We start from the raw sequence: 269,159 nt of genomic DNA, 5'->3' as shown, positions 1-269,159 counted from the left end.
TACTGGGAAGGAACAGGTTTTTAAGGAGGGGAATGATGGGACTTGGCTCGGTTTTTAATCTTTACAAGCCACACTTTCCCTTGGTGACTACGCCTAATCCTATAGGATTAAATAAGTACACGATATACTGGTAACTCCTGGGTATCTCTTCTCCTGACTGCCTCCATGAGCTCTAGATTAGTACATCAACTGCCTACTCAGAACCTGAATATAGAAGTGTTTTAAACTTAATACATCCAAACCCTACTTCTCCCACGTCTTTACCTTATCGATTAATGGCATTACCATTCACAAGTGGCTCAGGCCCCAAATCTAGGCTCACTCCTCTGACCTCTCTTTTTTACCTCATATCAAAACCATAAGTAAGTCGTGTCAACCATATTGCCAAAGCACTTCACAAATCCAATCGCTTCTCACCCGTTCCACTGCCACCTGTCAGGCCCAAACTACAGTGTGTCCGTGAAGTCATGGTGCACTTTTGACCGGTCACAGGAAAGCAACAAAAGACGATAGAAGTGTGAAATCTGCACCAAATAAAAGGAAAACCCTCCCAGTTTCTGTAGGATGATGTGGCAGCATGTGCGCATGCGCAGATGATGACGTAACACCGTGTATACAGCGGAGCAGCCCACGGCCATGCCAGTCAAGTTGTGGACGGTACAGAGGAAATTCAGTGTGTTCTGTGGCTCGCTAAATTCAAATCTGTGACCAAAGTGCAACGTGAATATCGGCGTGTTTAATACGAAGTACCACCACATAGGAATAACATTACTCAGTGGGATAAACAGTTGAAGGAAACCAGCAGTTTGGTGGAGAAACCCCGTTCTGGTAGGGCCATCAGTCAGTGATGAGTCTGTAGAGGCTATATGGGATAGCTACCTAAGGAGCCCTAAAAAATCTGTGCATGAGCCCACATCGAACTGCACTGAATAGGTATGAAACTGGAAGAGTTTTCCTTTTATTTGGTGCAGATTTCACATTTCTATCGTCTTTTGTTGCTTTCCTGTGACCGGTCAAAAGTGCACCATGACTTTATGGACACACTGTATTATCTCAAAAGCCTCCCGACTGGCCTCCTTATGTTTACTGTGCATCTGGAAACAATTCCCCCTACAAAATAAGCTTTTAAAAACAATTGATAGCATTCCCCTACTTGAAATCTCCTCCTTCCTCCCAAGACTGGCTCTTACCATTAGAATAGGATTCTAACTCCTCGCTGTGGCCACAAGATCTCTTTAAGACCAGCCACTGTTCCCCTTACTCAAAAGGTTTGGCCTTATCCTCTTTTCTGTGCCTTAATAGAAGCTACTTTCTGCCTCAGCCTTTATTTTAAGTTCTGAGAAGTTTCTGTATTTCTACATTCATTTCGTCTCAGGAAGTAGACACAGACAGGGTTGTCAAAGGTTTTATTGGAGCCTGACCTGCGGTGGCGCAGTGGATAAAGCATCAACCTGGAAACGCTGAGGTTGCCGGTTCAAAACCCTGGGCTTACCTGGTCAAGGCACATATGGGAGTTGATGCTTCCTGCTCCTCCCCCCCTTCTCTCTCTCTCTCTCTCTATCTCTCCTCTCTATAATGAATAAATAAAATTAAAAAAAAAGTTTTATTGGAGTGTGACACTTTTGAAAGGAGAAGGGAGGGAAGAGGCAGGGAGAGCTGTCAGACAGTGGTCCTTAGCTTACAAGTCTGCTGGTACCACGGACCTCTGGGGGAAAGATCCCCTGTTGGAGGAGTCCTGTGTTGGACAGGAGCGGCTGGGTCCTTTACCACGGCCTTGCTCAGCCTTTGACAAGAGGCCACCGGAGAAAAATGTACCCTCACTTTCCGCAGCTTAGTGAAACCATTGGCTACCATCCCTCTGGGCCTCGAGAACAGCATGAGCTCAGCTTGAGAGCCACGTGGCCCCGAGGAAGGCGACCGCTGGGGGCTGTCGGCTAACCGCACTTCTCGCAGCTGGGTGGCACGTCTTTTCTCGAAGGGAGGTTCTAAGTGGCGCATCTCCGTGCCTGGCCCAGCCCACCCCTTGTGTTTTCCACGTGGCTCCTCTTCTCCATGAACCCCTCCAGGGCTCTGGTGGACTTCTCTCCCTGAGGAGAAGTTTAGAAACTAGAGTTTGGTGGGACCATCTACAGCACCTCCTGCAGTTGGTGGTCTCCAGGCTACGGCTGGGACCTGGGACTCGCCAGCACCCTGCTTCACTCTCGGTCCCGTTCACCCTTGGCTGTCACCTCTGCTGCTCTTGGTGGCTGTTTGTTCCGATGGTGTGAACCAAGCTCATTCCTGGGGGTTCTGAAATCCTAGAAGCCAAGGCCTTCTCAGACCAGGTCACAGCTCTGGCCTATCTACAGTTACAATCAGGCAAGGGCTGCCACAGTGGCCCCTGAGTTCCACGTGTCACATAACAGCAGGCTTACCCCTCTTGCAGTTCAGGCTTGATCATCCCTGACATACTGGTGACTCTTCTTGCCTGCTGGTCTCTGAACACAAGAAGATCAAAGTGCCCAAGTGACAGCGAAAGGCTGAAGGTCAGTGGCACTTCTGCTATGTTGTCTAGGGAGGGTGTACACCTTTGAGAACAAGGGCCACTGGCTTGCAGAGCCCGGAGCTGTGGGGTGGAAAGTCACATCCCTTAATGGTTCATTGGAAGTGATGGTAAGTGGAGTCACTCCTGCTTCTCCTTGTTTCCGAGATCCACGTGTCCTTCCTCCTGTGGACACAACACCACATGGACTCCATGACTTAGTAAGTGTACTATGTCCAGGAGCTGGTGCTCCGTCTTGGCAGGCATTATCTCCAACCAGGCTCTACAGCAGGTCATCTCAGTGTTCTGTCAGCCTCCCAGCTGATACAGGGAGAGGACCAGTGGATCCCACGGCCTGAGAGGCCTCCTCCTGATCGGGTGTTACGATGTGTAGATGAGACGTTCAGTGAGGTAGTCCCCGCCAGCAAGGCAGAGATTTTGTAAGCCTCTAGATTATGGTGCTGGTCAAAGCCCTATGAGCAGGAAAGAAAACTGCATACCTAGAATAGGTGTTCACTCTTGTGCAAATATACTAATGGTTCTTCCGGGAAAGAATAGACCTAACAGAGACAATCTGTCATCAAATGACTAGTTGGTCTTACAGACTCACCAGGTGTCAGCTCTGGTATCTATTGCTGGCCGGGTGGACACTCAGAGTTAGCATTAGCAGTACTGGTCGGCCTTGGTAAGTAGGAGTCCACGTTGTTGGGGGTCCACGCGTAGCCTCCCTTTTCACCACTGCCACTATATCTGTGTGTACATTGTTCTGGCCCTGGGTGGGGACCACAAAGCTAACCCCAACAGGCTAAGTCATTTTGTCTACTTAGTTGTTTACTGTCTCTTCCGGTGGGTGCTTTCTGGTACGCATTAACGTGATACAATGCTTGTCAGGTCCTGTGTCCGCTGCTGTATGTCCATTCACACGCCTTTAAGCCCAGGCCTACTTGTCTCAATCACCCGTTCTTTTCCCCTCATAATTCCTGGCCACTTGACACTGCCGTAATTCTCTCTATATTTTACCTTCCCTCCCTTACAAGGTGAACGATCAGGTGCATCACCAAAAATTCTGCCCCTTTCTTGCAAAACGATTGAAGATTTTTTCTTCTTGAAGTTGTTTTTCAGTGTCACCCCTGAGTGAGGGTGTAATGAAGATGCTGTCTGTTTTCAGCTGTACACACATACTAAGCCAACTCAGCAATAAATCGAGTTCAAGCTTTTCCCTCTTCACCTGATCACACAGGTCCTCCGAACAATCACAGGGAGGAGTGTGTGGGGTGTGGGAGCAACCATGATGCCGTGGGGTGGGGGCTGCCTGCTCATGCAGCTTGCTTAGGTGCTCTGGATCTGCTCATGGTTGCTGCTGGGGGCATCGTTTCCATCTTAGGATGGACTGCTGCTGGTCCTACCACCTTTATGACTTAATGGTTCTGACAGGACCTGGCTGGGGTAGACAGTTCTAGATATATCAGCACTTGGTGTCTCATGTTTCCATTTCTACTGGGGCCCAGTAACACGCTTGAAGCTGTTGTTGAAAAAGCATGTAATCCTCTCCTGCAGTTAGTACAGCCTTACCTCAAGATCCCAGGGAACTGCGTTATAATTCTCCTGTTGGGTCTCGTCAAACATTCAACTGTATTTTGGTTTTGTGTGTGTGTGTTTTTTTACCACTGACACTTCCAATACCATAGGGTCTGCCAGCTGTCACGGTCCAACTCGCTAATTCCTTCAGATCTGTCACTTCTGGATCTGTTTCTAGTGATTGGGTTTCCCCTCTATGTATGGGTCATATTTTTATGTTTCTTTGCATATTTTTCTAGTAATAACTTTTCATTGGATGTTGGGAATTGTGAATGTTAGGTTGTTGATGGATTTTGTTGTATTCCTTTTTAATAGTATTGGGCTTTATTCTGGTGCACAGCCTCATTTCTGGGAATAAGTTTGGTGTTCCCAAGGCTTGCTTTTGAGCTTTGTCAGGGCAGGTCCCGGGAAGCCTTGGGTTTAGGGATAGTTCCACCTCACTACTGAGTCAGTTCCCTAGAGGATTCGACCTGATGCCCCATGCATTATGAGTTATTTTTACTCTTGCCAGTGGGAACAAACACTATTCCCAGCCTTATATGTCACCTATGAATCATTTGTTCTACCACTTCCTAGATCATCATTTCTTGGCTTGTCTAGTTTCTCCTTACACCTTCAGTGACCAGTGCTCAGCCACGGACTCCAGGGGACCCACTGAAGGTCTGCAGAGCGCTCCAACACTGGAGCTTTTTAATCCACTCATCCACTGACAGACACTTGGGCTGTTTCCAGATCTTCGCTATTGTGAACAATGCTGCCATAAATATGGGGGTGCATTTCTCCTTTTGAATCAGTGATATGGTGTTCTTGGAATATATTCCTAAAAGTGGGATGGCAGGGTCAAAAGGCAGTTCCATTTTTAATTTTCTGAGGAATCTCCATACTGTTTTCCACAGTGGCTGCTCCAGTCTGCATTCCCACCGGCAGTGCAGGAGGGATCCCTTTTCTCTACATCCTTGCCAGCACTTATTCTGTGTTGTTTTGTTGATGAGTGCCATTCTGACTGATGTGAGATGATATCTTATTGTGGTTTTAATTTGCATTTCCCTAATTATTAGTGATGTTGAGCATTTTTTCATATGCCTACTGGCCATCTGTATATCCTCTTTGGAGAAGTGTCTATTTCTTTTGCCCTTTTTTTTTTTTTTTTTTTTTACAGAGAGAGAGAGTCAGAGAGAGGGATAGATAGGGACAGACAGACAGGAACGAAGAGAGATGAGAAGCATCAATCATCAGTTTTTTGTTACGACACCTTAGTTGTTCATTGATTGCTTTCTCATATGTGCCTTGACCATGGGCCTTGAGCAGACCGAGTAACCCTTTGCTCAAGCCAGCGACCTTGGGTCCAAGCTGGTGAGCTTTTGCTCAAACCAGATGAGCCTGCGCTGAAGCTGGCGACCTCGGGGTCTCGAACCTGGGTCCTCTACATCCCAGTCTGATGCTCTATCCACTGCACCACTGCCTGGTCAGGCTCTTTTGCCCATTTTTTGATTGGACTGTTTAACTTTCTGGTGTTGAGTTTTACAAGTTCTTTATAAATTTTGATTAACCCCTTATCAGACATATTGTTGAATATGTTCTCCCATTGTGTCTTTAGCTGTGCAAAAGCTTTTTAGTTTGATATAGTCCCATTTGTTTATCCTGTCTTTTATTTCACTTGCCCGTGGAGATAAATCAGCAAATATATTGCTGCAAGAGATGTTGGAGATCTTACTGCCTATGTTTTCTTCTAAGATGCTTATGGTTTCATGACTTACATTTAAGCCTTTAATTCATTTTGAGTTTATTTCTGTGAATGGTGTGAGTGGTGGTCTAGTTTCACTTTTTTTGTTAAAGAGACTGTCTTTACTTCATTGTATGCTCTTACCTCCTTTGTCAAATATCAGTTGTCCATAAAGGTGTGGTTTTATTTCTGGGTTCTCTGTTCTGTTCCATCGTTCTATATGCCTGTTCTTATGCCAGTACCAAGCTGTTTTGAGTACAATGGCCTTGTAGTTTAACTTGATATCGGGAAGTGTAATACCTCCCACTTTACTCTTCCTTTTCAAGATTACTGAAGCTATTCGTGTTCTTTTTTGGTTCCATATAAATTTTTGGAATATGTGTTATATATCTTTGAAGTATGTCATTGGTATTTTAATTGGTATTGCATTGAATTTATAAATTGCATTGGGTAATATAGACATTTTAATGGTGTTTATTCTTCCTATCCATGAACACGGTATATGCTTACACTTGTTTGTATCTTCCTTAATTTCTTTGATCAATGTTTTATAATTTTCTGAGTACAAGTCTTTAATCTCCTTGGTTAAATTTACTCCTAGGTACTTTATTTTATTGGCTGCAGTAGTAAAGGGGATTGTTTCCTTAATTTGTCTTTCTGACAGTTCATTTCTGGTGTATAAAAATGCCTTTGATTTCTGAGTATTAATTTTATATCCTGCCACCTTGCTGAATTTATTTATCAGGCCCAGTAGTTTTTGACTGAGACTTTAGGGTTTTCTATATACAAATATCATATCATCTGCAAATAATGATAGTTTTACTGCTTTTCCAATTTGGATGCCTTTTATTTCTTTTTCTTGTCTGATTGCTGTAGCTAGGACTTCCAGAACTATGTTGAATAAGAGTGGTGAAAGGGGGCACCCCTACCTTGTTCCTGATCTTAAGAGGATTGCTTTTAATTTTTGCCTATTGAGTATGATGTTGGCTGTGGGTTTTTTCATAGATGGCCTTTATCATGTTGAGGTATGTTCCCTGTATTCCCACATTGCTGAGAGTTTTGATCATGAATGGGTGCTGGATTTTATCAAATGCTTTTTCTGCATTTATTGAAATTATCATGTGGTGTTTCTCCTTCATTTTGTTTATTTGATGAATCACATTGATTGATTTGCGAATATTGTACCAGTCTTGCCTCCCCAGAATAAATCCCACATGATCATGGTGTATGATTTTTTTTCATATATTGCTGGATCCAGTTTGCTAATATTTTGTTGAGGATTTTAGCATCTAAATCAGTGGTAATCAACCTGGTCCCCACTGCCCACTAGTGGACATTCCAGCTTTCATAGTGGGTGGTAGCGAAACAACCAAAGTATAAATAAAAAGATAGATTTAACTATGTAAGTTGTTTTATAAAGATTTATTCTACCAAACTTAGTGAAAATCCGACATAAAGTACTTGGTAAGTAATTATTAGTATATGCTTTAACTTGCTGTAACTCTGCTTTATAAATTTTATAAAGTAAAGTTGCTCCCTTACTTTATAAATCACCATTACTGTGGAACTGGTGGGTGGTTAGAAAATTTTACTACTAACAGAGATACAAAAGTGGGTGGTAGGTATAAAAAGGTTGACTACCCCTGATCTAAATTCATCAGGGATATTGACCTATAATTTTCTTTCTGTGTTGCCTTTGCCTGGTTTTGGAATCAGAAATATGCTTGCCTCATAAAAGGAGCTTAGAAGTCTTCCTTCTTCTTGAATTTTTTGAAACAGCTTGAGAAGGATAGGAGTTAGTTCTTTGAATATTTGGTAGGATTCACTTGTGAAGCCCTCTGGCCCAGGGCTTTTGTTTGTTGGGAGTTTTTTTGATAACTGTTTTGATCTCATTTGTTGTAATAGGTCTGTTTAGGTTTTCTGATTCTTCCAGATTGATTTTTGAAAGATTGTATGTTTCAAGGAATTTGTCTATTTCATCTAGGTTGTCTAATTTTTTGGCATACAGTTCGTCATAGTATTTTCTTACAATCCTTTGTATTTCTGTTGTGTCAGTTGTTATTTCTCCATTCTCATTTCTAATTTTATTTATTTGAGTCCTCTCTCTTTTTTTTATTGGTGAGTCTGGTTAAAGGTTCATCGATCTTGTTTTCTTTTTCAAAAAACCAGCTCCTGGTTTCATTGATCCTCTGTATGGTTTCTTTAACCTCTATGTCATTTATTTCCGCTCTGAACTTTATTATTTCCCTCCTTCTACTACCTATGGGCTTTACTTGCTGTTCTTTTTCTAATTCTTTTAGATGCAGGGTTATTTATTTGAGCTTTTTCTGGCTTCTTAAGGTATTCCTGTAGTGCTATGAACTTCCCTGTCAGGACTGCTTTTGCTGTGTCCCATAAATTTTGAGTTGTTGTATGCTCATTTTCTTGTTTCTAGAAATTTTTTTTATTTCTTCTTTGATCTCATTGTTAACCCATTTGTTATTTAATAACATGTTATTTAGTTTCCAAGTGTTTGAGTATTTTTCAGTTTTTCTATTGTGGTTGATTTCTAGTTTCATGCCATCGTGATCAGAGAAAATGCTCAATATGATTTCAATCTTCTTAAATTTGTTGAGACTGCTTTTGTGCCTTAACATGTGGTCTTTCCAAGAGACTATACCATGAGCATTTGAAAAGAATATATATTCTACTGCTTTAGGGTGAAATGTTCTGAAGAGATCTATTAAATCTAGTAGATTCCAGTTGAATATTGAAGTGGACTTAGGACAAAAGATGTGTGGCAAAGTTATACCTCTGAAAGGAAAAGGGAAAAGTAGGATTGGGCTTTTCCCAATACAGATCTGATACTGTCTCTGCCAGCCCACCAGGAAGCTCCAGAGCAGTGTTGATTAGAGTGGTCCTGAGCTGGGCAGGAATAGTTTGGCTCTTGTACCACCGCCTTGTTTCTACCTTGCTCAATCTTTGGCTGGAAAATGCCAGCACCTGTAAATAAATTAATAAATAAAACATTGCTGTCAGCGTTCATTGCCTTGCTCCGTCATAGGCTAGGAGTGGACCCTGAAAAATGTCACAGCCAGAGACCTCAGCTAACCACACCCATGGACAACTGGGCCTTTCTTGCAGGTAGATCTGAGTGGCACATCTCTGTAGGCTCACCTGTTACAACTTCCAAGTCCCAGGAAAGAAATGACCATCCTTTGGCCACAAAACAAATGAATACCAGAAACGATAAATGATGAGTCTCCTACATCGTGCTAATCTACAGAGGTCTCGCTCTGGTAACCACACCTCCACAACCACAGCTGAAAATCTACCCGAGTGCTTCTGAAAGTCCACTGATCCTTGAACTCGGTGCTTCCTAAACCCTGTACAAGGTCAGCAGTTTTCTTTGTCCAGGGAGACTGTATTCTGCGAGCACGGTTCCCTGTTGCTCGGCAAATGGTATGTGTAGCTTTTTGTCCTGGGTCTGAACTAGCCTCTTCTTTTGAGATTGTCACCTCTGCCTAGGATGCTCCTCCAGCCCCCCTAGGCCAGTAATGGGCAATCTTTTGAGCTTGGTGTGTCAAAATTCGCCAAATAACCGAGCATAACTCAGGGTGGTGTGTCACTTCGAGAAAAACGCCCTAACCGGAAGTCCCAGAACTAGACGCTCTGTGCCGTAGTTCTGTTGTTTTGGCCTACAGACCTCCGGCACAGAGTGTCTACACTACAGCAAATGTTTTATCCTCAGCTACTGCATCTGGCCATGCAGGAGCCGAGGATGAAACATCCTTCTCGGCATGTAGCCCCATACTTCTCTGGTATGCGGCCGCATGTCGTTGAAAATGGCTATGTGTGTCAGTGCTGACACGTGTGTCATAGGTTCGCCATCACGGCCCGAGGCTGTCATTTGACTGGCTCCTTCCAGCTTTGAAAATCTCTTCCTCAGTGAGACCTTGCCTGACCCTCCCATGTGACATGCTTCCCACTCTGCCAAGTGGTACTCTATCCCATTGCCACATTTCATTTGTACTTGAACTCCGTCGCTCTCTGGAATGGGAACGCCATGAGGACAGGGCCGTTGCCTGTCCTGCTCACTGTTGTACACTCCGTGGAAGGTGGATTATTTTTATTTTTTATTTATTTATTTATTTTTTTTTTTTCATTTTTCTGAAGCTGGAAACAGGGAGAGACAGTCAGACAGACTCCCGCATGCGCCCGACCGGGATCCACCCGGCACGCCCACCAGGGGCGGTGCTCTGCCCCCCCAGGGGGCGATGCTCTGCCCATCCTGGGCGTCGCCATATTGCGACCAGAGCCACTCTAGCGCCTGAGGCAGAGGCCACAGAGCCATCCCCAGCGCCCGGGTCATCTTTGCTCCAATGGAGCCTCGGCTGCAGGAGGGGAAGAGAGAGACAGAGAGGAAAGCGCGGCGGAGGGGTGGAGAAGCAAATGGGCGCTTCTCCTATGTGCCCTGGCTGGGAATCGAACCCCGTGGAAGGTGGATTAAATAGAAGGATGAAAGACGTTGGGTTTGATGATTTCAGTCACTGAGGAGGGAACATGCTCACCACCATATTCCAGCTCCTGGAACATAGTAAGAACTCTATAATGACTGACTTAAGAATGAATGAAATTAAATGACATGTCAGGGAAGTGTTTAGGGGGGGGAGGAGAACAAGGTTTTTAGGAGGTTAAGTGATGACTAGAAAGAAATGGATGAATGCACTGAGTTTAAATGAGATCTTTTCAGACTTTTAAAAAGATGATCTTGCCTGACCTGTGGTGGCGCAGTGGATAAAGCGTCGACCTGGAAATGCTGAGGTCGCCGGTTTGAAACCCTGGGCTTGCCTGGTCAAGGCACATATGGAAGTTGATGCTTCCAGCTCCTCCCCTCTCCTCTCTCTCTCTCTGTTTCTCCTTCTCCTCTCTAAAATGAATAAATAAAAAAAATAAAAAAATAAAAAAAGATGATCTTATGAAAATTGACACACATAAACACATGTGGATGGCTCTGTGGGGAAGCACAGAGGTGGGTGGTGGGCTGGCCACCTTAATTCTCTGTCATGGTCCCTGAGATGCCTCCTCTCAAACTCGAGCTCCAAGGAGGCTCCTGCACAACTCTTTCCAGGGAAATTGCATATTCACAGCAAAGGAGAGATGGGAATTACTGTCCTATATGTGGGTCTAGGGGGAATTGGGGTTTTATCTGGGGGGAGTTGTGGTCAGGCAGAGTCTGTAAAATGGTTGGAGTGCCCTGGCCGGTTTGCTCAGTGCATGGAGCATCGGCCTGGCATGTGGACATCCTGGGTTTGATTCCCAGTCAGGACACACAAGAGAAGCAACCATCTGTTTCTCTCCTCTTCCCTCTCCCCCTTTTCTCCCTCCTCTCCTTCTGCAGCCAGAGGCTCAGTTGGTTTAAGTGTTGGCCCCAACCACTGAGGATACCCAGCAGGTCAGCCTCAGGCACTGAAAATAGCTCGTTTATTTGAGCATCAGCCTAAGATAGGGGTTGCCGGGTGGATCCCGGTTTGGTGCATGCTGGAAATCTGTCTCACTATTTCCCCTCCTCTCATTTAAAAAACAATGGTTGGAGGCCCTGGCTGGTTGGCTCAGTGGTAGAGCGTCGGCCTGGCGTGCAGAGGTCCCGGGTTCAGTTCCTGGCCAGGGCACACAGGAGAAGCGCCCATCTGCTTCTCCACCCCTCCCCCCTCCTTCCTCTCTGTCTCTCTCTTCCCCTCCTGCAGCCGAGGCTCCATTGGAGCAAAGATGGCCCGGGCGCTGGGGATGGCTCCTTGGCCTCTGCCCCAGGCGCTAGAGTGGCTCTGGTCGCAACAGAGCGATGCCCCGGAGGGGCAGAGCACGGCCCCTGGTGGGCGTGCCGGGTGGATCCTGGCCAGGCGCATGCGGGAGTCTGTCTGACTGTCTCTCCCCATTTCCAGCTTCAGAAAAATACAAAAAAAAAAAAATAATAAAATAAAATAAAAAACAATGGTTGGAGCGTGTGGGGAGAGCCTGAAGAGAAGAGGAGAGGGGCTAATCGATGGAGCAAGAGTTAAACCAACAGCAAAGGTGGAAGGTTTAGGCAAAGAAAAAGCCTAGACATGAATTTCCTACAGATAAGGAAAATCTCAAAAGAAACGATGACATAGGAATATTTTGTAAGCAGTGCCAGTCACATAATTAAAATAGCTGATTCACTGCCGCGAAAACCGCTCTCTGGATTGACCCATTCAGAACTGAAGAATGTTTTTGTTTATGAATTATGGAAGAAGAGGCGAAATGGGATACCCTGAACTTGAACAGTAAAAATCAATTTTTTATTAAACATGTTTCAGATCCCAACTAAATCTTTGTAATCAGAAATATGCTTCTCTTATTAAAAATGGGATTTATTGCATAAAAGATGATTATTTTCTATAGAACTGTAGAGGAAGTGTTAGAAATATGTTCATACCAGTAGAGGCTAGCACTGTGGACATTCATCAGGAGGGCTAGGTGTTCTCCAATTAGTGATGGTAAATGGGCTAAAAAAATAAATTTAGTATCTTTTTGGCAAGCATGAAAATGCAAAGAATCAATAAACAGTCAATGCAAGCAGATACTTCTAGAAAATAACTGCCTGAGATTTCACAATTTATATCCATAATTCCAGAACCATAAATCTAGTTAGTTTTCTATCAAAAATTACAGTCTACAAGGTAGCTCTGGCCTGACCCGTGGTGGCGCAGTGGATAAAGCGTGGACCTGGAATGCTGAGGTCGCAGGTTCGAAACCCTGGGTTTGCCAAGTCAAGGCACATATGGGAGCTGATGCTTCCTGCTCCTTCCCCCCTTCTCTCTCTCTCTCTTTTTCTCTCCTCTCCAAAATGAATAAAATATAATCTTAAAGAAATTTTTTTTTTTAAAGAAAGGCAGCTCTGAGTTAGTATAATCGTGTTGATTATGCATGTATGGTGTGCAGGACACCTCCCCGCCTAGCCCACTCTGTTTTCCTTTCTAGTGATGTACTGGGTGACACTGGTTAACAAATACAGGTTTCAGGTGCACAGTTCCACCCTGGCCCACTCCTGATAGCTGTGTGCCTGGAGCGTAGTGGTTAACAGCACGGACTGAGGAGTCAGACGACCTGGACTCGAATCAGCCTCTGTCCTCAGTTCCATCTGTGGCCAGTGATCTAACATCTCTGTCTGTGCCTTAGTGTCCTCATCTGTGAAATGGGGACGGTTCAGTGTGGCACACAGAGTTGTTCTGAATGTGGTAATTCACGTAAAGCACCTGGGATAGTGCGGCTACAAGGCAATCCGTGAGTGGTAGCTATGGGCACAGTTAACTATCGGCATGTTAGTCTGCTGTATCCAGGTTCGGGAGTTTGATTTTAAGACATATTATATATAATGTTGGGGCTGTAGGGATCTTAACCATCCTCTTCACGCATCTGAAGCCCCATCCTCCCATCCACTAGATACTCAGATCTCCTATCTAAGTGATCACGGGGTCCCCACTTTAACCACACAGTGATGGGAACTAGCAGTGTCACTCATGGGCAGTTTTAATTGTGGGGAAGTTACTGAGCTCTAACGTGCCTTTCTCCCCTCCTCCACCTGTCACCCTCTAGGAGCGGAGGTCGTGGTGAAGCTAACGCCCTTCCCCGCCACAAGCTTCTAGGTATCTGAGTGTGACTGTCTTTCCCAGGACAAGCACTCTCCAACACAGCTCAAAATTTCAACCTCCCTGATTTTGTGGCAACCCACTTTTATTAGTTTAGTTGTTTTTACATGATCTTCAAAAAAACTACATGAAATAATTTAGAAATTTAAGTGAATTTTAAAATTATATGTTTGTATACATTTGTTCAGGAGAAAAACATCTTTACTGAATGGGATAGGAAATTTCTATTAATAGTTTTTTGTTGTTGTTGTTTTTATTTTTTTAGATTTTATTTATTGATTTTAGAGAGAAGAGAGGGAGAGGGAGGAAGGATTGGAGGGAGGGGGACAGGAAGCATCACCTTGCTTCCCCTGTGTGCCTGGACTGGGCAAGCCCGGGGTCTTGAACCTGCAACCTGTGTTCCGGGTCAACGTTCCATCCACTGCACCACCACAGGTCAGGCAGAAGCTCCTAGTTTTATAAAGTTGTTCTTTGTCACAAAAGATTATCAAAACTTTCGGGTACTGGGAGAGTGTTTCCTGTGCGGCGGGGGCAGTGGACAGATGGGGAGGACTCAGGGGACCGCAGCCGTGGCCGCAAAAGACAGTTTGATTTCTGCGTCCGACCCTAATCTCACCGCTCCAGGCCTGACAGCCTAGTAGCTCCACACGGGGTGAATCTTTAACAATTTTTATTGATAATACCTGGAGGGGATAATAACCAAACTGACACAAATCCAAGTAGTAAAAGGCAACATGATGGTGATACAGTGAGGAAGGGGAAGCAACATGACATGTCCCTGGAGCATGACAGAACTCAAGACCACCAGGGTTGTGAGCAATTTACATGTTTGTAGAAGATTGTCTCCTGTTATCTGCGGATCCCGATAAAGCTTTGAGCATTAAAAAGGCACATTGGAAATAAGCTCAATTCACATTAGTACTCTCAGGGAGAAGATACGAGACATACTATAAAGGTGTGTGGATGGCTATATAAAGTTTAGCCCCTGGCGATGCTCCTCTTTCCATTTCCTCATTCATTTTCTTTGGGGGGTTCATTTTTCTGAATCAACCACACCTCATTATTTCTATTAAGCAAATTGAAAGGACTGTTGTAGCCTGCAGTGTAGTAAACCTTTTCATCGAAAACTTTTCCTTCTTCCCTCAAAATGCTTGCTAACGTCAAAAGTTGTTCTTGATTCTTTTGGGCACTAGAGAATCCATCGAAAGACCTGCAAAGGAGAACATAAATAACCTGAATGATTTTCACACCAGTGCTAGTGTCAGTCTGAAAAGAAAAGCAGGAGCTGATACAGCAAAGCAGGATAAAGCACAATTTCAGGCTCCACCCACCCGCTCAGCCCCTGGACCAAGCGTTCCCTTGCTGCGGTTCCCAGTCTCACTGTGACCTCAGCGCACAGGAGACCAGGAGGAGGGATCCAGCCTGTCTGCTGGCAAGTCGATTTGGAATGTACACCATCTTGTCCTCTAACTCTGTGCTTCTCAAACTTTGATGCATGCACGAATCTTGCTGACATGCGGATTCAGGAGGTCTAGGATGGGGCCTGAGAGTCTGTGTATCCAACGAGCTCCCAATAATGCTGATGCTGCTGGTCAGTTTACCACACTTCTACCAACTTAGAAGCCTCCCTTCCAGTCTTTCCATTTCCTGTCCAACATTCCCCCTTCCTTCCTCTCCTTGGGCAAAGGGTAGTCACTGGTTTATGGGTGAATATAAGATAGTCTTGACCCTGTGAATTTACAGTCTAACGCTAGAGACAAACACTTTGCCAGCTCTCACTATATAGCCTGGGAAGAGATTTCACAGAGGTGGTCCCACAGTGCTTAGGAACGCTGAGGTTATGCTTGAGTCAGTGTCGGGGGTGTGATGTGAGCTGGTCTGGAATGAAGGAGGTTTTTTGCTGGATAGAGAAGGGGAAGGATAAGAAAAAGAACAGAAGTCTAAAAACACAAAGCATTTCCATAGTGTGGCCCAAACCCAAAGTGAGCTCAGAAAGGTGAGTCCGAGCCAGAAGGATGAATGTTACATATCATCATCCCAAAACCCTTGGGGATTATTCTCAAAACATCTCAGAAGGATGTTTTGAGCAGAAAAGTAACTTGGTCAGATCTGGCTGAGATATATGGGAGGTTTGGGGACGAGGAAGAAGAGACAGTCAAAAGATCTAAATTGAAAGAGGAAAAAAGAATAAAATTTTAAGCATAGATTTTATAGTCTACAAACAAAAATATCCTGAGATTTAGTCATGACAGGACACAAACTTAGCTGAGCTGCTGATATCTTAAACATGATGATTTTGATTCTGAAGGTTGAGAATAGGAAACACAGAGAACCAAATATAAATATATTCCTAATATGCCTTCCCTAGCAGAAGTTTTATTATCAGTGAGCCAATGAAAAGGGTCAGTCCTCCCTTTCTTCAGAAAAGATGTAAGCTCTCAAGGCTACAAACCAAACCATGTCTATTTCTGTCAGGCACCTAGAATCATTCCTGGAATGTAGTCATGTTTAAATCCTTGTTGAATAAGTATTAGGAATTTATGTGCACATGTATATAAAACAAGGGTCCCCAAACTTTTTACACAGGGGGCCAGTTCACTGTCCCTCAGACCGTTGGAGGGCCGGACTACAAAAAAAAACTATGAACAAATCCCTATGCACACTGCACATATCTTATTTTAAAGTAAAAAAACAAAACAGAAACAAATACAATATTTAAAATAAAGAACAAGTAAATTTAAATCAACAAACTGACCAGTATTTCAATGGGAACCAAGCTCCTCTCACTGACCACCAATGAAAGAGGTGCCCCTTCCGGCAGTGCGCCGGGGGCTGGATAAATGGCCTCAGGGGGACGCATGCAGCCCGCGGGCCGTAGTTTGGGGACCCCTGGTATAAAACATTGATGATAAATTGATAAACTGTTCTATAATTTTCAGCATAATGACATATAATATTCTGAACTATGTTAAGAAATAGTTTGTCTCCTAAATTTACTGCTTATTTCCTTAGCGATAGCCAACTCTTGGTATGTTCTACCTAAAGAGAATGTGTTTTCAGATCTATTTCTTCCTTGGGATCAAATCTTGAAGCCCCTAATTAGAAATCATCTTCTGTTCTCTGAATACACATTGTTCTACAATGATCTATCCATACTTTATTTATTACACAGACATATTGAGCCTTCCCACATGCAGCTGTCTTGCTTGGAGCTGAGGGACATGGACAGAGGAATGTGCTGCTGTATTCTTGAGGAAGTTACTGTCTATTAACGAGTGATTATAATTTAGAATACCAGAGGGACAGAGTGGCTAGCTGAATGGAGAAACTGAGAAAGTTATCACAGACGAGGTGCCATTCCAAGTCCTAGATGATGAAAGTGGACTGTCTAAATAAAGAAGAAAGAAGCAGTAATAGTAATATCATGTTCAGGCTCTAGTATTTTATGTACATTAACTCATTTAACCATGGCAACTCTATGACACAGGGAGGTACTATGATTATACACATTTTCCAAATGTAGAGAGTTTGGAAAGGCAGTCCAGCAATTTGCCTGATGTCAAAGGTAAAGAGAAGTAGAAGAACATGGCCTGCTCAGTGAAGAGTGGGAAAGTCAACGGACACACCAGTGGGGGAGGCAGAGTCGGGCCACAGGGTAGAATAGAAGGCGCTGTGTACCACGTGAACGAACAACACGAACTTCACCCTGAAGCAAGAAGAACGCAACCGAGATTTTGAAGTGGAGTAACAGGTTGGGGGTTCTGTTGCCGCTGTCGTAAGAAAAGCACAGGTTCCCGTGTGGCGCGAGAGAGGAAGAGACTGGCAGGCAGAGAGGAGTTCGGAGGGTACTGAAGTGGCATAGTCAGGATCCAGATCAACAGACGTGCGAATATCTACCGTGTTAGACATTGTGCCCAGCACTGGCGGAGACAAAGGTGACTTCGGTGTGGTCTCCTAAGAGGACGACCTGAGGGAGTAATGAGGATGGGGGGAAGGGGACAGAATCACAGTCATTTCTGAGGGGAATGAGTCAGATCTGGAGACAGTTGTCGGGAAACGTGTGCTGACGATGGCTACGGATGTCCTCGCTGGGGAGGCTGTCAGACCGATGGGACCGGCACTCTGAGATCACTGCCCAGGTACGTACATTGGGAATGAAGAAAGGTGGTTTTTAGAGCTGTCGAGATTGAGCCCTCCCCCTACCCCACGTGGAAATGTTCAACAAGTAGGAAAATCGGTCTGAAGACACTAAATTTGAGAAACATTAGATACAGGTATTTCGAGCATTGTGAACAGATCACTTAGAGCAAGTCTGCTATGACATGAGGGTCAATAACAGGCATTGACTGATCTGGGGGGTACGGAGTGGATGAGGAGGAGAGGAATGGCAGGAGAGTCACAGGCTGAGTGGTAGGAAGGACGTATCAGGGAACAGAATGGTCAACATGCAAAGGCTGCAAGGGTCACTGGGAAGGAGCTGTGATGTAACAGATGCAAGTGCACTGTGGAGGTCGCAGGACCAGTTCCGCAGAGATGCTGTGAGCTGTCCCAGACTGGCAGTTCCAGGGGTATGTGGGAGGTGAGGAAGCAGAGACAGAGACACAGTCCTTTAACAGGTTGATGGTGACAAGGAGAGAAAGGGAGTAATAAAGGGGCTCTAATATGAACAGTTATCGTGTGTGTGTGTGTGTGTGTGTGTGTGTGTGTGTGTGTGGTTCTTTTTTGAGACAGAGAGAGAGAGAGAGAGAGAGAGAGAGAGAAAATGGAAGAAGGGGAAGACGAGAAGCATCAACTTGTAGCTGTGGCACTTTAGTTGTTTGTTGCTTCTCATATGTGCCTTGACCGGGGGGCTCAATCCAAGCCTGTAACCCCTCGCTCAAGCCATTTACCTCGGGCTTAAGCCAGCGTCCTTAGGCTTCAAGTCAGCAACCTTTAGTTTCAGGCTAGTGACCTTGGGGTTTTGGACCTGGGACCTCAGCATCCCAGACTGACATTCTATCCACTGTGCTCCCACTGCTCAGGCATCATGTGTGTGTTTTTAAATTTTAACAGAGAACTTAATATAAAGAATAAGTAAACAGGTGTGAGAAGTCTGAAAAAGTAAAAAAAACCTGTAAACTCACAGAGCCAATAACCTCAGGAAGCAGCAGCTGGGGAAAAAAAGGGAAGAATCTGGGGTTATCGGAATCTAGAAGTTGTGTCCCGGGCAGTTAGCTCAGTCAGTTAAGAGCTGAAACAATGGGGTTGCCGGGTCATGTGCCTCAGTCAGGGCACATACAGGAGCAGCTTGATGTTCCTGTCTCCCTCTCTCGGGGAAAAAAAAAAAGAATTTAGAAGTTGGGAGTTAAGGTATTTTTGTTCAGACTTAACTAGATGGCAGGTAAGGGCAGTCTTATGCTTTTGAAGGGAATCATTTGCACTGTGTCTGATTTGTGGAAGGTAAATGACTCTGCATTAAATGACTTACATCTTCCAACAGACCCTTGGTAACACAGAAAACTAAGCCAGCTGGAAAACACACAAGAATTCATTAGCCCTGTTTTTCGGGAAGGGTGAAAAGCCTACTGAAATTGCAGAGGAACTAAACAGTGAGTGCAGGCCAGTGAAACTAGCAGTCAGCAGGGCTATAAATTACCTACCGCTTACCGTACAAACACAGTCATTTCGGCTCTGTCTTCAATGAAGACATCTGACTCTGCAGGCCTGGGCGGATCCGATTGCTGCTCCGAGGGGATATACAGGGAGATGGTAATGGTAGACTCGCTAAAAGGGCCCGAACCCGGCTCCACGTAGCTCATCACTGGAGCTGTCATCTTTATTTTCGTCTCTGTGCCATAAAAACACATACTTAAATACAAAGGAGACCGTGATGGCAAATGCAGGGTATTTATCAATACTTTTAAAATTATATATTTTCTGACCCAAGTTTCTTGATTTATTTTATGCTTATCGGCATAAATACAGGATGGGGCAAAAGTAGGTTTACGGTTCTAAGTAAACAAAACAGGGTTTATCCTTCTATTATTATTTATTAATTATTGTATTATTTCCCATACAAACTGTAAACTTACTTTTGCCCATCCTGGATTTACCTTCAAGATAATTTTCATCTTTAAAAAATAAGGCCCTTATTATGTAGCTGTTCATCTTTATAAAATAATAAATTATCCACTGTCCACATTAAGCACTTTCTGTACTACTCACATTTTTGGTTACTAAATTCTAAAGTTTTAGAGACAGCAAGGCACATTAGAGATTCCATATTCCAGTCCGTTCTTTATTTTTACAGGTCAGCAGCTGAAGTCCCACTGGCAAGGTGACCTACTAGAATATTCGCAGGGTCAGAACCAGAAGTTATATCTTGAAACTCTGGATCTTATGTTCTTTGTACCTACCTGCCTCCTGATGTCTCTCACCCTACCACCAGTCACCAAGTGTTTTCGAGGTATTAGCCATGAAAAGGACTTAACACTAGTGACAGAAGCCCAGCTCATGCACAGAAATGGCGTCAAGAAGAACAGAGGCCGGAAAGCACTACCTGGTACTACCCTCCTCTAGAGGCTGCTAAAGGTCCTGAGCAGAATCCTTGTTTTCAAACATTCAGTCTTTGAGGATCTGGTTATTTTTCCATTCTAAAGGATATTTCTTTAATAAGCTAAAACTTAAAAATAGGCCAGGGGACTCAACCATAGTATATATTATAATTACAGGGCAAACTGCCTTCACCTTTATCGTTTTTGCCTTGAATGTAGCTGTTCAGCCTGGTAAAGCCAGTCTGGATGGCGGAATCCCAGTCCATTGACTCAACGGAGGTGCTGACCCACTTGGCTGGTCCATACTGTCGGATCTCGTAACTTCCGGGCTAAAATGGAACAGATAACTGGAGGAAACCATTCTAGGAAGGCAGGACGTGAGGTGCAAAAGTACAGGTGCCTTGATTTCGGGTCCACCTGGGAACGTTGGGCCTAGGGGCAGCGCCACACTTGGGTCCAGCCCCAGGTTCTGGGACAGGGCGCCCGCCCCCGCGGCTCCCATCCTTGGATTTAGGGACTTCTTCGGCCCTGGTCCCACTTGCCGGGCGGCGTAGTGGGGGAGTGATGGGTGGGGTGGGTGGGGTGGGGAGTCAGCCCCATTCACATTAAGAACTAGTGTGCTACGTCCTCTCGGCCCAGAAGGTCCCGCCACCGGTTCCAGGACGAGGTCGCTTCTTTTCCTGTCCCCTCGCCCCCCGCCCCCCGCCCCCGGCAAAGAAAAGAAATTGAGACATGGCCAATACCTGGGGTTATGACTTAACCCACAGAATTTTTCCGTTTGTGCAGTAATGGAGGTAGAGCTCAGACCTTTTTAAAAATGTACTTTTCACTTAAATCTGTGGGACCCTCCAGCCTCACTACAGATCAGCCCGAAGACGCCCCCCACCCACCCCGGCCCGCACCCGTCGCGCCCACGGGAGGCTTCTACCTCGGCGCCCGCGTCCCCCTGGGCCTTCCAGCCCGGTGTCTCCACCTCTGGGGCCGCCGCGCCCTCCGCTGTCCCGGGCTCTGGCTCGAGCACCTCGGCCATGGGCAGCGCCGACGATCCGGGGAAGGAGCCTGCGTGTGCGCGCCCAGCCGGCCCGCCGCGGTCCCGAGTCCCCGAGTCCCCGAGTCCCCGAGTCCCCGAGTCCCCGAGTCCCCGCCCCGGCGCTGCGGGCGCCAGTCCCTCCCCCACAGTGCGGGGGACCTGAGTCCGCCAGGCACCGCCCCGGCAGGACGGGAGGAGGCGCTGTGGCCCCCGAGGGACCCCAATTCCGCCCCACCCCGGCCGCCCCCTGCTGGGTCCCCCTGCAAGGGTGAGGGCTGGAGGCACGATTGCGGGCCCTCTCGGGCTCAGCTTTCTTCGGCGGCCCCGCCCACCCTCCGCCCTCGTTTTCCAATGAGCAGGCAACAGAGGTGTCCACTGTGGAACTGGCGTGGAGGAGGCGGAGTGGCTGGTGGGGAAGGACCGAGCAGCTGGCTGGCGGGGTTTCTGGTGTAACTGGTTCGGGAACCTGGAGCCGGTTCGGCTGACGGGTCCACCCCTGGGAGGGGCTGAGCGGGGGCCTGCACCTCTCGGGTACACCCAGTGAAAGGCGGAGGAAGCCTCTTCTCCCGGGGGAGGTTGGGCTCTCACTTGCGAGCCTGAGCTTGGCTGTTCTTTCCAGAACCCCTGGGGGCCGAGAGCCCCAATCTAGGGTTGGATCCGGGGACCCAGCCAGGGGTGAGTGGCCCTACACCTAGAAGGTGGCCTAGTGCCCCTACCGGGAGGAAGTGGATGGACCACAGTCGTGCTTGGAGAGAATCTTGAACTGTCCTCCATTCTTGACCTCCCCTCCTCCAATGACCCCCTAAACCAGGGGTCCCCAAACTTTTTACACAGGGGGCCAGTTCACTGTCCCTCAGACTGTTGGAGGGCCGGACATTAAAAAAAAAAACTATGAACAAATCCCTATGTACACTGCATATATCTTATTTTAAAGTAAAAAAACCAAAACAGGAACAAATACAATATTTAAAATAAAGAACAAGTAAATTTAAATCAATAAACTGACCAGTATTTCAATGGGAACTATGCTCCTCTCACTGACCACCAATGAAAGAGGTGCCCCTTCCGAAAGTGCGGTGGGGGCCAGATAAATGGCCTCAGGGGGCCGCATGTGGCCGGCTGGTGTAGTTTGGGGACCCCTGCCCTAAACTCTGAGTCATCCCACCAGGTTTAACAGGCTGGGGGAAAGGGGTTGAGGGAAGGGAGAGAAAGAGGAGGGACATCTGTTAGATTCTAGTGCTTTTTAAATTTCTTGGCTAGATTTATTCTTTATTTTTTCTAAGAGACTTATTGAGATGTAATTCACATACCATATAGTCCACCCATTTAATGTGTATCATCCAGTGGTGTTTAGTGTGTTCACAGTTGTGCAACAATTGCCACAATCAATTTTACAACATTGTCATCAACCCCCACCAATAAAGGAAACACCAGAACTTACCTTTTAGCCATCACTCCCCAACTCCCCATTCCCCAGCCCTAGGCAACTAATCTGCCTATTCTAGACATCTCATAAAAATGAAATCACAACATTGTCTTAATCCGTCAGGACAGCTATACCAAAACATCACAGACTAGTAGCTTATGAACGACAAAAATTTATTTCTCCCAGGTCTGGAGGCTGGAAGTCGAAGATCAGGGCGCGGGCAAAGCCAAGTGAGAGCCCTCTTCCTGGTGGTAGAGCCCTCTTCCTGGTGGTAGAGCCCTCTTCCTGGTGGTAGACTGCTGGTGGTCTGGTGGTGTCCTTCAGTGGTAGAAGGGGCAAGGGGGCTTTCTCGGGTCTCTTTTATAGTAACACAAATCTCATTCATGAGGGAGTCTGAGCTTACCGCCTGATAACCTCGCATAGGCTCTACATCTTAATACCATCATAGTGGGCTTTAGGTTTTCAACGTGAGTTTTGGGAGTGACACAAATGTGCCAACCACAGCATACAGCATGTGGTCCTTTATTACCAGCTTCTTTCACCCAGCAAAATATTTCAAGTTTCATCCATATTGTAGCATATATCAGTATTCCTTTTTATGGCTGAAAAACATTCCATTGGATAAATATTTTACTTATCGATTCATCAGTTGATGGATGTTTGAGTCATTTCAAACTTTTGGCTATACTGAATAATGCTGCTCTGAACATTCCATGTACAGGTTTCTGTATGAGCATGTGTTTTCATTTCTCTTGGGCAAATACCTGGGAGTGGAATTGCTAGGTCAAATGGTAACTCAGTATTTAACTTTCTGAGGAACTGGCAGATTGTTTTTTTAAAAGTGGCTGTACCGTTTTACGTTTTTACAAGCAGCATGTATGTAAGGTATTTTTTTTAATTATTTATTCATTTTTTAGAGAGGAGAGGGAGAGACAGAGAGAGGGAGAGGAGAGACAGAGAGAGAGAAGGGGGGAGGAGCTGGAAGCATCAACTCCCATATGTGCCTTGACCAGGCAAGCCCAGGGTTTCGAACCAGCGACCTCAGCACTTCCAGGTCTACGCTTTATCCACTGCGCCACCACAGGTCAGGCTATGTAAGGTATTTTAACCCCACTGAGGACAAAAGAAGGGCATAGCCACCAAGTGTGGAATAGCAAAAGCTTTATTTAGTAGAGAACTTCCCGGACGAGGTTCTCTGGTCCGCGAGACGGGGGCTAGAGAAGTCGCATGGATCCTTCCGCTGGGGGGTAATTTATTGGGTCGTAGGGTGGTCAGGTTAATATGATGTGGTGACATTTCATTGGCTGATAGATAGTCGTTCTTTTCCAAAGTGTTCCTGGGAAATTTCTTTTGGTGGGCATGGGTGTGGGCGGTTCCAGCCAAAGTTCCCGGGCCTGGTTCCTCACGTGACCTTCCCCCATTGCCAACCGACTTCACATTCCGACCTTTTATGTTAGATAGGGGCGCCACTATTCATCTGGCTACTTCCTGCTGGTTAGGGGCTTCATGGGGAAGGGAGGTCGGAAGGTGGTGGCTCTGAGGGGAGTCGTGTATATGAGTATAGGAGCATCTGTTTGACCGTAACATGAGAAACTTTGCGGATAGTCTTGATGATTGAGGGTGACAGGGTATGTGGAGTCTCCAGGTAATGTTGAGAGAGGTGGCAACGTGCTGGACTATTTGGGCAGTGAAGGCCGGGCCGTTGTCTGACTGGATGGTAGTCGGCAGTCCAAATTGCGGGATTATACATTCAATGAGAATGGAGGCAACGGTATCTGCCATCTCTTGAGAGGTGGGAAAGGCCTCTATCCACCCTGAAAAGGTATCAACAAAAGTTAAGAGATAATGGAGTTTTTTTTGTGAGGGGGCAAGCTTGAGGCCAGAGACATGGTACCAAGGTGTTTGCCCTAGGAGTTTGGCTGCAGTAGGAGTAGTCAATTTGACCATATGGGGTCCCGTCCACCCCCATAACCGAGACCTGTGAGGGAAGTAGAGGTCCAGAGTGTGATGGCAAAACAGAGAAGGTAGCCCCCGTGTCCACAAGAAATGAGATAGACTTACCTGCTACCTGCAGTATTACCCGGAGCTCGGCGAGGGTGATGGGGGTCTTCGAGTTTGGGCCGCGTCAGTCGTCCATGAGGTCTAGGAGTTCAAGCAGTGGGCCCGTCTGGCTGGCTTGGCCTCTCATTTGGGTAGCTTGTAAGAGTCTGCTGCCCAAAAGGGGACAATCGCTCCACCAGTGACTGGGTTGTTTGCAGTTAGGGCAGGGCTCAGTGGGCAGCCGCAAGCAGGAGCACTGCCGGGCCCAGTGACCCTCCTTGCCACATTTAAAGCAAGCTCCTGGTGGAATTCCTCCTTGCGGCCCGGACTTGGATTGGGCACCTTCTATGCCTGGCCCCTGTTGTTCTGCCAGCCTCAGGGCTGCCACAAGAGCCTGGGTTTGGAGCGTTACCTTCTGCTACATGCGGGTCTGGTGAACAGCCTCAGCCTTTTCTTCCCAACCATTAAAAACCTTAAATGCCATGTTCATCAGGTCTCGAATAAGGGTTTGGGGGCTGATAATAAGAGGAGGGGGGCTCCTGGTGAGCCCGGCACCCAGATCTGGCCAGAAACACTGGAGCCAGAGGCAGGACAGGGCCAAGCTTTCCTGCAAGAAGACCCGGGTTGGGCTGTGGGGTCAAGAGCCCTGCAAACCTGCGTGAGAGTCAATGGCCGGCGGAGGAGGGCCTGATGGGGGAGGGGCTTAAGAACACAGTGGAGAAGGAGGGGCTCCTGGCAGGCAGGGGAGGAGGCTTTTTGAAGGGAAGAGACTCAGGTGGAAGAGGTCTGCAGAGGGACCAGAGAGGGGTCTGGAGAGAGGGGTGCCCCCGGGGGTCAGGCAAGAGGTGGAGAGAGTTGAGGGTCAACAAAAGGGGAAAGATCAGGAGTGGAGGGTTTAGTTGAGGTTTCTCTGGCCAAAAAGGGCCTGCGCTGTAGAACAGGCAGCAAAGAGATTAGTACGGGAGAGCAAATACTAGAAGCCCTGAATGTAAGGGATCTCCAATCATTTCCCAGTTCTTTGGCAGTAGTTAAATTGGTGAGGGTGTTGAAATCAAAAGTCCCTTCAGGAGGCCATCTGGTTCAAGTATCCAGTGGGTTCTGTGGCCTGGTCATAGTGGAGAAGAAGATCAGTTTCTTCTTCTTTAGGGAAGGAGAGATTCTGAATAAGGCTCCAGGAGTGTTTTTGAGTCAGGTTCAGATTCCTGTGCCCCCCATGGCCGCTCTCAGCCCTCAGAGTGGTCAGAGATGAGAATTGGCATCCCGCAACTCAAGCTCTGGTCACCGGACGGTTAGGTAGAGTGGGTGTGTCTGGGACATCTCCACAGGCACATACGCACTTGGAATGGATAAGTGGTCCCTGATGCAGCTGCAATTATGGACAGGGAGTCTCGGCAGAAAGAACTGAGGGGAGGCTGGAGGCAGGGGACTCACTGCACCATGTGCCAAAGTGGGTGGAAAGTCAGAGGCCCTGGTTCTTTCTCGGAAGGGAAGGGGAGAGGAACGGTCCTTGTGGACTTCCAACTCCTCCCGGGTTTTGGCACCAAATGTAAGATATTTTCCCCGCCCAGGAAGAAAGAAGGGCATAGCCACCAAGTGTGGAATAGCAAAAACTTTATTTAGTAGAGCGCTTCCCGGACGAGGTTCTCTGGTCCGCAAAACGGGGGCCAGAGAAGTCACACGGATTCTTCTGCTGGGAGTAATTTATAGGGTTGGTAGGTTGGTTGGGTTAATATGATGGGGCGAAATTTCATTGGCTGACAGACAGTCATTCTTTTCCAAAGTGTTCCTGGGAAATTTCTTTTGGGGGGGCATGGGTGTGGGCGGTTCCAGCCAAAGTTTCTGGGCCTGGTTCCTGACTTGACCTTCCCCCATTGCCAACCAACCTCACAATTTGAGCATTCTGTTATTCCACATCCTCACCAACCCTTGATATTATCTGGATTTTTGATTCAAGCCATCTTAGTGGGTGGGTCTACTACTGTTTTTTAGAAGGATATAATGCACATAACATAAAAGTCACCATTTAAAAGAGTACGATTCAGTGGTTTTCAGTATATTCCCTATGTTGGATGACCATCATCACTAACTCCGAGATGCTCCATCATTCCAAAAATAAAAATAAAAAATGGCCTATACATTTTAGCAGTCACTCCCAATCTCTAACACCTCCCAGTGCCCTCCCCCACCCCATATCACTAATCTACTTTCTATCTCTGTGGATTTGCCTGTTCTGGACATTTCATATAAAAGGGATGTTATATGTGATCTTTTGTGGCTGGTTTCTTTCACTTGTGTAATGTTTTCAAGAGTCATCCATATTGTAGCATGGATCAGAACACACTTCATTTCTGTTTATTGCTGAATAATATTTCTCTGTATGGTCCTAGTACTTTCTAAGCAATTGATGTCCTCTCTTTTTCTTCCCCTTCCCTGCCCAAACCAGTGGGCAGTGGTCTGTGGACATATGACACTTTCTAGTGTTTGTATCAAATCTTTTGTTACAGAGAGCTAACTTTGAACTATTTAGCAAAGGCTAATTAATGAATTTTTACTTTTTTTTAAATTGCCAGTTTATTTTAACTTAAGTAACAGATGTGATCCATTGCTTAGTTGACTACAAAATTGAAAAAATAATTTTACTTTAGAGTGTTTTTTAAAGGGGGGAAAAAAGGAATTTAGATTTTTGTTTAAGAAATTTATTATTTATTTATTTTTTGTATTTTTCTGAAGCTGGAAACGGGGAGAGACAGACAGACTCCCGCATGCGCCCGATGGGGATCCACCCGGCACGCCCACCAGGGGCGACGCTCTGCCCACAGGGGGCGATGCTCTGCCCCTCCGGGGCGTCGCTCTGCCGTGACCAGAGCCACTCTAGCGCTTGGGGCAGAGGCCAAGGAGCCATCCCCAGCGCCTGGGCATCTTTGCTCCAATGGAGCCTCGGCTGCAGGAGGAGAAGAGAGAGACAGAGAGGAAGGGGGGGTGTGGAGAAGCAAATGGGCGCTTCTCCTATGTGCCCTGGGCCGGGAATCGAACCCGGGTCCCCCGCACGCCAGGCCGATGCTCTACCGCTGAGCTAACCGGCCAGGGCCAAGAAATTTATTTTTATTTTCATCTGCAGAGTACCTTTTATAGTTATCAATGCCTTCTTGGGGGCTTTTTACTTATAGAAAAACTGAGGCTAAATTTGGAAACATTCATTTTATAAGGTGTGGCATATACAATTAATGAAGATAGCAGCAGGTGACTAAGCTGAATTAGTTATATTTACAAGATGATAATTAGTCATACAAAAGAATAGAAAGAGGGGTAAAATGATTTATTTCAAAATAATAGGATTTGAGTTAGAACAAATTTAATGAAATTCAGAAGGCTCAAGTTCTATATCCATATGTCAAAACAATCTATCTAGCTTTCTTGTTAATTAACAATGGTAAAATTGTTACCATATTAGCTCCTATTTAGTCAATGTTTACATGACACTGTGAAGAAGATATTTTATTTAAGCTTCTCAGTACAGGTGATGGTGCAGTGTGACGTTTTTATATCAGGTGCCTCCACCTTCGCCCCAGCAGGGGAGGAGAGCCCTGGAGAGTCTTATCGCAGCAGCTGTATTCTATAAAGTCACCACGAACATTGAATTAGTGAATACTGAGCCCTTGCTTCTAGAGGAAATACAGTTCGGTTCCTGCAGGCCTCAACCTCTTGATCTACCAATCGATACATCAGCTTGTGTTATGTGTGTTAGTGTATAAAGATACTTCATTTAATATATATTGTTGAATCATTAACACTGATCTCACAACCAACAGCACTATAACTCATGCCTTGATGAAGCTTATCTAACACACATAACTTTTCCAAAAGGTACATTACAGCCTTCCCATACTTAGGCATACTGGACAGTACTTCAGCACTATGCCTGGGGCCGTTTTAAGCAGCAAAATCACCAACAGAAAGCATAAAAATGCCGAAAACATGGCACTAAATAGACTTTGAAAAGGATACTGTTTTTACTGTAGGAGAGCTGAAGTGAGAATTCAGAGCGTTGCATTGTTTAACCTCAGCTGGGAATAACTACATCCAGTGGATCAAAGTGTTCAATGCTCTGCGCAAGCACGTGTCCACCAGCGATCGAGAAAGTGCTGTGAGGATTACTTTTGGAGTTATAAATACATACGAGCAAGTTGGGGAATTTGCAAATACAGAACCTATGAATAATGAGGACTGGCGGTCAATGCTTCCTACAGCAAGTTCATTGGTCACTTCCATCCATATTTCATTGACCAAAGCAAATCACAGGGCCTCGGGGTGGGGAGAGTGCAGCAATCACGCTGTACTCTCAGAGAACTCAAATAATTGAGGGAAGCACCGATCTGATATTTTTGGCAGATTTTATTTCCCAAGGATAGCTGCAACATATTGTATTATCTCTTATGCAATATGCTGTTCTTATTATGTGACTTTGACACACCTTCCACTGAGAAGTGAAGATCCATGCTCCCTTTCCTTGAAACTTGGCAGGTTTGTGACTACAGTAGAGGCCACACTGTGTGACTTCCTAGACTGGGTCACTAAAGATTTCCATCTAGTTCTCTTTGGCACACTTACTCTTAAAAACCCAACAGCCACGCTGAGGGTAAGCCCAAGCAGTTCCATGGAGAGCCATGTGTAGGTTCCTAGCGCAGGTCCTGGCTGACAGCTACATCAACCATCCACCATACAAATGTATGACCAAGGGTTCAGACTCCAGTCCCCCGCCATTGAGTCACCTTTGGACAGCCTCAGTTCTTCCAAGCTGACACCACAGAGGTCATGGAGCTGCCACAAGCTATCGCCACAGAAGCCACAGAAACTGTGAGCATAACAACATGGTTATGATTGGAATGCCAGTAACTTTGGGTGATTAGTTTTTCAGAAATAATAACTGGAAGTGTATCTTCTATGTATAGTGCTGTAGTAGGTGCCGGTGGGTGGTAACAATGAACAAAGTTTGGTCCTGGTTTTCACCTATTTTTTCTATCAAATCATTATTTACTCTGGGGTCATTTTTGTACCCACAATGTAATGAACTATTTCGTCCTTTTACTGTTACTGCTATGCCAAATATAACAGCTGTAAAGTTGGTGGCAACTTGGTATTCTAACAGGAAGTGTAATCTTTTCTTTGCCTGGCTTCACCTGGAGTGTGTGTGTGTGTGTGTGTGTGTGTGTGTATTATAATACTCATTCATTATTGACACACAAAACAACGCATGGAGCCCATTTTATACCAAGCATTTTGCCCAGTTCCTGACACATAATTGCTTGATAAATGTTGAATGAGTGCAAATCAGAATTTATCAGACACATAGATGTGATGGTGTTTTTAGAAGCACCTGTGAACCACCTTTGTCATGGGCCACAGAAAATGAAGAGACATTTATTGAATCTGGGGTTGAGGATTAGAAAGCTAATGTCTAAAGCTGGGAATGTCTTTTAAAATTAAAAAATCAATTCTAATCAATATTAGGCTTGATAGAACTTCTGAGATTGCAGTGAGTGTTTACAGAAAAAGGAAAGGCTACCCATAAGTTTTTAAAAGGTTCATGCTTTTGAAGTCTAAGGAGACAACACAAGACCCTATACAACTGGAAGCTCACATTCTCAAAAAGCTCTAAAAAGGAATTGCATCCCTGATGCAGCTGAGAAGAAGTGTTCTAATAGGTCACTTGATTAAGGACCATTTTCTGAAAACTTAAGGCAACTAAGATGTTCCCTTGCTCTTATGTATGGGGCTTTTGCTGTTTCCATAAATCATTACATTTTATTCTTGACTAGGACAAATTCAAGAATTGGTAGGAATTGGACTGGACTACCTAATGTCTTTCAGAATGGAGTGTGTCCTGCATAACGGTTCCCCCAGGCCATTCTAAACACCTGAATGTGTTTGAGTCTCGTGTTCATAGTAAATTCCAGGCATGGGAGAGGTCAGTGGCAGATTAAGACTTCATTCTAAAATGGAAGAGTGCCTGTGACAGCTCATCTAGGTCAGTGCTTCTCTTAAAAGACCCCCTGCCCTTTAAAAGTTTTTTTCTAGTTCATCATAAACCAACCTATGATTCTACTGCTCAACAGTATCTGCCAGTACATGTTTCTGAATGCACAAGCTCAACAATGATTTAATTGGTCTATACCATGCTCAATGGGATGAGTCCACTAATGATGGGCATGGATTTTGTAAAAATGCTAAATTTCTAAGCAGTCTCTACACACTCACTGTCAGTTTCTCTAATTATCTCATCTTGGACTGGTAACAAATAATTTATGAGCCAGCACCATTTCATGGACCATGCTTTGAAGAGCATTGATTGAAGTGACCTTCCCAGTCTCTTGTCCAATTGGAGCCTGATTCAGTTTCACACCCATTCTGTCTTGTAATACCCCTGGGGTTCACTCTGGATAATTAGCTTGTATTTACATTTAAGGAAGATTATTTGCATATTATATGATTGTTATTCTATAGTCATAAATTCATACAAATATAGATTTTACATTAATTTAAATTCATATTTAAATACATTATATTTATATAAATTTGTGGTTTAGTTTGGTTTTATTATTTATTTAATGTTTAGGGAAATGGGGATTATTCTAGGTTCAAAGCGAATATTCATGATGCATTGAATTTGCTTCTGGGGATGAGAACTCAATCGATGAGGCACAAACAGGTTGCTTTCCGGGAATCTGTTAATGTCGCTGTCACGGCTGGGGTTCTTTTATACCTTCACAGGGTGATCAAAGTGAAGCGTTCGTATGTGGCAGGTGCATTATCCATTTCACTTGTGAGCGTGTACGAGTTGAAATAGGTTTTAATACCAGTGAACTGGAACTGAGTTTCTGGGCCTCCCATACTTTCAGTCTGCCACAGTCACAAGTTCCGGAGCCTGCATTCTTCAGCACACAGAGGCGTCCCTACCCCAGGTCAGAACAAGGTAACAATAAACCCATGTCGGCTTTCCATCCCAACTCCGCTACTGTCTGGTTGTGTGACCGTGGGCACATGATTCAGCCTTACTGAATCCATTTCTTCATTTGTATAAATGGTTGGTATTTACCTCAAGTGATTTTGAGGATTCCAAGAGGTAACTAATATCAAGTTGTCTCTCAGCCCAATGTCTTCATGTCGTGTCCTGATGAATGGTAGTTATTAATGTGGTCTTTTGTGAATAAAGACTCAACCATTTCATTAAGAACTGAAATCTGTTCTTTGAACTTACCTGGTCCCCTGCCATTGAACACACATGTGCTGTTATTGCACATTTCATCAATAGCAGAAAGCTTATTAAGATCACGAGATAGGCCCTGGCCGGTTGGCTCAGCGGTAGAGCGTCGGCCTAGCGTGCGGAGGACCCGGGTTCGATTCCGGCCAGGGCACACAGGAGAAGCGCCCATTTGCTTCTCCACCCCTCCGCCGCGCTTTCCCTCTCTGTCTCTCTCTTCCCCTCCCGCAGCCAAGGCTCCGTTGGAGCAAAGATGGCCCGGGCGCTGGGGATGGCTCTGTGGCCTCTGCCCCAGGCGCTAGAGTGGCTCTGGTCGCAACATGGCGACGCCCAGGATGGGCAGAGCATCGCCCCCTGGTGGGCAGAGCGTCGCCCCTGGTGGGCGTGCCGGGTGGATCCCGGTCGGGCGCATGCGGGAGTCTGTCTGGCTGTCTCTCCCTGTTTCCAGCTTCAGAAAAATGAAAAAAAAAAAAAAATATCACGAGATAACTTATTGTTATGATGGCATTAGCAAACTGAGAGGAAGGGAGGGTGGGAAAGTGTAGCTAGAAGCACTGGGCACATGTAGGGAAGGAAGGAGAGAAATCAGTCCTTATTTCTCCTGAAAAAAAAAAATTAGATTTCTCTTTTCTTTGCCTAAAGTTGACGTTCACTGAACTCAGATAGCCTCCCTCCCAGGGCCACATGATGACCATGGCGGGTAAAAAAAAAATAGTAAAAATTCTATTTAATGATGGTGTTGGTGTACAGATAATTATAATCTTGGACTCCAAAGGTTAATTTTTTAAAATTCTGATTTTTAAAAGACATTAAGACATTTTCATGAGTTCCTAAAGTAGTGTTAGCTCTGGTCATGGTGCCTGCAGTAGCAGATGGCAGGTGGGCTCTAGCCCCGCCCCAAACAATTTAGGTGTTTTAGTTTCGTAAGAGGGTGGGAACACATGATGTGTGATAACGGATACCGAATACATTAAGCTAGCACTTACTGTGCCCTGAGGACAGACATGTGTTTCAACATTGGAGCCTTCCGTCAACCCTCTGAGGCAAGTCTTATTAATATGAAAAAAGTAAATAATTAATCATTGGAACCAAGGAGACCCAGGTCTTAAAGTCATTCAGATGGAGAAGATGAATACTAATATTAGTCCTGCAAATCATCCAACTATGTGTATTGTTCGAAAACTGCAGGAAGTTGGAGAAGAAGAAGCTACATTTTAACTCTGTATTGCAGGGCACTGTGCTGTGCTGACAACACCGTGGGGCTCAAGAGATTGTTGATGAGTACGATGCCTGATGCTAATATCAGAAGAGTGGAGAGTAAATACTGCATGTGGGTTTTCTGGAGTAATTTGAGAAAAAAAATCAGTTCTTGATACAAACTTCATATTGCTTTTTTAAAAAACTCTCTCTGTGTGTATGTATGTTTATGTGTATGTGTGTGTAGATATATAAATGCTTTTGCTGCATACCACAACTTTTATTTTATTTTTTTAAAATTTTTTTTATTTATTCATTTTAGAGAGGAGAGGGAGAGAGAGAGAGAGAGAGAGAGAGAGAGAGAGAGAGAGAGAAGGGGGGAGGAGCTGGAAGCATCAACTTCCATATGTGCCTTGACCAGGCAAGCCCAGGGTTTCGAACCGGCGACCTCAGCATTTCCAGGTCGACGCTTTATCCACTGCGCCACCACAGGTCAGGCCCATACCACAACTTTTGATAACTTGATTTTTCCTTTTAGCTTAGTTCAAAATATTTTAAAATTTCTCTGGAGATTTCTTCTCTGACACTTGAGTTATTCAGTAATGTGCTGCTCAAGCTCCACAATTTTGGGATTTCCTAGCTATTTTCGTTACTGATTTTTTGGTTAATTCCACTGTGGTCTGAGGGCATACATTGTATGATTTCTGTGCTTTTAAATATATTACAATGTGATTTGTGGCCAACAGTGTGCTCTATCTTGGCGGATGTTCCATATGAGCTTGAGAAGAGTGTATTTTCTGCTACTGTTGGATGAAGTGGTCTATAGAAGTCCATTATATCCAGTTGATTGATGGTGTCGTTGAAGTCAACTATGTTCTTAGTGATTTTCTGCCTGCTATATCTCTTTGTTTCTGAGAGAAGAGAATTGAAGTCTCCAACTAAAATCGTGCAGTCATTAATTTTCCTTGCAGTTCTATTGCTTTTTGCCTTGTATTTTGATACTCTGTTGTTATATATATATACACATTAAGGATTATTATGTCTTCTTGGAGAACTGACCCCTTTATCATTATGTGAGCTCCTTGTTATCCCTGATAACTTTCCTTGCTCTGAAGTCTGATGTTTCTGAAATTAAGATAGCTACTACTTTGATTAATATTAAAGTAGTATGTCTTTTTTATGTCTTTATTTTAATTTAAATGTATCTTTATATTTATAGTGGATGTTTTGTAGAAAAATGTAGTTGGGTTTTGTTTTCTAATCCACTCTGACAAAATCTGTCTTGTTTTTGTATTTAAACTATTGAAGTTTAAAGTGATTAATGATATAGTTGGATTAATATCTACCATACTTGTTACTATTTTCTATTCATGGCTCTTGTTCTTTGTTCCTATTTTTGTGTTTCACTCTCTTCCTGCCTTTGGTGGCTTTAAGCGATCACTTAATAGGATTCCATTTTCTCTCATTTCTTACATATCAATTATACTTCCTTTTTTTTTAAAATTTTTGAGTGGTTGCCCTAAAATGATAATATACATTTACGACTAAGCCAAGTGAATTTTCAAGTAACATTATACTGCTTCATGGCAGTGTGAGTATTTCATAATAACAAAATAACGTTTAATTCCTCTCTCCTGTTCCTTGTATCATTGCTATCACTCATTCCACTTATACATAGGCCATAATCATCAAATACATTTTTGCTATTATTTTGAACAGTGTTATATGATAGATCAATTAAGAATAAGAAAAATATAAATGTTTATTGTACTTTCACTTAATCTTTCTGTAATCCTTTTTTTTTTAAGAGTTTTGTTTTGTTTTAGATTTTTATTTATTCATTTTAGAGCAGGGGTCTCAAACTCAACTCAGCATATGGGCCACAGAGCAAGATCACAGTCGTTCAGCGGGCCGCACTAGGTCTACAAAAGGCAACTGTTACGCAACACTTTTCTCACTGCATTTGAAAACAAAAAAAAATCAGTACAACAAGCACAATCGTACATGCAGTTTACTCAGTGTCACAAAACAACCAGAAACTGTAGTTCGCATCACAACTGCTGTTAACTAAGCTAATATCTAGCTAGGATGCTAGAGAAATGAAAAATACAAGTAGGCCCCTAGGCTTACTTAATTTTATCCAAAATATTTTGATCTTCGTGGATTAGTCTGCGGGCAAGGGGAGGAGGAGCAGGAAGCATCAACTCCCATATGTGACTTAACCGGGCAACCCCAGGGTTTCGAACGAGCAACCTCAGCGTTCCAGGTCAACACTTGATCCATGGCACCATCACAGGTCAGGCTTCTTTTCTTTTCTTTTCTTTATCAGAGTTTCTGACCTATATTATTTTATTTCCCTTTGAAAACAACATTTCTTGCAAGGTAGGTAGGGCTATTGGTGATAAATCCCCTCAGTTTTTGTTTGTCTGAGAAAATCTTTATTTCTCCTTTACTTTTTTTTTATTTTTTTTTTATTTATAAAGATTTTATTTATTCATTATTGAGAGGGGAGAGAGAGAGAGAGAGAGAGAGAGAGAGAGAGAAGGGGGGAGGAGCAGAAAGCATCAACTCCCATATGTGCCTTGACCAGGCAAGCCCAGGGTTTTGAACCGGCAACCTCAGCGTTTCCAGGTTGACACTTTATCCACTGTGCCACCACAGGTCAGGCTATTTCTCCTTTACTTTTGAAGAACAATTTTTAAGGTGCAGAATTCAGGTTGGTGGCTTTTTCTTCTCAACACTTGAAGTATTTTACTCCACTTGCTTGCATGGTTTTGAGAAGTCAGGTGTAATTCTTACCTTTGTTCTTCTATAGATATGTTTCTCCTCACCCCCTCACTCCATGGCTTCTTTTAAGATTTTTTTCTTATCTTCGATTTTCTGAAGTTTGAATGTATATCCTTAGGGATAGGTTTTTATTATTCTTACTGCTTGATGTTCTCTGAATTTTCTGAATCTGTGGTTTGCCATTAATTTGGTGAAATTTGCCATAATTAAAAAAATATTTTTAAATTCATTTTAGAGAGGAGAGAGATAGAAAGAGAGAGAGATAGAGAGGGGGGGGGGAGGAGCAGGAAGCATCAATTCCCATATGTGCCTTGACCAGAGAAGCCCAGAGTTTCAAACAACGTTGCAGGTCAGTGTTTTATCCACTGCACCACCACAGGTCAGGTCTAAATTTGCCATCATTATAGCTTCAAATATTTCTTCTGTTTCTTTCCCTTTCTTTTCTCTTAGAATTGGAATGCCAATTTCCACTACAAGTATATAACACCTTTTTTTTGTGACAAGGAGAGACAGAGAGAGACACAGATAGAGACAGACAGACAGGAAAGGAGAGAGAGATGAGAAGCATCAATTCTTTGTTGCTTAGGTGTTCATTGATTGCTTTCTCATATGTGCCTTGAACAGGGGGCTAAGCAGACCGAGTGACCCCTTGCTCAAGCCAGCGACCTTGGGCTCAAGCTGGTGAGCCCTGCTCAAACCAGATGGTGAGCCCTGCTCAAACCAGATGAACCTGCGCTCAAGCTGGCGACCTCAGGGTTTCAAACCTGAGCCCTCCGCATTGCAGTCCGACACTATCTACTGCGCCACCGCCTGGTCAGGCTGTAACACCTTTTTATAATTGTCTTGCAGTTCTTGGATATTCTGTTCTGTTTTTCTTTTGTTTTTGCTTGTTTTTATCATCATATTTTCATTTTGGAAGTTACTATTAACAGATAGCTAAGCACAGAGATTCTTTCTCAGCTGTGTCGAGTTTATTAATAAAGCCGTCAAAGGCATTCTCCATTTCTTACAGTGTTTTTGCTCTCAAGCATTTCTCTTTGGTTCTTTCTTAGAATTTCCGTCTCTGCTGACATTGCATATTGCTGTGTATGTTGTCTACATTTTCCATTAGAGTCCTTTGTTTATTAACTGTAGTTATTTTACATTTCCAGCCTGACACTTCCAACAACATCCTGGCCATATCTGAGTCTGGTCTCCTGCTTGCTGTTTCTTCAAAACTGTGGTTTGTTGTTTGTTTGTTTGTTTTTTTTTTTGCCTTTTAATATGCCTCACAATTTTTTCTTGAATCATAGACTTGATGTACTGGGTAAAAGAAAGTGCAGTAAATAGGACTTCACTAACGCAGTGGTTGGGTGTGTGCTGGAGGAGTCTTCATAGTCCTGTGGTTGGGTGTCAAGCCAGGAAGCCTGGGCTGCTGGGATGTGAACTTCACGAGTGCCTCTCTGGTTTCCCTCTTTGTTTTCCACTCCCTCAGTGGGACCAGGTGGAGTTGGGTGTTTTCCTTCCTCAGGGTTAGGCTGGAGCCAGCTGGGGTCTGCTATTGCCCTTCCCCCAAATCATTCAGGCTCAGATAAAACCTGGGCAGGTTAGGTTCTGTTTAAATAGTTCCTTCTGAGGGCAGGCCTTGTTAGGAAGAACAGAATTTGCCTTCCTGTTGCTGGAAGCGGCAGGGGGTGTTTTTCAGGCCTTCACTGGGATGACCTGGTGGGCTCCTGAAGGCAGAACGTGTGGAACGTGGGGCCTCCTGGAACATTTCATCCCATTGAGGGTCCTCCCTGAGCCTCCGGCAGCCCATCAGTTACCGTTCACATTTCCCTGCCCTGGCTGGTTCCCGAGATTTCGGCTGGCGGAGTTCGGCTCCGGTGAGTCGCGGTTCTCTGTCTCTGCCTGCCTGTGTCTCCAATTTGGGGGGTAGCAGTTTGTGACCTCAGGTCTCTCCTGGAACTAAGGAGAGCTGTTGAATTTTCAGTGTGTTCAGCTTTTCCTTGTTGTTTGGACGGAGCGGCGATTTCCAGGCTTCTAACATGACAGACCAGAAGTTGGGTTCCTTAATGATACATTAACGTTTTCTGGTCCAGGGTAGAATTTAGTGGAAATGTCCACATTCTAGTCACTGTTTCTATTATACTCCCTCCCAGTTCTTAATCTTTTCTGGCTATAATTATTTCTTTCAAAATACTTCTTAGCTGTTAGCAATATAGTGCTTTTGTTTGTGGATTTTCTCAAATTCCACTCTGTCCTTGGGTTGCTAACAACAGTACTACCCGCGTTTGCCAGCTGTCAACATTTAAGCAGAGGTGTATTGTTTACAATGTTGTTCCGAATGTTCTGTTTGCAAATTCCGCTTGGTGAGCTCAGTTGACTGCAGATGCATGTAGGGCTGATGGCTTCAGGAAAGAGTGGACAGAAAATGTTGGGTTATAAAATGATGGCTCAAAGCTGGATTTATAAATCTAGTTTTCTCTAAACCTGTTACTGTATATCTGTCTACAGCCATTCACCTGTATTTTGTGGTCCATTCATATTACCTAGAATTTCAGCCTTGCCTTCATATTAGAATCACTGAATTTATTTCTATTGAATCGGTTTAAGTGGGTCCTGCTGTCAGTATTTCTAAAAGTTTCTAGAGCTATTCTACCATGCATTTAGGGTTTAAATCCATTGGTCTATACCAGTGGTCAGCAAACTCATTAGTCAACAGAGCCAAATATCAACAGTACAACGATTGAAATTTCTATTGAGAGCCACATTTTTAAAACTTAAACTCAAAGATATTTTAGCATAAAGTGCATGAATACTAAGGGTTTTGTTGGGAAGCAGAGTGTCATCTTTGGGGTTTGACAAATCTGGATTTTAATTCCAGTACACCTTCTCATACCTGAGTGGCCACGGACCATTCACTTGTGCCCTCTAAGCCTGGGTTTTCTTCTCTGAGATGAAAATGACTTTTTTTGAATGGTTGACATGAGAATTTAACAAATCCATACATGTATAGCAGTTGGTGAATAGTAGGTGTTTATATACCTATATCTTGGTGTCTCAAGTAGTCAAATTAACTAGAAAATTAAATACTAAAAATATCCAGAAGTCATCTAGAAATTTATGGATATGGCTGAAAGGTATAGTGAAGGGAAATTTTGGCATTTCTAAATTTATATTTTTAATAGATACATGTTAGAGAAAATATTTTAGTAACATTAATATGTTTATGCATGTGATTCTTATTTCTAAATTATGGATTCTTTGTTTTCTCACACATAATCTAGTTTATTATCAGAACTATTCACTTAAAATCTGTTGTGATGTAGGTACATTCCTTATCGAGGTAGCACCCACACGTGGTATTTTGTGGAAGAGCCACACTCAAGGGGCCAAAGAGCCGCATGTGGCTCACGAGCCACAGTTTGCCAACAGCTGGTCTATACCAAGAGTCAGCAAACTTTTTCTTTAACCCTTTGAGTAGTACGAACATTCACATACGTCCTCGTGTCTCCTGACTATCCAGAGTATGATCGATTTATTTTAAAAATGTATACGGCAACATTAAAAAAAGGCAAATGTATGTTGTTCTTGTTTCCATAAATAGGTTATCAAACAAACATGACTTTAAGTTAATAAAACTGAAACTAGAACTAATTTCATTTTTCAGAAAAGAAAAACAACACCTCACTCCCGGGGGTCAGCGAGCATGAAAAAAACCTCACTACTCTAAGGGTTAAAGAACCAGGTAGTAAATATTTTGGGTTCGGAAGTCATATAGTCTTCGTTGTGACTACTCAACCAGGCAAGACATAGGCAAGTCTGGGACAGGTATGGAACTTGATTTGTGGAGACCAAAACTATAATTCATTTAATTTTCATGTGTCATGAAATAGTCTTCTTCTGATGCCCTTTCAACTAGGGCCTCGCAAATGTGCAATCACAGGTTGTGAGTGGGATCTGGCCTGTGGGCCGTAGTCTGGCAGCCCCTGGTCCACAGTTTATCTGCTCACTGCTCTGGTTCAGTTCCCTAAGAGAAAACATTTCCTTCCTTGAGTCCCAGATAACATCTTAAGTGAGTCCTAACATTAACTACTTATTTCAAGTACGTCTTATCAGAACATTTTAAAACATGGTAATGCATTTCCTTAATAGCCTTAGAAATTGTAGGAGTTGATATGCTTTTTTTCCCCTATAAGCCTGGCTTACAAGTGACAAGCAGTAGGAAGGTATTTTCTCATTAACATATAGACAGTTGCAGGGTGACTTTAGCTGTTCTACAATGCCAAAGCTGGCAAATGCCCCAGTGTTTTCCATCTTTCTACTATGCTATATTTAATATTAGTCCTGGCTGCTGTCTTGCCTCGTGGTTACAAGATGGCTGCAGCATCCCCAGCCATCACTTGCAGACACATAACATCTAGCAAAGAGGCAAAGTACTTCCTTTTATGTATGTGATATACTTTTATTTATTTTTATTTTTTATTATTATTTTTTAAACTTTTTTTTTAAATTTTTATTTATTTATTTTTTACAGAGACAGAGAGTGAGTCAGAGAGAGGGATAGACAGGGACAGACAGACAGTCAGGAATGGAGAGAGATGAGAAGCATCAATCATTAGTTTTTTGTTGCGCATTGCAACACCTTAGTTGTTCATTGATTGCTTTCTCATATGTGCCATGACCGCGGGCCTTCAGCAGACCAAGTAACCCCTTGCTGGATTCAGCGACCTTGGCCTTGGGTTCAAGCTGGTGGGCTTTTCCTCAAACCAGATGAGCCCGCACTCAAGCTGGCGACCTCGGGGTCTCGAACTCGGGTCCTCTGCATCCCAGTCCGATGCTCTATCCACTGCGCCACCGCCTGGTCAGGCTAATATTAACGTGTTTTAGAACAAGCCTCTCCTCCTGTATAGGTCTCCCCTTACTCCCTAAAACCAGATCAGTCCCTGGTGAAGGCACCGAGATCACCATGATTAACTATCATGATGCATACCCTCTGCTGTTGGAGGGATCTGGTCTGCCTTACAGAGATGGCCTCCGGATCCCAGAAGCAAATCAAGGTTTCGTTAACAAGGGAAAGAAAGAAATGGCAGTTGGGAGAGAATCAACTGCTTCTCAAACAGAACTAGAGTCTTAGGATTAAAAAAAAATAAATGAACCCGAAGAAGGCTGTCTGCTGAGCCTCTCAGATCCATTTATTTATTTCCCTTAAAGACCATTAGGGAATTGTTCAGTATAATTTTCCTGAAAGAACTTTTATTCATTTTCACTAAAATAAGTTATATTTTTTGCTTCAGTCCTCAAAGCTACTACAATATTATTTCTATCAGATTGCATTTAAAAAGAAATGTATCCTATTTTAGATTATTTTATTTTTCTAAAACTGTACATTATACATCTAGCATAAAAATGTTCATATCGCCTGACCAGGTAGTGGTGAAGTGGATAAAGCGTCGGACTGGGATGCGGAGGACCCAGGTTTGAGACCCCGAGGTCGCCAGCTTGAACGCGGGCTCATGTGGTTTGAGCAAAGCTCACCAGCTTGGACCCAAGGTCACTGGCTCGAGCAAGGGGTTACTCGGTCTGCTGAAGGCCCACAGTCAAGGCACATATGAGAAAGCAATCAATGAACAACTAAGGTGTCGCAACGAAAAACTGATGATTGATGCTTCTCATCTCTTTCTGTTCCTGTCTGTCTGTTCCTGTCTATCCCTCTCTCTGACTCTCTGTCCTTGTATAAAAAAACAAAAACAAAATGTTCATATCAAAAATGGTTTAAAAAGCCACTATTTTTTGTTTATTTTAAACCAACAAAAGCTTGTCTAGTTTTGCATTCTGTACTGTGGAGAAAGTAAAAATATTTTCCTAAAACGTTATATCATGGAATAGGAGTTTAAGGAATATACATGTCACCCTCCTGTCACCTCCCCAGCTGCATGGGTGTTCTGATTGGACTCCCACATGGTATGTGACCCACCTCCACCTCCCCACGTGAGAAGAATCACAGAGGGAGAGCTGTATCCAGTGCAGACTCAGCCGTGTTCATCCTACTGAGAGTCCTGACCCCCAGTCGGAAGCATGGACCGAAATGCCGCATTGGCAGCTTTCTTGGAAGGACGTCTGTCACCATGGAAGGTGCTCCAGCCCAGGACAGAGAGGTCAGGCTTCTGGTCCCAGCTCTGGCTCATTTGAGGTATTGAACATCGGACAAGTCACTTAGCCTCTCTGAGCTCTAGTTTTGACACCTGTGAAGCAAGAGTTTGAACTATGTGATCTATAAGGTTAGATCTAATTGATGTTTTTATTGTGACCCGGGATTTTGACGTTTACTTTCCAATGTTAAACTGGTTTCTATGGTTACTCATGCTTGGTAAGGACCACACGGTCAGTCCTTACGAAGATAATGTGTTAGAGCAGCAACTCTTGGTCCTCACACAGCCGCATCGCCAAACTACCCTGATGACCCGGTGCGAGACAGTCCCACGTGACAAAGCCGAGTCCTTTTCCATTCTGGGAAGCAAGCGTGACACTAAGGAGATAATTTTGAAGAGCTTTATTATTTTTTAAAACTAAAATGTATGCAGATGTCTGTACTTTCGTTGTTAATATTGAAACATATTTCACCATTATTTACAACATAGTTGATCACTGTAGCTCTGAAGGTGTTTTTCCCCCTCCTTCTAGAACTCTCTAGCCATCTCGAAGCCCTCACACAGAAATAAAACCATGAGGTCCTCAAACACCTGTGTAGGAAGAAAAGTTTTATTTGGTGGCAAAAGTGGTTACCTTTGGCTTATCAGTATTTTTCTGTTGTCTTTCTCTTCAGAGCTAGTTCTTATGCTCATTAGTAATTCTAATTTGGTTTTCTTAGCTCACATAGAACTTTCCTTTTCACCTTCCTCAGGAGTGTTATACATTTTAGAAGGGTGAAGTTATCTTTAGAACAATTTGGGGGAATTTTTCCTTAAGGAACCTAAATGTGGGTTAACTAGGCTGACACTTGTCTAGCCTCTCCCCCAGCCGAAAGTGTCCCATCCATCCATCCATCCATCCATCCATCCATCCATCCATCCATCCATCCATCCAGAGTCTGCCCATGAATAGCAGCTTCTCCATCTCATGTCCTTTCCTCTCCATCTCTCATGTGGGCTCAATTAAGGGTTGAGCGCTGTGATTTAAATATGTAGTTTCCAAGAGCAGTTTATACTGGCTCGTCCAGCCCAGGTGAACCCTCTTCATACCGGAGGCCTGAGTCCAGGGCCTCGTGCCCTGGAGGATTCCTGGTGGCCTCTTCATAGGTGGGTGGTAAACAGGTGGAGAGCGAGGCCGCCTCCCTGGGCAGGGGTGAGTAGGGGAAGCCCTGCTCCCCGCTCCAGGGTAAGCCGGGCAGGAAGTCAGTCTCCTCCCCCGCGGGCGGGGGCTCTGCGAGGTCGATGCTGAAGACCTGGCCCTGGGGTCCCGGGGCCTTGCACAGGCGGTAGAGGAAGAGCAGCAGGAAGGCCAGGAAGAGCACGATGGTGGCCGGGAGAAGGATGCACAGGAAGGGCTCCACGTCTTCCTTGGTGGAACTTATCTTCTGGGTGCCCTGTGGTTAGGGAACGCAATCGAGTTAGATGGTGATAACAGAAGTCCCCTGCATGTCTTTCATCTTTTATTCTTATCATCACTCTCTCACTTTGAAAATCACTTAATCATTCATTTATGCCAGTGCTCTTGAGCCCACATGATATCAAGTGAATCAAGATATAAAGTCTGAATGTAAAATGGCCAAAATACACATTGATATCCGACATTAATAAATTTTAGATGGTAGGTCTACTGCTCATTCTTTAAATAAGAACTCTTACTATTTATGTATCTCATTTAGAATTTGACCAGTAATGTTTTATTCCCACAATCAAATCATAAGGAACACAATTTCTTTAATTGTGGAACAAAATCTGACATGTTCATATGTGTAAATAACATTTCAAATCCGATTTGATAGCTGATTCTTATTATGACTGAGATTTTAAAATTTCTTCAATCTGTTCTTGCAATATTTGTAGGATAAATATGAAAAAAATTTGACCTCTTTAAAGAAAAATAATTGCACATAAATTCTTAAGCAGCCTACAAAGTGTTGATATTGTGGTATTAGCTCAGAAGATAATGAGTCCTGATGGAGCAAATACCATGATAGGCATAAAATGATGTTTCAACAGCAAGGTAAAGCAATACAAAAAATGAACACTGTTCCAAATTGTATGGATGTTGCTTTAAATAAAGCTATTAAGAAATAATGAAATATTAAAAAGCTTATTTATTATATAAAGCATACAGCAACAAGTATAAATATATACACTACTGAGAGGAAAATTTAAAAATTACTTATGATTGTATTTTAAACAAAAAAAAATACTAAACTCTTTATCTACTTATTTAAAATAAAACAATAACACTGAGAGCTGGGGTTCTCTTGATTTCGGTGGAAAGGACAATTGTTTTTCTGGTCATGACTCCTTAAGAGACTGGCTTATGCAGCATCAACTGTATAATCATTTTTACTTCTTAAAGAATTTACAAGTATGTGTGTGTGTGTTGACGGAAAATTAGGTGGTTTATTAAATGTTTGTACTGCCGGATATTTTGTCTTTGGTAAGATATGAGTTAAGATATTTTAGCATAAAATGCATAAATAATTAGGGTTTTGTTGGGAAGCAGAGTGTCATCTTTGGGGTTTGACAACTCTGGCTTTTAATTCCAGTACACCTTCTCATACCTGAGTGGCCATGGACCCTCTTAGCCTGGGTTGTCTTCTCTGAGATGAAAATGACATTTTTTGAATGGTTGACATGAGAATTTAACAAATCCATATATGTATAGCAGTTGGTGAATAGTAGGTATTTCTATACCTATATCTTGGTGTCTCAAGTAGTCAAATTAGCTAGAAAATTAAATACTAAAAATATCCAGAAGTCATCTAGAAATTTATGGATATGGCTGAAAGGTATAGTGAAGGGAAATTTTGGCATTTCTAAATTTATATTTTTAATAGATACATGTCAGAGAAAATATTTTAGTAACATTAATATGTTTATGCATGTGATTCTTATTTCTAAATTAGGAATTCTTTGTTTTCTCACACATAATGTAGTTTATTATCAGAACTATTCACTTAAAATCTGTTGTGATGTACTCAACTTTGATTACAAAAGCGGTAAGACTAGATGGGCTCATAGATTGCTATAATTATTAAGAAATCAAGTGGGAGCCAAGAAGCAACTTATTTCCTCCCTCCAGATGAATCATTTAAAAATTTAAAGCTATTATCTCTTAGTACTTAAAGCAATCACTCCTCAATCTTGATAAACATGGACCGTTTTGCAGGACTTTTCTTCATTCTCCATCAGTTATATAAATGATAATAGTTTCTGAACAGTTGTGGGCATCAATATTTAAATACTCTATTACACCCTAAAAGTTCAATATGCATAAAATATAAAGGCACTTAATGTTCTGTTTGAAAGGTTTTATACAATAAATCCTATTCCCAATTATGACAATTTTTGTACTATTGATACTTGTTGCAAAAATTTGTAAGAAATACCACAGTTCCCTCCTGTAAACAGAACTTCCATGGGTTGAGTTATATTTGTTCAAATACCAAGTAGCACTGCTTATCTAATTCAGAAGATGATAATTTATTGAGATAAAGCATTCTCATTTTCTGTTAAGATATGCATAGAGCTATTGGACAAACTTATGGTACCCTTACTTTTCTTGTTTACTAATTCATGATATGTGGGTTCAAATTGTTCTGATTTTTTTAAATGCAGAATGGATGTCTTTACTTGTTTAGTCAAATGTTCTAATTTATTCACTTTCTTTGTAGTGTTGTTCAGAGAATGTTTTAAAGAAATATCCAATTAAAAGTATGCTGAAAAATGTTATCATTATATGTACACATGTAAGTGTTTGTCTATAAAAGATGGTTTTGCAGAACTTAAATGCCAATCTGATTAGTTGATTTTCCAGAAAACAAGAAAATAGGTTTTTTCCCTTTTTCTTACGGGATAGTGGTATTATTCATTTACCTGCTGATGATAAAATTAATTCTGAGTTCTTAAGTTTCCACCAATATTTTTCCTTAATGCTGTCTCAGATTGAGGCTTCTTTGGTGATTTCCCAGATAGAGCAAAGCAGCTACCGCATTTCTTAGTAGAGACAAAACCTTAACTCCCTGCTACCCTTTCGGAAGTAAGATGCTGGCTTCTGCCACATCTTAGAAACGGTGGTCACTATATAGCCGGAGAGTCAAAGGGAGTTTCTTATTTTTGTTTATGTAGACATGGCTTACTGAGCAAAGAACAGAGTTGTAAAACCAAGACATAATTTGTTGACCCCAAACTTCCAGTGTTCTTTGACATATTTGCTCTATTTGGTGTTCTTAGAATATATTTGTGGCAAGTTTCACTTGAATTTATCATTGTTAGAAGAATACAACTTTCAAGTTACTCCCTTAGACCATGCTAATCAGTAAAATCAAATATTTGTCATACCTATAATGCAAAATGTTGCCACTAAGTTTTAAGATCCTAAACATACAGGCATCTGTTGGTTTAAAAACTGACATACTTTGGGGAAGAAAAGGCAGAAGTCATGGGTACAGACCTGCAGCTGGGTTTCCTGAAGAGGTAGGCTCGGCTCGCTGGGTAGCCACTCGTATGTGCCCCTGTCGGCATGTCCAAACTTCCTCCAGCTGCTGCCGGACAGGCCTCGCATGTTCTCATGCAACCGGTGCGCTGCTCACCCTTCCACCTCGCCGCCCAGATTGCAGCAGCACTGCTTGTGCTTGGCTTGGATCCAGCCGGGAGGTGCTGGGCTGATGACTGTTGGTAAACTCACTCAACAGTGAGTGACAACAGGGAAAAGGAGCCAACCAGAGCGACCTCTCAGGACCGACTATATTTAAAGTCAGTGCCTCTGGGTCTGCTTCTGTGGCCTTCCTCATTGCAAAGGTTGGCATCCGATACCAGATACGGAATAGATTGCAGACAGTGGAGTTCTCTGCATCGGCATTATTACAGTGCAACGGATGGTCTCAGCCACGAAAGAACTGTTTATATTTAGATGTAAATAAACCCTCCTTTCCTTCCACATCCCCTCCAGAGGTATAGCTGAGCAAGAAGAACTACCTAGGCTGAATAATTCCTTTAATTATTTCTGGACTCTGTGGTCCAGAGAGAAGGGGTATTTGGTAGAGAAGCAGGACTCATTAATAACATTTTAGTGAATTATTTAGATGAAAGATGTTAATGATAAAGTTGTACAGAAGCCAGACAGACTGTTTGGCTGGAATGTTTGCTGGTTTCAATTTAAAAAGAAAAATCAAATTACTAATACCCAAGCAGTCTTCTTTCTGATTATCTTGTGAACTTTATAAAATTATTTGTATCAAGCTTAAAATAAGAAACTTTCAGTTAGAAGGTTTACTGAAGTTATTTGGGGATGTTTAATTCTGCATATTTGAGGAAACATTTAAGACACAGCGATTGGATTCTCTTTTCTTTAGGAGAGTAAACTTAAGCTCCAAATATCTGCCCACACTGCTACAACTCGATATTGCAACTACCCTCATCCTTATTTAAGCATCATTTCATCCAAATGGTTGTCATGATGCTGAAATAATATTTCTTCACTGGAACTTTTTTGCCCCCTTAATTAGGGTTCTTGAGCACTGTCCCCCGTGGTCTATGGATAGATTTGGGGGGTGCTGAACTCTGAACTTTGCTGATACATCCAATTTACCTGAAATAATTCATAATTTTCATCACCCTTTCAAAAACAGCTGCTCGCCCCCCCTACAACTTGGCATTTTGCCAAACTTAATATTTAGGATAAAAGTTTTCACGCTGTTTCCTAGTGCCTCCATCAGCACCCTGCTGTAGAATTCTTTTGTCATTTCCTCCTTTTATTTCTTATTGTGGAGTCAGCTGATGTGATGCTTTCAGTTAAAATGTTGCCTTGTACCTTTTGATGTGTTTCTATTTTAAGTCAATGCTCTATCCTCACACTGATACACTAGAAGCACCTGATGACCAGCACACTATTTTCTCTTTTACATGTCAGTGGCTTTGCCAATACTACATCCTCAACCTGGACCATCCTTCTCTACCTTTTTTAGTTATTTAAATATCTTCAAATTGGAAGTCTGGATCAAAAACGTTAAAATGCATCAGTAATGTTGACTCTCCTCCAGTACCGAAGAAGACAACAATTCTTGCTTTCATGGATATGTTTTTGGGGACCAAGAAAAACAAATTATACAAATAAAAAATATACCAGAAAGTGATTAATGCAACGGAGAAGGAGCAAAGCAAATGCTGAAGGGAGGGGAGGTCAGTTAGGATCTCATAGGGACAGTGATGGCAAGAAGCTGTCTCTGCAGGGGACTGAGCAGAGAAGATAGGAGGGAAGAGCATTGCAGACTAGGGGAACAGCCAGTGAAAGTCCCTGAGGCACTCACATCTCTGATAAGTTCTCAGAATGGCTGGTCAGGTCAGGGTGGCCGGAGCAGTGAGTCAGGACAAGAGTAGGAGGTAAGGTCAGAGGGGACACGTGGAGGTGGTAGAGCAGCGCGGAGTGTGAGGTTGGTAGAACATTGTCAAAAATGTGGCTTGTGCTCTAAGTGACATGGAGGAGGCACGTGGAGTTTTGATCAGAGGAGTGATGAGATCTGACTTCCACTTTGAAAGGATCCCTCAGGCCTCGGGGTGAAATAGAAATAGGAATGAAGGGGAAACGCAGGGAGACCTGCTAAGGAATTTTAATAATTCAGGGGAGGACTAGTGGACCCAGAGGAGTAGCATTAGAGGGAGTGTGTTCTGATATAATTTAGGGAGGATTCTAGATATAATTTAGGGACAAACCTAAGACTTTTTGAACTGAACGTGATGTAGGATAAAAAAAAGATCAAGAAGGGTTCTGTTTTAGGCTTGAGAAACTGGAAGGCTGACCGTTGTCATTTACAGAGAGGGGGAAAGACAGGAGGGGAAGGTTGTCCTGTTGTTTTAAAGATGGGGCATTGAGTTTCAGCCCTGGTAAGTTGCAGGAACTTTGGACGTTTGAATTTGGCATTTAAGAGTGGAGACTGCTGAGGTTGCCGGTTCAAAACCCTGGGCTTGCCCAGTCAAGGCACATATGGGAGTTGAAGCTTCCTGCTCCTCCCCTCCTTCTCTCTCTCTCTCTCTCTTTCTCTTTCCCCCCTCTAAAACAATGAATAAATAAATAAAAATAATTTTTAAAAAAGAGTGGAGACTAGACCACAGAGAATAGTTGGAATTCATGGGCAGGGAGATGGTCTTTAATATGAGACTTAATTTGCAACAACATGAATGGACCTATAGGGTATTCTAAGTGAAATTAGTCAGAGGAAGACAAATACCACATAATTTCTCTTATATGGAAATTAGAAGTGGAATCTAGAGAACAAAATAAATGAAGAAACAAACTCATAGATGCAGAGAACAAACTGAGGGTTACCAAATGGGAGGGGAGGGGGAGGGGGGTTGTATGGAAAAGGTGAAGGGATTGCGAAGTACAGATTGGCACTTACAAAACAGTCACAGGGATATGAAGTACAGCATGGGGAATATCGTCAGTAATATCGCAGTAACTCTGTATGAGACTAGGTGGGCACTAGATTTATCGGGGAGATCACTTTATAAATTATAAATGGCTAACCACTATGCAGTATACCTGAAGCTAATATAAAATAATAGTGAATATCAACTGTAATGGAAAAATAGAAAGAAAAAAAACCCTCTAAGACCTAATGAGATCATCAAGAGAATGTGTGTGAATAGAGAGGAGAGATAGAGTGAGTGGCCTGTGAGGTAGATGAGAAACCAAGAGTGTGTGGTATCCAGGAATTGAAGGAAGGAAATGTTTCCAAAAGGAGGGAATGATTTTGATCTCACAGGCTACTGTTTGAGTAAGTGTGATGACAAGTGAGATTTACTACTGGATTTAATAATGTGGGGCAGGGGTGTCGTTGATTATTTGGACAAGAGCAGTTTTGATGAAGTGGTTGGGAAAAGGCTTTATTGAGATGGTTGTAAGAGAGAAAGGGAGAGGAGTTAGAGATAGTGAACATAAACAACTCTTGAGTTAATTTTGCCTGAAAGGGGAGTGAAGAAGAGATGCAATTGCTGGACAGAGAAAAGGAGTCCAGAGACTTATCTACTGAAACAGCACGCTAACACGTTATGGGGGGAAAAGCACACAGAATGTCAACCTCAGCAGTTCCTCTTCTAGGAATTCCTCCTGAGGAAACAATCTGATGAGTATGCGGAGATTGTTGAAAGATGTTTTAGCACATTTTAAACATCTGTCATAACAAAGAACTAGAAATTTTGAAAATTCCACAAAATGATAATTGTTTAATAAGTTAAGATATACACAGATAAAGACATTATCATCTGAAAATAAATGCCAGAAAGATGTAAATATACCACCTATTAAGAGGAACTTGTCAGAAAACAGCATGTTTATTATAAATAGTATAGATTTACATGTCTCTGAATATAGAAACAAATTTGACGTTAGCAATATAGTATTTTTCCTGAGTAATGGCATTATGAATTGTTTTTTATGAGACTACAGTTCTTTTTACTGACCAACATTTTATAATTCTATGAATATGTGTCATATAAACAAGACGTAATAATTTCCAAGATTTTCCCATTTTTGAAGGCCCACATGAGGGCCATGTTGTTGTTATAATCCTACAGTTCCTTGTCCTTCACTAAAATTAGGAACAAATCACAATTTTCTCTGACATCTTATAGCATGGTAGGTACTTAATATTATAGCAATTATATGAGTCAGCTTTGTATTCAAAAATAAGTTGAGGGATGGTAAGTTGACTTAGAAAAGGACTTATAAAGAGCTGCATGAAATAATGATTTCTGCCCTGGCCAGTTGGCTCAGGGGTAGAGCGTTGGTCCAGCGTGTGGAAGTCCTGGGTTCAATTCCCAGCCAGGGCACACAGGAGATGCGCCCATCTGCTTCTCCACTCTTCCACTCTCTTTTTTCTCTGTCTCTCTCTTCCCCTCCTGCAGCCAAGGCTTCACTGAAGCAAAGTTGGCCCGGGTACTGAGGATGGCTCCATGGCCTCCACCTGAGGTGCTAGAATGGCTCTGGTTGCAATGGAGCAATGCCCCAGATGGGCAGAGCATTGCCTCCTAATGGGCATGCCGGGTGGATCCCGATTGGGTGCATGCAGAAGTCTCTCTCTCTGCCTCCCTGCTTCTCACTTCAGAAAAATAAAATTAAATTAAATTAAAAAAGATTTCTGGCGTGACTTTCAACATATTAGGGTGTAGAGCCAGCCAGTAGCCTGAATGTGCTATAACTACTTGCAAAATGCTATATTATTTCAACTCTAGAAATTTATACCTGTGTAGATTTTAATAATCAGAGTTTTTTTCTAAAGGTCTCCATAATATATCCTCATCATTTCAATACTTTCCCCCCACACTTCCATTATTTCCATGGGCTTTTTACCTAAGAGTCTCCTGTTAGGATTTTTATAGCTTGATTTTAATTATAAATACTAATTACAATTAGTCTAAAAGTTTGATGAGTTACCTCTAAAAGTTCTCTAAGTATTTCAGAACCAAGAAAAGAGGTTTTCCAAGTTCTTCTTAATTCTTCTCTCGTTCTTTTTTAAAAATATATAAATTTGCCTTTACCCATTTAATCTGTTTTTTTTCTTACTTTCCTTGAACTCAACATTGTTAATATGCTACTGTAATTTCAAGAACTACCAAGACTATTAGGTTCTCCAGTTATACTGGTATGTGGATCTACCTGTTGGACCTATGGGAGTTTCATTTTTGCTGTGTTCAACATGTCACCGAGTCAATAATGGAGAAAAATCCCTGAAGATGAATGGTCCGGGCAGTTCCAAATCAACTAAAGATGCTGATAAAATATAGTTCTTTTTCACATTTAATTTCTAAATGAGTAGATACATTTAAATTTTAGCAAACTGGTCAGTGTACCTTCTCAAGATGCTATTATAAGAATCAAATAAGCTTATATTTGATTAGGGCGACTGAAAAACTAATCAGTGGCCGGCAGGCAGCACTGTGAGAAATCACTCTGCCTGGACCAGGGTGCCATGGCGACCTGGGGGTTCATGTAGGGGTCAGCAGGTCTGGCACGGGATTGGTGCAACTCTGGCCCTGATAATCTGGAAGCAAAGGACAAACAGTTTGATTAAATTCACTAGCAATATGAACTAAAAGAGGGAGATACCCCATAAAGATTTTTTTAAACTAACCAAAAATGACAATAAAAAAAAAGTTACTGATATGGAGTTTGCTTTGGAAAAATGTGAACACTGTGGAACTGGAGATTTGAACAGAAAAAAAAAAAAGAAGGAAAGAAAACATTTCCATCATTTCAGAAATTTCCTTTCTTTTTAGTCAACTACTTTTTTTTAAATTTCTAGTTAAAATGGGGGAGGATTTTTTAAAATCTTAATTCTTCAGAAAAATCAGGGAGCAGAATATGAAATTTATAACTTTATGATGTTCTCTGGTTATGAACTCATATTTTCAAACATTTGGCCTTTAGTTTACCTGGAATCAAGAAAAATCTAGATGTATTTAAAATAGAATAATGATCACAAATGTTTGGAAATCAAAATGATATTCTTGAATTTAAAACAGGATCTAGTAGCCTGACCAGGTGGTGGCGCAGTGGATAGAGCATCAACCTGGGATGCAGAGGATCCAGGTTTGAAATCCCGAGGTCGCCAGCTTGAGCATGGGTTTACCAGCTTGAGCATGGGTTTACCAGCTTGAGCATGGGATCATAGGCATGACCCCGTGGTCACTGGCTTAAGCCCAAAAGTTGCTGGTGTGAGCACAGGGTCACTGGCTCAGCTGGAGCCCCCCTAGTCAAGGCACATATGAGAAAGCAATCAATGGACAACTACAGTGCAGCAACTATGAGTTGATGCTTCTAGTCTCTCTCCCTTCCTGCCTCTCTCTCTCTCTCTTATATGCGCAAAAAAGAAAAAAGAAAAAAAAAGATCTAGTAAGTAAATATATTTGTTAAAAATCCACATGTAGTTTGTTTATGTATATTTTTTATTCATGTGTGACAGGAAGTGGATCACGTGAGATGAAAACATCATTCTTTAATACCTAAATTGCTATATTTGCATATTAGGAAGTTAAGGCTTATATTAAACATTCTCAGGAAAAATTCCCCGAGTTTTCCAAGATTATACAATTCCAGGAGGCAAGTCTGAATGTAACTATTCCTCACTGTGAAACAAAAGAAGTTTAAATGACAAAGACCATTTTTCTTGTAATAGGTGTGGCAGCCTTATACTTAGTGCAAAAATCCAGAGGCGACAACTGTCACAGGACTATAGACAGGAAGCCTCACAGGAAGAAGTAGTTGCCTTAGAACTCCTTCCTGTAGCATCTTTATTTTTTGCAGTGCCTTCCCTGATTTGACCCTTGATCCCGATACAGGCAACTCCACTTCCTCTGGTCTGCTTCCTTTGTTTGTTTGTTTGGGTTTTTTTTTTGGTGGAGATGCCGGGGAACGAACCTGGGGCCTCATACATGCAATCTGGTCTGCTTCTAAACAAGCTTTCATTCACGTTACATTTTGTGTTGGTATCATATGTGAGTCTTTCTTTAGCCCACTAATAGACAAAGAATTGTCTTTTTTTTTTTTTTGCAGGAGAGAGAGGGGGACAGACAGACAGGAAGGAAGAAAGATGAGAAGCATCAACTCGTAGTTGTGGTACCTTAGTTGTTCATTGATTGCTTTCTCATATGTGCCTTGACTGGGGGGCTCAAGCTGAGCCAGTGACCTCTTGCTCAAGTCAGTGATTTTGGGCATCAAGCCAGCAACATGGGGTCATGTCAGTGATCCCATGCTCAGGCCAGTGACCTCATACTCAAGCTGGTGAGCCTGCGCTCAAGCTGGCAACCTTGGGGTTTATTTGGGTCCTCAGTGTCCCAGGCCGACACTCTATCTACTGTGTCACTGCCTGGTCACAAAGAATTGTCTTTTAAATGACATTCTCTATCACAGGCGTGGCCAACAGTTTTTGCCCCTGGGCCAGATTAGAAAGAAAACTTTTTTCACAGACTGGACAAAATATTAAAATTTAAAAATGTTAAATACAAAAACGATTCATTTAAATAAACAAAATTTTATTATGTAATTTGTTTATGAATAAATGTGAGTAAAAAAATTTTATATACAATATTATTTTAATAAAAATATAATTACATACCGTATAAATATCCAAACTGTATCACAATCAATCGAAACAATATTTAATTAATAGAATGAGCTTGAAGGGGTTATATCACAAATAAAACAACTATTTCGTTTTACAAACAGCCTGGACACGTTTTCAGTTATCAACTGCAGCTATTGTCTGTGCTACAATGCTGCTTGATTCAGCACACTTGACCACAAAAATAACGAATTGTTTGACCTTGGGTGCGCACTGGCAAACTTGCCCAGAAGAATGTGGATTTCACATCGCCGCTAAACGTCAAACAGTTCATATCGAGTACAGACGAGTACAAAAGTTGTAAATCTTTATAAGGAATTTTTTTAAAAAATAAAGAAGCATCACGAATCCATTCGATCAATTATTGGAAGTTAACCCTAGATTAGTCACACGCGGAATTCTTTTCCACGTATCACTATCTTCTTAAATATCTCGATTTCCAATAATCAAAGACACTTTCGCTTCTGAGTAGCTGAGATTTTAAAGTAGCGAAGAATATTAATTATTTAATCGCAGGCCACATAAACTCATTACGCAGGCCAGATCCGGCCCGTGGGCTGTATGTTGGCCATGCCTGCTCTAACATCTAGCCTGACATCTAGCAGGTACTCAAAATCTTTGGGCAGGATGAATGAAGTCCTGGGGTCTCTGTGTGATCTATGACTGTGATCTAAATGCTGTCAGGAAGACAACCTCCCCAGAGGCTCGTACTGGGTCATGTGTACCTGGCGTGCTGGTGACCCTGTGAGTTGTCCTGTCAGCTGCTGGATCTACACCAGTCTCAGGGCCTGTTCCCTGCTCTGTGGAGCGCTCTGCTCGTTCAAACTCAGCAGGTGCTGGAATTTGAGCAGTTGCTTGTATACCGTACTGCCATTAACTTGAGCTCATCAGAATCACCCCCACCCTTCAAGAAAAAATTTCCCAATAGAATACCTTTTAGCAATGTCGCTTACATCTCAAATGCTTTTGGTAATTTTTTAATCTGAATGAGAAAATTAGAAAGTAGTATGAAATGGAACACATAATGAAACCGGCATGTGTTAGGTATATAGCAGTTCACGAGTAAGCAGTAACTAATTTTGGACATCGAAAAGAACAAATAGAACATCCACTAACTCTGATTTCAATATGTGTTTTGAAAGTCTTCCTTTATATAAAGGTCTTCTCTCTCTGATTACAAATATTATGATATGCAATGCTTGATGGATTGATTTTCTCCTTTGAAACCAAAAGGATGAATTCCAAATACATCTTGACTATTTTCATGTCAAGTCTGATAATTGAGACAAAAATATCTTTCTTCAACAAATAAATTTTGTAGTTATGCAATTAAAGTCACAATTTACAGGTTCCCAATATTCTTTCCCGTCTAGACATCAGTCAGTACTTACATGAGTTTGACCAAACAAGAACAAAAACTAAACACCTCTTACTCCCAAACATGTATGTTTGCTAACAGGATAAACTCTTTGATGGGTCTGTGGTTACAGATAGAATTATGGAAATTTCATTTCAGGGGAAATTAGTTTGGGGGGAACCTTTTGGATTGTTGAAGAATTTTATTTATTTATACTGTCTTCCATTCACTTTTTGTGGCTCATTAACCCATTGTAATATTCCTACTTATTATCTCATTTCAGTGACTTCTACATATGCAAGAATAATCAGAGCCTTTTGGCAATATGTACACACACATGTCTAAAATGTCCTATAAATTCTAAATAGTATTTTATAGATAGAATTAAGCAAAAACTAAAAGAGAAAATTCCCATCATTAAGGCATATATCCCCTCTTTTTCTTTTCTTTTCTTTTTTTTTTTTTTTTTTACAGAGAGAGAGAGTCAGAGAGAGGGATAGATAGGGACAGACAGACAGGAATGGAGAGAGATGAGAAGCATCAATCATTAGTTTTTCGTGGCGACACTTTAGTTGTTCATGGATTGCTTTCTCATATGAGCCTTGACCGTGGGGCTACAGCAGACCAAGTAACCCCTTGCTCGAGCCAGTGACCTTGGGTCCAAGCTGGTGAGCTTTGCTCAAACCAGATGAGCCCACGCTCAAGCTGGCGACCTCGGGGTCTCAAACCTGGACCTCTGCATCCCAGTCCAATGCTCTATCCACTGTGCCACCGCCTGGTCAGGCTCCCCTCTTCTTTTTTATTGTATCCTATTACAATTGGTTTTATTCTGTTCTTTATAGTCAAAATAAAAGAACAACAATGCACTGAGAGATTCCCTTCTTAATCAAAATATAAACTTGGGAAAAGAGTCAAAGTAATGATGTTTCACTAGAATCTCTGTGATATCAGCTATGGACATAAATGACACCTAACGTGTTGCCTCTGCGCGGCCAGCCCATTATTGCCCTACGGTGCCAATCGGGAAGAGCTTCCCCGGAGACTATACATGGTCCACATTGCCTTTCTGTCATTCTGTTTATTTTAAAACTTATCTTCTCTTGCTATGTTATTCATTTATCAGCTTCATTGTGGTACAGTGGACAAAAGTAAGATATTTAAAGTACATATTGTGATGATTTTATATATGTATATATTGTTTATTTTTATTTTATTTTGTGAGATAGAGAGGGACAGACAGACAGGAAGGGAGAGAGAGATGAGGAGCATCAACTCAGATGAGGAGTTGTGGCACCTTAGTTGTTCATTGATTGCTTTCTCATATGTGCCTTGATGGGGGGAGGGGGGCTCCAACCAAGCAAGTGACCCCTTTCTCAAGCCAGCAACCATGGGGTCATGTCTATGATCCCACACTCAAGCCAGCGACCCTGAGTTCAAGGCTTGTGAGTCTGTGCTAAAGCCAGTGAGCTTGAAGTTTCAAACCTGGGTCCTCAGCATCCCAGGCCAGTGCTCTATCCACTGCTCCACTGCTTAGTCAGACAGTTTATTTTTTATTAAATTTATTGCGGTAACATTGATTAATACCTTGTGAAAAGAATTCTTCTCATCTAGTTAGTTAATACATCTGTTACCTCACTCATTTATCTTTTAGTGTGTGAGAAAATTTAAGTCCTATTCTCTTAGCATATTTCAATTATATGATAGTGTTAATTATAGTCACCCTATAATATAATAGAGCACTTTTTCATGTTAGTCATTTGTATGTCTTCTTTGGAAAGTGTCTGTCTTCCTCCACCCACATCCATTGTGTTGACTCTGGGCTACATTCTGCACTTACGAACTAGTTAGTTCTTTTCTCTGCTGAGTCAAATGAACTGGGAAATGCATCCATTCTGAGTTTTAAATTTTAACAATGATATGTTTCATTTCTACATGTTTTAGGGTTTTTTTCCTTCTAAAAATTTGTTGGTAATTTTTAGAGTCACTTATTGCTAGAATCCTATAATTTTTTTATTCTATTATTAATTTCTTTAAATATTTTATATAACTTCATTTCTCTCTATCTGATCATTTAAATATGAGTTCTTTCAAGTAAAAGTCTGTTTATTTTTCTTAATCTCTCTCAGGAGAGTGAGAGTAGATGATCACCCCTGGCCCTGGTATGTTTGGTGACTTTTAAAACTGAGAGTTCATGTTTAGTTGAATCTGTTCTTTGGGAATCCTGAGATCCGAAGTTAAAGACGTTTTCCCTGCAGATGACTTGGACACAGTACTACTGGGGCCGCTACCAACCTGGGATCACTGTAATCACACTTGGAAAGTTAGGGTTAAACGTAGGAGTTGCAGATTCAGTTTGTAACACCTTGGTGGAAACTCATGTTTAGTCTTATAATTCCACGGGGGTTGAGGCAACTCTACCTTCCGGCTCCCTGCTGTGGTTTCAGCTTCGCCTCACCCTGCATGTCCAATTCTTAAGTATCATGCTGTGCATTGCTATCAAATAGAGCATTTTTTATTTGATTTTTGATTTGATCACAAAGTTTCTTCTTCTTCTTCTTCTTTTTTTTTTTGATGACTACCTTTAAGATCTAGTTTCCCCAGGAACATTCTTTGAACTATATAATTCTATATAATTCTAGTTCAACCTCTTCATTTTATAGGCGAGAAGACTGAAGCTATGTGACTGGGGTAGTGTTTCACTATGAGCCCGTGTTAGAGTAGGGAAAAATCCTTTACGTCATAAAAGCAGTGTGCTCTCTAAGCCTGGAAAGTTCCATAAGTGGAACAGCCACTTCTTCCCCGGTGAAAATGTCCCTGAATGTCATGTGCCTCAGCATTAGATACGTTTTTAAGAACTACATTAGCGCAGATATTTGTTAAAATATATAAGTGAAATCGTAGATTTGTGTCTGTGTGTCGGTGAGGGAGAAGCGAGATTGATGTTATCAACAATGAGAGGTATAGATATTATTCTTGGTTCTGAGTATATGCTGTATAGTTTCCCAAGAGTTAGGCTAAGTGGCTTAGAAAGATATTTGTATACTCTAGGGTATTTCTGTTGAAATACAGTGGAGCAAAGCATTAATAGTAAGTTCATGGCTCAATTAATCCAGATGAAAACCTTTGAATTGAAATGTGCATTATTTAACAGTTCTATTCTTTGACATACAGCTGTGAGACTGGTGATATAACTTGGGGACATTGAATTTGAAATGCTAACTTTAATCTGCATTCCCATTTTAAGCCTTAGTAAACAGTATCTATAACTCAGAATTTTGCTGAATCTTGTATTTCAATTTTTTTTTTTAAGCAAGAGGAGGTGAGGTAGAGAGACAGACTCCTGCATGCAACCCAACTAAGAACAACCTGGTAACCCCTCTCTGGGGCGATGCTTAGACCAGCTGGGCTATCCTCAGCACCTGGGGCTGACACTTGAACCAGTTGAGCTACTTGATGCAAGAGGGAAAGAGAGAGAAGAGGGAGAGGGAGGAGAAGAGAAGCAGATGAACATTTCTTTTATGTGCCCTTGACGAGGGATATCCACATGCTGGGCCAATGCTCTATCTACCGAGTCAACTGACCAGGGTTCAGTTTCTTTTCTTCATATGTTCTGCTTATACTCATATATTTTGATGACTTCTGCTGAAATATCTGACCCGCAAATAGATATCAGTTGCCTTTGTTACAATGTAAGAAGCAGTTAGTATTGTACTGAAATTTGAAACTGTTTATTCCTCACTCAATGAATTACAGAATACAGAGTTTGGGGATTCTTAGGTAGTGGAGTTTGAGTTCAGCATTTCTAATTCTGAAATAACCATTAAGCAAGTGGTATAGATCCCTTACTACTTGGCAATATTTTTATTTATTGAGCAAGCATTTCTACTGGGTACCTATTATGTTCTTGGCACTATGATGTGTGCATATAAAACAACTCCTACCCAAAGAAGCTTGTCATTGTGTGTCAGACAGATCTTCAAATGAACAGTTACAGGTCAGCATGAAGCATTTGGTCAGCTGTCTGCTCAAAGAACAGCCGAAACCCTTAAGGAGAGCATCGAAGCCGTGGGAGATGTGAAAAACAGTCTTCTGGAATGAAGTCTTCTTCAATCAGCTCTTTTCTCTCTCCTCCACACAGTCGCCACTCTCTTTCAATCCTTTGCCAATCCCTTTTTTTTTCTTAGGCTCAGGTTTTCTTTCTGGAACAACTAGTAAGAAAACTTAAAAATGGAAAGATATTCTATATTTACGGGTCAGAAGAATTTTTTTTTTTTTTAACAATGGTTTTTTTTTTTGTTTTTTGTTTTTTTTTTTTTAATTTTTATTTTATTTATTCATTTTTTTTAGAGAGGAGAGAGACAGAGGAGAGAGAGACAGAGAGAGAGAAGGGGGGAGGAGCTGGAAGCATCAACTCCCATATGTGCCTTGACCAGGCAAGCCCAGGGTTTCGAACCAGCGACCTCAGCATTTCCAGGTCAATGCTTTATCCACTGTGCCACCACAGGTCAGGCGGGTCAGAAGAATTTTGATGTAAATCACCCCCAAACTGATTTACAAATCCAGTGCTACCTCAACCTTAATTCCAAGAGACCTTTTAGAGGAAATAGCTGAGGTTTTCTAAAATTGATATAGATATGAAAAAGACTTGAAATAGTCAAAGCGTTTATTTGGGGGAGGGGGGGAAAGGTTGGGTGATTTATACGATGTGATTTCAAGGCTTTCTCCGAAGGTACAGTAATCATGTTGGTGTGGTACAGTATAAGTATAAGCATAGCATTCAGATCACTTGAAGAAAATGGAATCCAGAAATAAATCCACAATCCATGTCTACCGATATTAGAAAATCAGTAATTACTGATTTTAGAAAATATATATACCAAGATGAATCCATAGGGAAACAGTCTTTTCAACAAATGGTCCTGGAACATTTTGTCATCTATATGCAATGAAAAAACCTCAAAACTTCACACTATATAAAAAAAATTAAAAGGGGATCATTGCCTAAAGCAAGAGCAAAATAAATAAATAAATAAATAAATAACTGCTAGGAAAAAAGGACAATTTTTTTGTGAACTTAGGTTATACAAAGATGTGTTAGATAAGATGTAAAAATCATGAACCATAGAAAATTAAGTGATAATTTTGATTTCATCAAATTTAAAACTTTTTAATCTAAATTTACAATTCAGAAAATGAAAAGACAGCCCACAGTTTGTAATTGGCAAAACTTATTTCTGATAAAGGACTGTATCCATAATATATATATATTAAAAAACCCACTTATATAATAAGGCAAATAACCCAATTTAAAAATGAATGAAAGATTAAACAGATATTTTAGCAAAAAGTAAAAATGGAAAATAAGCAGGTAAAAAAATTCTCAACATTACAAGTTGGGAAATGCAAATAAAAATAAAAATGAATGGAATCACATATCTCCTTAGAATGGATGAGAGTGAAAGGATTTCAATCTCCCTGACAATATAGATGTTGTTGGGGAAATGCAGCAACTAAGAACTCTCATGCTAGCCGGTGGACACACAAAACACTATTGAAAATTTGGAAAAAACTCCCACAGTTTCTTTTAAAAAGTAAAACCTACATTTACCGTAAGATAGCAATGTCACTACTAGGTATTACCCAAGAGATAAAAATATCTGTTCACACAAGACATATGGTTGTTCATAGCAGTTTTATTCACAAAAAAATCATAAGTGATTAGCAGTTATTAATAAAAGTTTGAATTGATCGGGCGGTGGCACAGTGGATAGAGCATTGGCCTGCGCTGCTGAAGACACAGATTCAAAGCCCTGAGGTCGCCGGCTTGAGTGCAGGGTTGCCGGCTTGAGCGTGGGATCATAGATATTACCCCAAGGTCACTGGCTTGAGCAAGGGGTCACTGGCTCAGCGGGAGCTCCCTGGTCAAGGCACATATGAGAAAGCAATCAATGAACAACTAAGGTGCCACAACAAAGAATTGATGCTTTTCATCTCTCTCCCTTCCTGTCTGTCCCTGCCTGTCCCTCTCTCTCTGTTTCTCACTAAAATACATACATACATACATACATACACAAACATACAGGTTCTAGTTGGAAACAAATTGTACATCAGCTGATGAATGGTAAACACACTGTAGAGGACTCACAAAGTGAAATACTCTGTAACATAAAGGAATAAATTACTGACACACACAACATGGAAGAACCTCCAAAACTTTATGCATAGTATGAGGAGCCAGATACAAAAGATTATATACTGCATGGTGCTATGTATGTAAAATTCTAGCAAAAGTAAACTCTAGACCTCAAGACAGAAAATGAAACTGGTTGCTAAGGGCTGGATTAAAAGGGGATGATTGACAGCTAAGCAGCTTGAGGACACGGTTGGGTAATGAGAGTTCTATATCTCGACTGGGGTGTTGGCTACAGTTTTATATTTATCACACTTATTAAAGTAAAAATTGGTTTACTTTATTATATGTAATTTAGACCTGCTATAAAACTGAATTTTGAAAAAATGCTGTTGAGAATATGTGGTATAAGAGACGTACCTGGAACAGCGTTGGTGGTTGGAAGGCTCAAAGGCTTGAAGGAGTTGTTGAATTTTGAAAAGCAGTTGACTGGAGGCTCTATGAGGACAGGACAGTGTCCATCTTGTGTACCATAATACATCCTGGCTGCATCACGGTGCTCAGGACATGGTGGAACTGATTGATTGCTTAAAGAATGATAGTCTTTTCAAGTATCACAGAATAAAGATTAGGAGCAAAAAATTTCCAGAGACGGGTAGGATGAGGCCAGAAAATGGACTAATTGTGTAGAGCCCTCAGTGCTACGGTTATGCATATTAACTTTCTTCTAACAATAGCCTATGAGAGCTATGGCCTGTCAAAAAGAACAGATACATATATAACATGCATTTAAAAGAGAGAGAAGCGCAATGCTCTGACATGGGTGTGAATGGAGGCCTGGGAGGGGCAGCCTGGGTGAGGGGAGCCCCCGAGAGGCTGTTGGGGTGTGCTGGGATGAGCAAAGCGCAAACGCAGTGGGGAGTGAGCGTAATGAAGGCCTTCGGATATGTTACCTTTTTTTTCTATGGACTTCTTATTTCTGCTCAGTCTTTAATTAAATTTTTTTTCTAATTATTAGAGTAAACAGTGCAAAAGAATTATAAAATCAAGCATAAAATGAAGATGATTCTATCAACTCTGCTATTTTAGTATCTATTTACTATACTTCTGGTTTGTGCATCTGTTTATAGATGTGATTATATGTGTGTATATATTTTTGTTTGTTTGTTTTTTGTGTGACAGAGACAGAGTCAGAGAGAGGGATCATTAGGGATAGACAGACAGGAAGGGAGAGAGATCAGAAGCATCAACTCTTCATTGTGGCACCTTAGTTGTTATTGATTGCTTTCCCACATGTGCCCTGACCGGGGGGGGGGGGAGGGGGGGCAGGCTACAACAGACTGAGTGACCCCTTGCTTGAGCCAGTGACCCTGGGCTCAAGCTGGCGAGCCTTGTTCAAACCAGATGAGCCTGCACTCAAGCTGGCGCCCTGGGGGTCTCAAACCTGGGTCCTCTGCATCTCAGTCCGTTGCTTTATCCACTACGCCGCCACCTAGTCAGGCTATGTGTGTATATTTTAAACATATATGAAGGTTGGATTTACAGATATTTGAAATTGGAAAATGGCTGTTCTAACGGTTTTAAGGAGTTTCTGCTTTCCAGGCTGGACCTTCCCTTTGTTCTGGGAGATAGCCTTCATTCTAATGGAAGTCCTAAGTTAAAAAGAATTAACCTAACTGCAGAAATTTTAGACTACAATGTTGTGTCTTTGTAGTAAAAATTAAAAATTGCCTGACCTGTGGTGGTGCAGTGGATAAAACGTTACCTGGAACGCTGAGGTTGCCAGTTTGAAACCCTGGGCTTGCCCGGTCAAGGCACATATGGGAGTTGATGCTTCCTGCCCCCCCCCCCCTTTTTCTCTAAAATGAGTAAAGTCTTAAAAAAAAAAGAAAAAAATTAAAAATTGGTGGTAATATGATTTGTCCCTTTATACTTCAAGATATTTTCTGTGTACTAGTAGACATTTAGGCCTCTTAGGCCTGACTGTGGTGAGGGGTCAGGATCTGGGCATCGGCAAGGACATTGATCCAAGCAGTTGCTTTCAGGTAGACAGCAGATTGTGGCTGCTTTCCAGACAGTGTGACCTTAACTGAGCCAGACCTTGGCTATTGTAATTACCACGAAGGTGAGACAATAAGCTAGTGGGTGTACTCCGTGAGGGTACAGAAAGATGACATCTGTCTCTGAACCAGGAAGCAGTAACAGTTCCGTGTTTCTCAGTCAACACGGAACCTGTCAGAGCTTTGATCTTGGCCTTTCTAGCCTCCAGAACTGTGAGAAACAAAATTTCCCTTGTGTGTAAGCTGCCTAGACCAGCGACTTTTGACCAGTGTGCTGGTTGAAATGGTGTCCTGCAAGAATTTCTTTTTTTCTTTTTTCTTTTTTTTTAAGACTTTATTTATTCATTTTAGAGAGGAGAGAAGGAGGAGAGAAAGAGAGAGAGAGAGAGAGAGAGAGAGAGAGAGAAGAGGGGAGAAGCAGGAAGCATCAACTCCCATATGTGCCTTGACCGGGCAAGCCCAGGGTTTTGAACCGGCAACCTCAGCGTTTCCAGGTCAACGCTTTATCCACTGCGCCACCACAGGTCAGGCATGCAAGAATTTCTAAGACATGTTTAGTCAAGGTACTGACCTCTTTTCCCTTTAGATTGTCAAATAAAAAAATGACAACAGCCAACACAACAACAGCCTTCCGGCAGGGATGAATCAAAATTATACCTGTTTTTTTGTCAGACCGGCAAAAAAAATGTATTTTTGGGTGTACTTTAGAACTTAGTAATCAGTTTGTGTGTCATGAGATGAAAAAGATTGTAAAGCGCTGACTTATACTATGGTATTTTGTTAGAGCAGCCCAAATGATGCTAAGATATCCTCTAGAGTTGTTCTTACATTGCTTTTGATTCAGTTTCTGTGTTGATCAATAACAGCTGTATTATCAATAAACTTCTCTTTCTAATTAATTTCTTCTAGACACCTCTCTCCACCCTCTCACCTTATAAGAAAACTGTTTTTTCCTTGATGATTCCACATGCCTTGAAACTCTCTAGGAGTCAGTTCAGAAGTAGAGCGTGCCTCCAGGTTCCCCACCATCTGTTTGTGGACCATTATTAGGACTCTTATAAGCCCTCTCCTTTGAAACTGTTGACCTGCTTTGCTCTCTAGGCTATAGCCATCTTTCTCCCCTAGTAGGAGGGGCAAGGGGACTCTCTGGGGTCCCCTTTATAATGATGATAATCCCACTCATGAGGGCTCCACCTTCATAATCTAATCACATTCTGAATGTTTCATCTCCCAATACCATCACATTGAGGATTAAGTTTAACCATACGAATTTTGGGGGAACACAGACATTCAGTATATAGCAATAACTTCTGGTTTTAAATTGGGTTTCAGGTCTAAGCATAACATAGACTAATAGAATGATTTAATCTTTCTTTTGAGAAATATTTAGAACATCTGGTGCCATTATGAGAATTAAATATTCAATTACTATATCTCACTGAATTTTATCTATATTTGATTAATAACAGTTTACAAAATTTACACATAAATGCTACTTGGGTGTAATTGTTTGATAAGCTTTATAATTTTTCAAGTTATTTTGCTCTGATGGGGTTAGCATGAGGCCTATAGACCCGTGGTAAAAGGCATAGGCTCTGGGACCAGATTGGTTTGAATCCTGCATCTACCACTTAAACATTGATGATTTTGGGTGAGTTAAATAATTCCTTTAAGTTTCAGGTTTCCCCTCTGTAAAATAGGGATAATGCCTAGCTCAGAACTGTCCCAAGGAGTATGTGAAATAATGCACGTAAATGCTTCCTACTTAGTGCTCAATAGTAGCTACTGTGATGATAGGACATGCTATTCTATTATTGAAGGAGAATTGGCGTATTTTACAGAAATTTAGCTCTAAAAGCTCTTGGGTCACAATCCTCCTCTTGTTGTTGGTCTCAACTCTTTGGATAAGAATATCTTCGAAAGACTGGAAACCCCATGGTCCTTCTCTCTTTTCAAGAGTGCAGACGAACCCATGTGGGATTGAGGGACACCTGCTTTAGACTCTGTGGCTTATGCCACTGAATAGTATCTGGCGGGCAGGGACCTGAAAACTCCGGCGACTGGTGTGGCCCCTGTGTCGCTAAGAGAATCTGTAGGTGCATATGCTAGTGATACCGTAGAGCAGGGGTCCCCAAACTTTTTTCACAGGGGGCCAGTTCACTGTCCCTCAGACCGTTGGAGGGCCGGACTATAAAAAAAACTATGAACAAATCCCTATGCACACTGCACATATCTTATTTTAAAGAAAAAGAAACAAAACGGGAACAAATACAATATTTAAAATAAAGAACAAGTAAATTTAAATCAACAAACTGACCAGTATTTCAATGGGAACTATGCTCCTCTCACTGACCACCAATGAAAGAGGTGCCCCTTCCGGCAGTGCGGCGGGGGCCGGATAAATGGCCTCAGGGGGACGCATGCGGCCTGCGGGCCGTAGTTTGGGGACCCCTACCGTAGAGTTAGCTAGGTCACATATTTCTTGAAAAAATATTTTATTTACATCCGATTTATAAATTACCCACTCGCAAAAATGGCTTGAAGGTTCTTGATAAATAAAAACAAAAACTAAAGGGCAGGGGTATGGGTGCTCCCAGGGAGTGAGGGTGAAACATTTCTTTCCTCATGGCTGGCCAAGTAGAACGTTGGATTGACCCAAGCTTGACTGCTGCCTGTTTCCTAGCTGTGCGGCCATCCGAGAGTGATCTCCCTACAATTCCTTGCCACAAGGTGACATGAATGGAAACAACCCTGTTGAGTTGTGACAAGGAAATGAAGCAAGTTAAGAAATACAGCAAACAGCCTGTTGCCCCACAACACTCTTACTCTACGTGAACCTGGATTTAGCTCAGTTTCCCGGAAGCTCGGGCAGAAACAAAAACAAATAAGTCTCCACTTTGAAAAAAGTCAATATCTAATACAAGATCAAGTAATTGTTACCAAACAGCCCGGCTTTGAATTTCTGGAAAAAACTGGCCTCATGGTTCCTAATATAAGAAAACAAATGGGAAATGTATCGGGCACCTACTACTAATATAGATTTATGGAAGACAAATTGGGCCATTTCTCATATCGACCCTCTTTAAAAGCTCAGGGCATAGCATTAAATCTTAATTCAGTGAAGGTATTTCTAAAGGAAGTTGAGATATTTGCTCTGAATACATTGCTTCTCAACAGCATAACCTAATACAGGAATAAAATTAGAAATGCTAAAAATTGTGAATACTTAAAATGACCTTAAATTTGTCTTACATATTGGCTCTCTCGTCTTGCCCTTTGACAAATTCTAGATCCCCAGATTGAATGCTGCCATCGGTGGAGTTTCATGCTGCTACTTCCCACAGCAGATGGGTTTATTCTGGATTTCCCATGGTCATGACACCCAGCTTGGTTTTATTGTGGGGAATAGTGTAAGACAATTATTTTGAAAATACAGATTTATAAAAAGGTTTGAGTTTACATTTATAGGTAATTTCAACTGGTTGAGGCTGGAGGTGCTGTCCTGGCTAAGGTTTCACCCAGACTGTTAATTTACTTTTTATTTTTACATCAAGGTATGTCATGTTAGAGTGGAGAGAGCATGGCTTTGTGGTCAGACTGATCTGACTTACGGCAGGTTGCCAGCCATGTGACCTTGAATAACTTATTTCACTTCTCAGAGGCTTTACTTCCTCCACCTGTACCATGTGACCTGAGAAACGTACCGGGCAGAGTGTGGGAGAGAACTAGAGGGCACATTGTCACTAAGTTGTGGAACACAGTCCTGAGTATTGATAGAGCGAGAATGTAGACTTGGGGCTGATGTAGGTTCTCTGCACTCTGATGCTCCCTCGCACAGGAAATACTCATTCTATAACAGCTTAGACATGGTGGAGCAGAGACCCCTGCTTTTCTGGAATGTTCTGGCTTCTCAGTCTCAACGTGAAAAAAATGCTTTCTTCAGTGGTTCATAAATTCATCTTGAAAATAATGAATGAAGAAAGGATTATATAGTTAATAGTGGTTGTCACGTTGTTGCTGTAATCAGTAAAATTCCCCTAGATTTCTTTCATAGTCTGTTGACTAATAATATGGAGTTATGATTAATAAATGTGTTTGAATGTTTATCAGGTTTTTAAGTGAAATCATTGCCAGTATTAGTTATTGAATATTTTAGAATGTTAGCTTAGAAATCAGTAGTCAAATTGGTACCATACATTTAAAGGATTGTTATAGTCATTAACAGGGAGCTGAATCTGGATATGAATTTAAAATTCTTTTGACTTGTATTTCACTGGTTTCATCTTTAAATATTTTTTATTTTTGAAATACTCCTAATTTAAGACAATTTTTAAAGTTTACATGAGAATTACTCTTTAAAAAAATGTTAAAGGACCAACTCTGACACAAAAACATTGGGCTTTTTCACTTTAAAAAATAAAAGGGCCTGACCTGTGGTGGTGCAGTGGATAAAGCGTCGACCTGGAAATGCTGAGGTCGCCGGTTTGAAACCCTGGGCTTGCCTGGTCAAGGCACATATGGTCTCTCCTCTGTCTCTCTCTGACTCTCCTTCTCCTCTCTTAAAAAAATAAAAGGAGCCCTGGCCGATTTGCTCAGTGGTAGAGTGTCGGTCTGGCATGTGGCAGTCCCGAGTTCAATTCCCGACCAGGGCACACAGGAGAAGCGCCCATCTGCTTCTCCACCCTTCCCCCTCTTCTCTCTCTCTCTCTCTCTCTCTCTCTCTCTCTCTCTCTCTTCCCCTCCCACAGCCAAGACTCCACAGGAGCAAGGTTGGTCCAGGCACTGAGGCTGGCTCCTTCACCTCTGCCTCCAGGCGCTAGAATGGCTCCAGTTACAGTGGAGCAATGTCCCAGATGGGCCAAGCATCGCCTCTGGTCGGCATGGCTGGTGGATCCTGGTCGGGCGCATGTAGGAGTCTGCCTCCCTGCTTCTCACTTCAGAAAAATACAAAATAAATAAATAAATGGGAAAAAATTTTAGTTCGTTCAATTTTTTTTAAAACAGAACTTAAAAAAAATAAAACACCCCAAACCACCTGGAATATGTAAAAACTGTATGAAATTCATGAATACATACAGCAATATTTTTAGTAAGCTTTATAGCAGAAAGGCATTTCTTCTCTGTAGGAAAAAAGCTGTGCGCTGCCCCCCTCTGAGTGCCCCCAAAGCAGGGCCTTCAAGAATTCGCAGGAGCTGGCTGTCAGTGCTGGTCAGGGAAGCTCAGCTGTTGCTGTGTCCAGGGATGTGGGCGATCACTTCACCAGCCCTGGCCCATGCCAGATGTGGGAGTGAGACTGGGAGAGGGAAGGTAATATGCCCACAAACACAGTGTTTGTCTAGAACTGGGAATTAGGGCTCCTGGTTCCAAGGTGATCGCAATTGAATATAAGGTGACATGAGAGAGAAAATGCACTTGTTTCAATGTAATTTGGTGAGTTTACCCCCAGTGACAGCCTAGTATTCCTAAAGGGAATACTAGGACAGGGTTTTAAAAAAACTGGTTAATGTATCATAGACTCTTTTGAGTCTGGGGAGGCCCATGAGTCTCTTTTCAAAATAATTTTAAATATTTTAAATAACTTTAAATGCAAACAATAAAATACATTTTATTACAAAGAAAACCAGTATAGTTTTCAGAATATTCAATTCTTAAAACAATAATGTGTATATATTCTTTCTCATTAACACATTAAATAATAAGATCTAGTAGTAGTTCTAAAAGCAACTCCAGATATGTGGGAATTTTGAGGGCTCTGTGATAGAGGAAGGTCTATGGCTTCTGGGTAACAAGCCACGGGCCTGCCATCATCATCGTGGTTTGTTGCCTGTATTCAAAATTGAAGGACATGTTAAATCTTAGCCAGAAGTCAGTGAAAATAAGGCTATTCATTTTCCCTTTCTTGTTCCTTGACCTTCTTAATTCTTTCTGTACCCTAAGTTACAAACCTCTCCTCTCAAATTAAGAAATCTGGGGAGGTTGGATCTTGAACAACTGCTACCTTTTTCTGGGCCTCCACCTGACCTCTTCTACTTAGAATTAAATTTACAGCCTTTTAATTTTCAGTCAGACTATACACATATTCTTAGAATAAGATTCTTAGAATAAGAATGAAACTTAGCTTCTTAGAACAATTTTCAAAGAATGACCCATAGGCTCTCTGTATCATGATCCTTTCAGAAGTTTGTCAAAATGCATAATGCAAAATCCTGAGTTCTGTGTCATTCTTACTGGGTCATAATTTTTTAAAATTTATTTATTGATTTTTAGAGAGAGAGGAAGAGGGAGAGAGAGACAGAAACATCAATCTCTTTCTGTATGTGCCCTGACCAGGAATCAAACCAGCAACCTCTGCATATTCAGATGATGCTCTAACCAACCAAGCTATCTATCTGACCAGCACACTGGGTCATAATTCTTGAGGCAAAGCCTATGTTGTATGTAATGTAATCTAACTCACGAGTTCCACAGAGACACCAAGATAGGTTATAGAAGAAATTTTAGAAGGAGCTTTATTATTAAGCTGGCGACATGCACGGGGCATAATCCCAAATCATGCAGTCCAGAATATAGCTCTGAGGCTGCTTTTATAGATATGATCACATACTGGTTGGGGGGGGGGAGGGGAAGCATGTTACAAAAGTCATTTACTAACAAGCCTATTGAGTTTTTGTTGTCTTGTTACAATGTTTACTGATAGGATCTATCAAAAGGAAAAAACATTCCTACACACTAAGACCAGAAGATAACACAGTAGTGATGGATGTTTTACATACCTGGCAAAGACATTCCCAAACCTTCTAGGACTTACAACCTATCTCTGTCGCCACAATAGTGGGAAATGTTTAGTTTAGGATAAGGAGAGAAGCTAAATGAAGTTACTTTTGTGAAGAGTGTTGGGGTTAGCTTATTAGGAAGTCTAAAGCTAGTCCCCGCTTACTTAGTTTACAAGTTCTGTACATACAAAGAATTTCAAAATGATGATTATTAGAAAGCATATAAAATGTTAGAATACAGGTTTTCATGCGGGGGTGGGGGGGTTGTGATCCCTTTGTCTAGAGGTATACCTCACTCTCATGACTCCAGGATGGAAGGGTGAGTCAGGATTAGTGTAGGAATTTTTAATTAAGGTAAGTAAACATTGTTTCCTGAAGGCTTTTAAGAGAAGAGAAGAGGAAGGGGTTTCAGATAGGTTCTGTCTTCTTTGCTCTGTCTAGCAAGTGGTGTCAGTCCTTCCAGAGAACTAGAGGAACTAGTAAAACTATGACTAGCTGATTTTTGCCCCTGTAAGCTCTTCTTGTTTTTTCTTCCTCAGAAAGGAGGGGTAAGGGGGCTTGACTCTTCCTTTTACAATACTAATTTTAACAATTTTGCAGTTCCTTGGCACCTTATCACACCTGGAACACCTGCAAGTCCGATCAACCAAATGGTTCTTGTGTACGTTACAATCAGAGCCTGTCTAGGTCGCCCAGCTAGTTCAGGTGTATAAAATAAGTAAGCTTTGGGACAGGAGAAGAATTTGTAGGTGAGGGGAAGGTGTGTTTTTGATAGAGGTTGAGTCACTTAGTAAAGCCATTGTCTTGTTGAGTTCTTGATGAAAATTATGCATTAGGCTATAATCCAGTGGAGTAGGAGGCATCTTTGGTTGGTTAGAGAAAACATGAAGTGGTCCGATTGCGGCCATGGCAGGAGTGGGGGGGGGGGTGCCAGAGGCAAGTAGCAGGGAGGCCATGGACTCAGGTGGGGACACATTTGGTTCATAGGCAGCAATTGGAGCCCCGCCCAGTGGGAGGAGCCAAACTCCATTCTATCAAAACAGCACACCCATCCAGGCGGAGGGAATTTGGGACCCTAACGGAAGATGACCCTGATGGCGCAGCCTGGCTCCCAAAGCAGGCAGGCGTGTTTGATGTTGAGGTCCAGGGACCGTGAACTTGGAAGGTCTTGTCAATTGCCAACTCTTGGCACTTGCTTGGAAAAGACTTTGCATTCGTAGAGGCTGCTGCCTCCCCCTGCCAACAGCATTCGAATTTCCTTCTAAAACAAGATATACTGTGATTTTTAGATTTTTCACTACAAAAGCAGGAGTAAATCTCAGCCCACCACGTCATGTACCAAATTGTAATTGTCCTCGTTTTTTCCCTAACTCAACTGAAAGTGTTCTGAGCCTCCGTGCCGTCAGGGTGCTGGCTGCTCCTTCTCCATGAGTTGAGGTGGGGACATCTTTCTCTGCCCCGTGCCATGCCCAGGAACTGGGGTGTTTTTCCAGGCCACCTGGCAGGCCGGCCTTTTCTGGCTTTTGCAGTCTCGGCAGTGCAGGGATCCTCCCTGACCTGCAGCCTTTCTGCTACTGAACCTCCTCTCCTTCTTCCAGCCCTGGGATTTCAGTTCTAGTCAAAGAGGAAGGAATTTGTTCCCTTCATGTTTCTACCCTGGAGAGCTGGTCTACATTCTCCCTTTCTGTGGCACTCCTCCCTTAAAACCCGCAGAAAACAAAATGAAGCACCACACCATTGTATACATATATATGTGTATGTCTTAGGCTTTGGAATATAAGAACTAGAAAATGTCACAGGTAACTTTTTGGTCATTCTGCCCTATCTTCTCCCTCCCTTGAAACAGTGATCCCAAGATAACTATCTTCTTGAATAGGGAGAAAGGAATGGGAAAAATACGGGGAGAAAAGAGGAACATAGATTAATATCTCAGATACACTTTTTGGCCTTAGAGGTCTACTTAATGCTTTTGCGGAAAAACTTGAAGAAAGGTGGCCTTGTAGCATTGATCCATGATCTCTGGAGCAGGGGTCTGGTCCTGCTCATCCACATCTGGGCCCATTCTGGAATACTGGCCATTCACAGTGTCCTGAAAGAGACAGTCCCAGTATTCCTGATGATTAGCGACTTCTGTGCATCCTTCGATGGCAGCCTCTGCAACAACTCTGTGACTGTGTTAACTTCTTTCCACTTGATTCTTTGGAGTAGTCTGAGCAGGAAAGGAAGCAATTTGCAGATGTGTTCCTCAGGGTGTGTGGGGGAGGGCAGGGCTCCTGCCGGCCAACCCTACCAGGGGTGACCGCCACCCGGAAAAGAGGAGGTGTTATTTTTAGTCCCAGGCCATGCTCTAACCCCCAAAGGTTTTATAGACTCCTCCTCACTGCCCTTCACCCCAGGAATAAAAGCTAGTTCAAATATATTTACCAATTTAACAATGTACAATTTAACTCTCTAAGTTGTGTAAATACTGTCTGTGTCTCTGGTCGGTAGGGCTTAGGACAGATGTCAAATATGCTCAGAAATATGCTCAGTTTTCCAAGAAGTCCATTTCTTAATGGTTTTGATCAGAGAGGTCTATAATATATATGCCTCCCATTTGAAAAATAAATCTATTTGAGGCTTTAGAAGAATGTTATTTTTATAACTCATTGTTATATTAGAAAATCCTTCAAGTAGTTATAGATTCGACTGCCATCCTAGGACCAGACTAAGACAAACCTTGGAATATGAACTTTTAACTATAATATAGCCAACAGTATCTTTTCCTTTGTAATTGGTAAATTAACTTCAATACTTATTCCTCCCCGCCCCCCTCCCCCAGTTATAATGGATCCCTCTGTATCACATTTAACATTTATATTCTTGAAGTTTATTCTCTGCTAGAGACTGTGGCAAAGAATGTCATTTCACTACCTAATGTCACTTATACCATTTACAGTAGCTCAATATAGCAATTAATTAATACACAGGCGTACCTGGAAGACATTGTGGGTTTGGTTCCAGACCACTGCAATAAAGCAAAAACTGTCACAATAAAGCGAGTTGTAATCTTTTTGCTGGTGAAGAGTCTTGCGTTCAATTTGTAACAACGTAACTGAAGCTTCAGTTGCTTAGTAAAATGGAGCAGGGTAAAATGAGGTATGGATGGAGAGAAGACTAGGAAACTATATCAAAGTCAACTGAAGTTCAGCATTTCACTTCTCAGCTCTAAACTGGTGTGAATTTGATCCCTTCATGTTGAAATAGTCCTGTTTTGGAAACTGCTTATAAACTTTTCTGGGATTTAATTATGTTGTTGCCATCTCTGAGTTCTGATGAGATCATTAAACTGGATATTTTGTTTCTCTGACAACAAAACATTTTATGCAACCAAATTAAGTTAACAGGGCAGAATCAGGGCACCAATGACTGGATGTTGTAACTAGGAATCTATAAATAAAAACAAACAGAGGAGATAAAAGGCATGCTTCGAGTGCCCTTTAAAAGGCTTAAGATAACAGGAATGTTGGTCAATAATGAAAGCCACAGTACCGCATTATGCTTCACTTTTACTTTTCACTTGCTTATTGAACCTAGCTTTAAGCCGGATGGGGAAACTAAATTTTCTAATGAGTGATATGAAATATTTATCAAAGCAGAATTATAATACAAGTTTTGATCATAAGCCAAACAATTGAAGTATCAAGTCTCTTCAGAAATACATATAGATTTAGGCACACATTGTATTCATTGCTGGATATTAATAATGGAGGAATAGGCTATTGAGCTAGAATTTATTTCCAAAATGTTTGATTAAATTCACCGGTATCTGAACTACTAACCTCCTCATGTAAAATTGGCACAAAACATTAAGCTTTCTATGTTGTGGTGCATTCATGGATATAAATGTCAAGGAAATGTATACATCAGAGCTGAAGTATAAATCATCTTGCAAAATAGTGGGGCTTTTTATGAAATGAGTTATCCTCCAACACATAGTAGATAGCATTTATTAGGTACTAGCATGTACAAAGCACTGTAACATTGGGGCTCATGGTGTCACCTTGAGGTAAGAGTTTATATTCATTGTGCAGAGATGGAACCTTGAGCTGTGTACCCAAGGGTGTCTTGTCTTCCCACTCCCATGGAAGAGCAAAGCTTGGGACGTGCACTCTGCTTTTCTGGCTAAGGCCCAAAGTCTTCTGCTGTGCCACAGCCATCTCCATTCATGAATGTGGTTGGTCACTCACACTTGATAAGTCTGTGATGTTCTTATGCAAAGTATATTAGTGTCTATTTTAGTCTCATTTTCTCTGCAAGATGGAAGTGACCAAGTCTTAGTAATACAACCCTTGAGGTTACCATAGAGTGTGATAGAATGATATAATCATGATTTAAGGTCATTTAAACAGAGCCCACCTCTACAGCCTTTTGTATGTTTTTTATCCCTTCATTGGCCAAATAGCAGTTTTCTACAATTTGGTCATGAGGATTCCTAGGCTTATGCTATTAACAGGCTTTTGAGAGTTATTTTTTAAAACTGTAATCCAATAAGATCAGAAAGTTAAAAGTGGCTGTATTATATTTTGAATGTTCCTTTTATATAATCATATTCCTATTAGTTGAGGGACTTAGTCATTTATGAACAAAAGATAACTTAGTTTTTTAAATGAATAAATTATACACTATCTACTGATTATGAATTTAACATTTATTTTTATGAAAAATAAACCAAAACAATATTGTAAAATAAGCTCCCTTTTAAAAAAGAAACCAGTAGTGTGTACACACACACACACACACACACACATACTCACATTCTTTTTCCAATGTATTTTCTAGGCACATACCATATGTCTAGCAGTGACTATCTCTGTTACAGAACTGAAAAAGGGGCTCTTTATGCAGTTATGACTTACCATGAAAAGGAACCTGGTTCTTTAGGCAGAATTCTGTCAACATAGGATATTTACATAAATTATTTTGATATATTTATTTGGTAAAAAAAATTGTTCCACGTATCAGATTTTTTTTAAATGCATTTGAATCTTTATTCTACAACACAAGCAACATAAATACAATATCTTTTAAAATATTTTCTCTTTAGAATTTTCATTTTCACCTCAGATAAAAGGTACACAAAATACACTTGCAAGCTTGCTTACAGAGACCGGTTAAACAACAAACAGATTATATCAAATCAAACAGTTATATTAGTTTTTTTTTTTAAATAAATGTGACCAAACTGACTAAATGCTAAGGCAAAACAGAAACTGGACTTCCTTGACAAGTCCTTTGGAGTAAACGAAATGCTTCAAGGCTCCTGGTGAGTGGGCTGCAATGATGAAGTTTGTATTTTGTAGATGAAATGGTATACTGACTCAAATCATTATGGCTGTACCAAGCTTCATTCATTTATAATTTTCAATGAAAACAAGCGGATTCTTTGGCATAATACAAGAAAGGAGAAAAGGACCCTTACCATCCACTGGCTTTATTTGCGGGGGGGGGGGGGGGGGAGAGTGGTAGTAGAGGAACTGTTTATAATGTAATTTATTTAAGTTTATTCCTCTTAGAAAAGCATAAAAATAATCTTGAATAGTCGTTTGGCATGATGAGGGCAATACATTTATATTCTTAGACCCCTCCCCACACCCACCCACCCACCAACCAAAACACAAATTAAAAAATAAAAAACGAAAGCGTCCTTCCCCTCTAGGCACCTCCTCCTGCCCCATCACGCCGTACCCGTACCCGTATACCCTACCACCTTACCACGTGGTTTCCATCGAGGCGAAATCGAAAGAGCAAAAGCATTCCTCTCAGTCCAGTGTTGCCTATGTAGTGGGAGACATTTTTATTACAGAGAACTACTTCCAACAAAAATCTGAAAAATGAACATCAGAGGGAGGTGGACAAAGTAGCTTGCACATTATCGTGAGGTAGCCATGGCCGACCGCGGTGGCTGCTGGTGTCAGGGGCTGGCGCTTCCCTGACTTGAAACAGAATATTTCGTGTGGTAGTTCAAAAGATTGGCTTTAAGACCCCCCCCCCCATTTTGGCACCAGTTGGTACAATAAATCGAAAACAAATCACTCCTAGAGATCAATTTTAAACTTTGATTTGAAAATAAATTATTAAAAGAATTAAATGCATACATAATTTCTAAAGATGGTTATAGAGAACAAAAGTAAAACTAAAAACTTTATTTCCACCCACAAAGACAAGGATTTGAATCCTTGATACCGTTAACACTTTGATATACTTTCTGATCTCATTAATTCTAGTAAATATAGTCATCGCTTTCTATTCATATAAAAGAATAAAGTAATTTAAATGATGTCAGGGTATTTTGAGAAATTACTAAATAAAAATTGTGTGTAATTCATAGAGTTTAGACATGGGTGGTGATTTTAAGTTAATTTTTTTCTCTTATTCCCTCTAAGTTTATTATTATTTTCACATAAAAAGAATTTCCAAAGCTAATTTTATTGAATAAAGAGTTAAGAACGAAACTAAGGCCCCAGCTATCTTTGAGTTAACATGATTTCACAGTAGTCCCACTGCATATTGGTGCATTTTTTACATTTCTCCCATTATTTGGAAAGTGAATAATGAATATGGTTTCTATTGTGCAGATATGACCACAAGCCCAACAAATTTACTGGTAAGTCTTTAAAACAGGCATAAATACTGCTCAAAAGGGAGTTGGTTATGTTTGCAAATTTCCATGAAGTCATTTGGTAGACTGTTTGCAGGTCTACAGGAAATTAAAATATTAATTTACACCAGGTAGTTATGTGAAAAATGAAGGTACATCAAGTAGTGTAATGTCATCTCGAAGTGCTGACATCCTGGTGACTGATGAGAGATATAAAACTACTGGCAAGCAACTATTCAAAAACATCTGGAAGCCAGGAGCCAAGGTTATAATGGAGTCGACATGGAAAGATCTCATTGAAACTATACGGACAGAAGGAACCCAAACACCACCTAGTTAAAGTCACCTCAGCACAAGTCAAAGGGGCAACAGGATACAAATGATCATCCACAGAATCAATGTTTCTAGATACACAGACGAGAAGCTTACACTGATCTCACTGTTCCATAGAACTTTATACATTCACTGTCCTCTAGCTTGTAAACAAACAAAAACCCAACAAAAAACAATTGGTCTGACAACAACGGAAACTGGGAAGATCGAGCAGGAATGCTGTAGAGAATCCAATCCCAAGTTGTCCATCCAAGGTTAAGTTCAGTTTTTCTCTAGTGCTTGATAAGGCAAGCTGATCTTAAAGGTAAGAGTCGGAAAATTTTTCAAGATGATTCCCTAAGTGTGGTCCCCAGACTAGCAGCATTGGCCTCTTAGACACTTGTTCGAATTGCCAATTTCCAGACCTACTGGACCAGAATGAAGGGCCTGGCAGTCTGTGTTTTAACCAGCCTTCCAGGTGATTCTGATGTATGCTAACGTCTGAGAACCATTGTTTCAAGGTCAGAAGATACTAGACAACCATGACTTAAACCTTCAGGAGAGGAACTAACAGTACAGTCAATGCCTGGTGGTTGAATAGGCTGGAAGGACCTTAACTGGATGGGATTCATCAGCATCAACTGCAGTTCTGTCCTAAGAGTATCAGCAAGTGTCTCCTCCCTGGAGCCCCCTTGCGTTAGTACAGAGAGGAATGTTTTATATGGTGCTAGTGGTGTGGTTGTGGCACTATTTATAAGGAAGTCAAGCATTGTTTTCTAATGAGTTTCTCTTAGACTATCCTAGGAGATGATTTTTTTTTTTTTTCTTTTTGGTCTGTCTTCCCTGAAGTAATAAGTAATAATTGTGTTTTGGAAATCTATATGGTGTTCTAGTCTAAAACCTTTATTATTTGTTACTTCCACATAAAATACAAACATTTCAATATAAGCACAGGAAAAGGATCTCACAGTTTTCTAGACTGGTCCACTAATGAATGAGGAGGATAGGTATTTTTTGTGGTTTTTTTTATTTAGTTTTGTTTTTGATGAGGCATAATTATAAATGAGTTCTTTGCCAATTTCACAAATCTTGCCCAATAACAAGCTCATATGCCCAATAAAAAGTGCTTAAAAATAGTCTCTTACTTTTTTAAGGCTACACTAAATCTGACTGGGATCACCTAAGTGACACCCAAGCACATGTAAGTTCTGGACTTCCCTTTTGCCTGTTTCCTTATCTGCAAAGTAGGAATAGTCAGGTGTTATGGCACTTGGTTACTATGGGTATTGACCTTGATGCTCTCAGTACTTGGATCTTGAAACAATTTTGTCTAAACCAGTACTTCCTCTTTGGAGTGTGCATTTGAAAATGGTTATCATGTATCTTGCATGTTCCTGAACTGAGATGATGTCCCACACATTTAGTACTATATACTTCCCAGGGAAGCAAGTAGACAGGCACTGGTGGCGACAGGGCACTTGAATCTAAGTGATTAACTGGTCATTGGAAAAGGTTCCCAATTTGTGCATGTCATTCCAAACACGGACTGCCATGTTTTTCCTGCATAACAGCTGGCCATGAACAAAATTGTTCCATCATTTCCACCTAATTGGCAGGTTTTCTAAATTATCACTGAAGGTCTGCTTTTAGATTAGTTTAGATTTTGTTTATTTTTGAATACTCAAAATATTGTTAGAGATGATTTTTCTACATAACTACCTTTTTTTAAACTCTATTAGGAAAAATCCCCATAACATTATGGATCTGAGACATCAAATATTTTTAACTCATTTTAACTATTTACTTCGCTGAGATACTACTGAAGTGTTTACACTGCATTTAAAGCATGGTGTGGTAGAAGGAGCCTGGCCTTCGAATTCAGGAATACCTCTTTTGCAACCAACTTTGCCATTTACTGGTTATCTTGGGTTAAGTTTCTTAACCTCACTGGGTCTCTGACCTCATCTATAAAAATGAGGAAAACAATACCTGTTTCACAAGGTTACTGTGAAAATAAAATGTGGTAATACAGGTAAGGATCTACATTCAGAGTAGCACTCAACAACGCCACCCCCTCTCTGCTGTTTGTAGAGTCTTGCCATTGTTATCAGCTCCAAACAAAGGTCTGTTTAGTTTGAGGGGACTGACGTGAATGATTTTCCTTTCCTACAGAAGCAGTACTGTGATGTATTCTGGGGAAGTCTAAGATATCGTTCATGTAATCGTTTATGTAATTGCAATTAGGGCTATATCGCTCTTTAAATGGACTCTGTATAAACCTTCTCCTTAAAACAAACAAAACTCAGAAAGCCTAGTGAAATTGTTATAAAAAAGTTTCCATTTAAAGTTACCTTTGAATTATGTTACCATGTTGTCATGTCTGATTGAAAATACTTTAATATGAGCTGTTATGTATGTTAGTAACAGCCTTGGCCAGTCATTACATAACCTAAACATGGTAAGGGATGCCTAGTTTTGTATTGATGGAGAAGGCTAGGGAATAATCTTCAGGTGAGAGAGAATGGGATCATATAAAGAGCCAGCCCAAGCATCTCTGAAAGCTGATCAGAAGATGCAAGAACTAGGAGGGATCCTATGAACACTCTGTTAGCCCTCCATCACATCGGTGACCTCATGGCTAGGAGGAGTCTGATGAAGAGTGTGATATAGTCAGCCGAGCTGTTCAGTCAGGAATCCTTGTACACTTTTGAGTTTTCCAGGTGTTTATGATGTGCCTTTTACCAAAATATTAGAAAAGGAGAGTAAATCTCAATGTTAGGGCCACACACTTTTAGTAGTAAAAATTGGCAACGTGCAGAATCTTACTCTGCTTCGATCTGTAAATACATGGTAATAACTGTTTTAACTATAAAGGCTGTCTTAACCTTGGTCTTTCCGAGACCTTGGGGAGAGGCAGAAACGGAGACACCAGGAAGAGTGTGAGGGACTCACTAGACTAGTACACCTCTCTCTACCAAGCGTTCCTAACTATCTACCTTTCTTTCCCACCCCTGGAAGGACTCGTCTGACTTCACTGTGACCTTAAGTCATGTTTGTTAGAGATTTGCAGCAAGCAATGTCCTTTTAGAAAGCTGCAAATACCTCTGGGAAGTACTGCTGTGACAGTTAGTTTTCTGGTTGAACTCTGACGTGGATGTGGAACACACAGAACAGTGGGAAGAGAGGTGGGCTGAAGACTGACGTGGGTCTCAGGTGGGCTACAGAAGAGGGGATGGGAAGGGACCGGAACGTCTTACAAAATTACAGGTAAAGAGCTGTGCGTATTCTCTCATCTCTTCCCTCCTGGTGCCCACAGTCGGGTTAGTACTAGAGTAGTGTTTGGATAGAGTCTGGGCTAAACTTATTTATCAACTAGCCTTGGGTCCCAGAGAGAGAATACGGGGGAGGATGAATTCTGATTTCTAAATAATTAGTGAACATACTCTGGGGCGTGACATTCATAATTGAGACTGGCTTCATTTGAATTGTTATATTTCATAAAAAGTTGCTACCTATAAATATTTTGTAATTACTCTGATTTGATACTCTTTCTCCTGCAGTAAATTTTGTAGTACTCACAAGCTCACGAAGGAGAACTGAACTGAAGCTATAGTAAAAAACAGGATCATGGTGTACTGCTTTTGTTAAAGGGGAAAAAAAGTCACTTTCAAGTCTACTTACAAAACATAAACATTCATAAGCATCAGCACAGCTCATTGCTAGCCCAACAATGCATTGCTGGTTACAATCAAATAGTTGATCTCTTCCTAAACTTGAATTATCTAATGAGTAAAAACTGAAGGCAGAGAGTGTTTTGTGGAACTGAAAAAAATGTCTTCTGGATCCTATGGTGGTCTTTAGGTACATACTGAAAGGTAAAGTTTCTTCTTTTATAGAGATTGCCTACATAAGTCAGCCCTGTCTTCCTGCTGACCTTGTAGATAAGTTTTCATGGGAAAGGAAGACAAAGGTTACAAACACCAGCACTGAGTAAAGTTGTCCATTTTAAATCCATATTTCAATATCAAAGAGTTGCTGTTCTATTTTTAAAAGATGACATAGTCCATTATGACTGTATTTTTAGGAGCTGGGAAACTTATAATGTGTATCAGATCAACTATTTTCTAGAATATATATGAATGAGCTTGTCTGAGGAGTTTCAAGCATTATTATAATTTAAGAAATATTAAATATACTCTACATAAAAGATAAAGTTTCCAGATTAACTTTCTAGTTATATTTAAGAAAAGAAATATCCACTTTTAATAGTGGCCTGAATAAAAGGACCTCAGACATGGGGTAAATCGACTTGCCAGAGAGGAGAAATACTTTAAATTGAAAAACTTAATTTCCTAGACTTCCTTCTGCGCGCCCTTCTCCTCGAGTTTTCTTCTCAGTCTAGAGCCTGTGTAACTGACACCATAATTCCGTATGGTTGTTGTGTACTATTTGAAGATTGAAGTGATTTCACTATAATCTCCTTTCCCACCCCTTCCAGCTGTCTCCATACCCCACACTTCTGCCCCCTTCCCTGAGAAGTCTGCTCACTGAATGCAGAACTCACTTCCTCTCCTCCAAGGGTGTGGATAGCAAATGAGTTGCATTTTAATGTTTTATTTTCTTAAAAACCAAATGTTATGCCTTCTGTTCAGATAACCGTGGGGCATAGAAATGTCTGTGCAACGAGGGACTAAGGCACCATTTTTTTCTTTCCCTTTTCTTTTTTTGCCTTTGGAGCCAAAGCAAAGACTGATGGGACCACCAAGGTGGCTGGTCAGTCTTCTGTCTCTTGGCAGTATCTGTGTCAGCAAATATCACTGGGTACTCTGTGTCAAAGGCGCCATGACATGGACTTAAAACTCTGCCAGGAAAGAATTTTCTCTACTAGAAATAGGGAAATAAAGGCACAACAGTACCTTACACAAAGAAGTTGGTGAGTACCAACCAGAAAATCTTGACAACTTAAGAGTAATTTTGAAATGTTCTGGAATATTTTACAGAGAAAGCCATCCTTTTCTTGATTATGACACCCACAGATATTATATCTATCTTTCTAGCGGTTTTCTTCTCTACCAAACGCGCAATCATCATATAAATCTTTCTGCAATGAAGAATGTTTGGTACTAGATGTCTGAGTGCTTAAACATCAGCTTGACTTACCAACACGTATTTCCTTAGCAATTGCATTTTTAAAAAAATATGGATCAAATGGATCAACGTAGTTTTCAAAGGAGTGGTCCTTGAAAGTGACCCATTTGGCAATAACATTTCAGGCAAAAGCACTGGGAAATAAACTTCAAGAATTTAGAAATGTGTTAAAGAATGGAGACGCTTCTGAAGTAATGTGCAAAATCAGAGTATCATTTGTGTCATCTAGATACAGCCTTAGTCTCCAGATTGGCCCCGATAGTTAGGGAGTGGCTGATTGTTCTCTGAGACACTGGTTTCAGTGGGGCTGGTGGTGGGGAAGTTGCTATCAGTTTGATTGGTGGGTACACTCTAACCCTGGTATTGAATTTCTTCAGTGTGAGTCTTCTACACAATGATGTCATAGACACGGCCCACTCGGCCGAGCCACTCTCTCACGGCCTGGCGAACTCGGATGTCAGTCACGTGACAGGTCAGCTGGCTGATGCACGGGAACACTGCTGGCTGGAGGGCCATGAAGGTCGGGTCTGGAAGGATCTGGATCTGATTGAGAACTGTTAGCACCATGTTGGTCCATGCCTAAGGGAAAGAATTTAAGGGGATTATCAGCTTTCTCCTTTGGTTTTGTTTGAACACTCAGGAGAGGCTAAATAAGCACTGCCAATTTGCAAATAAGTTTTTTCAGGCCTTTAGGCTACAATAAATTAGTCTTTACTAATAAATTGTCATTTTAACATTATATGTACAGAAGCTTACCTAACATTACAGATATCTTATTTTTAGCTTTCACAAGCTGCAAAAATCTTATTTATTCCTCAGTTTTAAAAACTCGCTTGCATTTTCATAATGAGATTTGCATAGGACATAACATTTTTTTTTAATTTTTTTTTTTGTGTGTGTGTGTGTGTGTGTGTATTTTTCTGAAGCTGGAAACGGGGAGAGACAGTCAGACAGACTCCCGCATGCGCCCGACAGGGATCCACCCGGCACGCCCACCAGGGGGCGATGCTCTGCCCCTCTGGGGCATCGCTCTGTCGTGACCAGAGCCACTCCAGCGCCTGGGGCAGAGGCCAAGGAGCCATCCCCAGCGCCCGGGCCATCTCTGCTCCAATGGAGCCTCGCTGCGGGAGGGGAAGAGAGAGACAGAGAGGAAGTAGAGGGGGAGGGGTGGAGAAGCAGATGGGCGCTTCTCCTGTGTGCCCTGGCCGGGAATCGAACCCGGGACCTCCGCACGCCAGGCCGACGCTCTACCACTGAGCCAACCGGCCAGGGATGGACATAACATTTTTAATCAGCGGTCACTGTAATAAAGCCCAGAAAACTTGAACTAGGTCTACTTGACTTTAGGATAACTTTTAAAATCACAAGCAAATCTCCAAGACAACGAAAGGCAGTTATTAAGATATGTTATTTGTCAAGAAACTCATCTGTTAAAGAATAATCATACATCACAGTTTGATTGGACTTTCGCAGATCTAGTCTATGATATTTGTAAATTCTGAATTATGAAGAGGAATTCTATATTCAAAATATTTATACTTAAGAGGAAAATAACACATCTTGCAAGAGGTTCATACTAATTCTAGATTTATGTTCATTCAAAGAATACATTTCTGATTAGGTTCATGGAATCCTAGGACCCAAGGTTGTCTAACTGATGAGGCAGGAGTCCACGATTTCAGCTAAACATCAGACTATTTTTAAAGGGCTCTCCATGACTCCAGATCTCTGTTTGGTTTTCCCATCTGATCTATTCTTAAATTGAACAAAATGGTACCAACACTGTTTTCTTCTCAAGCTCATGTTTTGATGTACAATGGAATTACAAATATTAAATATAGGAAGGAATAGGAACACTCACAGCCCTCTAAAGAATGACCATTTTTATGTGCTCTGGATGGGTTAGAAAAACTTGAGACGAAAACAATTCATTGGTATAACCACCTAATACTATGTACTTTGCCTTTTTCCTTTACATAATTCTTCATTCTTCATAACTATAGATTTCTACAGGGAATCTCCAAATGATAAATTCAGGACTGCATGCCAGTTAGAGTATATTCATTTTACAAGCTTCATGTTATTTCTTAATACTATCTGTTATAACCCATAAAAACAATTCCCAAGATTATCTAATAACAGCATGTCAGTTTCACGGTGGTGGAGAGATACAGGCAGAGCCTACGTCTTAGCCTTAGGCAGTCCTCTGACTGCAGAGGAAAACGGGTCTCTCACTGGTGTCGATCAGATCTTGGACTGTGGATGAGTGCTCTGTGAGAGGGGCGTGTCCATTATTAGAAACCCAGCTCCCCCACCCCCACCCCCACCCCGCATTGCTGGGAAAGTCCTCCCACCCCACGACCCCCGCCCGGGCTTTCGCTGGCCTGCGGAAACCCACCTGGATCTGGGCTTCGGCGTCCCGCACGGAGACGCTCAGGGAGCTGCCGGTGGAGCCCGAGCGGGGCCTCCTCTCCTGCCGCAGCAGCTCGGGGCCCGCGCTGAAGGAGTGCCGCATCTGGCCTTGGTCCATCAGGTGCTGGGGGCGCTGCAGCAGCGGGGAGTCTGGGCCCCTGGCGCCCAGCGGCTCGCCCTTCTTCTCCACTTTGACCTCTTTGGGGAACGTGGGCAGGTTATGCTGCTGTTTCCTCTTTTTGTATTCTGTCATCAACTTTGAAATGGTTTTGTCAGCTGCCATGTTGTAGATTTTGTTCCCCGCGTTCTCCCACCACTCTTTCTTCCGGCTGGCGTCCTTCCTCTCCACCTTGGGGCTCGGGGGCAGCACCAGCGTCTCCCCGCTGCAGCCCCGCAGGCTCAGGCACTCGCCCACGTGATCCCGTGTCTGACTGCGGTCGTCCTCGGAAGGCGTGTCTTTCCCCGAGAAGCCCCCCGTGGACGGGGTGGACGACTCGGACTGGAAGGAGGGGAGGATGAAGAACGGGTCGCCCTTGAAGGCGGGCGCCTCCTCCATGCTGTTCTCCAGGTCCAGGTGCATCTGGATGTAGTTGTTGCACAGCTCCATGCACAGCTTGTGCAGCCTCTTGACCAGCCACACCCAGTCTGCGTTGCTGATGGGCTGGACGCTCAGCGAGGGTGTCCGGGCCCTCCACTGCCTCTTCTCCTTGCCTCGCGGGGGGCTCACCTGGGCGGTCTCCTCGAAAATGTCTTCATCCTCCGACGAACACTGCTGCGACGAGTCCGTGCTCCTCTCATCGTCCTCGAAAAGGACTTTCTTCACTTGCTCAGCAGTGATGGGCTCTTGATTGGTGAGAACGGCACAGACCAGCGCGTGGAAATAGATGTTAAAACTCATGGCAGACTGGCGGTAGAGGTTGGCGGCGCCCCCGATGCCAGACACTTTCTTCAGCAGGCACTTCAGTCCAGGGCTGGTGTCAAACTCTCTGGCAGTCCTGTACGAGTCCAGCAGCAGGTCAAAGATGACGGCCAGGTTCTGCATGGAGATGTATCTCAGGAAGCCGGCCAGCTTGGCATCTGGCACTTGGATAGTCTTCTCCTCGCCAGGGGAGGGGCCTTTGACAAACTCTTCTAACAGGATATCATATAAGTTCTGCAGTAACACTTGATGAGACAGTAAACTCACCACAATCTCCCTGAAGGAAACGCTTCAAATGAAAAGAAAGGGATGGAGTTAGTCATATTTTTAAAAGCATTACACTATTCAGAATGATGTATGCAAAATTACAAACTAAATTACTTGTATTTTAATGCCTTCCTTAATCAAAGGCATTGTTACCTAATAACCATTTAATCATAATAAATGGAATTTCTGACACTTTTTAAAACCTAGGAGCTATAGAATTAAGTCATGATATGATTAACAATTTATCTACAAGCCTTAGGAAAATAATACAAGTTTTATAGCAACTGTTGTTCACAGGCACAATGATAAATAGGACGCATTTTATTTTTTCTTAGTTATGGGTAATAAGTTAACATAGCAAATCAAAAAGTGGAAAAACACTCAATTTATGTTGTTTTATTAATTTTAACTGGATTTTTTTCTTAAACCCAAAGTTTTTATCAGTCTTATTGAAGTCTAGCTTTCTAAGGAACAAAACAGTTTACTAGGATTAAATGTTAATGCTTGAGATGCATATACTATATAAAAAGTTCGGTGCTTCCAGCATGTGACAGAGGAGAACCAGACATTTTCGTTCTTTCTGTGAAAAATGCCATTGGGATTTTAAGAGGGATTGCACTGAGTCTGTAGATCGCTTTAGGTAATATGAACATTTGAACCGCGTTCAGTCTTCCAGTCCATGAACACATGATATCTTTCTATTTCTTTGTGTCTTCAGTATTTTTTTCCAAAAATATCTTGCAGTTTTCTCTGTACAGGTCTTTCACCTCCTTTTCAGTTGCGGTTATAAATGGGATTGTTTACTTCATTTCTTTGTCACAGTTCTTCATTATTATATACAGACACACAGATTTCTGTATACTGATATTGTATCCTGCAATTTTACTGCATTTATTATTATTATAGTTTTTCTTTTGATGGAGTCTTTAGGGGGAGCAGCGGCTTCTCAAGCCCATTGTGCTGCCACCTGTCTCCCGGCAGCTGCTGGTGTCACTGTGCGTGGCTCTCTGCTCCTACTGGTCTTTCTGGTGGTGTGAGCACTGCCATAACTGGGGGAGGGAGCCGGATTCTCAGGCACTGACCCTGTTACCCTCCTCTGAGCCATGGGGGGGGCACACCTCTCCTCCTCCACTGTGTTTGCAGGAGTAGTGGGCGCAGCTGCAGCAGCTGTGTCTCTGGGGCCATCCCTGTCCTTCCCTGTGTCCTGCTTCCTCTAATCATTCCATTCCGCCCACTTTCAGATGTACCAATGTGTGCATCTCTCGGGCATCCTTGTGTGTTGAGCAGAGGAACCCCGGCTGGGCTATAGCTGGCCAACTAGTTGTAGATTGAAGAAGAGACACAAAGGGGTAGTCTTCATTCTATCCTGACACTGATGTCACTGAAATAGTTCCTTTTTTTTTAATCAGCAGAAAAGAACAGAAAGCATTCAAAGCCTTACCTGGCTCTTTAGGCAGTGGGGCACTGGGGGAACGCAGTGCACTCGGCAGAGATGGAATGAGGGAGGAGCAAAGCTGTCATTCACACACCATGAGCCTTTCTAACAAACCACTGAAGTAACTTTATTTTTGTAGTAAAATAAACCTAGCATAAAGCTGCTATTTAAACCGTTTAAAAAAGTATAATCCAGTGGCAATAAGTACATACACGATGTTGGGGAACTGTTGCCACTATCTATTTCTAGTCCCCTTTTCATTATTCCCAACAGAAACTCTATCCCCATTAAACAATAATTCCCTATTTCTCCCCCCTCAGCTCCTACTTAAATCAGTTTTGGTAAATTACTTAAGGTCTCAGGACCCCTGAACATGTATTTTTCTGAAGAAAAGGCCTCTAAAAAGTACCAGGTTGGTCTAATGCTTCATGCCCACAGCTATAAGAGCCAACGCAGAAGGGAAACCCCTTTACCCCTGGTTCGTCTTCCCCACTACACCGGAAGTCCTCACAGGCCAGGGTAGTATTTGAGTCATCTTCCCCACTACACCGGGAAGTCCTCACAGGCCAGGGTAGTATTTGAGTCATCTTCCCCACTACACCGGGAAGTCCTCACGGGCCAGGGTAGTATTTGAGTCATCTTCCCCACTATACCGGAAGTCCTCATAGGCCAGGGTAGTATTTGAGTCATCTTCCCCACTACACTGGAAGTCCTCACAGGCCAGGGTAGTATTTGAGTCATCTTCCCCACTACACTGGAAGTCCTCACAGGCCAGGGTAGTATTTGAGTCATCTTCCCCACTACACCGGGAAGTACTCACAGGCCAGGGTAGTATTTGAGTCATCTTCCCCACTACACCGGGAAGTCCTCACAGGCCAGGGTAGTATTTGAGTCATCTTCCCCGCTACCCCGGGAAGTCCTCACAGGCCAGGGTAGTATTTGAGTCATCTTCCCCGCTACACCGGGAAGTCCTCACAGGCCAGGGTAGTATTTGAGTCATCTTCCCCGCTACACCGGGAAGTCCTCACAGGCCAGGGTAGTATTTGAGTCATCTTCCCCGCTACACCGGGAAGTCCTCACAGGCCAGGGTAGTATTTGAGTCATCTTCCCCACTACACTGGAAGTCCTCACAGGCCAGGGTAGTATTTGAGTCATCTTCCCCACTACACTGGAAGTCCTCACAGGCCAGGGTAGTATTTGAGTCATCTTCCCCACTACACTGGAAGTCCTCACAGGCCAGGGTAGTATTTGAGTCATCTTCCCCACTACATCGGAAGTCCTCATAGGCCAGGGTAGTATTTGAGTCATCTTCCCCACTACACCGGGAAGTCCTCACAGGCCAGGGTAGTATTTGAGTCATCTTCCCCACTACACCGGGAAGTCCTCACAGGCCAGGGTAGTATTTGAGTCATCTTCCCCACTACACCGGGAAGTCCTCACAGGCCAGGGTAGTATTTGAGTCATCTTCCCCACTACAGTGGGAAGTCCTCACGGGCCAGGGTAGTATTTGAGTCATCTTCCCCACTACACCGGGAAGTCCTCACAGGCCAGGGTAGTATTTGAGTCATCTTCCCCACTACCCCGGAAGTCCTCACAGGCCAGGGTAGTATTTGAGTCATCTTCCCCACTACACCGGGAAGTCCTCACAGGCCAGGGTAGTATTTGAGTCATCTTCCCCACTACAGTGGGAAGTCCTCACAGGCCAGGGTAGTATTTGAGTCATCTTCCCCACTACACCGGGAAGTCCCCATAGGCCAGGGTAGTATTTGAGTCATCTTCCCCACTACACCGGGAAGTCCTCACAGGCCAGGGTAGTATTTGAGTCATCTTCCCCACTACACCGGGAAGTCCTCACAGGCCAGGGTAGTATTTGAGTCATCTTCCCCACTACACCGGAAGTTCTCACAGGCCAGGGTAGTATTTGAGTCATCTTCCCCACTACACCGGGAAGTCCTCACAGGCCAGGGTAGTATTTGAGTCATCTTCCCCACTACAGTGGGAAGTCCTCACAGGCCAGGGTAGTATTTGAGTCATCTTCCCCACTACACCGGGAAGTCCCCATAGGCCAGGGTAGTATTTGAGTCATCTTCCCCACTACACCGGGAAGTCCCCATAGGCCAGGGTAGTATTTGAGTCATCTTCCCCACTACACCGGAAGTCCTCACAGGCCAGGGTAGTATTTGAGTCATCTTCCCCACTACACCGGGAAGTCCCCATAGGCCAGGGTAGTATTTGAGTCATCTTCCCCACTACACCGGAAGTCCTCACAGGCCAGGGTAGTATTTGAGTCATCTTCCCCACTACACCAGAAGTCCTCACAGGCCAGGGTAGTATTTGAGTCATCTTCCCCACTACACCGGAAGTCCTCACAGGCCAGGGTAGTATTTGAGTCATCTTCCCCACTACACCGGGAAGTCCTCACAGGCCAGGGTAGCATTTGAGTCATCTTCCCCACTACACCGGGAAGTCCTCACAGGCCAGGGTAGTATTTGAGTCATCTTTTTGTGCCCAGGGGCTGGGAAGAAGTCTGGTGAGAGTGGTGCTCAGTATATCTCAAACAAAACATTCCACCAAATAGCAAAACACTGTCCTCTGTGCGGGCGCCCAAACAGACTGCTGCCTGGAGGAGATGCTGTCCTTGAGAAATGGCTCTGACACAGCATCCCCACATCCCTGGCAGCCTGGCCTCCTGAAGCAGGAAGCACAACCAGGACGAAGAGTGCAAGCACCTTCTGAAGGTACAAGCACCAGAGTCCACAGGACGCTTTCTGTTACCTTTCCTGAGAAACGGGAAGGCCTTTGCCCGCAAACACTTAAAGAGGGCTGATGCAAGGCCGGGTTTGAATTATGGAGTATCTTTTATCAACCAAGAGACTCTCTTTGATGCTTTACGATATAAAATTGAGAACTGTGTTTGTGAATGAGGACAGAAAATCCCCAAGCTTTAGGTTCAAGCTGAGTGATGCAGCAGTAAGAAAACAGTGGGCCAAGAAGCAGCAGAGAAGAGATCAACATTGTAGGAAGATACCCAGAAAGAGAAATATCTTTATGGATATGCAGCTCTTACTCATCTATAATTTCTAAGTCAAACAAAAATCAACAGATAGCTTTTTAGTTTGTGGTACCCAAGTGTTTCAACTTTGTTCTCAGCACGCCCTTTAAGAAGGGGACTATGAAGCGCTGAAACTTATACCTTCCCTTTCTGCTTCTGATGCAAAGAGCAAAGGCAAGCAAGTCTCCAGACTGAATAATTGAGAATTAGTTGCATAACAAGTGGCTGACTTAAGACATACTAGCTGTCAGTGTCAGTATCAGAGATAAACAGATTCATAGCTGTAGGCACAGTTGACCCTTGAATAATGGGTTTGGAGCATGTGGGAACACCTACACATGGATTCCCCCCCCAAATGTTGTAAATGTATTTTCCTTATAATTTTCTTAATAACATTTCCTTTTCTTTAGCTTACTTTATCGTAAGAATATAGTACATAATATATATAACATACAGAATATGTGTTAATCAACTGTTTATTATCCGTAAGGCTTCTGGCCAACAGTAGCCTCTAAGTCAAGGGTCCCCAAACTTTTTACACAGGGGGCCAGTTCACTGTCCCTCAGACCATTGGAGGGCCAGACTATAAAAAAACTATGAACAAATCCTTATGCACACTGCACATATCTTATTTTAAAGTAAGAAAACAAAATGGGAACAAATACAATATTTAAAATAAAGAACAAGTAAATTTAAATCAACAAGCTGACCAGTATTTCAATGGGAACTATGCTCCTCTCACTGACCACCAATGAAAGAGGTGCCCCTTCCGGAAGTGCAGCGGGACCAGATAAATGGCCTCAAGGGGCCGCATGTGGCCCGCGGGCCTTAGTTTGGGGACCCCTGCTCTAAGTAGTTAAATCTGGGGGGAGTTAAGTGGGGATTTTTGACCACGTGGGTGGGATGGTGCCCCAACCCGTGTTGTCCAAGGGTCAACTGTGCAACTTAAAGCTCCATTAAAATTATGTGAATTTGTAAAGCTTGGGGTTATCGATGTCAAACTGACTTAAAAAAAAACCCAAGGTTTCTCTTTATTTAAGTGTTGAAATCTGAATTTAATTTAGGTTTGTTCCTTCCTTGGGTGATTTCAACATGGACCTTTGAAGATGTAGGTGGCCAGCATATACACAAACTTTTCTTAGGTCTAACTCATCTTCTACTACATCCTGTAAGAACTGGCCCTACATCTAAGCCAAGAATATAAAATACTTAAAGCCTCTAGAACCGAGAAAATAAATCTTGTTGGTTAAGCCACCCAGGCTGTGGTACATGGTTGTGGCAGCCCTACAAAGTAATCAACCTGAAATACGGGAAATATGGTTAAAAGGCTAATGATTTTCTATGAAAACCTTTGCCAAATGACCCTAAATATTTTAGCATTCTTAGAGAAAGCTTGTACTACAATGGGCAAGATGAACTTCACTTATAAGCGCCCCACGTGTTTAAGCATCACTGCCTACCTTTTCTTTTCTTTTCTTTTTTTTTACAGAGACAGGGAGTGAGTCAGAGAGAGGGATAGACAGGGACAGACAGGAATGGAGAGAGATGAGAAGTATCAATCATTAGTTTTCCATTGCACGTTGCAACACCTTAGTTGTTCATTGATTGCTTTCTCATATGTGCCTTGACCGTGGGCCTTCAGCAGACCAAGTAACTCCTTGCTGGAGCCAGTGACCTTGGTTGGGTTCAAGCTGGTGGGCTTTTGCTCAAACCAGATGAGCCTGCGCTCAAGCTCACAACCTCGGGGTCTCGAACCTGGGTCCTCTGCATCCCAGTCCGATGCTCTATCCACTGCGCCACCGCCTGGTCAGGCTGCCTACCTTTTCTTGGTGTGTCCGTTTGGCTTTTCATCAGGAGGCAGCTCGATAATGAGCTGACAGGACTGGGCGTGATCGAAGTTGTTTGGAGTCTTCGGTGAGCACTGCGTGTCCAACATAAACACCTGTATGGGCAGACAAGGTGCAGTTCAGAACTCCACCACCCTCACCCTGACTCCGCAGAGATCAGCCGTGCGGCCATGGCAAGTCCGACTCTCACCACCCGTTTTATCACCCACAAATGAGGTTGATCATGGTTTCCTACCTGGTCTATTTGCAGAGAGAGTTAAATAAATGAATATATGTGTATTGTGTAGGCAAAGCAGAACAGAAGAGCAAATAATTAATGTGAGCTGCAGACACTGATAACACTACCACTTCTAGCACGTAATAATTCATTACACTCCAAGAGCAGGCACTGATGTTTAATATTAATTAAAAGGAAATAAAGAAGGGCTACCTTTGATTATGATGTCTGTTTGGTATTATATTCTATTCAATACAAAAATACAGAGGACTTCTCCCACTGTCTAGCAGAGTAGCATGGCCACATGACTAGTTAGTCCTGACAGCGGAAGTAACTAAGAAAAGAGTAACCACTTCCTGAATTCTGATCTGAATGATTTCATTTTATAGGATTTAACTCAGTCTTTGCCAACCGCCAGTCTATAAAAGAGTTAACCAGAAGAAGATGATAGACCCCTATGCTCTTAGTCTAATTCGCTTATGCTCAGGGTGATTTCTGCCTTAGCAGTCCCAGAGTGTAAACCTGGGTAAACCGATTTAACCTACCTTCACTACTTCCCTCTGAAAATATGAGGGTTTTTAAGGAACTTTTCTTTCCAAATTTTGTAAGAATTCTCAGATTATTGAATATGGGGTTATAGGAAAAGTGCATGTAGGAGGAAGGTTTGGGACCGAGGAAGAAAAATGAAGTGAAAGATTCACTGAATGGTCTCGGCTGTTTTTCTCCACTGCAGGACAGTAGTCCACTGTCATTTTCATCTTCTGACTGTGTGGTGGATGAGGTTGAAAAGAGCACCGTGTGCACCTGGGGAAACTCTTTATCTAGCCAGCATAACGGCTTCTCACTTAGAGAAGCCACCCCTTTGGGCTCCCCTGTTCTCATTCCTAGCCAGACTTATTATAACTTTTGATCTGTGCTGGGAGAAAGGCTCATGGTGAAACCTGCATGGGTAAGTACATTTTAATTTTACTGGTTGGTTACATGCAACTCAAATTTGTCAAGCAACTTGTCAACATTAAGCTCTGTAAGAGAGAAGGGAAAAATATCAAATGAGGTTGCCGTCCTTGGGCACTCATAGTCTAGCAGTCACCACAATATTTAAGCAAATACTTATCAATACTCCAAGCAAATCAAGTTAGGCATGAAGTGCGTGGCCAGGAGGGAAAAGGACTCTCGCAGGTCTAGGCTCTGGAGGATGCAACAAACCAGAGATGCCTGGGAGGACCAAGTGCTGCTGACTGGGTTCCAGTCATTGCTGGTAAAGAACGGTACTGGCTAGAGGTCAGACACAGCAGGCATAGGTCCCTAAGGGAATGAAAGGCAGCTTGGTGACCTAAGACCTTCAGGAGGGACTCCCAGCAGAATGTCAAGCTTCCAGAGCCCCTGCGGTCCAAGACCTCAGCCAGCCCTTACCTGCTGAGCCATGGCTCGGATGCGCCAGTACTCGGCCTCGGCACTGGGGGAGGAGGAGGGGGCGGCCACCCTCACCTGGCAGCCTTCCCCACTGAAGCTCTCGGTGCCACTGTGGAAGCAGCCCAGCAGGTCCTAGGGAGAAACACAGCGGCCGTTCACTGGGCGCATCTGGGTTCAGGGCTCTGCCTTGGGGCTGACACTGTCATGTCTGGGACAAAAGGACTGATTCAACTACCTTCTCACCCTCTGCAAGGCTTCAAGTGAGCCTGCCTGCTCTGAGGAGGATGATGGAACCCAGGGGCCAGCGCGACGGGGCACCCGGGAGCTAGGGAGGGCTGGCACCTGCTCCAGCTCTCTTCCCACTTTACCTTCACTGGCTTGAGCGTGGCGGAGAATGCGTCCTGCAGGGCGCAGCAGGCCAGCCTCCACATTTCTTCGGTGAACACGGGGCCCGCCGTCACGAGGACGTACCTGCCGGAGGAAACCAGCAGTCTTAAGCCCATACGTTTCACTGCCACACAACTCAGCTCTTACACACACACACACACACACACACACACACACACAGGTTCACTCCACAGCTCCCTTACAAGTCTTCCTGTCTCATCATCACACTTGCCTTCAGTCCGTCTGGTATGTCGTGGTCATACTACTACTTCCTACACCATTTTAATGTAAAAAGATCAATGGATCTCTGTTACAGAGAGGCCAGTGTTAAGACTTAGGCTTGCATGAAGACTGCATACATTCTGTGCTAGTTTTTCCAGGCTAGCCCCGTCGTCCACCACTCTTCTTCTACAAATAACAAAAGCAATAAAAACCGCTTTTGTCACTTGTAATTCTTACCTCCATGTATCTGTTCATGCTGTTCTCCTGCTTACGAATTCCTCGCCTGTCAAAATCCTTACCCTGGGAGATATGACCATGTGTCCTTCCTACAAAAAGCCCTGTTGACCACCCTACGCCCCTGTCTTTTCTTAGCATTTATAGTTACTCCTTACGATTATGATTTCTCACGTGACTCTCGGTTCTGTCCTTTAGAATGGGCTATCTGCTCGAGGGCGGGGACCTTGGCTCACACCACTCTGCTGCAGAGAACCTTGTAAAAAGCCTACACCATAAATACTTGCTGACTAAACAAATGACAAATTCTTAGCACTGTCATTTTTATAAGAAAAAAAAATCTAAAAAGCAGATTGTGGTACCACAAAAGATAATTTAATTCCCTTGGAGCTCCATAATAGAAACTCTAAAATCAGAGACAGCCAAGACACCTTTTCCTACCGAATACAGGAGCAGCCCACTCTGGAGATGGCTTCCGTGGGCTTGGCCACGCAGGCGACCAGCAGCTCGAAGAGGTCCTTCAGCATGGCGTTGATCATGCTCTCGTACCTGATGTCTGCAGGAGACAGCAAATCCAGGTCTCAGCGCTACTGTAATGCATGGGCTGAAATGGCAACTACAGCAAAATTTTATAATACTTCTGATAAAAAAAATCTGAGTGATAATATATATATAATATCCATTTTTGATATATCAAGATGAACTATGTGGTTCACTTTTAGGTGTTCATATACATTTCTCAATGTTAAGTATATAATTTATCTGTTTAAGCAGAATAGAACATGATATTATACAGCCTGAATACTAGCTAGTAATAAATTTGAATTTTTTTTATAAAGGGGGGTGAAGAATAAAATGTACGCTCCTTAATGCTGATAGTTGAATTAAACTGCATTAAATGCTGTTGGAAAACAAAAAAAAAAATCTCTTCTCCCCTACCACTTCCTGAACTTTTCAGCCTCCATACTATCCTCAGGCTAAAGAAAATAAGACTTCCCAAAACCACATTCTCAGTGCCCAATTCAAGGAATACGTCCGAATCCTTTGCCTCAAAGTCCTTGTGATGCCACCGAAGCAACTTTCAGCAGCATCCTCAGGGATCCCATGCTGTGCCAAGCACTGACCTGGGCAAGAGTATCCACCCCAGGGGTACAATATCACCTACCTGTGGAAACAGCCACTTTTCTTTCTCAGTTAGGTCCCTCCCACCCCCCACCTCAGGGCACATCTTTCTACTAAGCTTAGTAAAGACACCATTTCTTATCTTTGTTTTTTGATACTCCCTTGGGGTCCACTTCTCGTTAATTTCCCTTCACCCCTCCAACAGGGGAGCCTCTCACCCCAGCTCTTTGTACTTCCACGTGCTTTTCCCTTTTCTTTGCAACCTCTAGCGCTAGCAGCAACATTTCCTCTCTCAGATTTGCAGATCTTCCCATGGCAAGAAGCATGAGTAAGAATCTACATTTCCCAAACGTTGCCATCCTGGTAGCAGCGCAGTCATAGCAGCCCCTCTATCTGCTGACTTCAGTATACTATCCACCCTCCACTTCAAATCTTTGTTCCAAGTGCCACAGATATTAAGAAGCTTCTCTTCACCCCTAACCTGTTAAGCACCTTCTTGCCTGTAATTTCAGCCTTTTCTAAAACCCTGCCTCCTCCACTTAGCCATGGAAGCAGGACAATAGGGTAAACCCCTTCACCCCCAGGCTACATGGATATTTCTTCTTTGTTATATCCTTAAACTTGCCTCTCCTCTCCTAATGCCCAGATATCCTAGACTTTATTAGGTATTTTATTTTTGGTCACACATATATTTGAAATATTCTGTTTGGTATAGGACACATAGGTTTCAACTTTCTTTTTGATAACCTACTATTAGAAGACTGGCATTGACCATGTAATTCTATTTTAATAGTTCCCAGGACAAAAATCATGCACTGGTATTTGCATTCAGGATTTACTAGGCACTTTTAGACAATATTGCTGCCTACTAAAGAAATATTCCATGCGAACTGCTCGTGCACTATAGATACCTGAGTGTATGAAGCTTTGAATGTGCTCCACCACCAGCTCACAGGACAGACCGATGGCATGCTTGAAGTTAGCAGAGGCCACATCCCAGTAAGAATGGTCTTTATGGCTGCGACGGAGCCAAAGGGACATCACAGGAAGGAGAAGATGAACAACTGCATAGATACCAAACCCTGGCCCTAGAAAACAAAAGTCAGCATCAGACCTGCAGTCTCTCCAGCGACAGCAGCAAAGCCCTTGGCCATCTCTTGGCATTGACACTCTCTGTTGAAGCTCCACCTTCTCTTACAAGGTGCAAGGAAAAAGGATTTACCACTGATTGGGAAACATAGGTTTATTTTCTTTTTTGTTTCTGCATGATTTTAGTTATATATGTAATACATGAATGCATTCATTAAAAATTCAAATAATATTAATAAAATTTAAGTATCACTTGATCAACTACTTTGTTCCCAGATATAAACATATAAGTACATCTATCTATCTATCTATCTATATATATATATGAAAATACCCTTAAAATGTATGTATATTTATATGAGACAGAATACAGACTTTTATTTATTTTATATAAACGGGATCATGTAAACCTTGGTCTACATGTTGGTTTTTTGCTCTTAACAATATGTGCTAAAGGTGAATCCATCAGAAAATTTATATTCCTAATTTTTATTGCAACCTACTATTCCATTGTATGTTGTGCAACAGTTCACTGATCCATTCTCTTACGATTGACATTTAAGGCATTTCTCTATTTTGCTTTATAGACAATGCCATAATGAAAATATTTGTGAGAAAGAGGAATTTTTACAGTTCTAATTATCAGAGTATTTAACTTTTTTAATATGTGAGAGTAGCTATGATGATTTTCCTGAAAAGAAAATCTGATATAAACTTTGCAATAGATTTAAAAACAGTACAGTTATCAAGTCTTTATCAGTTTATATTGCATACAAAACCCCTCTTGTTATTATATACTAGTGGTTTCTTCTGTGGTTCTAGTTCTGTTAATGTAACTAATATTTCTATAGAAATTTCTTTAACCTTGGGAAAATCTGGATGAGTGTATGCACTAATCTTAATTCAGAACAAGAAATAAATTTCCAAGGGACATTCTTTTCCTGTACTATCCAGGGTACTAAGTGATCACTAAATGCATTTTTACAAATCTAATCACCTATGACTTTTACATAATCAAGCTGTTGTGCCTGACCAGGAGGTGGCACAGTGGATAGAGAGTTGGCACAGTGGATAGAGAGTTGGCCTGAGATGCTAAGGACCCAGGTTCGAAACCCTGAGGTTGTCGGCTTGAGAGTGGGCTCACCAAATTGAGCGCAGGGTTGCCAGCTTGAATGTGAGATCAGAGACATGACCCCATGGTCGCTAGATTTAGCAAGGGGTCACTGGCTGGGCTGGAACTCACCAGTCAAGGCACATATGAGAAAGGAACCAATGAACAACTAAGGTACCACAACTATGCTTCTCATCTCTCCCTTCCTGTCTGTCCCTATCTCTTTCTCTCTCTCTAAAAAATGAAAAGTTGCTATCTTTATACCACATATATAATATGTTTGAGTGTTTATATCAGTGGTAGACATGGTGAGTCCTATGGACAGCTCTGGGGCCAAGAGCATGTGAGATCTGGTCATAGAGGAAGGTTTATTTATGGAACAGAGTAAAGCCCATTGGCTTATGGAGACACTGATACCACAGCCTTGGCCTGATTATTGTGGGGCTCCAGCACATTTAACTAACTGTCACCACATATTGTTTGTAAATGGACTGGTGGGAAGATTTGTAAACAATCATGAGATACATCTTAAACATCACTACCATAGCCACTTGACAAACATTGAGCCTCTATTATGCTGTCTAGGTTATAGCAGTGAAACAGGTAGGCACTTACAGACATACCTTCCCCAGAAACATTATATGTATGACGCCTGCCCCGTATGACATACATAGAAATATTTACCAGGTGTCTTGGTAACATCTCTCAGCAGCTCGAAGAGCAAATCCAAGGTGGGCGGTTGGTGCTGCCGTGGACAGTTGGACACAGCTGCCGTTAGCTGCTCCAGCAGGATGATCCAGACTTCTATCAGACCTGGGGGGCAAAGGCCAGTCCTCCATGAGATTCGGTTAAACATCATACAGTAGCTCTGCAAGATCCAGCATGTACACGAGGGCTATAAACTTCCATGTGCTCTATGGACAGCAGAGCAGACAAACTTCAGTACAAAACTCTTTGTTCTTGTAAGAGTTTCATTTTCAAATAACATATTCGCTTTTAGTCCTGCTCATTACTAGGTGAGAGAAAGAACAGGAAATTCTTTTTATCAGATCCCAATAACTTTACTTTGCTATTTATGCAAGCACTGTACGAGCCAGCATTTCTGCACACCACTGTCTTTGAAACTATGTGAACGTACAGTTCAGAAAGCGGTGCAGAAAAAGGGTTCCATTTCCCGAGATTCAGACAAAAGGACCAGCATAGGATATAAAAAGCAGCCCACTCTACATTTTTATTTTAATATTTCTAATTTTCCTGCAAATAAATCTGTATCAGAAGATGGCATTTAAAAAATATTTCCACTAAAAAAAACTACTTCCCCAGTTTTAAATACCTCCATGAACAGGAGGCAAAAACCAAAGTTACGAACAATAATTATATTCAAATTAGGTGATAAATTTGAACCTCAGAACATGGCTATGGCAAAAATAGGTTTATAGCTGTGAGTACGTGAAACAGAGTTTATTTTTGTATCATTATTTATTACTTTCTATACAAACAACTGTAAATCTACTTTGGCCCCACCTGGCAAAGCAGGTGTGGACAAGCTAACTTACAGGAAGTTGAGAGGGTAGAAAAGCATGTTACACACCACTATGCAGAGGTGCAGCCGATAAACTCTAAACAAAAAACTCTCTAGGACGAAGTACCTCACGTCTTCTATAAATAAATTTCAAAGGAGTTAAAGGGTGGAGAAGAAAATCTAGAGACTGGAAAGGACTTAAGAGACATATCAGCCAAACATATGGTGTGGATCTCATGTGGATCCCCAAAATTAACTGACATATATAAGAGAATTGAAAAATTTAACACGATAGTGGATGTTATTGAAGAGTTATTGTTAATTTTTAGGTGTGCTAATTTATGATTATTATCTTTCAAAAACACATCCTAATGTCTGAGGTTTGCTTTAAAACAACATGGAAAGGAGGAAGTCAGTGGGGGAGGGGAGACAGCATATGTGAGTACGTAGATATATATTATACGGTATTGGCTATGAGTTAATGCTATTTGAAGCTGGGGGACAGGTATATAAAGGTTCGCTAAACCATTCTATCTAGTTTCATATGTGTTTGAAATTTCCATATGAAAAAGTAATTATTTACCTTTGGAGACCAGAGAAATAATATCTCAGAATATATCAATGGTGAGAGTTAATTGTTAATAGTAACTTAAAGCTTTTACTTTTATTCTTTTCTCTGAGTTAACTATGTTTCCACGTATAATTCTAACTTTAGAGCTCTCTCTGAATTTATTAAAAAATTTTTTGGGGGGTATTTTTCTGAAGTGAGAAGCAGGGAGGCAGAAAGACAGACTCCCACATAGACCAGCATAGAATATAAAAAGGATCACCTGACCGGGATCCACCCAGCATGCCCACTAGGGGGCGATGCCCTGTCCATCTGGGTCACTGCTCCATTGCAACCAAAGACATTCTAGCACCTGAGGCAGAGGCCATGGAGCCATCCTCAGTGCCTGGGCCAACTTTGCTGCAATTGAGCCTTGGCTGTGGGAGGGGAAGAGAGAGACAAAGAGAAAGGAGAGGGGGAGGTGGAGAAGCAGATGGGTGCTTCTCTTGTGTGCCCTGGCCGGGAATTGAACCTGGGACCTCCACACGCCGGGCCAACACTCTACCACTGAGCCAACTGGCCAGGGCTGCCCTCAATGAATTCATACTGTGGGAAACTTTAGATAGATGCTCAGATGAACTTTATTCATAAAAAGATGGACTACCTAGAAAAAAACTGGATTAATGACTTGCATAAATAGGAAGGGAATACTTACTGTTACACATACAAAGCATTTACAACTGTTTTCAAGACTGCATTATAGATAAGTAACATTACCTGCTGCTTATAATTGTCTGGGTTGAAGATTTGCATGCTAAATAAGAATTATTCTAATCAGTCATTTAAATGAAACTCCTATTAGGCAACAGCTACCCAATCTCTAATATTTTATTTAGGTATTTTTATATTTCTTCATAACTAGTTTGAGCTAGTGAGGTTTTACTGTTTATAACTTCTATGAAAAACTGTAAATCTAGTCACTCCCATAAATGAATTTGTAATAGAAAAATAAAAAAAGAGAAAAATATAAAACACAAAAGCAAATTTAAGAAGGCCATCTTTAAAAAGTCTTTTGCAAGGGTTTGGAACAACCATTCCCAGGTATTAGACCCCTCTAAGGGTACCATTTCCATTTCTACATCTAGAAACAGGACAGGGTTGCCTGAGACAGAAGACAGCAAGTAGGAGCGTGAGTTAACCGATCTGAAAACTAGTCAAAGTCACTAGCTTGAACTCCAATTCACAGGAAATTACAAGGGAACTAATCTGAAACACATTCTTTCAAATTTATGCTTTTAATGAGTCTTCAGCTTCACCAGTCACAAATAGATTCTCTCTTCAGAAATGGCTTAATTTCCCCAGTCTCTAACCAAATGGTCCTGCAGGAAGTAATTATATAATGATTGTGTCTCCTAGAAGGAATTAAAGACAATTACCAGCCAATTTAAGTACCAGTGCACCAATACAGCCACATTCCAATTTGCTAAATTCAAGAAAATTCAGAGCTGGAAATTATATTTAGCAGAATCTGCAAATCTGCACTGGTTTTAGATGGAAGCATCCCTCTAAAAAAGATGGGCATGGAAGCATCAATTGTAAAGTGTTTTTGGAGAATCCATGGAAAATTTAGATAGACTTATTACTATATTTTTCACTCCATTAGATGCAGTTTTTCCCCCAAAAGTGGAGGGGAAAATGCCCATGTGTCTTATGGAGCAAAAAATATGGTATTTTATTAAATATTTTAACACACCATTTGGTTCAGAATTTTTTTTCTTAATTTTCCTCCTTAAAAGCCTCGGTGTGTCTTATGGTCAGGTGCGTCATATGGAGTGAAAAATATGGTATGTTAGAATCATAAACAGTAACATAAATGGGTGAGTATTCATGTTCTACAATATAAGCCCCTTAATTCATGGCTTAAGCTTCCTAGAATACGTACACACAGCAAATAACCTGGTTTGGTCTAACCAATGAACATACCTGTGTCGTCATCAAAATCAGACAGAACCGACTCGATGCCATCCTCACTGCTCGCCGACTGCTCCTGAAGCCTGCGAGGCAAGCTAGCAAGTCGCCCACTAAGGAATATTGGCTTCATGGGCATTTTGTAGATTTTGGCCAATAACTAAATAAAAAAATGCCAAATTTTAATTATATATTGGAAACAGCTATATTCTGGGTATTAAAGAACACTAAAGTGATATCCTAGTACAAGAAAGGGGAGAGAAAACCGAACAGCCCCCACTGTGTGAAGGGTGAACGCTGGCTGTTTGTGATTTGGCTGCAGGAGGTAGCTTGCAGGAGGCACTGAGCCCAGGAAGCAGATGAAATGGCATTCAATGGCAACAACAAGGTAGAGGGGGAAAACACAGTGAATACTTTCTCGGCATTTCAACTGCTTATGACTTTTTACAGATTTTTATAAGCCTACCAAGGGAACTGTGACACCTGTCCGCCTCTGAATTCTCCTTCACATGCCTTCCCCCCACCCCATCAAAGAGCGGACACTGGGGGGAAGGGAGGAGTCTGTAGGCAAGGTCAGAGACGAAGGTCAGGGAAGCAGAGCGAACAGGCTGCCCGGGCTCTTATTCCCCTCTCTCCACTGGAGCTAGTCCCCCACGGATCTCTGTTTCTGAAACAAACTCCCGAGGATTCTTCTCTCTTCACAAATGACAGCAGTGCCTGCTGTGCCCGTCCGGTTCCAGAAACCAGGGAAACCGCTGTGAGCAAGACAGCCACGACTCCTGTCCTGTGGGTCCTACAATAATCCTTTCACAAATAATACAATTTCTGACATAAATGTTGCAGCAAAAATTGGACAGGTGGCACTACAGTGACCGAGGTGTGTGGGGAATGTCGGCAGGGGGTAGGTAGACACGGATGCCCTGGTCTGATGGGATGTTTCAGAGGAGATTTGGACGATAAGGAGGCTCATACAGAGATCTGAGGAGAAAGGCCTCCAGGCAGAGAGAGCGGCAATGGCCCTGGGTGTGATGGGCGGGGCATCTGAGGGGCAGCAGGGGAACGGCTGGAGCACAGTGACTGAGAGGGAGGGGCCTGAGAGGGAAAGGGAGCTGCAGTCCTGTCCCGCGGGGCCTTGTGGAGGCAGCTGAGGAGGAAGCCAGGGCCCTGTATCCTTTCTACAGCCATGGGATTAACATGGTCACTGAGGGCTGAGAAGAGGCCTGGGGACACAACCTGAGAAGACAGTAAGAAAACTCTCTGAGAGGTGTCCCTGAAGCCTAGAGGGACAGGGCTTCAAGGACGAGTATTGTTCCCTAGGCATGTGACAGGGATAAGGACAGAGCAGTACTGAATAGAGCATAATTAAGGTCACTGTCCACACTGACAGGTGATTTTATTGGATTTCTCTAGTGACTTTTTTTTTTTTCTGAATTGAGAAGCAGGGAGGCAGAGAAACAGACTTCCGCATGCGCCTGACCGGGATCCACCTGGCATGCCCACTAGGGGGTGATGCTCTGCCCATCTGTGCCACTGTTCTGTTGCAACTGGAGCCATTCTAGCGCCTGAGGCAGAGGCCATGGAGACATCTGCAATGCTCAGGCCAACTTTGCTCCAGTGGAGCCTTGGCTATGGGAGGGGAAGAGAGAGACAGAGAGAAAGGAGAGGGGGAAGAATGGAGAAGCAGATGGACACTTCTCTTGTGTGCCCTGGCCAGGAATTGAACCCGGGACTTCCACACACGGGGCTGACACTCTACTGCTAAGCCAACCAGCCAGGGCCTCTACTGACTCTTGATTGAATACACCCCTCTTACATTTTTATGCCTCTCTTCTCTGTCTGTACTCCGCCATCTACACTTGGCTCTATCAAGAAGATCTCCCATGACCCTGTAACCATGACTCCACCCTCCAAGCCTGACACAAATGTAGAGGTTGCAGTAGTTCCTCTGAGAATAAATGAGACGTTCCAAAGATGTCAGGATCCACAGGTGTGGTCTAGTATCCTGTTATTACTTTCTCTCCTTCGTGGAAGGGATGGGACAAAAATTCATACTCCAAATCTAAGTCCCAAAGACAACCACAGGTGTTCCACAAGTATCCTCTGAGGCAGGCTGCAGGGCCCGGGCCCTGTGTGAGCATCTCCGTACCTGAGAACAGCGCCTGAGGTAATCCAGGGCCGGGAGGCACAGGTCTGGGGACGTGGCTGCTGGTCCGGGGACACAGTCTCCGATCTCTTTACAATCCACCTCCCCTAGGGGCAGCACAGGGAGACAGACAACCTTACTCTTGTTTATTCCTTTACAACAGAAGACCTGTTTATTCATACAGCACAGTTCGCCCAATGTCTACTAAAACAACAACAACGAAAGGGAAGGAAGGAATCATTCCAACTTGTACAACCCTGAGAAAAGTCCTTGCATTCATTTTGTCCCCCTGCATGTGTACACGCTAATCGCAGCTGGGATCATACTGTACATCTTATTTGGTTGCGATTATTTTGTTCTGTAACTCCTTTTTTTTTTACTAAACAGTGAGCATGTCTTCCCATTCTGCCATGCCACAGTCCTTTCCGTGCTGAGCAGTGTCGTTCGGTACCAGCGCGCACTGGCCCACTTCCCGGGGCCCTGCTGTGGACGGCTGACGGCGGACGCTGAGGAGAGGACGCCGGAGCCCAGCGTGCGCTGGGCTGGAACGAAGCACCGGGCCTCTCTCCATCTGGAAAAGGGCCTCATTTGCTGCCAGTGCTCAGCACTGATGAACAGTGATGAGAAATGAAGGACGTGGGACGATTCTGAACATCTGGGCTTTGGGGATGGAGATTAGTAATTGAATTGAAATGATTTTTCTCCTTTCTTTTCTTAAAAATGTAAGCGTCTACGGCCATACCACCCTGAACGCGCCCGATCTTGTCTTTTCTTAAAAATGTGCCTAGAGATTTAATAGATCTGTAGAGGGCTTCTAGATTTTCTATAGGTAAACTGTAGTTGAGAATTATCATTTTTCTTCCCATGTAAAAAACCTACTTCTCGACTTTTAATAAAGTCATTGCACGGTACTGTAATTGTTTCTAATTGTCTATAATCATAGCAGCTAGCACCCTCCCCTGTGGGTAAACAGACAGAATTACTAGGCATTAGTTAAAATTCAGAAGAAGACAAAGAAGCACTTTCTCCTTGAAAAAGGAAAGATAAACATTTTTTTATGTTTTAGATCAGGCTGGCAAACTTTTTTTTGTGTAGGGCCAGACAATAAATACTTGAGGCTTTGCAGGTCATGTTTTTTGTTGCAGGTTCTCGAGCCTGCCCTTACAGCACAAAAACAGCCAGAGGCAAATGACCGTGGCTGTGTTCCAATAAAACTTTATAAAACCTATCCGTGCTTGGATTTGGCCTGCGGGCCATCCTTTGCAAACTCCTGGTTTAGATGAACAGACCTTACAGCACAAAAACACAGACCAGGTCAAATACGTTGAAATAACCAAGTGAGAATTAAAAAGAAATTCATTTCCTAATTTGTTGAGCACTGTATTTCCAAGTTTTTTACTGACCCTGCTGTGGTACACGTAGAAGTTTATGCAAATGGCGCCCCCTGGAGACGTGAGCTGTCACTCCACAGCCAGCATGACTATCCTGAGGGCTTGGAAGTTTTCACCTCTCCCAGCCCTGTACCAATAATTTCACCTTTTAATTCACACACACACACACACACACACACACACACACACACACACAACAGGACCTACTTGTTTTAAATATTCTTCACGTGCACACTGATAATTCTGCATCTCTGTTTTCAGGTCTCGGCTCCTTAAGTTAAATCTCAAATTTCTAACATGCTGAGAAGCATCTCCACTTGAATGCTTCACTGAAACTCAACATGATAGACCTCATTACTTTTTTCCTGCCCTCCACACCTAACCCGCTCTCCTTTTCGGATAGCCTAGTTCTGGGCACCATCAGTCCTTGTAGGAAACGTGGGGAACGGGAGTTACCCTCCGTCCCTCCTCTCAGCTGCCTGTCCGTTTCCACTTAGTTGGCTTTTTTCTTTACTAGTCCCTATGGAGTATTCATCTTACTACCTGTAACTGTAATTACTGATTTATGTGTCTGTTTCCCAGAAGAGGCGGTGAGCTTCTCTCAGGCAGGAAGCATGTTTTATTCATCTTTATATCCCATAGTACGTCCAGGCTGCCGAGCCTGTGCAGCAGATACTGCTTTCCCCACTGAACAACGGGATACTGATAACAATGCTTCTTCAATAAAATATAGGTTGGTGAAATAACAGAAAAGATACAGGGTGGGGCACGGGTGGGTTGACGGTTATTCGTATGAAAAAGGATACAATAATTAATAATACGACAGGCTGTTTTCACGTACTCACAACTGTAAACCTACTCTTGCGACAAAACCCCCCCACAAGAGACCTGTATAAAATGGTCTCTGTCCCCAGTCCCTGGCAAAGAGTCCTAAAACCCTTGCAATTTCCTCAGTGAGAAGAGGGCCAGGAGCACCTTCCTGTTTTATACTGGGTCTTTGACCCAGGTTCCTGATCTAATTCCCTTGAAACTTCCTGAGTGATAGGAGAGCCTTTTACTCGAATGAAGCAGTCCTGGTGGGCTCCTGGACGGGGCTGGTCACCAGAAACACCAAGCTGTGGTTAGAAGCTTGGAACTTTCAGCCCCAGCCCCACCCCCCAGGAAGGAGAGAGGGGCTGGAATCTTAACGATTTTTTTTTTTTTTTTTTTTTTTTTTTTTACAGAGGCAGAGATAGACAGGGACAGACAGACAGGAACGGAGAGAGATGAGAAGCATCAATTATTAGTTTTTCGTTGCGCGTTGCAACTTCTTAGTTGTTCATTGATTGCTTTCTCATATGTGCCTTGACCGCGGGCCTTCAGCAGACCGAGTAACCCCTTGCTGGAGCCAGCAACCTTGGGTCCAAGCTAAGTGAGCTTTTTGCTCAAGCCAGATGAGCCCTCGCTCAAGCTGGTGACTTTGGGGTCTCGAACCTGGGTCCTTCTGCATCCCAGTCCGATGCTCTATCCACTGCGCCACCACCTGGTCAGGCTTAACGATCTATTATGCCGACATTATGAAGCCTCCATAAGAATTCCAAAATTACAGGGTTCAGAGAACTTCTAGGTTGGTGAACACAACTACATGCCAGAAAGGTGGCACACCCCAACTCCGGGGGACAGGACCTCCTGCACTTGGGACCCTTCCCGACCTCTGCCTATGTATCTCTTTGGTGGTTCATTGGTGTCCTTGATCATATTCCTTATTATATATATAATAAACTGGTAAATGTAAGTGAGTGTTTCCCTGAATCCTGTGAGCTGTTTTAGCAAGTAATAGAATCCAAGGGGGTGGGGCGTCAGGGGAACCTGCGATGCCTGGCCAGGAGTTGTGGGTAACCTAGAGACCAGTTACTTGAGACTGGCATCTGAAGTGGGGGACAGTGTCGTGGAACTGAGCCCTTAACAGTCTGTGGGGGCTGAGCGAGTTCTGCATGGTGTCAGAATTGAATTGCAGGAAACCCAGTGAGTGGCCCAGGGAATTGCTCGGTGTGAGGAAAACCCACACTTCTGGTGTCAGAATGAGCTGTGGGCATGGCAGTAGTGTGAGGTTAAAGCAGACCTAGGGAGATGTGAGGTTTTCTTCAACAAGAACAGCATCTTCTACTATAATGCAAAGGGTCAGACACTGACGTCTTCTTATAATTAAGACACTAAATTATTTGGCTTCTATATAGCACAGAGCTGTTTTTTAATACATTTTTAAAAATCTTTCTTTGTATCCACTTTTCTTTTGTAAAGGAATTTGTCAGTTATTTAGCAAGAACATAAAAGAATGGGACTAAGAGACATGGACAAGAGGGTGGTGGTTACGGGGGGGGGGGAGAGAAGGAGGGAGAGGGGAGGGGGAGGGGCACAAAGAAAACTAGATAGAAGGTGACGGAAGACAAACTGACCTTGGGTGATGGATATGCAACATAATTGAATGACAAGATAACCTGAACATGTTTTCTTTGAATATATGTACCCTGATTTATTGATGTCACCCCATTAAAATTAGTAAAAATTTATTTATAAAAAACAAACAAAACAAAACAAAAAAGAATATTATGAACCTTACATTTTCCTTATTTGAAAGTATGTCAGGCTATAGGTCTAAGAGCACTCCATGGTGCAACTTTCAAAACTTTAAAGCTTAAGTTTCTTCTAAATTTTGGTTAAACTAATGGTCCCTCCCTCCCTTCTTTTTTTTTTTTTTTTTTTCCAGAGACAGAGCAAGAGTCAGAGAGAGGGATAGATAGGGACAGACAGGAATGGAGAGAGATGAGAAGCATCAATCATCAGTTTTTCATTGTGACACCTTAGTTGTTCATTGATTGCTTTCTCATATGTGCCTTGACTGTGGGCCTTCAGCAGACTGAGTAACCCCTTGTTCAAGCCAGTGACCTTGGGTCCAAGCTTGTGAGCTTTGCTCAAACCAGATGAGCCCGTGCTCAAGCTGGCGACGTCAGGGTCTCGAACCTGGGTCCTCTGCATCCCAGTCCGACGCTCTATCTACTGTGCCACCGTCTGGTCAGGCTCCTTCTTTCCTTTTTTATGGGTAAACTCAGGCTATATAAAAACCTGTGACAGAAAGTCACGTTGTGGAGCAAGACTCTATTTGGTTAAAGTATTCCTGAATTAAGCATAAAATCAGCTAGGTAGTTCCTGAAATACGCAAGGCCTCAAAAGAGGGGGACCTTTTACACTCCAAAAGATTTTATGATTAATAAGCCCTAGGGGAAACATTCTTAATTTTTGTTTAGGAGCTGGGAACTCAAACTCAAGATCTAATTATGTGACATTGAGAAGAACAGTTTCCTTTATAAAGGCAACTACTGAATACTCGATATTTTAAGATTCAAAAAAGAAGTTGAAGTAACAATAACATATAGATTGAGAACATACGTCATTATAAGGTTATTCCATGAACACAATGAAAACCATCAGCCCTGGCCACAACCCCAAGCTGCTCTGCCAGGAAGCGCTCTGTTTCTTCCATCCCAGGATGCCTGCTTGCTCTGGGCAGTCACTGGGCCTGTCTCTGGGGCTTCCCGCACAACGCCATCCAGGAAAGGGTCCCCAGCTGTCACAAGGCATAGAAGGAGTGCTCCACTTACCCAGTCCTTTGACAAACTTCATAAGGCACATGATGTAACTAGTGGCTGCATTAGCAAAGACTTGGATGTTGTCGGTATTAAGAAAAGCTTCAAAGACATCAAACACTGGAGCTTGGCCTTTTCCTGTGGGAGGAAGATGATAGAATTTTAAGGAAGTTAAGACCTTACCCTTCAGGTTGCCCTTATTCCCAGCACCTTCCACGGGGCTTTGGAAAAATGTGAAGAAAAGCCAGGGCCTTTTGAATGAACAGTTGGCCTGGCTCCAATGCTGCGCTTCTTAGCTCTGCCTGCAGGGGGAGCTGCAGGAAGCCTACAATGAGCTCAATGGAGAGATGGCAACAAAGCTGGCAGAACGCAGGGCTGAGGCCATGTGCAGGTTGATGGGGCAGTGAAACATAGGCCCCTGGAAATCTTCTTTCTGCCCACATAATTATAGGAAAGGGAAGGTTTTAGATAAATCTCTGATGGCATATACTAATTTATTCACAACCTTTGCAGAAAAGAGTTAACGTAGAGGGACTGAGACTGCTGTCAGAAAGGCTTGCTTGCAAAGTTGGCCTTTGGCTGGAGCCTGGGAACTTGGCTCTCAGAATATTCCGGGCAACAGCTAACCAATAAGGGTAGTTCACTGTGCCTAGACTGTGCAAACAATGTGGTTCCTTCTGAACACCTGCTCTCCTCCGGGGAGTCTGGAATTCTGGAATACGCTATGCAGAAGATACCTCCAGGACCACCCTCAGCTCGGTCTCTGATGTGCTTTCCTGGGCGGAAACATTAGACTCACATTGCTGTATTTTTCACTGCTGGCGGCAAACTGTGTTCTGTGGGACCCCTCATGGGAGGGTGAGAGCACAGGGAAGCCTGCACAGGGACTCCCCACATTCTCCTGTCCTCCCCCCTTAGAAGCTGGCTCGTCCTATGTTGCCATAATACCTTTTAGCTATGAGCAGTGTAATAAATTCTGGGCCAGGTAATGAATCTTAGCATAATTACATGCCAAATCCTGTGTCCTCCTGGTGGGTCTTAGAATGTGGGGGATGGTCTTGGGGACACCTAACCCCACACCCCTGGTTCTGGGTATGCTTTATAAATGCCCATCCATTTCCCAGTCAGACCCAATTGCCTTAATTTGGATTTCCCTGTGTTATGATAGTTTTCTGTTTCTTTCTAGCAAGTGGATAACATTTTTCATTTTGGCTTTAGGAACTAGCTCGATACAGATATGTATAGGTGAAACAATAGAAGTCTCCCAGCCTTTCGTCCAGTCTGTTGGGAAGAGCAGGGCCTGATGGTGCTCAGGGCTCCCGGCTTGCGGGCCAGACGCGGAACTCGTGTCCTTGCTACCTGGCCGATTTCCTGCTGACAAAGCACGGCCGAATGCTGGTCCTCCCTATTGTTCAATTTCCTCTGACAGCGTGAAACTTGGCAAAGTTGATGCTCTGTAGCAAAAATCACCCACACAGCCTTCCCACTCTCACCACTCCTATTCAAGTTCTCTCCAGAGCAATAGGCAAGGAAAAGAAATGAAGGGCCTCCAAGTGGGAAAGAAAGAGGTAAACCCTGTCTGCAGATGTCATGATCTCACACACAGAAGACCTTAAAAGACTCTAACAGAAATGGTCAGAACAGAGAACTTCAGTAAAGTTTCGGGATCTAAGACCAGCACGCAGTCTTACCCATGGAGTAATCGCCAACGAGGTATTCCTTCACCTCCGACTTGCTCCCGCTGTGCACCGTTTCCAGGGCGCTGAACAGGGGCCTCCAGCCCGACTGGATCTGGGCGGAACACACTTCCACCAGCTCGCCAATGGACGTGACAACCTGGCGGAGGCAAAGGAGGTGGCGGTGGCATTCAAAACCCTTTTCTTAAAGAAGCAGGGGAGTTTCTGGCAAGGGGGATGTATTTTCCCGTTTCCTCTTTTTGGGTTAATTTTAGTGAAAGAGAACAAACAGAACCCCCACACAAAAATCTCCTAAATAAGCAGTCGTATTGCATGAACTGGCATTTTACTAATGACTAACATTGCTGAGCAAATGTTCCTAAGCTTACAATTAGCCATTTGTAAATACTTCGCTGTTTTCTCGCTTGGGTTTTTGTCTTCTCTTATTGTCTTTTTATTTTATTTTTTAGGGTTCTTTATGTATTCTTGATTTAAATCCTTCCTGAGATATATAATTTGCAAATTTTTTTCTCACAGCCTTGGGCTTGTCTTTATTTTTTAATGGTGTTGGAATAACAAACGTTTTACATTTTAATGAAGCCCAATTCACCAATTTTTTTTGTACGTGTGTTTGTGTGCATTGGCAAAGGGTGGCGGGATGCCGGGGACTGCACAGAATAGGGACTGGTTCACGAGCTTGTGTGCCATCCTGGCCCAGGGGCTGTGCTCATCTTCTCTGAGTTGTTTCAGTGTTCATGCGTGCCGCTGAAGTGAGCGCCATCAAATTCTTCTGTGGATCATGCTGGTGCCATTTCTAAGAAGTCTTTGCCTAACCCAACATCTCAAAGATCATCTCCTATATTTTTTTTCTAGAAACATTTATAGTTTTTGCTCTTATAGTTCAGCCTATGATCCATATTTAGTTATCTGTTGTGTATACTGACAGGTAAAAGTGTAGTCATTTTTATTGTATACGTTCAAGCCCTATTTGCCGAAAATAATACCCTTTCCCTGTACTGAATTTCAGTGTCATCTTTGTCAAAAACTAATTGAACATAAACAGCCTGACCAGGTGGTGGCACAGTGGATAGAGTGTAGACCTGGGACACCGAGGACTCAGGTTCAAAACCCTGAGGTCACCAGATTGAGCATGGGCTCATCCAGCTTGAGTGCAGGTTCAGTAGCTTGAGTGTGGGGTCGCTGGCTTGCGCGTTGAGATCATAGACATGACTTCATGGTCTCTGGCTTGAGCCCAGAGGTCACTGACTTGAGCAAGGGGTCATGGGCTCAGCTGGAGCCCCCCGGTAAAGGCACATATGAGAAGGCAATCAATGAACAATTAAAGTGCCATAACAACAAGTTGATGCTTCTCATCTCTCTCCCTTCCTGTCTGTCTGCCCCTGTATGCCTGTCTGTCTCTCTCACTTGCTAAAAAAAAGTGTCCTGAATTTTTTCTGTTTTTTTCTATATCTATTTATGTGATTATGCGGTTTCAATCCTTTATTCTACTAATATGATGTTATATTAATTAATTTTGAGCTGTTAAACCAACCTTACACTCCTGGGATAAATTCCATATGCAACAGTGTCCGATCTTTATATGTTTGTTGCTGGATTTAGCCTCTCATAATTTTTAAAGGGTTTTTTGGAGTTAATTTTGTGAGAAATATCGGTCTCTGTAGTTTTCTTGTAGCTTTGGTATGGAGTGATACTGGGCTCCGAGAGCGCGTGGCATGCTCTTTCCTCCACTATTGTCTAACAGTTTGTGTAAGGCTGGCATTCTTTCTTTCCTAATTAGTTTATCAATTCACCAGTGAAACCTACAGGGCATGGGATTTCTTTGTGGCAAGATTTCCAACTACTAATTCAATTTTTTTACTTGATATAGATCTACTTGGATTTATTCTTTCTTATTGAAAAAGTTTTGGCTGTTTGTATCTTTCTAGGAATTTTTCTATTTGGCTTCAGTTGCCAATTTTGTTGGCATAAAGTTGCTCGTAATAGTCTCATAATTCTTTCAATTTCTGTAGTGTCTTCAGTGATGTTTCCTTTTCTGTTCTTGATGTTGTCCTTTGCAGTTTCATTGATACTTCTCTGTTGTTTTCCTTTTTCCTATCTGATGGTTTCTGTTCTGGTCTTTATTATTTCCTCTTACCTACTTTGGATTTACTCTTCTTTTAGGGCCTTGGGTGAAAGCTTAGATGATTGACTTCAGATCTTTCTTGGAGCATTTTCAGTTATAATTTCCTTTGCATTCCTTCAATTTTGATATGTTGTATTTTCATTTTCATTCATTCAAGATATTTTTTAATTTTCCCTGTGACTTATTTTTTGACCCAGGAACTATTTAGAATTCTAGAGTTTCTTTGGTTTCCAAATATTTAGGCATTTCCCAAACTTCTTTCTGTTGTTTATTTTGAATTTAATTCCACTGTGGCTAGAAAAACATACTTTGTATGATTTCAATTCTATTAAATGTACCAAGGCTAGCATATCACCCATCTTGGAGAGTATTCAATGTGCACTTAAAAAGAATCTGTGTTCTTTTGTTGGGTAGAGTGTTCTAAGTCCTTAGCGATCTACCACCTAGTTGTTTTATAAACTACTTAGAGAGAAGTGCTGCAGTGTCTCCCAGTTGAGCGTATGGTTAAGAGCAGGGGTCCCCAAACTTTTTACACAGGGGGCCAGTTCACTGTCCCTCAGACCATTGGAGGGCCGGACTATAAAAAAAACTATGAACAAATCCCTCTGCACACTGCACATATCTTATTTTAAAGTAAGAAAACAAAATGGGAACAAATACAATATTGAAAATAAAGAATAAGTAAATTTAAATCAATAATCTAACCAGTATTTCAACGGGAACTATGCTCCTCTCACTGACCACCAATGAAAGAGGTGCCTCTTCTGGAAGTGCAGCGGGGGCCGGATAAATGGCCTCAGGGGGCCGCATGCAGCCTGCGGGCCGTAGTTTGGGGACCCCTGGTTAAGAGTATAGATCAGTACAGCCCAATTACCTAGGTTCAAATCCCCAACAGTTCCACCAAACACTGATCATTTATCTTCAGCTAAATAGATCTGCCTTCCCTTGCCATAGATTCCACCTAGGACTATAGGAAAGGCGAACTCCATGAAGTTCACAGAATAGTGCCTGCCAGCGCACTCAGTAAGAGCTGGCCACGATGCTGATGGCAACGCTGACTACCGGGACACACTGACCTGGTCTTGGACGTCCTCGTCACACAGTTCCAGCTGCATAATGCGCTCAAATGGCCGGAAGAGTGCTTCATTAAAGTGAAAGTGAGGGGGCTCGTTCCAGTCGGTGAGCACCTCCGTCAGGATATCGTGGATGAAGGAAACAGCCTTCTGAGACACGTGTCTTTCCTTATGGCAGGCAGCCTGCAAGATTCACAGGAGAACAGAACACCCTCAGAGCTTCAGGCCAGTGATAAACTGGTTTGTGATGGCTTTCCCAACCCACCGCACAGCAGGGAGGTGGACGCAGCAATTCTGTTAAAGTAAAAGTCATTTCGAGGGATTCTCATAGATGAACTACGGCACATGAAATGGTATTTTTAGTAATCTAACAAACTGAGCCGATGCAACTCCAATTTCACTTAAATGTTTCTAAAAAAATAAGATTATCTAGTAATTTCTTCTTCTTTTCTTTTCTCTGAAACATGACAGTTTTCCTGGGTGGTATAGAACATCAGAGTGTAAAGACATTAGAGTTGCCCGTGGTCTCATTCTTAGCTGTCCCCTGAACACATAAAGATCAGAGGTATAATTTGTCCCTCAGGGCGGTGGGCCAATTGTACCATTAGAGCTCTAATTGTTCAGAGCTCCTTGTATCCAGTCCCCTGAGTAATCTTCTCCTCCTGCCCCTGACCCTGGGCTTGGATGTGCGGCTTGCTTTGAACAATAGCAAATATTATACCTTAGAGAATTAAAAAGTTGTTGTGATTTGGGGTTTGTTCTCTTGCTGTCCTTTGGAATTCTAAAAATGCCAGGTGAACCATCTGGGGCTAGTCTGCAGGAGGATGAGAGAGGCCCTCTGTCCAACCTTCCCCACCAAGGTCATCCTGGTGCAGCTGGCCCCAGACTTCGTGCTAGCTGACCACAGGTGATATGTAAGGCCAGCTCAGATCAGCCAAGCCTGGCTGAGAAGGGAAGAAGTGCCCAGCTGAGCCCAGCTCAAATTTCTGACCCAGGGAATCATGAGTTAAATACACAATTATTAGAAGTAAAAGCCCAGAAATAAAACCACATTTATATGGGCAAATAATTTTTGACAAAGTAGCCAGAGACACACAATGGAGAAAAGAAAGCCTCTTCATTCAACGGTGCTGGAAAAATTGGAAAGCCACATGCAAAAGAACAAAACTTGACCACAGTTTGTCGCCATGCACAAAAATTAATTCCAAATGGATCAAAGGCCTAAATATAAGATCTGAAACAATAAATTACATTGAAAAAAACATAGATACTAAACTTATGGACCTTAGCCATAGAGAACATTTTATGAATTTGACCCCAAAGGCAAGGGAAGTAAAGTCAAAAATAAATGAACAGGACTATATTAAACTAAAAAGCTTCTGTATAGCAAAGAAACCAACAACAAAACAAAAAGACAGCCAACCAAATGAGAGATGATATTCACAAACAACAGCTCAGATAAGGGGTTAATATCCAAAATATATAAAGAACTCACAAAGCTCAGCAACAAACATCTAATTTAAAAATGGGGAGAGGACCTGAACAGACACTTCTCCCATGAAGACATAACATACAAACAACAAATAGATAGATGAAAAGATGCTCACCTTCACTAGCTATTAAAAAATACAAATCAGAATTACAATGAGGTACCGCCTCACACACGTTAGATTGGCTGTTATCAACAAGACAGGCAATAAGTGTTGGAGAAGTAGTGGAGAAAAAGGAACCCTCATTCACTACAGGTGGGAACATAAACTGGTACAGCCATTATGGAAGACAGTACGGCAGTTTCTCAAAAAATTAAGAACAGAGTTACCATATGACCCAGCAATCCCTCTACTGGGTATCTACCCGAAAAACTCAGAAACTGTCATACACAAATACATGTCTTGTGGCCAAGACATGGAAACAACCAAGGTATTTCTCGATAGAGGACTAGATAAAGAAGATGTACATCTACACAGTAGAATACTACCCAGCCATAAGAAATGATGACATATTGCCTTTGGCGACAACATGGATGGACCTTGAGAATATTATGCTAAGCAAAATAAGTAGATCAGAAAAAGCTAAGAAGCAGATGATTCCACATACAGGTGGGATACAGACTGAGACTCATGGACACAGACAAAAGTGATGTGGTTACAGGAGGGAGGGGCTGAGGGAGAGGAGAGTAAGTGGGGGCCAAATATACGGTGACAGAAAGTGGTTTGACTTTGTGTGATGGGCACACAACGCAATGAATAGTTCACATGCTACAGAGATGTATACCTGTAACCTATGCGTTCCCATGGACCAATGTTACCCAGTTACATTTAATTTCTAAATAAAAAAAAATGGTTGTCATTTTAAACCACTAGGTTTTTAGAATGGTTTATTATTGTGTAACAGACAACTGATATACTGTTTCTCCATAACCAAGTTATTATTTTCTACTCCTTTCTTTACTAGCATGTTCTCAGGTTTGTGAATTAAATTCCCCCCAAATACTTTAGAACATATCTCTACTAACATAAAATACTAAAGAGCTTTTAAGAATATCATCACTGCGAAACAAGGCAACCATTTTCCCACCGATTTAGAAGTAGCCAGTCACCATGTACTGAGATGCTGAGATGGAGAATTACCATATAATTGATCATACAAACTGCTTTTTGTAGTATGAATGTTGTTAGGAGAACCGGGAAGTATGGTTCCCCTGCCTGGAGGGTCCTGCCAGAGGATGGTTAGGTATCAGAAAAGAGAGGCCCGCAGGAGCAGAAGGCACTGTTGGCGCAGGTGGGTGCCAGGTCGTAAAGAATGAAAACTGGCTGTGTGAGGCCCCTGACCACATTGTAAAGGGAGAGCGTCAGAGGGAGACCTGGGTCGTGCTGCCCTTTGGGCTGATTCTTTAGATGCCAAGAGGTATAATTAGAGATCCATGATGCTTGTGACCAGGTGATGGGAACCTTCCCCTTGTGCTGTGGCCACAGTGCTCCTTGTCCCCACCCCAAATGAAGACCCCAGAGCCGGCTCTGCTGAAGGAGTCCCCTGAGTGCCCCCCTCCCCCGGCGCTCACCTCCACCAGGTGCGGGGCCACCAGGCTCCAGCAGCGCATCACGTGGAGCAGCGGCCTCGACTTGCTGCGCACGATCCTCAGCATGGCATCCCCCAGGCGGAACAGGTGCAGGGCGCTTTTCCGGTCTTGGGTGGATTTAACTTCTCCTACGAGAAGAGAAGACCGTACAAGCCAGAAAGCCCCAACTCAGAAATAGTTTGACCTGCTTAAGCACAGATGGAGGATGAAAATCAAATCCTCTCGGACCAGCAGGATTATCTGCTGAGTGCTAACCAAGAAAGGGGAGGAGACTGGGTTCAAGAGAGACGGGTGGTTCACTCGGCAAGGCCTGGGCGAGCCTCTCCCATTCACCACTACATTCCCAGGGGCAGCCGAGACACATGTGAGCCGTGCTTGCTGATAGGAGAGAACGATGTAGTGGACGAGTAAAAGGGGTGGGGAGTCGGGCTGCCTGGGCGCAAATCCTGTCTTCACCTTTTAGTATTTGGGTTAGACTGGGCCAGAGATATGGGTCTCTAATCCACAGCTTCTCATTGTAAAAGTGGAACTAATAGTACCTATTTCTGAAAGTGGAACTAATAGTACCTAACCCTATAACTTTAAGGGTTAAATGTAATAGTACTCATAAAATGCTTAACACAGGCGCATACCTCCTGACCAACACTGAGCTATTATCATGACTGTCTCTATTGTCACCCTCCGTGGTCATTATCCACCTTGCCAATCCTTTGTGGCACCTCTGAAGCCCTTGCCAAGCAAGTCAGGCCCCTCTGCTACACAATGACCTGCTCTCTGGCCTGCTCCATTTGCTTCTGCACAGTCCCTGCCCACTCTGACCTCTTACTTTCTCCGCCACGGTCACCTCTGTCCTCCCCATTCCCTTCTCACTCCTGTCTTGTTGCTTCCCCTTTGCAGCCTGCAAAATGCTCATCAGTATCAGACTCTTCCAACAAAAATGCTTCTAATTAGTCTTGTGGTATCAAATAGACTTCACAATGACAGTAATACTGATCATTGACATTTACTGAATGTTTACTCTGCGTCAGACATTGTGTTGGTTCTTTGTACCTTTAACCATTTCCATTTTTAAAGCAAACCTGAAGAAAGAAATGTAATCACTCCATTTTACAGATTAGTAAATGGAATGCTGGAAGGGTGAATTGACTTTTCTAAGACGATGAATCTGATAAATGGTGAAGGCAGCATTTTGACTCATATCTGATTGATTTCAAAGCCAATGCTTCCTCCTCCTGGGTCTGTTGCCTCTTCCTGACTCTGCTCATTGCTTTTCTGTAAGGCTCAGTCTGCTGGTTTCTCTAATGCCAAAGGCTCAGATGGTTGCCCTGGGTTCAGAGATGCCCAGAAGTCTGACGGTGCTGGAAGGCTCGCTTTATATAGCCAAGGTTTTAAAGTCTATTAAACACTAGTGAAGAAAGGACAGTGGTTCTCAAATTAGAATCTGAAGTAAGAATCAAAAGGCCAAATATATAACACTTAGAACTTCAGATTCCTTGTGATGGAAGGGACCTCCAACCTGGCGCAGGGCTCGGGGCCTCTGCCTGAACTCATCAGGACAAGGTATTTGCGGTTGCAGCACACCCACCTGGGCTGTTGATGGACAGTTGCATTTATGGGTAGTCTGCTACCCGTTAGGAACCACTGGACAGTTCAGTACAACTCTATCCCCTCTTCCAGTCTGGCCTTGAAGAGGGCCTTTATCTGGCCTCATGAATGAAGACAGAGAAACGATCCATCACGAAAGGGGTATGCCCTGAGAGCAGTTCTTCCCGAAGTGGCACGAGGCTTCGATTGCTCCTTCCAGTTTCCTCTCCCCCATCCATTCTGGAATACTGCAAGTCGACTGGACTGAGTTGAGTGGTGTGGTTTGTGACATGCAGATGGAGTTCCCCCTAATGAGAGCTGTCTGCACCCTGAACAGCCACACGACTTCCACATCACAAGCCCAAACTTAGCAGAACCTAGCCCAGGGCCAGTGGCAGCAAGAGCCTTGCCATTCATGAAGAATAATCCTACCCCTCACCCGCACATACACTCATCCTGCCTTAAAACTAGACGACAAATTAGCCAGGGTTAGTCTTGAATCCTGAAGACTGGATTTAAGCCTTCAGGCAGGCTCTGGGTATCAGATATCTGGGCTGTTTTCTGATAACCTCCTGGCACAGGCTCTTGGGGGAAAGAATTACCCGGCATTGCCAGCGAGTAGTCAACCGTGTCCATAATGGAATGGAAAAGCTGGGACTGCGATGCTTTCTTCAGCTGGTAAAGGAAACCTCCCAAGGCCATGAGATTCAGCTTATCCGTAGCGTCTTCAAAGAGCCTGCATGCAACGAAAAGATTTGGTACTTGGAAGCAATTCAGCAAAGTATGGCAGAATGATAATTTTGTTAGACGTGGTCATTTTGTTAGATGTTGATTAATGAAAATGTGTAAACACTGAAGAAATTATGATATCACCATATCTAAAATGATTTTCTAGACGTAAACTCTACCTCTGAGGGTTTAATCTGTAGGGCACAGACCGTATATATAAATATAATTTTAATTTTTTTTAAATTTTTATTTATTTTATTTATTCATTTTAGAGAGGAGAGAGAGAGGGAGAGAGAGACAGAGACGGGGGGAGGAGCTGGAAGCATCAACTCCCATATGTGCCTTGACCAGGCAAGCCCAGGGTTTCGAACCGGCGACCTTAGCATTTCCAGGTCGACGCTTTATCCACTGCGCCACCACAGGTCAGGCTATAAATATAATTTTAAATCTTTGCCTCTTAGGGCCTCACTCAGCCACTGTAGGCACTCCTGAAAAGTTTTGCAAGTTGAAAGATGACAAATGATCGCTCCCAGAAGCTGAATAACAGGAATGGAGTCCTTAGAATTAGCTTCAGTCTCATAAACTGTATGTGGCCACCTTAGAAATGAGGCAAGCTGGCCTTCCACTACACTGGGGTCATCTGATGCCTGCCCTCCAACCCTGTGGTGACACCAGAAGGACAAGCAGGCCCTGAGGTGTCACGTGCTGGGGAAGGGAGAGTGTCTCTAATAGAAATGGAATACCAAGTCCCTTTTGAAGGAGTAGTATGAGGCACAAATCAGTGAACTACTCATTCACAAAGTATTGTAACAAACACATTTTTCCTGCTGTTTTGTAATTCTATCCCCGCCCCCTTTTTTCCTTTTTTTAGCGAGCGAGAGAGAGAGAGAGAGAGAGAGAGAGAGGGAGAGAGACAGGAAGGGAGATGAGAAGCATCAACTCATAGTTGTGGCACCTTAATTGTTCACTGATTGCTTCTCATACGTGCCTTGACCAGAAGGTGCCAGCTGAGCCAGTGACCCCCTTGTTCAAGCCAGTGACCTTGGGCCTAAGCCAGTGACCTTAGGCCTACAGCCAGCAACCATGGGATCACACTGATGATACTTGGCTCAAGCCAGCGACCCTGCACTCAAGCCAAATGAGCCTGTACTCAAGCCAACGACCTCAGGATTTTGAATCTGGGACCTCAGTGTCCCAGGTAGATGCTCTATCCAGTATGCTACCACCTGTCAAGCTGTAATTCTAATACCACCTGGTTTCTGGATCTCATGAACCATTTCTTCTTCTTTCCTAGCAAGAAAAAACAGTGGTGAATGTTATATCCCACCTGGCACTGTATTCAGATTCCAAAATACTTTCACAGCTACCTTGTTGAATAAACAGGAAATAGATTATGTACTGAGTTAGTATATGTACTGGGTTAGTAGATGAAGAAGAAACCGAATCTCAGCACAACTATTTATATAGACATGAACTTGCAGTTGGTTGGTGTCAAAGGCAGGTGTTCTGAGCCCCAGCCAGTGAGGGAACTGCCCACTTCTCCCTCCCTTTCTGTCTGTCCTCACCTTGTAAAGTTCACTGCACCTGTGCTGGGCAGTCTGGGGCACATCAAATCTGGAGAGTGCAGTGAGGTGGTATATCGTGACTGGCGGCCAAAAGCACTTTCAACATCAAACAGTGTCACCAAACACTTAGCTCTATTGTTGATTTTTCCCTTACAAAACTTAATGTGGCTTTCGGGTATCACTCAATAATATATCATATTCTGGGGTATTGGATTTAGAAAACATTAACTATCATAAAAATAGTGGGGTTTTACTATTTGCCAAGCTCTGTCCTAAGTGCTTCAAGTGTGCTGATTAATTTACCCTCATGGCTACCCCGCGAGAGAGCTACTTTGTGACCCGATTTCATGATAAAGGAAGAGAGACGAAGTTGCCTGCGGTCATGGAGAATGGGCTGCCTGTCTCCAATGTAGTCATCAGACAACAGTTCATTCTAAGTGTGGCGTGTGGCAGGAGACATAGTGATATTAAAAAAAAAACTAAGATTTAAACGACTGGCAAACAAATCAAGTCATCCTGGGAGTGATTGTGAGGCCGAAGAGATGGGCGCAGTGCTGCCCCGCGGGTGCTGTGTGGGGAGCCGCCTTCGGGCGCGGTGAGGACGGCGCGCACACACCTGTCGGCCTGCGTGGACAGCGCGAGCACGGCCTTGGCGGCGCTGCTCCCGGTCATCAGGCTGCCCCCGCGGAAGTCGGAGGCCCGGCCGCGGCTGCCTTCCCTGACCAGCTCTTGGATGGAGAGGGGCAGGAGGACGGGGGCCATCCTCAGGGCGCGCTCCTGCTCCAGGCTCTGATCCTGGGCTGAGCCCTCACACTCCGAGTCCCCGAGGAGTCCCGAGCCTCCGGGTGCCTTCTGGGGCTGGCTGATGGTCAGGGGGGGCTGCGAGGTGCCGTCGCTGAAGTGGGTGTGCTCCAGTGTGCCCACGTACTCACAGACCCTGGGGAGGGGCACAGACAAGCGGCTGTTAGAGGCTGCAGCTCCACCGGACCAGCTCTGTAATCCCACAGGAAGACAGAAAGGAAATTCAGCTGTTTTATAGTGCTCCTCAGATTTCTCCTTTCTCTGGTGTCAGCCATCTCTCCCTTCACTATACATATCGTTCTGAGCTGGACCAGACAGCCTGGAAGTGGGTAAGGGTTCCTCAGGTTGTCCTGCCCCCTGCTGGGAGAAAGGTGGATAACCAAGTGCTGTTCATCCCTTCTGTCTGGCTGACGGGCTTTCTGGACTTTGGCTGTTTGAGTGGGTTTTCCCAAGGGGTCCTCCACACCACCCCCCAGTGCTCTGATGAGGACTTGGGAAGTGTTTCCTTACTTTGGGGTCCCGGAATGTGTGTGCAGATGGCTAAGAGGCCCTCTGATCAGGCTGGGCCTCTCTCAGGGGTCCTGTCCAGTGCAGCCATGCCCCATTGTAACTAATGCTGGGGTGCTGGGTGGGCTTGTTCCCAGATCACGGTAAACACAGGGAAAAGTCTCAATGTATGCTACCGCTGCCAACTTCCACACTGTTTGTTCTCAATAGCACCTGGGCTAAGAGGGTTCATGAGAGACCAAGTCTAGATACCGGTCAGGACTGTCCTGGAGAATCCAGTCTGATATTCTAAGTTCAGACAGTTTTCTGATTCCATATAAATCGCCTGGGTATGACTTAGTCTTCTTCCCTTCCTGCTTGTGAGGGCGATGAAGTGGGGGCCAGCCTGCCGGCCCCTTCTCAGGTTCCTCTCAGGATGGGGTTTTCAGCCCCTCAGTGATCTGCGTGCTTTTCACTTTGGAAGTCAACAAGCACTCCTGACTGTATTGGCTTTTAGGATATTAAACGGAATCGAGGTCTGGCCAGTGCCCTGGGCGAGACCTGGGTGACTGAGCCCTGCTGTGACCGTCATCCTGCTCCGGATGGCACATAACTGCTCTGCAGGCACTGAGCTCAGTGAGAGGCGGGGGGCACGCGTGTGCTGAGAAGGGTAAGAGAAGCCCATCTGGGCCTGGGCCTGGGCCTGCACCGGGTGGGCAGTGCGCATGTGCTGAGAAGGGTAAGAGAAGCCCATCTGGGCCTGGGCCTGGGCCTGGGCCCGCACCGGGTGGGCAGTGCGCATGTGCTGAGAAGGGTAAGAGAAGCCCAGCCGGGCCTGGGCCCGCACCGGGTGGGCAGTGCGCATGTGCTGAGAAGGGTAAGAGAAGCCCAGCCGGGCCTGGGCCCGCACCGGGTGGGCAGTGCGCATGTGCTGAGAAGGGTAAGAGAAGCCCAGCCGGGCCTGGGCCCGCACCGGGTGGGCAGTGCGCATGTGCTGAGAAGGGTAAGAGAAGCCCAGCCGGGCCTGGGCCCGCACCGGGTGGGCAGTGCGCATGTGCTGAGAAGGGTAAGAGAAGCCCAGCCGGCCTGGGCCTGCACTGGGTGGGCAGTGCTACTCGCATTGTCCCAGGTCTGCCTGGGTGCCAATGCCCGTGGAGGCATTGTCTGTCTCAGCTGTAGGAGGACTGTGGAGCTGTCTCTTTGCTTCCAGTTTACAGGTGCTGTGAAGTGTGTAACTGATTGGGGGGAGGATTCTTTTCACTTTGATACTACAAAGCTTGGAATAGAATTTTCAGTCTGTCTTTGGCGCCATGTTTTCCTCTGTCTAGCTAAACTAAAAGTAGGCATCTTATACTTGACGTGTACACATAAGCTATCCAAAATCCTACTTTAGATGAAGAGGACATTAATAAACATAAGCAATGTTCTATTTCTGACACACGACCAGCTTTAGATCTGCGTGGTATTCACTTACACAGCTTTTATGAGTCACTATTTAAGAAACTGGTTTTTCTTCCTTTGTGTAACACATCTGCCTCTCACAGACAATGTCAATAATCTAGTCATACTTCCCTAAATCAAATGCAGTCACTCTGTTCTCTAAGACACACATTCAGTTGGGCCCTCTACCCTCTCCTCTTTTTAATTTTTCATTTGGGGATTATCCAAACTCGGTGAGTATCACCATCTGTTTCAGAGCTGGCAGACCCTGGAGTCTACCCCTTCCATTACCCCGAGCTCCCACGGCAGGGGGTGCCACGCAGGGGTGGGGATCCCGTCACGCACCTGAACACGTGTGGCCAGCAGTCCGGGTTGTGGCTTCCCATCTCCAGGCCTACACTGAGGATGGCGTCCATGCACAGGACGTGGGCGGTGTGCAGCCACACCCCCTGCAGCTTCCCGATCTGCTCCAGTTTCTGCTCCACTTTTAGCTTCACTGTGCCGGAGAGACGTTCATGAAAGTAGCATTCCGAATGAGGGAGACAGAAAGAGAGGGAGGAAGGACGGAGAGGAAAGAATGTGTTGTCATGCAAGGGCGCAGGGAGCCTGTAGACATCACTGCAGCACGTTCCTCGATGGCAGGTCCCTGTGGTTCATCATGCAGATTCCCCAGCCCTCCTCGGGCCCCACAGATATCGGGGAGTTCAGCTCCATGGCGTCAGAGGTTGGACAGAACCTGAGCTGCTGGGTATGGTTCCTCTAGGCCCACCCCTGGGTTCCGGGTCAGGCAGAGCCATGTAGATGGGCTTTGTGTACTGACCCCTGCCCCTGTGTACTCAAATCGATAATATGGAAGAATTCCTGATGTTCTGCAAGGTCTGAGATTTAATGATAACACATTCATCACCTAAGTCAACATTGGTATTACACTCTGAATGCCATGATGGCTGCTTTATAACCAGCAATTACCGTATCATTTCACTCCAGCTTTCCATTTCTATTTGCGACCTTCAAATAATAATTTTTTTATTTTGGAATACTAATGAGAAAGAATACAGAAGGTGACTTAACATGTCAGTTATGTAAAATGCAAAGGCAAAGCTAGATGACATCCTCCCTGAGCTGAAGGTGTCGTCATTGGAAGACAGGCCTGGTGGGACAGCTGAGTGACGAGTTAGAACACAGAAATCCCTCCCTTCAGAGGAAGTAAACAGTATTCTTGCCGTGAAGGGCAAGTGGACTATTAGCAAAGCAAAGCATCTTTTGTCACATGGATGTGATATGGGTTTTGTTTTTTATCTGTATATAATTTAAATGTTTGTTTTGGTTTTATAGTTTTAAACTCGTTAAAGTAAGGATTTTTATAGGGTTTACGGCTGTACATACTAAGTAACACCGTGACACCCTTTCTCCACTGACACTGGGATCTGGGCGTGCTGCTTTGCTTTTACATGGCTCTCTCTATAGTATTCAGGTTTGAGGAACAGTGGACTACCCTCTTTTTCTCAGGCTTTAAAAATGTGCCATGGCCCTGACTGGTTGGCTCAGCAGTAGAGCATTGGCCCGGCATGTGGAAGTCCGGGGTTCGATTCCCAGCCAGGGCACACAAGAGAAGCGCCCATCTGCTTCTCCTCCCTTCCCCCCCTCCCTCCTCTCTATCTCTCTCTTCCCCTCCTGCAGCCAAGGCTCCATTGGAGCAAAGTTGGCCTGGGCACTGAGGACTGTTCCATGGCCTCCACCTCAGGCGCTAGAATGGCTCTGGTTGTAACAGAGCAATGCCCTAGATGGGCAGAGCATCGCCCCCTGGTGGGCATGCTGGGTGGATCCTGGTCAGGCTCATGCGGGAGTCTGTCTGACTGCATCCCCACTTCTAAGCTTCTAACTTTGGAAAAATACAGAGACAAAAAAAAAAATGTGCCAACTGTTCCTGTTGCTGCCTATTGTGGACACCTGATACAGAGTATCAGTATAAACTGGACCAGCTTCCCATTCCTCTGGTTGCCATTTTTCTTCTTTATTAGGAAGACCATTCTCTTTCTTTATACTTCCATCCACTTCATTGACTGACTGATTTTAACAAATAAAGATCAACTCTCTCCTGAGTTCACTAAGCTCACACTTTTCTCTGACAAGAGCGAAGTCTTCCCAAGCTTCCTCTGGGAGGTTTCTGCACCTGTTTTCTATTTCCCCCTTCAGAACACTGGCCATTCTTCCTTCCCCACGGTCACCTGTGATGTCCTCAAATGTGCACTCTGAACTGCCAAAGCCAGTGGCCAGATGACAGAGGTGGGGCCAGTGCAGCCAGGCGGGCCTCAGGTGCTACACGATGCCCATCAGCAGCTCCGTGGCCAGCAGCAGTCTGCCTCTGCTGTCCAGAGGGATCTCTGTAAGCAGCCTGCTGGGTCACCCATGTAAGCAGACCCACGCCTGTGGCCCTGTGGGCTCTCATGATCAGTGGTAAACATGTGTCATGTGTCACACATGGAATAGAGATGAGCGTCTGCTCTTGCACGTGCAGGTGAGTGCACGCTGCATACAAGACGACAGGTGGATTCGGGCCCTTCAGCCGTTACCTTGTGCTATGGCATCACTGGGCTCTTGGATGTCCTTGTCCTCTTTCTCTTCCTGGACACAGGAGGCAGCTGCCATTTGGGCAAGAGCTGAGGCGCAGTTAGCCGCAACCCCTTCAGAGGAAAACCAACGGATTACCCCTTATCCGAGTTTATTCTCTAACCATGCACCCCGCAGAAGTCTCCCAAAAGACCCGTTCTCCACTGGGGCCACTCCCGGCGTGTGCCGCAGGGCCACCCCCAGCCACAGGCCGAGGAGCCACCCCCGCCCGCCGGTACCTAGCGCACAGCTCAGCCGCGCGGCTTTCCGCAGCCCGTCCAGGCTCATGCAGATGGCGTCGCGCTCTTTCTGGTTCTGCTCTTTGATGCCCTCGGCTCCCAGAATGAAGGCCAGCGCCTTGGAGCTCCCCGCCATGCGGCCCGTCAGGGGTGTGGACAAAGTGTCGATCAGGTTCTTCCAGCAGCCGACCAGAATATAGCGGGCAAATGCCACACCTGGAACGTGAAGGGGCATGGGTCACTTTGCAGAGACAAAAACAACTGGGCAGCGAGCGGCAGCACGGGATTCTTTGACCAGCAAAGTAGCAATGTGGACCTGTGTGCAATTCCACTATAGGAAATAGAATTAATGGATTTCATTTAGTGCTTATAAATAATGAACATTCCCTCATCAGCCGGATGATGCTAAGTAACTTCCACCAGGCACTTCCACCAGGCACTGGTTCTGCAAAGATAAAACCTTAATTCATTTATGTCAGCACCAGAAACTGCCGGGGCCACATGTGATATGTGTATTTATAACCTCAAGACCCTTACCTGCCACCGTGGAGTCGTCGATTCTTCTGCCCTGGGTGAAAGGGGACTCTGTGGACGCTGAGGCCATCAGCTGGCCCCCGATGGCACTGCTCTCTAAGCCATCAATGTCTGCCAAGGGACAACAGCGAGGTTTTCCTTGATTAGAACGCGCTAGTCAAAGACATACATATTAATCCTTTTGTTTCCAACAAATATTCATTGTTTCCCACAAATATCCCTTGGATCTATTATGTAACAAGTATACAGTAATATTTGATCAGAATATTAAAAATTCTCTTTGATTCAGTCCTGGTTTCTTTCATTGCCAGAGCATTCTTCTGGTAGGCTGCTGTTTATTATTTTTATTGAAAAAATAAGGATGAACTGCTATCTCTTTAGAATATTTATTATTTTAGAATATTATGACTTTGAATACTTTTATTCAAAAACAGTGGCACTTTTCCAAATTTTATATATGCTTATAAAATTTTGTGTATACTTTATATAAGGAAGCTCTGATGTAAAGATGTATATACCTCAACAAGGGGTTGTCTTTCAGAGCTTCCTTAGAAGTATGAAGAACAAATTAAGTCTGTTTGGTCAGACAATTGTATAATCTGATTCCAAAGTACTTTAATGATATCTTAATAATACTTGACAATTTTTCAAAGTGTTTACTTATAGCATTTTTTCATTGGATCTGCAGGTAGATAGGCAGACTAGGTATTGTTTATTCCTATTTCACAGAAGGGGAAATAAATACCCAAAGTGGGTAGGTTGCCCAAGGCTGGTAAGGGAGGAAACCAGATTCAGTAGCCATGTCTTCTGACTCCCATCCAGACCTCTCTCCATGACACAGAACTCCAGTTCAATACGGCATCCTAATTCACCTTGTTTAAATTTTTGTTAAACTCTCGTCTATAGAATGAGTTCAACAAACCAATCCCTACCTCACTGGCAAGAAGAACTGGCTTGGGGTTGGGAATACTAGGCTTTAGCTTTGGCTGTGAATTAAGTAGCCTGGTAGCCCCGAATCAGGTACTCCATCCTTTGGGCCCCAAATTCCTCCGTAAAAAGGAAGTAACCATTGGAGAAATGACCGTAGAGTGGAAGTTTATGTACTTATATGCAACGAACACAGCTGAATGCAACACAGGGAGGGGATGGGAGAGGAGGGTGGCCTAAGTTTGTTTCTTGACTTGAGAACTTTACCCTCACCCCACAGGATGGTGTTTGAAAATTATTTCATTATATTGTTGATTCTTACAGTGACTCCATGAAGCCTAGAGACTTCTGGCAACACATCTCTTTGAAAGTTGCTAAGAGGGTAGATCTTAAAAATTCTCACCAGAAGAAAAAATAATCTGTAACTATATGAGGTAAATGACGTGAACTAAATGTATTATGGTGATCCTCTTGCAATATATATATTTATATATATCAAATCATTATGCATACACCTTGGACTAATACAGTGTTATACGTCAATTACATTTCAATAAAACTGGAGGGAAGAAAAACAGGGAAAAATCTACATTACTACCAATGTGGGAACAGGCCAGTTTCACTGAAGTTAATATGATTTATGGCCAAATAGTCTAATGACATTCACCAGAAATTGCCACTTGTCAAACTTATAATGTTGCCAGCGTGCTAGGTAAAGGACTGATGAGTACAAGCAATGAGAAGCTTATCCAATCCTGAAGATTCCGCAATTCTATGGAGCATGACATCGGGAATGGCCACAGACAGCAGTGTTTGGTGATCAGATGGATGCTACAGCTTTTCCTTGAACATAAGGAAAAGATGACAAGGAAGTTTCCAAGCTCTAGGGTGACTGCGGCTCAAATCCACTTGTCACTTCATAACTGGCATTTGCTACAAAGAATCACAGGAGCTAATTTTGTCTAATTCTTCTGAAAAGCCTATTTTTCTATCATTAATCTAAAGTTAGATAACTTTCCTATGGACATAGCAACCGAGCTTACTGTTCTGTTATAAAAGAGATGGCTGATGAACAGTGATGAGTGATGAATATGACTACTATAAATAGCTTATTATTTTTCATTTTTTTTATATCCACTAAATGTCTCCTTTTATTAACGTTCAGTTAAGAGATTAATTTTGGCACAAAGTGTGGTATTTTAAAATTAAACCTGGCATGCTTAGGAGCCTCACCCAAATTCCAAGGCACTTCTAAGCTTTGGGTAGTACCTTTAATCCCTACCGAAGGGAGCTTATGAAGATAGATGGAAACCAAGAGCTGCTTATAGGTAGGATGAATAAATGCGTCACACATTGAAGAATTCATATTTTTCAAATGGATGTAAATGTCATCACGATTAATAAAATATAAATTGGTCACTTGTCCAGTGATCCTGATCCCCACGGCTTAGGGCCCGGCCTTGCTTCCTCTAAATTCCAACCTAGTTCTGGAATCAAGGTTCCAAACACCAGACAATGACCAGGACTCTGCTAGCTGTGGAGAGACCTCACTCTGTGCCGTGATTCCCTGCCCGATTCTTAAGTTGCCCTGAAATTCCTCACTGTTGGATTTCACCGCCAGCGGGCCATTCCGCCACCTGCGTAAGGGCCTCTAATACCAACCGCAGGCACCACACCATACCCTTTGGGCAGGAGATCCTGCCTCCTGGCTGGACCGTGCTGCTCCGGCCCCGCCCTGCACCTTCCTGCCGTGCGCCCTGCCAGTGCAGAGCCGTGCTGAGCTGTGCGAGGACATGTGGCACGACAGAGCGGGCAGGGCCACACTCGACACCCCTGCCCGCTGGAGCCAGGGCAGCAGCACGCAGATCAGAGACCGGTCTGGGCACTCAGAGCAAAGGGAGGACAAGCCTGGAGAGCTGATTTATTAAGGCTCCCGAGGACCAGACCAAACTTTTGAGCACACTCGGATCTTTCCCCGACATCATGGGTCGGCCACGCAAAGCCATGAATGGCTGCTTTTGCCAAATCGTTGCTTCATGACCACACCCCGTGATGCTGGCTGTACTCTCATGTGAAATGTCTAATAGTTAAGTAGGATTTAAAAACTCTGGGCCCTAAAGACAAAGATATTGGGCAGCCACTTGACATTATTTTTCATTCTGATACAGCTGGAAAAGGAAGGGAGGGCCTCTGATAAGGGCAAGAATGGGAGTGAAGCCGAGGTTAAAATCAATCACTTTACATTACGGGCAAATTTCCAGGAGCACCGAATGATATCACATAATATAGATAACTGTCTATTAGTACATGAGGGTTTCCAGGAATAATTCTGGGCTTTGTGCCCAGAAAGTACTTCACATCCCAGAAGAGGCCTATGGTTTTCCACCAACAGACAGACATAGGTGCTAAGTAATTTCTAACATATGGGGCGCAGTGAGCTCTGCAGTCCCACACGCAAAAAGGACAGAAAACTATTGGGCGGTGAATTCATGACACTTTTCTGAAATTGTCACCAACCACCGAGGAAGTCTTGTGGGTGCCATTTTAAGGCCCGCTAGAATCAAATGCGTGGCCTCTGTGAAAGGAGATCGGCAGAGTGGGCGGGCCTGCCCCGCCGAGGGGCACGGAGCCGCGGAAGGAGCCACTGACCGGTCAGCATGGTGATGAGCGGAAGGCTGTTGTCCTCCGGGCTGCCCCAGTAGCCAGCCTCGCCCAGCATGTTTCTGTCGAGCACCTGGTGGTAGAGCTCCTCTATCCAGGCCTGGGAGAAGACCATCAGCACCCCGCTGGTCTGGACCTGCTTCATGAACTCTTTCTGCAGAGAAGAGCACAGAGCAGGAACCAAAGCTGACGCCCTGCAAACAAGTGGGCTCCTCCGCTCTCCCGCTGCCCCCTCCCTTCCCAGGTCCCCGGAGCCGGTGCTTCTAGGAAGAATGAAACCTTGCTGATCCGGGCTCGGGGAAACCTGAGATGGAGAAGTTCCATGCTTCATGAAGTTCCTTCCATCGATGATCTCTTTTTAAGAAAGCCTACTGCGGGATTAGGGACACTGAATTTTATATTTTTGTCTTCTCTGATGTGTGGGAGGATTAGAAACTGCACAGAAATATTGACCGGGCTCCTTCCCACTGCCCTGCAGCAGCCGTGACTGAGCGCTCCCTGAAAACACATGGGTGTGTCGAGAGATCTTTATACTCATGGAGCCACCTGACCCTTGGGAATTTAAACTTCATCAAACAGACAAACGGTTCCCTATTCACGCAGCTCCACGAAGAGGCTCCCGGACTTATGTTGGGGTCCACCACGGAGTGGCCTGCGCAGGCAGGGGAGCCGACCACAGGGTGAGCACTGTCTTTCTCATCCCATACCTTCCAGAAGGAAGGTGCTCTGTTGTGGACAATGAGCAAGCTTAGCTTTGGGTCACGAGTAGGTCTTGGTACATTTTGGAAGACAATGAAATGTTTTTGTAAAAGACACCTTCATTTTCAGCAAAAGGGACCGTTCCCTTCACATATTCTGCTGCTACTTAACGTGTGGATCAAGTGTTTTTGAGTGTGTCTTATGTGTGTGTTGAATAATGCCACCAGATGAAGTCACTGGGCCCTTGGCAGCCAGCCCTTTCCAGCCACTCGAGGCCCTGCACTCTCTGGAGCAAGGTATACTCTGCGGCTGGTTGTGCTGTGCAAATCGCATCTCGTCTCTTTCCACCCTCCACAGCGCTGTCCCCCACAGGGCACTGAAGCTCAGCTTGCTGGCCCTGCTTGTCCCCAGAGGTCCGAGTGGAGCACGTGCACTCACCAGCATGCCGGGAGCCAGGGCGGGCCGCTTGCGGTAGTAGTCGCCGTGGGAGAGCTTCAGGTTGAGGAGCAGAGCGCAGTGTGTGGCCGTGTACAGGCTGTCCGCGTTCATCAGCATCTGCAGGCTGAGGCTGCTGTTCCCATCAAATCCGGGCGAGTGCATCATGCCTGAGGGGGAGGACCAAGAGCCCCGAGGGGCTGCTCACACTGCCCTCGCAGGACTGCTTCCGCAGAGCCACGAAGCAGCCCCAGCGATGGGAACGTGCACCAGGTGGGACATTTCTGGAAAGCAAGGGCAGCCAGCAAGGCATGTCTTTGGGGACAGCTACACACCCCAGCCAGCCTGGTAGAGTCCATTGACCTGGGCAAATCTTGTGTTACATACCAGCCACTTTGCTAAAATCACTCACATCCTCAAAGTTTCAGCTTTCTACCCCAAAATGGGCAGAATATTTGACCACGTGTATCTCCTGCTCAAACGCATCAACAGCTTCCTGTCACAATAAAATAAAACCTCACTTCCCCTCCTCTCTCCTTTCACTCCCTGCAGCCACACCTGACCTCACCAAGCCGGGGCCTGCTTCGGACCTTTTCCCCACTTACCAGAATGGTCTCCGCAGATCTCTGGATGACTGGTTCCCTCAGTACCTTCAGGTGGGTGCTGAAGTGCCAGCTATTCAGAGACCTTCCCTCTTATCTCCATCTAAAATAAAGTCCTCACCGACCTCCCCCCTTCCAGTACTCTTCTTCCTCACCTTGAGTTTTCCTGTTGCCTCAACAGCATTTATTCTACCTGGCATTATATTAGTATACTGATCATCTACCACCACTATTACTATCCACGGTTATGTCAGATCTATGAGAGGATGGGACTTCGTTAGTCTTGTTCACTAGACAAACCCCAATGCCTAGAACAGTGCCTGGCATATAGTTGACCCTGAAAAGATATTGGCTGGATGAACAGATAAGAATGAATGAACAAATTTGCTATGAGAACTAGATGCAGTGAAGCCTTCAAATTGGGGTGACAAACTATACAAACCACACCCTTAAAGATATTCTGGCTATTTGTTTTATTCCCAGTGCTCTATAAAGTTCATTTTCTCCCTTTGTTATTAAGATGTTCTTTATGAAAAAAGCTGAAAGAATGCAATAACTTTTAGCACTTCTGCAAGTATATGTATGAGATAAATTCCTAAGAGTAGAATAAAGACATATATTAAGTCTGATGGAGCCAAAATATCTTCCAAATAGTTGTATATACCAATTCTTCCTCCAACTATGTATAAGAACACTCTTTGACCCACTCAGCAAGCTGGCATCGTCAATTTTTTAAACCTTTATACCCAGATTATATGATTTTCTTGAAAACAGATTTCTTTAAGCCTATGATTCTAATTTTCTTTTTTTAGTGTGAGAGAGAGAGACAGAGAGACAGAGACAGATAGATAGGAAGGGAGAGAGATGAGAAGCATCAACTCACAGTTGCAGTACCTTGATTGTTCATTGATTGCTTTCTCATATGTGCCTTGACTAGGAGGGGAACTCCAGCTGAACTAGTGACCCCTTGCTCCCGCCAGTAACCTTGGGCTTCAAGCCAGTGACATTTTGTGCTCATAGACATGAGGTAATGTCTGTGATCCCATGCTCAAGCCAGCAACCCTGCACTCAAGCTGGTAAGCCCATGCTCAAACCAGATGAGCCCGAGCTCAAGCCGGTGACCTCGGGGTTTCAAACCTGGGTCCTCAGAATCCCTTGTTAATGCTCTAGCCACGTGCTACTGCCTGGTCAGGCTGATTCTGATGATAGAATTTATAAGAAAACATTTTTAGTGATTTGGAAAAAGGTACAAAGAAGAAAATCTACAATCATACCATTTTGAGATGAGTATTAACATACTGATGTTAATTTTGAATCTTTTTTTTTTTTTTTTGAGAGAGAGGCAGGGAGAGAGACAGGAACATCAAGCTGCTCCTGTATGTGCCCTGACCAGGGAATTGAACCAGCAACCTTTGCTACAGGGCACACTCCAACCAACTGAGCTATACGGCCAGGGCTTACTTTTTTTTTTTTATTTATTAATAAGAGACAGAGAGAGGGAGAGAGAGAGAGGGAGGAAGAGGGAGAGGAGGGGGAATGGGAGTATCCATCTGTTGCTCCACTTAGTTGTGCATTTATTGGTTGCTTCCCATGTGTGTCCTGACTGAGGATTAAACCTGCAACCTTGTCGTTTTGGGACAACACTCAACCAATTGAGCTAACTGGCCAGGGATTTCTTTTACTCATCTTGGAGGTAATCTTTGCAAGGGGAGGGAGTGATAGACCAGGCCAGCATCCAATGGCTGACCCACAGTGGAGTCAATGTGCTCCATTAAACCACAGTGGGAACTGAGGAGATTAGCCTGTTGGCAGCAGGACCACAGAGTGAGGGGTCTGTCATTTGGTACCAGACAAAGTCCTAATTGGTAAAAGCATTGTGAGGTCACCACAATTAAAAGACCAGTGACTAACATAGGTACAGACAATCAATAAAAATCATATTTGGAAAAAAACCAAAAGATTTTGACATATCAATATATTGATTTCTGCATGTAAAAATTAATGTCACAACATTATCGATTTCTACTTATAAATTTCAATGTATTGATTTCTACATGTAAAAAAATTAATGCCCAAACATAAAGCATCTGATGGGACATTTTATAGACCTCTAAATTTGAGCAGTTTCTATGACTTATGGGGCCACATAAAACATTCACTCAAGCCCTGTTTTGCATGCACTGTAAATATTGATTTGAAAGGCACAAGAACACAAAGGCCAAGATTTGCTTTAGCTTCAATTTTTATAAAATCTTTGCTAGGATTATATTTCCTAATTCTTGTAGGAAATGAGGCAGGGCCCTCGGAAGTCAGTCTTGACCACTTGACAACTCATTTATCTGGAATTATTGAGGATGTTATTTATAAACATTAAGTTGAGGGCCAAATCTTACCTGTTTAAATGCTGACACTTCTGCAGCTGAGTTATTTTGTATGGATAATGTTCATTTTAAATAGAAGGCCCTAAATTCAACTCTTTCTTGGTGACTCAAGGACATTATTACTGACGCTGCAGGCAGCGCTGGGATCTGATACACTGCTGTTCTTGGGGCTCAGCGATGTTTGCCAGTCTGTCCGCCTTGAGGCCAGAACACCAAGCCGGGCAGGGCCAGTTGTCGAGCTCCTCTCTCCAAGAATATTCCAGCTGGGGCCCCGGCCAGTTTGCTCAGTGGTAGAGCATCGGCCTGGCATGCAGGAGTCCCGGGTTCGATTCCCGGCCAGGGCACACAGGAGAAGCACCCATCTGCTTCTCCACCCCTCCCCCTCTCCTTCCTCTCTGTCTCTCTCTTCCCCTCCCGCAGCCAAGGCTCCACTGGAGCAAAGTTGGCCCAGGCGCTGAGGATGGCTCTGTGGCCTCTGCCTCAGGCGCTAGAATGGCTCTGGTTGCAACAGAACAATGCCCCAGATGGGCAGAGCATCGCCCCCTGGTGGGCGTGCCGGGTGGATCCCAGTCCGGCGTGTGCGGGAGTCTGTCTGCCTCCTCGTTTCCAACTTCAGAAAAAAGAATAAAAAAAGAATATTCCAGCTGGGAAGACAACAGGCTCCTAGGCCCTAACAGACCCTTCCAGAGGGCTGTGAACTCTCCTTCCAATTCAGGCTCCACCCATGACTCCTTCAGTCTAGGAACTATTTCACCTCTTTCGGAACCAATGAGCAAATTCATCAATCTGCAGACAATAAATATCTATTGAGAATAAGCCATGCATAGCTTGGATCCCTTAGCATATAGCACAGAAAAGCTTCTCTATATGTTTACGGAAGATGCAGCTTTGTGTGTGTGTCAGCATGAGAAACATGGAGACAGAGAGAAACGAGACACACACACAAACATACACAGTAGGAATCTTCCAATAAAAGATGTCAAATTTAATGATGATAGTCTAAAAGATATTAGGAAACAATATTTTTAAGAAGAGTATTTACGTGTTGCCCAGTCTTTGAGCAAAACATGAATTTTATGTATGTGTGTGAGTTCCTTCATGGAAATCAAACATCCAAACTTTATTTTTATATCTAATTCACAAAGGAAAAATATTGAGAAAAAAAATGTCAACTAGGCTCTAAAACTGGTATTTTCAGGTCATAAAAAGAATCACAGTGTAGTTATGAAAGCTGAGAATTTATAGATCTTTTTCCACACTCCAAGATAGGTTAGAGTTATTTGAGAGCTCAGAATTAGAAGTTCTATATCTTCTCTGTATTTCCTTAAATATAACTGTGTTGAAGTACATTTTTTTGTCCTTTTTGCAAAGGATAATCTGGTCAAACAGCTTCTTCTTTTTTCTTTTTTAATTTATTGATATTTAGATAGTGGAGAGAGAGAGAGAGAGAGAGAGAGAGAGAGAGAGAGAGAAGGGGGAGAAACAGGAAAGCATCAACTCACAGTAGTTGCTTCCCATATGAGCCTTGACTAGGCAAGCCCAGGGTTTTGAACCGGTGACCTCAGCATTCCAGGTCGACGCTTTATCCACTGCGCCACCACAGGCCAGGCTCAATCAGCTTCTTAAAGACATGTATTAAGCTACCTCTAAACGCAGCAGTCAGCTCTGACCAAGTCTCAGTAACTGGGTTAGAATATTTTTGTGTTTCTGTGTGATGTACTTTTTGTTGGAAGTTGTGTGCATATGTGATGTCATGAGCTAGACATGTTTGCAAGTCTCAAGGAGCTGAAAGTATAGAGGGGACGATGGATATATCAACAAATAATGATAAATGTAGTCAGCACAATGACGAACACGTGTTCGAAGCTCAGCGGTGGAAGGTCAAGTGGTGATCTTGGCTGTTATGGTTCTCTGTTGGTCCTCAGGACCATTAGTCCTTTTCATCTGAGCACAGGCCCAGGGAGGTCCATCCACCTCAGCATTCTATGGTCAAGAAACCCTTTAATTTCAGGGGAAGGTACAGTTGAGAACCCTGGGGTCAGGCAATCATTGATTTCTGCCATAAACTTTTTGTACCCATTAATTGCTTTTTCCTGTATTACTGTGAGATAATAGAAAATATATACGTTGTTCTGTTCCTGGCACAGAGTCCGAAAACCCCTGTAGTTCCCTAAGTAAGAATACTAGAAGCATCTCTTGTTCTCATACTTTTCTGTGATCTCCTCCCTGACACAGGGCTCCTGAAACCCCTGTAAAGTTCTAAGTGATAAGAGAAACAGGAGCATCTTTTGTTCTAATGAGGTCACTCTGGGTGGGCTCCTGGGTGGGGACTGGTTGCTAGAAAGACCAAGCCATGATGAGAAGCTTGGAATTTTCAGTTTCATCTCCTACTCCATACTCCAGAGAGGGGAGCAGGGGCGACAACTGAAGTTAGTAACTGACCATGCTTATGTGAGGAAGCCTCCATAAAACCCCAACGGGAGCGGGTTTGGGGAGCTTCCAGGCCGGTGAATATCCATGCACTCCAGCTCCATGGGGACAGAGGCTCTTGGGCTTAGGCCCAGGACCCTCCCACACCTGGCCCTGAGTATCTCTTCATCTGGACCCTCCCACACCTGGCCCTGAGTATCTCTTCATCTGGACCCTCCCACACCTGGCCCTGTGTATCTCTTCACCTGGCTGTCCATCCGTGCCCTTTAGCCTAGCCTTTGACAAGCTGGTAAACCTCAATATGTATTTTCCTGAGTTCTGTGAGCTGCTCTAACAAACGAATTAAATCTGAGAGGGGGTAATGGGAACCTCCAATTCACAGATTGCAACAGGCATCTGAAATGGGGGTGGGGGTAGTCTTGTGGGATTGAGCCCTTACCCTTGAGATACGACACTTTCTCTGGGTAAAGGCATCAGAATTGAGTTAAACCGGACACTCAGCTGGTGTCAGAGACTTGCTTACTACAGGGAAAAATGTCCACATATTTGGTGGCCAGAAGTGTCAAAAGTGAAGTGTCCTGTGTGACTAGTTAAGGAGACCCCCCAGGGAAGAAACGCACAGTAGGAAAGAACAGGGTTTTCCCTTTACAAGTGCCTTGCAAGAAAATTATGTTTATATTTACCACTCCCTGTGTGAAACGCTATTTCCCTGTACTCTCTTTCTCCTTCCTTCACCAGAACTCTAGGTGGCTATGGTCCGCCCTTCACTAAAACCAGCATGACTTTCCAGAACACTTTCCCCACAGTTCTCCTGTTCAAATATGGTCTGGGTCACAAAGTTCACATCTGACAGACAGGAAGGGTCTGAGGTTGGAAAAACGGGCTGTTTCCCAAGTGCACCAGAGCATCACACACTATTTGGAAGTTCAGGGGAACTGAGAACACATTGGAAAGACGGCTTGCATCTACCTGAGCCCAACCTCCACCTCATCCAAGACCTCATTCAAAACAGTTTGTACACTGATATACCAAAAGTGTGTTCGCTATGATTTTTAGACACCAAGGCCTAGAAGCGCATTAAGAATCCAGTGTTTTGGGAACCACAGATTGCCGTTTTGTTTCAGTCAGCAGTTGCTTTCTAGAACGCAGTTGCCTCTCACTCCTCACTTCACACAATATACATGCTCACAAAAGTTAGGGGCTCAGGAAACGTGCAGATACTCTAGTACTTTCAGCCTTTGGTATAGTGCACTTTCACCAATGAAATAAACGTTGGTTTTGCATCTCATTTGCATAATAGAACAACTTTCTTTGCTTGTTTGCTTTTCTGATGTTCTTGTTTAATAAAAAAAAAAAATCAAATGCTTTTATCGCTTCATATTCATTTCGAAATATCCCTTAATTTTTGTGAGCAGTACATTTATCACCCTCAAGAGAATATATTCCAGCCATCAATTACCTACTATTCAAACAAACCACCACCAGTAAGTCTTACATTCCTCCACTCTCTTTAAGAAACCCAAAGATTCATTAAGATGCCTGGAGCACTTCAAACAAGCATGGTAGTCATTGCCTGTTAATGACTGCATATTCTCGTGGACTCCACAGCAAATACTGTTCATACCAACCTGAGCAGAAGGTAGAGGCAAAGTTCTGGAGGGCGGAGTCCACCTCTTCCACGCTGGGCAGGGCCAGCAGGCGGGGAAGCAGGCTCTCCAGGGACTGCACGAACAGCCTGGCGCTGTGCTGGTCGGCCTCCTGGTTCTTCAACAGCTTGAGAGACAGAGCCGCGGTCCGCAGGGACCTGTGGCCCAGGCAGTCCCGCGGGGTCTGCTCTTCGTCGGCCAGCGAACAGTTGTCCGACCCGATGTCCGACACGTCGGACCTCCCCGAATCCTTTTCTGCTGCTATGGAGTACTGATCGCAGGAATCGAATTCCGTCCTGGAAAGGTCCTGGTCATCGATGCTGAAATTGCTCTCGCTGTACCGCGACCCATAGGACCTCACCCTGCAGTCCACCGACAGGAAATTGGTAATGTCGGGGTACGCCACCGTGTGGCTCCTCTGAACCACGTCCGGCTGGTCTCCGGCTTCCGGCTCGGACGCTTTGCTCAGCGTCTCCTTGCTCTCCTGGCTGGCCGGGGACTTGAGGCCGTCCTTGTGGTGTCTGGAGTGGTCCTCGGGTGTGGTCTGCCCCAGCTCGCCCTCCAGAGTGGTCTGGCCCGTGTCCGTGGTCACGCTGATGCTGATGTCCGGGCTCCTCTCGTTCCCCGACTCCCACGGCGTGTGCTCCGAGGACAGGACCCGCCGCTGCCAGCGGAAGTCGGCCTCGTTGATCTCCATGGAGTCTCGGCTCGACTCGGCCCCGTCCTTCAGCTCCTCCAGGCGCAGGAGCAGCAGCTGGACCTGGCCGTCGCTCAAGCCCTTGCCCTGGCTGAGCTCGTCCAAGGCCCCGAGCAAGGTGCAGACGCAGGTCACGGCGGCGTAGCAAGCCTCGATGCCACCCTTGATGCACGCTTCCGTCATGCCATCCATGATGCTGAAAGCGTTCAAAGGAGAAAACGCCACCGACACAAGAAATGTTGGAAAACACTCCAAAATGAACAAGAACTGTCAGACTGGTGAACAGGCCCGTATTCAAACTATGTCCTCTAATTTACTTGAAATTAAATGGGCCGCGTGAAAAGGAACTGAAACAAACACTCCGGGGCTGGTGAAGGAGAACCTCCCAGTAAAGCGGCCCACCTTGAATCACGCTATCGGGGTTGGCTGGTTTATTTGGGTGCAAACGAAACTCCAGATGGGAGTTTATAATCTTCACCAGGACACGCAATCAGTAGCCTCACCATTGTATTATGTTCAGTTTTCAAACAGAAAATAGTTATAATGACTATGATTATGATAATAATCTTCTATGGAATAAACATATACAGCTATTACAAATCAAATAATATTTAGTTTTCTAAGGGGAAAAGGAAATCCTATAGCTAAAAGGAATTCTATAACTAAAGGAGGAATCCTATAGTTACTATAATATAATTTAAAAAATTTTTCCCTAAAGTAACCCTAATGAATCATTTTTGTACATTTAATTTTGTACACTGGGTTTTTTTGTCAATACAAAAATATGGAAAGTTATTTGATGATAATAAACTGGGATAAGATCTTATATGGCCTGTGTGTATGCTATTAAATATTCACATTTCATATAATGTAGATTCATAACATTTCAAGAATTTCAAAACAAGGTTTAGAGTATTTAGAGAAGCAGCCTTTGCTAAGCAACATAGACGTAAAAAGGAGAATGTATCATACAGTTTGAGGAGATCCAGATGAGACTTTCTTTTTGAAATTGATCTTTTTCTGGATTCGGGTTCAGTGGAGCTAGGTCCTGCCAAATCACACAGACGCTGTGGGCTCCCAAGTAGCTATAATAAAGTAGAAATAATGGAACAGTGACTATTATAAAAAAAAAAAAGCACAAGGTTTTAAAAACTGACCTAGGTTTTGATGAAGAGTGAACACTGGGTTCCTAGTTCCTCAGTTCCGTACTGGTGGAGATGAGAATTCCTTCTTCCTAATCTCTGCAACAGTTCATGTGTTAGAATGACCTGTTCCTTGAATGTTGGTCTGATTTCTTTCTAAAGCTGTATGGGGTAATTTTTTTTCTAATGGAATGGTTTTAACTACTGATTCAATTTCTTTAAAGATAATGGGACTATTTAGGTCTTCAACATCCTCATGAGACAACTTTTTAAAAGTTGTGTTGTTTCTTAGGGATTAATTAATTTTATCTAAGTTAACAAATTTATTGGCCTATTTGTCTTAATACTTTCTTTGAAGTTTATAACATCTATAGTTATATGCATTTTTTTCATTCTTCTTTTTGTTTGTTTTTATCAATTCTGGAATTTTTTTTATTGCTTTTCTTTTGCCAGGAGGTTTTTTTTTTTTTTTGGTCTTTTCAGATTCCTAGTATTTTTTACCTTATTGATCTACTATATTATATTTGCTCTTTATCATATTACTTTCTGTTTTATCCTTGTTTTTCCTCCTTTCTGCTTCCTTTTAATTTAATCTGCTTTTTTTTTCCAACAACCTAAGTTAGAGAATTAGAAGCTATACACTGAAGTTATACATATCCTTCTGTGTGGTGTATGGTTGCATTTTATAAGTTTTCATGTATAGAATTTTCATAATTGTTCAGTACTGATTTTTTATTTCCATATGGTAGAAGTCTTTATGGAAATTTTCAATTTGAGGCTAAATTAATTCAAGGAAAGATTGGTGACTTAAGTGTATTGGAGTAGATCCCCTAGCCCTATGTTCATTATTTTCAAAGTGAATCACAGTTGCAGGAAAATGTATATTAAGTAGAAAAAGTTATATCTTTTTTTTTTAAACTTTTTTTTTTTTCATTTTTCTGAAGCTGGAAACAGGGAGAGACAGTCAGACAGACTCCCGCATGCGCCCGACCGGGATCCACCCGGCACGCCCACCATGGGGCGACGCTCTGCCCATCCTGGGCATCGCCATGTTGCGACCAGAGCCACTCTAGAGCCTGAGGCAGAGGCCACAGAGCCATCCCCAGCGCCCGGGCCATCTTTGCTCCAATGGAGCCTTGGCTTCGGGAGGGGAAGAGAGAGACAGAGAGGAAAGCGCGGTGGAGGGGTGGAGAAGCAAATGGGCGCTTCTCCTGTGTGCCCTGGCCGGGAATCGAACCCGGGTCCTCTGCACGCCAGGCCGACGCTCTACTGCTGAGCCAACCAGCCAGGGCGAAAAAGTTATATCTTGAGGGGCACTCTTCTTCCCATTTTTCATATTTCCTTTTTTACCCCAGAAATTGGAAATTCCTGCTCTTTAGGAGGCAGAGAAATGAAGCTTTTATTTTTTTCTCCACATGCTATTTCTTTGACATTGGAACCCCCTCCCCCAACACACACACACACACACACACACACACACACACACACACACACTGCCAGGCCTGCGTCTAAGTGAAGTGGCTGCTAGAATGGTAAGTGCATGTCAGGGGAAATGGAGTGGGAAATACTACTTTTTCTTGGGAGCCATTACATTCTCTAATGTAGCCTTACCAGTAATAGATTAGATTAGATGTACTAATTCCCACATTAATCTTGTGTTTATTGCTCAGCTGTTTCCAAATCTAGAAGAAAAGGTGACCGAATCATTAAGTTTCTGAAAACCTACAACAAATATTTAAAGAGACGGAAGACGTGTTTAGTAGCAGCTTCTCTGAGTGGGGAGGAGGAGTACGAGCTCGGGGTTGGGTGGCACAGGCCTAATGAGGGGCAGCACACTCCTTCGAAAGCCGAACCATGGGACAGAGGAGAGGAAGCAAGGTGTACTTTTTGGTTACTGTTCATTTTGGGGAAAGAGGAAACAGAAAAGTAAATATACTTTGAAAAACAAACGGTCCTGCATGTCTTTGATTAATAGGCACCCAGTACACGTAGCACTGTAACAAATTACAAAGAGATCAGGAAGTTCAAACTCCAAAAGGCTAAACAAACATCCTGGGTGCCCAGTGGTTTTCTCTGTGTGCATAAACCCAGCACATTTTGGTTTCTAGGTTACCAACCTTCCCAAATCATGGGTGCTGTCATATGTAGGTGGAGGCACTGCTTTTCAGAACCCTCTGGACCACGTTAGTCTGCTGCACTCATGGGGTCGCGCTGCCTGGACACGCTACTTAGGCTGGTGTCTAAGTCCAGCCCTGCTCTGAGAAATAACCTTGGCAAACTAGGACAGCTGTGAAAAAGGGGGAAACATAATAACCGTTTCCTTTGCAGCAGTAAGGAAGTTATTTAAAATGCATTTAGACACCTGCATACCCTGTAGGCAAAGTATTTATATAGCATCCAGGCATCATGGGGCTCTACTGTGGGCAGCAACAAGCTCAGTGCCTGTCAACTCTGAAGGGGAAAGAAAGTTTGCTGCTGCTTACAAAATGCCCTCTTTGCAGGTAGTCTGTCTTCACGTCCATCTGTCACCATCAAAAAAATATTAAATGCTTATTCTGATTCAAGTACTACAGTGCCAAGTACCAGGGGAAACATAGAAAAGCAACAGAATATATCTAGGAGACGAGAAGTTTGTTCCACGTGGACCTGTGACACAGTTTGCTGCCACCTGTAATTAGTTGTAAGTTGTCATTGGTGGGATGGCATCTTAAGCAGAGCAAATCAGTGGTCTGAGGAAGCAAAGCCATAAAGAAGAGGATCTTGAGAGCAAAAAGGCAGCTGTATTTAGAAGAGCTGGGTTCATGTTTTCACTCTACAGGAACTTGGGGCAAGTACCAACTTCTCATGGAGCCTCACTTCCCCATCTGGAAACGGGGCACATTTTCTTCCTAGGGGAGACTGTAAACAAGCTAAGGTGAGGTGCCAGCAGTGCCTAGCTATGGTAATCAACCGCTCAGCTAAGTGGAAGTGGCCAACAGGACCAGGGGAAGACAAGTGTGAAAAGAGGCAGGAAGCTGGGAATTGAACAGAGGAGGGCCGGTCAGATGGAACAAGGGGGATTCTGGGAAAAGATGGGAGATGAGAATGAAGACAGAACAGCCTAGAAACTGGGCAGAGTAGTTCAAACTTGAGAGACAATAAGGAACCATTGGAGAATGAAAAAACTGTCAACAATGGTGATTTATGAACCTAAGTCTAGAAAGACAAAAGAAAGGCAGCAGCAGGAGAGAAAGAGACTTTCTAGAACTGGCACGCTGCTCTGGGCAGGAGGTAATGAGGACCAGCTCTTTCTAGTCTCCATGTTTGGTTTTTCTCTTCCTTAGGGTAGCAATCAGGACACCAAATATTTGTTTAGTACTTTGTACCTACAACGTACTTATACAAACTTCATATTTTGAACTTGCACCCTTTGAATATTACTATGATGCAAGAATGAAAAAACTGTAAGTTCAGAGCTAGATGATTCAGCTACTATAATGTAGCTGGTAAGTGGCTGAGAGAGGATTCAAACCCTGACTCCTACGCTGAGGCTCATGAAAGGGGGACTGAGCTGGCCAGGCAAAGGAGCTCCTACAATCATCTTCAGTGCAATGTCAAAGCCAAACCCAGTAGTAAGTGTGGTACAGGAAAGGACCATAGGTTTAGGCTCAGAGAGACCAGGGTTTGTACCATTTCTCTCTCTCTTTGTGACCTTAGGCAAATCATTTGACCCTTTGAAGACTCAGTTTCTTTGTGGGGGGGAGAATGTCTCTTTCCTGATGTCGTGTTTCTATGAGGAGGCACATCCAGTGGAACAAAATTATGGGCCTCTCTCCTCTCTGTATCTCACTTCCTCCCAGTGGAGGAGGAGCTGAGCATGACTCTTTCTTTTCCTTAAAGATCTGTCTATTCAGAAAAAGTTCACTTCTCCCACCCAGGTGACAAGCTTAACAGGCAGGGCTGAGTCCCCAGGTGAGGGCCACTGCTGTTTGGGTGGTGACAAAGTAGTCTAGTCTCACCCGCCCCCCTAACTGTACTGTGTTCACCAACCTAGTCGTGATTGGTTACTCAAGCGACCCTTCGATCTTCACTGCCTACAGAGACGGCATTCAAGGTTGCAAAGTTATCATGAATATTAAAGCTCATGTCTGTGAAGTGCCTGGCATACAGTAGGTAAGAAAAATGTGTTTATTATTGTGTGCTCACAGATTTTCTTCACCTGCAATGAAAACTGGCTCGCTTTTTTATTTCTAGAAACATTGGGTCAGAACTTTCCATCATTCATGACAGTCATATCTCATTAAAACACCACCACGAAGCATTTCAAATTGAGCTTTTTAGAAATGGTGAGTAGCAAATATTGCTTAAAATAAATGAATCATGAACAAGGGAATTTTTTTATCCTGTTGTTTTTGATGCTAGGCACCCAAAAGCGTCTGTAATTTGCCCTTCACAAACAAGTTTTCAAACACAAAAAATGTTGATCACTTTTTTTTTTTTTGGTTGACAGAAAGCGGAGAAATCCTTGTCTAAAGTACCTTGAAAACAACCCCCAGTCCTCCTCAAAATCAAGAAGAGGCACGCTGGGAGGGCCGGGGCCAGCTGAGCAACCTTGACATTCTGGCTGGGGTCATGATGCTTGGGAGACACGAGGCCTAGAAAGGGAGGGGGCAGAGGGCTCCCTTCTACTAATCAGAGGTTAGTAATGCTCTTTTCCGGGTAATGTACAACCTGAGTATAAAGTTTTGAAATCCAGTTTAGGCAAAGGTGAGTAGTTACATATATCTGCGCAAACAGCACCTAAGGGAACAGCATGACATCTTAGCCCAAAGCCCAGTCAGATATATGCAGCTTAAATATTAAGTGGCTCTGCACCTGCAAGCACTTATCAACAACTCTCCTGACGCCGGCTCCCAACACACGCACACATATGCACGTGTGCACTACACACACACACACACACACACACACACATCTCAACCCTAAAGAGACTATCTGTTACTGGATATAGTGTGGTAGCAGTTAAGCTGTAACAGGTGATGGCAAACATTTTCTGAGTGCCTCCTGCTTATAAAACAGTGTGCTCAGCCCGCTGGGCAGGCGCAGCGGCGTTCTTCAGTGCATCCCTACCTCTTTCATTACTTTGATGGCTTCCACCCGGTGCTGGGGCGGGGGGTAGAGCAGCATGCGGTGATACAGGGACTGGAGCACGGGCTTCATGGAGTCCACCGACCCCACCAGCCGGACCAGCTCGGCTGCGATGTAGTAGATGGTCCGAGCCACGGGCCCGCTCAGGGCAGGCGCGGTGGAGGAACAGCCGGAGCCCCGGCCGTGGTCAGAGACGCCTGGGGACGCCGAGTCCGACTCCGTGCTGACACCTGTGCTGCTGTGAGCAGAGGTGATGGTTTTGTCATGAACTGGATTTCCCAGGATCACAATGAGAGCAGGGCAAAGGTTTTTCCTGGGAAGAGATGGGGAGAAAAAAAAATGCTGCACGATAAGCGGAAGGATAAATGTGAATACTACCCCTTAGGGCAAAGACCAGATGCCACACAAGGGACTGTCAGTGTTGGGTTCTTTACGGCTGCCTTTTCTGGCTATGACCGGCCCCAGTTTGCTGTGTTTCTCCATCATTTCCGGGTGTATGAATAAAATACTTTATTTCATAAGTCAAGCTAGGGTTAACCAAATATCAAAAGAAACATCAGGAAAACCGACCTATGTCAAGAAATTGATTCAAAATGGGAACTGGCTCAGTTATAAAGTTTCATTTTACTATAAGTAACAAAGTTATTTTGAGAAGTTAATTTAAAATTCTGACACACATCATTCAGTCCTCCCCGTGTCTAAGCCCAGGAACCCAGAGCGACTGAGTCACTGGCTGCCTGCAGGCCCTGTCACTCGTGCGAATCTCTGACTGTGACTAAGTGACTGGTATTCAGGCCGAGGTGGAGAATGTACTCGGCACGGCTAAGAATAACGTTCACTGTCTCTGGCCCCTCACCCCCTATAACTTTATAGAGCTTTTACATGCTTTTACAGCAAATGAATGACCTAGAAAATATTCATCCTTTCCTCATTTCTGACTGTTAGGATCCTTTGATCTAAACAAATGCAAGAGGGTTTTGGAAGCCTGTTCTATCCCAGTAATTGTCAGTTTCTCTCTGGTGCACGTTGTTAGCAAAGCATCTTGCCCTTGGAAACATTTACAGACAGATGGAACGGCGGGTGGGTCACGGCTGCTGTGGGAAGGGGCCCACCACCACAGCGGCGGGAGGAGCGAGCCCGGTGGCTGGTGGGGACACCGGGAGCGTGCTCACCAGATCAGGTCGGTGAAGCCTCTGTGCAGGTGCATGCAGGACGAGGAGCTGCTGAGCACAGACAGAATACACTCCAGGTATAGAAGCTGCAGCTGCTGACTATCGCTGCGGAAGAAAAGGCCCGATTAACAGATGTGATACATGGAAAACGCCTGGGAAAATGTGAGGCATTACAGAAATGTTCATTTTGGGAGAGGGGGTTAGTGTTATGGGTTGAATCCTGTTTCCCACCCCAAATTTTTATTTTGAAGTCCTAATCCCTGGTATCTCAGGATGTGATCTTACTTGGAGACAGGGCCATTACATAGGTAAGCGAGGCCATTAGAGTGGGTCCAAATCCAGTATGACTGGTGTCCTTATAAAACGAAGAAATTTTGACACAGAGACATACAAGGGAAGATAATGTGAGGAGACACAGGAAGAAGGTGGCCATAAAGAAGCCAAGAAGAGAGGCTTGGAATAGATCCTTCCTTTGCCCTGAGAAGGAACTGGCTCTGCTGACGTCTTGATCTCAGACTGCTAGCCTCCGACTGAAACTCAGAGACGATAAGTTTGTTTCTTTTAAGCCACCTGGTTTGTGGTACTTTTTAATGGCAGCCCTAGAAATGAATAGTTAGGGAGATTTTTTAAAAAAAATTAATGGTTTATTTTTTAGAACCATTTTAGATTTACAGAAAAACTGAGCATGAAATAAAGTTATCATATTTTACTCAGCCTTACACATGGTTTATCCTGTTATTTTTTTTTTCTTTCTTTTTTGTATTTTTCCGAAGCTGGAAACGGGGAGGCAAACTCCTGCATGCACCCAATGGGGATCCACCCGGCATGCCCACCAGGGGGCGATGCTCTGCCCATCGGGGCGTTCCTCTGCTGCAACCAGAGCCATTCTAGCGCCTGAGGCAAAAGCCATAGAGCCATCCTCAGCGCCCGGGCCAACTCTGCTCCAATGGAGCCTTAGCTGCGGGAGGGGAAGAGAGAGACAGAGAGGAAGGAGAGGGGGAGGGGTGGAGAAGCAGATGGGCACCTCTCCTGTGTGCCCTGGCCGGGAATCGAACCCGGGACTTCCGCATGCCAGGCCGATGCTCTACCACTGAGCCAACTGGCCAGGGCCTATCCCGTTATTAACATTTTGTATTGGTATGGGAAGTTTGCTACCATTAATGAACAAAAGTTGATATATTATTGAAAAGATACATTGAAAAGTTCCACAGATTATTCAGAAATGCCAATTCTTAGTACGTTCAACTGTGTAAATCTTTCAAAAGAGCACTTGCCACATTATTTTTAAAATGGTCAGTGCTTTATGAACTTGCACCTGACTTTTCTTCTTTATTCTTTGAAGGCAACATGATTTTTCAATGGGCGAATTATCTTCCTCAGAGTTATTGCCTACTCAACAGTCCAGGTGAAAAAAATAAAAACCAGATACTTTATGGGATGCACATTCTTACATCCAGCTTAAGTTATTGCCCAACCTACAAGACTTAAGTCAGAAAGAAGTTAATGTTCAGGAAACCTTTACTACAAATATACAGTAAATACCTTTAAGAGAATTCATTCAGAAATCCTAAATAGAATGGAAATGTTCAGGAAAAAGAGACACTGTTTTAAAAAATATTTTTTGTTATCTCTCTTTTCTACTGATTTAAAGAAAATAAATATTGACCTTTACCCAAAAAGCTTAATTCCTTCAAGCCGACTCCCAAGAGAAGGGGGCAAAAAGAACGGGAAAGACCAGAGACAGGCAGATGAGAAAGTTGACAGAGAAAGGAAGAGAATACCGGACTGCCCCAAAGCCCAGAGGTCACATCCATACCACTGCCAAACTGAGAAAGGGTAAGATGGGGGTTGAGGGCCCCTCACTGAAGTGCTATCTTAAAGACCTTGGTGATAGGGCTTGGTGAAACTGATATTATGCTTTAAAGCAAGTTGGCAAGCTATACCCCAAGGGCAAAATCCTGCCATGGCCTGTGAACTAAGAGATTTTTACATTTCTAAAGGTTTGTAAAATGAAATCAAACCAAACCAAAAATGCACAGGAAACAGAGACAGCAGGTGGCCCTTTACAGAAAAGGTTTGCTGTCTCACAGATCTCCCTTGTCCAGAGAGATCAGAACAATAATTAAAATAATGCCATTATTTTGAAAAAGAGAATTCCACTTTTATTTGGATGTCCTCTGCAACACCCTCTGAGGGTGGAGGAAGACAGAGGTCAAGATGGAGTGTCCACAATAATTATTCCTCTTTGCCAAGAGGAAAGTTGTGGTTGGGGAAGAATAAGACAGACAACATGTGATTAGCCACTTCAGCTGGGAAGAGACTTTCCATGTCTGTACACCTACACCCACAGCTTCCCTACACTTTTGAACAAAACGTAGTTCCTGACCAGAAACATCACATGCTTCCTTCATGTGGGACTAGAGAGATAAGAACACAAAACACTGTGCAGGAAGAGCTATAAATGAATGATCTAATACAAGGTTCTACAAGAGCATATAGAAGTGACATCTGACTGTCCTTAGAAAGATTCAGAAAGAATTTCCAAGGGAAATGTACCTCAGTCGAGACCTAAAGTTCAAATAGGAGCCTCACAGGAGGTGTTGGGGGAGGGTGGGATGGGATGGGGAGGTTTGTGGTTGGAGTACAGCATGTGAGGATGTCATCAGCAGGATGAGGGGCTGGACTGGTGGGCAGGGGACAGGTCAGGAGAGCTCTTGCGGGCCATGCTGAGATGGCTGGACTTTATTTTGCAAGTAGAAGGGCGACATGACCAGATTCATATTTCAGAACGACCATTCTGGATGCTGTACAAATTAGCAGACCGGAGAGGACAACACAGAAAGGCCACACCACCAATTATAAGCCACATTTTGAAAAATCAGTTCTGAAGACTGCCTTTGCTACACTCCCAGGCTAATCTTTCTGACCAATTGCCTGATTCATTATTTAAAAAAGTAATTATTAAATGCCCCTATTCAAAACTGTCTCTTTATCTCTTAACGGTCAGACTAGCATCACAAAACTAAAATAATTATATAGACAATAAAGATTCTCAATTCCCGGAATCACTAGAAATAAACCTATAGAAAAACCTCTGAGCAGTCAAGGTTCCTATGAGTATCTGCAAAGTGTGCCAGGCAACCCCCCAGGCATCAGACTGGATGAGGGGGAGAATGCATTGTCAAGGTAACTGGCCCAGGGGTCTCCTTGGAGACCGACCGTGGCAGCCTTCCTGTGGGTTGCAGCAGTCTGGAGAAACAGGTGCTCATGACTTTACATGAGTCATGTCATGTAGAGGAGCTGTTTGAAATGTAAGCACCGTCCGTGCATGCCTCTCACCAGACACACACAGGCATGTGCACAGTGTACGCTCATGTGTGTTTCATTTCTGCCTCACTGGGGACGGACGAGTATGTGGAAGCACAAGGCAGAAGGGAGCCTAGGAACCAGCCAACCCTTTCAAAACACAGTAGGGGAAAATCTGTCTACTACAAGGGGGGTGAGTCACTTTGCCTGGCCTTTTGTTTGAGCATTTCGTGGCTGGCAGGCTGAGTATCTGCTGGTCTCATTTTCGGCTCATCTCTGAATTTCTTCCCAAGCACATGACCCAGGAAGAACAGCTCTGGGGAGTGGACTGGGGCCGTGAGGGCTCAGCAGCTGCCCGTCCTGACGAGGCTTCTGCCTTCTGCCGGGGTGGCTGGGCAGCAAGTTCTCGGTCTCTGGAGTTCCTAGAATTTTGTTTACTTTCGAACCATTTTGACTTTGCTTCCCTTAAAAACAGTTCGAATTCAGTTAGGAGGAGGAGAGAGGGAATCAAGTAACTGTGTAAGCGGTGGAATGGAATTAGAACACTCAAGATGAACACTTAAATTTGCCTCGTTGACGCCAAGACTGCTTTGGCACAGGACCCTCCCTGACCATCTGTGCTGGGAGGAGAGGGTGGTCGGGAACGAACAAGGAGAGAGTGAATGAATATCTTCCTCTGCCCAGTTATCCTTCCAAAAATTCCTTAAACATCATGTAACTCAACTTGCCTAATACAGAATTCTATTAATACCGTATCCCCCAGGCATGTGGAGTTATTCTGAGTACTTGAATGCATTTTCTGGAACCTCCTGACAGGCTGAACATCTCATGAATGCATACCCCAACAGAGCTAAAGCCTTATGAGGTCTTTGAGCATATGTTTCGAAATGCTTGCTGAGCGGACGTACTGACCATAGTGTGATTTCAGAGGAAGAAAACATTTAGACAGTAAAAGAGGTGTCCAATTTAGCTAACAAAACTACCAGGTGTTAAGCAAGTAAAATCAGAGAACAATTGTCAAAGGTATGCTAACTTTAACAAGGAGAATGAACATTAACAGAACCACCAGAGTGACAGCAGCCAAGGGCGTGGTACCTAACCTGACCAGGTGGACTTAAAGGTCTCCTATTGAAGCCATATTAAGTATGCTGTACCCCCAGCTTCTTTAACCACAGAACCCCAATGTTCAGGTAACGGAATCATGAAGGAAAAGACCAGATTCAAACAAGGGGAACAGCATCCAGAGGCAGAATTACTGGAGAAGTGCATTGAAAAACCAAGCAAGGTGGTGAGAATCCTATAGAAACTATTAAGCTGTATGCAACAATACACCTTAAGGAGTTTGACCCAGTGTCCAATCAGAAATCCTAGAAACATACCTACATGTCACATGAGTTATTTCCCCCATTTATAGCCAATCCTTAAGTCATGTAGTTCAGAAACTCTTTTTTTTTTTTTTTTTAGTAACTGATAGAAGTCTATGACCTTTAGTTTACAATCTGTGTATGTGTGCATCTGCAGTGAATGCTTGTGCAATGTCTTTTCCTAACAATTTACAGTCAAATTTCTGACTGCATCATAAACTGGAGTTAGCACTGGCAACACAGAAAGTAAATGAGTCATTTTAGAGCTAATCTTTATCAAGGCGTTACTACATGTGAGGCACTGCACAGTTCAAGTATTCCACTTACACCAGTGCAATTTAGAAGATACCAACAATGAATGTTTATAGTAATTACAACAGGCATAAACTTCAACTGGCCCAGGTACACCAGCTCATATGGTCACTCCGTAGATGGAGGTCCCTGTAGCTGATGGTACGGCCATTCAGGTTTTAAAGAACCATGAACTCACAGTCCTTACTGGACCTAGCTAAAGACTATTTCTCGACTAACCAACAAAGACATATTTTAAATTTATTTTGTGTATACCCATAGACTCATTCTGACTTATTCTGGTGGCATAATTATTATGAGCTCCCAAACTTTTCTAATACTTAAAAACTTCAGTTTTCTCTTAGTAAACTACTCAGAAAAATATATGTTTAGCTTATTGGTTTTCCCTTGCCTGCAGGGTTGTGAACACAGCCTTTGCGTTTTTCAAAGTTTTACTGGTCTTTGTTTTATTCCCGAATAATGCTGAGACCTGAGGGGGTGGAGGAGAGGTGGGATAGGGAAGAAGCATCCTTGACAGCTGCCATCCATAAGCCATCAGCCAGCTGCAGTGCTCTGCTGGGAACATAAACCATTTCACAGAATGTTAATGCATCACATGAGGTCTCTCCATGGTGGAGGTAGACCACGATGAAAGCCAATCAATAATCATGTCTGAGCAGAGACTTAAAAAAACTCTGCACGACCACAAAAATGACCAAATATCATCTTTCCCCGTGAGTGACTCCTGCTGTTCTCCAATGACAGCTCTATCCCTTGAAACAAACAAACAAACAAAGATGCCCAATGCTAGGATTTTCTCCACTTTCTGACGGCAACCAATCCTTGGACAGATCCTCCCTTCTTAACCCACCCCAGCTCACCTAACTGAAGTCCAAGCTCTATAACAAGCCCTCCTAGCTCTGTTACTGAATGCCCCATGGCTTTCCATAATGTGCAGGCCCCTTCACTACCAGGTCATAAACCTGACTCTGTTAACCTCAAGTGTTCCTGGTGATCTTTGGCTGTTGGGATCATCAGTTTTTCAAGGGAGCTCTTTCATCTGATCCTTATGAAAACCTCAATAAATTATATGTTACTAAATTATATTACATAAAACATTATATAATAATTATAATAATAAATATTATCTTATAGTAAACATAAGCTTAGTGTAGTTGAGATCTTTGCTCAAAGTCAAGAGTTAATAAAGGGCAGAACAGAAGTTTTAATCCAACTAATCCAAGAAAGACAATACAACTGAGCCAGGAGCAAATACCCCACACATGATTACAGTTTAGGAGGAAACAAGCCAATGATAATCACGTTCCAGCTCTGATGTATTAGCTGGCTCTGCTACAATGGAGAGGTCTGGGCAGGGTGGAGAGAAGCACTAGAAGAGATCTAAAAACCCTGGTCACTGATAGGTGAAGTGCAGGTATACCTATCCCAGCCAGGAGGGGGATTACAATCCTACATGATGGGCATACCTTGGAACTGTCTCAAGAAAATCAGGTCACATGGGGGCCCTACAGGTGGGGCCACTATAGTTGGTGTTAGGGCTCTCAGGTTAGAGTAATAATCTGAGTCCCACCCTACTGCTCCAACTCTATGGTCAGAAAAGACGAGAACCTGAGCAGGGTCCAGGAGGATCCATTTCCATCCCATGTGCTGTTAGATGCATCCCTCCTGAGGGAAAATAACGCCCAGACCCACAGCCTGCCTAGGATCCAAGGGCATAAACAACATGAGGGTTGTGAGGAGAGTTAAATGCTATTTCTTTTTGGTTTATACTACCTACATAGTAAGTCAATCTCTTCATTTTTTTTTTTATTTTTTTTTATTTTTCCAAGGTTAGAAGTGGGGAGGCAATCAGACTCCCACATGTGCCTGACTGGGATCCACCCGGCATGCCCACCAGGGGGCGATGCTCTGCCCCTCTGGGGCATTGCTCCGTTGTGGCCAGAGCCATTCTAGAGCCTGAGGTGGAGGCCATGGAGCCATCCTCAGTGCCTGGGTCAACTTTGCTCCAATGGAGCCTTGGCTGCGGGAGGGGAAGAGAGAGATAGAGAGGAAGGAGAGGGGGAAGGGTGGAGAAGCAGATGGGTGTTTCTCCTGTGTTCCCTGGCCAGGAATCAAACCTGGGACTTCCACACGCCACGCTGATGCTCTACTGCTGGGCCAACCGGCCAGGGTCTCTCTTCATTTTTTAAGGGCTTGATATTGAAAGCTTAATTTGATCAAAATATACAAGTAATCTGGAGGAATGCTAGATCAACTGATATAGGAACCAACTGACTACAACTTTTAAGAATAGTTCTAAGCGAAGTTTAAAAGTAATCCTGAGTTTATGAAAAAACAAAACCAAGACCAATCAATAACAAAAGCCACTTTCTGCAATGTTTCTAGCAAAGTGAGAGACCTCACTCCTATTTGCCACTAGAGTATTTTTCCTATTACTGTGTACAAAACTCTACAAGTAGAAGTTTTCTAAATTATCAAATGTTCTTGTTACCAGTGAAAGGTAGTTTAATGCTTTTCATAACTCAAAGGGCACTTCATATTACTGTGTTGTAGAATTTTGCAGTTAACACACATGCAGCCAGAAGAGACTTTCACCTCATCTTGGAAAGTCTGGTATTTTCATATTTGGCTTTACTATAGATGAGTACATTATCTTATTAACTTACTGCATGGAGAGTTGGACCAGTGACCTCACTGAAATGCACTAACATCACTGAGTAAAATGGCATAAAAAATGATAAGTATATAAAAGTCAGAGTAACGTGTTCTATTTAAAGATAAGAACGTGAGCTCAGAGGCTCTGGAAATGTTTGAAAAAAAATAGAAAAAGACCAGACAATCTAACTCTGCCATTTAACAGAGGAGAAAGGTGCAACAGTTCGATGAGAAGACTTGCAGCTGGGACATGTCCGTGTTAGGACTGGCCTTCACATCAGCCACCTCTTAGCCAACATCCTTTCCATTCAGATCCATGCTTCAGGAACTAACTCTTCTTTGCAAGGTATTGTTTTCCCATTTTCTCATCAGAAAAATTATAGCCATCAGTAACAGTATTGGGTAATGGAGGCTTGCCCAAGGTTGCTGAATTTATTTCTCATAAATGAATACCGATGGGAGGAAATGCTGTCCCTATACTCAGCCATTTTGCATGAAGTCACAGACACAAGTTATTTCAGGAGTAGATTGGTAGTGGACAGAGCACCGATGCTGATGGCACTTACTTGATGGTGGCTTGCAGCTTCTCACACAGAACAGTGAGCACAGAGACAAGGTCGTCACACAGGGCCTCTACTGTTGACCCTTCAAACAGAGGAGTTACAGGCGTTAGACATCAGCAGGGGCACTAGGTGCTCCCATTACAGTCCTTCCCACCCTCCTGTTCTGATGTGTTCAGGACTGAAGAGATGATTTTCAGACGCTGAGCTTTCCTTCGGCCACCAAAATGTAATATATTTTAAATATAGTAATTCCTTCTAAAATCAAACACTCAAAAGATAGTCCAGAAAATGAAATAATAGATTGTGTCCTATAAAATTCATTCACACTTAATGAAAGGATATTTGGTTAATACACAACACAAATGACAATGATTTTCTTAATATCATAGTTAGGCCTGTAGACTATACAAGTAACCCTATTCTGATCTCTTGACTTTCTGAGCAGAATTGTATCCCAAAGAGATAAAATATGGCAGAATGGAAGAAAGCGGGCTTATCAAACTAGAGAGCTAAAGAAAGTCGGCAAAACAATTTGGTCACCATCTTTACCCATGTTATATGTCCAGCATCCAACACATGGTCTTAATAGAGCAATAGCAAATGTCAGAAAATAAATGAAAGTAAAAACATGTTCATGTCCAGAAACTAGCAACAAGACTCCCACAGAAGCACTAGAGAATACTGGAAGAAGGCTGACATTTGGGATCTGCTTAAGTACAGGTCCACCTTACTGATTGCATGAGCTGAGGTAAACTTCAGTTTTCCTTTGGCAAAATGAGATAACTAATACCAACTACACAGAATAATTGGGTCAGGTGAAGTAACAAGTGGAAACATTTGTTTTTTTTATTAATAAAAACCTGTAAAGATCTACACAAGTGGCTAAGTATTGGACAAATGTATAAATGAATTAATGAATAACCATGAAGTTAAGGAAGATGGAGGAAAAAATGGCGAGAGTGTAAGAGAGAAAATAGAGTAATTGGAAGATGGCAGGAAAGAGAGAAATGGCTGATCCTCAGAATTTATGGTCTAAAATTCAGGGAAAAAATGAGAAAGGGGAAGATACAATGATAAAACATGGTTCAAAATAAATAAAACCCATAAGTAGTCCTTAAACTCAAGTTTAGATAAATTTCCAATGAGTCCATCAATTTTTCACTAATATATAGTTTTGACCAAGAGGACTGCAACTCCTCTTCAGTTTATAAAATCATTCAACATTAAAGGGAAGACTTTGTGGGAACTGCAAATGCCAAAGGGAAGAAGAGGGTGGAAGATGTTGGAACACATTGGGAGCATTCAAAGGGGCAGATTCTGTAGCACTTCCGGTCCACAGCCCAAGAATAGAGTGAGATGTGGCTAAAGCAACGCATCCGGCAATGCTTTAGAAATGACTTAAGATATTTTTCTCTCATTTCTTTCATCTACTCCTTTTCCCCTAATTGTGGCTGGTTAGCTCTCTCTCACTTTTGTTCCCTTTTTCAACTTCTATTCCACTCCTTCTTCCTCTTGTTAACTGGCAAAAATATTGGGGAAAAAGCAATTTTTCCAATATTTTTAAATTACTGAATAAAACCTGAAAACTTACATTTCCATTTTTTTAAATGAGGTGATTTGATTTGAATTTCCTATCTTTTTCAGAAAACAATACTACCAAACATTTTTTTTCTTTTTTAAAAAATTTAATCCCAGGAATCAGGCAGGATTTGTTCTTTTAATTTTTTAAAAATTATTTTTATTCATTTATTCATTTATTTTAGAGAAGAGAGAGAGAGAGAGAGAGAGAGAGAGAGAGAGAGAGAAGGGGGGAGGATCAGGAAGCATCAACTCCCATATGTGCCTTGACCAGGCAAGCCTGGGGTTTCAAACCGGCGACCTCAGCATTCCAGGTGATGCTTGATCCACTGCGCCACTACAGGTCAGGCTACCAAACATTTTCTTAAAAAATCAAACTGCTTGTCAGTTATAGTGGATCTCTATGTTTTCTTTTCCGGTAGGTCAGAATGAAAGTTCCTTCACTTGATTTCTGTCCTTCTGCAAGATTCCTTGTGAGATGACTCATTTTTTTTTTTATTTCAATAAACTGGTACTTCACAAACACACTCTGGCCCAATAGCAATCGGGTTTCTACAACCCTCTAACCAATTCTCATTTTAACAATGAAAAAAACTCTGATTTCACAAAGAACAAAGTAACTAAAACACCAGCCCCAACAGGAAAATCTGAAGAGTTAAATTCTCTCACACAGTTGGAACAGAATAGGTGTGGTTGGCACAGGCATGCAGGAGAAGGAAGACAACAGCTGGTTAAATCATACCACATGAGGCTAAGCTTAACAGTAACTCCAAGGAGAGTGGTGAGCTGTCCCAAGACTTGTCCCTACACCCCCAACACCAAGGACACAGGAAGCATTCTAATACCCGCTTTTTAAAATGAACTAGCAAAAAATTAAATTCAATACCTTGATTCCTGAATTCCTGTGGGACATCTGGGTTTTCAATTATCTAGTCAGGGAGACACACATACAGGACAATTAGTAGATTCAAGCAAAAAAAATCCTGACCCTTAAACAATGGAAAATTCTTGGAAACATAATGTCATTTTGAGAGCTCTGGGCTCAGCTAACTCACCTAAGTTCACCCTCCAGGTCTGTATAGCATTTCATTATTCATGGTACTTATGAAAATATATGTCTGGAACTGAGCATATTGGTTGCAAAACTAATTCAAGAGCCCACAGCCTCCCTGGAAGTTCAAGCTCTGTGGTATACTTCATCATTCCAGGGTGCTGAGCTACCTGGGTGCAATACTCACCTCAATAGCTGAGTTACCTTTGCACGGATAATATTTCCCAAGGTCACTGACTACACTCTGGTACCTAAGCAATACAGACTCTCAGTCATAGAAGAACCAGGCTTCTGGACTTCAAAATCCAGGTGCAGAGATGACGGCTTCCTATTTGATGGGGAGCATACTAACTTCCAACTGTCTGACCAGACCCAGCAATCTAGGCTGTTGCTTGGGAGATCCACAACTATCAGGGTAGAGAGAAGACCGTGAAGAAAGGGAGAATAAAAAGGGAAAGATATTTACAAATAGTTGGACTAACTTGCCATTGCAGGGAGAATTCAGTGACTACTGAGCGGAGAATAGGAAGGGGTCTCCGCAGTCTCCCCTTAGCGCTAGGCGATAATGAGAGGTCATTTTCATGCTGATCACTGACCAGACAAGTCATCCCGTGGCACTGTTCCTTTTTTCTCAGATAACTGTTATGGGGACATATTCTACTATTCTCTGTTTAGCAGTTATCCATCTCAGCTGCTTCCACACATTCTCTGTGAAATGCTATGTCAGTGTAAACAGCTCAGTGCATGGCTAAGGACAAGTTGACAACAACATTTTCTGGAGGAAATATATCTGAACCATTTTTAAGGACAGGAGAACCACCACCACCGACTCCCCTCCACCTCCAATTATATTCCTGTAGCATTTTTTCTTTTTGAAGTGAGGAAATTACAATTTAACCATGGCTTTTGTATTTAAATAATTCAATAATAAAGCTGGTAATAACTCCGGGTTTCTGAGGACGCTAAATCAAAAGTTGCATAATCAGCACGCAGTGGTGGGTGGGATGCAAATAGACATGAAGTTGAAGTAACAGTTCATGCCAATGCTTTTGCCATTCTGGGTCGATTTTCTTTCCATTGTATTTAAGTGTTCCTAATTCTGAGATGGCCTGCAATATCTTCCCAGTGATGGGCCATGCTGCACACCATACATCTTCCCCAGGTAATGCTGGGTGTCCCATGGGAGAAGCAGAGCCTCCTTGGAGGGAACCTCTCCATTCCCCTTTAACAGCTTTTTAAAAGTAACCATTTTTAGATGGCAAACTGAGCCTCTTCAGTAGACATCACAAATGCACCAAATATTAGCATACTGAGAACTCTGTCTTTTTAGGACATGGAAACTTCTCCAGGGACTTGCATGAGTAATAGAAAGGAAATAACAGGAAACATTAATTTTCAACCTAGTTTAGGATCTTGCTTCCGGTTGGGCTGAGTCTGGATGGTCAGTGATAAGAAGGACCAGAAGGCTAATTAGCCACATAGTACACGGGGCAGAGGCAGAACCTTTGGGTTTTATCCAGCCCTCTACAACTATACTTGTTGCCACTCTTACAAAAGGCAACATAAGCTGACAGACTGTCATTTGAAACCTAATATTCTCCTCCTTAAAAATTTAAAAAGAAGATTAAATGACTAATATAATCGAAACTACAAGGTTTTATTTAAATATTTCATCTCAAAACATTAAGATACCATTACCATTATAGTATTTCATCATGTTGTCATTTAGCAAGGATGATGGATGACTGTATATTAACATGAGGATTCTCAACATCTTAGGTTTATTTCCATTACAAATACTTTTTTCTCTTAATATGTTGTCTATTTATATATTTGAATTTCTCTTCACTAATATTGCCACGCCACCATATGCAAATGCTAGCAAAAATGAAATAATTTTAACAAAAGAGTAATCTAATATAATCAGAGTAACTAAAATTAATACAATTACTTTTAAAATAGAAACTTGGGCTTTGGATATAGCAAACAAAAGGAAAAAAATTAGTATTAGTTTTTATCAGATTAGTGGTGGTGTTTTTCAACATTGGTCGTCAGAGATCATATTAATATTGGCCGTCAGAGCTCATATTAATATCCTAGGCTGGACTCTAGGAGACGAGGCGTTTCCTCTGGGCCCTTTCACTGATAAGCTTATTAACTTTAGTTTTCAGTTCATCTTCCTGGGCTTCATCATCCTCATCTGTTTTTATGAAGATTAAAAGAATGTGACTAGATCATCTCAGAAGTTACACTCAACTCCATGATTTTCTAAAGCATTATGTAATAATTGAAGGTAAACAATTAGAAGTTACACATGAAATCTTAATTTCTGTGAAGTTTATTTCTGAGATATTTCAGACTGCCCCTGAGATTTTCTATTCTAAAAAAAAAATTGTGTTCACTTCAGAATACTTCTTGCATGTTTTAAAAAGAACTTTAATCTGAATTATTACAGAGGCAGATTTTTTTTTAAAAAAATATCAATTTTGAAGAGGCATCATCTCATTCACATTCCCAGAAGATAATTTATACAAGAAGCCAATTACTTTTCCTTTTCCCAGGAACGCTCATATTAGACAACTTGGTCAAGTTGAGCACAGAAAGCCCCCATGGGCTGTGAGGACAGAACAAAGACAAATCTAGCTTTACCCTGATGGCACCAGCAGGTGAAAAGGACCTTTAGCCATAATCTTTTAGTTAACAAATAAACCCGCATATTCCAAACCTCAAAACATGTAATGAACTGCTATGAAGTTTGACTTTACTTCTGGTGTTTGTTAATATGTCACAATACTCATTTATAGTTTGTTAAGCTGAGAAGTTTAAAAATAAAAAGATTAAAAAAGAAAAGTGAATTTTAAAATAATGACTTAAAAATGACAGAAACTGTAAGTAAAAAAACCCCAAAAATACCCTCACAAAGCTTTGGAGTGACACAGGCAAATACATATTTAAGGAGCTTAATTTATATAAATAAATGTGCTTCCAAACCGAGCCAACCCTTCCTATTGTTTCAGTAGGGAGCAGCCCTGGCAGGGGCTTGGGGGCACGTGGGGTGGGGGACATGTAGGATGTGGGACACACAACATGCAGTTACACACAGAGACATTGGCAAGGCTGTGAGGAATGTGTGGGTGTCGCAAGGCTCACCGTATTCTCCTGCCTTTGTCGCAACTGTAAAGTCAAGTCACTCAGCATTTGACTGAGAGTTGCCCGCACAGCAGTGTTTATACTACGCTGGTGACAGCTACATGTGTATGTCTCAATGCACACCTGGTAAAGAAATAAGATAGCAACATACACACTCTATACATATCAGTTTATTACCAACGTGCTTTGGAATTAACCAGAGAGGATATGACATCCCTCTTAAACAGAAAGTCAGCCCGATTAGAACTAGTTATCCATGAGTCCTGCATATATTTAAAATCGCTGGGCATTTATGTTTTAAGCGTGTAGGGAAAGTAGTATATTTCCCTCAAGATTATCCCTCTTAGAAGCTTACTCTTCTGAGCACCGGAGGAGAATGCGACTCAGTGATTTTTAGAACTCAGGTGCCCGGCGATTAACCAGGAAAAGCTCCCTTTGTGGTAGCACAGGAACAGAACTTGTTAACTCCTGAGTTACGAGGTGTGAGGAGAGAGTTAGTGAAACCCTTTCCTCGGCTCTATAAACAAGTGTGACTTTGGATTAACTCTCTCCCTGTGTCCTCTTGGAAACTTGATAAAGGTGGACGTCAGCTGCGTTGCTAGGCAGCATGGCTTATGGTAAAATGTCCCGTTTACTAAACTGTATCTGAATTGGGAAAACTGTGAATGACCATTAAAACTCTGGTAAGGAGTCACAGGTGTGGGCTTCCCTGAGTGACGCTTGTCATTGATCATGTCCTCTGAGGGAACTCTGCGAGTTCTGTTCATGGAGATACAGAGACATTGGTCGCCAAATATAGTTGACCCTTGAATAACACAGGTTTGAACTGCCTGAGTTCACTTCACACACGAACTGTTTTTAAGCTTACGGTATGATAAGTACAGCATGGTACTGTAATTGTATTTTCTCTTCCTTATGGTTTTTATTAATAATACCTTCTTTTCTCTAGCTTACTTTACTATAGAATACACTGTGTGATACATAAAAGACACAATGTGTTCATCGGCTCTTTTGTCATCAGCAAGGCTTCCCGTCAATAATAGCTAAGTTTCTGGGGAGTCGATAGTTATACAAGGATTTTCTTTTGCATGAGGGGGTGGCACCCCTGACTCCCATATTGTTCTAGGGTCAACTGTAGTCGACACACGGGGCTCCTAGGCCAAGGTGACTGCCCCCCACGAGGTGGTTCTCATCTTCTTGCTCCGAAGCTGGTATCTGAGAACCAGAAACTACCCTCGGTACTGCTGGCAGTGCCGCATGCCTGCCCCTGACCTGTGTCTGCTCCCTGTCCTCTACCCTGCTCAGAGAGTACAGGGCCGCTGTTCCCTACTGGGGTCTGCGAGTTGGAACGCCCAGGGGAACCCGCGAGGCTCCCTGATGGCCCCAGCGTGGAGAAATCCCAATCTGAAAAGAACTAAATCCCTATCTGAAGACAATGATGCTCAGCGTCATGACTTTTCAGATTTTATTGCCTCTGATTTCTCTGAAAGAGACAGGCATGGGCAGTACAAGAAATGCATTCTTGGAACTGGCCCACTTTCCCCACTGTGAGGTGTGTTACCCTTTCCATTCTGCCCAGCGTGTGTCGGTCTGAACGACCTACAAAGAGAAAAAGAAGGGATGTGGCATACCCAAATTACTTCTCTAGGAATTTACTCCTAGGTTATCTGCATTGAAAATATGGGGTTGTCACCCAAATGCAAATTTAATTGGATTACTCATAACTGAGATGGGAGAGAGACTAAATGTTATCCTTTGTTGCTGCTAATGCTTAAGCTAGAGTTTCACTCCAGGCCTCACTGTAATCACGTTTTTTTGGTAAAATTAGGTAAAAGTAAATATTTTCTAACAGCTTAATTGATCTCCTATTAAATGCTAAATATTCCCAATGAGCATTTAAAACTCAAAGGTGGATTTGAAAGTTGGTTTGGATTTATTCATTTTAAGTGAAAAAAGTTAAGAGGGAGTTCCAAAATACTTATTTTTCAAACTACCATTTAGGGCATGTGAACTTTAAATTCACTTTCTCAAATGATCGTGGACTGTGATGTACTTGAAGGTACTATTTATACACACTTAGAAAAAAGATGTTCTAATCCTGAAAGGCCTTTACTTTTGCATGTGATACCATGGTTTAAGAGCGTGAAAATACGTCTAGATGAAGGCGCCGTTTCACTTTGATGAAACCAAATTCTTTATAGCGTAGTTAGGCACTCTGGTGCTATTTATACCTCAGAAGCCAAGTTGTCTTTAAATCTTACATTTTCCCAAGGAATCTTTATAACTGTTGATCTTTTGGATTGCTGAGATTAAATTTCATAAGAAATGTAAGCTAGAAGCATTAAAGATGAATGAGTTTTGAGAGCTGAACTACACACTTTCTATTAATATAAACACAATGCTACTGACTACTAAGAGCCATGCCTGCTCAAAAACCTTCTTCAAAAAGCTGTAGTCACTTTCGACCCACGAAAGAAAGCACACGTGAGGAGCTGGATTTGCAGTAACACAACAGTGCTGCATACAGGCAACAACTTCCCAAATACCGCAGCTATTTCTTCGGCTTTTGGCGTCACCACTGTTTTTGGTGTTTAGAGATATAACAGTGGAAAGGACCTATTGCAGGTGGCATTTTATTAAAGGAAAAGGCAAGCGTGTTTACTCTGCTTTTTTCAAAAAAGAATTAATCTAAGAAAGTCACTCTGACAAAGCTGGGAATATAAATACTGCATGTGACCAAAGGGTATCTTTTTAAATATAAAAATGAGCATGTGTGTGATAATCTTTCTACCTTTTAGACATCCTTCAGCATCCAGAAGGAATTGCTTTCAGCTATCCTGGCATCTTTTAAAGAAAAGTTTCTTACACTTGCTATAGTAATAATACACTGGTAAAATGGGAAGGCTCACAGAACAAGGGTTTCCATAATAAACCCGACTGCGGTATTAGAAGGCCAATGATTTTGCACTTTGCGAATGTTTTTCTTTTTCTACTATGAGGCAATGCCACAACGAGCACAGCGAATCAGAGAAGCTAAGAGATCACCAAGTTTAAATGCAGGCTGAGTTTCTGGGAAAGGGCTCATCATATCCTTCTTTTTGTTATCTCCAGTGTCACGTCTATGTCCCATGCCCTTTGCTTTCGTAGTGTAATTGACACTTAAGAAGTCTCAGTCCTGGACCTCTGCCAGAGGCCCCAAGGACCAAGTCAAATACCTTGTGAAAAGCCATAGGCCCCTGATCACCAGGGGGCACACGAAGACACAGGGCAGTGAGGAGTTTCGTAAGGGACATTTTGATCATTTCATGCAATTGTGGACATCCAGCTTTTCGGCATGCTAAACAGAACTGAGGGCAAAAACAAATTGTTAGTGAGGCAAAACAAACCCCAAGAGCAGAAGGAAAAAGAACAAAAACACCCAAGTCTGCAAGCCATACAGAGCAATAAAAGTTTTATGTCATCGAGTAAGTAGACTGATAAATAACAGTACGAGGTTAAACCCAGGGTGGAATCACTATTATCAAATATGCAGCAGCCTAGTGGGATGTAACAGATATTCAATACTGGCCAAAGTGGTAATTTTAAAAAGCTTCCATAATAGAAATTTGCTTAACTGTGCAAAAATGCATTTACCTTCTCTTTCCTATCTGAATGGGGTTAGTGGCACAGCTTGGTCAAAACAGTGCATGATACTGAATAATAAGTTCCATAAAGAGAAGAGCTAGCAGGTCTCCAATTAGAAATAAAAATAATTCATGGTGATGAAAATAAAAAGGGTCAGAAAATAAGCTACAAGAAAGCGGACCTGTCTGTTATATGAGGAAAACCACAAATGCTTGTTGATCACATGAGAACTAAAGAAAATTGCGATCAACGCTACAAGTCTAAACTTTATGTTGAATCACAGTGACAACTCAGTGACCAGGCTGTTTCCAGGTGCACAGCAATAACAGGTGGGGATAAAAACACAAGGCACCTTATCAAATGGGTCCTGCTGACGCAAACACACAGGAGCACACACACACACACACACACACACACGCACGCACGCACTCACGCGCACTCAGTGAATTGAAAGTCTGATTACCGGACTCGGATAGGAAATTTTGCTGGTTTTCCTTTTGGATCTCACGTAAAAGGAAATTCTTAAAGTGCCCAGACGTATGGACAACTCTGATTGTCACTTCCCTCTTCCTCTTCCATGTTCTTCTTGGCTTAGCTGACATAGTACAACGGATTGTGACACCCCACCCATCAATCCCTGCACCTTCTCAGGCAGAGCCTTCTGCTTGGGCTACACAGGCTTTGCCAGACTCTAGCCTCTGCCCTCTAAACCAGCCCGAAATGAAGGAGAGAGGAACTCTGCATCGCTCTGTGAGTTTTCTAACTCCAAATGAGTTATTCAAGAGCCATGCAAGTCAGAGATTAAAGGGAAGTGTGAAAATTCCTTGGAAAAAACTAGTTGGCTCAAAGCCCATCTGGCAGTCAGGAGCCAAAGAAAACTCAACATATCTGCTCATTTGGGCATGATAGGGAAGAGAAACCTTGGGCCCAGCTTTCAATCAATAATGAGAAGAATTATGTATCCATATGGAGTTTTAGAAATGATAATTCAAATAGCTGAATGGGAACACATGTTGGACATTTCATAATTATGCATTTCTAACTTTGGTGACATTTCTAATTCTTCCTGGATCGTGGAAGACCCTGCACTGAAAACACTTGCATTATTGCAATTTAATTAAGCAAGTTCTGTTAGACACACAAATGAAGGCTGCTGCCCTCTTATTTACATTGTAAATACTTAATGATCCCTTCGCAGTTTCTGCAGTACCTTGGGGAAATAGCCTCATTTGTCATACTTCAGTACACACCCGGTTCTCGATCAACAGTTTTCAGGCTAAGCGCTCATCTTGGGTAAAGGTCAATGTAGACCGGAGTATGAGAGAAAAGAACGTCTGGATTCTTTCCCAACATGTCTACAACAGTTTTAAATGGTTTATTTTAAGGTGTGTGTGTTTTTTTTGTGTGTGTTTTTTATTTTTATTTTTATAATTCATTTCCCTAGCTATATCAAAAGTGACAAGAGGAGAAAAGGCTATTTTTTTTCCCCAAGTTAAAGACTTATCTTTATGAAAACTTCGGATACAACTGATACAACCAGGAAAACTTCCCGGAGCTAAGTGATAGCTCTAGGGCTGAAATGTCCCGCTTTAAAAAGAGAGATGCAGATTTTTCAAAGGCTAAGTTAACAAGTGAAAAGCACTTGAGAGCCTGCAAAAATCACTGGGTTTCAGTTAGTCTGCAGAATACTATTATTTTTTTGTGGTTTTATAACTATATATAACTCTCTTTTGTCATTCACACTTCGCGGTGATGAAAAAGCATTTCTCAAGCAATTTCTATGGTGAAAAACCAAAGACTAAGCTATTTTGCAAATGAAAAAAAAAGATAAAGTACAAAATGAACACCTATAAGAAAGATATTTATTCCTGTCTCATGTATCTGAAGTAATAATGATTTCAGATAATTCTATTATCCTTTCTTGAATTACCTATACATCATTCATTTAATAATCTAATATTTATAGCTATATACTTATGTTTATAATATAAATTGTTGCCATGCTTGTCACATAAAGAGATCTGCTCCATGCTCTTCTTATGCCAGATTACAAAAATAGGGATCGAGTGGGGGGGGGGTATCTATCCTCTTTCTTAAAGGCTGACCCTGTGTATTATTGGTAAAAACACAATACTCAGAAGCACTAATAATTGGCTTTATCCCCATAATTTCAGAATTCAGAATGTCATTGCCTTGTTGAGGTCTGAATGTGTACTCTTATCAAAACATACAAATCCTAAAGATATTCTTTTCAAGAAACAGAAAGAAAATTATTCTAAGCAAATTAAAGTACAGCTTCAGAATGATGAGGTTTCCAAAAACCAAAGGCTTATGCCAGACAGACAAGAAGCCGAGTGTTCTGCTGGCCATGCCCTCGGGCGTGCTGGGAGGTACTTGTTACTCTAGCCTGCAGTACAGATGGAAAAGAGAAGGCTTGCCGATGATGGCTCCAAAACGCACTCCTCAGGGGTTCGGAGACAGGAATGGGATTTCATCAATAAACATCTCTCTAAATCACATACTTGGTTTCTTAAAACCCATTTAAAAAAAAATTAAGTGCTTTTCAATTAAGTTTCGGAAAGACAGACTAAGAATACAATCTGCAGTGTAATCTCTGAAGTGTGGCAAGGTCGGGAGAACCAGTACTGTTATTTCCACGGTTAAAACCTGAAGTTCAGCAGACCCAAGCATGCAGAGCATCACGACTTAGGACGATGGACCACACAGGCTAGTTTCCACAGATCCAGTCATTAGGGGAAACTCCCCACAGTCATGATCAGAGAAGGGTTTGTTCCACTCCACCCAAGCTTTCCGCCAGCCAGCGGGGCAGAGCAGCAGTGAGCGGCAGCGCTAACAAGCAGCACTTGGGGGTTGGGAGCAGCGGGCACTCACCTCCGCGATCTTCAGCACTGCGCTCCCATTCAGGTCAAACGTCGGGGTGTAGGTTATGCAGAGTAAAACCTGTACCAGCCAGGAGGTGAGGGAGAGAGGAAGGAAGAGAGAAGGGGTTAAAAATGTAGAAAGTCATTTTCATTCCACACGGCCTTGGGACGGGTCTGTTCCTGACTCCTTTGTCCTTTGTTTTATCGAATATGTTGCTGTTCCACCAACTGCTCTCTAATTAGGAGCCACACACTGTCCAATAAAATAAAGATGGATACTTTACAAAAGTCAAGGCCGCTACCCTCCCTCCCAGCGAAGGACCGCTGCAAGACAGGCCGGAAGCGGCATTTCGCAACACCTCCAGGTCTACCCAATAATAACGAAAGCCAGATGGCCCGGCTCAGTGCTGGGCACCGTGCATGAAGGATCCAGATTGCTTTTGTAGTGTTATTATTATTTTACTGACAAGGAAGCTGATACTCAGAGCAATTCAATAAGCTGCCCAAGATCACCTGGGTAACACATTGTGGAGCTGAGATTTGAACCCAAGTCGTTTGACTCCATGCCCTGAACCACTTTGTGGTTCAGTCTCTACTTCTTCCTAGACCATCACGGTACTTCTCTGCTTCTGTCCCCTTCCCAGATCCACAGGGGATTAGACACCCTTTAATGGGCACTTTCCTCTTTCCTCCTCAGAACGCTGCCTGGGATTTACTGATTAGTCCCACGTTCTCCTTACTGTCTGAGATAGACAGACAGCGAGTCGATGACATTTGCAAGAATTTTAATGACCATTAAAAAAATCTCACTTTCTACTTGTAGAGCTCTTAAGAGAACAGATCAATAAAAGCCTGTGGCATTTTAAGAATTGCTTCTAATTTTGGAGATAAGACGCCAGACTCTCTCCCCTGTCGGCTTGGCTTCTGACGTTTGCGACTTTGCTCGCCGGTAGCCTGAGATATAGAGGTGCCGGTGTCTGCCCCTCGATCCCAAACCCAAGAGCTGCGGCCAGCCTGCACCTTGGCCTGTCAGTGGCAGCCTCCTGGGGATGTTTCTCTCTCAGTTCTGCCTAATTCCCGAGAGAGCACGGAAGCCTAGCAACTCTACCTAATACAGGGCACACACCTCATCAGCACACCAGAGGGCACCTGTCAGAAGGGACAAGGAATCCCTCCTCATCTCCCCTCCTGAGACACCAGCCAGGCCAGTCCTAGGAATAGTCGCTCCTTTGAAGAAAATAAATAAATGTGGGAATTTAAAAAGGAAAAGGGGATTTTTGCCTGTTTTAGTCACAAGCTTAGAAAAGTTAATTGTGAGTTTGCTCCACAATCTTTTGATCCTTAAAGGTGCCCGATATCCAAGAGCAGACAGACTCCTGATTAAAAACAACATCTCAATGCCATGCTGGCTGGAAGAGAGGGATTATGGGAGCAACTGCTCTACAGCTTCATGGGAAAAAGGCTTTCTTCTGTTTAATGACTATCTTTGTGGGGTTGGGGTTCAGTGTGAAAGGAAGCTGTGGACCATAGAGTGCCCAGGACCCATCTGGCCTGGGGAGAGGTCACATCTTCTCCTGTCCTCGACTCCTCTCATGCTTGTTCCTTATGTCACTCATTTAGTTGGCTTCTTTTGGGTCTCCACTCAAATGTCACTCCCTCAGAGGTGTGCCTCCTTCCCTGAACACCCTCTCTGTCACGGCCCCTCTCACATCCCTGTTTCGTCTACTTCAGAGTGGGTGCCAGTCTCATAAACTAGTGATTTACTTATTTACACTGAGCATCTGAAAGGCACTCAGGTTTCCCCTATGAAGCTTTCTTACTGTAGTTTTTTTGCTACTTCACACAATTTCCTTTCCTTGAGTGTCTTTTTCCCTCCAGCAAGTTTATGGCCGGCAGGTGGTAGGGCAGGAGAGATGGCTGGTAGAGGTGGTGGTCTGCGGAGGTGGGGGGTGAGTTGGTCCATTTGGGTTCTTGGTTTTTTAGGTAGTCACAATAAAGACTGACATTGGCAGTTCTTTGCAATGTAAAAATAACAATGGTTAATAATGTTTCTTAGAGGACTAATGATCGACTTTCTGCCTTCCATTCTGTGTACATTTGCACAAGGTGCACAAAAGTAAGTTTCAAAAGAAAGGATCAGAAACCCAACCCAGCTTTCTGGGAGCAAGAGCTGCTTTCTGGCGGCAGTGGCTGTGGTGGCACCATCGTGAAGGATGCTGAGCTGGTGGTACTTGGTAATCAGGATTCTCAGGAGAACAGGGGAGGCTCCCTCCCCCGGCCCCCAGGAAGCCAGGAAATGCCTAGGGGGGCTGTGCAGCAGACAGGCTCCCTGCACCCGCCCAGTGCTGATTTTGTTCAAAAGATCTTCGAAGAAAGGCTCTTCCACACCTGACGCCTGGCCACCGATACCTAAAGACTCACTGAGCTCTGTGCAAAAACTAAGCGCAACAAATAGCAAGGAAAGGAAAGTGAGGCGCAGTGATGCAGCTAGCTCCTTAAACTCACCAACGGCTTGCTGTGTTGGAAGCACAGCGGGTTTTAATCAGGGCTGACAGTGCCCAGGTCCCCCATGACTCACAGGAGATACATATAAAGGGCATCAGCCTCTAGCAAGGATGATGCAGCAGACGGAACTGACTTACCAGCGGTGCTCAGTGGAGAAGCCGCTGGTGGGCCCAATGCCTAGCAAGCATTAATTCACCGGATTAAAACACAGACCGGGTGGGAGGAAACTTAGAGCGACAGCAAATTAATTTAAAGTGTCTGCCTTCCACTGCATAATGAGAGGGCAAAAATGTTAAGTTAATATTCTGAGCACGCTGGCCTCAAGGAAAACAGGAGCACCTCAGTATCGAGGGCAATTCCATTAAAAACACACTCCTCATGGGGTCATGAAAGCATACTGACAACATTATCCCTGAGCAGCAGGAGTCGGAGTGACAGGCAGCCTCTTGCAATCTAGCTTGCTGGCACTGACTGGCTCTATAAGTGAGCTAAGAAATTAGGGGGAAAAGGCTCAAAGTCTTCCACGAAAAGGGAAAAATCATTACAAAGACTACAAAGTTCCCAACCATTAAAAACAATAATTGAAGAGCAACTATGTGTAAGAAGCAAACCTTGCCCTCAGCTCCATTTAAAATGTGTATAGAAACACTGGATTTTTTAAAAAAAAACTAGACTGGAAAGGAGACAGTGAAGCTGATTTAGTTTAAGAACTGGCACAAGCGAAAAGGGTCTGGCAATTCAGATATGCCAAGAGGAGCCGTAAAGCGCTTCATTGAAGTGAAAAGGTATTTTATGCACACACAAAACCCACAGCATAGTATATATAGGGTTCGTTACTATCCAAGCTTCCAGACTCCCTCTAGGGCTCTTGGAATGGATGTATCATATATCAGCGGTGGTAGGGGCTACTGTATATAATCACTTTAAAGGTTAGAAGACATCATAACTGGAGGAGAGAGACTTTGCAGAGGAGATGACATGACAAAGCATGGGAAGAGAGAGACAAGGGAGAGAGAGATGCACCAAGCAGAGTAAAGGCGTGGAAGTGAGAAGGCAGAGGCCAGAGATGATGCTAGAAAGTAGGTCGGAACCTTATTGCACCTCAATTCAAATGCCCCGTGTTAAGTGTTTTGCATGGATTATTTTAGGGCCAACAAACCACAACTAAAACTAATCGTACTAAGGCAAATTGGACATCAAAGTGATAACGCAGACACTTACTCAGATGTCCATGAGGTTAAAGACAGAGTCCAGTCACTCCAGTGGAAATGGACCGACGGGGTGCACTGGCAAAGGGATGCAGGGAATTGCCAAAGTAGATGGCAGTGGTCACCGTATTTGAAACTGGCTCCATCCTGGCCCTGTTCTCCCCACCTCCTCCCCAACATCCTAGTCCGTCTGCCTAAAATCTCTCCTGTCTCCTCCATTCCCATGGGCTTCACGAAATAACATAGTTTATATGAGAGATTAGTAAAGTAACATTTTGAAGAACAATGATATCCCTTGTTCAAAGTGCATAATACAGACACTACTGCTACAGAGGTGACAACCACAGAACAAGCAGAAAATGTAAAAGGCATTTCTGCAGCATTTATTTGGAACAGTTTAGATATAATACTTAAATTTGTGTGCCTTCTCCACCCTCCCTTAGATTCATAAGCTTCTTAGTAATAAGTTTTGACTTTTTTGATGCCCGCTATGTTTACAGATCCTTGCTGGGCCCTGGGAGGCATGGTGGGGCCTGGCCCAGGTTCAGTCCCTCCTAGGCACTGTCCAAATGAGTAGCCAACCTGAGAGAGTGTCAGTGGTCAGTGGGACTGGGTATGTATGTGTCTAGTCATTATCGTAAAATGTGTAGACAACGTGATAAGACAGCCCAGTTCTATAGAAGAAAATTGCCCTGGGAATCTGAATGGCAGATCTAGGTGGAATGATTGGCTACAGTTTTTGCAACCACATCCTGAAGTTTCAGACGTCTGGTTAGGTCAATCAAATTTAGTAAGCCTCTTTTCAGGGTGTCCAGCCATCTGGCAGGACCTCACTCTGGAGAGCAAGAAAACCAGCTCTACTATCCAGAGGGCGTCTCCCATGAGACTTACGGAACAGTCTCCCCGCCTGACATCTTCTGCTATGTTCTCGTGAGCACTCTGGCACGTAACACAATAAATGCTAACTTGCCCAAGATTTACGTTTCAAAGATCTCATTTCTGCTAAAGTTCCCAATGCGTCTCCAGCAGGACCATTTGCAGGGTATAAAGAAGTGATTCTGGAACTTAGTGGACAGCAACTGCATGTCCACCTTGTATTCCCCCTGTGTGCTGCATTACTCAGGCTCCCATCAACTTAACAACAAATATGTACTGAGGTGTTACCAGGGGTCAGATCTAGCACAGGTGTTGGGCATACAGTGAACAAAATGGACCCCTGATCTCCGATCTTGCAGGGCTAACACCTACCTGGTTTTGTTGGGGGTTTTTTTTTGTAGTCTATTAAAATTTTATTTTACTGAAAAAATAAGGCTTATAATTTTTTAGAAATACCACAACCGTGGAAATGCTGGGTTCTAAAACTGACAATGAAGTAAAAGACCAATTTGATTACTGTTAATCAAGGCTGTATAAATCAAAATTCAGAGTTCCTTTAGAATCAATTATATCTATAATCTATATCTATATCTATATTCATGTCTATATCTTATCCATTTATCTATCTATCTATCTATCTATCTACCTCCCTACCTCCCTACCTCCCTACTTACTTGTCTGTTTGAATATAACATCTGGTTTTGAAGACAGTCATAAAATAAGGAATTATAATAAGTCATAACGAGCACTAGGCTCGGAAAGATACACTGCACTCTGGGAAAGCTTATCAGGGCCCAACACATAGCACACTAGTTGTAACGCTGTTTCTATCTTTTCATGGAAGTCTAAGTTTAATATGCTATAACACATACAATTAATAAATTGAACTCAGGGAAGAAGACAAAGGTTCCATTAAGAAGCAAGTTGATTTGGGGGAGTCAACTTACCCAAAAGCACATGGAGGACATGGGGGCACATGGAAAAAACTAAGAATTCTCCTTTTCCTTTTCCTTAAACTGTTAAAAGTTATCTTACTTTATATATAAGTGCTTCTTGAGGTGACTGTAGTTTCATTTTCCCAAATACCAGATATTATTTATAAGTGAAACCAAATAAAATAATCTACTAGAGCTCAAAAAAGGACCCAAACATTGGAAGGCCCTGTCCGTCGGTGCGTGGAGAGGCAGACTGCCCGAGTCCTTCGTGCCGATGCATTTCTAGCCCCAGCTTCAGTTCTGGCTGGAAACTTAGCTTTGTTACTTAATGCATATGTCCTTCTGGTCTCTCGTATATACAGTATTAGCTGGGAACTTCATAAAATGAAAAGTAACTGTATAATTTCTTATCTTTAGAAACATTCCATTTTTTTTTAATGTCACAGATTCCTTCCCTCATGGCCATGGACACACAACAAAGCGGGCTGAGTCTCCTGCGGAATGGCAGGTGTGTATTTTTAGAGTGGAGGCGGGGAGCTGTTCCAAAGCACACATCTAGAATTTCAGAGGACATTTTCTTATTATTTATTTCTTATTATTTTTTACAAAGACAGAGGGAGAGTCAGAGAGAGGGATAGACAGGGGCAGACAGACAGGAATGGAGAGAGAAGAGAAGCATCAATCATCAGTTTTCCGTTGCGACACCTTAGTTGTTCATTGATTGTTTTCTCATATGTGCCTTGACTGTGCGCCTTCAGCAGACCAAGTAACCCCTTGCTCAAGCCAGCGACCTTGGGTCCAAGCTGGTGAGCTTTTTGCTCAAGCCAGATGAGCCCATGCTCAAGCTGGCGACCTCGGGGTCTTGAACCTGGGTCCTCCGCATCTCAGTCTGAAGCTCTATCCACTGCGCCACCGCCTGGTCAGGCCATTTATTTTTAAAATGTGGATGCCCAAGCTAAGCACTGTTTCCATCAAAAAGTTCCTCAGCCTCAACACTACAGACATTTTGGGTCAAATAATTTTTTTGTGGGGGACTGTCCCATGTACTGCAGGGTGTTTAGCAGCATCTCTGGCTTCTACCCTCTACATGGCCGTGCACTCCCTCCTCCAGATGTGACAACCAAAAATGTCTCCAAAGTTTGCCAAATGTACTTGGGGGGACAAAATGGTCCCCATTTGAGAACCACTGTTCTAGATAAACAGTAGGGGTATTTTCTGTAGACTGTGGATTCTTGGCTAATGGTTAGAAATCAAAGTATATCTGAGTGGATAACTGATATGTATTAATTTACAGAATTCTTTTAAGCTACAATTCAACAGTAGTAAATATGATGAGGTTCTTTTTTAGGAATCAGAAATATATATGATGAAATATATACTCTTTCATTACTATAGAAGAAAATTACCCTGTTATGGGCTTCTTATTGAGGGAGGCAACAGAGGAAGAAAAAAGACAAGATAAAGAAACTTAGAAAGCAATGGTATTTCTAATGTTCTGGTTCATATTTTGAGTGAGTTCACAGATAGTCATTTTATTATTAGGCTACATATATTCTTTCCTAATAACTGCAATGAAAAATGAGAGCTCACACCAACTCTGTGCCATGCCTTGCTGTAAGCACTTCTATGTTAACTCATTTTCAAATCCCTACAACTCTAGGAGGCATACATCATTATTATTTATATTTTACAGATCAGAAAATTGAGGCACAAATAAATTAAGCACCTTTCCTATGGTCACCAAGCATTCTAACTCCAGAAGCTGCACTTTTACCACTCTGCTACAGTATACTTTGAAAAGAAGAAAAAGCAACAAGAAATTTAAAAGTGGTAGACTGTAAGGATTGTTTCTTAGGACAGTTTCACCATGTCATTCTACACTCTCACAGACACACCTGGCCACTTAAAGGTTCCTCAATGAATTTCTACATACTTGTAAGACATTTCTCCTCTCTCATTGTGTTTCATTATTTTTCAGAAGCCATATTACTCACATTGATCTTGCAGTTAAAATCACACACAAGTCTAGAAAGTTTTCTTTTCCACCTTTCCAATACCACACTTCCAAAGACCAGGTCAACCTCTAGTTTTGCCACAAAGACTTTCCAGGAATATTTAAATGATTGAAAAAGCAATTCTACACCCTGGCCGGTTGGCTCAGCGGTAGAGCATCGGCCTGGCATGCAGGAGTCCTGGGTTCGAATTCCGGCCAGGGCACACAGTAGAAGCACCCATCTGCTTCTCCACCCCTCCACCTCTCCTTCCTCTCTGTCTCTCCCTTCCCCTCCCACAGCCGAGACTCCGTTGGAGCAAAGATGGCCTGGGCGCTGGGGATGGCTCCTTGGCCTCTGCCCCAGGCACTAGAATGGCTCTGGATGCAACAGAGCAACACCCCAGAGGGGCAGAGCATTGCCCCCTGGTGGGCATGCCGGGTGGATCCCGGTCGGCGCATGCGGGAGTCTGTCTACTGCCTCCACGTTTCCAGCTTCGGAAAAATGAAAAAAAAATTAAAAAAAAGAAAAAGCAATTCTGCTACCAACAACTGTGTAAGTCCTGCCAAGTAACTGAACCATTCCAACTTCAATTTTCCTATAAAAAGAAAAATCTGATGAGGTGACTTCAGTTGTAAAGTCCAAGTCCATGTTGTTCTTTCTCAATTTTGAACTTCCACAGATTTTTACCTATAATTACAACTTGAGTTTCTTTTGTTTGCTGTTTATCCTGATGGACCACTGAAAACTACCACGTGTTTCCTTCTCCTCCATTTAGTCAATAAGTGAATCAAACAATTATTAAGCCATATGCCAGATGCTCTGACAGGCACCAAAGGGATAAAAAACAATACTTAACAGTATGTAATTAGTTTTCACTTACTGCCTAGTGAAATTTTGTAATCATGCCTGAATCAAGAGTTTGGAACTAACTGACTGGAGAGATTATAATGTGGTTCACCCAAATAGGTCATCGCAGGTATCCACTAGTAGATCTCAGCTAAGCTCACACCTCTCTGAGTGCATTGTAATTCCTTCCCTCTGAGAAAAGTTAAAGAAAAAGACAAAAGAAAGAAAGAAAGAAAGAAAGAAAGAAAGAAAGAAAGAAAGAAAGAGAAAGAAAGAGCGAGAGAGGACGGAAGGAAGGAAGGAAGAAAAGAGGGAAGGAAGGAAAGAAAGAAAGAGAGAAAGAGCAAGAGAGGACGGAAGGAAGGAAGGAAGGAAGGAAGGAAGGAAGGAAGGAAGGAAGGAAGGAAGGAAGGAAGGAAGGAAGGAAGAAAAGAGGGAAGGAAAGAAAGAGGGAAGGAAGGACGGGAGAAAGAAGGAACAGGAGGTAGCAGAAGGGATGATGTGCCAGCTGCCTCTCGCTGCGGGAAAATATATCAGACTATGATTCTCATGTTATAAGTTATTGTGGCAGACTGCCACTTATCTCTCAACACTGTCCCCTTCTTTCTTAAGAATAGAACTTGGGGCACATGGCTGCCCAAAATAAAGACTATACTTTCCAGCCTTCCTAACAACTGAATGTTGCCACATGGCCAAGTTCTGTCCAATGGGATGTAAGCAGAAGTGTCCATCTCCCTCTTCCTTCTTCCAGTTGGCTGGAATGTGGACGTATTGACTAAGGAGGGGGTGCCATCATGGACAACAAGCTAGGGAAACAAATCCGAGAAACAAGCATCTCTGATAATGTGGTTCAGCCAATACTAACCTAAGAGTACACAAAAGAAAAATAAACTTCTGCCTTATTTCAGTGAGAATGAACCCTACCTAGTACTGTAATCGTTTCTTCCCTTTCTCCAACCCTATCCTTGCCTGTCTTCCTAGTGCTCTACATTTTTGTTATTTTAAATTTTTAAATAATCATATAATTTTATTATTTGCTATTTTTCAGAGGTAAAATTAATGAACTAGAATTAAAGATACACATAAGTTATAAACATTTTTTTCATTGGGTTCATCCGTTGGTGATATTAGTAAGAGTGATTAGTAAGAGTAATTTTGGTGGCATAATAGGGGTGGAACTCGATTATAAGTGAGTTAGAGAGAGAATGGAAGATAACTAAATGAAGAGGACTGTCAAAACTTTTAAAAAAATTTTTACTTAGAAAATTAAATTTAATGGGGTGGCATTGATCAATAGGAGTACACAGGTTTCAGCTGAACATCTCTATAGCATTTGAACTGTTGATTGTGTTATGCGCTCATCACCCAAAGTCATATCATTTCCTATCACTGTATATTTGTCCCTCTTTACTCCCCTTCCCCCCTCCCCCATAATCCTTTCCCCCTGGTAACCACTTCACTTTTGTCTATAGCCATGAGTCTCATTTCACTGTATTTATCACAGTTTATGTGTATTTATGTATCCCATTGAATTCTTTCTCCATTCCTGAAGTTCAGACAAAGCTTCTGTTTTTGTTTGCTTTTAGTTTCATTTTGGTTACCACGGGATCTTCTGTGCCTAGCACAGTGCCTGGCATACAGGAAGCAATAGCCATTTGTAGAATAAAGGATTGAAAGAATTAGAGGCTCTCCCCACTCTACTAGGAACTCTAAAACATTCACTGCAAATATTGAAGGCTTCTGCATCTGCACTTGCTTAACAAAAACCACAGGAAAAAGTTTTAAAACACTTAGCAGAGTTGTTCTCAAGTGTATTCAAATGGTATGGCACTTGGATATTGTGGTGCATAAAAATAAAATTAATAGGCCCTGGCCGGTTGGCTCAGCGGTAGAGTGTCGGCCTAGCGTACGGAGGACCCGGGTTCGATTCCCGGCCAGGGCACATAGGAGAAGCGCCCATTTGCTTCTCCACCCCTCCGCCGCGCCTTCCTCTCTGTCTCTCTCTTCCCCTCCCGCAGCCAAGGCTCCATTGGAGCAAAGATGGCCCGGGCGCTGGGGATGGCTCTGTGGCCTCTGCCCCAGGCGCTAGAGTGGCTCTGGTCGCAACATGGCGACGCCCAGGATGGGCAGAGCATCGCCCCCTGGTGGGCAGAGCGTCGCCCCTGGTGGGCGTGCCGGGTGGATCCTGGTCGGGCGCATGCGGGAGTCTGTCTGACTGTCTCTCCCTGTTTCCAGCTTCAGAAAAATGAAAAAAAAAATAAATAAATAAAAATAAAATAAAATAAAATTAATAGATAATATGAAAGTATCTTCATCTCAAAAAGCAATACATAAACTATTGTATTTAAAGGAAAAGCACATTTCTAAGTTTTCAATGCTTTCCTCTCACTTTTTCATAATTTTTATTATCTGTCTAATGCAGTCACACCAAGGGTGTGTAAAGCTTGAAAGAAAAACAGTAAGAATTTAATCAATGTGTATACAAAGTAGAAAAAAATTATCATTCTTTGCAGCAGGAAGAGAGAAGACTGTTTGAGAACCATTTTCTTAGCAGAATCACATATTCTAGACATTTTTCTGAATTAACTACAGCAATATGTTTGTAATCATAACAGATCAACCTCCAATAATTATACTTTTGAAAGGAAAAAATTTTATCAAACACTGGATTTTTTCCTTAATATTAGAAGTGCTGCAAATCTTTAACATGTTTCAGAAGCTTTAGACTAAGAAGAGATTTCTCCTTGTTATGAGAAGGCAAGGCAATTTAGCCATTTTACCTTCAAACTTCACTAATGATCATTCTTCCCATAAGGTGCTCTAGAAGACCAAATGCCCAGAGTTAAGAAACATTTGAATAAATGGCCAAAATATGAAACTCTGCTATTAAAATCGTATTGAGAAAGGATTTAGAAATGTTCCTGCCATTTGGCCTGTTTCTTATAGACCAATGCACAAACTGCAATCCTGGTACATAAGTTAACCCTTTGGGTAATGAGTTTTTTGTTAACCCTTTGAGTGAGGACATACATGAACATTCGTACTACTCAAAGGGTTAAAAGCACTTGCTCCTCCCCGTCGTAAGACCAGAGTTCTAAATGAACACCCTGAAGTTTAGGTCTACAGTTCTACAGATAGTGAGCTATTTTTCTTTTGAGTCATTCACCTTTGTATTTTCTGTAGACATTTGGTTTGTTGTTGTTGTAAAATATAAAAATATCTCAATAGTAAATAACACTTTCTTTCCTTTACTCCCTGTCTCGTTCTTTTACCACACACTTACCCAACCACCCATCCCAGAGCCATTAGCTAATTTGGTGGTAAAATGACTGATTCTTTCTCCATATTTGAATCTAGCTAATTGAACTAGTACAGAAAGACAATGTCAGGGGAAAGAACAGAAAACACATAGGACTTCAAGCCACTTCAAGCTTTGCCCCTTGTTGGCCTGTGACTTCACTTTTCTGTTTAATCATCTCTGAAATGTCTTTTAGGATAGACTAAGAAGGCAATGTAATCCACTGTTTAACAGTACAGATTTGGTTGAATTATAGTTCAAATACTGGCCCCACCATTTAAGTAGGTGTGTGATCTGACTTGAATGTCAAGTACTTACCAGAGTGTCTGATGCATAATAAATGTTAAATAATTGGCTCCTGTCATTTCTCCTTTGAAAACTGTAAAGCCCTCTACCAATATTCATTTCTATTACCCAAAGATGCACATAAAATAAGACGTCTGATAACAGAACATTCATCAAATACCTTTCTGTATCTAGTTTCACATCCTGCCTTATCTACAAAGCTAGCCTGCTCTTTGCACATAGATGCTCTCATCTCTGACACACTTACAGAGGCAGAAGGCCAGCCGTAATTCCCTGTAGTCTTTGAAGACTCAGCAGCTATATCAGTTAATAACCTCACTAAAGGTTATCCATCAGAAAGAAGGGGGGAGTCCCAATTGCCCTCGTCAGAGTTGTCATTAGTTATGTACCTGACATCTATTAAGCCTGCATGGCATTCACGGAAATGGCACACACCACGGGAAAATATTACCAAAGCAGACAGGGATTTAACCTATTAAGTGTCTCCCTGCTGTTTGCTAATTCATTCAAAGGTAATCTATCTTCAGAGGAACCTACTTTCTGATTCTCTACAATTGTGACATTTTATTTGCTCAAGCTATAAAATTTTTATTTGGATTTCATGGCCATTTTAATAAATCAAGTTGCCTCCTCTCTCCCCTCGTGTTGGATAGTAAAACCACGTAGAACAGTTCCGAGACTGTGATCTAACCTCATTTCCATTAGATTTGTCAGAAGTAAACATATTTGAGTTTTTTAACCCTCCAGTGGAAAGTTTAGGGCATTTTTTCCCCTTTTTTATTCATTTTGGAGAGAAGAGAGAGAGAGAATGGGGGGGGGGGAAGAGCAGGAAACATCAACTCCTAGATGTACCTTGACCAGGCAAGCCTGGGGTTTCCAACAGGCAACCTCAGCATTCCAAGTTGACACCTTATCCACTGTGCCGCCACAGGTCAGGCCTAGGGTCTTTTTTTAATAAATGAGAACACTATCATCAGAATCTTGGGTTTCATTATTGGTTTCTGTTTAATCTTAGGAAAATCTCTAAAAGAGGAAACCATATTATTATATCTCCAGGAATTTAATACAATTGCTACACACTCTTGAGAGTGTGACATGGTTCAATTTCTCATGTTTATAAACACTAGTAGATAGCAAGAAATGAGTAAAATATACAATATACCTTTTTAAAAATAGCACCTAGGATCTGTTATAAAAATGTACTACGCCATGGTTGGACAAACATAAACACTGCATCGCGTGGAATCTCCTGAATACTGTATTAAAACCAACATTTGAAAATGCCTACCACATCTCATTTTTGGAGATTTTTCTAAATATAATGCATTCCCCCCTTACCTGCATGGCTACATTTCAAGACCCCCAATGGACATCTAAACTGCCAATAGTACTGAACTCTATATACACTGCTCATAAAAATGAGGTGATCAGGGACTGTTCAGAAACTCCAGTCCTTTCAGCCTTTTGTATAGTGCATTTTCACCAATGAAATAAAAGTTGGTTTTGCATCTCATTAGCGTAATCAAACAACTTTCTTTGACTTATTGTTTGCTTTCCTGATGTTCTTGTTTAATAAAAAAAAGTCAAATGCTTCTTTTTTAAATCTCTTCATATTCATTTTGAAATATCCCCTAATTTTTGTGAGCAGTATATATACTTATGTTTTTTCTCCTGTGCTTACATATCTTTTCACTTAAAGGAGGCACTTAGTGGATTCTCTTTGGCATATCTGAATTGCCAGCATCACTACTCTTGTGCTCTGGGGCCATTATTAAGTGAAATAAGGGTGACTTGAACACAGGCACTGTGATACCATGACAGTTGATCTGATAACTGAGATGGTCACTTAAGTGATGGGCAGGGCGCATGTATAGAGTGAATATGCTGGACAAAGGGATGATTCACATCCTAGATGGATGGAGTGGGATGTTTTGAGATTTCATCATGCTACTCAGAATGGCACACAATTTGAAACTTATAAATTGTTTATTTCCGAAACTTTCCATTTAATATTTTTTTGGACTGTGGTTGACCATGGGCAACTGAAACTACAGAAAGTTGAACCACGAATAAGAGGGGACTACTTTTCCTAAAATGTATTTCTATAAAATGATGGAAAAATTTTACAGGAAATATCTAGTATAGGTAATTAATCATGAGAATGAGTTATGTAGAAGCAACAAGAATAAATTAATAATTCTTCATATGTAATTGGGAATCCAGTCTTGCCTCTGAGGACTCATCCAATTATCTTGTTTTTAAATAAATTTTTTTTTGGAGAACAAGTGATAAAAACATTTTAATATGGTAATGATATTAGCAGAACCAGGACTTACTAAGAGTTTTTACTTGGGTCATTACAAGTATTACAGAATGAAAAGCTAAAAGAGTGCACACTTCTGCAGATGATCTAAAGTAAGTATAGAAATTCCTCCTGCTTAGAGAAAAGAGTGTAAAACTTATCTTAAAACCAGAAACACTATACTTTGAATATATCTTCATACACAAACAAGTAATCTAAATCTCAGGAACTGGAAAGATCATGGAACACTCACTTGTGGGCAATCGTAGTCAAGCCACCATCTCCAAAGTTTCATCTGATGCTAATGATCATATCACTCTAAAGTCTTGTTACCTCATCATTAATTTTCTAGCTCTTGGCTAAAAATGCTTGTCTAAAAGTATAGTACCAAAAAAATCAGTTTAAGGCTAGGTTTATTGTGAATTGACTGTGCACTGTTCATGAGACTGCAAATTGATACAGCCACTATGGAAAACAGTATGGAGATTCCTCAGAAAAACTAAAAATAATCTACTATATGACCCAGCAAGTCCTCTTTTGAGTATTATCTAAAGATAATCAAAACATTAATTTGGAAAGATATATTCACTCTTATGTTCATTGCAGCATCATGTAAACAATAGCCAAGATATGGATGCAACCTAGGTGTTCATCGATAGATGAATGCTTAGATGTCATATATACACACACACACACACACACACACACACACACACACACACACACACAGTGGAAAAGTACACAGTAAGAAGAACGACATCTTGCCATTTATAGCAACATGGGTAGACCTAGAGGGTATTATGCTAAGTAAAATAAGTCAGACAAAGACAAATACTGTATGAATTTACTTACATGTGGACTCTAAAAAAGAAAGAAAATGAACAGAACAAAACAAAACAAAAACAGACTCATAGAAACAGAGACCACAGCAATGGTTGCCAGAAGGAAGTGAGGGAATGGGGGAAAAAGGTGAAAGAAAATATAGTCGATAATATTGTGATAAATGTGCATGGTGACAGATGATTACTTGAATTAAGTGGGATGACCTCACTGTAAGGTATAAAGCTTTCTAATGACTATATTTTACACCTAAAACTAAGGTAACTAATATAATATTATATACCAACTATACTTAAATTAAAAAAGTATTTTTTCCAATTCCAATGTTGAACTAGTTAAAAAGAACAGCATGCAAAAAAAAAAAAAAGCCCTTATCTTTTTAAGCATTTTGGAAATCTAACTGTAAAGAATGGCAGCCCAGACTGTTTTCTTTTGTCTGACAATGTCTGATTTCTTTCCAGACATTAACTACAGCATCACGGTCTATCATAGTGTCGTTAAAAAGTCCATGATGATGGCTTCCCAGAATTTCCAGTCGAGTTAACATGTGTCAACTCCTGTCCTCAGCCAGGCTGGCAGAAGGCACCACTGGGCTGTTATTTTTTAAAGCAAGCCTAAGTTTTCACAACAGGTGTTACTGTTGACATGACCATCAAACATCCTACTTCTCCACAGCTCCTAGAAAAACAGGTACTTTCTCACTTTGATTTTTAATACAAGTTTCTGTACTTTACAAAATCTGTGTGCCTAGGAGAAGTCCAGAAAAATAAGAAATCTGTGAGGTGCATCTCTCAGGATGACACCAGCGCTCACTCTCTAGTATTTGGAGCCTTCATAGCAGAAGAAGGACTCGCCAAATTGGGCACGGATGTCACAAAAGTGATGAACATGACAGCTGGCCTTGACTCTCTTGCAACAGGGGCCAAGAGGTGGCAGAGAAGTTAAAACAAGTCTAGCGGTAGTGATGCTTCGGTTCCTATGATGGCACAACTGACAAACCTATGTCAAAGGATAGGGTTAACCCGTATATCCCAGAATTGATGAGAATTAAAGGCGAATGAGATTTTCAAGATCAGCCAGCTCAGCGATTCTCAGTGTTTACTGCGTAGGAATACTCTTAGACCCACCACTGAGATGCTGACTCACCAGCAGTAGTAGCAGTGGTAGGAGTGGTAATACATAACACTTTGAAAGCACTTGCTTTGTGCCAAGATACTGAGCTGAGTGCTTTACAAATATCACCCTATTTAAGCCTCATACCAATTCTCATGGGTAGGTGCTACTATTACCCCCATTTTACAGATAAGAATACCAAGCCAGAGTGGTTAAGGAATCTGCCCAAAGAAATGAATCTGCTAGGAAATGGATAAAGATTCAAACCCAGATAAACTGGCTCTTCGTTAATCTCTACACTAAACTACCCACCAACGAACGGGATTAAAGGTGAGTCAGGACTGAAATCAATCTTTTCTTTTCTGGGAGGAGAAACTGAAACCCAGAGAAGTGAAGTCTCTGATCCCAGACAAAAATCCTCCAGTGCACTTCCAGGAAGGAATCAACCACTAGGTGACACCAGCCATTCTTCAGCACTCCTCTAGGGAGAAAAGGAGCACATGGCATTATGAAAAGCCAGCTAGCTACGTTACTCTGGCCAGCGTGCTGTTCTGGGAGGAGATTTCCATCCGAACTCACTCTTCACTCAAAGGGTCTGACACACGTCAGTGTCAGTGTAAGGGCTCCCAGTCGTGGTGATTCGCAAGGAGGGAGAAGGGAAAGGGGAAGGAGAGACGCCACCCCGAAGGGGAGTTGGTGACTGGAACGTGGGAGATTAGTGTCACATCATTTGAGCATGGGACAAAAAGAAAGATGTGATTCTGATATGGCTCCTAATTAAAAATGATAATTCAAAAAAGATAGCAGAGGGGAATAATATACAGAAATGGGGTCTTTGGTAGTCACCAGTGAGCTGCTATAGCAAACCTAACATGGCCCACCTCTAGAATTCTAGTTATGTAAAATAATTAAATGTGTTTATTGCCTAAAACCAAAAAACCAACAAATAGCACTTCATAGTGTTAATCACATTCTCAGGTCTTCCATCCCCTAAACCAACTATTCTAAAACCTTAGTGTATGTCAAAACTTCATTAGGGCTTTGCTTAATACCCAGATAATCAGATCTATCCCAAGCTAGAACTACTCACACACATTCTCTCAAAAAGTGATAAATACATTTCCTAACATTTGATATGCACGACTGGGCCAATTATCTTATAGATGTATTGAAACTGTACCTTTTTACTTGGTTGTCCTTTCTGTTCAATAATCAAGGTGACTCTGGGGGACCGTAAACAAGGATAATAACCATATATTCCAAATGAACAGCATGACCACCAGGCAGAAGCATTTTCCAGAAAGCAATGAGAGCTGGGGGTGGGGGGTGGGGGTCTCAGTTTGCTTCTGTGCCAGTGACGCAAACTGGTAGCCACGTCAAACCAACCTTCATCACTTCCACCTGCAGGTCTTCATTGAGGGACGGCGTCACTTTCACAGCGTTCAGGATCTGATTGAGCAGCTGCTTCTCGTCAGAGTCCGTTTCCATGGATACAAACCTCTCTTCTGAGAGAAGCTTCTGCAAAGAGGCACCAGGCAGTGATCACAGATAGGCTTTCCCCACTGCCTGATTCTGTTGTATCTTAGTATGTTATTGAGGATATTATTCTGAGGAGGCATGTAGCTGGGGAAAGAACTACATTAGGAAAGAACTCCTGCTATGTGCCATTAAAAGGAAGAAAAAACCCCCACAGCAAACCCTTGGTAAACAGTATTTTAGCAAAGTTATTTTCCTGCTTTTAGGTAATTCATTATAAATTTTATCAAGTGAAATTCTAACGTGACAGGCACAAAGGTTATCTGTGCAATGGGGGCGGAGGGTGAGTATGCCAGGGGGAATCTACCCCTGTGAACGGCCATGCTCACACACACTCTTTCTGACTGGAGCGCTGTCACAGGAAACGAGAAGTCTGGCAGACAAGTTCCTTTCTTCAGATGCTTACCTTTTTACTTACTACTGGGACTGTCATTGACCCAGGAATTTTTCATGAATCCACAAATCTGAACGTGTTTGCATTAGAAAACGAATCCTACAAAAACCTCAACAAGAAGCCATTCACGGTCCGGAGGTTTCCCTGGAGTTATCACACCTCACAGGATGACCCTTCTCTTTCAGAACAACTCTTGCTTCTCATAATTTATTTTCTTACAGTGTACCCAAGCCCACCTGCCGACAACCTCTGCTCCCTCGTCTTTCCTGGAGCCACTTGGATCAAGCTTCTAAAATGTTTGAGTCAGCTCTGAAGGCTGCTGGAGTCTCCTCTTCTCCACACTAACCCCCCTCAGGCACCTTCAATGATACCGCTTCACAGCTGCTCTCCTGCCTACGACCACATGGCCTCCAGAGTGAGTGCAACACTTCAGGTGTGGTGGGCACTAAGGAGCAGTGCAGCCTAAGGTAAACTATGCACTGCAGGTGATTATAATGTGTGACTGTAGGCTCTGCATTGGTAAAAAAAAAAGAGAGAGAGAGAGAGAGAGAACCACATACGGTTTTGGGGAGTGATGTTGATGAGAGGCCATGCACATGTGGGGGCAGAGGTTACGGCAAATCTCTGCACTGTCCTCTCAATTTCATTGTTAACCTAAAGCTGCTCTAAAATAATGATGTCTTTTAAAAATGATAATTCAAAAAAGATGGCAGAGGGCAATAATACAGAGAAATGGGGTCTTTGGTAGTCACCAGTGAGCTGCTATAACAAACCTAACACTGCCCACCTCTAGAATTCTAGTTATGTAAAATAATTAAATGTGTTTATTGCCTAGAACCAAAAAAACCAACAAATAGCACTTCATAGTGTTAATCACATTCTCAGGTCAAATTACAGCTTAGCTGTAAGGCACAGCACATTCTGTGCTGACTCACCTGGAAACCCTCAATTCTTATTCACAGGGTGGAAATTAAGCTGCCCCCTCATTCTGTCCTGTGGCAGCTGGTTTGTGAGGCCCCAGTGAAGGACTTTATATTAAGTCCTGTTCCATCTGTCCTTGGCCAGTCCAGTGCAGAGTCGCTGCTGTGAAGAACTCCTGGTTCTGATTCAGCCAGAGCAATGGTTCCCTCTTTAACTGAATGCCACCACAGAGTGGGACAACAGTCGGGCAGACCTTATTAGGACTCTTTGACATTCTGCCTTCATTCTCTCAAAAGAGACTTTCACTATCCTCTAGTGTGCACAGGGCAGCCCGGGGTTAAGGTTAACATACAAACCTCTTATTAATTACAACGATAAAGCCTGGGAGGACTAAAAAGTGCCTGAAGTGAATGGGAGGTAACAAGAAATGGCCAGAGAAAGCTCAATGCCCATCTGGCCACTGATGCTGAAATCACAGTACCTACAAGTAGAGTGTTAAAGGGTTAGAAAAAAAAAGTAACTACATGAAAAATTTATACAATAGTAGAGAAAAAGGGGACATCAGTGGCAACTTCTGATTCATTTTTATGGTTGGCCAATTACATTGGAGAAAAGCAAACGATTCTTCACAACACTATGGATAAGGTTTACAAATGTCTAATGCTATTGCATATTAAAGTATACTTCTTCTAATTCCAATTCAGTGGGGAAAAAAGAGTCATATTTTTCTTACTTTTTCATGTGTTAACTCAAAACATAATAGGGACCTCTCTAAACTTAGAGAGCTAACAGTGAAATCGTACATACTGATGTGCAAAGACATCCTACAAATGCTGCTAATCCTGGCCCTGCTGAAGACGCCCCCACAGGCTTGAACTTCACAGTGCTTGTCACTTAGAAACCAAACCACTTAAAATGTCAATGTATGTATATAGCCATCTCCTTCGCACTGCTGGAATGAGATCTGTTATGTAACGTGTAAAACACAAATGAACAAATGCTAGAGAAGGAAAGGCATTCAAGCAATCCAACCTTTCTTATTAGACCAAATATCTTTTTCCTTCCCAATCCTGCTCTGAAAACAAAACACAGTAATTCATTTGCCAACCTAACTGGAGAGTAGAAAACAAAACAAAATCTTTCAGGTTTACCACCAATTTTCATGACGCAGAACTACAGACGGTGAGTGTATACAACGTTTGAGTTGCTATGGAGCTTGAGGTATCTCTTTTCGGATCCCTTATTCTCCTAAAAATTGGGTATCACATGAAATATTTTATTTCTGTATGGGTTTAGCTGGGTCCCCATGAATCAGGACAAGATAATGCTGGACAGAGAGAGATGCTAATAAATATTTTTTAAAACCCTGTTATCCTCTAGGCTTATTACCTAGTTCAATCAAATTTCAGTCTAGGTCTTTAAACAACTAGTTTTAAAATATTAACCATTTGCTCTTTTCATGCCAAAGCAGCCCGTCCATCTCTGTCGCCCCCAGTGCACTCAGTGAGAGCCATACCTGTATCCCTGCCAAGGCGTGTTGGGCCAGCTTCATGTTCTTGGATTCCAAAGCCAACTGGAGAGGCAGCAGGCATTTCTCCCTGGCAAACACATAAATAAGGACAACATGGAGCTCAGTGAAGTTGGCAGTCAAGTGATACAAGCCTTATGTACACCCACCCCCCAAATACTGCCACACGGACACGTAGAAAACTATAACCGGCCTGACCTGTGGTGGCGCAGTGGATAAAGCATCAACCTGGAAATGCTGAGGTCACCGTTTCAAAACCCTGGGCTTGCCTGGTCAAGGCACATATGGGAGTTGATGCTTCCTGCTCCTCCCCCCCTTCTCTCTCTGTCTCTCTCCTCTCTCTCTCCCTCTCTCTATCCTTTCTAAAATGAATAAATAAATAAATTTAAAAAAAAACACAAAAAACTATAACCAATCATGAACATGCACATGGGCATAAAACACACACACACACACACACACATACACACACACACAGCAAAAAAAAAGCTGTGCAGAAATGATAGCATAGCAACAGCGTGGATTCTTAGTACAGCTCCAGGAAGAACAAACACAAAGACGCGCCAACAGTTTGTCTTGGTGAACCTATTACTACATAATGGGACCTCAACAGTCCGTGAACATGCCTTGTTCCTTCCTAAATTAGTAGAACTGCTTGTACCCACTACACTTGGGATGAACAACTCTAGGGAACACTGTTCATACAGATTTCTACCCCTTTCTCATTCCTCTCCCTCACCTAGGAAGTGACCACATCACCACCACAACCTGGCCTCATCAATATACATTGAAATTTTATTAACTTTTCAATTTCTCCCCAAATCAAAGTATTCAATAGTCATTTATAATTTAAAATTTTTTTCTCTTTAGTCTCCAGTAGGAAGTATATCTGAATTTCTGATGGGTTCTTAATAAACACATTTCTGATATAAAAATACAAATTAATCATCAATAACTTTGACCAATAAGAAGTACGTGGTGTCATGAAAGAAATAAAATCCATGGAGAGCTGCTTGGATATTTTAAAGCTTAAAAAAAAAACATAACTGTACACTAGAACATGTTAGCAATAAACCAAAAGGACTACAAAGAGAAACATATCCGCTGGAAGCATTCACTCTAAATAATTAAACAATAGACCAAGAATTTTAATCAACCCATTATTTCCCGATGGAGTTACACTGGTACAACCAATGAAATGTTACTTAATTCTACCAGGTTCTTCCATCCCCACTTAAACCAGGCAGCCCCATTATTATCTGTTTTATATTTTCACCATAAAATAAAAGAGTCATTGACGCTAGAGAGTGGGAAAGCCACAGGGTAAGACCACGGGATTTCGTCTTTGGAGGAATAAGGGTCGCTGTTGGAGAGCACAATGACATAGAACTTAATTAGAGCTCTGATCCCTTCCTGTCCCCCCTGCAGCTCTGCTGCTTCTCCACGGAATCCTCCATCGGCAGCACCATGACAGGGGAAGTGAGAGTCACAGACACTCCCCAATGCTGCTCACAAAGACAGAACAAAGACAGATGCGACCCTACAGAGCACTTGCCTTCCTAATCCTTTTCACCTCTCCTCTCACTTACTGGCTGTTACAATACCCACTGTTACAGGACAGTTGATTACACCACTACAGCCATTTTTCCTTAGAGATGTCCTTTGAGAGAAGGATAAATTACCCAACTGTGTTACTTTCAGTTGGGTGGCTATAATTTTGGAACTGTTATTGCTATCATCAGCTTGTAATGCTGCTATGCACTCAATTAAAGCAGGAAGAGCTGATTTTTCCAGTGTTGTGTCTATCATTTAATCATAACCAGTTTATAAGCTTGGAAAAATTAATTGGAAGGGTGAAGTGGAGTGATAAGTAGCAATAACGGGCAGCTGGAGTATCAACAGAAGAACCATAGATGTTTGTAAACTCTTGAATCACTCAAATTCCCATCAGGATTAATTCACTGTGAAAGAACTTTTTTATTTTGACTTTAGAGTCAGACCTGCCAATGAGGACACAGAACCAGGAAGCAAGTGTGGAAGTCCAAAGCTTGCATAGTCTCGTGGCCGGGAGCAGGGAAAGTCTCTGCTGAGTGGCTATATGCTAAAAATGCACAAATATTAAATATTGCTCACCAAGGGCACCAAACAAGAGTAGAAGCCACGTTCAGCAGCAAGAGGGACACTGCTGGACCTGCCGACCCTTGGGAAGCAGCATTATGTATGCATATAAACAGGTGCATACCCGTGTTACTCTGCCATCTGCGGCATTAGTCCTTGAAATCCTCGTTCTACTCTCTCTCCTATTTATTTATACATCCACACAATTTATACTGCAGACCTGAGCCAGGTTGTGGACAAATGCCAGGACCGCCAGGTTGCCACAATGATTCCAAGGGACATCACTGACTTGTTCCCATGCCAGTCATGGTCACCGGTCTGGAAGAAGTGACTAGTTCAGCTAGGTTTTGGCTGAATTGAATGGTATCAGTGTTTAGTAGAAAGAACAGGGGCTATGGAGTCACACAGACCTGGATTCCAACCCTAACCATTTATAATCTCAGATATGATGTTTAGCTCTGTAGGTTTTAGCTTTTCAGTCCATAAAAAGGGCATCTTAAGATCAATCTTGCAGAGTAAGGAGTATCGATAACATATATCCTGGTTTAGCAAACTTTTTCCCCAAAGAGACTGACAGTAAATATCTTAAGCTTTGCAGCCCATTTGGTCTCTGTCCTAACTACTCAACTCTGCCATGGCACAAAAGCAATCTGAGATGATAATGTAAATCAATGAGTGTGGCTATGTTCCAATAAAACTTTATTTGCAAGAACAGGCAACAGATTTGGTCTATGGGCTGTAGTTTGCCTAGCCCTGACACAGACAAAGGCCCAGCACACATGCTTTTCAGTACAGGATAAGAAGATCTACTCTCGCCATATGTATTCAGAAAGGTTTTGTGTAGGACACAAGGCTAAATGTCCTGAGAGGATTGTCTTAGCAGAACCAATTATAGCACTGACATCTCTCCTAGGAAAGAAGTGCTTTGAGGAAGCAGGCCGAGAGATTTCGTCTGGGCACTAAACCAAGGCACTCACTTCATCCATCCAACCAACATCTGAGTGTCTACTGGGCACAAAGTATGATGGTGCTCAGGAGAGCCTGGCAGGGAACAAGACAGAATAGTTGCTTTCATTCTATTCCTGAGATGAAAGAGAGGAAAGAAAGTTAACATTTGTCACTTCTCTGTTTAGTTGATCTGTCACTACAACGTTACATAGGCATTCTTAACTTTGTTTTATATTTGACAAGATTGGGGTTCAGAGAGGTTTCATAGCCTGTCTGGTCATGTCATGGCCACATGGCTACAATGTCTTGGAAACAAATTCAAACCCAAATCCATCAGATGCCCAAGACCAAATTCTGACACTCTTTAGTCTCAAAATATCAGAGCAAAAGCTAAAACAGATGTTTCTTAATCTCTTTTGAATCATAAACAAACAGCTGGCAAAAGACACTCTTCCTAGAAAATAATTTCAGGGAATCACAGCCTCCCCAAACCCCAACTCCACAAGGACAGGACCCTGCCTAACATGGTAGAAACTTCAGTGTCTGGCTCAGATAAGAAGGCTACGTTCTGGGCTGGGCTTAGGGCTCCACTAGGGTGGGTGGTACCCCGCGCGCATGTGTGCATGAGTGTGTATGTGTGTGCAGGAGGTGAGGGGAGTGACTAACTCCCCTCAGGCTCATAGTCCTGTATCAGCATCACAAGCCTTACATCCAGGTCCTGATTTCAATAAGAAAGGAACACAGGCAGGAAATGAATGAAGCCCTTGGGCACGACTGATTTCCCTGCATGCTCTGTGATACCATAAAGACCCTGCTGCCTGATTTTTTAAAGGTGATTTTAATAGCAGAGAATAACAGGGCCTGTTAACTGCACCTTAGAATGAGATTTATAATGAAGATGCACACACACAGTTCCCTTTGTACACGCAGTATTAGAGTAAAGCACTCTTTGATCTTTCTAGACGCTGCCTCACTGGGAAAAGGGAATTCCAAAAACCAATACTCAATTACATTAAGCGATGATTTTTTATGCACAGACATGTGCAGATTCGCTCTTGCATAATTAAATAAAGGCAGTGGCCCCAGGTTTCATGTCCTGACATGCCATTATTTCTTTAAGCAGAATAAGAAGCAGTGCTGCATATGCATGAGGGAGACATCGTCCCGAGACACGGTGTCTGCTCGTGTCAAGGAGACTGAGCCTGTTGCCTTTACAGCATTATCACGGTTCACAGACCAGCTTTATTGGGCTGGAGGATAACAGTGGATACAGGGCGATTAAAATAGATAGATAGGGGAAAAGTTAGCATTTCCCCAAAATTACCTTTCAATAGGGGAAAAGTTAGCATTTTCCCAAAATTACCTTTCAATAGGTGCACAAACATGAACTTCAAGTAAAACCACATGCATTCCTGAATGTTAGGCTGATTGTCCTTAGATGCACTCGTGGGAAGCAGCTGTGATTTCAACTTAGACCATCTGTCTTCAAACCCATGTTCCTAGGCCTCCACCACAATGTCTATACCAGCAGACAGCTCCTCCCGACCACCTACCCCCGACCCTGGCCTATGGCACACTGCTTTAAAAATAGCACTCCAAAGTAAGGCACAGCACAGGGAATACAGTTAATAATATTGTAATAAACATGTAATTATGCCCGATAGTTCCCAGCCTTATTTGGGGTGACCATTTCGCAAGGTAAATACATGTCTAATTACTATGTTGTATACTTGAAACTAATATACTACTCTATGTCAACTGTCTCTGAAAAATGAACTTTATAACAGCAATCCAAATGTCCACTAGGTGAAAAGACTGGGGACAGGAATCCAACAAGTCGTGTAAATGACCTAATTCTGAGCGGTCCTACGTGCAGCAGGGCATCACATTTGATGCCTGGAATGCAGTTGAGAACCGACAGGCAGTTTTTTTTGTTTGTTTGTTTTTTGTATTTTTCTGAAGCCGGAAAGGGGGAGAGACAGTCAGACAGACTCCCGCATGCGCCCGACCGGGATCCACCCAGCACGCCCACCAGGAGGCAATGCTCTGCCCCTCCGGGGCGTCGCTATGCTGCGACCAGAGCTATTCTAGTGCCTGGGGCAGAGGCCAAGGAGCCATCTCCAGTGCCCGGGCCATCTTTGCTCCAATGGAGCCTCGGCTGCGGGAAGGGAAGAGAAAGACAGAGAGGAAAGGGGAGGGGGGTGGAGAAGCAAATGGGCGCTTCTCCTATGTGCCCTGGCCGGGAATCGAACCCGGATACCCCGCACGCCAGGCCGACACTCTACCGCTGAGCCAACCAGCCAGGGCCCGACAGGCAGTTTTGAAGGAAGGACAAAATGTGGCTCTGAGCCAGCTGCTGGGTTCAAGATGTAGCCTTGCTTTTCCCGGTAGTCACACGTTGCCTAATCTGAGTGCTGAACGATTCTCAACCCCTTGTTGTGACACTGCAGATGCCGTCGTTACGCCCGTTTCCGGATACTGGAGCTTTAAACAGTTTGTATCAACACGGCTGGGTTTCCATTGGCTAAGCTTTGCCAGAGCCATTCTGTTGAGGCGACTGGCACTGAATTGGTTCCTGAATTGATTTTCACTGTAGTACAGTTAAAATGTTTCCATTTCATTTCTATTTTAATAAAATTATTTTTATCACTATCAATCCTTTTATATTTCATAAGAAAAATTAGAGTCATGCTTCAAGAACTGTTTTACACCCTAGAGATACAGCTGTAAACAACATAAAATCCTTTTTCTGCTGCAGGCCTTCAAGATTTCTTAGCACGCCTACTGCAATTATTAAGTTGAGCAAATGAAATTACCATCTTTGTAGATTGGAAAGGGTTACGTATCGGCAATTTTATATGATTCAGTCTAGTTTTAAAAATCCTAAGTAATATAATGTGGTTATGCTCATATTTTCCCTCAAGACATAAACTTTTATTATATATCATTTCATTATAAAAGGCATATGTATACATAAAAATATCTGAATAGTACAAAGGGATAGATAGCACTGAAAATCAATTGCGCCTCTATCTAAGAAAGAGCAGGTTTGAATGTTGACGATGGGTATTTCCAGGCAATGGCACAAGAGAGCTTTTCTTTTCTTTTTATACTTCCTATTTGTATCAATTTTTATATGACAACTCTAGAGAATACCAGCATAATCTGACAAATATATTTTAAAGTTACAAAGCCATAAGCACCTCATAAAAATTGCCATCAGTTCCTTCTCCTGCTGAACTCAAAAAAAAAAAAAAAAAAAGAGTGAATTTGCATGTGTACAGTAAAATATTAAATATGGAACTCTTTTTATTCCGTTTCTTTCTGGTACTTTCAGTGACAACCCATGTACTCTTTATAGTTACTATACTCACTGTTCTTGTCCATAAAGAAAACCAAACTTCAATTACATTATGGACCTCACTATTCTAATAGATTTGATTTTGTAATAAAAGGACAACTGCTGGCAATTAAGTAGTCTTACCAATCATCTGACAAATTTTAAGTACTATCTAGATTTTCTTTTCTATTTGATATGTCTAGTTCTAAAAATAAGCTGCAAAAGAATAAAAAGTAACATAAATACAAAAATATTTTGATACATTAACATAGGAAAATGGGTTTTTTACTTTAAAGTTTTCACCTACTATTCTTGCGATATTTTAAAAAATGCAAAATACTATTGCTGAAGAAAATTTTTGAGAGTTTTACTGTGATATAATTCATATAGCATTGTATACGTTTAAGATGTACAATATAATGATTTATATATGTATATATTGCAAAGTGACTGCCACAATAAGCTTAGTTAAAATCCATCACCTCCCAGAGTTACAAAGTTAACAATTATTTTCTTGTGATGGGAACTTTTGAGATCATATCTCTTAGTAACTTTCAGACATACAATATAGTGTTATTAACTATAATCTCCAAGTTGTACATTACATCCCCAGACTTAATTTATCTTTGAAAAAAAAATAAAGATGGCTAACAGCTTGATATTTTCACCTGCAAATATAAGATACAAATTCTATAATCATGGGAAAACATGATATATATAATATATGTATATATCATACATATACGGTGGTACCTTGAGATACTAACAGACCAACATATGAATTTTTTAAGATACAAGCTGCAACTCGGTCCGTATTTTTGTTTGAGATCCAAGTGAAATTCTGAGATACGAGTCGTGATTCTGGAAGCTGCCGCTAGTTGGCGCGTTGGCGCACAGATCCAGTATTGGCAGTTTGATATATGTGTTGACTGACTTACGAGCTCGGTTACAAAACGAATTAAATTTGTATCTCAAGGTACCACTGTAATTTCGAAAGGGAAAAAGAAGATGCCTGAAATCCATAATAATCATAAGGGAGATTATTCTGGAATTCATCCTTTTCCACAACTACTGAGTATCTATTATATTCAGGGCACTGCACTTGGCACTGAATATAAAACAAGGAAAACAGACAGCATTTCTGTCCAAGATAAGGGCAAGTGTAAATTCACCTCCTGATAATCAAAACACAGGAAGTGCATGAGAAGTGTTCACATCAGGGCCACCTGAAGGATGGCTTAACCTATGAAAATGAACAAGTCCAATAAAAAAGAGACTGAAGCAAATAGCCTTCTCGCTCCGTTGGAAACAACGCTTTGTGTTGGACATAACATATTGGCATTTTTCTTTGGATAGACTCTCCTGGCACTTTCAGCTAAAGGATTTCTAACTGACAGAAGGGAGAGTGGCCACGGAAGTCACAGAAGTGCCATTTCTGAAAGCCTTCAGTGTGCCAGACCCCAGGCTGAGAGCTTCCAAACATGATCTCATTTCATCCTCACCGCAACCCAGTGAGGAGGGACAGACATCACTGGCATCTACTGATAGAAAAGCAAAGGGAAGAGAGGACTATTCACTACTGGACAAGAGCTGAAGCAGCAGCTGGACCCCTGAACTCAAGCTCCTTGGAGATGTGTAACCTTAATGGTTACTGTCTGTCACTCTCAAATCATGTTCTAAGAACTGGGTTTAAGCATTGAAGCTTGTGAAGGACTTTTATAAAGAAACTCTCTTCTTTCTGACCATTGCTAATCCAGCCTTACATTCTCCTCACATTATGTCCATGTCAATCATTTACACATTGACTTTTGTGCTTTTCCAAATCGAAACACTGTAAACCACTCCTCACTTCCATCAACACACTCTTACTTCCACCAATTTAACCACTTCCTGTGACTCCCTGGAAAGTTTTGCTCTTTAAGACTCATAAAAAACAGTTTTCCCGTAATGATACCAAGAGCTTAAAAAATTAATATGTTTGACCTAGGATTTTCTTTCTATGAACCTTTTCTAAAGAAGCCATCACAGATGTAGTAGAGTTTTAGATGCAAAGCTTTATACTGCAGTTTTATTTATAATGTAAATAAGGTTGAATAAATAGTGGTACATCTACAGAATGGAATAATATACAATAATTAAAAGTACTTTGAAAATTTTTGTTATCACAGGAAAATGCTTTGAAAATCTTATGCTAACAAGTAAAAATATGAGAATACAATGTGTTAGATTCAGGGAGATGTGCTGTGGCTGGCTGCCAGAGTGTAACTATTGAAGGAGCAGGAACAGGGAGTGCTGATAGGGCCCCTGTGAGGCTGAGAACAAAGAAGGTCAGAGACCCTTATCAGAAGTTTATGTTTGAAATTCGCCACTAAGCTAAACCCGGCCCCTGTTGCTATGCTGCATGCGACCTCCCTAGCGAATAGCTAACTGCCACATCTGCTTCTGTATAATGCTTGCTCACTTAGGATATATAAGGACCTAGCTGTAAGCGCCAGGCGTGACTCCCGTTTGCAGCTCCTTGTGAGTACGGTGTCTCCGGACATCTTGGGAGTTCGCCCCTGCACAGGTTAAACTGGCCAATTAAGTAACATCTAAACTCCTGAAAGTCTCCAACGTTTGTTCTCGTACCCGGTGGATGCAACACAATGTAGCCTATATACTATATTATGGTCTCACTCTCAGATAATTACATTTACCTACAAAAGAGTGAAGGAGGGACAGGCTGGGACACAATTATTCAAAACACCTCCAAAATGCAATCTCTGCTTTTTGGGAATATGGATGATTTGGGTTTTATTATTTTTATTTCTATATTTAAATTTAAGAGTAAAATATAGTAGTGTTAGAATTAGAGGAAAAGTGGAGTTACCCCCATCCTATATGTGTATGAACACGCTCTCCCTCTCCTTTAAAGCATTTGGGTGGCCCTGGCCAGTTGGCTCAGTGGTAGAGTGTCGGCCTGGCGTGCCAAAGTCCCAGGTTCGATTCCTGGCCAGGGCACACAGGAGAGGCGCCCATCTGCTTCTCCACCCCTCCCCCTCTCCTTCCTCTCTGTCTCTCTCTTCCCTTCCTGCAGCCGAGGCTCCACTGGAGCAAAGATGGCCCAGGCGCTGGGGATGGCTCCTTGGCCTCTGCCCCAGGCACTAGAATGGCCCTGGTTGCAACAGAGCGACGCCCCGGAGGGGCAGAGCATTGCCCCTGGTGGGTGTGCCAGGTGGATCCCGGTCGGGCACATGCGGAGTCTGTCTGACTGCCTCCCGGTTTCCAACTTCAGAAAAATACAAAAAATAAAAAAATAAAAGCGTTTGGCCTGGAACCCTGAGTGGCCGCGCTCCCTGGGATTGCTTCCGTCTGATTCTTCCTGAACTTCCTCTGCGCTCACTTCATCTCCTCTAACAAGTCACCACCCTCCCCCCTCGATCAGAAACTGGACCATATTTCTGGAATCGTTTGCCTTATCCTTTTCCCTAAGACATTTCCTTACCATATTTCAAATTCTTTTTATTATTATTGTTATTAATTTTAATGGGGTGACATTGATAAATCAGGGTACATATGTTCAGAGAAAACATCTCCAGTTTATTTTGACATTTGATTATGTTGCATACCCATCACCCAAAGTCAGATTGTCTTCCGTCGCCTTCTATCTGGTTTTCTTCCGTCTTTCAAATTCTTACTGAATTCTTACTTCTCCTGAATGCCTTTTTGACTGAAAACAGGCTTGCTTTTGACCCTAAGATATAATTACCTTTGTCATATATCTATAATCTCAAATCAGCATGCTTGATTTAAATTGCTTCTTTCTGTGACATGTTTCCTCACAGTGAAGCTTTTCTGCTTCGGGTGTGAATATACTAGCAGCAAGCGGCACGTCTTTGGGCACTCACTGTTCTGCCACCCGCCCTGAAACACAGAACCACATGCATTTTGCTACTTAATGATTTTTTTTTAATGATGAAAATGCTCCATCTGCCCCAATAAATTCAATAGAATTGTTTAAAAAAATGTTCCATCTGGCAATTGAGGAGTTGGATTCTGCCCAGACTCTCTACCATGGAGAGGTAAGAAGAAATAAACCACAATAAAAAAAGATTTTTAATTCAAATACTGAAATCTTGGGGAAGAAGAGAAAATTAGCTAGGTAATAACATAATATAATCTTTTTTATGTGCTGATAACTTTATGCAAATGTATATCTACCCCTTAAAAAAATAGCAATGCATAAATAGCTTTCAGAAAAGTCCATATAACCAAAGACAGGACCCTTTCAGAAAAAAAATACAATTGCTTTTGTTCTAGTCAACACTCACTGGCCTATTAATGCTCAAAAGTAATCCCCATATACATTTATCATAATGATTTCTCACCACTTAAATGCCGTGATGACTAAATATAAAATTTTCCTGTGAAATAGGAAGTTCCAGTTAGGATGTTAAAATGCCTGTAAAAACCGTCTATTAGTGGATCAATACAACTGTCAGAAACTAAAATTTGTATTCCAGAATGGCTAATAATCTATTTGTGTGAAGTACTAAGATTTTTAAAAATAAGAACTTTAATTAAAAAAAAATATCTCCTCTATGATGTGTACAGGCTTTGTCTGAAATGGCAGGCATATAATGATGGAGACACATGCAGCTGCTGTCCACATGGACCCCACAGCCTAAGGGAGGTAAGAGACATGAGATAATATGCGAACATAAATGCAAGGTAAAAAGTACTTGTATTAAGGTATATATAACCAACTCTAAAAGTATAACAGCAATGGGAGAAATCCTGTCTAGAAAAATGCAAGTGTCTTCATAAACAAGGTAATGTGCATTGGGCCTTAAAATGGTGGGGACAGTATGGGATGAGGTCAGCTGGTGAAGCAGAAGAAAAGGACATACATAGCTGAGGCGGTGAGTACAAAGGTAAAGAGTAGGAAAAGCCAAAACACCACTGTGACCCAGTAAGCCCTGGTGGAGAGGCTGGTGAGAAATAAGTTTGACAGGGTAGATCCGAGCCAGGATTTGAAGGGTCTTGTACACATGCCAGAGATACTGGCCTTCAGCAATTTGAAAATAAGGAGCTAATGGAAGACTTTTAATCAAGGGAGTATTATGATCTCTGACATTTTCTACAAAATGGACTCTGGCTACAAGGTAGAGAATGAATAGAAAGATTATATTAAAAAACTTAGAGTCAAACTAATCTGGGTCAAATGCAGGCTCTGTCAGTTACAACTTGCGCACTGAGTATTTAAGCTCTTCAGTTCTTTTATTCAATTAAAAATATGGAACTAATACTCCTACCTTGAGAAATATTATGACTAGATAAGAAGCCACATTAGAAAAATTTCTAATCTATTGTCCAGAGCACCATCCTAATATTTAAGTACTCCTGAATGCCGTTGGCTCAACCCCTTCTCTTCAGATCCCTGGCTCTGTCCTGCCCCTTTAGGGATCTCACAAGTACAGGTATAGACACCCCAGACTGCAGGCTACTCTAAGACCACAACGCATGCAAACAGCTGTTCTATGGCCAAGCCTTGACCCTAGAGATGCAAACACCTGGGTCACCATTAGCTTTGTGAACGAAAGAGCTGGGGAAAAGGCCCATATACAATTTCTAATCTAAGCAGGGAATTCTGAGGTCCCAAGTAGCCAAAGCATGAATGGAGGATGTTGGGTGGACTCTGGGTGGGAATTTCCTCAGCCCTGGGAAGACAAGAATGAGGACTCTATAACATGGGCCCAGGATAGGGTCTTACCTTGCCCAGAACTTAGGGTAGTATGATAGTACCTAGCATGTTGTACACACTCAACAAATGACTATCTTCATGGTACAAGACTGTTGCCACTGTCTTGTTATTAGAGTTTTGTTGTTGTCATCATTATTCATTGGCAGCAGGCCTACATTCTGCTGTAAGGACCTATTACTGGAAGAACAAGTTAGGCCTGTATTCAGGAATGGAAAGAATGAAGCAGAACTGGAGATAGCACAGAAACGAAATACAGGACCTACTAGGAGAAGAATTTTGAGGAAGGACATGGGAAGGGTAATAACTATATGTTTATATATTTTGGCACCCAAGTACAAACAGGTATAAATTAGATGGAATGATTTGAGGCTCAGGAAAAATTTTAGACATTAGTCATCTAAAAGTGAGAGCAAAAGTCTTCAAAATGGATGAAACTTCCAAGGAAACGTATAGGTGCAAAGCAGAAGGGCAGAGCTTAGAAAAATCCTTCCAGCGAGTGAGTGAGTGGAGAGAAGAAAAGATACAAGCAAAGGAAAAGTCAGAGGAGGCTGTGACGTTAGGAAGACCCTTCAGTAGGAGTGCCTACCAGTCACTGAGGGCCCACCCTGTGCCACACACTGGAACTTGACATACATGCATGATCATTTAATTTAGTACTTACAACCCTATGTAACAGGTGATTATATATTTCCATGTCACCAATGAGCCAACGGGCTGAAGGATGTAAGCACTCTGTCCCATGTCCTCACTACTATAAAGCATTAAGACCTGTTAGAAGCTTAACCCTAGTGTTAAAACTAGTGAAAAAGTAGGGACATTCTGGTCACTGCTCTAGAGGAGGAGGTAAGGAAAGGAAGAGAAGCAATGAGCCCATCCGTCAGAGGAAGCTGTGAGCTGGGAACTTTCTCCTTATTTTATTTCATTTAATCCTCACATGAACTGGGACAGTGGGCATTCATATTTCCATTTCACAGTACGAGGGGCTCCCAGACTCATGTGCCCATGGACAGAGCTGGTAAGCAGATGGGCTCAGATTCAGATGTAAGGACTAGATGATACAAAGCCTACACTCTTTCCACAGCACAATGTTACTCTTCATCATAAGCAGCTCTGAGGGGAAGGGGAAGAAGGCATCCACAACACGGAAATAAGCACAGGCATCCCTGCAAGTTAACCAAAGCAATACAAATTTTAATCTTCCATCTGTCTTATGTTCTCTCCCCAAACAGCCCCACACATGAAATCCGGTGCAGAAACCCCCACCTCTCTCAGGACAATACAGTCAAGACCTGCTTCTGTCTGAATAGCAAGCTCAGATATAAAATGTTCAGGCCTGTAGGTCCCAGAAAATATAAGAGTCTGTATTCTTCATTCTTTTATTAACTTTTTTATCTATAGCAATATAACATTGAGCACTAAGTTGTCAAAGTTAGCCCAAGATATAAAAACTAAGCATCAGGTTAGTTTAAATATATGGCGAGGGGAAGGAGAGAGCCTTCAAGCTGAATCCTCAGTGCCAACGTAGACTATACCATTCAAGGCTCAGTCGTTCACCAAACACATGCTCATGTCCTCTTCATTTCCACATTCATCCACCCTCCTCCATGCTTTTGCTTGACCCTACTAGCATTCCTAGAACCCCTCCTGGCAGGGTTAGTGCCTCCCCACGCCCATAACACAGCATACAGTGGCTGGTTTTATAGGCAGAGAGGAATACTGATAAATAACTGTGGAGGAATATTTATTAACTCTCCTTGGCTCACAATCAACTGGTAATGAATGCTCCCTGTGAAATCCCCTACTAAGCAAGTAAACTACCTCCCTAGTATTACAATGGCATACTAATTTTTTTTAATTTTTTTTTTTATTTTTCTGAAGCTGGAAACGGGGAGAGACAGTCAGACAGACTCCCACATGCACCCGACCGGGATCCACCCGGCACGCCCACCAGGGGCAAAGCTCTGCCCATCAGGGGGCGATGCTCTGCCTCTCCAGGGGGTCGCTCTGTCGCAACCAGAGCCACTCTAGCGCCTGGGGCAGAGGCCAAGGAGCCATCCCCAGCGCCAGGGCCATCTTTGCTCCAATGGAGCCTCGGCTGCGGGAGGGGAAGAGAGAGACAGAGAGGAAGGAGAGGGGGAAGGAGAGGGGGAAGGGTGGAGAAGCAGATGGGCACTTTTCCTGTGTGCCCTGGCCGGGAATCGAACCCAGGACTTCTGCACGCCAGGCCGATGCTCTACCACTGAGCCAACTGGCCAGGGCCGGCATACTAAATTTTAAAACTGAGACCGTACCTTCAAAGAAGAGATCTCCAGGACTTTATGTCAACTACTGACCAACTGGCAGAATCATAACTGGAATGAGGAAAGTATGGACATGACTGTTTTTTCCTATAGTGCATCAATTTGATAAAATTTTAATGACCCTTAAATATGTTTTTAAAGAACTCCTGATGGCATCGAAGAATGTTTTATATCCAGTAAGTGAAAGAGTGGGTTACAAAATATTTCCTACCACGTGACCTAATTTTTATTATATACATTAAGGAAATAAACCAAATGTTATCTCCAGGTGATCTGACTTTTACAGCCAACTGTTAAGAGTTCAGAGTTAACCAGTCATCATTGGGCCTTACCCCTTGTAGGCCTCAATCTCATCTACAAAGTAGGGATGGAATGAAACCCACCACATAGTTCAACATGGCACTGTACTTTAATAATTATATTTTCTAGGCTTTTGAGTTTCCTATAGAAAGAACATACTTTACAACATAAAAACATTACTTTGTTTCCCAGAGTGCATTATTTGCATTTGTGCATTCTCTTTTAAAGAAACATTTTATTGGTTTTTATATCATAGGTCCAAATTATACTTTTTAGATACCTATCTTATACCACTCACAAAAATTAACTTGAAATGGATTAAAGACAAATGTAAGACTTGAAACTGTAAAACTCCTAGAAGAAGGCCCTGGCCAGTTGGCTCAGCGGTAGAGCGTTGGCCTGGCGTGTGGAGGACCCGGGTTCGATTTCCGGCCAGGGCACATAGGAGAAGCATCCATTTGCTTCTCCCCCCCCCCCTTCCTCTCTGTCTCTCTCTTCCCCTCCCGCAGCCAAGGCTCCATTGGAGCAAAGATGGCCCGGGCGCTGGGGATGGCTCCTTGGCCTCTGCCCCAGGCGCTAGAGTGGCTCTGGTCGCAGCAGAGCGACCCCCTGGAGGGGCAGAGCATCGCCCCCTGGTGGGCAGAGCGTCGCCCCTGGTGGGCGTGCCGGGTGGATCCCGGTCAGGCGCATGCAGGAGTCTGTCTGACTGTCTCTCCCCGTTTCCAGCTTCGGAAAAATACAAAAAACAAACAAACAAAAAACAAAACTCCTAGAAGAAGACACAGGGGGAAAAAGCTCCTTGACATTGGCCTTGGTGACAATTTTTTGGATGTGACAACAAAGCACAGGCAACAAAAGCAAATATAAACAAGTTGGGACTGCATCAAACTTAGAAGTTCTCCACAGCAAAAGAACTAATTAACAAAATAAAAGGCAACCTGCAGAATGGAAAAAGTTATCTTCAAACCATGTATCTGGCAGATATTAATATCCAATATATATAAGGAACTCATAAAACTCAATAGCAAAAAACCCCCAAATAATCTAATTTAAAAATGGGCAAAGAACCTAGATACTTTTTCAAAGAAGACATACAACAGGTACATAAAAAGCATTTAACATCACTAATCATCAGGAAAATGCAAATAAAAACTCCAATGAGATGTCACCTCACACTTGTTTGGGTGGCTATTATCAAAACACAAGAGATAAGTTTTGGCAAGGATGTAGAGAAAAGAGAATGCTTATACACTGCCGGTGGGAATGTAAATTGAAATAGCCATTATGAAAAACAGTATGGAGTGACTTCAAAAAACTAAATATAGCAACCCTATTTCTGGTTATATATACACAAAGGAAACAGAATCAGCACCTCAAAGAAATAGCTACATTCCCATGTTTATGACAGCGTTATTCACAATAGCCAAGTTATGGAAGCAACCTAGGTGTCCATCAGAAGAGGAATGGATTCCACATACGAGGGAAATCAGATTCATACATAGAGAGCAGGTTGACAGCTGTCAGGGTGGCGGGGGAGGGGAGTGGAGGGATTGAGCAAAAAAGGACAAAAAAAGAAAGGAAAAAACTCATGCACACAGACAACAGTGAGGTAATTGCTGGGGGTGGAAGGTGGAGGAGGGTATGAGAGGGAATGGTGAGGGACAAAGACTTGACTTGGGGTATGAACACACAATACAGTATACAGAGATGTGTTATAGAATTGCGTGTTCTACAACCTGTACAATAAAAACCTGTATAATGTTATCCAGGGTCACCCTAATAAATTCAATTAATAAGAATAATGAATGGCATAAAGAAAATGTGAATCTCTATCACCTAGAGATCTAGAGAGATAAGATAGGTATACAATAGAATATTCTTCAGCCAGAAAATGAAGGAGAGCCTGCCACTCGCAACAACACAGATAAACCCAGAAAACGTTATGCCAAATGAAAGAAGCCGGAGGCAAAGGACAAATACTACATAATCTCACTCATACGTGGAATCTAAAAGGTCAAACTCATAGAAAGGGTAGAATAACGGTTGCCAGAGGCTGGTGTGGGGGGGAACCAGAAATGTTTGTACTCTTACTATAAACTTACAGTTATAAGGTAAATAAGTTCCGGACAGGCATTGTACAGCATGGTGACTGTAGTTAATAATACTGTATTATATACTTGAAATTGACTAAGGAAGTAGATCTTGAGTGTTCTCGCCACACATGCAAAAATTGTAACTATGTGAGGTGGTGAAATGGTGAAATGATTATGGTGGTAATCATTTGACAATATCAAATCATCACATTGTAAACCTTAAATATGTACAATTTTATTTGTCAATTATACCTCAATGAGGCTGGGAACAAGAAGACACCTTTTTATATTCTGAAGTTACATTCTCTGTCCCCTGTGAAGAGCTCTGCAGTTCTTTCTCCACAGGCATTGAAAATCACTTTCAAACGTCCATGTATAGAGATCACTTCCTTTAAGCAATTCTTTTTGGCAATAAGCATCAGGTGGAGAACAATGGTGTAAAATTTTATTTTCACATAAACAGCAACTTTTCCCAGCAGTAGTAAGTTTGTGGCGTCTCAACAACTGAATATCCCAATAGATTCTGCACACCAAGCACATTTTAAAAGTACACCTTGGGTGAAAGCCAAAAAGGTTGGTTTGGTTCCTCATTTGCTGTCTGCTTTAAATATATTATAGACTCTCTATTTCTCTCTGCCAGCTTGAAGAGTCAGCTGAATAAGATCTACACGAATCTGCTACTCAATAGCCTCGGGTCTGACACTGTCTGATGTGAAAACAGGACTGTTTCTCAGGATAACTTGGTTTGTAAAGGTCGGGGTTGTGACCAGACACTACAATTACCCTTGAGACTGTTTGAAACTGCCTTGGAACAGTACATCAGCAAAAAGGTGCTTTATTCTGCACAAGCTTAATATTAAATCTATCATATAACCACATGACCTTACTATTGTAAATGAAACATGGACTAAATGAAACATGGACTAGGAGGAAAACAAATATGCTCAGTGTTTTTTTAACGCACAGTAGTAGGCTGTTTTTAGTCACTAGTGGAATGATTTAAGATAAGAGCAAAGGATAGTAAAACTCAGGCAGTAAAAGCTGCTTGACAACGGCCCAGCCCAGGGCCTGACAATGAGACAGCAAAGGACTGAGAGCTCTGATTACGCCAGGGGGCGCTGCCTAGATCCTCCTTCTCAGGGGTATTAACAAACGTAGGCCTGATGTTATTCTCTGCATTCAGTATCCATCCGAGACCACAAAGAGCAAATGCAACACAGCCATCTTGCAAGGCTTGGCTGCAAATGCCCTAAATCAGGGTAGTCAACCTTTTTATACCTACCGCCCACTTTTGTATCTCTGTTAGTAGTAAAATTTTCTAACCACCCACCGGTTCCACAGTCATGGTGATTTATAAAGTAGGGAAGTAACTTTACTTCATAAAATTTATAAAGCAGAGTTATAGCAAGTTAAAGCATATAATAATAATTACTGACCAAGTACTTTATGTCAGATTTTTGCTAAGTTTGGCTCTTTCCCTCTTTCTGCTGATCCACCCTCTGGTGCCAGCTTTACCTCCTGGCTGGCTCCCCTCCCAGCTACTAAGTAGCTGAAGCCTCTCTAACCATCATTTGCATGTGTTAAATTGCAGGGGAAGAAGAACTTCACCTGCACAAGACTGAGAGAGCATCCCTCCCACATTCCGTTCAGACACACCTGATGCAGGACAAGCCCATGCCGGGCCAGCCAGCCAGCCAGGCCTGCAACGGGGCAGCCTCTCTGGTAAAGCAGGGCTGGTAACAAAGGCAGATGCTGATACCGGGTCTGTCCTGCTGCAGGTAGGGGATGTTGAGTAGGAAACCAAAGGTTTCTGTTCCAGAGGAAAATGATCAAAGGTCCAAAACCCTTACGAACACCAACAGTTACCTCCAAAATGTAAAGAGAAGCCCTGCATTTCTGGTTAATGACAACAACAAAAAGCATTACCTTTAGGTAGATATGAGTCACTACACTCCTGGAAATTTGGTGTCCTCCCCTCACCCACGTGTGTAACTCCATCAACAGCCAACCCCGTCGTGGACTGACACAAAGGAACCAATTAGAGGAAAGCCTGGCGTCCGTAAATAACAAAGGAAGAATCCCCCGACAGAGTGGCATTTGATTCCAGTTCCCTTATTTCAGACGCCAGGATTTAATGTAAAGAACATTTAAAACTGCAACAGTGGAGTTTTCCAGACCTTGCCTGCTCAGACTGACTTGTTTCTAATTCCCAAGGACAAAGCAGGCCTCTTTGTATTCTTACAGGATACAGAAATAACACTACTCAATCCAGATTCTATCCCTTTCTTTGTTCTCAGAACCTTGTTCTCTTATCTAAAATCACACTTTTAAACTCAGCACGGGGGTGAGGGGGCACTTTAATCATGATGCAAACTACCAGGACATCGTGAGCTGTTTTATCAGTGATATTTCACTTATGACTTGTTGCACATTCTGCAAAGTACCAACTTCCTTGATATCTTATGTAATCTTCATAAGACGCCAGTAAGGAGCACAGTATTTGCAGGACTATTATAGGGCTATTTCCACAGTGAAGGGGATGGTTGAAATATAATAATGTGACCCAGTTCCACAGACTGATGAGACGGAGAACCGAGAGCCTCCTCCCTCCAAAGCACAGCAGCAGGACGGCCGTGCAGCCTGAGGGTTTGGGAGCCCAGGGCGAGCCCGGAGAAGCAGGGCTGAGAGCAGCTTCTGCTCCACGTTAAGAGGAAAGGACTGCTGACTCCTAAGAAAGAATAATTTGAGATTCTGACATTTCAATGGTGAAGAAATGGTTCTCAAAGCATCACCTAAACACCTGAGACCATTTTGCGGGGTCCATGAAGTCAAAGCGATTTTCATTCTCAATTTCTCAGGAGTACCCTGTGGAGTTTATCAAAAAAGAATATCCACATTTCAAAAGGCAACTAAAATTCCCCTCCTACTTTAAACCACTGAAACTCAGAGACTGGGTTTTCTCTGCCCACTTCAACCAAAGCAACAGATGGGAACAGACCGAATAGAGAAGCAGCGCCGAGATCCCAGCTGTTTCCTACTAAGCCAGATAATAGAAATTAGCCAAAAAATAGGAAAATTCTTCTAAGTTTTTTTGTTTAGAAAGCAGTTATTTTTCATTAAAAAATCATTTAAATGAACACATAATAGGCTTGTTTTTAATAAATTAAAAACATTTTAAAAATTACTATTCTAATGCATACCATGGTAACTATAATCCAAAAGAAATTTTAAAAGCTCTTTGGGGTTCCCAGTAATTTTTAAAAGTGTAAAAGGTATTGAGGCCCAAATGTCTGTGCACTGGTGCTTTAATATGACCAATGGATAAAAAACATGTGTGATTAAAGGGGTTGAGCACCCAGTACCACTGGGGAATGAGTTCCCCACGACCCAGCAGTTCCCCAACACCAGCTTGGGGTCCTACAACCCAACTCAACACCCCATCTTCCCAGAGACAGTGTCAGATTCCACAGGCTACGGGCTCAGCTCCGGAACACTTCCCACCCCTTCAGCCTAGATAGATGTCCTAGCCCAGGTTATCACCTGTTTCTGACCTACTAGCTACTGTAGGTTCCAATGACCCCCTCCTTAGGTAATTTGCTAGAGCGGCTCACGGAACTCAGGGAAATGTTTTACTTACCATATTACTGGCTTATTATAAAAGGATGTCATGTAGAAACAGCCTTATGGAAGAGACACACAGGGCAAGCCATGCGGGAAGGTGGCATGAAGCTGCCAAGCCCTCTCCAGGTGACCCCTCTCTCCGCACTGCACAATTTCAACTCAGAAACTCTTCACACCCTGTTTTATAGGGGTTTTAGGGAGGCTTCATTACACAGGTTTGACTGATTAAATCATTAGCCACTGTTAGGCAGATAAAATATATTATGCTCACTTTGTTAAAGATGGTGCTGCCCAGATAGAAGCCCGTTGCCCAGGTGATTGCTTGGGATGGGCGTGATTATGTTAATATGTGTTGGGGGAGGGCTTCCGTGCCAAAAGGTTTTAAAAGGAAGAGAGATCACGTTGTTCCGGGAGAAGAGTGAGTACGTTCTAGGAGAAGCGTGAGTACGTTCTAGGAGAAGCCCATGCTGGAGGAGGGCAGAGAAAGGCCACGTGGAGGAGGCCAGGAGAAGCAGCCAAGATAGTGGAGTGCTGAGGGAGAAGCCAGTTTGTGCAGAGAGAAGGAGATGGGGAACAGAGGTGAATGAGACTGGTGAGGTTAGAAACCTTTGATTCTAGGAAACTCGGATAAGTCAGTGGCTTTGGGAGCCCTGAATGGAAAGGGAAGTGTTTTCCCACTGTGTGTATTTTTTTATTTATTTATTTTTTTATTGATTTAAATTTATTGTGTTTACATAGATTCAAGTGTCCCACCGAATACATCCTCCTGCACCCCAGAATTCCCCTCAACATCCTTCTGGCCCCCTCCCCCTAACACCCTCCCCGCTTTCCTCCAGGATTTGCTCTTCTGCTCTCTATAATGCTGTTATGTATATATAATTTCACCAAGCTCTTTCCCTTCTCTGATCTCATCCTCTCATCCCCTTTCCCTCTGTCCGCTTTCCCTCTGGTCCCTTTGATCCCACCTCTGCCTATATTCTGTTCCTCAGTTCACATTGTTCATTGGATTTCTCATATGAGTGAAGTCATATGATATTTTTATTTCTTGCCTGGCTTATGTCACTTAACATAATAGTTTCCAGGTCCATCCATGTTGTTGCAAAAGGTAGTATTTCCTTCTTTTTCATGGCCCCATAGTATTCCATGTGTATATGTAGTACAGCTTTTTAATCTACTCGTCCACTGAAGGACACTTGGGCTGTATCCAGATCTTCATTATTGTGAACAATGCTGCCATAAACATGGAGGTGCATTTCTTCTTTTGAATCAGTGATTTGGTGTTCTTAGGATATATTCCTAAAAGTGGGATGGCTGGGTCAAAAGGCAGTTCCATTTTTAATTTTTTGAGGAATCTCCATACTATTTTCCACAGCGGTTGCACCAGTCTGCATTCCCACCAGCAGTGCAGGAGGATTCCCTTTACTCCACATCCTCACCAGCACTTATTATGTTTTGTTTTGTTAATGTGTCATTCTGACTGGTGTGAGGTGATATCTCATTGTGGTTTTAATTTGCATTTCTCTAATGATTAGTGATGTTGAACATTTTTTCTTTTGCCTGTTGGCCATTTCAATGTCCTCTTTGAAGTGTCTTCATTTCTTTTGCCCATTTTTGATTCAATTATGTTCCTTGATTTCTCTTATCAATGTTTTATAATTTTCTGAGTACAAGTCTTTAACCTCCTTGGTTAAATTTACAGGTAGGTACTTTCTTTGTTGTTGCAGTAGTGAAGGGGATTGTTTTCTTAATTTCTCTTTCAGACAGTTCATTGTTGGTGTATAAAAATGCCACTGGTTTTTGAATATTAATTTTATATCCTGCCACCTTGCTGAATTCATTTATTAGGTCCAGTAGTTTTTTACTGAGACTTTAGGATTTTCTATGTACAGTATCATATCATCAGCAAATAATGATAGTTTTACTTCTTCTTTTTCAATTTGGATGCATTTCTAAAATCTTAAATCTACATTCCTCTTTACTAGATCCCCCCCCCCTTGTTCTGTTTACAACAGGACTGTTAACATTTCTTACATCATTGGTTTGGTTGTAATAAATTCCTTGAGGGTTTTTTTTTTTTGTATGGGAAGCTTTTTATTTCTCCATTTTAAATGATAGCCTTGCTGGATAAAGAAGTCTTGGTTGTAGGATCTTGTTCTGCATTAATTTGAATATTTCTTGTCATTCCCTTCTCGTCTCAAGTGTTTTTGTTGAGAAGTCGGATGTCACCTTTTTGGGGTCTCTTTTGTAGGTGATTGACTGCTTTTCTCTTGCAGCTTTTAATATTCTTTCTTTATTTCTTAGCTTTGGTTTTTTAATTATGATGTGTCTTCGTTTAGGTTTATTTGGGTTCCTTTTTAATGGGATTCTCTGTGCTTCTTGAACTTGTGTGACTTTTTCCTGCATCAATTTTGGGACATTTTCAGCTATGATTTCTTCAATCAGGTTCTTTATCCCTTGTTCTTTCTCTTCTCCTTCAGGAATCCCTATGATGCAGATGTTGTTTCTCTTCCTATTGTCACAGAGCTCTCTTAGAGTTTTCTCAGACATTTTGATCCTCTTTTTCTTTTGCTGTTCTGCTTCCGTGCTTTTGCTTATCTTGTCCTCTAAATTGCTGATTCGGTCCTCTTTTTCATCCTGCCTGCTTTTCATTCCTTGTAGTGTAGTCTTTATTTCTGATATTGTGTTTATCATTTCTATCTGATTCTTTTTTATGATTTCAATGTCCTTTTTGATGCCAGATATCTCATTGTTTAGGAGCTCATGTTGTCTATCTATGGTTGCTCTAAGATCCTTGAGCATCCTCACAATCATTATTCTAAACTCTGCATCCGGCATCTTAGTTATTTCCATTTCATTCAATTCTTTTTTCTGGGGATTCCTCTAGTTGATTCATTTGAATTGCACTTCCCTGTCTTCTCATTTTGTCTCGATATAGGCTGTTCCTTCAAATATGTTGTTTGTGTAGCTGAGTATATGGTTGGTGTTGTCTAACTCCAGCTTTCAGTTGTGTAATTTCTAAATCTTCCTGGGATGGCTTCAGCTGTTTGTAATCTGCTGTGGGCTACTTGTCTGCTGCTACTGCTATTTTTGCTGTTTGTGACAACGTTTTCTATGCCTTAGCTGGGTCAGGTGTGAGGAGCCTTTCCTTAAGATACCACTTTAACTATGGTGGTTAGGTCTTGAGCTGATGCTCTGTATCTGGCCGCTGGATGTACCGGCCCTGGAACTCACAGGCCGGAAACTGGTGAAGACCAGTGGGAGTCACCACTTTTGACTGGCCCTCAGCAACCTTCTTGAAGCTACAGGCGATCCAGAATCATCTTCTCCTCATCTGACACCCGATCTTGCACGTCGGCCATCTTGGGCTGCTCTCCCACTGTGTGTATCTCTTGCCCACCAGGTGCAAGCTAGGATTAAAGCTAATGGCCCACCAGTTCTTGGCTCCATTGTTTCTTTACTGACTGTCTGAATCCAATGCGAACCTGCATGGGCCAGGCGGCTACTGGCTTTACAGCCACGAACTCCAACCTCTACCCCTTCAAGGTCAGGGGGTAGGATTGAGAAAGTCAGCCCTCTAATCACATGTCTGGCTCCCCAGTCCCTAGCCAATGGACTTTACAAATGTCACAGTATCAGCATAACAAAAGACACCTTCCTTGCTCCCATCACCTGGAAAACTCCAAGAGTTTTAGGGGTTCTGTGCCAGCAACAGGGATGAAAACCAAATAAATGTATTCCTTATTATAAATCACAGTATCACATTGCTATATATGTATATATTCACACAACAAACTATTATTCTGCCATAAAAAGAGGGAGATCCTGTCATCTACAACATGGATAAGACTTGAGGGCATTATGTTAAGTGAAAGCAGTCAGACAGAAAAACGAATACAGTATGATCTAACTTATATATAGAATTAAAAAAAAAAAAAAACCATGCACATAGAAAACTAGAGTATTAGACCAGTGTGTAGATGTCCCAGGTTTGATTTTCAGTCAGGGCACACAGGAGAAGCGACCATCTGCTTCTCCACCCCTCCCCCTCCCCCTTCTCTCTCTCTTCTCCTACAGCCATGGCTTGATTGGTTTGAGCACACCAGCCCCAGGTGCTGAGGATGGCTCCGTGGAGCCTCTGCCACAGGTGCTAAAAATAGCTCAGTTGCAAGCATGGCTCCAAATGGGCAGAGCATCAGCCCCAGATGGGGGTTGCCGGGTGGATCCGGGTCAGGGAGATTGCAAGAGTCTGTCTCTTTATCTCCCCTCCTCTCACTTGGAAAAAGAGAAAGAAAGAAGAAAGAAAGAAAGAGAAAGAAAGAAAGAAAGAAAGAAAGAGAAAGAGAAAGAAGGAAAAAAAGAGAAAGAAAGAAAAGAAAGAAAGAAAGAAAAGAAAGAAAACCAGAGTATATTGGTAGTTGTCACAGATGTGGGGGGAGGGTGCAGGAGATGGGCAAAGGAGGTCAAAGGGTACAAACTTCCAGTTATAACATGAATAAGTTCTGGCAATCTAATGTACAGCAGAGTGATTCTAGTTAATAATACTGCATTGTATACCTAAAAGTTGCTAAGAAAGGACAGTAAATCTTAAAAGTTCTCACCACACACCAAACGGTAACTATGTGAGCTGATGAATGTGTTAACTAATCCTATTGTGGAGATCATCTCACTTAAATCACTGCATTGTACATCTTAAACCTACAAAATGTCATATGTCAATTACATCTCAATAGAGCTGATGGAGGAAGTAAAACAGAGGCTCTTCTAGACAGGAAGTGGCCTGCAGGCATGCTGAGCCCCATGGGAGAGACCCAGTTTGCACTGTGGCCTGCAATGGGGTCTCTGAATCTATCTCCTCTGCATCTGCTGGTCCATCAATGAGCACATTGGGGAAGCAGAGGCACCTCGCCGGTGCCCATCTCCATTTATAGAAGCTGGCAAGCAAAATGAGTAGCTGGGGTCCAATGGTCATACATGGGAGAATCGGGACTTAGCGTATTTTGATTATGTTTACTTCCCCCCGGCAGGTGGTGGGCTCCTGGAGGGGAGAGAGTGTGTGCCTTGTTCCCCACTGGGTATTCAGCACACAGAATATTGCTTACTTGGCTCTGAGTCCAAACCCAGGACAGCCATCCACACCTGCCACTGCCTCCTGCCTGAGAGCCCACATCCCCCTCCAGAGTCTCCAATAGAGATGTCCACACTCCAGGCAATCATCGGGAACAAATATTTACAAAGGCGTCCACTGTAGTGCATGCTTGGGCGCACCCATCTTAAACTAACAATCATTTTCTTTCATAATCAAATAGCCTGTTGACTTTCAATTACATTGATACTTTTCTACCTCTGAAACACAGGAGCGCCTCCCTCCTCCGTTTCAGCAAATGTCACGTTACTGGTGTTGCTTCCGCATCCGGGTTCCTTTCAGAGTTGGAGTGGGAACTCTGCGTCCGGCCAGCAGCTCAGTCCTGCTGGGGGCTCTGTGTCTGGCCCGGGCCCTCCGGCCCTCCCCCACAACCCACGTGCAGCTGAACAGTTTCTGCATCTCTTCTTTACCAACTGTCCCCGAAGTAAGCATACAAAATCCCTTTTGTCTTTAAAGGATTTTCCTTCCAGCTGGTAAATTCAGAAAAACAAAATGGGTTTACAAAATAGAGCAAGCACATGGGGAAGCCATAGTTTCAGGGGGAAAAACTGTCTTTGAAATACAACAGTTTTCTCTGCACTTCATGAAATTCAAAATTAGACCGGGTTTGCTCCTATTCAGAATAGGACCTATTCTAGATGCATTCCTTTCATTTAGGCCTATTAATAAGCCCCACACAAAATCTCTTGGTCATTCTGCATGTTTGCTCATCTTAACCCTCTCTAAAGGGACCCCCCCCCCCCCCAGTTGCCACCGGCCTTTTCCCTCAGTCAGAAGCTTGGAAACAACAGAATTAGTTATTTAATTACATAATTGCTCAGGCTTCCCCACTGGGCATTCACATCAGTTCCAGTCTAGCGTCTCTTTTTTCTTAAGGTTTCCTTTTGCCTTACAGAGAAGGAAAAGTCAACTTAGGTCATTTCTTGGCAAAGTCATGTGTATACACTAACCTGCATAGCTCTACTCATGTCATGGCTCTCCCCTAAATATGAATAGAGGACACATACCCCCTCCTCTGCCTTCCTTTAAAAGCTCTGGTTCCTTGGAAACTGCATTTAAAGTTATTCCAGTACCAGGTGATCTTATCCATATTCCTACCTTAGTAAGTGATAGAGATATGAATTTACCAGAACTTCCAACTGCCCTTCAGTTGTCCCGCCTGGCTGCCTGACCTCACCCTGACTTCCTGGATAACCCCTGAAGCAGAAGAGTCCCAGGAAGCTAGTCAACCGCCTCAGGAAGGAGCGTTCCAGGAAGCTGAAACCGTAAAACCATAAAAGGGGACATACCAGAACTTCTGACTCAGTACCCCCTCAGGCTCTCCCAAACCCTATAAAACTCACCCCTAGTCTGTAACCAGTGCCCTTCTCCCCAGAGAAGTGCCCGGCAGGGTTCCTTTCTTCCTTTAAATAAAGGCTGTTATTTTGGGTTTTTTGGATTTCCATGGATTCCAACAGTAAGGTGCACTCACAAGTGAGCAGTGGCTAAAGACAGCCTTTATGTCTCAGCCTTTCATGTAAATTACAAATAAGAAAAAATAAACGTCTGTGTTACATTTATATTGGGAAAGGTAGTGCTCTGTAACGGTTTAAGAAAATGAACTTCGGAGTCCAACAGTCTGGCTCTCCCCCGGGCTGGCTGCAGGGGTCGCTGTAAGCTTCAGCACTTCCCCAGCCTCACAAGAGTGCTGTCAGGACTGAGATCAGCATGTATCACACCTAACAGGGTCCCTGGCACATCGTAAAGGTTTAAAAGCCAGTAGCTCATGTTCCTATGTGTCCCAAATTGAGTGGGGAAAATGGGAATCACGAGGTTACTAAGGTTGCGAAGAAGCATCATATTTACAGAGTACGGGACTATAGGATAGGTGAAGGGGGAGCTCTGGCGGCCAGTTTCTTGGCCTGAACTTGAAAAAGATACACCCGGTATTGTGTAGTTACAGAAGGCTATCGTGGTACAAACAGTTCAACTATACGTAAATATGCTGTAAAATAAAAATACAATCAAAACATAAAATATTTAATAAACAAAGATGTCCAAAACAAGTAAATAGGATGTTAGTCTTTGCACCAGGCCTCCTCCAGGAGGGAAGTCCCAGAGGGTGAAGAAGAGGGATACCAACACTTCACTGAGACGTTTATGCCACTGACCGATCAGTTCGGGCCCCTGTCCATCTTTTGGAATCCATTTTTATAACCCATCAGAATAAACAATCTATCAGAGGCACAGTTTGAAAGGAAAGCAGGACATCTGGACGTATACTGCCTATAAGACACAGTTTAATTATGAAAACCATGCACAGAATAACCTGCACATCGAAAATCCTACCTTCGTCCCATTCAAAAGGAACAAAGGGGCCTAAGAAAGGGAATTCAGAATTGGTTTGTTACACTTTCTCAAAATGGAGTTATGTTTCCTTCTAACACTTCCCTTTAGAGCCAAGTGCTATAAAATAAAGACATCAACAACTTGTCACAAAGGACGAAGAGGTGGCTGGTGCCTGGTTTTTGAACACAGATATCTCGCTCACATCACAAAATATCACTCAAGCCCGACATCCCTACCTCCTAGCTTGGGTGGGTTATGTGCTGCTTCAATTGACTGCATCACTTGAAAGTGCTTCTAGGTCAGGGGCTATCAGCAAGAAGAAGGTTTACCATTGAGAACTAATTGTAGGTCTCCCTTTGCAAAGGGACTAGAACATGAAAACTGTTAGGAGTGGCTCACAAGCTGGCTGCTAACACACAGCAGCAGCTGTTGGTAAGTTAGGAAATAGTATAGCATTGTCACTGATACTATGCGAAAAAGTGACAGGAATACTCTTCGTCATTCATAGCAGTAGGGAGACAAAAAAGAGAAACAAGATCTCCAAAGCACCTTTACTTCTAACACAGATCTCTGCTAAAGGCTCCTCCGCGTCCCCCTCACAGACTGGTTTTTGTGACCAATGCGAGAATGACAGTTCTGCTCGCCTGTGTAGGGTAAGCCTGATTTCAGGAAGCTGGAACGGTTCAGGTGACCCCAGCACAAGACCTTGTTCACTTAAACGGTTCCCTTGACCCCTGCAAGGTTGCTAACGTCTCCCATGGTATTTCCTTTCATGACTCTCTCAGATAAAAAAAAAAAAAATTAACACTGAAAATGAGCCAGGTTTAAACTAACCAAAGTGTCTGAAACATCTTTTTTTCTGGTGCAGAACCAGCAAAAGATCAACAGGGCAAAAACTTACATTTGTGTGCCTTTGCCAATAAAAGTCATCTGTGGAGGGAGGCAAGGCAGGAACCGGTGACAGAGGAGACCTTAGGGTGACGTTACATCCGGGGGTAACGCGGATGCTTGCGGTTCACCCGCAATCACGCGGAAGTGTCCTGAGAAGGATATGCCCTGCGTCTATGTGAACAGCCTCCCAGCGGAAGACATTCTACCTGGGCATCCTTTGCTTCCTCCTTTCGACAGTGGGAGGTACCGAGGGGAGCCCAACACTTCTCCATGGACAAGGAGGCGGAAATAACAATGGTGAGATCAAAACTTCCTGCCCCAAACTGCTATTGAGGTATTTGCTGTCCTCATCCATTTTAAATCACATATATCATACTTCTTCCCTAGTGATGTAGGTGTGTACTTATTCCTTCAATTAAAAACCAAACAACAAAAAAATTGGACATCCTATAGAAGTTGCTCCAGAGAACAAAAGCATTGAAATACTCAATAAAAAGCAACAGAAAAGCAATTGAAATAAAACCAGACCCATAAAATGGGAGACTGTTATGGATGGTTCTCGCCAAGAAACAAAATGCTGATGAATGTGCTCCGGCCCTGCATGAAGGATCAGGGGGTTCCCATATCAGGACAAGGAGGAACAAGTCAGCATCTGGGCTGAAGGAATTATCTGGACCAGGCAGGCAAGTGAAGCGGAGGGCTGGCCAGAGGCCGGCCAGGGTGGGCCCAGGGGGTGCCTCGGGATTCATCCAGAGACTAATGGGAAGAAGGGCTGTGAGAGGCTTTCAGGGAACTCTTGCTGGCAGAACAAAAGGAATGAGGTTGACGTTGGCTCTGGAGAATCACGAAGAAGGTGAACACAACGGCGGCGGGGCCATGGCTGGAAAATGGCTGGGATTGCTCCCAAGGGGCACTCAGAAATGCCCAGGAGATTCCCTGCCAATGGCTGCCCTTTAACAAGAGAGCTCAAGAATTCCCTTGACCGTGTTCTCTCATCTGGACCCATCCCGTTGTGAGTAAGCGACCGGGGCTAAGAGAAAGGGGAAATCTTGGATTGAAACAGGGTGGGGGTGAAGTTTCTGTAGTTGTTTAGGACAGAAATGCCCCAAGTCAAATTACCGTTGAGGAGTGGGGTAGGGCAGACAGCACATCCCTTCCAGGTGAGCCAAGGACCCTTCAATGTCCTTGTGCATAGAACATGACTCAAGGTCCCAATAACTACCACTAACTCTCTTCCCCTGATCTAATACACATTTGCTAGTCAGGGCTCTGGTGGAGTAGAGAGTAAGGAATTTAGTACTATACTAACAGAGGTCAATGGATGGGGTGCTGGGCTTCTGGGGCTACTCTCTGGGACCTACCCTTTCAGTCAGTGAGATCATAGAAGTTCTTTGGGCAAAGTTGAGGTTCCATTCTAGCATGGGTCCTTCTACACACTGCGCTTTCCATGAATGTAGGAGACAAGGGCACAGCTTCCCCGGGATGAGCGATGCAGAGTTCGGAGAAGCAGTTTTATCCTACGTTTACAAGGCACTGAACGAGGGGGCGCGGAGATGAATGATGGATGTGCGTGAGCTCCTTGAGGATACAGCCTACGAACAGAACCCATAACAGCCACCAGCCTGACTGAGGGGGCCGTGACAGAATCACGTCAAGACAAGAGCCCAGTGGGGCCACTAAGGAGAGAAGGCTCACTCCCATCAATCACAGCTCCATCTTCAAGGATAGGTAGGATGAGGAAGAGAGAAAGGTTGCACGTTATGAGGCACACAGTTGACAATCTGATGAAGAGAGCAGCCCAGGAAATCTCCCCCTAGGATTTTAGAGCCCCAGATCCAGGGGAGCATTGGCTTGCTAACCCAGCACCTCCGGACCTGTTATTTTGGTCTCAGCTTTAGCATGCAGAAGGAAGAGGACTCGTAACAAGTATGCTCTATTCAGTTTATGAGATGGGCCCAGGAGGGGGGACGGCTGGGGGCTGGGAAGTGTCTTCAGTAAAATCCTAATACACATGGGGGAGGGTGTCCTGGGAGCGGGGATTTACAGACCATGGTCTCGGTCCTGGGAAAGAGCTTGTTTCCCTGATGATGAATGCCATTGGGGTTCCACTCAAAGCGGGACACAGACCGAGGTCCTTAGTAAGAAGAAGTCCATGGCATTTGGAGGAGGCAGAATTAAGCCCGACAGGAGTGTGGCTGGCCTCTGCAGCTGGGAGCCCTCTGGCGGCTGTGGAGTGCTGGCCAGTTCTTGGGTGAGGGAGTGAGGCACTGGCCTGGGGCACAAAATATATATAAGGGAACACTAAAAATTTTAGTCATCAAGATGAATAATATTTTAATGTCACAATTAAGAAAGTTAAGATTAACACAAAAATTCGGTAATGAGAAAAATATTCAAATGTTAAATGAAGATTATTAGGTCTGGCCCCACACTTGTGTGACTCAGCCTACTCTCTTCATCCTGGTCCTGGTCCTGGGGGGCTGAACCCCGGGAAATCTGATAGGGAAGACAGAGTAGCATGTCAGAGAGCCAGGCAGCTCAACCAAGACCTCTGAAGTGGGAGAGGCCTGTGGTCTCTGGCCTTGGCACGTGGTGAAAAGCAACCTCCTTGCAGGTTGATATAGACACGTGAAGGTGTCCAGACCCAGAGCCACTGGAATTTATAGTTACAAGTCCATTGGAGAGGACAGGGGCAGGGTGTTCTGGCCAGGATGCCAGCAGAGCGACTGAGCGCTCCCAACCAACGCTCACCAGCAGAACACTGTAGGAGTCCATTAGATAAGGAAGAACATTCCCTGGCACATTCTTGATGTGCCAACACGTCAAGAATGCTCTGGAGATCACTGACTGCAAACAACATTTATACGGAAAGTTCCACAGAAGAGGCATAAGCTCTTTTCCTTTTTACAAAGGAGTAAATAAAATATAAGCTCTTTCAACAGTTCAGAGAGCAAAGTGATCACATAGATCTAGACATCGTCATAACCAAGCCATCACAAGGATACTGGGGCATGGAGGCAGATGGGTGATATATCAACTTGCAAGAAGCTAAACATTACAGATAGTGTGGTACCTCAGGTGAGCTTAAGCCAGGTGCTCCCTGCTAGGCAAGGCTAGTGACAGCCTCATAAAACACAGACATCAACCCTGGATATTCCTAACAAAAGCCATAACAGCCCTTAAAATTCTATAAATGACAAGGTCATTTTGGTTATATCACTTGATTCTAAAACCACAAGGGAAAAAGCAAGGAGTATAGGCAAGCAGAAAGAATGTCAAAGAATAGAAAACATCTCACGTCATTAATGTCCATAGTTCTTGATTGGTAGCTTCCAGGTCTTACTTATTTCTTGGTCAGGAAACTGGTGGCTAACAATGGAGTCAATGACTATGAGTGTTGACTTGGTTGGAGATATCTTACAACATCCGTGACTTATAGAGTACCCCAAAGTGTCCTTTGCTTGTTAAAACAAGGAGGGCATGCAAATGGTACCACCATCTAAGGGAGAACCTGAGCTACCGATGACCTTTTTCTTGAGTGTAGAGACACTGTGAGGGCCCACTCATTCACAGGTTTTAGTCAACCCTGTGAAACACCTAAAGCTTAAGGGGAAAAAAAATGGAGCAAAGAAAGTGATGGTACAGACTCCTCATGGAGGAAAATAAAGACTCTTAATACCTAATCCCAAAATCTAAAGCAAGGGTAAGGGCAGTAAGGGGGAAAGATTTTCACATGACTGTCTACTAACAGGTTCCGGCCCTTCCTGCAGTCCTGACACTGATCCTCACTGTGCACTCTGCATGAACGTCTATACCTGTTGCTAAAGCAGCTCCCTGTGTCAACAAGGGGAGTGGGCATGCACGCAGTGAAGAAGCCTGTGGCAGAAACCAGCAATGCCTGACAACTCTTCAAATCCATCTATAATGTTTTATGGGATTCTCCCCTACGCTGTCCTACACACGACTGAATCCGGTCACTAGAGCCACTAAAATCATTCACATGACATCTGGACGTTAGTTTGTACAAAAAGTCCTCAAAGCAATTAATGGTAAAGGAGAAAAAAAAAGGCACTACAACCTCAGGTCTCTAGGGCTTCAATTTTCTTCTGATTTGAGTTATCATTACTAATGGACACAAATGACCAAGACAGTATCAGTGATTATTTATCACAATGTTAACATGAAAGTCAGTCAATCAGTGGCCAATAAAAAAATTAGAAAGACAGCACAGCAAAGGTATTTGTTATTTGAATTATTCCCTATAGCCCTTTTTAAAACATGCAAGATAAAAAAATCTGTAAATAATCACTTTTAGATAATGATGCAACAGAAATGGTAACAATCTGAATATAAAAGCAAGAGAGTACAAGAAATAGTTCATGAATCTGGTTTCTTTTTCAAACACTAAATATAACAGAAGAAAAAATTTCAAATAATTAACATATCCAAATTCTTTCCCATGGGCAAATATTTTCAGTAATTAGATTTTTTGATCAGGTGCTCATATAATAAGATGGCATATGATATATAATGACTACTCAATAAATTTAATTTTAAAAAACCATAATGAATGGACAGAATAAGTACTCTCTGCATTTAATAGTGCAAGGAAGACTAAAGGACTGATTTATAACAGGGGGAGGAAGGCCCATTACTGTCTATTTCCTCATTATATCATTTCCCTGATAAAAAAAAAAAAAGTAAAATAATAAATCAGACCACTATTGATTCAATAACTTTTTTATTCGAAGTATGGCTTATTCCTATATCTTAAACGAGGCTTTAAAAGGCTTCCAACTATTTCAAATCACAGTCAAACTGAAACCTCCTTATATGGATAAAATTCTGCAATAAATACACCTGCAACCCCATAACAGTATTTTCCAGCTAGGTATGTCTTCATCCTCCTCCCTCAAAATACAAAAGTCCCTGCGTGCAAGGCTCACATCTGCTGTCTTGTTCATATGATTCCATTATCTGTAGAAGAATGTTTGGCAGACCTCACTGCACATCTGGAATACAATAATGCACATTCCTTTGTATACAAGAGTGACATCACCAGCTCTTTATAAAAACTCTGAATTATATTTCTACTAATGGTGAAGACCTGTAAAGATACCCACTATATATATATATATACTTCTCTATAGTTCCTCATCCAGCATGTTTCCACCAATTTCATGACTCCCTCCTATGGTTTGTATAAGATAGCTAGCTGGCTTTGGGGTACGTCTAAAGACCATGGACAAAAATAAAGCTAAGTGTCTGTCAGAGGACAACATGTATGTCCTTAGGCTCATTTACACTGTATGTTATCCAACTCATCTGGCCACAAACGCACACCATGATTTGGATAATGCCAATTGTCTTCAATGAACACTTTCAACCAGTGGACCAGCAGATTTGCTATAGGTTCAACAACCCTTTGGGCTGGAAACAAGCCACAGAGCAATGTTATCAAACATTTTTGCTCTTCTAGCCCCCAAGTTAAATTTCAAATTCTGGTTTTTACACATTTTTAATGAACATTTTATTTTTAATTATAATTTTAATTTGTTGCAAAGGTTATGATTCTGGCATATTGAAATTATTAAAAATTTTAATTAAAACATTTGATGTAATGAAATCTAAATACCACACCCATTTAAAACCACCTTCATCTATCAAAAAAATACATAAAAAAATAGGCTGCATTGTTCCTTTTTTCCCTTGAACTCATATTTCCATTCCACATCCCCAAAGAATTTTCTCTCAATATTACATTTTAATGCTTGAGAGACTTTCATTAATCTTTCCATTATACTCTCTATAACAAAAATGTGTATAAGGTGATTTTTAAGAAACTTCCTTTGTCCACAAGACTAAAAGTGCTCAATTTTCTTCAAGTTTGAGCTACCATTACTAACATGCACGACTGATCCAAACATTAATAATTACCTATAAGAATGTTAATCTAGTTAGGATGGAAGGTACAATTTGATTGGAAATGCATTTCTAAAGAAATGAATCGAGCTAGTTTATCGCTCTCCTCAATCAGTTCATATACCTAAGTATGAGTATTCCTTATTGCTATAAGAAGGTAGGGTTTAACATCAATTTCATACCTTTTTTTTTCAGTTTTATAGATATAACCAATAAGAAACCCTAAGAAAAATAAATAAGAACTAAATGGAAACATCAAAAAAACCTTTTTACCTATTTTTTTTCCTTAAGTGAGAGGAAGAAAGAGAGTAAGGCAAACTCCCACATGCATCTCATCCAGGATCCACCCGGCAACCCCATCTGGGACTGATACTCGAGTATCGAGCTATTTTTAGCACCTGAGGATGATGTGCTCTAATGGAGCCATCCTCAGCACCCGGGACCACACTTGAACCAGGCAAGATACTGGCTGTTGGAGGGAAAGAAGGAGAGAGGGGAAGAAAGAGAAAAGGGGATGAGGGAGAGAAGTGAAAAAGAGAGAGAAGGAGAGGGAGAGGGGAGAAGCAGATGGGAGAGGGGAGAAGCAGATGGGAGGGGGGAGAAGCAGATGGGAGAGGGGAGAAGCAGATGGGAGGGGGGAGAAGCAGATGGGAGAGGGGAGAAGCAGATGGGAGGGGGGAGAAGCAGATGGGAGGGGGGAGAAGCAGATGGGAGGAGGGAGAAGCAGATGGGAGGGGGGAGAAGCAGATGGGAGAGGGGAGAAGCAGATGGGAGGGGGGAGAAGCAGATGGTTGCTTCTCCTGTGTGCCCTGACCAGGAATTAAACCTGGGTCATCCATATGGCAGGCCAACACTCTATCTACTGAGCCACCGGCCACAGCCTTACCTATTATCTATCTTACAACCAGATTCAATCCTCCTCAATTTTGCTGGAGGCCAAAAAGTAAAAACTAACCTGCAAAAAAGATGTGTGCCCTAGTCTTTATATGCAACGCCTTCACCAGCACAGACACTAATACTTTCACAGTGGTTTGTGCCCCAGGACAGCACCCCACGGATTCGGGGCAGGGTGGCGAACAGCTGCGCCTCTCCTCTGTCAGGCAGGGGGAGGAGGGCTGGAGGAGCTGAGATGGAAAAGAAGATGTGGCAAATCGATTTGCAAGCAAGACAGTTTTCAGAAAGAGTACCAGTAGAGGTTGGGGACCAGGAAGTCACCCTCCCTAAACTCTCCATGCTTTGTGTCCCTTGGAGAGGCTCCACATTCTCCCGTGTGCATGGGTACCTGGCCGGCTTCACTCTCCTCTCTGAGGCAAGAACATTGCTGCAGCGCAGGCTGTCCAGTAAAAAGCATTATGCACACAGAAATGCACTCGCTTTGATTAACACATGGATTCCCTTATAATACATCAGCCTGTCGCAGGTCTACACAAGAAGTAATATATATTTTTTAAAAAGACAGAAACATATTTCTTGTTCAATCTACTTGAAAAGGAGAAAACACCTAATAAATCATAGTGTCCTGACAGAATAGAAATTATGCTCAACAAAAGACTGTAAATTCAATGTTTTTTAATAATCTCAAAGAAAATCTGGAAACCATCCAAATATCTCATAATAAGAAAGCTACACACAAGTATGTTATAGCAGCCATACAATGGAAGAAATTGCAATATTTTAATTTGAAGAACATATATTGACATTAGAGAATGTTCTTCATATGATGTTGACAAAAAAAAACAAGCAGGAAACAAACTTGTAAATAAAATATCACATTAATTTGTCAAGAAATGTGCATGTGGAAAAAAAGAAGCCTGTTAAAAATTTATTAAACTATTTTCGGTGGTTATCTTTAGGCGGTGTAAATATGGACTACTTTCATATTTGTTCTCTTCAAATTTTCCACAAAGGGTATGTATTTCTAGCGCTGAGGGAGAATAAAGAAATGAGGGCAGGGAGGAAGGCAGAGAAATAGGTTCACGGTTCCAGGGCAGCTGCAGGTGGCTACAGTTTGTGAGATGGATGGTGTAGGGCCAATGAGCCAGGGCCAGGTTGAATCCATCCCACACGGTGTAGTGCTGTATCCCCCCAGAGGGGGCGCCATTTCCTAATCCACGAACACTGTCCGCACCCTCATTTAGGTTATAGTCATTTCTCTCTTTGATCATTACCTTTCCGTCCCTGACTTCCACAGCTGGTTCTTCTTGCTCACAGACATCTCTTACCCCACAGACGGGTGGAAATCAGTGCAATCAGGTTCCTATCATGCCAATCTCATGAAATATCCCAGTTCATGCATATTAAAAACCCATCAGTCAGCAAGTATCAAGCTATAAACCAAAGAGGTTATCCCGGCTTTCAGGAAAACACGGCGGGCGATTTTTCTCCCACGGCCCAGTTTCCTTACCTCAGCAAGTGCGGAGGGATCTTGACAATCGTATCCACACCACCCAGGGTTTCTGCAAAAGGAAAATCATCAAGTTAAAAATAAATATGTACAAAGTTAGAATCTGCATTGTACATCACTTCACTGTTAGTTTCTTTTTTCCCTCAGAAATGTCTATAAATATAAAGTAGTCAATTCTCAATTCTCTGATTGCAAATCATTCCTACCTAAAAATATTTCTCTCTTGACAGCCTCGGAGACTTCTCCAGGGAAGGTTAAAAACTAGGATGTATTTCCCTACAGAGACACAGAATGAACTGTTAAATTCTTAACCTGAACCAGAATGCCAATTTAATCTAGTTGTAACTGACTAAAATACTATATTCTTGCCATAAAAACAGAAATAAAAATTGTTTCCTTGAAACTTTGGTATCAATACCCTTGAAGAGTAACTTACATGTGAGAGACTTTTTTTTTTCTTTTTTTTTTACAGAGACAGAGAGAGAGAGTCAGAGAGAGGGACAGATGGGGACAGACAGACAGGAACAAAGAAAGATGAGAAGCATCAATCATCAGTTTTTTGTTGCGACACCTTAGTTGTTCATTGATTGCTTTCTCATACGTGCCTTGACCATAGGCCTTCAGCAGACTGAGTAACCCCTTGCTTAAGCCAGCGACCTTGGGTCCAAGCTGGTGAGTTTTGCTCAAGCCAGATGAGCCTGCGCTCAAGCTGGCGACCTCAGGGTCTTGAACCTGGGTCCTCCGCATCCCAATCCGATGCTCTATCCACTGCGCCACCACCTGGTCAGGCTGAGAGACTTTCAAGTTCACAAACCATGTTACGTTACATCTCGTTATTCTTTTTTTTTTTTTGAGAAGCATCAATCATTAGTTTTTCGTTGCGCATTGCGACACCTTAGTTGTTCATTGATTGCCTTCTCATACATGCCTTGACTGTGGGCCTTCAGCAGACCAAGTAACCCCTTGCTGGAGCCAGCGACCTTGGATCCAAGCTGGTGAGCTTTGCTCAAATCAGATGAGCCCGCCCTCAAGCTGGCGACCTCGGGGTCTCGAACCTGGGCCCTCAGCATCCCAGTCCGACTCTCTATCCACTGCACCACTGCCTGGTCAGACATCTCATTATTCTTGCACACATTTATGACATGATGATTAAACCTTTTTTTTAATGATACTATAATTAGAAATCCTGATTGGGAGGCTCATCCCAAATCTCATTAATTCAACTTGGATGTTCAATACTCTACCATTATTGTAGATTACTCACACAACTGCTGCCTCCAATTGCAGAGATAATGAAAAGGTCACTATTCTCTTGCAAGAAAAAACAAAAAAACCAAACAAAACCAGAAAACACTGTTCTATTTCTTTCTTTTTTTTTTTTTTTTTTTCATTTTTCTGAAGCTGGAAACGGGGAGAGACAGTCAGACAGACTCCCGCATGCGCCCGACCGGGATCCACCCAGCACGCCCACCAGGGGCGACGCTCTGCCCACCAGGGGGCGATGCTCTGCCCATCCTGGGCGTCGCCATGTTGGGACCAGAGCCACTCCAGCGCCTGAGGCAGAGGCCACAGAGCCATCCCCAGCGCCCGGGCCATCTCTGCTCCAATGGAGCCTTGGCTGCGGGAGGGGAAGAGAGAGACAGAGAGGGAAAGCGCGGCGGAGGGGTGGAGAAGCAAATGGGCGCTTCTCCTGTGTGCCCTGGCCGGGAATCGAACCCGGGTCCTCCGCACGCTAGGCCGACGCTCTACCGCTGAGCCAACCGGCCAGGGCTCTATTTCAATAGCTCCAACCAGTCTCCAGTGTTTGCAGCTCAAACTGCGATGAGTCCTCTCCTCACTGCTTCAAGTGAACGAGCTCTGACCCTCTGAACCATTATCACTGGGAAGGGAGAAACATCTCTCCCAGCCCTGATAAGAAAGCAGAAGGAACAACGGACACCAAATGTATTCCTGAGCCTGGGGAGTAAGGACAGACCAAAACAGGATGGATCTGGGCCTGTACTGACCAATGGGACAAACTCAGTGGTGGGATTCAGCCGGTTGGCACCGGTTTGACAGAACCGATACCTAATTTTTTGTTGAGTTCAGTGAACAAGTTGTTAAAATGGCACTTTGTAATCAGGGTTCTCTCTAAGGTGGGCGCCTGGGCAGCCGCCCAATGTGGAAACCACAAATCGACATTCCTTACTCTTTTTTAATGTTCATCCGTGCAACAGCGTATTCTAAGCGCCAGTGGTAATGTTCATTCCCTACATAGGTGAAAAAAATTGCAAGTGAGGATGCCAATCAAGAAGTAATATATAATAAAAATACCTTAAATAACAGCTTTATTGTTTTTTGTCAGGTATTGTTTAATATTTTTTCATTAATATTTTAGAACTCTTTCTTATAACATAATCTAGTTTTGCACCTCTTCTATTGTTCTTATTTAAGTATTAAATGCATGAAATAATAAAGTACCTTTCAGTATACCTTTTTTTTTTTTTTTTTTTTGTATTTTTCTGAAGCTGGAAATGGGGTGAGACAGTCAGACAGATTCCTACATGTGACCAAGCAGGATCCACCCAGCACGCCCACCAGGGGCGACGCTCTGCCCACCATGGGGCGATGCTCTGCCCCTCTGGGGCATCGCTGTGCCATGACCAGAGCCGCTCTAGCGCCTGAGGCAGAGGCCACGAAGCCATCCCCAGCGCCCGGGCCATCTCTGCTCCAATGGAGCCTTGGCTGTGGGAGGGGAAGAGAGAGACAGAGAGGAAAGGGGGGGTGGAGAAGCAAATGGGCGCTTCTCCTATGTGCCCTGGCCGGGAATCGAACCTGGGTCCCCCGCACGCCAGGCCGACGCTCTACCGCTGAGCCAACTGGCCAGGGCCTATACCTTTTTTAATACTTAAAACAGTCATCAGGGCAGAGAACCGGTTGTTAAATTATTTGAATCCCACATTGGACAAAATACTGGTGTAAGCAAGGCCATCTGCACAACAGAAAGATGGAATCAGTAGGGACAGTAGTGCTATGGCCACAAGGCCAATGGCAGAAGTAAAAGGACCGAGGTCAGTCACTAAGATGACAAAAGATAACAAGAAAACAAAGTCCTGAGCACCAGGGGCAAGGAGCAGCTCAAAGGCCCACAGGTTGGCAGGCCAGCAGCCAGCACCATAGGACCAGCATCCACGACAACTTGATGATACTTCCCACAGGGAGGTTCTGACACCAAACAACCAGATTGTCATGATTTTTATCACTAGAGAGAAGGGTTTATATTTGATTCAGAATGTGCAACAGTGCCCAACTCTACAGATGCTAGAAGAACATAGAGGGAGGGCTAAAAAGAAAGAGAAGTCATAAGGAGCCCATCCCATTCGAGTAGAGATGTTGAGTAGGTAGCCGCACTGGGGTTTGGAGGTCTGAGCACAGGTGTAAGCTGGTGATATAAATGTGGGCATCACATTCTCAGAAATGGAACTGATGCTGTGGGTATGAATGTGTTCAACTGCAGTAGGGTTGGGAGTAAGAGAAGAGGGCTCTGGGATAACTCTTGTGACACTCAAATGTTTAGAGGGGAAAGAGAAGCTGGAGCTGGCAAAGGAGACAGAGCAGCTCTGGAGGTACAATAAGATTGGAAGGACGTGGTCATGGAGGTCAAGGTAGAGCAGGTGCCAGGTATGCTCAGGATAGCCAAGGAGACCTACCAGATGGGTGTGAGGACGGCCTGCTAGACGATCTGTGTACATTATTCTTCACTGAGAGTTGGTGGAATGATGGAGGAGAAAGTCAGATCGGAGTGAGCTGAAGAGTGAGTGGAGGAAGTGGACACACTCACTACGGATGCTCTTTTAGAGTTTGACCGTGAAGGCAACAGTAACTGGCTGGAAGGAAAGGTGGGTGGGAAGTGGAGGGAAGGATGGTGGTTGCATAGACTATCTTTCATCCTCTACTTGGTGTTCCAGTCTCTAACTTTCTTTCTCTTCTCTTCTATTTTCCAAATCCATTCTACATGAGTCCTTGATATAACTGAAAAAAATTCTAAAATGGGGGCCTGGTCCCTTCCAGTTTGAATGTTGTGTCATTCTATTCCACCCTGTTATTCCCAGCTCTCAGGCCCCCAGGACTGCCAGTTCTTGAAAGAGAAGGCTGGTGTTTCAGGCTCTCTACAAGTTGAGCCCTCCTCTATGCTTTTCTATTGCCGACTCAGACCATTCCCCACTGACAACAAAAACAACAAAAAAATCTAACAAACTAGATGGCTCAAAATTGAGGTGAGAGACATATTTATTCCTTGCCAGTTATTATACCACTATAAAAAATACCAAGTTTTAGAGATGTATTGATGATATAAAAGAAAGTACAAAAATTAAAAAACAAATGGCAATCCAGCATATAGGATATCATCCTTTGCAAAGGGAAACGCTCCAAAATGAGGTGTTAACTCTGGGTCATGAGACTACAGGTGATTGTAATTTCTTTCCTGATACTGTTCAGATATTTTTTCAGTATTCTAAAATGAAAATGTATAAGTCTTATAAATAGAAAAAAAATAAATATCACTTAACACTCAAGCAAGTCATTAACATGTTGATTTATTTACTGAACATCTGTCTCCCAAATTGTGCAGAAGCCACAAAGAAGCATAAGCAACAATAATCCCTATGTTCACAATGCTCCCCTCTGCACCACTGCCACTTGCGATTTTGGTTGACCAGCATCCACTGCCCATATTTTGAAGCAGCACCCTAATTTTGTTTCGATGAAACTATCCTTCCCTGACTCTAGGATTTCATTGGGCCTTGTAGCGTAGGCCTAGGCCAGTTACCCCATTCAAATCTTTAGCTAGAAGACTGGTTCAAGGATACACACTTGGCCCAGTGGGACCAAGAGAGAACAAGTGAAACCTAGGACTGAACAGGAATGACTGCAGGAGCTCCACTCTCTGGAGTGGATCCCATGACGGGCTAGTGAGAGATGACCTAGGCCTCTGTGATGGCTTAAGTGGAAAGATGACCCCCCTCTCTTCATTGATGTTTTTAGTGCGACATCCTCTATCCTGTGATGGCCTAAATGTCATAATGACCCCTCTCCCTCATAATGGTCCAAGTGGGAGATGACCCCTTTCTCTCGAGATGAACTAAGTGTGGAGATGCACCCTCTCTCCCATGATGGTCTAAGTGGGAGATCATCCCTTTCTCCTGAAATGGTCTAAGGTTGTTGATGCCCCTTTTACACGAGATGTTCTAAATGTGATGATTCATGAGCCCAAAGCTGTGGAGACTCATGCAGAGCCGGTTAGTTACCTCAAAAAGAGCAGAGCAGAGTCCTTGAAACAGAGTCTAATTTTTGAACCAAACTCAACCCACACAGCCTTCCAAGGGATATTTAAACAGAGTGAATAAATTTAGTTTTGCTTAAGTCAATCTGTTGTTGTTTTTTTGTGGGGGTTTTTTTGTTTGTTTGTTTCTTGAACTCAACTCAATTATTTTGCCCCTTGAAGGGTGGTTGTGCACACAACTGATTATAATCCAAAGTAATAGGTGCTCTAGGAGAGTCTTAAGGGTAGGGCTCTGAACCTACAGGACCAATTGATTCAACAAAGGAATTCAGGGAATAAATGCTTCCTAAGTAAGTTGGGTCTTAGGAGACTAGAAGGGGAATTCCTGGCAGAAGGACTAGCATGAGCAAAGGCAGAGAAGTGTGCAGTGCACAATTCAGGAAAGTATTGCAGCCTCCACCCTGGTCAGATAGCTCGGTTGGTTAGAGCATCAGCCCGAAGCACAGAGGTTGTCTGTTCGATCCCTGGCTAGGGCACATACAGCAACAGATTGACGTTTCTGTCTTTCTCTCTCCCCTCCTCTCTTTTTGCTAAAATCAATAAATAAAAATGAAAAATAAAAAAAAGAAAGTATTGCAGCTTCCTATAGACTGTTGAACTCTTGGTGGGAAAACAGTAAGAAAGAAGGTTGAGGCTAGATTCTGCAGAGAGTTCTAAGGAATTTACACTTTAATTACATGGGTGAGGAGGGAAAAATGTTTTATAGTAGTAAAAAAAAAAATGGCTGGAATGGTGGAGCACAGACTGAAGTAGGAAAGAGAATAGGGAACCCTATTCCCACGCCTTTGTTTTTGCTGCATTCTCCCTCCAACATGACCTTCTAACAAACTTCTACAGGGTGGAAGAATTGTATTCATTCTTATATCTCACTGCTCAGGACAAGAGAGGTCTTAATAAATAAATGTCTGCTAATTAAATAAAGAAAAGAAGGAACCCACAGCTTACCCATTCTTCAAGTCAAATCTACTTCAAAAGTCCCACCAGCTCACACCAATTCCCCTCCCCCCCTTCTCCAACACCCGACCTCACAATCATCCTGTCTTCTTTGATCTGCTTTCCTGGTTTACTCATTTCAGCCTACACAATGAGTGCCCTGCACTGTTATTTAACTATTTCATGTACTCATGTCTCATCTTGCCAACTAGGGAAAGGAAATCTATGTACTCTTACAGTCAGGCTGGACCCCAGGCTCTTGACTTGAACTCAGTAAGATTGCGGTTTAATTGTACAAGATGCTGAGCATCAAAGTTCAAACATTTTAGCAATGCTAGAATACTCTTCTCCTCCATTTTATCTAAGTCTGCTTAAATTACAGCAAAATAGTAATGAATACAAGGAATGGCATGTGTAGAGTGCAGTCGAGCCCTGCTTTATTATGTTAGCCAGCCATCTGTGACCTTTCCATAGAGGCATTTGGGGATCTAGCTCTGAATCGCTCTGCTGAATGACAATGGCAATGCAAAAACAGTACTGTCGCTTTAAGAGCCTGGCTGCACACTTATCTATTCGGTCCATTTTTCTCTGACAGTAAACAAATGGTCAAATTCTGGTTCTGCCCACAAGAGCAACTTCCTAGACAATATTCTATGAAATATTGTGAAAATATGCAGATGTAAAACAAAATGATGTACTATGATTGTCTGTACAAACACACCCAAATATATGTGAATTCAGACCTAAATATTAAGAGTCGCCTAATGTACTATAGAAATTTATGCTTAGTAGACAACCTGCTAATGGTACTTTTCTATCTCTTTTCAGGCTGTACTCTAGGAGAATGTCATGATAAGCATTGATTGTTTTTGGTTCAGAGAGAAAGGATTTAAAATGTATGTTTTAATTGAGTGGCAAATAAGGAATCACAGACAGGCTTGGGCAAAGCCAGGGGCCCACAGAGCTGCCCTGGTTCTTCCTTGGCCTTGCCTTTCTTAAACGCATCACTAGTACCCAAAGTGTGTTCCTGATCTCTTTGCATCCCCAGCCAAACAACCTTGATTGCCCAGATCCTTGCCTGAGTGCAATGTCTTTCAGCTTTCTCCGAGGTTGAGTTCTGCAACCTGAGACTAACGGAAACACAGTTTAGCTACCTGCAACTTATTTCAGTGCCTGCCCAGCTCCCACATCCCAATCCCACCTGTCTGAAGGCAGACCACAATAGAATTTCAGAGGTAACACAATCCCACCCGTATGTTCTTTTTCATGTACAATAAAAAATGAAAGCTGACACTTAACAAGCTGGCCTCTATCAGGAAAATCAAATTAAACAGTCATTCCTTCCTGGTCACACTTGACAGTGTTGCGAGATACAGGTTGATGGTCCAACTTCCCTCTTCCCCTCCTGCGCTTTAGAATCAGACCCCTGGATTCGCACCGACTTGTGGTCCTGTCACCCTCGGAGATGGGTGACCACGGTTCACTGTGCTGGGGATCTGGAGGAGGGACCCAACCATTGCGGAGGACAGCGGTTCCTCGTTAAGGTTTGGAAGAGGATGAACAGACCAGAGTGGTGGCGGACAGATGTCAACCCCCGAAACCAAGATTCTCAAATCGCACATCAATTCACGAAGGCAACTATCGCAACTGCGCAGATTGCACGCAGAACAGATGCTCAGCCAAAGCGCCCTAGGTGCAGGGGCCGTGTCAGCCCCCGCGCGCGCGGCCCTCCGGCGGCGGCGGGCAGGGGCGCCCGGTCGGCCGGCTGGTGCCCGGCGCCCCGCGCCCCGCGCCGTGAGCTTACCCAGGGCCCAGGTGCAGCTCTCCTTGATGGCTTTGTACTTGCTCCCGGACGCTTCCTTCTGCAGCTTCTTCAGGATCTCTTCCATCTTGACCTCCGCAGGAGCCCGGCTGCCGACCACGAGAGGAGCGCGCAAGGCCGGGCCGGGGACGCCGCCGCCGCTGCTCGGGCCCCGCGCGCCTAGGCGGCCGCTGCGCTCGCCAGCATCCGGCCCCCGCGCCGCGGCTGATGAATCACGCCCGCTCCATGCCGCGGCCACGTCAGTCATGGGGCCCCGCCCCGCCCGCCGGGGTCAGGTGCGCTCCGCGCGGCGGCGACAGCGACAGCGACAGCGACGGGGGGCTCGAGCCGAGGCGGGAATGACGCGCTCCTGACCCGGCGGCGAGGCGAGCCCGTGGGGGCAGGGAGGCTTCGCGGAAAGGTGGAGGCGGATGTCCGGAGTTGGCAGGGCTCGGCCCGCAGGAGCCTCCGATCCCGGCGGGCAGCCAGCCGGGAAGGACCTATCCGCTGTCCTCGCCCTCCCACCCCCCGCGCCGTGCGGTGTCCCCCGCAGCATCCCCTGGTCTGTGCTTTTACTATTTGGCGATCAGCTCCTCCGGGCCACTCTCGGTATCATCTCTGTGTCTGGCCCAGGCGCTACCTGTGATTAGACTGATTGTGCCCAACACATATACAACATCGCTCCCCTCCCCCCCGCCCCCGTGCGTGTATTAATATTCCCATCGTACACCCTTGGAAACCTAGTCCAGAGAGGCTAAGTTACTTCCCAAACCAACAAGATTGAATTCAAAACATATTCTTGAATCCAAAACCCTTTTATAAAAATCTCTCTTCCCTCCCTTTCCCTTCCTTTCTTGGGCTGAAGTGTTTTCCCCGGGGGCGGGGGGCAGGAAATGGGCACACTGGGACCCATCTGCCTTGGATGTGGGCGGGAGAGGGTGGCCAGGGCAAGCTTCTCCAGGAAGGAACCCTTAGGCTGAAGTTGGGAGAGAGATCGGTGGCCTGACCGGAAGGCAGTGTGAGCCAGGGCCTCAGATCTTGAGAGAGTGCCCTGTGTGTCAGGAACTCAGTCATTCCCTGATGAAGGCCCTGGGTCAGTTGTTGAAGGGAAAGGAGAGGAAAGGCAGGTATCTCACTGGAACTCTCATTGTTGCCCTGTTTGAAAGCTGTGATTGGGAGCCAAGAAAGAATATGAAGCATAATGCTTTTGCTTTAGAAATGTAATTGTAGCAGCATTGACGAAGAGAAACTGCAGAGCAGGAGACTGCCCCCTGGGAGAGCAGTAAGAAGATTCTGTGGTAATCTAGAAATGAGTTAAACCAATGGTGGGTGGAAAGGAACAGAGAAAAATATAACAAGAGATACTTAGAGAGCGGAAGCAGTAGGATTTACTGAGTCCTGTGGTAGCATACGGGATGACTTCCAGGTTTGTTTGGGAAAATGGAAGGTCCTCCAATTTAAAGAAGAGAGGAAGAGTGTGGCTTGGAATCTGAGACTTTTTGAGTTCAGTTTTGAACATGGTCAGGTTGAAAGAGTGGTGGGATTCAGTCAGTTCGCACTGGTTCGGCAGAACCAATACTTATTTTTTGTGGAGTTCGGTGAACCAGCTGTTAAAATGGCACATGTGATCAGGGTTCTCTCTAAGGTGGGTGCCTGGGCAGCCACCCAATGTGGAAACCACAAATGTACATTCCTTACTTTTTTTTAACATTCATCTGCGCAACAGCGTATTCTAAGCGCCCATACTAATGTTCATTCTGTCTATAGGTGAAAAAAATTTGACAGAATTATGCTGTAATATTTATTTATTCATTTTATAAAACTTTTACTTTTGATGAAATACTACATTTTAATTCCCTCAGGCTTGTTACTTCAGCAAACATATAATGTAAAGAGAAAAAGTGCCAAACAACCAGGGGGTGACAAGCTGTCACTGGAAATATCTTAAATAAGTTTTATTGTTTTTTGTCAAGTATTATTTAACATTTTTTCATTAATATTCTAACACTCTTTCTTATAATATAATTTAGTTTTGTGTACTTTTTTATTGTTCTTATTTAAGTATTAAATGTATGAAATAATAAACTACCTTTTGGTATATCATTTTTTTATACATAAAATGATCAGTAGGGCAGAGAACAAATTGTTAAATTATTTGAATCCCACCACTGCTTTGAAATGATAATGACATAGCCATAGAGTATTTTATTTACCTGCAAGAATTCAGAACAGGGCTCTGTGATAGAAAATGAGGATTTGAAAGCCATCAAGTTTTAAGAATTATTGATGCCTAAGGTTTGGCAAAGGTTGCTGGGAGGCAGTGAATGGAATGGGAAGAGCAGGATGCCAGGGAGGAAGCTGGGGACCTCTTACTCTCAAAGGATGGGCAGAGGAGCAAGTGGCTGAAGAGGAGGCTGCGAAGCAGCAACCAGAAACCCAGGGTGTGGGAGGGCAGCCGGGAAGAGGAGTGTCGTATGAGAGTGTCCAGCAGATGGAGGGCGGTGTCGGTACTGAGGAAGCAAAATGTGCTAAGTCCCAGCCCTTAAGGACCCTGCTACTCACTATCTACATCCCATAAAGCCATGGTTTAAAAAGGTTTCCAGTGCTGCAAAAAATAATTATCATTATAAACATTGTAGTAGATAATATAGTTATATTAGAATACATTATTAACTACTTGAAAAAAATACAGATCACAACTTTATTATTATTATTATTATTATTATTATTATTGTATTTTTCTGAAGTGAGAAGCAGGGAGGCAGAGATAGAGACTCCTGCATGTGCCCGACCAGGATCCGCCCAACATGCCCACTAGGGAGCCATGCTCTGCACATCTGGGCCATTGCTCCATTGCAACCAGGGCTATTCTAGTGCTTGAGATGGAGGCAATAGAGCCATCCTCAGCGCCCGGGCCAACTTAGCTCCAATGGAGCCTTGGCTGCAGGAGGGGAAGAGAGAGATAAAGAGGAAGGAGAAGGGGAAAGGTGGAGAAGCAGATGGGTGCTTCTCCTGTGTGCCCTGGCCGGGAATCGAACCTGGGACTTCTACATGCCAGGCCGACACTCTACCACTGAGCCAGCCAGCCAGGGCTACAGATCACAACTTTATACAATATAGAAAAATAAATTACAAATGTGTTATAAAGTTAAATGCAATAACTGAACCATAAAAGGTTTACAGGAAAATGTAAGTGAATATATTTATCTTACTGCATTAAGATTATTTCTAACAATCAGCTAAGGCAGAAACGGATAACAAGGAAAGGTAAATAGATTTGATTATTTCAATATGTAGAACCTGTATGTCAAAAGTTCAATATGATATTAAAAAGAAAATGACTCTCTGATGGGTAGCTTGAAAGAGAGAAGATAGTAAATCACCTTTTAATTTTGTGTGTATTTATATTTTTTACATTTTTAAAGAACATTTGTTATCTTTTAAATTTGTTGATTTTAGGGAGAAAGGGGAAGGGGGAGAGACAGAGTGAGAGAGAAATATCAATGTGTTGTTCCACTAATTTTATGTATTCATTGGTTGCTTCATGTATGTGCCCTGATCGGGGATCAAACCCGCAATCTTGGCATATTGGCATGATGCTCTAAGATACCCAGCCAGTGCCAAGAATATTTGTTGCCTTTATAATTAAAAACAAGTCTGCTTGCAATACTAACTAGAAAAAATATAACCATTTCAGAAATATAAAAGTTTGAATAGCATTGTAAAATAAGTTTTTACCAAGATTTTAAAAATAGATGCATATTCTAAAATAAAAAGCAGTGAATATAAAATTATTTCACAGAGGAAGAAATACAATTGACTTGTAATTTATAAAAAATGTTCAAGCACCACTAAGTAATCAAAAGAGCACAAACTTTTAAATAAAATTTTTTAATCAATCAAATTGGCAAACAGATTTTTTATTGCTATTGCCCAGTAAGTGAGGAGTTGGCCAGTTAGGTCATCTTACGTCACAGGTGCTGGTGGACGGGTAACTTGGTCCCATATTCCCGGAGGGATTCTGGATATGTACACAGCATAGATATAGCTCTGACCCAGCTATCTCACTTCTAGGAACTCAGTAAGTAATTATGAAAGTGGATAAAGATTTTTCTACGCCTGACCAGGCGGTGGCGCAGTGGATAGAGCATCGGACTGGGATGCGGAAGGACCCAGGTTCGAGACCTCGAGGTCGCCAGCTTGAGTGCGGGCTCATCTGGTTTGAGCAAGGCTCACCAGCTCGGACCCAAGGTCACTGGCTCCAGCAAGGGGTTACTCGGTCTGCTAAAGGCCCGCGGTCAAGGCACATGTGAGAAAGCAATCAATGAACAACTAAGGTGTTGCAACGCGCAATGAAGAACTAATGATTGATGCTTCTCATCTCTCTCCATTCCTGTCTGTCTGTCCCTGTCTATCCCTCTCTCTGACTCACTCTCTGTCTCTGTAAAAAATAAATAAATAAAATAATAAAAAAAAGATTTTTCTACAAGCATTTCAATATGTTGTTCAATCATTTAAAAAAAAATTGAAAACTATTTAAATAAATGTCCAACAATAAAGAAATGGATAAATTATCTATGATGTATGTATCCATAAAGCAGCATACTATATAGCCTTGAAGAATAATGTGGGAGACCTGAAACTCATACAAAATAATATTGAATGTAAACTATAATCTAAAAATAAAATTGACAAAATAAAGAATAATTTGGGAAAGGAATTTTGAATGACATGGAAAGTGGTTTCAGTATAGTTAAATAAGCAGATTGTAAAGTGCTACGTATTAAATGATTTCAATTTTATTATTTAAATATTTACTGTGGCTGTACACATAAGTTAAAAAATTATACATATGTGTAACAGGAAAACAAACATAAAATATTAATAATGTTTATCTCTGGTGGGGTTATCGGTGAGTTTACTTTTCCCTTTAACGTTTTTACTCTTATAATTTCAAAGTGTGGTGGTGGAAAAATGAAATAAAAATAATCAGGCAACAAGGTCAATGGCAGCAGAAGGGACATAGATAAACACAGAAGATGATCTGACAGATGTGAAACTTTAATTAGGAAGCCTGCCCCAGAATAATAATGAGGGCAGAGAGCCTGGTGCAGTGGATGAAGAGCAGGTAGAAACACACGTATAAACGACTCACTCAAGATGCTGGTTATGAAGAAAAGTGAGAGAAACATTAAAACGCTTTCTTTTCTTTAACAACAATTTACAGTGCGAAATGCCCTTTTTATCACCACCCAATATACACATAGATCGTGAATAAGTTGATTAAAAATGGAAACAAAGGTTTTATTTATAAAACAATACTTACTGTTAAATATGATAGAGTTATTATTAAATATAACTTTATTCATTGTTGCAGGCATGCTTGCCTGTTCTTCAATTCATTCCAGGCTGGAAACATGAGGACAATGCTACCTGTACAACTCTGGTGCTTTGTGCTTTGATGTCTGTTTCCTCCCACAGTGTTCAGTTACGTTGGTTAAAAATTCTGGTTCACATAAATAAGTTGCTGTGGATGCCATTAATAAAAATACACTTAGCAACTGAAATGGTAAATTTCAACAAGTTCTTTCATCTTAATCTAAAATGGTGATGAACTTTTAACCATTCTTCAATGTATTTTAATTTATTTTTTAATACTAATAAAAGCATTAGCAATTTTTTCTGCTTCTTTGGGCATCAACTTTAATTTATATGTGGATTTAGGATTTTGAAAAACAAACAAATCTTTTATACAGATGCTTTTCCTTGGTATTTCAAATTTCTTTTTTTGGAAATGTTTGAAGTTCAAAACAGACTTGCAGCAACATTAACATCTTTAATTTTATTCAATTCAAAGTGACTTCATTAAGAATAATCTCTTCTATGTAGCAAAATGTTGAAGACAGCTGGTACCATGGTGACTACTTAAAATGTATTTTTTAACTGATGGATATATTCAACATCTGCAAATACACTGTTACTCTTTCCCTGTAGATCCAAATTTAGTTACTTAAAAATGAAAAAAAATGTTATATTTGCCAATTTTGTTGCTGAAATGTGATCTCAAAAATGTTAACTAAATTAGATTTTTAATAAACAGAAGAAAAGTGACTCCCACTCTTGAGTTTATAAAGCTTAGTATTTCCTCATAACAACCAATAACTTCAATATGATATAGTATACATGTGTTAGATAATGGGAAGGCTAAACAGCTTTAACAAAGACCCAGCGATATGGTACACAGACTTTCATTTCTCACTTAAATCAAGTCCTGAGTCAGTGGTCCCTGTCAGTTCAGCAGTTCCAGGATGATCATCCCTTAGCGATTTGTTCCCTTCGATTTGGGTAATAAAAGGTGTGTCCTAGGCAGACTATGCTCTAGTTCACAAAAAGAGGAAGAGAGGAGATGTGCCTCGGCCTCAGATATGGAAGTCACACACATCCCTTATTGTCTTCTGCTGGTGAAGACAGTTACAGAGACACACCTGTATTGTAAAGTCCATCTGGGTCCCCAGCGCACCTGCATAGCTCTGCTTCTGCGTCAAAGGGAGGAAGATTTGGGAGTGACTGCTGATCTCAGCCACAGCTCCAATTTCTGAATTAAACATATCAAAAAGTAAAAGTTTCTCTTAATGAAATTAAACAAGAATCATTACTTTTGCTTTCAAGTTCAAGAAATTTGGTAGAATTCTTAGGATGCCACATCTTTACAATGTATGAAACATTACAAATAAGTAATGTCGATGGTAGTTTCTAACAATGTTTCAAATTACTCTTTGTTTTCTGGTCTTATTTATTTCTGAATCACTTATAATTCACTATAATTTAGCAATTTAATTTATGTTTTTCAAATAATTAATTTCTCCCATTTTATCCAGTTACTGAAACCAGTTATGTGTTAACTTAAATTTAAACAAGACAATAACTCCCTTATAAAAAAATTAGCTTGTCACATATATTTGGCATAATAAAGGGTTAGTAACTTATGAATAAACACTATAAGTATTAGGGCTCTCATCAAGTAGACTCATACAAGCTGTCTCTGTTCACATCTGCTAATTTTATTTGTTCTTCTGTAGAACTAGTATTTGTTAAGAGAATGTGCTATCTCTTAGAAGTATAGTTTCCAATTTCTCAGCTGATTTATCATTAAAAATTATACTCACTATACCCATGTATGCTGACAATATTTTTTTCAGCAACTCTCTGAATAATTTGGTGTTTTGGCACACATATGCAACCAAATATGATAATAATACTTTCTTATTAACTTACATGAAATAGTGTTAACAAATTTAGGGGTTTTTTTTTCTTTGAAAATATTTGAGGGTCTTATCAACAACTTCATTTGCTGTATATCCAAAGTTTTTTGGGTAAGATTTTAGGCTTTTACTTGCAAGAATATCATTGCAAATGGTATATTTTCAGTGGCTTTGAGCATTTGAAAACCTATAATTAGTCTTTATTTAAAAGGTTTGCATTGCCCTGGCTGGGTAGCTCAATTGATTATGGCATTATCCTGATATGCCAAGGTTGAAGGTTCAATCCTCACTCAGGGAACATGCGAGAATCAACCAATGAATGCATAAATAAGAAAGCTGTGATGTTAAGCACCCAGATGATGATTATTATTAGCAAAGTGTATGGTTAATATAGAGTCTACTATATCAGTATTTGACTTCCCAGGGCAATGATATTTCTAAAAGCAAGGAACCTACACTTTTTGTAAACATAGACAGTGAGACTATCATGAGACTAGGGCTTTGCTTAGAGCTTAAATTCATTGTCCACAGTAAGAGTTATCCTATTATAGCAGGATTTATTATGATCATGATTATGCAAGTCTGCAGAGCATAAATATATATCCTTACATCTTGTTCTTTCTGCCTCACAATCCCTTTCATCTCAAACCACAATGCGACTGTAGTTGAAACTATTTTATCTCTGTGTGGTCACCCTTACCATAAGCATCATCCCTCAAAAAATTTACTTTCTGTTGTGCCATAATGCTGAAGATGCTATGAAATATTCAATATAATCATATTCTAGCATCATATTAGGTTCAGGAAATATTTAGTCCAAGAAACAAATTGTTCTGTCATGTATAATCAGTTCGTTTTATAATTTGTGCCTGAATCATGAATAATCATGAATAATACAAATGTCTTCTTAGCAGCATTTTTAATGAAAGAAACAGATATGGGGATTTTAAATCATTTTTATGTTATATGTTTGTGAGTTCTTTTCCTGACATTTATAATTAGTGGGCAGAGCAGATGGCAAAAGCTAAGTATCAGGTAATGTAATCATAAAACACTCCCTGCCCCGAAGAAAGCCGAATGTTCTGTATTGGAAACTAATTACATTTACTAAAGGATTTTTACCCTACTGGAATATATCACAAGAAATTATGACATTAGATAAAAAGATATTTCCATATTAGGGAGTTCAAGAGATTAAAATGCTACCAAAATTTAACTTAAAGGAATTTATAAATGTTTCAGAAAATACTACAGTAGAATTATAACTATAATTTGAGAGAGTTGGCTTTGCAATAAAGTGGAATTCATTACAAAGCCAAAATTATTTTTCAAACTCCTGACATATTTAGATAGAATTATCATGTCAAGTCAAATAATGATGAAATTTAAACATTGCTTGAAGAAATGCTTGGAATTCTATGTTAAAAGGACTTAACTGTAGAGGATTGTTTTTCCCTGTGAAGATGTTATGTTTTATAATTTCCTCCAAGCTCTCAAGGTATATAAATGTGACCAAAGTTCTATAAGAATTAAGATAAGAGAAATTTACCATACATGTGTATTCAGATGTTCCATTTACTCATTCATTTATTCCTTCAGCAAATACCTACTGAGTCTCTGTCTGTGCCCAGCACTGGGCTCACTTCTGTGTGTGCAGCACTGGAAGACACACACTAGGTCCTTCCATCTTCTATCAGAGGAGATACTCAGCCAACAAGTAATGAGTGAGTAAACAAGGACATTTCAGACTGCTCAGTAAAGCATTAGCCCAGTAGGCCCAGGTTGTTCAAAGGACGGCCTGTCTTCAGGAGAACTGGTCTGCGACCACCACCTCAGGTAGGATATTCTACCTCATAAGAGTATTTTTAGATCCCTGAGGCCTTCAGCCATGCTGTGTCAGTTTGACCCCTGGCAGGGGAGCAGGGGTTCTGGAAACTAAATAGTAAGGTCAGTCCCATGGGCACTGCAAGCCTGTGTTGACTGACCCACAATAAAACTCCGGACACCAAAGCTGGCTGCACCTCCCCGGTTGGCCGGACTACAAACGTGTTGTCACACATTGTTGCTGGGGGGATTAAGGGCATTTCTGTGTGACCCCGCTGGGCGGGCACCGGGACCTACGCACCTTTTCTCTTTGCTGATTTTAATCTGTGTCCATTCACTGTAGTAAACCACAGCCATAAATATTACAACTACTTAAGCTCTGTGGTCCCTTCTAGGGAAGCACTGAGTCTGAATGTGGTCTTGGGGACCCTGGACACAGAGACCAGGTTAGATGAAATAAACGGCTGATGTATTAGAGTAACTGAGTCAGGGGGAAGGGTGCCCAGTTAGGATGGGGGATGAATTTGATGCCTGACGGATGAGACTGTAACTGTAGAGCATGTGAAGAGCTTAGGGACTTGTCTTAGTAGAGGGAGAAGTAAGTGCAAAGCCTTTGGGACAGTGAAGTGGTTGGTGTGTTGGAAGGCCAGTAAGGAGGCCAGGAGGGAGGCTGGTCGGGAAGGCAATGTGGCACCAGCTGGGGTCGGCGAGGTCAGCAAGGGTCCGATCATGAGAGGCTTTTGAGCCTCAGAAAGGAGGTTAGATATTATTATAGACAAATAAGTTTTGCTGGGTAAGTTTACACCCAGTTCTGTTTCTGTTGCTTTTTTTTTTTTTTTTTACTATATTCATTAACTTGAGGCATGTGAAGTCAATTTTATGACTGGGCCCATAGTCAGGTTGCAAAGGCATGTAGATCTTACAAGAAACAACCAGCAGCAAATAACTGGATACAAATTCAGAGACGGGCGAAGTTACTTCTTCTCCGTATTTTCTGCTCTGAGTAGTAGCAACCCTAAGTTCAGAGCTGTGCAGTCTTTATTTTGAAATGTTAAGAAATATAGATGCCCAAATATATGTTCCCTATCATTTAAAATAAGCTGGAAATCAAATCAAGATTCTTTTCATTTATTATACTGGCAAAAATGTCAACATTTGTAAAATGCATTGTTGGCAAGCATTTATTGGAACTCCCACACATTTTTAGTGCAAATAAAAATGGGTGCCACCGTTTTGGAAGGCAATTTCTTAATAGGTACCATTTGCATATTATCTTTGATCCATTATTGCTATTGTCAGAAATTTATCCCAAGGAAATACTTGCAGAATTATACACGAGGATGTTCGTGTGGCATTGCCGATGATAGCAAAAACCTGGTAACAAACTAAATATCCATTGGTAGGAGAACGGTTGACTTAATTATGCTTACCTTACATCTTGGGATTCTGACCCATAATGAAAAGGGCATGAAATTGACCTGTGTCAGCAAGAACTGAAAAAAATTAAGTCAAGAAGCAAAGCTTTATGTATCAGATCACACCATTTGTGTATTGTATACTTGTATGTACTTATATAATCTTTGAGAGAAACCATATAACTTGTGATTATTTCTCCTAAATGAATTAGTACTTTTGCGGCAGAGAATACAGATGTGTTAGAAAGTAAAAGTAGAAAGCATCTGTAACTTACCACCCACATGTAACCATTGTTAACATATATCCTATATCCTTCCAGTCCTTTCTCAAACATGTGATGTTTTACATTTTAAACAGAATTCAGAAAACTTCTCCAGACCAAATGAAAAGGTACAATTAAGTAATGATGGCAGAACAGATGTCCTGGAACAAGGGAGGGGGAGGGCAGGCTGTGCCTCCCCCCACCCGTACCTGAGCAGAGTAGAGGGTGGGAAGAGTCACGTGGGCCCAAGCAGGCATCAGGGCCATCAGCCTCTCAGATAACGTTTCCCTGGAGTGCAGCGGGGTTCTGCAGGGTGTGCTCCCCACGTCCACAGGTGTGCAGGTGTCAGTCCTCATGGAGAAATCTGTCAGATCTGCAGCAAAGCTTTTTAGTCCTGGCCTTCTAGGCTCCTACACTAGCCAGACTTTGTGCCCTCCCACCAGACAAGAATCCCACAAGGATAAGGGGATGTGACCATCCAGCACCCTCGGGGCCATGTTCGGGGTCCCTACGTCCCACAAGTTCCCTGTTCATCAGCCCAAGCCTAAACTCACCTCCCAAGGTCCAAAGGCACTGCTGCTGTGTGTCCCTGAAGGCCTATTTGGTCACCAAGGGGCAGCTGTTTGCAGAGGAGTTGACCAGAGCTTGGGATGTGGGGTAGAGTGTGCCCACTGGGGTACATGAGGTCCGGGCAGGACAGGGACCAGCCAGAGGTGGGAGAAGAACGAGGATGGGTTGGGAGTCGACTTTCTATGATTTCTAAATTCCCACCTGCCCCTCCAGATTGTTAGAAAAGCCTATTTGTCAAGACAGGAGGACAGAACATATTTCATTTCAGAGTTTGTTGCCTTGATTTATAACTTCTCAATATTTTAGACATATGGCATTTGGCTTGCCTTCCTATTCTCATCCCAGGGTCTTGAATTATTCAGGAATAAGTCTGTCAGATATCGTGTTTATTTTTCCATCAATAAAGACTTTATTGTATATTGACTGCATATAAACATATCAGGATAAAAAGGGATATTTATGATATCACCTAGAAAAGCCTCCAACATGTTTGCCCTGATTTTCTGGATATCTCAGGGGAAATACTTCCCAGGCTCAGATGATAAGGATAATTGATATCACCTAATACTCCCTTTGTATAGCTCTTGTCAGCTAGTTCAACTCCTGCATCTTACAAGTTGAAGAAAGGAATTCCAGAGAGACTTTGAGTCTTTTCCAAAGTCATAGATTTAGTTGCAAAATCAAGCCTGAGACTCCAGCTATTCCCTAGTCCAATTCTCATACCATAATGGTTACTCAGAGATAAATGCAGAAGGGTGAGATCTGGGTTACTGCTCCAAGACTTTGGGACAATGATCAAAACTCTCAGCAAAGTGGGAATACAAGGAACATACCTCAACATGATAAAAGCCATCTATGAGAAACCCACAGCCAACATCATACTCAATGGGCAAAAATTAAAAGCAATCCCCTTAAGATCAGGAACAAGGCAGGGGTGCCCCCTTTCACCATTCTTATTTAACATGGTCCTGGAAGTCCTAGCAACAGCAATCAGACAAGAAGAAGAAATAAAAGGCATTCAAGTTGGAAAAGAAGAAGTAAAACTATCATTATTTGCAGATGATATGATATTGTATATAGAAAACCCTAAAGTCTCAGTCAAAAAACTACTGGACCTGATAAATGAATTCAGCAAAGTGGCAGGATATAAAATCAATACTCAGAAATCAGAGGCATTTTTATATGCCAACAATGAACAGTCAGAAAGAGAAATTAAGGAAACAATCCCCTTCACAATTACAACCAAAAAAATAAAGTACCACGACGTACATTTAACCAAGGAGACTAAAGACTTGTACAAGACTTTGGGACAGAGCAAATGTGGTGCATAATCTGCATTTAAAGGGGATGGTGTCATCCAGACCCTTGGAGGGAACATAAAATCCATTCTACCATTCCTGACCAGGCACACTGAGAGAGCCTCTCTTCCCCCTGCCCTCTCCTCTTGGCCCTCATCTCTGTTCTCTAGTCTCTCTTCGCTTTGCTCTTATCCAGAGAGACGCCTGGAATGTCAGTAATGATTTGAGTCAGGCTGAGCACTGGGCATCTTTCTCAGAAGACCCCCGGCCCGAACCCATTCTAATCCTCGTGTACCAGTAACCCTCTTGTCACAAAGTAACTATAATCAAACGGCATCAATGAGAAAGTATTTTGTGACTCTTAAAATGATTTGTAAGCACCAAAAATAAAACAAAACAAACATAAAAATATTCCCCTCCCAAATAACCATGATTAATTTGTCTTATCATTTGAGATTTCAATGATTTCTATTTTTCTTAAGCCCACTAGCTTTCTCTAACTACAAGCCCAGGTCATGAGATAAATAAGTATTTCTATAAATTTAATAAATAACGTAGTCATAAGTTTGTTGAATTTCTCAAAGCAGAAAGGGCTCGCTGGTTTAACAAAGCGTAGCATTCTTATTTCACAGGTTGTGTGTTTGTGAGTATGTGCACGTGTGTGAACAGGGCACTGGGATAAGAGGACGACCTGGGGCTTCTGTTGCAGTTAGATCAGAGAAGTCTTCGTTTGAGTCCATGTGTGGAAACAAAGACAGCGAAACAATAATGGATAAGAATATCACATTCAGATTCAGGAAAAATGAAATCTTAAAAATTTGTCAAAAAGATGTGGAGATATTCTTTTTTTTTTAAATTAGTGTTTGTTTTTCTTTTTTTAAAAAATTTTTTAAAATTTATTTATTCATTTTAGAAAGGGGAGAGAGAGACAGAGAGAGAGAAGGTGGGGAGGAGCTGGAAGCATCAACTCCCATATGTGCCTTGACCAGGCAAGCCCAGGGTTTCGAACCGGCGACCTCAGCATTTCCAGGTCGATGCTTTATCCACTGCGCCACCACAGGTCAGGCGAGATATTCTTGTACTCTATTTAATATTCTACGCGAGTTCTAAGAACCAACACACTTCTTTCCAACACTATCTGATTAAGAATGACTAAATTAATAAGCCTCTGGACTGGTGCTCCATGCTGTCTCTCTGCACGGCAGAGACAGCTGACTCAGCGCAGATGTCCCGAGTTTGGGACCGAGTGTTTTTTCCTCAACAGAGGTGCTAATACATAATATTCATACGTTCAAGAGTATGTTTCTCTTTCTCATTTCTATCCAGATGGTACCCTAATCTATTATGTGGCACTCACATTTTCTGAAATTGAGAGACAATGGAGACTGGACGATTAAGTAGATGCTGAAGGGACAGAGAGAATTCTGTATTCTCTGGGGGTGTTTCAGTTCAGTCTGGAAGATGGCGTGGAGACCAGAGTGAGGCAGGAGACAAGACCACGTGGTCTTGGAGAGGTCATTCAGGGCTAGGTTGAGTGGCATTTCAAATGTAAGCAGGCAAGAAGGTACAGAAAGCTCCTAATAAAGCAAAAGGTCATAACAGAAACAGACTGAAATGTGTGAATTTCACATACAAAAGTCTCCTGAACATTGATGGCCTCTTTAGCTCATTAACAAAACAAGTTTCTGTAATTCTTAATATAACTCTGTCCCACCTGGACCAGCGTTTTCTCATCCCCTTCCCTGCCTTGTGGGTGTATTTTTAAGCAGTGTATTTTAAGGGCATACATTTACACGTTTGGGTCTTAGCTGAATTTTTATTGGAAATTTTCCAACCCCAGAATATACAACCTGAATTTTAATGATCATCCCAGGAGCACAATAATCATATTTATAGAGGAGAGAGAGAGGGAGAGTGAGAAAGTGAACCCACTCTGGGTTTGGTGTGGGGAGATAAGCAGTCTTAAAATATATACTGACAACTGGGTTTGCTCCACACGTTTGAAATAGACTGCAGTAAATTTAAGAGTATGCACACTAAAATTGAGTTTTAGGAGTTCATTTTACAGACTCTGCAGCTAAAACACCTGGGTGTGAGGCCCGGCTCTGCCGTGTACAAGCTGTGCTAGCTACGAAAAGTAGCTTCCCCGTGCCTCAGTTTCCTCATCAGTAATATAGGAGCAATAGTTGTACATTGCTCACGATACTGTGAAGATAAGAGGAAGTAATGTGTGCTTACGACAGGCACTGGCAGGTAGGTACATGCTATGTAAGGGCCGGCTGCTGTTATCATTTGCCGAGTGGGCTGGTGTTGAGGCCTTAGACCAAGAAAGTCAGGCTGGGCTCTGGTCCCACCTCTAACCCCAACTTGCTGAGTGACCTCAACAAATAAGTTAAACTGTGTCTCAGTATCCATATCTGCAAAGTAGGAATAATAACTGTACCTGCCTTAGAGGGTTGTTCAGAGGATAGAAAAAACGAATACATCTCATGTACTGAGAATAGTGCCACATAGCTCAGAGCGTTCAATAAATGTTAGTGTTTATTATTTCTAATTAAACTTTGGAGTTTCAGAAGACACTATTTAAGCCTGGTATTTCATTCTCTGTTTAGCCAGTGACTTTCAAAGCTTGGAACTGATGTTGAGATTTAACCATTATCCGTACCGTGTGTGTGTGTGTGTGTGTGTGTGTGTGTGTGTGTGTGTGTGCGCGTGTGTGCATGCTTACCTAAGAAACCCCTTTTAGCTCAACTCAGAGATTATAACATCAATGTGATGAAGTGAACACAGCACGAACGTTACAACAAGGAGATCAAAGTTTGAATCCCCTTATTTATTAAAGTGATTTACTTAATTGCTAAGTTTCAGTTTTGTGTTGTTTTCATCTGTAGATGGACATAACTGTAAGTGGGCACCATCTAACTCGCAGGGAGTTGTGAGAATTTAAAGAGGTATTACTTGTAACATAACCTTGCGGACCCCCTGGAGCATAGCAATTTTAGACAAGTGTTCATTCCTCCCACCGACAGAAGGCTGTCGGTGAATCCCTTTTGGAATGTTGCTCTGCTGGTCCGGGGAGAGGGTTAGAGCTGAATTTAGTTAGAATTAAGTGACAGAGAGCCTGAAACCAATCGTGCCCCCTTCCTAATCATTGTGCTGATTGCTCCGGGCCCAGGGAGAGATGCACCCGTCTCTCTGCTCCTAGAACCCCGGGCACAGCCCTTCACCACAGCCCTGCACTGGCCTCAGCATCGCAGAGTGGGGCTGTTTCCCAGCAGCCTGAGCACTGGAAGGCTGGCTAAGGGTCTCTGTATTCCCAGATGAATTCCTGGCACAGGGCTGTGGGTATGAGAAGAGTGAAAGTTATAAGCAGTATTGCACAGAAATATAAAGATCCAAAGAGGGAAAATACTCAAAGATAGCGAAGGTAGGATGAGACAGGTAGTAAATAATGTTAGTGGTAAATGGAACCAGATGGCTTAGATCAGGGGTCCCCAAACTACGGCCCGCGGGCCACATGCGGCCCCCTGAGGCCATTTATCCGGCCCCGCTGCACTTCCAGAAGGGGCACCTCTTTCATTGGTGGTCAGTGAGAGGAACATAGTTCCCATTGAAATACTGGTCAGTTTGTTGATTTAATTTACTTGTTCTTTATTTTAAATATTGTATTTGTTCCTGTTTTTTTTTTTTTTTTTTTACTTTAAAATAAGATATATGCAGTGTGCATAGGGATTTGTTCATAGTTTTTTTTTATAGTCCGGCTCTCCAACGGTCTGAGGGACAGTGAACTGGCCCTCTGTGTAAAAAGTTTGGGGACCCCTGGAGATGGTGGGGAAGGTGGGTAGAAGCTGACGAATGCTGGTACCCTTTACTAATATGGAAAAGGAACTAAAGCGGGAAGAAGAATACATTTTAGGGTGAAGCAGCTCGGTTGGGGCCGTTTTAAGTTCCAGATGCTTGTGAGGCATTGGACTTGGTGAATGTTGGAAGTCTGGAGTGGAAATAAACTTCGAAGTTTCCAGCATAGTATCTAAGGCACGGAAACAGTTAAAGCCACCTGAAGGGAAAATGCGGCGGGACCCAGGGGGCCAGACCGAGCCCTGATGAACTCCAGGGAGTTCAGATCTGCCACAGGGCAGGAGGAGACCAGAGACCGTGTCTTGCCGAGGAGACTCTCAGCTAGAATCCACAGAGAAAAACGTCTGTAAGGATGGCAAAAAACTAGTAGCAAGTTTCTCTGGTGAAAAAAAAAAGCTAAAAGAAATCAAAAGCAATCATTTATAAGTGACTTACTCTTCACTATAGTTTCTGTCTTTTTCCGATTTTCTAAAACGATAGCAATAGAATAAAGTGTTTAAATGGTATTATTCACTTATATGCTAAAAAAATAACCTTTATTTTTATATCTAAAAACTTACTTTTAAAACTTGAAGATTAATTTTTGATATTGAGGTTTTCCTAATTAATTTTACATCAAGAAAATGATTGATATTGGAGTTTCTTTGTGTGAGAAAAGTTATATGCTAAAGAATAGAGAGGTATTTTTAAAAAGTAGCTATTTTTTTTTAGAATAGTTTCAGATTGACAGAAAATTTGTGATTGTAGAGTTTCCATACTGCACTCATTTCCCATATTACTAACATCTTACACTAGTGTGGTACATTCTTCACAATTAATGAACCAATATGAGCACAGTATTATGAACTAAAGTATAGAGGCATTTAAAAAAAAATCACACTGTGTGACTGTGGGCTTTTCAATGAGTACTTACTTGGTCAACTTTAAATCTTGCAAATGCTATGCTAAAAAACAACCTTCTACTGCCATCTACTGTTCTAAATAAATTTATAGTTTTCCATTTTGATTCTTAGAATTTTCTTAATGTTCATTTTTTTAACCACTTCAACAAATCGGTGAATTGTACACTGTAGTTCAGAGAGGCCAAATCTCACAAGTGAATAGCTATTGGCATAGTCATCCATCCATCCATCCATCCATCCATCCATCCATCCATCCACACTGCATTGGAAAAGGTCCTGTTGGTACAAAGATGAATAAGACCTGGTAACTTTCTTCAAGGATCTCATAGTCCAACAGGGACATAAAACAGATTATTACATAACAAAGTGATTGGTACATATGTTCAGGAGGTCTGCGATGATAGAAAAGGAGCACATAGTTAACTGAGGGTGGAAGTGGGACTATGGGGAACACGCCAAGATTCAGGGAAGTTTTCTTGGGAGACATGGGATCTGAAAGAGATCTTAAAAGATCAGTGGGGAAAAAACTAGGTAAATAGTGCAGGGACTGGAAAGAAAGGTATTCCAGAAATAACCTTAGGAATAAAGACAAAAATAGTAGCATGTATGCAAGATAAAAATAAAAAAGACTAGAAAGAGTATGGTAAGCAGAGGTGACAGGTGAGACTGGAGGCTAACAGGGGACAGACCAGGGAGGAATTTGTGTGTCACTTCTAGAATTGTGTTCCTGACGGTAGACATGATGAAGAATCAGTGAGGTGTTTGAACGAGAATACCGGGGTCAGATGCACATTTAGCTTTTAATGTCTTTGCAGTAGTCTTGGGAAAGATGGACTTGGGAGAAGGGCAGTGTTCTGCAGACAGCAGGGCTGTGGGAGGCAGACGGGCAGTTAAGGCAAATGTACTAGGGCAGGAGTCACAGAGATGGAACAGTCTGTATTACCATAAAAACATTTGAGAAGTAGGGTAGATAGCAAAACTTCCAACTACTGTATTTAAACTGGATATAAGAGAAAGAGTGAAGGAGGACCTCAGATTCAGTTTTGGTGAATGAGTTTCTAGAGGTGTTATAGAGACTTCCGAAAGACAAGAATGGTTTAGGAGGAGAGAGAGCAATTTGAACTCTGTACTTGTTGAGGTTAAAGTGTTTGAGGGAGAGAATCCAGGTGGTGCCATCTTGCTGGAAGTTAAATATAAAAGTCCAAAGCACAGAGGAAAAGTGAGTGCAAGTCATGAATATATAAGTAGGAGCTGAAATCATGAAAGTGGGTCGCGTAACACAAAGACAATGTATAGAATGAACAAAAGAGTTATGCAAGGATAGAAACCCAGAGAATCCAACATTGGGTGAGAGCTGAGGTGGGGTGGGGGGCAGAGGAAGACTAGCACATTTGGGAGAAAGGGGGTGGATGGGTGGAGAGATTCAATAGAGAACCAGTAAAAAAGAAAGAAAAGAAATGATCTCTGATAGTTGGTAGTTGGCCTGACAACCAATAGCTAGGCCATGATGATCCAATGCTGAGCATAAATAATTTCATAGATTATGAACATGAGACAAGGTCACTGTAATTTTGATAGAACAAGACAAAAACAAACCACTCCATAATCAGATCTAAACAGAGACTGCTGCAATGACTTAATAAATCTAACTTTGACTAAAGATGTGTTCCTGGTGGTCTTTGGGCACTGGTCTTTAACACCTTTAAGTCAAGAATATAGAAAGTTTCATGGAAGGAAATATCAAAATACCTGGTACAAAAAAAGAAGCCAGTGATAGCCATTGAATTCGGCAAATAGGAGGTTACTGGTGACCTTTGAAAAACAGAGCAGTTTTTGTAGGTTATGGGGGTAGATGCAGTAGAGTACTCTTACTAGCCTGCGACAGACGATTACATATATTTCTTCTTACCTGGGTGTTCTGTGACATCAAGTTGGTATCTGGAATTCAGCCATGGGGGAGTATTTACACTATGGAAATTGGCAATTGCTATAAATCAAGGATTTTATTTTTCTTCAGAAAGTTGGTTGTTATGCCATCACTATTACATCAAGGGCAGAAGAGGATTACAGTCAGCGGAGGAAGGAAAAGGGGGTGAGAAAGTAGAGATCATGAAAAGTTTGCTTGCAGGGGAGAAGAGAGATTGGATAAGAATAGAGTGCTTATTCTACTGTACTATCACTTTGGATTGCTAGTAAGAGCACAGCAGCTTGTAAGGGGGTCATTTCACAACAACTTGGGAGAGAACTGGTAGTGGATTGGTGGTTTGTGAGGAGAAAACAAGGAAATTTAGGGAGAAATGTATCCTAAACTCTTATGAATGGTTATTATGAATAATATACTATCTCTGGTGTCAAACTGCCTAGGGTGGAGTGTGGGTTTTCTGGTCAGGGATTGTGTAGTCTTGAGCAAGCTACCTAATTTCTTTGTGCCCTAGTCTTCTTGTCTATAGGAAAGTCACAGTAGTGCACACAGCTCATAAGGTGAGTGAGAAACACTGACACATAGGACTCCCAGCAAATGTTACTATTACTATTATTTTCTCTAGATGGGAGAGTAAAGCAGCTGAAAATTTTTATTCTAAAATTATGTATTTATGTTTATACTATTCATTGGTTTTAAAACCACAACACCACCCCCCCCCCCCCAATTTATAAAACTAAAACAATTTTTGCAGGTGTAATTTACGTTACCAAGTATCCTGCAGTTTTTATGTTATCCAGCAGAGGGAGCTATTGAACTGTCTACTATCTACCATAATTCATTTCAGGAACATGACTAGGATGAATGAGTGCATTGTCTAAATTTAAGGATTTACAGTTGATATTAATATATAGCATTTGCTCTTTATAAACATTAAAAGGCCTCTTCCCAAACTTATTAAAGTGAGAAACCTATGAGAAAATCATCATTATCATCATCATTAACCCTGATATTGTGGCTTACTATGTGCAGGCATGATTCTGAGCCATTTACATATATTCATTAATACTCATTACAACACTATAGGGTGAGCACTATCCATTTTACAGATGAGGAAACTGAGGCACAAAGAAATAAAGGGGACCGGTGTCACACAGCTTGTTTGAGCAATGATCAGAACCTGAGCTATCTGGTTCCACAGCCTGTTTTCATGTTAGCAACACTATTGTTGGAACCTAACTAACCATGGTTGGTTTAGTCTCCTCCAGAAAAATCTGAAGAAATACTTCCCTTGTTTTCAGCTCATCATTAAGGAGCTCTTTTCCTTAAACCCACTGGAATAAGAAAATGAAGTTATATCTAGTCCAAAATTGTTCAGAGACATTAAGATGCCAATAAAACTCTTTTTGTCTGGAGTTTTCTCCACTTTTCTCACAGCTAGTCCTCTATTTGTTTTGTAAGAATATGATTTTTCTCATTACTGTATTGTACACAGCTAATTAAACAAAACTTCATTACTTTTGAAACCGGAAGAGCATATTTTCTCTACATAATCTCCACCATAGGCAGTTAGTGCTCGCCGAGATACCCTTCTGTGCTCTTCTTTGGAAGTGAAAAGATTTGCCTTTTAATGAAAATATGTGATGTTTGTGTAAATGAAGGCTGGAGAATTATTTCGTGTGGTTTCAGATACCTTCTCAGTACTGGTGTGGCCAGTAGCCACGGCCACCATCACAGCCGCCTGGCCCATGCAGGTTCACATTTGATTGGGACAGTCGGTAATGAAACAACGGAGCCAAGAACTGTGGGCCATTACCTTTAATCCTAGCTTGCACCCAGTGGGCAAGTAAAAACACACACTGGGCTCCAAAACCCACTCATTCAGTGCTCACAAAGCTACAGACTTATCCGAGTTTCCTAGAATCTAAGGTTTCTAGCTCACCAGCCTTATTCACCTCTGTTCCCCATCTCCTTCTCTCTGCACAAACTCTGCACAAACTGGCTTCTCCTTCAGCACTCTGCCATCTTGGCTGCTTCTCCTGGCCTCCTTCTCATGGCCTTTCTCTGCTCTCCTACAGCATGGGCTTCTCCTAGAACATAATCACTCTTTCCCCTGGAACAACGTGATCTCTCTTCCTTTTAAAACCTTTTGGTGCAAAAGCCCTCCTCCAACACATACTAACATAATCACGCCCATCCCAAGCAAGAAGGGCAATTAATATTATCACCTGGGCGATGGGCTTCCACGTGGGCAGCGCCATCTTTAACAAAGTGAGCATAATATATTTTAACTGCCCAATAGTACTGTTTTTCATTCTTCCTCAAAAATCAGGCCCTGGCCGGTTGGCTCAATGGTAGAGCGTCGGCCTGGCGTGCAAGGGGTCCCGGGTTCGATTCCCGGCCAGGGCACACAGGAGAAGCGCCCATCTGCTTCTCCACCCCTCCCCCTCTCCTTCCTCTCTGTCTCTCTCTTCCCCTCCCTCAGCGAGGCTCCATTGGAGCAAAGATGGCCCGGGCGCTGGGGATGGCTTCTTGGCCTCTGCCCTGGGCGCTGGAGTGGCTCTGGTCGCAACAGAGCGAGGTCCGGGAGGGTCAGAGCATCGCCCCCTGGTGGGCGTGCCGGGTGGATCCCGGTCGGGCGCATGTGGGAGTCTGTCTGACTGTCTCTCCCCGTTTCCAGCTTCGGAAAAATACAAAAACAACAACAACAACAACAAAAAAAACCAAACCATCAGAGAACTGAGAGAAGTAAAAGAGTATTCTGTTTCTATTGAGAATGCCAAACTGAAATACGGAGGACCACATTTTAAACGTCGCTGCCCACTTCTTTTATATTAATAGAAAAAGCAAGGGACTCAGAGAAATCTCTGGTACAAGATGTGACCTGCATTGGATGTTCTTCATGATTTGCCCAAGGCCACCAAGGTGCCTGACACAGGGACCTTGTTCCTCCTTAGTGCCACACCCGGCTGCCACTCCACCTGAGTCATGTGGTGACAGCAGGGCTAGGACATTGAGGTGGGATTTTAGGTTCTGCATGCATACTAACGTATGATTTTTATTTGGAAAAATTTCAATAGTAAATGAAAAAAAAAAAAAAAGATAAAGTGAGGTTTAAATCGGTAGAGATCTGAGATAGGGAGGAGACCGCAGCAGACAACGTAAAAGTATGTGGGGAAGCCTGGGGAAGCGCTCCTGAGACCGAAGCCAGCCAGCAGTGGTTAAACTCAGTGCGCTCGCGCGTCAAATGTCTACTGAGCTCCCTTAGGAGCCACACACAGTGCTAGACATCAGGGATACAAATAAAACCTGACCTCCGCTGTCAAAGAGCCGGCAACCCAGCGGAAAAGGCGGGCCTGTAAACAGATAAGAGGACGAAGGGGAGCCCTGGGCCAAGGTACAAAGGTGGAGCCTGGGAGGAGGTGTCTATCTCCGCCCACCCGAAAGGGTCGGAGGCCTGCTCCTGCGTTTGCTCCACACGGTCGCACGGAGTGTGGCGCTGACCCACAGGCACAATTTGAACACCCATCCCCAAGTGTCTAAAAACTTAAACACGGTTTTGTTGAAAATCAGGCCATTATCCGACATCAGGGGTTAAAAATTGAGCTGGTGTTGCGCAGATTAAAACGTGCACAGGTTGAAACACTGAGAAGGAAAATATTTACAGTGAGAAGACCGCGGGAGAGGGAAATAAGGCCGTGGGACGCGCAGACGTGCGCCGGGCTGCAGCCCGGGCCACCAGCCTTGGCCCCCGGGGCCGGGCACCCCCAGGTCCGCCCCGGGCAGGGAAGGCTCCCAGACCCGGTGTAACCTGAGCCGGGCCCGCCTCTCCCCGCGCACGGCCCGGGCGGGCAGGTCGGGGCGGTGCGCTCTGAGTCACCGGAATCTAGGTGGGGCCGGGGCCGCCGCGCCCCCGCCGCCTCTTGTCTTTTGTCGCACTGCCCGCGCTCGCGGGCCACTCTCCCCCGCCGACCGAGCCCCGCGCGCCCCTCTCCTTGGCCCCTCAGCCAGCCTACTTTAAAGGCCACTCAGCATGGCAACTTAGCCCAGCCACTGAACATGCCCACTCAGCCTAACCACTCAGCTTGCTCACTCCACATGGCACCTCAGACTGCAGACTCAGGCTGGCCCCTCACCCAGCCCAGTCATTCTTGCTTCTAAGTCTCCCCACTAGCCCGCACACTTAGGCTGGCCCCTAAGTATGGCGACCTGGTTGGTCACAGAGGAGATGTTCCCCTCCTTAGGGAATGCAGGGTATTTGCCACTCTCTAAGAGACCCAAGAAGCTAGAGCAGTGCAAGAGAAACTAAAAACTTATGCTTCAGCCTGGCCTACTGGAAAACAAAAGACTTATTAACCTACAAAAACAGCAAAGTGCCTACATTTAAAAGTTTTTTTTAAAAAGGAAAAGAGTTCGATTCCTGGCCAGGGCACACAGGAGAAGCGCCCATCTGCTTCTCCACCCCTCCGCCGCGCTTTCCTCTCTGTCTCTCTCTTCCCCTCCCGCAGCCAAGGCTCCATTGGAGCGGAGATGGCCCGGGCGCTGGGGATGGCTCTGTGGCCTCTGCCTCAGGCGCTAGAGTGGCTCTGGTCGCAATATGGCGACACCCAGGATGGGCAGAGCATCGCCCCCTGGTGGGCGTGCCGGGTGAATCCCGGTCGGGCGCATGCGGGAGTCTGTCTGACTGTCTCTCCCCGTTTCCAGCTTCAGAAAAAAGAAAAAAAAAAAAAGGAAAAGAAAAATCAGACTCATTCTCACAGATGCCTAGACCAAAAAAATGTATTCATCAATTACCTAAACAACCTAGGTAACGAGGCACTCAGAAAGAAAATTTAAAATCTCCAGAAAGTAAATTTAAATTTAAACATAAAAATTCATTGTTTAAAAGACAGAGAAGTAAAAATTGCAGATCGGATAAAAAAATGAGATGCCAAAGAAAAACAATTTGGCAGTTTCATGAACTCAGAAATAAAATCAACAAACAAAAGAAGTATTTGACCAGTAAGATTGAAACTTTAAAAAGAAACCATCACGCTAAAGCAGAATATATTCAAGTGCTCGTGGTACATTCTCTAGGATAGACCACATGTTAGGGCACTAAAGCAGTCTCAATAAATTTAAGAAGATTGAAATCATATAAAGCATTTCTCTGATCACAATGGCATGAAACTAAAAATCAATCACAAAAGAAAAACTGAAAAATACTCAATCACTTGGAAACTAAATAGCATGTTATTAAATAACAAATGGGTTAGCAATGAGATCAAAGAAGAAATTTAAAAATTCCTAGAAATGAATGATAATGAGCACACATCAACTCAAAATTTACGGGACACAGCAAAAGCAGTATTGTGAGAAAAATTCATAGCATTACAACCATATCTTATGAAGCTAGAAGAAGCTCAAATAAACAACTTGACCCTGCATCTAAGAGAACTAAAAAAAACAGCAAGAAAACCCAGGGGGAGTAGAAAGAAGGAAATAATAAAAGGTCAGAGCGGAAATAAATGACATAGAGGTTAAAAAAAAAATACAGAGGATCAATGAAACCAGGAGCTGGTTCTTTGAAAAGGTAAACAGGAGCGAAGAACCTTTAACTGAACTCGCCAAGAAAAAAAGAGAGAGGACCCAAATAAATAAAATTAAAAATGAGAGTGAAGAAATAACTACTGACACAACAGAAATACAAAATATTGTAAGAAAATACTATGAAGAACTGTATGCCACGAAACTACACAACCTAGATAAAATGGACAAATTCCTTGAATCATATAATCATCCAAAAATCAATCTGGAAGAATCAGAAAACCTAAACAGACCGATTACAACAATTGAGATCAAAACAGTTACCAAAAACTTCCCAACAAAGAAAAGTCCTGGGCCTGATGGCTTCACAAGTGAATTCTACCAAATATTCAAAGAAGAATTATCTCCTATCCTTCTCAGGCTATTTCAAAAAATTCAAGAGGAAGGGAGACTTCCAAGCTCCTTTTATGAGGCAAGCATATTTCTGATTCCAAAACCAGGCAAAGACAACACAAAGAAAATTATAGGCCACTATCCCTGATGAATTTAGATGCTAAAATCCTCAACAAAATGTTAGCAAACTGGATCCAGCAATACATGAAAAAAACCATACACCATGATCAAGTGGTATTTATTCTATGGAAGCAAGGCTGGTACAATATTCACTAATCAATTAATGTGATTCATCACATAAACAAAAGGAAGGAGAAAAAACACGATAATTTCAACAGATGCCGAAAATTCATTTGATAACATCCAAAGCCCATTCAAGATGAAAACCCTCAGCAAAGAGGGAATACAGGAAACATACGTTAACATGATAATGACCATCTATGACAAACCCACAGCCAATATCATACTCAAAGGGCAAAAATTAAAAGCAGTCCCCTTAATATCAGAAACAAGGCAGGGGTGCCCCCTTTCACTACTCTTATTCAACATAGTTCTGTAAGTCCTAGCCACAGTAATCAGACAAGAAGAAATAAAAGGCATCCAAATTGGAAGAGAAGTAAAACTATCATTATTTGCAGATGATATGATATTGTGTATAGAAAACCCTAAAGTCTCACAGCCTGTTCCCGTGTACTAAAATTAATTCAAAATGGATTAAAGACCTAAATATAAGACCTGAAACAATAAAGTACATAGAAGAAGACATAGGTACTAAAATCATGGACCTGGGTTTTAAAGAACATTTTATGAACTTGACTCCAATGGCAAGAGAAGTGAAGGCAAAGATAAATGAATGGGACTACATCAGAATAAAAAGTTTTTGCTCAGCAAGAGAAACATATAAAAATAAACAGACAGCCAACTAAATGGGAAATGATATTTTCAAACAATAGCTCAGATAAGGGCCTAATATCCAAAATTTACAAAGAACTCATAAAACTCAACAACAAACAAACAAACACTCCAATAAAAAATTGGGAAGAAGACATGAACAGACACTTCTCCCAGGAAGAAATACAAATGGCCAACAGATATATGAAAAGATGCTCAGCTTCATTAGTTATTAGAGAAATGCAAATCAAAACTACAATGAGATACCACCTCACTCCTGTTAGATTAGCTATTATCAACAAGACGGGTAAAAGCAAATGTTGGAGAGGCTGTGGAGAAAAAGGAACCCTCATTCACTGTTGGTGGGACTGTAAAGTAGTACAACCATTATGGAGGAAAGTATGGTGGTTCCTCAAAAAACTGCAAATAGAACTACCTTATGACCCAGCAATCCCTCTACTGGGTATATACCCCAAAACCTCAGAAACATTGATACGTGAAGACACGTGTAGCCCCATGTTCATTGCAGCACTGTTCACAGTGGCCAAGACATGGAAACAACCAAAAAGCCCTTCAATAGAAGACTGGATAAAGAAGATGTGGCACATATACACTATGGAATACTACTCAGCCATAAGAAATGATGACATCAGATCATTTACAGCAAAATGGTGGGATCTTGATAACATTATAAGGAGTGAAATAAGCAAATCAGAAAAAAACAAGAACTACAGGATTCCATACATTGGTGGAACATAAAAATGAGACTAAGAGACATGGACAAGAGTGTGGTGGTTACCAAGGGTGGGGGGGGAGGGAGGACATGGGAGGGAGGGAGGGAGAGAGTTAGGGGGAGGGGGAGGGACACAGAGAACTAGATAGAGGGTGACGGAGGACAATCTGACTTTGGGCGAGGGGTTTGCAACATAATTTGATGACAAAATAACCTAGACATGTTTTCTTTGAATATATGTACCCTGATTTATTAATGTCATCCCATTACCATTAATAAAAATTTATTAAAAAAAAAAAAAAAAAAAAAGCGTTAAGAACAGACTAACTCCTCTATCATTTGAAAAGGCTCAGGAGTACAGGATGCACTTTAGTTCAGCAAACCTTTACCGAAGAGCTCCTTTGTGCTACTTATTTTAATAAGACATGATTTAAATATAAAGGTATGCCCTTTTAATTATCTGGAAATTCAATTATGTTTAAATATTAAAAAAAACATTTCTAGATGCCATTTTTAAGTGTCAACATAAAGTATAGAATTTCCTTTCTTAGTTTATACCAGCCTTCAAAATATATCTTTAATTAATACGACTAGCCTGACCAGTGATGGCACAATGGATAGAGGGTTGACCTGGGACACTGAAGTCCCAAGGTCGAAATGCCAAGGTTGCCAGTTTGAGTACAGGCTCATCAGCTTGAGCATAGGGTCACCAGCTTGAGCATGGGATCATCAAAATAATCCCATGGGCCCTGGCCGGTTGGGTCAGTGGTAGAGCGTCGGCCTGGCGTGCAGAAGTCCCGGGTTCGATTCCCGGCCAGGGCACACAGGAGAGGCGCTCATCTGCTTCTCCACCCCTTCCCCTCTCCTTCCTCTCTGTCTCTCTCTTCCCCACCCGCAGGGAGGCTACATTGGAGCAAGGATGGCCCAGGCCCTGGGGATGGCTTCTTGGCCTCTGCCCCAGGCACTGGAGTGGCTCTGGTCGCAGTGGAGCCCCCCCCCCCAGGGGCAGAGCATCGCACCCTGGTGGGTGGAGCGTCGCCCCCTGGTGGGCGTGCCGGGTGGATCCCGGTGGGGCGCATGCGGGAGTCTGTCTCCCCCCCTCCCCCGTTTCCAGCTTCAGAAAAATACAAAAAAAAATAAAAAATAAATAATTCCATGGTCACCGGCTTGAAGGCCAAAGGTCACTGGCTTGGCTTGAGTCCCCCAGTCAAGGCACGTATGAGAAGCAATCAATGAACAACTACAGTGACACAACTACAAGTTGATGCTTCACTGGTCTCTCTCTCTCTCTTGCAAACAAGAACATATTATTTTAAAGATTAATATTAAACTAGAATTTCATTTTAAAAAACTGGCCCTAATTTGTCTTTCTGATTCATCTCTAATTTTGGATTCTGGAAGTGTGAAAAACTCAATGTATACAGGACTTGGGGTGCAAAGAGAAAACCTAAAGTAATATAGAGGCATCGAAAATCTAGTATTAAAACTCTAAATTAGCCTGACCAGGCAGTGGTGCAGAGGATAGAGCGTCGGAATGGGATGCGGAGGACCCAGGTTCAAGACCCCGAGGTCACCAGCTTGAGCGCAGGCTCATCTAGTTTGAGCAAAGCTCACCGGCTTGGACCTAAGGTTGCTGGCTTGAGCAAGGGGTTACTCAGTCTGCTGTAGCCCCATGGTCAAGGCACATATGAGAAAGCAATCAATGAACAACTAAAGTGCCACAATGAAAAACTGATAATTGATGCCTCTGCATTCCTGTCTGTCTGTCCCTATCTATCCCTCTCTCTCTCATTCTCTCTGTAAAAAAAGAAATTAAAAAAATAATCTACTCTAAAAAAAAAACTCCAAAAAGATCTTTACAATGTCTATAGCAAATGAAGCTGCTTTTGACATTTTTCTTTTAAAAAATGGCCTAAAAACTGTGTTAGGCCAGGAAGATGGGACTGAGTAGGGAAGAACAAGAATCATAGGTCCATTAGACACAAATGACTTTAATGAAAGTATGGACCCAGGAGATAAGTACTACCTAAACTATTAACCAGAGTACAAGGTACTAATAAACAGCTATTTAAGAGGAAGGTGAGATTATTCTATACAGTGGTACCCTGAGATACGAATTTAATTTGTTCTGTAACCGAGTTCAAAAGTCAATCAACTCGTATATCAAACTGCCGATACTGGACCGTGTGCCAACGTGCTAACTAGCGGCAGCTTCCTGAATCATGACTTGTATCTCGGAATTTCGCTCGGATCTCTAACAAAAATACGGACCAAGTCGCAGCTCTTATCTTTAAAAAATTCGTATGTTGGTCTGTTTGTATCTCAAGGTACCGCTGTACTTAGGTAATTCACAGAAGAAGGGAAGATAGATGGCCAAAAGTATTTTGTGGAGATGCAACACTACCAGCAAAAAGACTGAAGAACAAAATATGATTTTCTTTACCTATAATACAGTGTGTCTGTAAAGTCATGGTGCACTTTTGACTGGTCACAGGAAAGCAACAAAAGACGATAGAAATGTAAAATCTGAACCAAATAAAAGGAAAACCCTCCCAGTTTCTGTAGGATGATGTGGTAGCATGTGCGCACACGCAGATGATGATGTAACACCGTATATACAGCAGAGCAGCCCACGGCCATGCCAGTCGAGATGCGGACGGTACAAAATTCAGTGTGTTCTGTGGCTCGCTAAATTCAAATCTGTGACCAAAGTGCAACGTGAATACCGGCGCGTTTATAACGAAGCGCCACCACATAGGAATAACATTACTCGGTGGGATAAGCAGTTGAAGGAAACCGGCAGTTTGGTGAAGAAACCCCATTCTGGTAGGCCAGCAGTCAGTGACGAGTCTGTAGAGGCTATACGGGATAGCTACCTAAGGAGCCCTAAAACATCTGTGCGTGAGCCCACATCGAACTGCACTGAATAGGTATGAAACTGGGAGAGTTTTCCTTTTATTTGGCGCAGATTTCACATTTCTATCGTCTTTTGTTGCTTTCCTGTAACCGGTCAAAGTGCACCATGAGTTTACGGACACACTGTATAAAAACTGAGAGGAATAGGGGAAACTAAGAAGGTAAATTAAGACCAAACAGTAGAAAGTTTTGAAAAAAAAATATAAATAAATAAATAAATAAATAAATAAATAAAAGTTTTGAATGCTGGGTTAACTATTGATAGTTTAGATTTTATTTATAGGCAACATTTAATGTTTTTGAGTGTGCAAAGAGGCAAAGGCCTTGGGGTAAGTGGCAGCAGAGAGATGAGTACAGTGATTGGTTAGGAAGCTACTTCATGTGAACTAAGCCAAATGAGAACTCAAGTCATGAACTGAGGTATGTGAATTGGAAGACCCCATAGACGTAAAATGGACAGAAGTTAGCATGCTGGTAGATGTGACAAACTGGGGGTGCTGGTAGGAGGTAAGGGGAACTAACACTAGGGTTGAGGTTTTAGGCCTACGTTACTGGAAGTTTAATGGCAATCCTGATAGAAATGGCCAGAGAAAGAAGAAAAGCAGTGAGCCCTGGCCTGTTGGCTCAGCGGTAGAGCATCGGCCTAGCGTGCGGAGGACCCGGGTTCAATTCCCGGCCAGGGCACACAGGAGAAGCGCCCATTTGCTTCTCCACCCCTCCGCCGCGCGTTCCTCTCTGTCTCTCTCTTCCCCTCCCGCAGCCAAGGCTCCACTGGAGCAAAGATGGCCCGGGTGCTAGGGATGGCTCTGTGGCCTCTGCCCCAGGCGCTAGAGTGGCTCTGGTTGCAACATGGCGAAGCCCAGGTTGGGCAGAGCATCACCCCCTGGTGGGCAGAGCTGTCACCCCATGGTGGGCGTGCCGGGTGGATCCCGGTCGGGCGCATGCGGGAGTCTGTCTGACTGTCTCTCCCTGTTTCCAGCTTCACAAAAATGCAAAAAGAAAAAAAGAAGAAAAGCAGTGCAATTTGGAAGTAAAAATAAGTTGAATTCTTTTATTTTTGTTTTTTCTCACTAATATGGGCAAGCAATTGCTTTGTAACTCAGATAAGACATAAGCCATGAGCAGGTGAAAGTAAACAGACTGAGGAGGAAGTTATTTGAAGACTGCTATTGGCAGACAACTGAATTAGTCCACAATAAGAAATAATCAATAATCAACTCTACTACTCTCATATTGATTTCTGATCAGCTATTATTTACTTTTAAAACTGGGGACTGTATAGGCTGAAAGTAAAGACATCCATGTGACTTATTAAGTCCATGTGACACTAGGGGAACTTTTAGTTATGGAATGAGAAGGCATTGCCTTAGAGGAGAAAAATATACTACCTGTCTTTTTGCCATTTATTGAAGAAAGTAATATTTATGCATTTCTTGAAAGCACATTTAACAGAACCACAGACTAGCTCTATGATGCAAAAACATCTACTATTCTAATAAGCTGAAAGAAAATCAGTGAAAATTTCATTTCTAAGTATCAAAAACATTGTTTATAAATATGAAGGGGAAAAAATCTGTTTCAAACACTCAAAAAATTAACTGGCTGGAGGGCGGGAATCTTGTGTCTTGTCGTTTGGAATCACAATTACGCTGCAGCAGAAAAACAGACCAAGGTGTCTTCCAGGTCTCAGTAATTTAGGGAGGAGTGCCACTCATAACCTGAGAGTTATTCTGGTTATGAGGATCATCTGTAAGACTGTACCCTCTTTAAGATAAAAGCCATTAAATACCTTTCAAAGCACTGTATGAAGCACCCAGGAGCTTTTAGAGCATCTCAGTGATAGCAAGTCAAAAATAGGGCAAAACAAACCTTCTCTGACCCATTCTCAAAACGCCTCTGGCCTTACCTGGCTGCTGCCTTGCTGAGGAGCCCAGCCCATCTACTTTCCAGACTCTCCGACTGTCCAGTGATTTTTTCTCTATCAGCCAGTTCAGCTGACTGGGCTATTCTGCCTCCTTCTGCTTGAAGCATGTCTACAGTGGCCTTTCAATCATCCAAGGGTCGCTGGAGCAGCTATCATACACATGATTAAAAAGAATGAAAAGTGATAACATGGGGTCGGTCACTTTAAAATTCGCAATAAGAATGAAAAAACAACTCCCCAATCCCCACCCCACCAAATACTAAGCTTAATAATAGAAGGAACTTTTTTCACCTTGAGGCAAAAACATAAGATGTACAGCACATTTCCTACCATCCACGGAAACTTTTCATACATTTAAGTTTTTAAATGGAGCAGTGACTGCCAACATTACGTGACTAACAGGGAACTTACTTTGAACTGGGAGAAAAATGCACTGAAATAAAAATTAACACCCTCCCGATATTTAGATAGACTTTTCTTTATACATAAAATTATATAAATGCATTGTTTAAAATTTTGCTGACCCAAAAACCTCTTAAGCTAAAGCTGTGGCTAAAACACTGAAATAGGATACTTAAGTCAAAGTGTTCAGTCCAATACATGCCACAGTAAACTAGTGCATTAAAGATAGTAAAAATAAATATCTACCTTTCTCTTTCAGGATCACACAAAGTATGTGAGGATTCCACTAAAACTGAACACGCTTCTTAAAGTGTAAGCGAATGTGTTGTCTGCCACTCCCTGCGGCTGTTAAGAGTTCACTGTCCCAACTGTGCTTTCACACTTTATACTCAGCAGCCGCCGCGGGTCTGTCGGAAGGGCTCGCTCGGCGCGGCCCGCTCCCCCGCGCCTTGCTGCGCACCCCGAGGGCCAGGGTTGCCTCACCGCTGGCTGGCAGGTGGCTCCGGGCCGCGCTGGCCTCGGGTCCCGCGCTCCGGAAGTTAGTTTGTCCCTCCGGCAGCTGAGTCCCGCGTGCTATGGTTGCCGCCTCCCCCGCCGCCGCCAGTCCCCGGGCCGCAGCCGCCGCGCCGTGGGCTGCACGTCAAGCAGCCGCCTGTATTCGCCGCCTCCCCCGCTGCCGCCGACGCCGACGCCGGCCCCGCCGACCTCCCGGCCCGCAGCTGTCACGGTCCGGCAAGCAAACTTCTGGCTGGGAACAAAAGGCGCCGTTTGCCCGCGGCTCGCTGGAAGCGCCGGGCTGGCGGGCGGCTCTCCACGCCCTTCCCGCGCCGCCGCGCCACAGCCGCACCGGTCGGGCAGCTCCCCTGGAAGCCCTGGAGCAACGCAAAGCTCAGGGGAGGACGGCGGACAGGGAGCTGGGCGGGGGCAGGAAAAAGGAGAGACCCGAGCGGACAGGGAGGGGATTGGAGGCCGAGGCACCGGGGGAGGGGCTTCTGCGCGGTTCGGGACGACGAAGCCTGGGCGCCAGCCGCTCGGCTCAGCAAGCCACGCCCCCGCGGCCCTCAGGCCGGAGGGAAAGCCCCGCCCCCAGGGAGGGCGAAGGACGGGAGCCGCACTGCACCAGTCTCGCCAAGCAGCGCAAATCCCCTGACAAGAGAGAGTCCCGCCCTCTTCTCCCCCCCACCCCTGGCCCAGCTCCCCCCGGACCCTGTCGTGTTCCATCCTGTGCCACCCAGGTCAGGCAGGGCAGGCCTGGTTTTTAAGTAGGAGATTTTTGGTGCTCAGTGCTCGGGTAGGGGGAAGGGATAGGTGGGAATTTCTATTCTCATACAAAGGGATAATTTGATATCTCACACCACTTTCCCACAGCTGGACATGAATCCATATATATTTCTAAACTGCTGTCTAGCCCGAGTCCTGGAGATCTTTTTGTTCACCTACCTTCAGGTATTCAATCTGCTTTTCAGGCTCTTTAGTACTCATGAAAGTCTCTGTAGGTGGAATACTCCCTTCTGTTTCCTTCAGCCATTTCTGGAAGGTCCTAACTAGCTTCCGGAATTCTTCCAATTGCTCCTGGCAAGATGATGCATCTTCCCCTCAGTTAATGAAGAGGTTTTGTTACTTGCCAGACTAAGCTGTGTAAAGAAGTCAACGCAAACAAAAACTAAGTTTATTCTGAGACAATGGCATCAGTTTCCTAACAGGGCCGTTCCTTCCCATCATCTTTGCCACAGCAGCTTTGGCTGAACAACCACGTGTAATGTAGGAGAGCATCAGAGTGAGGAATCTGTTGCCCTTGTTTGGACATTTCTGGGGAAAGGAGTCTTCAGTCTTACTTAAGCTAGAGTGAAAGTGAGAAAAACTAAAGGGAGCCTGCTATTTAGGTATTCAGATACAACGGAAAGGATGCCGGCTTTGGATCTTATGTCCAGCTCTGCTACTTTTTAGGCAGTTGACTCTTTCAAGGCCTAATTCAAATGCTAATTCCTTTAGCAAGGAAGATGTTAAAACAGAGGCTCTGTGAAGTTAGAGTAAGTATACTCACAAATAACAAAAATCAAGAAAAGAGAAATCAATTTGGAACTCAAGTTTTGGAAATGGCCAGCCACATCTATCAGACTTCAAGCCAGAGCTAAAAGGCCTTAGCATAGGGGAAGAAAAATAAAGCCTTCTTGGCATTTGTCCCCATCTTCTCCCCTCCCCTAAATTACCTACTTGCATTGGTTTGAGCAACTACTTTCCTCTAGTCACTAAGGCCGTCATCTGCTAAATCAAGATTATATATATCGGAGGTAGTCAACCTGATCGCTACTACCCACTAGTGGGCGTTCCAGCTTTCATGGTGGGTGGTAGCAGAGCAACCAAAGTACTATATAAATAAAAAGATAGATTTAACTATAGTAAGTTGTTTTATAAAGATTTATTCTGCCAAACTTAGCAAAAGTTCGACATAAAGTACTTGGTAAGTAATGATTATTATATGCTTTCACTTGCTGTAACTCTGCTTTATAAATTTTATAAAGTAAAGTGACTTCCCTACTTTATAAATCACAATTACTGTGGAACCGGTGGGCAGTTAGAAAATTTTACTACTAACAGAAATACAAAAGTGGGTGGTAGGTATAAAAAGGTTGACTACCCCTAATACATATGGCTAAACCAAGAGACGAAATCTTAACAAGCTCTTAGATCCACATGAGGCTTTCTAATGAAAAAATCATGGTTTTACAGCAGTGAGCTGATAACCCGAAACTGGCCACCTTTGTCACATCCCCATGTATGCCTTAAAAAAAGAGAGAGAACCCACACACTCCTCTAAAACAGCAACTTAAATGTGGTCAAAACAAGCAGGCTTATTGCCAATATAACCCTCAATTATGTCTGCGAAGTCTCCAACTTTTCTCTTTATTTCAAATCCTGCCATAATCCTATTTGCTGCCCTAAATTTGATCTGTTTGGTCCAGGTGACCTAAGCTTTTTATAGTACAGAGAGGTAACTGAGCCTCATTACTGAAAAAACAAACCAACTCATTATTTAGTAACAGAAAAACCACTAAACATAAAGTAGATTAAATAGCTTTGGTTGTAAGAGGCACTCTCCAAATCTCCTATGACTCCATAGTAGAGTTCTTGGTATCATATATTCTAGTGATTAATGGTGAGATAATCATTTCACTCAACAGCAAGGAAAAAACTAGCTCCCCGACACTGACCCACATATATGAGAACTCACCTTTCTTTAACTATCTTCTGTTGCTCTGTGAAGTCCTTTTTGAGGTTCAGTATCCTGTCCTGGTGCTGAGAAAGGTCCAGTGCAGAGCCACAGGAGCTCAGTTCCGAGACCAGGTGCTCGAGAGTATCAAGGTTCTCCTGTTGGCCTTCCATTTCCAAATTGAGCTCCTGTCAAACAAACAGGAAATATATTAACTTCTCTGAAATATATTAGTCAACTGCCTAAAAAAGTAGCAGAGCTGGACTTAAGATCCAAAGCCTGCATTCTTTCCACTG

The 269,159-nt window shown here is 42.8% G+C and overlaps 3 protein-coding genes and 1 non-coding gene across 6 annotated transcripts; all 4 read right to left on the bottom strand.

Moving 5' to 3' along the window:
* Positions 1 to 14,124: 14,124 nt before the first annotated feature.
* On the bottom strand, positions 14,125 to 21,270 carry HEBP2 (heme binding protein 2). The gene is made up of 4 exons (XM_066247871.1): positions 20,933 to 21,270; positions 20,198 to 20,333; positions 19,118 to 19,298; positions 14,125 to 14,681 (listed from the first exon to the last, which is right to left on the bottom strand). The coding sequence occupies exons 1-4, from the start codon at positions 21,032 to 21,034 to the stop codon at positions 14,483 to 14,485; spliced, it is 618 nt and encodes a 205-aa protein (XP_066103968.1). The 5' UTR covers positions 21,035 to 21,270; the 3' UTR covers positions 14,125 to 14,482.
* Positions 21,271 to 42,787: 21,517 nt separating this feature from the next.
* SMIM28 (small integral membrane protein 28) lies at positions 42,788 to 46,523 on the bottom strand. Its single transcript, XM_066248214.1, has 2 exons — positions 46,375 to 46,523; positions 42,788 to 43,306 (listed from the first exon to the last, which is right to left on the bottom strand). The coding sequence occupies exons 1-2, from the start codon at positions 46,483 to 46,485 to the stop codon at positions 42,923 to 42,925; spliced, it is 495 nt and encodes a 164-aa protein (XP_066104311.1). The 5' UTR covers positions 46,486 to 46,523; the 3' UTR covers positions 42,788 to 42,922.
* A 29,377-nt stretch (positions 46,524 to 75,900) lies between these two features.
* Positions 75,901 to 233,767, bottom strand: ARFGEF3 (ARFGEF family member 3). Of its 3 annotated transcripts, XM_066248587.1 has the most exons (35): positions 233,558 to 233,767; positions 225,498 to 225,549; positions 188,335 to 188,416; positions 185,354 to 185,485; positions 167,755 to 167,823; positions 164,454 to 164,585; positions 161,239 to 161,361; positions 157,924 to 157,966; positions 155,463 to 155,541; positions 147,260 to 147,364; positions 146,070 to 146,400; positions 140,791 to 140,903; positions 139,104 to 140,014; positions 132,066 to 132,232; positions 130,917 to 131,082; positions 127,344 to 127,451; positions 126,807 to 127,022; positions 126,531 to 126,641; positions 124,303 to 124,453; positions 121,847 to 122,167; positions 119,539 to 119,672; positions 117,335 to 117,480; positions 114,277 to 114,456; positions 111,073 to 111,217; positions 109,397 to 109,519; positions 104,371 to 104,474; positions 102,240 to 102,384; positions 98,872 to 99,000; positions 96,899 to 97,075; positions 95,307 to 95,421; positions 94,391 to 94,493; positions 94,023 to 94,154; positions 92,366 to 92,487; positions 84,859 to 86,080; positions 75,901 to 83,039 (listed from the first exon to the last, which is right to left on the bottom strand). In XM_066248587.1, exons 1-35 carry the CDS (start codon positions 233,640 to 233,642, stop codon positions 82,848 to 82,850), a joined length of 6,666 nt encoding a protein of 2,221 aa, XP_066104684.1. In that variant the 5' UTR covers positions 233,643 to 233,767; the 3' UTR covers positions 75,901 to 82,847. The 3 variants fall into 3 exon arrangements, with proteins under 3 accessions (XP_066104684.1, XP_066104685.1, XP_066104686.1); XM_066248588.1 differs by lacking the exon at positions 161,239 to 161,361; XM_066248589.1 differs by lacking the exon at positions 164,454 to 164,585.
* LOC136316517 (U6 spliceosomal RNA) lies at positions 111,731 to 111,836 on the bottom strand. The gene has a single exon (XR_010727747.1). It is a non-coding gene; the product is annotated as a U6 spliceosomal RNA (small nuclear RNA).
* Positions 233,768 to 269,159: the final 35,392 nt, after the last annotated feature.

Source organism: Saccopteryx bilineata, chromosome 12, assembly GCF_036850765.1.
Source record: "Saccopteryx bilineata isolate mSacBil1 chromosome 12, mSacBil1_pri_phased_curated, whole genome shotgun sequence".
NCBI lineage: Eukaryota > Metazoa > Chordata > Mammalia > Chiroptera > Emballonuridae > Saccopteryx > Saccopteryx bilineata.
This window is presented reverse-complemented; position numbering and strand designations above follow the sequence as displayed.

Bases quoted from the DNA above. Each gene is read 5' to 3' on its own strand.
- HEBP2 (XM_066247871.1), bottom strand. From the start codon at position 21,034: ATGGCCGAGGTGCTCGAGCCAGAGCCCGGGACAGCGGAGGGCGCGGCG. The intron at 20,334-20,932 runs GTAGAAGCCTCC...GTTCCATTTTAG, and splicing joins AGGGGGACGCGGGCGCCGAG to CCCGGAAGTTACGAGATCCG. The intron at 19,299-20,197 runs GTGAAGGCAGTT...TTTATGGCACAG, and splicing joins TCAAGGCAAAAACGATAAAG to AGACGAAAATAAAGATGACA.
- SMIM28 (XM_066248214.1), bottom strand. From the start codon at position 46,485: ATGCGAGGCCTGTCCGGCAGCAGCTGGAGGAAGTTTGGACATGCCGAC. The intron at 43,307-46,374 runs GTCTGTACCCAT...CCCTAACCACAG, and splicing joins TTCAGGAAACCCAGCTGCAG to GGCACCCAGAAGATAAGTTC.
- ARFGEF3 (XM_066248587.1), bottom strand. From the start codon at position 233,642: ATGGAAGAGATCCTGAAGAAGCTGCAGAAGGAAGCGTCCGGGAGCAAG. The intron at 185,486-188,334 runs GTATGGCTCTCA...GCCTCTTTGCAG, and splicing joins ACGCCTTGGCAGGGATACAG to AAGCTTCTCTCAGAAGAGAG. The intron at 109,520-111,072 runs GTAAGACTGCGT...TTCCTCCCACAG, and splicing joins CGTTGGCGATTACTCCATGG to GAAAAGGCCAAGCTCCAGTG.